This window comes from Cylas formicarius, unplaced genomic scaffold (genome assembly GCF_029955315.1).
Source record: "Cylas formicarius isolate icCylForm1 unplaced genomic scaffold, icCylForm1.1 PGA_scaffold_2__14_contigs__length_35257938, whole genome shotgun sequence".
In the NCBI taxonomy this organism is placed as follows: domain Eukaryota; kingdom Metazoa; phylum Arthropoda; class Insecta; order Coleoptera; family Brentidae; genus Cylas; species Cylas formicarius.
In genome coordinates this window covers 11,481,644-11,725,436 of record NW_026844319.1, presented here as the reverse complement: position 1 = coordinate 11,725,436, position 243,793 = coordinate 11,481,644, and the positions used below count along the sequence as shown (strand labels likewise).

The window sequence follows — 243,793 nt, the reverse complement described above, 5'->3', positions numbered from 1 at the left end:
ATTTTAAAAAGTGTGGCAAGACCTCTGTTTCAGGCCCTTATTGTGGTATAATTTATAGGGGATTATCTAAGACTTCCTAGAGTTTCTGTGCTGGTACAGTATCATAAGATTTTGCTGGGTCCACAAATAGTAGGTGTACTTCACTGTTTCGTTCTACTATTTTTTTTTCATCTGTACCATTGTAAAAATATAGTCTAGAGACTGCGCGGAAGCCAGTGTGCTATTCAATTTCACGCGGTCCATACTCCTCCTCTATTATGTTACTGAAAATTGTGACAGATACGCATCTGTAGTTTCCACAGTTATCCCTTGGGCCTTTCTTATTTATTAGTTTTATCTAGACCTCTTTCCAACTACTTGGTACGGTTTCTACGTTGAAGTATCTGGTAAAAGTTCTATAAGTTGTTTAATTAGTTTAGTGATCGCAGTATCGCAGGCTTTCTTCTTTTCCATGGACTGTATGCTTTGCTTAACTTTCCCTCAAGAATATTGTTTTATCTATTCTCTCTTAGTTCCTTAGTTGAATGTTACTGCCACTTATCCATCCGGATTGGTTAAATATTCCTCTTATTAGTGATGTTAGTTTCAAGGAATTAATTTCATCTTCTTCATCTAGCGCAGTATTTCAGGTGACTGCTTTGTTTTTGTGCTTCGTTTACTTGTTGGTAAAGGTTGCTGAATTCTGTGATATGTTTGTATAGTTAGTTCCAGAATTTAGATAATCACTTTTTACCTTGACATCCAATCGTGTCTGATACAATTTTACATTTTACATTTAAGTTATACCTGGGTTGATCTACCTCAGTCCCCCTCTCTTCGTGCTTGGCTTCGACTATTTTGAATTTCAACGGATATGTATCTCTGTTGCCAATAAACAGTGGTCTGTCCCGCAGTAATCAATGATAGATTTTAGGCCTCTTGTGTCTTGATGATATCTGTATTTATGTATATTTTTATGTTGATAGAATCCGTTTCATATTACCGTTATGATCCTGCTTCCTGTTCATGTATTACAGTAAGCCATTAAGAACATTTCACGCTGTTCCTAGGTCAGTGATTGTGTGGTTTAGCTGATCATGAAACTCATCCTATTAATTTCAAATGTCAAGGTTTACTGTATCTAGTCTCTTATTTATCATGTTCCAGTTAATGAGGCAGTTTTGGTATTTTTATGTACCATTGTTGAGATGCCTCTGCATACCCTACAAAACTTGTGCCCATCGCTATATATATCTAGGTACGTACTACTGTGACTCATCAATTTAATTCCCTTTTCTCTTTGTCTGAGATGCTGTCGCTATATCCGGTTTTATTTCTGCTAGTCCCTTTATAACATCTTCCATCATCCACACTAATCCCTAAACGTTCCAGGTTGCAAATCACTTTTTACTTTGTATCCGTCAAATTTTCGAGGTCTTATATTAGGATTATTTAGGTTTAATGGATAGCTAACCTGCTGCAAGAACCACCAGATTAGAGGGGCAGATTTTTTGTCCAAGGTTTTTCCTTTATCACATTTGATTTTACCGGTACCACCTATCTGGAAGGCACTCTCCCATTTGCCACCTGGAAAGGCACTCGCATTTTAGTTAATCATTTCATTGATCTCCAAAAGCATAATATCCGAAATTTATGAAGAATTGATAAATTAAAAAGGTTTTTGTTTTTCAATAAAAGAAATTATCGAAAACTTGCACTCCACAAAACACTTGAAACATATCAAAGGTTTCTAAACGACGACGCAGAAAAATCGAAGTCATTTATGCATTAGGATGAAGTGGGCCAATACATATTTAACAATATTCATACCTCTAATAGGCTTGATAAGCTGTTCACTCAATGACGAAGACTTTTTGTGTGGATATTCGGTAAGCAACCCTATTTTGAAAGGCGAAAGTATAAATATGTCATCTAGTCCTGTCCAACGACCAAAGAAGGTTACATAAACATCCATCTCGTACCTCATAGCCACGATGACCTAGGATGGGTCAAGACAATCGACCAATATTATTACGGAGGTAAGTTTTTCATTTTTCTTTTCATCTGCTGTACGCACGGGCTCTTCATTAATCCTAAAAAAGTTCTTTTTATTTCTGATAGAGAGATAGACAGATTCTATAGTTGACTGTGTTAACAAATATATTTATAACAGGTTCAAATACAAAAAAATATATACGATTAGATGAAATCTACAATAAATAGGTATAAAAACGTAATATAAAACATACAAAACAAATAGTTAAATTTTTTAGTCGTCTAAGCAAAAAAACACTTTAGAGGGCCTTCACTAAATAAACAATATCGTCCTTTCCAAAAGCGCAGTTTTCCCTTCCGAACACTTTTATTTGTTGCAAACATTAACCAGTGAGTTTCTCTAAGAGTTTGATGTTTTAAATAGACCTACAATGGACTCCATGCATTATCATTGCAAAAAACTGCTTGTTTTCTATCAGATAATATTATATTACACACAGTGAAATGGGTTCCAAACCGTAAAAATCTAGTTTTTCAAAGTAAAATTGTGACCTTGGAGAGACCACAGAGCGTTAAAGAACTATGCTCCCCGCGCTCAAAGCACTCTATTATGCCGGTGCAACTATGCAATAGTGCTTGGGTAGTACAACGCCATTTTATAAACCCAAACTAATTTGGATTTATTAAATCATTAGATTCAAAATAATAACGATTGAGAATGCATCATTTTTGCCAAAACTATCGAAAATAATGGGATAATTGAAATGGGTCGATCGATTTACTCAGTAAAAATCTATATATGCTCCTGTAAAAAAAACAAATAAATCTAGAGCTTCTGAATCATTCAAGGAAATAATAACCTACTGGACCTCAAGTTCTTATCTGAAACATATTTTTCTTGTAACGGTCAAATTTATGAACCATTATCACCAGTCCTAGCGAATTTATTTATAGAAGCCTTTGAGAAGAAAGCGCCGACACCTTCTGTCTAAAATCACTACGTTGATAATACTTTTGTTATTTGGCCTCATGGTCAAGAATCGCTCCTAGATTTTCTTAGCCATTTAAAGCTCTATATATATATATATACTATAATAATCTCTCATTCTTAGACACTCTGATCAATAGAAAATGAGACATGATGTATCATTCTGTTTCTAGAAAACCTACGCACACAGACCGATATCTTAATGTATTTTCACATCACTGTTCGATCCAAAAATAATCCGTTATGAACTCTCTTGTTTACAGAGCCGTAAAACTATCTCAATCCGAATCACTGAACCCACAATCTAAAACCCTTATATCAGCTCTTCTCCCTAATAATTTTCACATTACAGATATTAAACGTTCCATCATAATATTCACTTCACCACAGCCTTCCAAAGACATTGAGCCCGAAAGCCCACACTTGCCACTATTGTCCTTCCTTACATTCAAAACATCACTATTATAGCAAAAGTTCTTAGGAAATATAACGTCAAAACCAGATTTACCACTTGTGGAAAAACCTCTCAATAACTTCGATTTGTAAGAGGCAAAATTCCTTTTGAGATACCAGGATTAACATTGCAGAGACCGGACAAAAAATATCAACAAATATCAAAGAAAACACCAACCAAATTAAATAAAAATCTATGAACAACCAAATAATCTTAACCGCGATTCAAGTTTTTACTTTTCACCAATACGGGAGTTTAACATCCGAGAAAATGTTCATATCCTTCCTTTAGCTCCAGCCCCTCAAGTATGTTTATTACACCATCCTGTACCGCAAACAAAGCGCCTTCCGTTTCAGACCTTCGCCCGGTCGACTTAAGAAATGAAAATGTTAATCCTGTGCTTAGTTAACCAGTGTTAATTAACTGATAGTACTGACCATGTAGCGACTTGTGGGTGTTTAAGAAGAATGTTTGCTGAGATTGCTTTATTTCTATTTTAATGCGTTCTAACTCTAACTTAGTCAACGATTCTGACTTCTTATTAAGTCAGCACTCCCAAACAGAAAGGCACCCACCCAGACTTTTCGTTGCTGTAAACTATTCGAAGTAAAGGGTCATCAGAGCACACTATCATGCAGGCTACACTAAGGACCAGTCTGTTATGGAAGTTTTGTAGTCCAATCAGGCCCTGACCACCGGACGGTCGGGAAAGATAGAGCCTTGGTCTTGAGGAGCGGGGATGCAAGCTACGATTGATGGTCATTATTTTTCTCGTTGTTCGGTCCAGTTGCTGAAGTTCTGTTTGCGTCTACTTGACGACTGCAAATGTATATGCCACTATTGGGACTGCCATCATATTGGTTGCAAGGATTTTATTGCGTTATGTTAATTGGGAGCTCCAAATTTATTTAACTTTGGCTCTGTAGCGAGAGATAAGTGTGCTCTTTACGCTTGTAGCTGCCTGTAGGTGACGTTCAATACCTAGATATTTGTAGTGTTCGTCATGGCGCAATATCCGAATTATGCTGTCATCAACCAAGTCCTGGTCATTCTGAACCCTGGGATCTCTGCCATTATTATTATTTTATGGTTATTATTATTATTATTATTATTATTATTATTTAATGATTTGATTGCAGTGCATACACCCGTGTCCAACGTAGGGGTGCAATACATTTACGACAGCGTATTGAATTCGTTATCAAGACGCACGGACAGAAGGTAGATGATCCTTTCTTCAATTTCTGTGACTTAGTGCGATTTGCTTTTTCAGGTTTATCTTTGTCGAGACAGCATACTTTTGGAAATGGTGGACGGAGCAAGACGAAGTGACGCGAACCGACTTCGCAGAGCTGGTAAAAAGGGGTCAGCTGGAATTTGTAAGTGGCGGGTGGTCGATGAATGACGAGGCTACCACGAACTACCAGTCCATAATCGACCAAATGTCTTGGGGATTACGGAGATTAAATGACACATTCGGGAAATGTGCTCACCCGAAAGTTGGTTGGCAAATTGATCCGTTTGGTCATAGCAACGAAATGGCGTCAATATTTGCAAGTCTCGGCTTCGATGGCGTATTTTTGGGAAGAATAGATTACCAGGATAGAGCTTTTAGGACATATTATGAGACGATGGAATTCGTTTGGAGATCAAGTCAGAGCTTGGGCGCATCTAGCGATATCTTTACCAGCGTGCTCTATGACCTTTACGTTGCCCCCACTGGTTTCTGCTTCGACGTCGAGTGCGATGACCAGCCGATCATTGATGATATAGAGAGTCCGGAATACAATTTACATACAAGAGTGAGTAGAAAGGGTCTTATTAAACTGAATTGGTCATGTTGTGTTTGGTGCAGGCGCAGAATTTTACTGATCTCGCATTCCAAAGACTGCTTAGCTACTCAACCAGTAACGTGTTGATACCGATGGGAAACGATTTTGCATATCAAGATGCTGAGATGTGGTACAAAAATATAGACAAACTCATAAGATATATCAACAACAATACGTTTGGAGGCTATCAGTACAACGTGATGTATTCCACTCCGTCTTGTTATGTAAAAGCAGTTCACGAAGAGACAAAAGGGATTATTTATTCCGGCCTCAACACCTTCGACTTTTTCCCGTATGCCTCCAATCCGTATGCATTTTGGGTCGGTTGTTACACTTCCAGACCAGCAATCAAGAGATTTGAAAGAATGGGCAACAATTTCTTGCAGGTTTTTATTTTTCCAATTCCAATAACAGCAATCGAATCAATTGACAAAATAACCACTGACATAACCGACAAACGTAAATCTTTACGGTTTTCTTTAATTAAATATACTAGTAAAAATTCCACATGAAGAAGTTATTGTTGTGAAAAAGGTTACTTCTGTGAACCATAGGGAGCTTGGTCTTGTCATAAAGTTGACATAAGAAGAAAATCATGCAAATTTATGAAGTTTCACTTATAAAAACGAGTATGCGATTATTTGTTGTTATTTCTTTCCGAATAGCACCTACAACATTTAATGTGTGACATTCTTGTTTACAGAGCCGTTAAACTATCTCAACCCAAGTCACTGAACTTTACATCTGCTCTTCTCTCTAATAATTTCCATACTAAGCATTCCATTACAATATGCACCTCACCACAAACTTCCAAAGACAATGAGTCCAAAAGCCACTGACCACATTTCAAAAGTTCTTAAGAAATATAATGTGAAAACCAGATTTACAATTTGTCCCAAACATTCTGAACATTTTCGATCCATCAAAGACAAACTTCCGTTTGCCGAATTGCATTTGCCGAACACAACCAAGAAATCAATTCCTTCTGTGATAGGCTTGATTAGTTGTTAGTAGTGGAATCTTTTTCGATTTATCAAGTCTTTGAGATTTTGGGTTGTCCAATACATTTAGTGTAGAATTAATCACTCATCAAGGAGGAATTCTTAGCCCATTCATCTTTATTTTATATGCAAATAATTAATAAAGATACTAAAAGACTGTATTTTTTTATGACATAATAGCTGTGATATTGTGTTAAATTTCTAGTTAAAAAATCTATTAAGCACATTGTCTAGTGAAAAAAAATTAACTCATTGTCAACCTTGAAAAAACATCGGTGGTATAATTTACTGGATAATACCAACAGCCATTTCAAAACTATAATCTAACCTTCAACACAATAAAAATCGAAATTTAAGAGAATGCAAAGTTTTTGGGTAACTTTTAGAACGGGAGGTTGTGTTGGAGGGATCCAATTTGATCGCTGGCAACGTTTTATCATGGACTGACCTGATCATCGATTATTGAAATTATTCAAAAAGAATAATTATATTAAATTTTAACATATCACCAGTGCAACCATGCAAAGAAACTTTCAGATCAAAAAAGCTGCATACATACATATTAAATCCGTCTTGTAGATTTGCAAGCAGCTGTCTGCACTGTCAAACCAAAAGGAGACGGAAAAATTGAATAACTTGAGAGAAGCAATGGGCATTATGCAACATCATGACGCGATTACTGGAACAGAAACCCAAAATGTTACGTTTGACTATGCCAGAATTTTGGATAATGGTTTAAGTGACTGCCGGGAAGTAGCAAATGATGCCTTGCGGTAAAATTTCAGTACTTGGCGGATTAGCGTTGGCAAATCATTTCTCTTCCAGGGAACTTACGAAAGCAGTTCATAGTAAGTTCACTACGTGCCCCTTAACGAATATTAGTCAGTGTTATCAATCTGAAGCAGCCAAAAGCTTAGTTATTACTGTTTATAATCCTCTGGAGAGGAATGTCACTAAATATGTACGGCTACCAGTTACTGGAAGGGCATATCGCGTTAGAGATCCTTCTGGTAGGTTGTGTAATGAAATGAAATCTATAGTACCCATTTCGGTTGTAGGTAATGAATTGCCTGTCCAATTATTACCAATATCATCCGCGGTATTGAATATACCGGGAAGAGTTAGTGATGCAACCCTAGAGTTGATTTTCCCAGCATACGATGTTCCCGCCTTGGGATATAGGTCCTATTTTATGGAAGTGATCGAAGATGAAGATAGAGTGACACCAGTAGGCGTTAGCTCGAAATACTTCAGTACTGTAAGCACCAGTCTGCTGAAGCACAAACTGTAGTTGTAATTTTTTTATATGCAGAACATGGGCGTTGATTTCGATATCAACGAATTCGGATTTATCGGAAAAATCTATAAGGACAATTTGACAATGCAGCTGAAGCAAACTTTCCAAGCATACAAGGGTTCAACTAACAATTCCGAAGGTGTATCAGGGGCATATTTATTCAACCCCATCACAAGTGAGCCGGATTATATCATTGGAGATGCTGACGGAGTAGTATATAATGGCGAGCTAATCACAGAAATACATCAACGGTTCAACGCTTGGTTAAGTCAAGTGATACGATTCTACGACAACGAAAACTTCATAGAATTTGATTGGATCGTTGGTCCATTGCCGACAAAGTAAGCAAATTTTTCGAAATACCGGGTAACGAGGAGAGACGGAAATTATTTTTGTGTTTCTGAAATGGCTGCCAGAGGAAGTAACTGCCATAATGAATTTTAAAACCCGGTTAATTCAAAATTTTATTATGTTAATGATACATTTCCGGAAATAAGTGTCAGAAAATGGCATTTCCTAATCTATCAAACGTGTTATGAGTGGGATAATTGCGATCCCCCTATTTTTTGCAAAAAAAATGCACCAATAAAATATGAATAAAAGAATTTCAAACTGAAAAGAAGTTGAATTTTGGTAATCGTTTCGTTGTTTATTTTAGTTTATATTAGTTTTTTTACATTGCTACATTTTACATTATTACTAGGCTGTAATCCTGTTTTTAAATATTGGGTATTATTCATTAATATTGTGGAAGACTTTAGTCGGTACGATTTGTGATCGCATAGTCGGCTGGATTGTTGATCTTGCTTCCACTTATGCTTCAACAGATACTGTTCTGCCCTAAATATCTATGTGATCAATGCAAGACAGCTGTCACTAGTGATCACTAATATATAACTTGGAATATCAGTTGTACTAGTACTAGTAATTAGTACGCCCATAGTCACGTATTTTCCATGTAATAATAGATCAGGATGCTGGTAAATGATATGTGAATATTTAATAGGTGAATCTAAATAAAAAAATTGTGATAATTTGTTAAGTAAACTATTATCCGTAAACTCTGTCCATGCAATAAAAATTAAAACAAAAAAATCGGAAAATTAAAAAGAAATCATACCGTAGAAAATATGATTTGCCCAGAATAAAGATACAAGTAAACCATATTTAGTTTATATTTACGATGAAAATTGGAACTACTACAATCTGTATGTATAAGGTTGTTCGGAAAGTCATTTCGTTTTTTCCCTTCAGAGGACTTAATTACGTTTTTTCGAAACCAACTTCACACTTAAGCCGCATAACCATTATATGTCTTGAGAGCTGATATTGCAAGGCTTGTGTGTGAAAAAGTTCTATTAATTCTACGCAGTAGTTTTTGGTTGGTGCTCTTTTAAATATGGAGAGCAATAAGCAGCATTTTCGTCATTTTTTACTTTTTTACTTCAGAAAAGGTAAAAATGCTGTCCAAGCGAGAAAAAAATTAACGGATGTGTATGGAGAAGGCGTGTTACCAGTACGCCAGTGCCAGAACTGGTTTGCAAAATTTCGATCCGGCAATTTTGATGTCGAAGATGCACCACGGTCTGGAAGGCCGGTCGAAGCTGACAAAAATGCGATAAAGGCATTAATTGATGCAAATCGGCGAATAACCACACGAGAGATCGGTGAGAGATTAAATTTGTCGAATTCGACTGTTTATGGCCATTTGAAAGGCATGGGCCTAACCTCGAAGCTCGATGTGTGGGTGCCCCATGTCCTTACGAAGCGAAATTTGTGTCATCGCGTTGACGTGTGTGATTCGCTCCTCAAACATCAAGAAAATGATCCATTTTTGAAGCGGATTATTACTAGGGACGAAAAATGGGTTGTATACAACAATGTTAAACGCAAGAGGTCATGGAGCAGAAAAGATGAACCGGCTCAAAGCGTGTCAATAGCCAACATTCACCAAAAAAAGGTGATGCTCTCCGTTTGGTGGGATGTCAAAGGAATCGTTTTTTTTGAGCTTTTGCCGGACAATACAACGATTAATTCAGAAGTCTATTGTGATCAACTGGACAAATTGAATGATTCACTTAAAGAGAAAAGGCCCGAATTAATCAACAGGAAGGGTGTAGTGTTCCACCAGGATAATGCGAGACCTCACACAAGTTTGGTCACTCGCCAAAAACTTTTACAGCTTGAATGGGACGTACTGCAACATCCACCATATTCTCCAGATCTGGCGCCTTCCGACTACTATTTGTTCCGGTCCCTGCAAAATTTTTTGGATGGCAAAACCTTTACCTCAAATGAAGATGTCAAAAACCACCTGAACCAGTTTTTTGCCAGCAAGGATCAAAACTTTTATGAGAGGGGAATTATGTTACTGCCAGAAAGATGGCAAAAGGTGTCGGACCAGAATGGCCAATATATAATTTAATAAAATATTTATTCATTATACCAAAACTGTCTTTCATGTTCCCCAAAAAAAACGAAATGACTTTCCGAACAACCCAATATTATACAACTGACCAAATTTTCTTTGGTATCATCGCACCTTGCCTCACGGACATTAATTTTATTAAAAAATTGTTTGCACTGAGCCCACACCAATTCTATTTCATTAATTATACAATGCAATCTTATAACTCGACCCATTTCAACAATTATTTCGTCTCTACCATACAGAAAGTTTGTTTTGTAATTTTTGACAATTTTTAACAACTCATATTTCAGACAATTTTCTGGGTAACTAATCCGCTTACTTCGAATCCAATTCTTTTTTTGTCGATGCATGTGGCATCCTTGCACTAAGCCTAGAATAACGTCGTCCATTATCCATAATATTTAGAGACGGCCTTTCGAGTTTCGGCAGCAATTTTTCCAGAATGCGATCCTGTTTTGTAGTGGAACCTACTGTAATTATCCGGTAATTGCTGCTATGTCTATCGAATGAGCACCGGGGCATAATAGACAATGGTAGAACACTGTCAGATAAATGATGGTTTAGCCATTCGTAGTATACAAGTGGAAGCAGGTAAAATACTGAAGTACCTTCTGTCTTGGTCTTATTACCGACTATGCCATCGCAAATTTGCCAACTATAAGTAAATTTATTAATTGCTAACGTTTTAAGGCATACCCTTTGACAAAACTTATTAGTTCCTAATTATCGAGATTGTCATGAAAACATTTTTGCCGCCAGATGTTCTTATAGTAGTTCTTTTAGTAGAAATAAGCCTATCTGAAACTGACTATTGATTTTGATAAGAAATTACTGTAATCGGCTAACTTCGATAATGGATGAGGATCCCAATTTTGTATCTTGAATAATATGGACAGACGAAGGTACTTTTTCGAGCAACGGAGAAGTTAATTTGCATAATATGTTTTTTGGTCGCCAGTAAATCCTCATGTAAAGGGAAAGTTAATGGCAAAAATTTATTTAAAATTTTTTAAGAAAACATTTGCTGATTTAATTAGACAATAAAACACCTTTCTCGCTAAGTTAGGAGTTTTTTAGACCAGACTTATCCAAACCGTTGGTTAGGAAGGGGCGCTGTGGTTCTGTGGCCTTCTAGATCTCCAATTAATGTTCTGAACTTTTACGTTTGGGGTAGAATAAAACATATTGTTTATCAAACTCGCCCTACTAACCTCGAAAACATGGTTGACCGTATCCGAAATGCTGTAGCCAACCTGAAATTACTACAGCCGTATTAAATATACGACGCAGGATAAATTCCTGCATAGAAACTGACGTAAGGCACTTTGAACATTTATAAAGACTTTTGATTTTCCTTGCAATCAATTTTCTTGTGGTCCATCGTTATCATTGTTTAGTATCTAAATTGTTCGGATAGAATTATTAATTTATAAGCGATGCGTTAGGTTAGGATAAAGCTATTGAGATGCGGGTTTTACTGGTTATTGGGCTTTGTTTGACTATCTGCATTTTGCATTTGCATTTAATTTTTTTCAGAATTTGTTGCAATCGCAATCATCTCACTCACAACAGGTTTGATAGCCTAGGGAAGGCCTTTTAACGACTCCAAGTTTATTAAAATTCATTAAGCCGTTTTGGGGTATCAACATTTATTTCCGGAAATATTGGAGCACCTCCAACACTTTCCTTTTAGATGTGGAATAAAAAGCATCTAACAAACAAGATTTAAATTTCTCTCAGCTTTAAAACATTGTAAAACAAAATATTTTTTAAAAATGCTGGGAACGGTTTTTAAAATTCAAGATGATGATAATATCGTACCTCGCTGCCCCTACTGTCACACCCGGTAGATATTATATATTTAAGGAAATTATTTAAATTTCTAGCGTCACTCACGGTACCGAGGTCATAAGTAAGTTCACCACCAACTTAAAATCAGACTCCATCTTCTATACGGATTCTAACGGACGCGAAATGATGAAACGTATCCGGAATCACAGACCGACTTGGAATTTCTCCACCATCCTCCAACCACCTCCTTCGAACTACTATCCTGTGACTTCAAAAATTGTTATCGAAGATGTTGAGGAAAATATCCAACTGGCCGTTTTAACTGATCGGGCGCAGGGAGGATCGAGTTTGAAAGACGGAGAAATTGAATTAATGATACACAGAAATACTTTGGTGGACGATGTACTGGGAATGGGCGAGCCGTTGTTGGAATACGCTCATAATCAATCTTTAGTCGTTAGGGGGTCTCATTACGTTTTGTTTGATACTAAGAACAACATTTTTGGTAATTTCGGAGTGGGATCTTAGCAAAATGCTACCTACACTTCTGTTTTCAGAACAACGCAAAATCGCTCAGGCGAAACTTCTAGATTCATGGGTATTCATATCCTCGCCTGAAGAATATTCTTTGGAAGAATACAGACAGAAGTTTTCCATGGAAGTAAGTATACATTCGCGTGGAAGTAATATGCGTCGTTTTAGTTTTCAGCGCTACAAAATTCGTTACCCGACAACGTCCACATCTTAACCTTAGAACCTTGGAGAGAATCCACTTTGCTGCTGAGACTGGAACATATATTCGCCAAAGACGAAGACCCGTTGCTGTCGCAACCTGTTACAGTCAAATTGAATGTACGGTTTATACATTTGTAGATTTTTAAATTTGTAATACACGATTTACAGGAAGTTTTCGCGGCTTTCAATATAGTGGAGGCGAAAGAAGCTACTCTAGGGGCCAATCAATGGTCAGAAGAATCCGAAAGGCTCAAATTTGCCACTCCTGATGGCGAAGACGTTTTCACGGAATCTGAAGCCGGCATCGTAGAGTTGAATGGAGAGCTTAGCGTTTTATTAAATCCTATGCAGATACGCACTTTTATACTCGCTGTAGTATCCAAATAAATATTGTATGATTATCCATTTCAATTTATAGAGCGTGTTTCAAAACAAATCAACCAAAGAATGCCAGTAAATTCTTTGTATCAAACTATTTCGATTTTTTTAATAAACCTATGCCCTGAAGTAAAAACTTATGGATAGACAGGGTAATAAATGTAAACCTTATTTTTACCTGTTTTATTACTTACGTTCACAATTTTTCAAAAAATACACACATTTTTTTGCGAAAATGCAGTCATACTTTTTTGTGGATTCTGCGTGTTCTAACCTGCGTTCGAGATGTTTAAACTGTTAAGTTGGCGTGTACACAGGGTGTTTTCTAATTGCATGTCTATAATTAAGGAGCCGATTTTCTCATTTTAAAAAGAAAACTCCATATAAACATTTCAAAAATAAAATATATTTTTTTAATATCTGTAATTCCACTTTAGATATTTTAATGAAATCCGGCACACGTTTACTATATATCAAGAGACATTATTTAGTTTACCGCAATTTTTTAAAATACACCACGTCAATTTTGGCAAACATTGATGTTATGACACTGATTTATTTTAAAATCAAAATTATTCTTACAATCTGCAATTATTTCTAAATAAATCAAATTTCCTGATTTTTTTAAATCCAAAATACGGTTTTCGCTTAACAAAATAAAAATCTCTTCTCTGCATGGTCATTACCTAAGTAATTTCAACTCTGTTGAATGGATCTTTTTATCGGTCTCCTACTAGTGATTTTCATTTGTTTGTCCATTGTCTCAATTTTTCGTGTGATGCTATAAAAGGTCTTGAAAAAGTTGATTTTGTGGCGACATAAGTCGTGATATAAGTTTGAAAAATGCTTCTAAAATTTCAAATGTTCTTTTTTCATATGATTTGCATCAAACTATTTACGAAATTACTCGGGTAATGAATAATACCCATAGTACAATCGATAACATTTTTACCAATATTTAACGATCAATTTTGAACTCCCAGGTAGTGTGTGCACATGTTTCAAGCCATTTTCTGCAGTTGATTTAATTTCCTATTAAGATAAGGAACCCTCAGAGACCGTTGTTCAGTTGTTCTGTCCGAAGTGTCAAATGTTGACTGCCCTGTTTTAGGTGCTTTTGGCAATAACTTAATTATTATTTTAATTATTGTTATTCATTATTATTTTTAGATAATTTTCATTATGCTTTTTCTTACGTAAAAATCGCCTTTTCCCAGAAACCATCGATAAGTGCAGACCTTATTAATGAGAGTGCTAAGTGACTTAAATAGACAAAGCAAATTCTTTCCCAAGTCAAGACAACCTAAATAAATATAATTAAAAAAAAAACATGCAAAAAATGGCCGCTTGGCAAGTAAGAACTACAATCTAATAATATTTAAAGAATTGCATGGAGTAATATTAATAAACGTCCATCTACCATCTTCCAAACTTCCTGAGTGCTTTGTTAACTCAAGCGATCAAAGACATCTTGAGAGGCGGTTGCTGCTGAAGAGTTGAATCTTCACTTTATCAATACGTCCGGGAACTGTTGTTACATAAATCTCTATCTCTAATAATCTTTATCTTACCTCAATTACTAAAGCGGAAATGGTCGATATTGTTCTGGCAGTTACACAGAAGAATAGTTCCGGTAAATTATTCTTTCTTCACTGGTAAATATTTTTTTCAAAATATGCAGTTCGGTATTCGTAGTCGTAATAGTTTCTATGGATTTGTTGCCTTTATATCATTTAGCATATGTTGAGTCGTTCCTAAATTATAGCATAGTATTTTGGGGAAACGGATCATGTTCCGGATAAGTATTTAGATTGCAGGTTTTTCTCCTATTGTCAACTATTCCGTGATATGGTATTTTTTTGTGTGTTAATTGTCAAATCTAATCCTAGTAGCTATGAGCCACTTTCTTTCAAGTTTGCATATCATTTGCCTACTTCACGTAGCGCTAATGGTTTAAATACGGCGTAAAAACCAATTTTGTTCCTCGTGCTTTTTATAGCTTAAATGAATTTTTTGACTGTTGCAACATATTGTTGTAATTTTTTTATTTTAATGTTTAGTGTTTGTAATATAGAGTTTATATTTTTCAAATTATCCGATACCTAACATCAGATCTATGGAAATAAATTTGATTTGATTTTCATTTGATTTTTTTTTATTTTGACATATATACTCTTGTAACTGTGTATATACAAACTTTTCATTGATATTAGAGCATAATTTCTGATCCCAGATCAGATAACGGGTACTTCAGAGTGTTTTTAGTTTTTATCGAATCATTACGATTCGAATATGAGTCGCACTAACATATCTATAATATTATTTTTGATTGCTTTATTAAAACTTGTGATTTGTGTTCCTATTGAATCGAAAGTCCGTGAAAGTCAATGCGGATATGAGGTAACCACACATTTATTACATCGCACTTATTCTAATTGGTTCTCAATAAAATATCTCTACAGTCCTGCAACCCCAGCAAGGACGGATATATAAACATCCACTTAGTACCACATAGCCACGATGACGTGGGTTGGTTGAAAACTGTGGACCAGTACTACTACGGAGGTAACTCTAAATTGAAACACGTCATTGCAGATTTATAGTTTTTTCTGTGCTCCACAGCGAGAAATGAAATTTATAAAGCTGGGGTACAATTTATTTACGACACAGTGTTGGATTCGCTGCTAAGAAAAAAGAACCGCAGGTTATAATTTCTTTGTTACTGTATGATTATTTATCCTTACTAATTGTTTTTCAGATTCATTGCCGTTGAAACTGCATTTTTTTGGAAATGGTGGACGGAACAAGAAGAAGACGTACGAGAAGATGTGAGAAATTTAGTAAATACCGGTCAACTAGAATTTATCAGTGGAGGATGGTCAATGAACGACGAAGGCGTGACGAATTATCAGTCGATAATCGATCAAATGACTTGGGGTTTGCGGTATAATCCTTCCCGTAGGTGTCTTCTTAGAATATATAATGAGTATATTATAATAGAATACTCAACGACACCTTTGGTGAATGCGGTGTGCCCAAAACTGGGTGGCAAATTGACCCGTTCGGGCATAGCAACGAAATGGCATCCATATTCGCGCGACTAGGCTTCGATGGTGTCTTCCTAGGTAGGATTGACTTTCAAGACAAATTTCAAAGGCTCGAAGATAAATCTATGGAAATGGTGTGGCGCGGTAGCGAAAGCTTGGGTGGCGTTAGCGATATCTACACGGGGGTGCTGTACGATCACTACGGTTCCCCACCAGGACTGTGCTTTGATGTCCTGTGCGAAGACGACGCAATTATAGATGATCTCGACAGTCCAAACTATAACGTCGAACAGAAGGTGCATGTGGCATCGCTTATACATGGTGTTTAAAAAAAACGCGGCAATATTTAAGGGAGTGATTCCTCAGACCATTTTAGCAAAGTTGGTGGTCCGGAAGTGCTTTGTTTCCCTGATTTTTTTTTAATAATGGAATTTTAATTTAATTTAGTTGTTTGAAATTTAATTTAATTAATAACTTAATGTTAGTCATACCGAAAAAATTACAAAAATTATTGCAAGCTCGGATGCAAGAAACCAATCTTCCCCTCATGAACTGGCGAACTATGTCAAATATATATATTCGATTTCTTCTTCTCCTTCTACTTCTACTTCTTCCACAGGAGTGACGTAAACCAAACAGTTAAGGCCCCAAAAGAAAAAAATCCAAGCCATGCTGTATCTCATACCTCTCCATATATACATAGGAAAGGTGGTTTTGATGACTATGGTAAGTCTCTTTCAGTTCTGGAAATGCAGCATTCCATGGCGTCAAAATTTATATTCGACAAGTCCTGAACAATAAACACCAGATGCAATATTCTACTCTGATAGCTAAAAAGGATCGGGATACCCCCAATCTCTCAAACTTGACATCACTATGGCTATGGGTAAGATGTCCGGTGTGCTGCAGACGTGGCTCGCTGGCATGACTCAAGCCGCTAAAGAAATCACCAGGTGCAAAGTCACTGGTAAAACTATATACAGATAGCAGACAAACAGTTCTAGTACTTCAAGGACAACGGTTTATGTCACTACTAGCACCAGAATGTCGACAATGTGGTCATCCTTAGTTGGATTACAGGGCAAGCTCATTCTAGAAGAAATCATGACACCGACTCCCTGGCTAGGAAGCGATTTATCCAAACCAAGCAACAACCAAACAATACCTGATTATTTCCAGGAAAAAGCTATGGCCACAGGTATTCTTACAGATCATTGCTTACTTAACAAATTCCTATTCAGATTGGGTTTGAGCAGCTAACCCACGTGCAGGGCGTATGAACAGAAAAATGATAACTAGAACACATTTTGTGCGAATTTCCTCTCAAAATAACTCTGGGAGCTGTCATCACCTACGTGGAGTCACTACGCTTGGTGTAAAGCGTGTTCTGTCCAGGAGGAAGCACAATGATCATACTGAGGCCCAAGTGCTGTAGTGTAGACTATCTTCCTCCACTTATGGGTACAGATTGCATGAGGATTTCCATCAAACCGTAAACTAGCTTCATCGGTAAATATAATCGCCATTTCAACCATTTTCGGCTAAAGTCATTGACAGAACACAATGTGATATGGATATAACATATCGTCCTTGTGAATTTGACAAACAGTTCAACATTTCAGAACTTCAGCAATTTTTCGAGAAGAAGTACCTGGATCTTCATCAGTCATGTTCATCACATCCTCTTCGATCTCTTCCGTTCTTGGTATTCTTGGCCTTCCTGTTCGTCCACTTCGTTGTTTTACTGTAATACGATTAGAAAATCTTGCAGTGTACAACCGACTACCTTTTAATGCATTTTCATAAATGATCTGAGGAATCGGCATCTGAAATATTTCCGCGTCTCCTTTTAAACACTCTGTGTAGGAGTAGTCGTCAATAAGGATTATTTTACAGGCTATAACTTTTCTAATTGACTATGTTAACATGGCAGTCCCTAGTTATGCCACTACTAACCTGCTGGTACCCATGGGAAATGATTTCAACTACCAAAACGCAGAGATGTGGTACAAAAACATGGATCGATTGATGAAGTTAGACCTACATCGATAAAGCGATGTTCCTCTAAAGCATAATTTTTTTTTAGATACATCAACAGTCGAACCTTTAATGATACAAAATACAATGTCATATACTCCACGCCATCGTGTTATATCAACACGGTGTACAAAGATACTGGCGGGATACTTAATTCTCCATTGAAAACCGACGACTTTTTTCCTTACGGAACCGACGAGTATTCATACTGGACGGGATACTTCACTTCTAGGCCCACCTTGAAAAGATTCGAACGAATAGGAAATAATTTCTTGCAGGTGCCACTATGTAAACCTTTTGCATCGATTTAATAAATACTTTCGCTGGCCCACAGGTGTGTAAACAACTATCCGCCACAACAAACGCATTTTTCGATATCACCGAGAATTTGAACAACTTAAGGGAGGCAATGGGTATGATGCAACACCACGACGCTGTCACTGGAACCGAGAAAGAGGCTGTCGCGTTTGATTATTCCAAAATTTTGCATAGTGCCATTGCAGACTGCGAAGAAGTGACCCGTCAGGCATTATCGTGGGTCTCTTGCAATAAACAGATCTTATAATTAATCATAATCACATTACATCACATTATAAATATGTGCATTAGATATTAATTATTTCCTGAGTCTTGGAAAATGCCAATGCGACTCTACTTCTAACAATTTAGAATCCCACCGACATATCACTGTTCAGAACAATTATTTTGTTATCTACTCTATCCAAGATTATAGAAAAAAATATGCATACACAAATGAGTGCCCTCTTGACAAGATTATCGCGGATACACAGCCTGGTTTTCGTAAATCTTTTGCAACTGTCGCTGCCAGACTCGTTGAAATAAACTATTTTGTCTTATCATACTAGATTACCAGCTACTGCTGATACGGAATTTTTTCGCCCAAATTTCTTTTTTTTACTTTTAAGGTAGATAAACTAAATTAATCAACTCTTACTTTGGCAACAGCTTGTCTATAACAGTAAATACATCTAGCACCTTTTCTGTTACATAGACTCGATCTGTTTTGAAACTGCTTTACTCTTCACAAGCAAATGAAGTATATGATACAGCTACCAAGCTTAACGAAATCCTAGATGCTCTATTCGATATGTCTTCAGCTGGCCATATTACTCGGACCACAAAAACAGATAGACTATCCCAAAGGTCATCTAAAATTAACAATGACTGAGGTTGATATCGAGTTTAAAATAGAAAAAAAGAATCTGGGACTATGGATGGATACTAACTTACGATTTACAAAACATGTCAATTGGCTCCGTCAATACTCCTATGGCAGCTATTCAAATCGGGAAATAATGAGTTCCAACTTTAAATTATCCCTGATTTAGTTTATGGCCCGGGCTTTAACGGCAACAGATAGTGAGATTCAAGAAAGTTTAGAATTCTTGTTTAAGACTCTCTTACAATATCATCACGTTATGAGCAAACAGCAACGTCCTCACCTCCTCAAACTTCAAAAACCAATCAGCTGTATAAATTGACTAAAAAAGTTGTACTTTTACCTCGGTAGCACATAGCATTATTTCAAAGATCTTTTTAATATAAAGCTAATAAATTCCAAATTCCAACCAGTAAAAAGCATTTATTTTGTTGATGAGGCGGATTTTTTACTATAATGTTTCTTGATTGTTTAGATTGAGTGTTCTGCTTCCTCTATATAAAAAAGGTTTAGTTTTGACTACTTTGACTGACACATTGCTTCGTATCCTTTTTTTCTCAATTTGTCATGATTAAATTGTAAAGTTGCTTGCTTCATCGATAATAAAGCAAATTATAATAATAATAATAATAAACCCCTCCTTGTTTCAGTGAGCTAACCCAAGAAGGTACTGACTCCTTCCACACTTGCTTACTGACGAACGTCAGCCAATGTGTCCACTCAGAAAACATGGATAGGTTGGTGGTAACAGTATACAATCCGTTGAGCAAGCTAGTTACGAAATACGTAAGATTTCCGGTAGCCGACGGTTTGTTTGTAGTTAAAGATCCATCTGGTAAGACGATACTAATTGGCGGTTGGACGGTGCTATTCGAGCAATTATTTCAGGAATCGAAATAACCCCTCAACTCATCCCAATCGCAAAACACGTTAGAAATATTCCCGGTAGAGATAGTATAGCGCTGCAGGAACTGGTTTTCGCTGCAAGCGATATTCCGCCGCTAGGATTTAAATCTTTTTTCATAGAAAAATTTGAGGGTGGTGATAAAGTTTTACCTGCACAAGTCAGCGCTTGTTACTCTAATTCAAAGGTGAGGCGATGTGAAATTTCTCCGTATCCATCGATTTTAGGTGATATTAACACTTTATAGCATGTCGGAGTTGAAATAGACATTGAGACGGGTCTCATCAGTGGTATATCCGCAAACGGTATCACGTTGGAGTTGAATCAGACGTTTTTTTATTACAACGGTGCCAACGGGTTTCACGGAAATAGTTGGAGGCCGTCCGGAGCTTACGTATTTAGACCGGCGTATGAAAATTCCACATCCAACATCACCGACCGTGTCAATTATACGGTCTACACCGGACCAGTGGTTATGGAAATACAACAAGAATTCAACGACTGGATCGGCCAGACGATTAGAATTTACGAAAACGAGAACTTCGTTGAGTTTGATTGGGTCGTCGGACCAATCTCGCTTGAGTGAGTCAACAAACTTTTAGTATTCATACTTCTATCTAAAAATATTCTTCTGCGTCTGTTGTTGATAAATCAAACTGGCGTTTCGCCGATCATTATGTGGTATTCTTCAGGGTTTAACTGATATTGGCTCGCATTCTACCCTGTACCCGCTTATATACTGTTTGAGGGAGGCGGAGCTAAAGGAAGGGTATGAACATTGCCCGAATGATTGATTCCTATATTGCTCAAAGGTAAAGACCTGAGTCGCGGTTAAAACACCTTATATCTGCTTTTCTTTTTCTAACAATTTTCAATTTAGAGATATTAGGTGTTCCATCACAACATTCCAAAGATAATGAGTCGGCAAGCAACCTTAATGCATTGTCACATAACCATCCGCCACACAAATGATCCGTTATTCGAATCACTGAACCCAGAATAAAAAAGACACCTTACATTAGAGATATTAAGCGTTCCATCACAAAAGACCAAGACACTTAAGAAGGTAATGAGTTCGAAAGCAATCCCAAACTTGCCACTGTGGTCCTTCCTTACATTCAAAACATCACTTTTCAGATGTCAAAAATTCTTAAGAAATATAACTTCAAACCTAGATTTACCACTTGTCCAAAAATCTCTCAACATCTTCGATACGTTAAAGATACAATTACGATCGAGATACCAGGAGTTCACAGCATTCCATGCATAGGCAACAAAGACTATATTGGAAAAACAGGACGACAAATATCAACTAGGCTAAAATAAGATAAAAACCCCTTAAGAATGCGACAAATAAACTCATTAGCAGTTGCTGCACGCAATCAAATCAATCAAAATCAAATCAAAACTAACCAAACAATCTTAACCGCAAATCAGATCTTTTCCTTTCACCGTTTTATCCCTGCCTCCGTCAAACAGTAGGCGAGTACAGAATAGAATACGAGTCACTTTCAGTTAAGCTCTGAAGAATCCAACAAGATGATTGGTGAAACGTCAGCAAATTTTATTTATTAGCAACCGACGCAAGAGGAATCCATTTCTAAATAGTGTTACATTAGTCTGGAAATTTCTGTGACTTCCAATTAGTACAATGCCAGCCATTACCAATCTTCCTGAAAAAAATTCTTGAACATCCACGTTTTATCAGCACTTTAGCGATTTTAGTTCCACTGTAGATCATTGGCGCTAGTATCGCACTCCTGCAAATGTCCTGAGATGTCTGTTGGACGTTGTGACTACCTTTTGTACTTATGACTTCTCTCGTTCTGTTAAACCGGCAACGCAGGTGAACGAACTTTTCCGATTTGAAACAGTAATTTCTTTGAATTTGAGGGAAATGTATTTGTTTGTTATTCATCAATTTTGTATTTCCATCTCCCTTTTGTAACAATTTTTATCGTAGAAATAGGCTTTTTTATTTGACTAAAAATTAGACTTTTTTTAGACAAAAAAAAACAGAAATTTTTAATATTTTATATTTATTCAGAGCCATATCATATCGACTTAAAATTTAAAAAGCAAATTCAACAAATACATCCGAACTGGTGGATAGGTGAATCTTATCTATGACTCTGCGACAGAAACGAAGAAGAAATACAAATAAACTAACGACAATAAGTTGTATTAGTATAACTATGTGCGTGAACATACCGACTGGACTGGACTGGACTGTGATCTGATTGATAATCTATTGCGACACTGTCTCGGAATACACCCAAAAGAGCCCAAAAAAATAGAAATTGACAATAATTTTTTTATTACCAAAGTTTCTTTCTAAAAAGCACAACAAATGAAAACAATGCACATTCAATAGCCTATTGGATATAAAACGCTGTTTTTGTTATTAAAGCATTGAAAACAAAAGTTGATATTGCTATAGCTTTCTAAGAAACAATGGTTTTAACTTGTGTTTAAATTTATTAATGCTTTGATTTCATACTTCAATGGCGGTAAGTAAGTAAATAAACTTTCTTATCGCCCTCTGTCTAGCATTCTGGATTATTATTACGATCTAACAAACCTTAATAAATAAAATATTCAAGTAGTCTATCTGGCCAATGGAGATGTTTTCGCGTCCAGCATCATATTTTGTCAAAACTGTCTTTTTTTTTTTGGTCCAATAATTTCGTTCGGTTTCGATTTCAAATTCTATTCTACTTTCAATAAATAGCGTCCTATAGTGGTCTACCCGTTTATTAAAAACATACATCAATAATTTTCTATTACATTTCCCGCCTTTTCTTAGGCTAGGTATAGTTCTCTACGCTTCAGAAACTTTTATTCCTCCCATTTGGAGTTGATAAACTAACCGCCTTTTATGGGGTGTGGAAATCACTAGCAGCTTCCTGCAAATTTATTTTAGGAGTAGCAATTGTACTAGACATTAATTTTAGATTTGAAGGCGGCAAAGAAGTGGTAACCAAATTTTCAACCAATTTAGTCACGTCGTCGACATTTTACACCGATTCGAACGGACGCGAATTGATGAAACGAATCAAAGACTTCAGACCTACATGGAATCTCGCCACGAATGAAACCATATCTTCCAATTATTTCCCAGTGACATCCCACATTGTTGTGAGGGACGTTGAAAAAAATATTGAGATGGGCATTTTAACAGACAGAGCTCAAGGAGGGACGAGTTTAAGAGATGGTGAACTGGAATTAATGGTACGTAAATAATTTTGATGAGTTGTCATTATAATACCTAAAACAGGTTCACAGAAATGCAATAACAGACGACGGTTTTGGTGTGGACGAAGCATTGATTGAATTAGCATTCGGAGAAGGTTTAGTGGCGAGAGGATCGCATTACATTGTCGTAGCTCCTATCACTGGTGCGAACGATAACGGTAACTAATAAATATATTATGCCATATAAAAATTAATATTATCACTAATATTGTTTTCAAAGCACTGCCTGAAATTTGTTTTCTACTTTTTTCAAATTCCCTGCAACTTTCCAGAACTTATTTCTGTATACTCGAAATAATTAGATTTTTTGATGGTATCGTATTTGTGTGGCTGAACATTTTCCCTTCACGTACTATACTAAATTACATCTTAATAAGGTTTTAATACACGGGTTGGGTGATTTCTAATTGATTGTCAATAATGAGGGTGGTGATTTTTGGATCCATTTTAAAAAGAAAACTTCATATAAACATTTGTCCTAAACGGTTTACCTTTTGAGATACAAGCTGAAGTTTTCAAAAATAAAATAATTTTTTTTAATATCTATAATACCACTTTAGATGTAATGAAAAAATAAAAATCTCTTCTCTGCGTGGTCATAACAATATCGTTAATATGACAGCATGCACAGAAATTGGTTTTTACATTTCGGTGAAAACCGTACATAAGAGATCGAATCTGCTCATAAATGAATGCAAATGTCTTTTTCAGTGGCGTGCTACTGACTGTCAATGAACAAATAATATTTTGGTTAATTAGGTCGCCACGGCACTGGTTAAATCGAGAACTTTTTTTTGTGAAAAATAAAGTAACTATCTAAAACAAAATATCTAGTTTTCAGTTACCAACTAGCGTCCTTCAGAAAAAAAAACTTTTACAGTTTTAATGAAATAACAGAACATCCTAACAAGAAGATAAAAAATAAACGATCCTTATTTACAAAAAAAACACTACCTACTACAAGCATTTTTTTAAAAAAATTGCCTGTTAATAAACGAATAATAACTTTTTTGAAAAAAGGTAAAACATAGAAACTAGATAAGTTGTTGAAAGTGTCCCCCACCTTGAAGAATACATGCTTCAGCTCTTTTCCTCATATTGCCGCTCACTCTTTGAAGTATATATCCAGTGTTTCTTATTAAATTGCAGAAAGCTCTTATGCAGTCCTTCAGCTCCTTTACAGTGACCGGGGTGCGATAAACCAGAATTTTAAGATGCCCCCATAATAAAAAGTCCAAACCATTTAAATCTGGAGGTCCGCCGTGACCTATCTATTGGTTATTAAATGTGTGATTTAAATATTCTCTTTCTTCAATACTAAAGTGAGCAGGCGGTACCTCTTCTAGAAATATTGCCAAAGCCTCTTCTAAAAACCGACGATAATTATGGCCATTTGGCCTTTCTGGCAGAAAAAAGTGTCCAATTAAGTAATTCTCTACAATTCTAGCCCAAACATTTATGAAAACTGTTCTTGATGTTTAAATTCCACAAATGCATGGGGATTTTCATCGGCCTAAATATGGTTATTGTGGAAATTTCTGATTGCATTTCTGAAAAAGTTAGTTTTATCTGTAAATAGTATTTCTTAGTCAAACAAGGGATAATGCACATTTTTCGTATAAAAACCATTGACAAAAATTAACACGCAAGGGAAAATATGATATGGGTACAATACAAAATACTGAAAAACTTTCCAAACCAAGATTTGCAAGATTTTGAGATTATTTCCAATTTTTCAATGTAGTAAGTAAAATGGAACCGCCATTAATGACATTCAATTATAAAACACCCTGTATCCCCTTAAGTGTTCGAAATCAGTTTTTAATTTTTTTCTTTCTTTCGACTACAATTAAAATAGAAATTGCCAACCAGTCCTTACCAATATTGCAACTACATTGAATATTTTTTTCTAGTGCACACTGCGGCTACCTTAGAAAGAGAATTGGCGGAACAAAAACTTTTGGACTCGTGGGTATTTCTAACGCGGCCCGAGGAACTAACATTTGAGGAATACCAGCGGCAACATTCTATGCAGGTCCGTCCCCTCTAAAGCTATCCCAGAAATAGTACGATCGATTTATTTTCAGTTTCAAGGATTAACGACAACTTTGCCTAGAAACGTGCACATTTTGACGCTGGAACCATGGAGAGACGACAGTTTTCTATTAAGACTGGAACACATTTTTGCCAAAGAAGAACATCCTATTCTTTCCCAACCAGCAGTGATAGATATAAAGGTATAAAGCACGGCATAAAAACGGATTATGATCAATTTACTATTCTATTATTTTAGGATCTATTTTCCACTTTCACCATTACATCTATCAGGGAAACGACCTTAGGGGCAAACCAGTGGTTAGAGGACAATCAAAGACTAAAATTTCAATCATTTTTAAATCCAAATGACGGGGAATCACTAAATATTGACGTATCCGATTTCATTATAACTCTTAACCCAATGGAAATACGCACTTTCGTTGTGAATATTATAAATCGGCATTTTTAAATAAACCGGTCTAGCGAAACCAAATGTTTTTATTCTTGTAAAAGTAAAAAATAAAATTTAATAGATATTAATTTTAAGTGAAAAAATTGACTCATGGCATGAGAAAGATGAAAAGTTAAACTTTCGGATCCAAATATTTCAATCAAATGGAACCCCCTGTATATTATAGCATTTTTAGATTGGAAGACCAAAATAAATGCGGGTTCTATTAAGCTAGCTATGATACTACTCATTCGCTAATTGAACAAGACATTATATGCAATATAATATTAAAAGTTAACCATAATAGAACCCTTTGAATCTCAAAATGTAAACTATTTGATATCCACATACTTTGACAACGGTATTCTGTGCCGTAAAGCGTGAATAACCCTGTAAAGTTGTAAAAGTGAACTCCAAGCACACGACATTCCGACCGTGATTACAGACGCCGGACGACTGGAATATTCGACCCCCATCGTAACAGCAGCCACTGCGTTGTCTAAGAGTAAGCACATCACCCAAAGGAAATTATTAAAATGAAACCGTAAAAAGGGAAAATATAAATAAGCAACCGCTATAAATAATGGAAGTTATATAAATTATTAGTGTGTATAGTGTGAAAATAATTTATGGATAGTTAGTGACTTTAGTTGTTGACCGTCGTGTTTAACGAACCCAAATATAATACAGTTCGTCCCGAAAATGCCTGAAGTATCAAAGCTATATATGTTTTTAACTACCTATTCATTAAAGAATTTCTGAATTATGCGTTCATAGATTGAGGATCACAAACATTAAATAAAACGAACTAAATAACATGAATAAATTTACTTACAAATGACACTACGAAACATGTCGAAATTAGTATCTTATCGGTTGTCTTCGTCATTTCGCGTTCGCTTTTTCTCACATTTTAACCATTTAGCTTTTCTGTCTTCTGATATCTTCGTGTTCAGCAACTTTTTAGTCATTTATTTATTTATTTATTCTTATTCTCAGATTTTTTCTTTCCAACTCCAGTATTGTACGTAATTCGTAGGCACTGAGGAATACTTTCAGCAAAATGCAAAGTGATATTCTTAGAACCGACCACTACGTGACAATGGACCTGTTTTACTTTTTTTTCTATAGCCTAATTTTGAATCTTCCCCTACGATATATATATATTTTTCATCAATAAATTCTTCTTTCAGACTTTCCGATATTTTTCTTATGGAAATATTCGGATTTTGTGCAACTTTTAGTGAAATCCTTAAACTCCTATCTGCATCTCTTCCCAATGTTTTCTTCTTGCCAATGTGTTAGGCTGGATTTTTGTTGAAATTTTTCATAGACTCAATGAAAGGTTTTTGTCTGATTTTGTTTTGCTAAACCTGTACCTGGTAACTGCCACTGTCAGTTTTAAACAAATATTTTATTTTTGGTGGCGACCTACTTCACAGCTATAAATATAAGATATAATTATAAATTTTTAGAATATTATTTTATTTTTTTGAATATTGCTTTTATGATAAAAGTGTATATTACATAAGAAATGTACAGAATTTGAGGGGACTTTATTAAGCGGAAAATATACAGGGTGTTTCATTAAATAGCATATAACTTATATCTGTCTGCGACACCGTACAAGTATAAAAATATACCTTGCCAGTAACTTACTATTTTTTGAACAACTTCTGTATTTGACCTTTTTTCCCCAAACGTTAAATAAAAAAGTTATAGCAGGGAGACATTATGTATGATAACCCACGAAATTAAAGTTTGGAGTGGTACCTCGATTTTTTGAATGACTTAAACTACAGCTGCACAGAGTTTTTTACAATAAAGCCCTTCCTCATAGACGGCATATAAAAATAAGCCGTCCGTTTCACGGTTACATTTTCTCAACCTTGACTTTTTATTAACTTAATTTTAGTGATAATCATATGAAACTAGGTTTCCATAGTGGGTAAATTTAACTTTTTATATACCTGTATTTATTTAGCCTCGGGTAGCCATACTCTAAGGCTAGCTGGCATTTTCTAGCGCCTTACGATTTTTGAAGTTAAAAAACTTCAAAACGGTTCATCTTGTCAATAATCAGACCGTCTGAAAAAAACAATTGACCAGAAGCGGCCCTCTTTAGCCAATAGAAAAGGAATTGTCTTTCAGGATACTGCATATACACATCGATAGCATCTCGCCAGAAGCTCCGGGATCCTAAATGGGAGGTTCTTGAGTTGCTGTTCTATGGCAAGTAATTGTTCTGGTGAAAAGTTTGATTCAAGAATGATACAGGACTAATAAAATTGCCTTTAAAAAGGCAAAGCGTTTAAAAAAATGTATACTAAATAAAACTTTCAATTTCATTCAACAATAATTAATTTCTTTCTTCCTAGTGGTAGTGGTGAAAATTTAATGGTGTTCAAACGTCTATTTTCTTCTCCTTTGACATTTGTAATAACAAAAAAGTGATTTTCTGAGAGTGACGGTCTTAACCCGCCATGCCAACTTCGTATCTACAATTTTTTGAAAGCCATCGCAACCTAACAACTTCAATTTATTTTATTTTATGGCGATACGTGGAGTATCTGCTGTCTTATCTATAAGATAGGTACTTGAACTCGAAATTTCATCTAGTTTCATAATATCTGTATTCCCAATAACAATGTTTACGAAAATTATCCTATATGTATTTCTGGTTTTTCGATTGTTAAATCAATGCTCAGGTTCTGCTAGTGCTGTTTCAGAAAACTGCAAATATCAGGTATATCACAACGAGACATTAAACAGTCACTATTATATTAGCGAATTTTTAGTCATGTCCTCCCATCAAAGCAGGCTACGTAAACGTTCATCTTGTACCTCACAGCCACCTTGATGTCGGATGGATGAAAACGTTGGACCAATACTATTTTGGAAGTACTTTATAGAATTGACGTATATCAACATCCCTAATCCTTTGCATGATTGCAGCTTCAAATTATGTCAGCTCGTCGGGTGCGCAATATATCTTCGACACGGTAATGACCTCGCTGAAGAGAAAGACCGAGAGAAAGTATGTTGTTTAGATGAATCACCACTAGTGTACTTTAATTAATATTTTCAATATCAGATTCATGTTTGTGGAAACGGCATTTTTCTGGAAATGGTGGAATGAGCAAGAGGAAGCTGTTCAAAATCAATTCAAGTCGCTAGTAATCGATGGTCAAATTCAGTTCGTCGGTGGCGGATGGACAATGAACGATGAAGCGGTCACTAATTACCAGTCCATTATTGACCAAATCACATGGGGATTGAGGTACCCCTGAAATAATAACTCACTTAAAGTTTCATAAAGAGCTCATGTACTGTCTAAATTGCAGGAGGCTGAATGACACTTTTGGACAATGTGGAATACAGCGAATAGCCTGGCAGATCGACACATACGGTCATAGCAGCGAGATGGCTTCGATTCTAGCAGGAATCGGTTACGATGCAGTTTTCTTGGGGAGAATTGATTTTCAAGATAGAGTCAAAAGGCTGAAAGAGAAATCCATGGAACTCATTTGGCGAGGCAGCCCGAGTTTAGGTAACAATATTAGAAATAAAATATTTTCGTCTAAAACCGCATTGACTATTCAGGAGCGGACAGTGAGATATTTACACACATTTTGCTCGACCATTATACAGCACCACCCGGGTTTTGTTTCGACATCAGTTGCAAAGATGAGCCCATTATAGACAACCCTAAAAGTGCGGAATATAACATAGTCTCGAGGGTAGGGCGTTCATAATTCAATTTTTCACTAAATACGCTTAATTATACTTTACTCCAACAGGCAATCAACTTTACAACGTATGTTGACAATGCGCTACAAAGTTCAACGAGCAATAATGTATTTTTACCGATGGGAGGAGATTTTGCTTACCAGGACGCCCAAGTGTGGTACAAAAGCATGGACAAATTAATTAAGTATGTTACCCAAGTATACAAGGGGGAATTGAAATCGCATCCTGTAATTTAAAAAATGACACTCACGGTCGAGGAACAAACAGAAAAAATACTCGCTCTATCGTTTATCGTTAAATAAAATGCATATTTCTACGGGATAATAAATAATGACAGCGATAAGCAAGGCAATAAGGCGCTGTCTGGTTGAAAAATCATACAACCCCGCGTTTTCTAAGTTCATATATGAAAAAAAAAATTTAAAGGACTTACTATTTGAACTACACTTTCTTAATACATTTTCTCTCTCTCTCTCTTCTCTCTTCGTGCGATTAGCGATCAGAATTTTGTATCTTATTATCAATTATCAGTTTTCTGAGGTGTCATCTGCGAATGCCAGCATTACACAAAGACCCAGGTTTCTAAATAGCAGAGTTTCTGTATTGGCTTTTCGAACTATGCTTTCCAGAGCGATGTTAAAGTGTAGTAACAACATCTCCCTGCTGGAGCACATTGTTGACCGCAAAGAAGATTGAGGTTATTTCTCCAACTTTGAATGCACTTCTCGATCCCTCCACGCAAGCCCTGGCGAGCTTTGGGGTATCCAAGGTTCGGCTATAGCATTCCACATTTCCACCCTTATTATACTGTTACATTATATTTCCAGCATTTCTCCATTAACTGTCTGATCGTAAAAATCCGGTATATTGTTGTAGGAGGTAAGTTTGTCCAACATAAGAGGGGAGAGAACTTTATATATATATATATATATATATATATATATATATATATATATATATATATATATATATATATATATATATATATATATATATATATATATATATATATATATATATATATATATATATATATATATTTTCACGTATTGATTCACGGATGGAAAAAACTGCTCGAACAGTGTTCGAAGTGTTTTTTCGGAGCGCGAGCATTGAAGATGCCAAGTGAGATTTTGGCGAAACGTCTGCAGGATTCCAGTCGGAGTTCAACAAGCGAACGGATAATATCCCGGAATATAGTGTCATCACATTTTTCCATCCGTGAATCAATACGTGAATATATATATATATATATATATATATATATATATATATATATATATATATATATATATATATATATATATATATATATATATATATATATATATATATATATATATATATATAATCATTATTTTATTTCCTTTCTTGTCTATGGATATTATCACGCTTTTCTTCCAACTTGATGGTATTTGTTCCTTTGTCTATACTTCACGGATCATCTTGTGAAGAGCTACTACTAAGGCAGTCTATTGGTATGGTATAACTTCCAGGTGCTTTGTTGTTTTTGAGAGTAAAGGTTGCCTGCTCAACGTCATGTCTTCTGTGTTCAAGAATTTCCTGTTCCTGTTGCCTTAAGTCAAGCCTGTCTATTCTGTTTCATACTGTTGGACTTTGCAGGATTCTCTGTTGAACCATGTTCACTTTCAGCTCTCTTCCACGCCCATTATCAGTCATGATTATTTCTTGGTTTTATTTGTATTCCCTGAGGTGTTGCTTGTGCTCTGCATTAATTTTGTCCTGATTGTTTCTCGTATTTTGTCGACATTTTGACAAGAGCCACATGTTTCTGTTTTACATTTTCTATAATTTCAGAATTAAACCAAGGAAGATAAGACCTTTAATATTGTCTATATCTGGGTACCGTCTGAGCAAAAATATTATTCAAGACCACAAAAAACTCTAAATGCTTGATTATATTCAGTCATATAGCTATATGCTGGTCTTACTATGGTAAAAAATGCAGTAAAAATGCCGCAATTAAATATTAACTTTTAAATTTTAAAAGTTTGACTTTTCTAAAATTGAAGTTTCATTCCGCCTTTATACAATGCAAAATTTGTAAAGCAAACCAACAAACTTAAAATCAATATCGATAGCGGGGTGATAAATATCAATTTAGGACAAAGGCGCTGCATTTTAGTTAGTCACCTGTTGCAGTTTTCCGATAAAAAAATAATGCAGTTTCCAAAAAAATATATCAGGACGAGTCGCAAGAAAATTCTTCAGACCCGCGAGCACTTCTATTACTGCGCACCGGACAACTTACGACAACTTATAAGCGACCCTGTAGAGAATTCCAAGGACCAATAATAAATTTCCAGATATCTCAACAAAAATGAAGTAAACGGCAGGTGGTACAATCTGTTCTACTCAAGTCCATATTGTTATCTAAATGCGCTTCACAGTGCTGTGAATGGCACGCTAACTACACACACCAAACAAGACGACTTCTTTCCCTACGCAAAAGAGGACGACTTATATTGGACGGGACTTTACACCTCGAAGCCAACTCTGAAGCGGTTCGAGAGAATCGGCAATAATTTTTTGCAGGCAAATTTTCAGCGTTTTAGTTAAATGAGTGAAACTGTAGTTCCTCCTGTAGGTGTGCAAGCAACTGTCAGCGCTAACCGGAGTGAGCGGCGAAGGTTCAGAAAATCTCCGCAAGTTAAATACTTTTAGAGAAGCCATGGGGGTAATGCAGCATCACGATGCGATCACGGGCACCGAAAGATCCTACGTTGCGCAAGATTATGCCAGGCAGTTACACGGTGGTATCGCAAATTGCGAGCAAATCACGAACGATGCTTTGACGTGGGTAACCAAAATCACATCCGAATGGTAAAGGAGTGCAGATGTAATTTTAGGACACTGACTAAAAACGCTGATGTCGTCTTCAAGACGTGCTTGCTGAGTAACATAAGTCAGTGCTTGTATTCGGAGAACATGGAACAATTGATAGTGACCATATACAACCCGCTCAGTAGACCAGTCGACAAGTACGTAAGACTGCCGATATCCGACGAGGTGTTTGTGGTTAAAGATTGGTCCGGTAAATTATTTCCGGCTGCTGTTAACCAACTCCGAACAATCACATTCCAGGCATTGAAATGATCACTCAAGTTCTGCCTATTCCAAAGCGAGTCCAAAACATACCAGGACGGCAAAGTTCCGCAACTAGGGAACAAGTTTTCCTGGCACGCGACGTTCCCGCATTAGGATTCAAATCATACTACCTGGAACTGAACAATCACTCTCCATCAAATTCTGAAGAAGAACAAATTCGCAATCGTATAGGCTCAGAGGACGTGGGTGTAAAATTAGATTCCAAAACGGGGCTTGTGATTGGTGTGGAAATGAATGGTGTTGCATTGGATCTTAATCAAACACTTCTGCACTACAACGGCTCTAACGGATTTGGATATGCGGAAATTTCTAGAACCAGCGGTGCTTCCGGTGCCTACATCTTTAGGCCAGATCCACGCTGTCCGGTGGCTACGGTGACCAATCACACCAACTTTAGCATCTACACTGGCGACTTTGTTTCGGAAATACACCAAGAGTTTAACGAATGGATCAGTCAAATCGTTAGAGTCTACCATACCGAACAATTTGTGGAATTCGAATGGCTGGTAGGCCCCATACCTACCGAGTGAGTTTGGTGGAACTTGCTAGCTCAGCCACTAATTGAGTAATTTCAGTACACCGTATGGAAAAGAAGTCATAAGCAGATTTTCTACAAATTTGGAAACGTTTAAAACTTTTTATACCGATTCCAACGGACGTGAGATGGTAAAACGTATAAGGGACTTGAGATCCACTTGGGATTTATCCACCAACGAGTCGATAGCTTCTAACTATTACCCAGTCACTTCGAAAATATTAATTCGAGATCCTGATAAGAATATTGAAATGGCTGTTTTGACCGACAGAGGTCAAGGTGGCTCCAGCATGCATGACGGCGAATTGGAGCTTATGGTGAGCCTGCACGATTTGTTGGTAACTGTTTTGCTTAAACGAATTCTAATCATTAGATACACAGAAATGCAGTTATGGATGATGGTTGTGGGGTTAATGAAGTGCTAATCGAATGGGCCTACGGTAAAGGAGTTGTAGCCAGAGGTTCTCACTATCTTGTTGTGGGTCCAACTACAGACACACAATCGGGTAAGCATTGATAAACGCTATTAAATTGTCCGTGCTTTTAATAATGTTTGCAGAACAAAATGTGAAAGTTTTGGAGCGACAAATTTCCGAAAGGAAACTTCTAGATTCCTGGGTGTTCTTTTCGTCACCGAACGGCTTAAATTTTGAAGAGTATCGAGAACAACACCTCATGGAAGTGGGAGGTTTTAGTTTTTAAAAATTACTGTTTGATCAGAGGTTTATTTTAGTTTCACGGTCTGACGGGTTCTTTGCCTGAAAACGTACACATTCTCACATTGGAGCCGTGGAGAAAGTCCAGTTTCCTTCTGAGATTAGAGCATATGTATGCGGAGGGAGAAGACACCTTGCTGTCCGAACCAGCTATCGTTGATATAAAAGTAAACTTTTCTTATAAATTCCATGCTCCAGCTAAATCAGTTTTATGCAGGATTTGTTTTCAACGTTCAAGGTGACCTCCTTGAGGGAGACGACATTAGCAGGCAATCAATGGATCGATAATCGAAAAAACACAAAATTTCGAACAATATCGGAACTACTCGACTTATCGCAAGATGTGTACTATGCCTCCGACGGTTTCAAAGTGATTCTAAAGGCGATGCAAATACGCACTTTTGTTGTGGAGATACAACTTGATAGGAAAATATAAAAATTGGTATTTGGAAACTACTTGCTTTGTCCATTCCAACAACAACATATAAAATAGAAAAGGAGAATGTCAGGTGAAATTGTCAATTACTATCTAGTTTTTTTCCATCCAATACCTAAAAACTGACGCTATAACTATTTGATATTTTTCCTTTTAAAGTTAGAACCAACCACATTTTCTTGTACCTAGAGCTAAAAAAAATTTGGATTGTTTCTTAATAACTTTAGCGTTCTCAGTACTATACTTCACAAATTGTTCTGCAATCTCAGATACTTGTATAGCTAAGGATCAGTTCAGTTTCGCAATCAATAACCTGATCTTTTTGGGACTTCCTGCTGTGATAACCGCGACCAAAGTGCGTTTTCAACAAGTCAGAACAACCCGTTCTCGGATTTGCAAGTTGATTAAACCAGTAAAACCTAAGCTAGAATGGAGTGAAAGTAGTTTTTCTCACGTGAGAGTACAGTTAAAAGAGTAAAATGTATAATTACCTAGGTAGATGATACAGACACTATTGAAAGTCCTTTCAATATGCGCATGCGCGGTCATTTCCAGCCAATAAAACCTGTCATTTCAAACCAACCAATACAACCTGGCGATGTTGAACAACTAACATGGCCGCTGACAATTCGGCAGGTTTTAATTTAAACGTAGCAGTTTTAGGACAGTATTTGCTCAAAATATGTCTAGATCTCGTCAAATGTTCTGAGAAAATAAGTTAAGTGTGTGCAGATGGTTGCTTAGAAAAAAAATGGCGGAAACTGCAAGTTCAATCATTACGCGCTACAACCCTGGGTGGGCTAAACAATTTTTTCCCAACTGGTATGATGTTCCATAATCAAAAGAGATGTTCATTTTAGGAGGTCTGATCTGATGTTGTCTCCCCAACACATTCTAGGACGTCCGAGTGGCCTTTTCCCCATTGGGAGCTCCTCACACGTCTTCCATGTGGAGCCTTTCTACATGTCCTGCACATCTTAATCGTTCGAGGTCTTGCGTTAATTATTTTAGATCGGATGAAAGTGGGAGCTAAAGATTCTTCTGAGAATTTTTCATTCAAAACCTCTGAGTTTTTTTCCTTTAGTCATTCTCCACGTTTCGCATCCATCTGTTATTGTGGGCTTGATAATTGTTATATATATTTTAATCTTGGATGCTCTTGATGTTTTTGACTTTTGGCGTTTTGTGCGTATGTGCAGCGATGTCGTGGTCGTGGTTATTCGGCAAGTTTGGTTATTTGGCAGGAAGTGCCGCAAGTTGAAAGTATTGATTTTTACGTTTTGTTCTATTCTATCTCTTCTTCCCATTCTGTTTAGCACATGTATTTCGCCTGTTCTTCGTTGATCTTTGGTCCTACTTTGTGTGTTGCTCCTTCAATATTTCTAAAACTATCTTTTATAGCTAGCAATAATTTGGGACATTTCCAGGTTAGTAGTTCGGTTTTTATTCCTATTGCTCTCACAGCTTTTTCTAGGAGTAGATTGAAATGTAATGATGAGACGGATTCACCTTGTCCCTGTATATTCCCAAACTGCTGGATTAACTGTCGTTTACTCATACACTAGGCACACCTCTCTCCATACAAATCTTGGTCATCTGGATGAACTTTTTGGTATTGAAAACTCTAGATTTCGCTTCTCTCAATGTTGTCATATTTCTGTCGGAAGTCTATGAGGAGGTTGGTTATGTACTCCCATCCTTTTTCTAAGAACTGTCGTAGTGTCAAGAGTTGGTCTACTGTTGACTTGTATATATATATATGTCCTAAATCCAGCTTGATATTCAGCCAGGATGTTTTCGGTATAGTCTGTAATGTCAAAAAGCCATTTTTCGATTATTATTGTATAAGTGCCCCCCCCCCCTTTTGGTTAGTGAAAAATTGGTGAATAACGATATTTGTGAATCTGTTTAGTTTTATCAAAGAAATTTATCGGAATAACGAATATAATATGGAAGTGCATGCAACTGAAAAAAAGAAATTGAAAAAGGGCGAGAATGCTCTTAAAATTCTGCTCGTTTTTCATTAGCACCCTATATTTTTTTATTTCAAATCTTATTACCAATAAAAATATCGGCAGTGCCAAAATGGATGTGATATATGTAATATAACAATAACTGTAACCTAAGCGTTCTCGGTTGACCATCATGATTATGAGAGTTAAATTTCTAGAACTCCCGCATAATTTCTATAAAGGGGAGAGACCATCTAAATTTAGGAATTTAGTGTAGAATGAATGTTGCGGGCGTTGGGGTCACATAGTAAGGCGGTGATTTATAATAAAACTGTTTTATAATAAACAATATTTAATAAACAAACAATAACTCGTATTATATAAGGAAAATAAATAACTTAAAACTTGGTATTAAGTAGATTAACTTAGAAGTCGAAACGTGGCCTAACGATCAAAATTATTTTTAAATTCACAACTAAATGAGCGCAGTATTTGGAGCATGAAAATAAAAACGAAAGAAAATATAAACAATACAGAACGAAATAACAAAACAAACGAAACGAACGAAATTACAAAACAAACACAGAATACTTTTCGTACAAATAAAATGGTAACTTAACTTAACATTCTTTGGTTCCAACATAATTAAATTAACAGAAAAGCTATTCTAAAAAGGAAACAAAACATACAATTTAGTTAGTCTAGGAACTCTATGGCATCTTTAAATGGCATTTACCTACTTTGAGGACAAGTATTTCATACTTATCAATTTCTAGTGTAACACTGCTAGGTATAACGCGAATAACAAGTACACTAAGACAATAACATTAAAAAAAAATAGAAAATCTTTCTACATTATAGTAATACTGATTCCAAAAGGCACGACTGCTTTTGGTTTTCTTTATCACATTGTTTAATACTTACATATGTCCACGCAGGTGAAATTCAAAAAATTAAAAAAAAAACAAGAAACAGTCTTACAACATATTCTATTCGTCTATTCGAAGATTCTCTTGTAGAGAGGTCAATCTAATGATAAAATTCGACAAGTAGCTGTCCGCAAAGTAGCTTGGCACGTAAAAGTCCACATCCCTTTTTAAATTGAGCACCTCCTTAGTGAATAAATTTAAATAGTCGCTAAAACAAATAAATTAAACATTTTTATAAAACACGACTGCATCTCGATGACAGTGCAGCTAAGTATATGAATTAACTTCATAAATAATTGAAAAGCAACATTTAGCAGCTTCAATACTAAAAAAAAAGCTGCGTTTTTCCTTTCTATATTGGCCACCCTGTATTTGATTTCACATCCATTTTCGGATATAGATTCTTATTTCTCTAATCAAACTAAAAAAAGTCACTTTATTGGTTAATGTTTTAAAGTAACACTGAATTCGGGTTGAATAACTTTTGTATTTAAAATGTAACGAATTTTTAAATTTGAATTTATATGACTCGAGCGCCATCTACCTTGGGATATATCAAACGTCTAGTAAAAAGTGAATAGCGCAAGGAGTTTATATCATTTTACAACTCAAATTTATTTTACATCAGTACCGTGGATAAATGACCAGAACCCTTTAACGGAAAATTTGAAATTTGTTTCTGGTTCTTGATGCTTTGAAATTGTAGTAAAATCTTTTCAGGCTTTTATTTTTACATTACAATCGATGAATAATATGCATAAAAAAAAATCAAAAGTCCAGTTTTAAAATCTTAGAAATTCCAAGTAAAAAGGTAACAGTAAGTTTCGGTTAGTTTCACGGAATCACCCCCATACCAGAAGTGGTTGACAGCCTAGGGGTAAAGAGCAGTAGAATTATGGTTTACACTCAAAGGAATTCGACAAATTGAAACGGTAATTTAAATCAACAAAAATTGATTTTTGAAGAAGTCAATTAATTTGGGTATCTAACAGAAATTTATAAATCATAAAACATATCACTAAAATCACCATTGAATCAACAACTTGCCGTATGACAGACAAGTGATATCCTCCCACTGCACCCTGAAGGTGTCTGTAACTAGTACGTCAATCCACTTCGTTTATTGAGGTTTTTCAATCTTTTTTTCAAATAGAAACCATCTGCTTTTATAATCCTATATTATTTGAAATTAAAAATTGAGGCTACTTTGTATTCGGTTATAAATTTTGAATATTTATGGTTTTCCAGATATCGCCGTTTAATTTTTTTACTTGGTCTGCTCTTAACGTTCAATTAACCTGAGTTGACCCTGACGACTGGCGAGACTGGCGCGGCGTAGAACAACAAATAAGTGTTAAAGAAATGAAAAATTCTTTAATTTTAAAGTACAAAAAGAATTACTTTAAGACACAGAGGTATGCTCTCTGTATCAATTCTTCAACTGACACTGGCTACGCAAATGATTTCACTTTCAACTTTCACACTATAGATTTATCAGCATACTTCCAATACGTTTAAAAGCTCTTGAAAGTAGTCCATCAGCTCTCCGAAATAATGCCGATTAATAAAATTATATGCCCTGACCAGTTTGGATTCCGTAAATGTCAAAGCATAGCATAGCAAAAGTTTTTAATTTGCTGTTGTGTTACCCGATAACACTAAAGCATTTGACACTTTAGGCCACTATGTATTCATATACACCTCTGGTTTTTTGAATTACTACTCCTTTCATTAATACAGTGGAGAAATTAATTATTTGTTTCCTGCCAGTAAAGTGAACAAAGTCGTGAATATGATAAATGAAAAATTAGGGATTATTTCAAAGGTTTCCAAAGCACATAATAGAGATATTATGACCCTATGTTTAAAGTACACTTGAATTATACTGCATTAAAGATAACCGATTCGTGTAGAAACCTAGGACTCATTTTTGGTTCAGACATAAGATTTTCAACACATGTTTCTTCACTTGCATATATAAGATTTAAAATAAGTTACCCTGTATAGTAGATGTCTATTCTAAAAAAAATCACGATCTCAACACTAAATATTACCTGACCAATTTCCAATTTATGTGGGTGCTGCCCGACTTTCCAAAAAAATAGTAAAAAAACATTTTTTGTTTTGGAGAGCGATATTGCAAACGAGCAGAGTAAAACGTAAATGTGTGTTTCCAACTTATCTATCTTATCTAGATTTTTTGTTTTTAAAGATATCCAATTAAATAGAAAACAGAAATGATATATTTGTAATTGTTACACCCTATATATATTATCGCTATTCCAAACAACACGTTACTCTGATTACAATTATATTTATAATATATAATTATATCATATTTTATTTCACTTGTTTTCGAGATAACAGCAAAAATAGGAAATTTTCATATAATTTCGATGAGTGCTGTTAAACTAAAATGTTTAGTCAGTGAAAGAACCGATATGCTTCAAATATAGTAACAGAATATCACGGTAACCGATACGCTTCGCCAGTATATTAGACTTTACTCCAAATAAAACAGAAAGAAATTTGAAGAAGAAGAAACCACGGTGTTAAATATCAAAAAAGTATATCAGAATAAACGTTATTTCAGTGAAGAAAATAAAACATGGACCAATAGACCACCCGATTTGTCCTGTTTTTCAGAGCCTACCAAAAGACAGGTATTTGTCGAAATTCAATACACTAAGATTTTAATGAATTTAAGGATTCTAGAAAAAATACTAACGTAAAATAAAACTTTTTTTAATTCCTACAAAAAAATAAATAATCGGAAAAGTTGAAATGCGCGTATTTTCCTTTGGGGTATGTAATACGCCTCGAGTAGGGGTGAAAAATGCCCCACATACTCAGTTGCACTTTTCGGGCACCATCACACGTCATACATTCAAGCCAGTCCACTTTTTGATTTAGTAATGTAATAATACTCGTCCGACTGCAAGTTAAAGTGCTTTGAACAAGAATTCACGGGAGAGAGGTGACGTGGTTGTTTTCGTTGTGAATGTGAAATGGACTGGGATGATATTCTGGCTGTACGGAAATATTCTGCAGTTTTGAGGGTATAGTTGCCGATTATGTCACCCCTCATTTTAAAAACGTTATTATAACCGATCAGCATGGTTTTGTCAAGGGAAGGTCAACTGTTTCGAACCTCCTGAGTTATGAACGTTCGCTGTTGAGGGCCTTTGAGAATGGGTATCAAGTAGATGCTATATATACTGACTTCTCCAAGGCCTTCGACAGGGTTGACCATGGCATTCTGGTAGGGAAGCTCTCAGGGATGGGAATCTTTGGAGACTTTCTAAATTGGTTTAGCAGTAATATAACTAGCCGGAATCAATCAGTTAAAGTTAAAAATTACATTTCGTTAGAGTCTATTGTGACGTCTGGTGTCCCAGAAGGGGGACATCTTTCCACATTCCTTTTTTCCTTTTCATTAATGACCTAAAAAATATTTTTCGCTTTTGCCAATTTCTTGCATTTGCGGACGATTTAAAGCTTTTTAAAGTTATAGCAGACTGTGATCGATTACAGGAGGACCTTGATAGGTTTTCTTTGTGGTGCAGACAGAACAATTTAACTCTTAATACAAACAAGTGCAAAATTGTAAGCTTTAGCAGATCCAAAAATCCAGTAACTTTCACCGATCATTTGAACTCTGGATCGCTCGAGAGACAGAACCTAGTTAAAGATCTTGGAGTTTGGCTTGATTCGGAGCTCACATTTACATATCACATTGATTTTATTTATTTAACAGAGCTATTTGATTGCTTGGGTTTGTTTTTCGGACTTTAAAGGGTTTTCACAACATCTTTACGTATTGTGCGTTTGTCGTTCAATTTTAGAGTATGCTAACTGTGTCTGGCAACCATACTATGCAATTCACAAGGAAAGAATAGAGCGTGTGAAGCGTAAGTTCCTTAGAGGGATAGGTTTTAAATTGGGAATGTCATTTGAGGATATAAACTAGGAGGAGATTATGAAGCTTTTGAATCTGACATCTTTGGAGAGTCGGCACATATTTTTTGACATCGCTATATTATACAAAATCCTTAATAACTTGATGGATTCACCAGATCTTCTGGCATCTGTTGGTTTCATATTTCTCCTATTAATGCAAGAAATAAGGCTCTTTTTAATATTGATTTTCATAGGACCAACTATGGCATTAACTCGCCTATGAATCGAATGTGCAAGCTGACAAATATTTTACTCACAAATAACGAGCATATTGATTTATTTTCTGACTCTCTCAGTAGTTTTAATTGCAAAATAAAGAAGATTGTTTTTAATCAAAACTTGGTAGTTTAGCAACTGTAAGTGTTATTTGTAAGTGTTGGTGTTACTATTTTTCTTAGGGTAAACTATATCGTAAAGATAATGTAAATGCTAAATGCGTAAATAAAATTTTTAATTTTTTAATTTTTTTTAATTTTTCAATGAGCTTAAAGAAATATTCCGCGTCACCCTGTTCATTCCTCTGACCCTAGCTACAGAAAGTCCTTCTGCTTTATGAACTATATCAATGGACGTAATTAAATGTATGAACGACCACAACTGGGCGAACATCTGACGACGAGTAGTGCAACTTTTGAACACTGGGGTGTATTTACGAATTTTGCCCTAGATACACATTACGTAAACTCCGTAAAACCCAGTTTTGTTTGAAATCTTTAAATTGGATATAACGAAAATAATAATTTAAAAAATATATACATATATCGAGCAATGAAAGCTCCTTCACTACAAGAAACAGCTCTAATAGACAAGACATAGACTTGACTTTACTAGACTTCTTTTGAAACATCAGGTGCAATTACAGGGCCAATCAATCAGTTAAGAAACAATCCGGAACTAATATTAAATAAAAAAAAAGAAAAATGTGTTAGAATGGTGCAATCAACTATTTTTGTCCTATTTTTGAAAATATCTCGAAGACTAATGGAGCAAAATATGAAGTGTGTTATATAATCAGAATAACATGTTCTATTAAATACCGATAAAATATACAGGTAGTACAATTAGTTAAAAAAAAACTTAAATAGGCTGATATCTCAGAAAACTGTTAGTGTTTTGACTTATGTCATATAGGAAAAAACTTGGCTGCTAAATCTACATCGTATATTTTTTTATTTACTCTGATATCTTTAAAAACAAAAATGTATCAAAACGTTATCAAGGTACATTGGAAATACGGTACAGATTTACGTTTTACTCTGCTGTTTTGCAATATCGCTGTCCAAAACGAAATTAAATATTGTTTTTTTACTATTCCTTAGGGAAGTCGGTACCTTTTATATTTTGTTTTCGAATGTCAAAGAGAATGTCGAAATCAAATAAATAAAAACAATGCGCGCTTATCTATTAAACGTAGGCGTTCACCAAAACATATTTTCAAAAAGTTTAACAAAACTGAGATTTTTACCATCCATTTGCATTTCAAATTACACGATAAAGATAGTATATTTAACTAAGTGATATGCAAAACTTGATTCTCCTATTTTCGAATATTTACGTATATATAAAAAGCTCCTAATCAAACTATCGTAACCAACTATAATTGTCCATATATTGCATACACAATTATCATGAATTTGATCCAGATACTAGTTGCAGTGTGGTATTTCACCTTACGCGCACATGCATATAAAATTGTATGGGATAACGATGCCGTCGTCGATTTCAATGAAATTGAGGAATACATCAGGTCAGAGGAAGCCAGACTCCCCAATTGGATATTTATATTTCCAGGTGGGGTCAAAATGCTAATAAGGAAATAAAAGAGTTGTGAGAATTTTCCGGCTTAGTCAATGACAAATTTTAATCTTATCAGGTACTAAATGGTGTGGACCTGGAAATATATCAGAAAATGTCAATGATCTTGGTACAGAAAGGGACACTGACAAATGCTGTCGGACTCACGACATGTGTTCTGACATTATCCCTGCCCATGAAAGCAAACACAACTTAACTAACCCGAGCTTTTACACACGGTAAGAAAATACGGTAATAAACAATACAAAAAGCAACCGGTACATTGACCGCATGAGACCAATAAGTTTTAATTTGAAATACTCTATTCTCAGCATGCTACTTGAAACAAAAATTTACAGCTTACACTGCGATTGCGATACAGACTTCTACAAATGTCTAAAAACAATTAAAACTAGAACGGCAACCAAAGTGGGACACCTTTACTTCACTATTTTAGGAACTAAGTGCTACAGATATGATTACCCAATCATCGGATGCAACAAATACACATTCTTTCCGTAAGTATTGTGACAATTTTTTTTACCTCCTAAGCAGACACGATAATTTTTAGATCTCGAAAATGTATTGACTACCAACATGATCCGACTAAAAATAAGGTGTACCAATGGTATGACGTACCTAATTTTTGAATTCCAATCCGCTGCAGTTTAAAAACGAATTATTTATGTTGATATCAAATATATTTAACTTACAATTCAGGTCCGCTTACTTTCTTTATCGCAATAAAGTCCGGCCTGTTAATAACTTCGGTGATAAAATTAAGCTTTACCTCCATAAATGGTTTGTAGAGTCTGGGTATGTATTTCTCCATAAGATTGAACATCAAAAAACCGTATTTTATGACCATTATTGGATTTTCTGAAACACAAGGTCTAGTTTACAAATATATAACATAAACAATTAGTACCATGCCAACGTGTATATTTTTCAAACAGCAATTTCCAAATATCCAAAAACATGAATGAGTCGCTTGGATAGAGAAATTTATAGCACTCTAATATGTAGTGGAGTTGCTCTTCTTTATATCTTTTTCTAACTGAAACCAAAGAATTAAAATATATGAATGAATAAACATGTTATGCGAGTTTTACATATACGCTTCGAAATGTTTGCCTGCCCCTCTACGTTGAAAGGAAATTCAAAATAAGAATCGCACTTGGTGCAGTAACCCAAAATTTTCGACTCTAATATTTCTTTTCTGGCAGTCGCAGCTTTGCAGACTTCGCAGAGATATGGGTTGTTGATCTGTAATATGACTGCATTATTTAGTAATAAGAACTTGACTGAGAATTTATTAATTACTTCCAAGGCCTATAGACAGCACTTACACAAATCAGTAAAAAATAACCAAGTAATGTAAAAAAGAACTCATCCTACATCATAGAAAGACCATACCACTTTGGTTCTACTGCAGCATGAGTGTATAGGAGATAAATTTTAAATTACCCAAATAAAATTACAAATATAATACAAGATAATATAGAATATTAGAGTTATATTGTAGGCTGGCGAAAGCTCTGCTGAGGAAGGACTGATAAGAAACACTATTGATGTTATAAATATGTATATCACTATGTTTACTAAAAAAATGAAAAAGTGTGGGATGGTTAAAAGGTTGCGAATTTCAATATTTGGCAATGATTAGAAGAGGATGTGACAAGTACGCCAAATATTTCTCTTAATAATAATTTATTAAATACATTACAAGAATAACAAATGGCAAGTTACATCTGTTAATGAACATGAATTAACGCAAGATACAACACATTCTAATAACATTTATAGAGAGCAACATAATTATCAGATAGACATATACTAAACATTGAAACAAGAATAGCTACAACATTTATTTGGGATTAGAATGAGGGAATGCTTTAGTGAGATTGATTAAAGGTTTTCCAAATCTTCGCATATTGCTTGCCAACAGCTTTAGAGCTTTAGTAATATATCGGTATTTCATTCCCATAACATTGAGCACTACAATGTTCAAGTACCTTGGGCTAATAACAGGGGGCTGAATTACGCCACAATTAGTTAGGTGCATTTTAAAAAGAAAACTTCACATGAACATATATCCTAAACGTCTTAACTTTTCAAATACAATACAAACAACTGCCAACTCGCCAGTGCTGAGGAGACTGATTTTCGCGAAGAATCTGATTTTTCTCCACATGTTGTAACAGCTGGTTATGAACAAGTTTCTCCAAAATTTTTGAAAGACAACGAAGGGCACTAACTGCCCTTAAATCTTTAAATTCTTGATACTCATTAGTTTTTGACAAGGGTATTATGAGAACTTTTCTCCACTCAATACAAAAGATAATTATTTCAAAATAAACGGGCAGCAAAGTTGTATCATGGATATATTTAAACCATCAGCACCTTTTGACTTAATTTAACACTTATTATGCTTAAAATATCAATTTCAGAAAGCACTTTACATTTTATAATGTACTCTTAACATTGTTTGTATAATGCTCAATTATATCTTTGTTATAAATTTGAAGTTATGGTATTGACTATATAAAAAAATATATTATAGCGTCAGTCTTAATTTAAACCTCAGTTAATTTCATTTTTCTTCGTTTCTACTAGTATAGAATAATTTTTTAGGTCTTTCCAAACATTAGTACTTTTATATATTCACATATTAATAAAAGTTTTTTTTTCCATTTTTGATCGCTACGTTAGTTAAGTTAATGTTCGTTTAGTGAGTAAACTTACAATGTATAATCCTATATGTAAAACACTGCTTAGGTGATTGATTTAACTACTTGAGTGTATAATATTATTACTATATTCCAATTTTAATTGCGTATTGAAGTTCTAAAGTCTCTAGTTAAAAAAAATAGGTTATACTTGTCAAAGAAAGTCAATGCTTGTGTATTATCAAGACATGCTGCATAAAACATTTGCCATGGCTTGGAGTCAACCATAAATTATGAAATTTGTGTCATACAAGTACATTTCATATTAATGTAACATTTTTGAAACTTCAAAAAGCGTGTATGCAATATTTATTTACAAAGGAGCAAAAATGATACTTTTGATTGTGAATACGTTTTAAATAAAAAATTTCTGACAATCTACTCACCCAAGCTCTTTCATGAATGCACAACGAACAATGGCAGGTAAATCCAAATAATTCTCTTGTAACCATGTCTCGATGTTGAAGCTTAGAAAAAGCACTTAATTCTTGATAACAAATTGTTATTTCTTCGCCTGTTGTAATTGGTCTCATGGCTTTAATTATAATTCTATTACCATAAGGACTAAAAAAGACTTTAATTTTTCTACAAACTTTTTGACAATGGAAGATATAAAATTTACTAAACAAACCAATATGCAACATTTTGCCAGAAAATGGATGGCGATACACAAAATTAAACTCACATTACTGCCGCGTTTGGTGAACAAGAGTGATTTAGTAATGCCACTGTAGGGCATATGGCTTTTCCAGTGGCGCCAACCACATTGAAACAAAAACCAACATTTACATTAGGAAATCTCAGTAGTATGGTATTAAGCTGCGCTTGGCAATAATGTTTCACTAACAGTCCACCAATGTATTTGTGATATGTCTTGTGACTTTCTGCCTCAATCCTACTAAATAGGCGGGTCCGATAAATTAAATAGAGCAGTGTTCGGGAGGATAACTGAAATAATAAAATATTCAAAACACAGATAGATTTATTAGGAGGTAGACTGACTTCCAAAATTTCATAAACTTTTTCGACAGGTAATGAATTGAAGTTCGACTTTAACTGGTAAATGAAAGCATAGTTATTGTCTCTATTTCCATAACATCTAGAGTTAGAAATGTCTGTATCAAAATTTACATGAATTCCATACAACATCATTCTAAAAGCCATATAGCTAGAAATAATACAGAATTAAAGGGTGGAAAATTTTACAACACTTTTAGCATGAAGATACCTATAGTCTGTTTCCTTCATGGGCCAATAATGTCTCTGAAATCCATCACATTCATATTGGTGGAATTCATAGTATGCTTTGCTTTTGCAGTCTTCTGAACAGAACAGAGTTATTTTACAATCACTACATCTAAAAGAAATCAACAATCAGTGTCTAGTAACTTCAAAATAAAAATTATATAAATACATACATGAAACAATCTGAACACAAATTGGCGCAATAATGACATCTGTATTGCAAATGTTGATTTCTCACACAACTGCAGCTAGGATTAACTTGGAGCACTGTAGCTGGCTCATTAATAATAGTCTCATATCGTTGTATAGGAACAGATGCAACTAAATGTCTACCTTTCTCTGGATTATCTCTGAAATTAGAATCGAACAAATGAAATAAAATTTGGAACAATTGGTTCCAAACTTCAATTTTTTACCTTAACTTGACACTATTACTTGCATATAAAATTTTCGTGTTAACCTTTTTCAGTGGTTTAGCTTTGAGATTCTGAGACTTATGCTGCAAATTGCTTGTTTTAACCATTTTGTATAACTCACAAGGAGCGACAAAATCAAGATCATCAACCACTGTAACATTAGAGCAGAGTGTGCTGCCAGAACTTAAAACAAATATTTAGAAAAATTATTTTATTCATGGTAGTTTCATGTACCTACAATTCAACCTGCATATAAACATTTTACATGATACACTAGGATAAATGTGGTAGTAAAACCAATTTTAGCACTGGTCAAGTGCTTATCGGAATAGAATTTTGAAAGTGATATTAAATTATGCTAGGTTAACGAAACACTGTTGTAAATGTCGATTAATTTTGCGGCATAGTTTTTATTTGGTTGAACCCTTCAAAATATCTGTTCTCTGAAGCTTTGGTATTTGAATTGATATTTTTATACTTTTACATTTGCACCCAAAAGACATTTTGTCACACACATGCATGTGCTCAATGATGATCACTGACAGAAAACAAGTAAGAAAAATATCTTGTGCAATATTGGGTTGTTTGTTTTGCTCACAATACTATCACGTATGTAGGATCAACAATCAAAACCACTTACCTAACTGCCGTATAGTATTTATTGAATGCATCAAATTCATTCTCATAAAATTTTTTACCTCCTAACACTTTAGATACCGATTTAAAATTTAGTAACATAACTTCTCCCAAATGTTTCGCCGGTTGGACCTTTCTTTCATTTTTTGTCTGTTTGGGATGGATATCACTAAATCAAAGTTAATAAATACTTGAAGACGCAAATTTTAATATGCTTTCGTTTTAATACCTTTCGTTTGGTAACTGTTTTGTATCGTAGTTTAGTTTTTTAATTTTCTTATTTTTGCTCGGACCCATATTATACCTCACTATTTAAACCACCTTGAAAATGGTACATCAACAGAATCAGAAAATTGTTCACTTTTTAGGTTACAATTTTAAATTTAAAAACTTGTTAGGAATAAAGTAGGGCCACAGTATAAATTCATAACGGTGCTGTAAGGTAAGCCATAGCACAGATATGAATAATACGTAATAAAAAAGGGCAGAAACAAATATATATAGGATTGTCTATAATAGAAATTGGTTTTAAATATAGTTTTACAATAGGCAATAAATTAGGACTGTTGTATAGACCAAGCCGTTTGCATATGAGCGACAAAACGTTTATTTTCAAGTGAAGCGATCGGTAATTTGATTGGCACAATTTGACGATTTTGACGGTGCTGGCGGATATGTATTTCACAGATCTCTATAAGCAGAACTGGTTGTAGTGAAATGAACCGAATCGACTGGCCCTACTCTACTTCTTCTTTATTTCTGTGATGATTGCACAAGGATCATTCGGCCATTTATTGCCAACTGCATCAGTAATGAAAATGATGGATCGTTTTAATGAAAAGAATAAAAACATTAATGAAAAGTTAACCAATTAACACGAATTTCCTTAGCAGCAGTGACCAAATAAAGCGTAATTAAAAAAAAAAAAACAATTAACATTGGCCAATAGCAGTAAAAGAAAAAACAATTAATATTTTAAATTGAAGAATAAAGTATAATGCCGGATTTTTTAGCAGAAAATAACAACTGCGGTCAAAATATATTGCTTTTAGTTGCAAGGGGCAATGCTATAATAGCTGAGTTACTTAGGCTCAAAGATTACATTCCAGAGGTTTACAGGTGCATGTAATGTATAAAAAGTATTAATTCGGTAATTGTATCATTTATAGGCTTGAAAGTAAACAAGAGTTACAGAAATATGGAGAAATTATTCAGGATTTTGATTATTTCAGAACTTCGGAAATTCAGGAACAGAAAATTGAAGATAACGAGGTTTTGGTAATTCTTCTAATTAATGAATTCTTGAGAACTGTAAATTTTTGTAGACTTTACGTGAGTTAGATGAACAATTTCGGGACAACCACATTGAAATAATAAGTAGGTTTTACTTAGTATTTGAGAGCATACATACTTACATACTTGATTTGAATCATTATATTGAAGAATTGGAGGAAGGAATTTATATTCATCAATCGTTGGAGTCTGTTTTTCTTGATTCTGAAGGAAAACAACTTTTGGTTAGTTAGATTTGAAGGGTTAACCACTGTCTCCAATTTCGTAGAATATTGTATTATTGAGATTTTGCCTGATTTCACATTGCGCAGGTAAATAATTTTAATTAGTTATCGCCATTCGATAGCTACCAAGACTCAAATTAAACTTCAATGGGAAAATAGGAGGGAGGAAGGAGGAACTTTCGTTATTATCCCATGGTAAGTAATTAAAAAATTTATTCCAATATTATTTCGGAAAAATTAAAAAATGTTAAAAAATATTGGTATCTTAAATAAATTATGCATTAAATTATTATTTAGGTTAACAGATTAACCAGGTATGATGGAAAGTAAAATTTTAAGTTTTTTAAAGCTTTTTCCAAATTTTGCATTTGTAAATGGTTTTTAGATGTGCAAAACAATTGCGGTTATATTCATATGTTTTTCGTTTTTGGCATGATAACAAAAATTTTAATGGACTTTGTATAAAATTTTTAAAATTATTATTTCAAATTAATTAACGCCAATCCTCTTGAAGTTTAGGTTCAATTGAAAATGGAAAAAATTAAATTAACACTCAAATAATCTCAAATTAAATAAAATCAAAACTCAATATCTGGTTAGTTCACTCTAAGTTGTTTTTTATTTTTAAGACTTTAGCAATACCGGTAAATTACAAAAAAAAAGATTTGTCAATAACTAACTAGAAAAAAAAGCAGAAAGTGCAAATAAAAAAAAATTCCTTTTCAAAAAAACATAAATTTCTTCTAAAAAGTCCTATATGCAAAAGTTAGGAGTGTGTATTCTTAATTAATAATTGTAATAATATATCCTTTATTTGCCAAAAAAAAAGACAATATAATTTCATGAATTACTCTTAAAATCAAATTTTGACAAAAAGGATCCACTCTTGACTATAATAACCGTTCGCTAACACCTTTCTAAAAGAAAAATGTTAGCGAGAAGGTTCTAGATTCGACAACAGCAAACCTGGAAGCGCGCCAATCTATCGAAAGACTATTAATTGAAGAAGAAAAGAAATTAGAAAAAAAGGATGTTCTGGTGGATGTTTCATTCTCTTTCTCGTTATGATGAATTTGGGATGCACTACACATTTAAAAACCATCCATAATTTTTAGAAATGTTCGGAAAAATTAAACACCCCAAAATACCAAACTAATCGGTGGCCAATTAAGAAGTGCACTTGATTCTGTATTGAAACTCGGGGTGAACAAACTTATGACTAATGGCCGTCAGGGGTCGTAATCGCATTCTTGAACTTTAAATCCCGTTTTTTGAGAAATGAAGTTGTATTAAAGATATCGAATAGTTTTTTCTCTAACAAATTTACAATGATTAAACTGATTTTGTCAAACTTGGAGTTATTGAAAGGGGCTGTCTCTCTTAAGTCACTTTCTTTACTGCAAGTCTTTACTACAATTATTTTTCCAAATAAGGCCGAATGCTCATCTTAATTGGCCAGCCGGTATATAGTTATAACAGATGAAAAGGATTCAAATTCATTAAGATTGTTTATCTGAATTCTGAACACTCAAAGCATATATTTATTATTCATGACTTCCTGTTTGGTGCTTACGGTCAAATAACTCCTACATATTGTTACATTTACATGCTGCAATGATATTAATTGTAATTGAATTATCACCACTCAGCGTTGCAGAGACGCATAATTTCATTTTCATTATTTAACACAATTCCAAAGTGATTCCGTAACTTTGAGATTTCCACAGTGATTTCCAAGGTTACATAGTATTGAAGCAGTGGTTAACCTCTCTGTGAAATTCTTTATAATCATTAGGTATCTGAGATAATATGTTTTTAGTGTGAAGCTTTGTATTTGTACGGACTAATGCTCTTAATGGTTGATGCATATGTTGAAGGCTCAGTTAGGGAAAGGCTACTGGTTTCATATTATCGATATACTCCACAAAGAAGTGACACTCAAAGTTGCATTGATGAGGTATGCAAGTTGCTCAGAGATACTGGTTTTACTAACCCAAAAAAGCCCTTAAATTATCCAGAAGAATATTTTAAGTATGGTTCCTTCTCTTGCTGTTTTCATATTTTAATAACACATATTTGCAGACGCATAGACATAAATAAAACATTTGTGGATATGGTTATTGGAAGACTAAGATCTGATGACATTTATGGCCAAATATCAGTGTATCCCTTACCGAGGCATAGAAGCACTGCCTTAGCTAACCAAGCTTCTATGCTTTATGTGTGTTTGTTCTTTTCAGCAAATATCTTACACTCTCATACAGCCGTTATGCGTGAAATAGTTGACAAATACTTTCCCGACAATTTTATTATCTCAATATACATGGGTTTCATAGTAAACCTAGCTGAAACATGGGATTCATTTAAAGCTGCCAAATTGGCATTGAATAACACTCTAGAGCAGATTAATATTAAAGCCCACGCAACTACCTATGGTAATAATGTTATCGAATTGTTGAAAACTACGAATAATATGTTAAAAGAGGGAAATGTGACCAAAGAATCCTTACTGAAAGATATCGACAAAATTGTTAATGTTTTAAGGGAATGTAATGTGACTCTTAGGTGGTTAATACTCCACACAGTGATCAAACCAGGAAGCACAGATAAAAACAAAAGGATAAAACAGTTGCGTGATGTTATAATAGCTGAGTCTAACATTGAACAATCATATTTATTCAAACTACTGTTAAACACAGCTCAGTTTGAATTGGTTACCAGGGAACTATTTAAATCCTTATTTTCTGAAAAGGAAAGTAAATGGGAACTTTTGAAAATTGAAAGTCACAAAAGTCTAACCGAGTTATCTGAAGTGTTTAGTGGCACTAAGCCGTTAACGCGTGTACCAGAAAATAAAGATCTTCAAAAATATTTTGCCAAAATTGCAGAGGATGTGACGTTATTAAATAAAGATGAGATTAGCTCCTCCAGAATTCTGGCTCAGCTGATTCAGGCGTTGGAAGAAGTTCAGCAATTACATCAACTTGATACAAACATGCAGATAGTTCAATTTTTGTCTGAGACCCGCAATGATTTACACCAGATGATTCGAACTATGAACATAAAAGAAGATGTACTAATTAATTTACAAGTGATTGGTGATGTCAGCTATGCTTGGGAACTTATAGATTATTATACTTTCATTATGCAAAATGGCATTAAAAAAGAACCGACTTTGGTAATCAAGCTGCGAGCTGTATTTCTAAAACTAGCCAGTGCATTAGAACTTCCACTTTTAAGGATCAATCAGTCTCGCAGTGAAGATTTAATATCAGTTTCTGAATACTACAGCCATGAGCTTGAGATCTATGTTAGAAAAGTGCTTCAAATAATTCCAAACACCATGTTTGAGAAGCTCGCCAGAATTATTACAATACAGACGTCGGTTATTAAAGAATTGCCTACAAGAATAGACAAAGATAAGCTTAAGGATTATGCTCAACTGGACGAGAGATTTGAGCTTGCTGAACTCACTCATTCGGTTGCAATTTTTAGTCAAGGTACGCGTTTTTATATTTTAATTCTTGAGAATTGATTGTATGTTAACTATTTGGATACGGTGACTTGTTGGCTAATGTTGTGGGATTGATTACCTACAAATTGGCATTCAAAAATATCGTCAATCTGTTTATTCATTTATAACGACCCTGTATCTAACGAAGTATTTAATACAGGTGATGAACATTTGTAGTCATTCTGAAAAGTTGATTTCGAAATACAGATTAAAAATGAACGATTAATGACCCTATATTATTGTTTAGTTTGCCATAAATTTAAGGAAAAATAAAATTAATCAAATTGGTAGTATTATTTATTCTGTAACAATTTACGAAGTTTATGAAAATTGTTTTGCGGTTTTTCATAATGTTGTTCAATCTTTAAGAGAGTTCAATATTGAATTGAAATCCACACATTTTTTTCTTTTTGATGTGTAAATGGAATATCAAAATATGGTTATCAAATTTAGTCTTCTATAAAAGCTTTATTTCTTTATAAAGTGTCATTTAATCTTCAGGTATGCGGATGATGAAGAGTTCTTTAGTAGGAGTAGTTCACTTGGATCCCAAAAAGTTGCTTGAAGACGGGATTCGTAAGGAACTAGTTCAATATATTTCACTCGCGATCCACAATGAACTAACATTCTGCCAAAAATCGAAACCAGATGAATTGGAGATAAAGCTAAAGTCGTTAGGTCGTATTATGGCTGGTTATAAAAGATCGTTTGAATACATTCAAGTAATAATTTGTCGATATATTAATGCCAGTCATTGATATATTATTTTGTAGGATTATATTAACATAAACGGTTTAAAGATATGGCAAGAAGAAGTAACGCGCTTGATCAACTACAATGTCGAGCAGGAGTGTAATGGTTTCCTTAGAAACAAAGTACATGCTTGGCAAAGTGTGTATCAAAGCAGATATGTACCAATACCGATTTATCCACCCACAGAAGGTAGCGAGAACTTCATCGGAAGATTGGCTAGAGAAGTGACGCGATTAACTGATCCCAGGTAACATTGACTAAAAAAAACATACTGATAACACTTTATCCCAGTATTTTTAATGCTTTAATAATTGTTTTCGTAGCTGTTTGTGTTAAAAAATTTCCAAAAAAAGATTATTTTTGAGAGATGGAAAGTGTGCAAAGAGATATAAATGTGATATTCAATATTCATAATTTTTTCAGGTGTTCAGTATATTTGCCGCAAACATGCACATGGTATGATATAAAAACACATAAACCAATATTTAACAAGGAAACTATTGCCCTCATCGCCTCTGCTATTGAGGTAGCAGGTCTTGTAGGTCTGGACAGACTTTATTCTTTCATGATCATCACGTCACTACAGAAAATTATAGGTAGAATGCAATTTTGTCTAGCTTATAGTGAATTTGCATTAGAAAATTCTACTTTCAGGGCAATTAGAGAATAAAAACGCTAAAACTAGTGCATGGTATAATGTTATGGCTACCATTCAAAATGATTTAAAACAAAACCCAGAGGAGCTGCAAAATCCACAAAGAACTTATCAAAACTACATTAATCGTACTACTAAAATTTGGGGCGAGTTTTTGGAAAAAATTTTAGCTGTGGGTCAGCTTCAGCTTTTAAGGAATTTGATAGCATTTCATTTGAATAAGTCTTGTAAATTTAATGCCAAAAATTTGGAAGCCTCCATGAATTCCCTCAATAAGTGAGTTTTACTATTCCAAAATTTGCATGGTGTTTCATTAACAATTTCATACAACTGGAGATACTGCGGAATGAATAATGCCAGCAAATGATATCTATTAAGGCATTTTTACTTGACATGTTTAATATCCATAAAACTTTGATAAACTGCCCACTAAATTTAATATATTAATATTTTTAATAATAAATAATTTCGGAAAAAGTTGTTGCTAATAAAAATTACAAATATATTAAAAAATTAAATACTATTTTTAATTCATGCAATGATTTTTTTCCACAAACATAAAATTCAACAACTTAAAGAAGCCAATATTCTCAGCTGCTGGTTTGGGAAAAGGCCACTTTGCTCAGTTTTTTTAGTTGAATTTTAGTCAATTTTGCCAACAATTGTCAAAAAACTGCCATTAATTATATAAATCACTTAACAAAATAACATCTTAACCATTGAACGTCGCAAAGTGTGTACAATTTATTTTAATATGACACACGATTTTTAAACATTGCTTTTGCTTTTATTGACAGATTTAGAGGTCAACGGAATAGTATATTTTTTGTGTAAACTAGATTGATTATCTACCACTTAGTAGGTTGTACCTAGCAATATATATTCTATAAAAAATTAATTCAACTTAAATTTCAAGGCCGTGCATTTCTTAACCTTAATGTCATAGTATCATCAGCTAACATATATCCTCCATTGCTAGTGAAATAACCTATATATTTTTATATTATTTGTATATTTAAATAATTTTATATTTTATGATCATAAATTATTATGTTTAATATATAATATGCATACCATTAGCAAAAATGTTACCATCATAAAGTGAATCTTTACTGCCAACAAGAAAACAAATCCCTAAAAAAAAAGCACCGTCACAAAAAATGATTATTTTGTTAATAAAAATGCATCCTTGTTAGTTTTTTCTCTGAAAACATATTTTTATGTAAGTAGGTACACTCTTAGATGTAATTGCTGATTTGATTAAGTAATTTAATTTTAGATCATTGCTGCATGACATGACAACTGACAAATCATCGCCCGGCGAAAACTTTTTGCACAAACTCTCGGAACTTTTCGACTACGCCGGCTTAAACGAGCCTTTTAACAAAGTCTACGTCACATGCAGAAATAACATCGATTACTCTTATTCCATGTTCATTTTTGTAGTGGCTCACATCCAAAAAATGTTCCTGCCACAAAATTTTGGTATCTATTTTGAGTGTTATAGTTACAAATATTGATTTTAATTTATTTTTGTGCAGGTAACTTAAGCAAGCGTAACGTGGACCAGTTAGACGGTGTGTCAGTTTCGATAGGGGTGCACACAATATTAAAACAGTTTCACGCTGATATAAACAAACAATTTATCAAATTAATGTGCGACTATGTCCTACAGTTTATCAAATTCAATGGGTCAGCATTTAAAACTGTAATAATATATTTTTTTAATGTTTATTTCTTTAGGAATAAAAATGTCGAACTGCTGCCAGAGGTGGTGATAATGTTAAACTTTTTAGAATGTTATACCGACTACTCAGAAAACTCTCGGAAGTTTTACAGAGAGTTCTTGCCGCAAGAAATACTACATCTTCAACAATCGTTATTTTCTGGCAACCTATAGCAATACAAGATATTTTGGTCGAGCAGACTGAAAATGTTTATTCGGAATATGGAATGAAAAATGTGATATCCAGTTATATATCTATTCTTATATTAAATGTTTATTATAAAAGTTTTATAATAATCCTAATTGTTAGTCTGTGATTTGTGTCAACATGGCAGTTCCTTTAAGTATCCAGTAACTTTGGGGTTGATCAGAGGACAACAAAACAGCGACGACGAAATTCGTGCTATGACCTGTAGTGGATAGAACTCCAGCTCTAATAGATGTCTTATAGAGAGGACAGACGTATCTAGGGTCGTTATCAAGCGTTTCAGTTGTAGGCAGCAGGTGTATCGTTGGAAATGAGGGATTTATTTCCCCTACAATAGAAGTTAAGTGTTAGATATTGAGGTAAGCAAAAGTTTTGTCCATCAGTGTAGCATTTTTTCTATGTTGAAGAATTGTACTACCTGGTTTCGGATCCACCAGTTTCATATCCGCCATATCCCAACGTCCGGCATCCATGTACAACCCATGAATAAGCACACCATTAGTGGGCGATTCTAAAGGTTTATACAAATCCAAATTCTAAAAAATAAAACTTTATGATCCTCCCCGATCCATTTTGATTATAACCTCTTTGCCGCCTTGAAGATCGTGGGCCAATTTAATGTCCTCCTGTTTTAAATTGACCGGTTTCACGATGAATTCGAACCGGAGCTCATCGATAGGCAGTTTGTATTTGCGGGCGTGCGTCTGAAGAGTTCCGGTCAAAAATCCTTGGGGAAAATAGAATCCGGATATCCAGTATGATGTCGGATGACCCGATCTCACCCAGGTCTGAAAATTTAGAAGCCATATTAATTAATCCGAAGTTTTGAAGATGAATGTTGTTCACCCCTATGAAATCCAGTCTGAGAATCAAGTCCCTTATCCAACTTCCAAGGCTCTTCAGCGAATTGTATGCTCTAGATGACCACATTTCAGGGACCTGATTGTTCATAAAAGCCTTAAACACATCTTCAAGACTTTCGGACATGACTATTAACCCCTTGATAGCTTTTTTGAGTTGATCCATGGAAGAATGTATCAATTGCAATAGATTGTTATACCTATCGATTTCCTGCATCAGTACCGTCGTTAAAGATGGTAGGCGACCTTTGTCATCGATCTACAACAGCTTTGCGTTAATAATAATTATTAGCGCAGCTGTGCAGTTTTCACTTTAAACATGTAAATATTGACGTCATCCGTTAAAATTTTTGGCTGAATTGTTTTAATTACTCTATCTGCCAATTCATACACTATTTGATCTCTTGACTTGCCTTCCGCACCGATTTCAGATCTCGGTTGACATTCCATAATGGTCCTAACAATTGTCTGCGTTTCTTGAATCTAAAACAGTATTTTTCTTTCGTCTTTTTTTTTTTAATTTTAATGAAATATTTCAGTTGAGGCGTTTATTGATTCGGCGCCAAAAAGAATCTAAAACAGTATTTTTCTTTCATCTTGTTTTTTTTTTAAATTTTAATGAAAGATTTCAGTTGAGGCGTTTATTGATTCGGCGCCAAAAAGTTTCTTAGAATTCAAAAAGCCAAAATCCATTGTACAAACACCTATAATCTGTTCTTTATTTAAATATACCCTGAAGTTTAATAACAAATCATAAAAGCTTTTGTATCCCGTAAATATGAAATATAGAATTTATTGAGTGAATCTCAGAGTGAATAACAACCATAATCGCTGCAATCTAGTATTCAGGAAAAATAGTTACAAAGATTCATGCCACTGACCCTTTTTGCCGCTAGTTTTGGGCAAAATATTGTAATCGCAAGTAAAATTTAAAAACATTTAAATGAATAAACTATAACCGTGCGTTTGAAAGTTTGTTCATGGTACAAGTACTGTTTGGAATATATGTTGAATTTCAACCAAATAGGACTCAGCTGCCAACATAAATAGTTTTTGGAATCGATGCACTGAAAATTACATGGACTAAGTAACAATAACCATTGAGTTGGGACCAGTAATTCTGGTTGGACCATCTAAATTCGCGGCACAGTTTGAAAGCAAAACACTTATGACCATATAACTCAGTAGACTACTTGCAAATTATTTATCCGACTGGATCGTTTAATAGATATCGCAGTTAGTCCATCAGTCTGTCAGCCACTGTTTATCGTCGGACTTGACTCTTGTCATTATTATCATTATTAATTAAGAAAGGATGAATATTATTCATTGTGTAAGTGTGTGATGTGTTAATGAGGTTTTTGATTTGAAACTTACCTGAAACGCTATATTGGCATTTTCATGCATGCCAAAGATCTCGGGTTCCTCGATCAGTGGAAAATCGTCTATAAAGTTGCGATATTGCTGCAATTTTTCATAATTCGGACAATAATAGATTCCCGATTCCGAATACTTATAGTCCTCAGTCAATATCTGAGGCGAGAAAAATATTTTGAGGATTGTTTTCAAACACCGAAGGTCCCAGTAATCAGTAACTCTACCCCCATAGGTGATTTCACCTAAAACAGTTCAATACGTATAGGGGCGCTAAGTAACTGTCAACCATCTATGTCATTTCGGAACCCTTTTTATCTGTAATGTGTTAAATTGCGTTAGGTAAAACTTGTAGTTGGAACCCCTCCGTTTTGTGCTTTGAGTGTCACTATTAACTGTATGTGTCAATTTGGTGTCTCTTTTACCTGTAAGATACTCCAATGCCTCCCAGGGTATCGTTCCGTCCGCGCAAAACATTTTCAACGTATTAAAGGCAAACTCACGATCACTGTCGTTGAATTCGTAAACGATGTTCCAGCCGAGCGGTCCGAACTTTTTTCTTTCCTGTATCACACCGTGAAACATGCAGATTCCGAACAGTATAGCTCTCCATTTCTGCTCGAGATCTGAAAACATATGTGTGCGTCCTCTAATTTGTCTCCAAGACATTAAGTACAATGATCTTCGAAGAAATCCTCCTGCATGTCTGCAAAAGACCTTTTGACGTTGGCCTTCAAGCCTTTTGGGGGTTCATTGGTAACTTTGACTGAGTTTTGAAGCACCGCCACTGGAAAATACTTTGACGGCATCGAACTCATATAGAGACGAAATGCTTTGTGCACTTTGGCACTGGTTTCGGCAATTTGCAAAACTATCCTTTCCAAAACCACCATCCAAGATGTTGCCAGATGGCAATTCTATAGGAGCCCCGCTCAATTAATTTCAATTTAACTGATTTACTTAAAGCCTTACTTGAAGGAACACCCAATCACCAGTATCTGTTGCTTCCTGAATCATCATCTCGGCTATAGGACCCTGACCTTGACCCAACGAGATGGATTTAACTCGGTCCTTGAATCCCATGTCATTAGCGAATCTTTGGAAGGCGCTAAATGGATCCGATCCTGTGCTTAGTATAAAAATTAGGGGTACCGTGTTTGAAGTGTCGTGATATCTAAAAAAATTATTAATCTGTGGTTTGTCTAATCCAAAGCATTTTAAAGTGCTGCTATTCGTTAACCAAAACTTCGATTGTTTGCGCTACTTTGGTTACATGTTTGTAGCGATCGGATGCTTTAGTGGATTTGAAACCTGATTGTAGTTTAGTGTTTATCATTTCAGGTGGTTACCTATTGTAGAGTTTAGATGAAACGGTGGGGATTGGCACATATTTGAATTACTGTTTACAAATCTTCTAGATCCCTCCTGTATCGGTTGTTTATAAATCACAATTGCTGATATTACGCCAATTATCCTGTTGGCTTCTTCAGAGCTTTACTGAAACTGGTTCGCATTCTACCCTGTACCTGCTCAAATTTATTGTTTGAGGGGGCGCAGCTAAATGAGTGACTTGAATGGATAACTGATTTTGATATTCGTGAAAGGTAAGGATCTGAGTGACGGTTGAGATTGTTTGGTTGCTTACAGATTTCTATGGATTCCCGGATTTTTCTTTGGTAGAAGAATTGATTACATGCAACAATTTTGGTTTTATCGAATAAGATTTGATGTCCAGTTTTATCATTGAATTAGAAACTAAAAATCTCCTATACTTAGATATCATTAGAAAAGCAGACTCATTGTGACATTCTTACACACAAACTTACACACACAGATCGATACCTTAATGCATTGTCAAATCACCCCCCGGGTCAACAACTCTCTTGTTTACAGAACTAAAAAACTATCTCAACCCGAGTCACTGAACACAGAACTACACCTCATATTTACTCTTCTCTCTAATAATTTCCCCATTAGAGATACTAAGCAAGACTCAACATCTTCGATCCCTCTAAGACAAAAATCCGTTAAGATACCAGGAATCTACTGCATTCCATACAAATGCCGTCAAGAATATATTTGGAGAGACGAAAAATATCAACTAGCAACATGAAGGAGCCTTAAGGCTACGACAGGAGGTATTTACCTTTCCCGAAAATGAGAATTGGTCATCCGTGACAATTTTTATGGCTTCCTTTAGCTCCGCCTCCTCAAACAATATATAAGCAGGTCCAGAGTAGAATCCGAGCAAGTTTTAGTTAACCTCTGATCGATTGACGAAAAATTGGCCAAAAATCAGTAACAACCGACGCTAAACTATCTCAACCCGAGTCACTGAACACAGAACTACACCTCATATTTACTCTTCTCTCTAATAATTTCCCCATTAGAGATACTAAGCAAGACTCAACATCTTCGATCCCTCTAAGACAAAAATCCGTTAAGATACCAGGAATCTACTGCCTTCCATGCAAATGCCGTCAAGAATATATTTGGAGAGACGAAAAATATCAACTAGCAACATGAAGGACCCTTAAGGCTACGACAGGAGGTATTTACCTTTCCCGAAAATGAGAATTGGTCATCCGTGACAATTTTTATGGCCTCCTTTAGCTCCGCCTCCTCAAACAATATATAAGCAGGTCCAGAGTAGAATCCGAGCAAGTTTTAGTTAACCTCTGATCGATTGACGAAAAATTGGCCAAAAATCAGTAACAACCGACGCTAGAAGAATCCAGAAGATTTATAAATAGAGAACAAATTTCCTTTGTAGGCGTTTGTATTATCGTAGCCTGCGCAAATTTCTTTGCAAAATTATTTGAATTACTTTTGGTAGTTCAATCAACGCAACTTACAACAGGTTCAAAGAGATCTGAGGACTTTCGATAAACGCTTGTCCCAAATTAACTTTTACATATTCAGTGATTGCAAATACTAGTTTCTCCTCCTTTAACGTTTTGATTAACATCAACTTCTCGAAATCATTCAATTTCCCATCCCAATTAACTTCGCTCGGTGGTGAATTGGGTATCACTCTAACAATCTTAAATGATTATTGTTTTAGGAAAAAAAATCGACTTTTCCAAAAAATGGTACCAGACGGAATCCTCCTATGGTGACGTTAATAGATTTGACCATTTCCTCTGGCAGTTGTCCAAAATCGGTGAAAGTAGTTTCCAAGTAATTGGCACCCTGCCACATAGCATCTGTCACCGTCGAGTAGTCTGGTTTCTTGTCGACCTGTTGCCTGCTGACCGGCCCGCGAAGCAAATAATTCCACTGTTTATCGTTGATATCACCGTTCGCTTGCAAAATTGCCACACAAAGCATAAAACTGAACACTAACTTGTGTTTCTCGAATAATCCGCGTGATGTTATAGTGTAAACGGCCCGGGTAATATTCGTCAGTAACGTTTCAAGACGCTGTTCCAACACGTTACTCTTTTCGCTAGTGGTAATGACGGTACTGAACACTTGGTTGAAATATTTGAGCGAATATTGATACATGGGATCTATGTCGGCTAGCTGAGCAACGACGAAATAAAGAACCGCTCCCCGATCAGCCACCCTACGGTATTTTTCCCGGGCAATCGAGATTTTCTCTTCGGTAGCTTCGGTCTCCTTTAGTCTAGCCGCTATAATTGCCGACGTTTCCTTGCTCTCGTTCAAAGCTTCGATGAGCAACTCATCGTCCAGTATATTTCCCTTCGAGTGATACAGTAGGTGTAGTATTTTATCCTCGATCGATTTTAACTGTCCTTTGTCGTTGTTGATCTTCACTACCAGTTCGTTTCTTTGACTCTCCAGCTCTGGCCTTTCCAAGCTTACCACGTCGCTGAAACCAATCCGTCGTTAACCATGGTATTGTTCCTTGGAATCGACATATTTACGCCAATAGTTGGTCTTCCAGTCCCGAAGGCGTAACCGTGAAATTTACGATGGTGACTTGAATGCACACTTCCGGAAGATAGTGAGGGTTCGCAAGTTTCGACGTGATATACAACCTAAAACCTGGATCGTAATCGACATCTGAGTCTCCCAAACGTATCAGAGTTCTTCCGCCCTAAAACAACACCGCAAATGTGCATCTTTCCCACATCTCTATTTCATTACCTGAACAAAAGTCTGCCTGGCTAATATCGGTGCCAGGACAGGATCCAACATTTCGCCGACCTCTTCCAACAACACCGGCATCCCTATTCGTATCGCGTTTTCCACAATCCTCATGAAATTGGCGTCGGTTAGTTTGATTACCCTGAGATTATTCTGAGCCTCCATTTGTCTGATCCAGCGGTTGGCCTGTTCTTGCGGATCGATCATAAGCGGCCAACGTTCTCCTTGGGTTACCATGATCGCATTTTCGGTAGAGACTTTGTCACGAGGCAGACCACATGCATTCCAAATGCGAATATCATAAGGATCGGCTAGGATATTTACCAAACTGTAAAAAACCAATATCGTAGTATGGACAAAAGTACAGACCTTTGAAAAAGTATAGATTCATACACATTTAAACATTTCGTTTAAAACCAACTGAATATTTCTGAAAATAGTTCAGTTACATAAATACTACACTCAATTAAAAGTGTATTTTTTATTTAATAATTGTGAAAGTTATAAACTCACTGCTTATATTTATCTCTTATTATCTTAATATTTCGTCCAACCACCTTTATTTTTTATAACTTCCACCAGTCTTTTAGGCATGCTATTAATTAACTCCTTAAGTGTATTAGTGGAAATTTTGGCCCCTGTTGATCGCTGCATTTTGGCTTTTCCTGATTAATTCCTTGTTAATATCCCCCAGACGTTCTCTACCGGATTTAGGTCTGGACTAACTACTGGCCATTCTGATAACTGGATACCAAAATTTTGAAACCACTATTTTGTAGTTGCAGCTACATGGATGGGTGCGTTGTCCTATTGAAAAATTATGTTTTCGTCTTCAGTCAGCGTAATGCTGGTAGAAGGTAATCATGTAACATTGCTTGATAACTAACAGCAGTCATATGCCTATCGACAAATGCCAATTCGCTTTTTAATGAGGGACATATACCAGCCGAGAGACCATAACTGAATCTCCTCCTTTAATTTTTCGAAACATAATTCTCAAATCGTTCCAATAAAACTGGTTTACTAATACATTTATGATATTTAAAATGTTTTGATTCAGCTGCCCACTTTCTCACTAAACTTTGATCATAATTTAGATTATATCTACGCATCAGTGCTTTTGATAACTCTCTTAATACTGCGTGTTTTACGGTGGAGGAAAACCGACGAGGGCGCCCTGACCGTTTTTTATCATAGTTTTCGATTCCAAACTTAAAAAAAAAATCACAACACTTTGAAATCTGCCAATAATGTTTGTTAGAGCTCTTAGTGTTTTTCCGCAGTTTGTTAACTCAAAAATTCGCTGTTTTTCACTTAATATCTTACCACGCGGCATATTAAGAGGCAAAACAAAACTGAACCGATTATATTAAAAAGTCTTGATCTTAGCTGCCAAAAATAATAATACACAAAACACGTCTTGCATACGATTGAGTTTATAAATATTCACAGTTTAACTCGTCCCGCTCGAGACAAATGGGCGTGGTTTCAGCGTCAAGGTCAAATAAACTAAAACATCTATTTATATGTGATTTACATTTGTGTAATAAAATATTGAAAATATTATAAAAATATGTTTGAGTCTCCGACTATTGAGTTGAATCATCCGAATCTTACCTGAAATTTTCTGTAGACGGAATATTTTGCTCGATACATTTAGCTTCCCATAAATTAGTTAACTCGGTACGGTAAACGTTCGTAAAGGCGCCTTGATAAGCAACGCAGGCTGCGGCCATGAGCACATCACCAACGCAGTTCTTCAATTCGGTAGCGAACCTCTACAAAAGAAAAACAACAAAAACGGTGCACCAAACCGACCAGTGGCGAAAACCTTAACGCTCTCCTCCCATCGATGCTGCTCGTCGCCAAGAGCCACGTTCAAACGCCCCGCCCTATTGAGCCTGGTAGATGTCAACTGTATGTTATATTCCAGGGTCTCCTTTTCGGCAACGGTGGAGGTAAATTTCGCCTCCAAATCCGCTATGACGGCTTCAACTTCAGCCAATTGTCGTTGCTTATCTCTCAGCAAAACCATAACCGCGTTCAGTTCCTTTTCGGCAGTTAGCAGTCGTTTTCTTTTGGGCTCGACGATCCTGTATACTTTGGCGTACATGTCTATTGCTCTGACCCACATACACAAACTTTTGCACGCTTTTGACACGTTAACGACCTTTTCGGGCACAAAATCGGGATGCTCTACGTACGGCTTCAATTTTTTCAACATTATGTCACTGATGTGATCTTTGTCGTACTCTTGAAGCTTCTTCAAGAAGTGCGTGTCGCTCAAAACGACCCTGGCGGACCCCCAATCCGGCCTAAAATAAACAGAATAATTTTCGATACTCTATTATAGGTCTATAAATACTGACTTCGCTCCCAAAAGTATGCAAACGGACTCCATCACGAATTGGACTAGCTTGGGTGGTTTTTGAAACACTTTCACTTCGTTTATGTCGTTTTTGTTCAAAGCTTCCAAGGCTTTGGTTGCGGCCTCTAAAGCCGGTAGTGCCGTGTCCAGATCCTTCTGAGCATCGTCCGCTAGGGCTTGCGTCTCATCAGCTTTTATCTTCGCAATTTCCTCGTCGGCTTTGACCGTAACCCTCACTTTATCGGCCTGTGCTTGCTCCTTAACGAGGTTCTGCATTAGCTCAGCCACCGCAACGGATTTCTGAGCCAATTCCGGTTCCAATGCTATCAGAGTCTGTTTCATGGAGTCGATGAGCTCGTTTGTCTCGTAGAGTTTCTAAAAACAGATTATCTGAAGTGACTTGATCTTAACATATATACACACCAATACCCGTAAACCGTTAGATACCCGATCACTGGTCTCGGAAATTTTCGATTTCCTTGCACCTAGCATCTTTTTGTAGAGTGTTATCAGCTCCAAGTAACTGCTAGGCGTTGTATAATAGTACCGTCTCATCTCGTGGTAAAATCGATCTGTCATAATCTCGACGCTTTCGTGCATGGTGACGCAGACTCTCGCCAAGCTGTCACTTAACGTTTGAGGAGCGATATCCTCTAGGCTGCTTTGGGCTACGGAAAGCAGCGCCTCCTGGGGCCATTTCTCGAACCAATCGATGGTGCAGCAGTTCACCAATGATGGAAACATTCGGCATCTGCGTCTAAACGCGTCCCCAACGGGACTCATGCAAAGCACTAGGCGTAGATTGCTGCGCACTCTACTGATGAAGAACTCGTAGATGTGGTCGCGGGTGTCTGGAAATCCGGCGGTTTTGGCAGGCTCCCGACACCCTATGATCACCTTCTCGTATTCATCGGCATCGAAAAGATTAGGAACGTCGCCCGAATTTAAAATATTGTTGATGTCTTCCAGGAAGTCTTCCTGAACGATCTGAGTGTCGGTAAAAAGGAAAACTGAATCCATGTTTTCCACGCCGGCGTGGACAAACATATTTCTCAAGTCTTCAAAGAACGCGGTGTGGTCGTAGTTCCTTACCAATTCTATTTGGAAGCACCTTCAAAATACCATAATTGTTGGGGCCTCTAAAGAAATGTTTGCTAGTACCTAAATCCGTTAACGTGCGAAGCAAGTTTGGTCAAGCTTTGTTTACCCATACCCCCAACTCCAACCAGCAACGCATTGCCTCTTTCGGATCGCAAAATGCGTGCTATCCGTATGCAATGTTCCATCGCTTTCATAAAGAATATAACCTTCATGTCCTTGTTGTTCATCAGATTGTAATCATCTAAATAATCCTACGAGGGTGAACGAAGAATGAACGATTGAACGATTATTGGTAGCGTTCCTAGCTGTGTCATTTATACATATACATAAATACATTCTTATATATTATTTGGATACGCTGTCGCATCTAATTCAAATTTAATTGCATTTATCTAACGCTAATATCAAATACAAATAATGGCGCTGCCGTAATTTTTTTGCAAATGTCAAAACTAATATTTTTTTTAGAAAAATTCAAATAATTTTAAATTGTGCATCCTAACAATCTTTGTGATCTATCGTTGACTCACTATTTTCGACTGTTTTAATATTGTCAAAATCACTATATTCTGAGATTTTTATGCTTATGTACTTTAATTTCATTATTTGCTGGATGACTTTGCCCTCAAATTCCCATTTGAACTTTAATGGTGCTTTTGATGTTGTAATACATTCACTTTTTTGGATCGATATTATCATACTGAATGATGTTGCTCATGGAGTTCCTTGTCTTTGCCATATATTTTCTATGGTTTGATGAGGTTATGTGGAATTTACCTGATGTAAAGAACGCGAATAACGTCCTTTAGGCGCACTCGATCCACTATTTTTCCATATCAATGATCAATGAATATGCTAAACTGTTGTATTCAAATTATTTTTCTATTATCTCTCCGAAAACCGCGTCTGTGCATGATCTGCCTGGTCTAAATGTATCTAATGTATCTTTCCGATTAAAATAACGTATTTAACCTTCCAATTAATACGCATATTACAATGGCCGTTGAATTACCAATCGCTTCTTCAAATCGGTTGTAAATGAGGCTCAAGTAAAACTTGAGAAATAATGTGGAACTCTGGAAAGCATTACTTCACATAGAAACCATATTTACTACTTGTCCAAAAATCTCTCAGCATCTTGGGTTCGTTAAAGACAAAGTTCTGTTTGAGATAGCAGGAATTTCCAAGTATGTGCGGCAAGGAATGTATTGGAGAAACTATTAATACTTAACGCATTTTTGGTTAAAAACTTGTTTTTTCAGCCAGAAGCGTAGACTCCAGGAGTTATTATTATTATTATTACCATAGTGTTTATCCTAACTTCTGAAACCATGATGTTAATGCCAATCCAGTCTTAAAATTGATTCTCCTTTTTTTTTGCAAAATGTATACTTGTCAGATAGATCTCTTGCTACATAACTGTTCTCCAGAAAAGTGAAAACAAATAGCTAATTTTTCGCTGTGAAAGGTATACGTTATTTGACCTCATGGTCAAGAATCCCTCCGATGTTTTTTGTAGCCACTTAAACTGTATTCATCCTAACATACGTTTTATTATTGAATTAGGAACTAATAATAATCTCCCATTCTTAGATATTCTTATCAATAGAAAATTAGACCTACTTAGACCTTCAGAACAAGGAACCTCATTTTTATGGAGGATTTAGTCTAACAATCTTAACAGTTGACATTTTAAATGATCGCCAGAAACTCATAAATAACAATGGCATCCGTGGAAGAGTATAATTGTGAAGTTGATGAAAAGTACACACTATATGAGACTTTGTACTCACAGTTTTAGTGACAATCTTTAACCTTTACTTAAACCCAATCTTATACCCTTCGTTTAGGTCCACGCCCTCAAGTAATAAGAACTGCTCAAAATATCCAATTATCAATGATTATGATAAAAAAACATCGGACTTTTAGATAGGTTCCACGTTCTCCACATCTCTCAGTTTTAGTTTTTTCTGCTGCTTTCTATAGAAAAAAATCACAGCGAAGATACGAGTGATCGCCAAATGCAACATTTTAAACCTTTAGTGAAATATAAGTGCAACAAAACTCACCTCAACGGATTTTCAATAAATTTAAAACCTGAAAAGTTGAAACATTCCGTATCAAGTCAACGAAATATTTCCCATGTTTTTTTTTAAATTTTATTCTTGAATGTAAAATATCTAGTTATGCACTGACCAAGTGTGAGGAAAGTGTCACTTTAAGACATCATCAATATTAGTAATTCTGAATTACCATTGAATAATTTTCAGATACTGAAAATAATTATCAACATAAGTAATTGAGGGAAAGAAATTATGAAATTTAATAAATCAATTTTTATACGCCGCAGCCTCAATTACTTGCGGCATATTCATCCAACAATAATTAACATTTTTTGGCACTCACTTGTAAAATATTTTTGACTTTGTCAACATTTCTCAATTCCTCGTAAATGCGATTTTCTTTAGCTGCCCCAAATTGCATGAAATCTCCAAACAGCAGCACTGGAGGATCTTCAATCAAGCCTTCTTCTGGTAGCTGCAATACCGCCGTACCAAAATGTCGAGCGCAAATGTCCTTCATTAGGAAGTAGAAGTATGACTTGTCTTTGACGTTTATTAATCTATGAACAAAAATGCATCTGAGACCCACGTGGGGAGCAGTTATTGAAAAAAGGGTCGCAGATCACTTTAAACTCAATTAAAATTCGGTTTTTATTGAAAAATGTAAAGGGTGATCCATAATTCAGAACAAGGGACCTCAGTTTTATGGAGGATTTAGTCTAAAAATTTTGGCAGTTGACATTTAAAATGATCGCCAGAAACTCATAAATAAATAAATAATAATTTGATGAAAAGTACACAATATGAGACTTTATCGTCACAGTTTTAGTTATTCTAACTCTGCGCTTTACCACTTCATATGACAAAAAACGTAACATCTTTGTGTTTTTGAAGTTTTTGAAGAAGCAGATTGTCAATTATTTCCTATTGGTTTTATTTTATTAAATAAAAAAAACAACTAACGAAGCAGCGTTTTAATATATTTTTTCTTAAAAACGTCCCTTTTTCTGCCCTTGTAATTAGTCTTAAAACTGATCCTTAATTTTGCACATTTTAGTGTTTTGTGATTTCTGTTTTGCCTATTATGACTTAAGTCAACTAAGCTATTTATGCTTGGCGCATTTTCGTTGAAAACTGTTTTTTTTAACCAGAAGCGTGGACTCAAAGAGTTATTAATGTTGTTTGTCCTAACTTCTGAACCAATGACAATGCCAATGAGGTCTTTTGTTACAATTGGTTTTCCCTATATTTTTTCTACAAAATGTATACTTGTCGCATCTCTCAATACACAACTATTCTCCAGAAAAATGTAAATAAATAGGTACATTTTGCGTCGATTGTTTATAAACCAAGCTTGCTGACGTTTCGCCGATGATCATCATGGCTTCTCCCGAGCTTAATTGAAACTGACATGTATTTTACTCTATACGTGCTTACGTATTGTTTGAGGGGGACGGAGCTAAAGGATGGGCATGCACATTGTCTCAGATGACTGATTCTCAAAGATAAAAAGGTTATTTAGCGTCATGGCCATGAATCCCTCCGAAAATTAGAAACTAATAATAATCTCCCATTCTTAGATATTCCTATTAATAGAAAATTAAACCTAACATTCGATGATTCTGTTTACAGAAAGCCTACGCACAAACACCGATACCTGCATTGTCAGATCACAATCCGGCCCGAAAATCATCGGCTATCAAATCTCTTCTTTACAGAGCCGTAAAACTATCTCAACCCGACTCACCAAACCCAGAATTGAGACCCCACACTTCCCAGTTTTGTCCTTCCTTACATCCAAAACGTCACTATTTAGCACTTGTCCAAAAATCTCTCAACAATCGTCTATCCTTCGAATACAAAATTCCGTTGATATATCGGGAGTTAACAGGAGGACGCAGGAGGAATGCAACAGATTTGTAAATTGAGAATAAATAACCTTGTTTGTAGGAAGCTTGGGTGGGAAATATTGACAAAAATGTTTATCTGTTTTTGACTACGATTTTTTCATCTCGAATATTTTATGCAAAAACGCATACTCACGAAAAATAACAATCCTTTCATAAAGCGGTCCAATATTTCTATAAAAGATTACTTGAAACTGATTAGACTAAATTAAAAATTAACGCGGAATTTTTGACATTATTGTGGCTTGCTCTATTATTGTGTTCATAGCAGCATACTCTTTGTTTGAGAATTTTGCTTTGTTTGTTAAACTTGCCAACTATTTTCAAATTAAACAATCAATTATTAACAGTATCGATCGTTAAGAGTACGCATTCCAAAAACAAAACCCAATTTATGGCCACTATACAAGCCATTGTGATCAACCATACATTTGTTAATTCACTAATATTGTAGCAAGCATTCTTCTTTGAGGTCTAAAATTCCTTGAGTCGAACTGTTGTAACTGTGTTGAAGCAAATTTTGTTTAATGAGATATATCGATGGGCCAAGTTTGATTCTATCTATCTATATCTTACCTATCGTGGAACACGCGCAAGCACTCGTGGTAAAATAAACGGTACATTTCGCTTTTAATCCTGAGAGTTCCGGCGTCGGCTTGTGTTACGCCCTGTATACACTTGGAAAGATCCCTCAGATTGAATACGTAGTGCGACTTGGAAGGAGTCGGCAGCAAATCGTCAGCGATTCTCTCGTACACGTCTACGGCAGCGTTTACTATCGAATCCCCAAGATCCCGAACTTCGTTGGAGAACGTCGAAAGAAAGCCTTTGAGGATGGCCTGAAGGCAAACGTTTTAATTTTTGGTATGCTAATACCTTAGTTCATATACGCGACATATCTGACTTAAACTTCTGTTCAAAATTTTTGATTTGTAGAAATTTGTAGAAGCATTTTAATAATTTTAAAAATTGAGGAGAAAGATATTTGGGTTAAGTTTTTTTTTTTAGTTAAGCAAGCTGATTTCCACACTGACCCAAGTACGATTAAAGTTAAAATGATGGTTAAGGCTAGAAACAACGTACAGGGTGTCCCATTATAAATCCCACATTGAAGTTTAAATTACTAAAGTTGGATCATCTTTCCTAAACTTTCCGATTTTACAATCAAAAATACAAAATAATAATTTTATCTGTCAAATTTTGTTAGGTAGACATTTTGTTTTTGTTGTTTATTTGAATGTGTCAATCGATTGCATTGTTTCTCCTGATTAAAATTAAAATATCACACATTTTATCTTAAGAATGCAAGTTAATGAAAAACTTGATGTCTTATATCTTCAACGTATTGTATTGAATTGCAGAAACTAGACGCTTAGAGGTTGAGAAAAGTTCAACAAAGACTCTTGAGTTTTGCCTCATTTTATTAGAACGAATTCAAGAATCACCTAATTTTATTCACAAAATGTTATAATGCGGCCTCTTCGCCTAATTTAAAAAACACACATTTCTGAAGCGAAAATCCCCACAAAATTTTGCCAAATAAAAAATCAGGTCGGCAGTCTATAGAAGTTTGGTGCGGAATTATTTCTTCTAGACTTCTGTGACCCTGTTTTTTCCAACGAAGTGTGACAGGCGACCGATTTTTCGATTTCCTTTGATTTAGAGTTAAAGAAGAGTGCCGTGCTGTGATTCCAAATATAGTATGTTAACAGGACGGGACACCATATCACAATGTAAGAGTAAAAGAGTGTTTGCAAAATACAATATCTGGCCTCCTAAGAGTCCAAATCTTACTCCCCTTGAAACATTTTTATGGGGAATCATAAAATTGAGAGTATATAGAAGAAGACCGGTAAGAATTTTGAAAATACAAAACAGAATACGAGAAGAAGTCGAGGCACTAAACGGGCAACCAGAACTTCTTAGAACGAACTAACGTTTTCGTGTATGCGTGCAGATAAATGGTGATAATCTTTATAATGCAATTTTTTTGTTATAAGTAAGGTAAGTAATACGTATTATACAGTAGAACATCATACAACAAATAAACTCTTTTGCAATATTTAAAAAAAACAGTCAACAGAATAAATATATATATATATATATATATATATATATATATATATATATATATATATATATATATATATATATATATATATAGGAAAACTTTATCTGAAGAAAACCCTATCGTCAGATAAACAAAACATGCAATAAATCCTCAGCTCTTAATTTTATATCATACAGGGTTGGTCAAAACTAATGATTTACAAGTTAAAAAAATGGTGAAAAGTGCATATTTTTTTAAATGGAATGGAGATTCTAACAGCAAATTAAAATCCCTTTCGAATGATGTTGCCATACACCTAAATCCTTTGGTTTCTAAGAAAAAGCAAGTTTTCAAATAGAAAATTTCACACAGAAAAATGAATCTAACTTTTACATTAGGTGTTCTCCATTGCATTCTAAACACTTTAAAATCCGTTGAAGTGGACTGATGGTAGTGGCATTCTTTATTTCTCATTGATTCTATTTGTTCAAAGTTCTGCACCGTTGTGAAATTGACGCACCCAGTAGGTAAAAATCTATAGCCGTGAAATATTGGTTATTAAATAACTCGTATAATTCGTGTGACACCTCTTCAGCCGGTGCCCCATCTATTTGATACCAATAGTTTCTGGAGGCTAAGATTCTCAGGAAAATCACTTTACCACTGTTCTTAATATTTGAAACTTTTTTACAGTACCATCCCCAATTCAGTAGCCCATCCCCTTCCTATTGGACAAAAAGACATGTTATCAAAGTTTACAGAATTTCTATAGACTTTGGTATTATCGGTTCTAATCGAAGGTAAACATGTCACCGGTAAATACCACAAAATTTTTTCTAAATTTGTTTAAACTTTTGAAGCACTTACTTTAAATATCGACTTCAAAACGAACTCATTGGGAGGCGGAAATAGCAGCATGCCAAAGTGCCTGACGAATCTGGGAGTCAACGGGTTCCGTCCGCCACCGGGAGGTGCGCAGGCGCACATCACCACGACGTCTCGTATTTCCTTCCAAAACAGTTTTTCCCTGTCGTAAAGTCCTCCGTGGTCTATTAGTTGTCTGATGAGTTCAATTGGGGGCTGGGCCCCGTACGTCTCCAGCCTAGGCATGTTGACATCGTCTACGAATACAATTACTCGTTTGCCCATCGGAGCCCCCAGGAGAGTTCTTTTCTTCCTCTCCAATTTCAATTCTATCATTTCTTGCGTACGCACGCTGCTGGTCTGGGCTGAAAAGTGAATCGTCGCGGGCACAAACTTATCCGTACTTCCCAAATGTTTCAAGACGTGTTTCGCAATCACAGATTTTCCCACCCCCGTATACCCTGTGATCATCACCGGATGCCCGATATCGATCAGCCGTTCCATGATGTACGCGAACTTAACCGTATCTAGGGTCGGCACTAGAGTTTCAAAAAATTGAACGTCTCTGTCGTAAATAAACTGCGGCATTATCCTCTGCCAGGGGTTCAGCCTACGCGCCTGGACATCCATATACAAGTACCAGAGATCTTGTCCAGGGGGAAGTCTCGCGTCTTTAAAGTCATCAAACTGATTTTGAATGAATACTTCGAATTTTTCTCTACCCTCCTCCTCTAGGTTGCCACCCAATCCCCAAATGTAAGAAATGACAAAAGTCTGACACAAGAAGTTTCGGACTTTGCTCTTTTCGCCAATCTTCTCCATGGCGCCGGGCATGGTCAAGTGACTTTCAAGAAGCGAGCATATCATCGCCGCCTTACTGATATCCACCTGATGAATCGAGTAGTCGCAATTCTTTTTTATAAAGTTAAAACCGGGCTCGACAAATTCGAAAAGGCTCAGTACAAATTCTTTCAGCTCGTCGTTTAATATTTTATCGTCGATCGTCTTAACCCAGGATTTTACGTACGGTAACCATTTCAGTTCGTCAGGGTCCACGTATACCATACCACATCTAAAAACCGTTAAATAAATAAAAAAAATTATTTACGTTTAAATTGGAAATTCGATTTCGTATAACCCAAATGAGTTTTTAAGGATTTGAAAATATATAATATAAGGTTTAGTTTTCAAACAACATACGCAGTAAATGATTTCGCTTCCGATTTATTCTGTTTTAATTTTGTAGTTTTTAAAAAATCATAATATGTAATTTTTTTATAGCTTGCAACTGATTCTAAGCAACTCGACAAGTTTGAACGATTATCTCGAAGATGCTGACGATAAGATTACGGTAAACAAAATATCCATATAAGTCACCGGAGAAATGCAGCCATTCGAAATCGGTACAAACATCGAAATTACTGAGAAGAAAGCCAGCAAGATTCAAATTACACCTTGCCTTATCTAGAGATTTCGCACAAAAACGCAGCACGATAGAACACTTTCATTCGAATCTTATAAATAGAGGAATAATGGCAACTCGAACTTGACGATGTCAAATATACGGGCTTCATCGAGACATCAAAAGTATTTACAGGGAGAATAAACCTTGATAGGGCTGTTAATTTTAAAAATAACGAATGGTCTTTGATGGGAATTCTATTTGAAGGGGTAGCATTAAACAATTTCACTGAAATATTAAGGCAAGAGCTATGACTGGGCACATTGAATCATCCGAATTTTATATCATTATTTTCCGTTTAAATTTTTTATTAAATTATACAGATTTCTAAAACGTAGGAAAAATTAAGCTCATAGGTATTTGTAGGTTCTTTTCCTAACTTACTTACACTTACTACTTTCTGAGCAACCAATTAACCCAATTAATTAAATGTAAAACCATAATAAGAAACAATGAAGTAAATGAAATGAAATTAAACCACAATAATGATACTTTTCACTTTCAGATTTGGTTTTACCAGCAACTATTAATAATTAATGTCACAAATTAGCGGTTTACTGACCTACTGGATGTAATCTCTATTCCTAATGCTACACTGTTAAAATGACGGGCTGTATTAAATTATTAAAAGAATTAGTTACCGGCTGACGGTTGCCGGGGAAGCATGCGATAAATCTCCGACTTCGAAGATCATGTGCACATACGGAGTTAACTTTATTCTCTCCGAATTCGCGAGGCATAACATCTTGTTATCGTCCAGAACAGTGTTTAAATTTTCAATCCAGTTCGCGTCGACTGGCCCGTCGCAGACAATCCACTGATGATCTTCATTGGAAGCCTTAAAAAAACTCATCCCAATATATTTTTTAATATCTTAAATTCAATAAAAGTTTGTTACCTAATGCCAATTATGACAAAACAATGTAATGTTCGCTATAAAATAATCAGTATATTTACACTGAAAACAACTCATAATCCACCATATTAATAATTATAAAAACTTTAACATTTACAACTGGTAAAAATTACCCTGGTTTTCGTATGTGACGTACTTCGGCGTACGATTCAAAGGAATAAAGCTGAGCCACTTTATGAAATTGACGATATTTGTGGCATAGCCAAATATTTCAAATAACTCCTTTCTTAGTTCCTCAGTGCCTTGAGCCTGTGCTTCATCAGGTTCTAATTAGATTTGAGGTTAACAAGTAGACTCTTCTAATCACATATTATAATATATAATGCAACGTCTCATAAACGCCACTTTAGTTACTAGTTTGGAGCGAAGATTTAATAAGCCAGTGACTGGAGAAATGATATCTGCTATAATTTTTCTAGAGCTCATAGTTTCTTTTAGTAGATTTTTGCAAAACAGCACGAATACATTCACTCAGTGATGTGCGTCGTGCGCGTCAGAATTGACGAACGTCAAAATAATATCTGTTGCTAAAATCTACCAAAAACATCCCCTCCAATACCTATGACTAAGGTATTGTGTAAGGAGTAAAAAAGATATCTTTTCAAATTTTATGGCCACCAAATATGTTAAAATAATTGCAGTTTTTCCGAAACCTGCCCTTATTGCATGTATTTATTTATATTCGTGTTTCATAAAGAAGATCATTATTTTTTTTTAAAAAACTTCCACAAGCTACTGTAATACTATTTACAAAACTTCTGGATTGCTCATGAACCTGTTGTTGTTGAACTTGCAACGTTTCGCCAATGATCTTGTTGGCTTTTTAAGACCTTAACTGAAACTATATTTCAGAGCTTAATTGAAACTAAGTTGCTCTGAAGAAGCCAGCAGTATGACTGGCAAAACGACTCGACAACAACAGGTGCAGGAGGAATCCAGAAGTTTTGTAAATAGTAGTATTGTTTTCTCTAGCTGTATAATCGTTTATCTACTCTGTTCACCTAAATACTCAATTATACATCCAGATAACGTTCGGAAAGTGTCATTTTATTACGTCAGTTTCGTTTCCTACGGATCCCACCCACTTCGGACATTTCCGGGATATTACCGCTCGGGTTTGGGTTCAATCAGATGTTTTCGGAGATTTTACCACACGGCTTGAAGTTTGACGTTTGCCAATTACACCAGAAACTAACGGCCGTAGAAAAAGTATATTATGCAACACGTTCGGTAAACTTTTTAAGTCACTCGTTGATTAAGCACTGCACTACGCTCCGCTCTTGCTGATAAACTCAAATGCCGTTGCCACACTTGTTGCATATCATACTATAGAATTCATCTTCCCATCAATTCATACATGGGAGTCATGAACATTTGACAAACAGAATTGACAAACTTCAAAATTCAAGCAGTTCAGTAAAATCTCCGCAAACATCCGATTGCTCCCAAACCCGTGCGGTAATATCCCGGAAAAATCCGAAGGCACTCGGATCCGTGGGACAAGAAAATCATGCGATGGCGTAACGCTTTCCAGACGCTAGATCGTTGTATAATTAGGGATTTTACAGAAGGGAGTACAAAAAAATAAATTCTTAACACTCTATATACGCCATAGTAAGGAGAAGGCGATGGCGAAGTGTGTTTAAAAAATCCTACAATTTCTCTTAGAAGCAGCAGCGCCGCATCTCTAAAAATATTTGTCACCGATAGTCTGTTGGACATAGAAAAATCAACATTTTCTAATTTTTTTTACTAATGCATCTTCGGAAAAGGTACCTGCACAACCGCGCGCATCATCATTCCCATCAAACCGTCTTTCCACTCCAATGTAAAGGGGTTGATTTCCCCGTAAAGTTCGCCAAGGGTCACTGCTTTCGGATTAACGACTCGCCTGTGGACGGGTCGGTAGTACTGACCGATATGGCCGTCAGTGCTCATCCTCGTCAGCGCTCGACTCAGCGTCTAGGTGTGGGAGTGGGTAACTAAGGCGAAATCGTCAAAGTCTAATTCACTTACGTTTAGAATTTCGGTTTTGCCCCCTCCCGTGGGCCCCACTACCATTACGCCCCAACGTACAATCATGGTCTCGTACAACTGAATAATTTTGTGCACCATGCAAGTCTCTGGTTGAAGATTGTTTTCGACCATTACTTTGACGATGGTTTCTTCGAATACGCCGTAATCGGACACCGGCAATTCCAAACCGGGAAAGAGGTCGCTCAAAATTCCCTTAAAGAAAAATGATCAGCTCGTCAACAAATCAACCGATGGAGGCAGACCAAACCGCTGCAGTATTTCAGTGTAACATAATTGAAGAATTAACTAGTATTATATGGAATTCATATGCGACTAATAAGAGAATAAACAAGAAATTTATACACTAACGAAAGGTTTTTTACAGAGGGACCCTACGAAATAATACTCTAATTATTTTTAAAACTATTTTTTCGAAATAAATTTCCTCAGTCTGTGGAACTTGCAGGCACACTGTCTTTGGATTTATCCTGCATGAGATATTGACTCTATCTTATTGACTTCTATAGAGGTATTTAAGATGCATGCAGAGCAAGTGACCCTTAGTATCAGCGGTACTGGAGAAACCACTAGCATGTTTGACGAAACGTCAGTAGGACAAAGGCGATACCCGACGTTTGAAAAATCCAGGAATGTATCTGCAATTTCTACAATTTTTTATTCTTGTCAATTCATTTATTTTCATCAAAATTTAAGATATTTTAATGTATTCCTCGGATTGCTTTTATAGTAACAACTAAAAGAAATCCCAGTTCATAGGCCCAAAGCTGATATCGATGTTGAACTTAATTTTCAAAAACCTGAAGAAGTATTTTGTCGGCTACTTCGAAAAATTATTCAAAAGATATTTTCTGTAGCAAAAAGAGGTTTATAAACACAAACAGATTTAAAATCTCATTTTTAACCAATGACTTTCCAGCACTGAGTTTGAATTCCGCTTTTTTACATTAATATTCTCTCAAAATTGTCTAGATCTCGTTCAGTGTTTTGGGAAAACCATTGTTATAAATTATTTTATCTAATAGCTATATGAGTTTGATATTGTGGAATATCAACAACTTATTCAAACATGTATGATTATTTCACAATTTCTCAAATAGCTAATACTAAACTCGCAATTTTATAAGTTCGCAGTTATTATATAAATAATAGAATACAATCCGTCCTTCTTTGCTTTGCATTCGGACCAATACGTCACTCGGGTGCCTTCAAAATTTTAAAAAAGGAAAATGTGAATCACCATTTCATACAAGTAATATCGGATGTATACCATCAAGTATGACTTGGAAATTATTGGAAATTATTGGAAAGCTGCGTAAAACAATATATAGAATGGAAGAAATTAATTTTCAGAGGACAATCTACAACGGCTACATCACCTTTTCAATTAAGAAACGTGAGCAAAACAGAGCAAATCGAGCATATTTAAGATTGCAGTTAGACCTTATTAACCTATACAGTAGACACGAGTAGATGGCACCAAGACCATGCAAATGGAGAACATATTAGAAAATTAGATATTTCTGGAATAAACACGCAAACAGAATGAACAATGGCAGATTACCAAAAAGAACAATATACTAGTCCGGGGCAAATTCAAAGGAGGACCGTCGAGGAGATCAAAAGAATGCTGGATATCCTCGTGTGGAGAAGCTTTACTAGAATAAACAGGCGATAGCCTACAATATGAGAAACCGCATTAAAAGAAGGAGAATTATTAAATTCTAGAGAAAAAAAATGTCAGCAAAGATTTGCTGTCCAAGAATAATAATTAATTTTTACTAAAAGTCATCTCATGACATGCTAACGGAGAGGCCTGCATAGGAGCGCAGAGATCATGACCAATCAGAGCGCGTTTAAGGAATTTTATCCGATAAGCAAATTTTTTTTCGCTGAAACTGACTCATTAAAGTACCATCGTATGCGCTAGAGCGCAGCATCGAAAGATATATAGAGCCAAACATTTGTTTATTTCTTTGGACGAGTTAGCAACTTGGTTGCGTGGTTTACTTTTACTGCTATTTGGCATAGTTTAAAAATATCAATACAAATTTGTCAATTGCATTAGGTTTTGGAATTATGTGGAATCAAAACTGAAATATTGCTGTTGAATGTGTTGGACCAAACCTGAAACAAAATGGCGTCGTCCGCCAAAAACTTGGGCAAGTTACTGTCTCGTAGTGCCGATATGAGCACGACGTCTTCATTCCGATCAGGCGCTGCTCTTTTCAGTGATCCAGCCATGACCAATACGCTTTTTACCGCTCTCATACCAAAATCGTAATGATCTTGTTGAGACAACTGCTCGCTGCACAATTTGTACATTTGAACCATCTTTTGCGACAAATTTTTCGACGATTCGAAGCCTTCGGAGTACAAAATGACCTCGGCGATGAGAGCTGCAAGTGTCAAAATGGCAAATATTCATCGCGTTTGGATCGACAGTTACCGTAATCCGGAACCATCATCGCTATTGGTCTGAACAGGGCTTTCAAATTGTCCGGGAGTTCCGTTCGTCCAGCGTAACCGGGGTTCATGGTTATGAAAGCGGCGCACCGTTGCACGAGCTTAATTTCTCGACCCTCGAATATAAATCTGCGAAAAAGGCATTCAGTAACCTCAAAGCCCAGCCATAATTTTTTGATTTATAATGGTCCATATTTTACCCTTCTTAAAACTGAAGCACCTTCGTTTTAAGACCCTTAAAACGTATTTTATATATATAATGATTTTTTTGCAATTAAATCATTTTTGCATTTTTTAATCCTACCTTAATTTTCAGTTTTTTATTTATTTGTTCTTGAAAGAAGTGTGCTTGTTTTTTTTTATTATGTAGATAAAGTTTAGGAATAAACGGAATATTCCTTTTAAAATTGAACGAAATATGTGAGCTGTAGAATATGTATTCGGTGTATAAGGATTTATAAGGATTTTACAGAGTAAGCCCAACAGTAAAAGTTTTATAATAGGGTTTTTAAGCACGTCATAATGCCTTTTTAAAAAACATTAAGTAACCAATACTAAAGGTTTATTGGACACAACTTATATCGCCAATGATTTTCTTATAAAACTATGAAAACTGTTAAAAGTTGTGGTTTATTATAAATTCTTTATAAATATCCCTTAGTTGGGGGCGATGCTCACCTCGAGAGTTTTGCGGCTTTGGCGTTCCTTATCGTGATCAGTTGCTGAGCAATCACCGAAAGCACCTCGATATCGATCCTGTTAAATTCATCGAAGCAACACCATGCTCCGGACTGGGCCAATCCGGAGAAAAATCTGCCCATCATTTTGTAATCCAAACCTTCGGAACAATTAAACACCACGCATTGGATGGCCAGTGCCTTTGCTAAATCCTTGGTGGTTTCGGTTTTGCCGGTCCCCGCGGGGCCGGCCGGCGAACCGCCTAAATCCAGCTGTAGCGCCCCCATGAGGCACAAGTAGCACTTATCAGTTAGGGGAGTAATAACTAGAACACCCGCTGCGCCCAAGTATTCGTATCCGTAAACGTATGACGCACTGGACATTTTGGTGACGCAATCATCCAGATTCTCGTACCAATAGTATCTGAGCACTTTTAGCCATTCGAAGCTATTGCTGCAGGATTCGACATGTTAAGATCAACGGAAAACGCCATTTTTTTAATTCATACTACCTATCGGTGACGTTGTTTTTGACTAGATTGCTCACTGTATCGCGACCGTGCACGTCTATCGTAATTAGAGCTATGAGGATCGTTCTGGTTACGGGGTCCAGGTCGGTTCTGATTAATGCAGCCAAATCGTTCAGATCCTAATACAGGATAACACAAAAATTGGTCCCGAAAATTCAGCGACTGATTGTAGATATTTTTAAACAGCTGATTCGAAAAATGCCCCCAGATTTTTGCAGTTCTAATTTTTGAAATACATGTTAATTGATATTACTTATAATAAAGGTCAAACATAAAGAAATAAACATATACTTAATGGTTACAATATACAAATACACCTTGAATTGTCTCATGTCCAATTTTCATAAACTAGGTTTACCGGTCCTACTTAATCCGGTGCTCTTAATTACATTATTACTTATTTTCATACCTATCTATATGTCCATCTACCTGTACTTAATTTTGCATATTATTGAGTTTTCGAAAGTAAAATTGTGCTATAATTTTAAGTAAAACACTGAACTACGTTTCGTAAATATATATTGAACCGTTGTCCGTTAATATTAAAGGCATAAATAGGCACAAATGGATTGATTCCGGTTCTGCAACAAGAGCTGTAGTGCACTCGAAACAAGTGCCAGAAGCTGTTTGCTGAATTACTTTCATCCAGACAAAATTTTGTCTTAAAGGAGATGAGGACCTGCTGCCTTTTTTTGCTCAACAAAATAACCTGGTATTTTGCAACAATTTAACTCTTAGAAAAAATTGGTATGCCTAAATAAACTCCAGACGATCGTCTTTTTATTGACAGTTCAAAACGTAGTTTAAAATATTCTCTTCTACAAATATGGTTCAATTCCGGTCTACTATTTACCATGTAGGGCGTATATGAAACAATTGCATTAGTTTTGAAAAAAAAAAAAGAAATACGAAGTACGTCAGTGGGCAATTTGCGTTGATTTAAAAATTGTAATCTTTCTCTTTTGACATTAGAGTTGCTGCACAAAATATTATTTTTTGTGTCTTCGGCCAGCGGAGATAAAAATGAGTTCTGGGTTAATAAAATAGGCCTTTAAGAGACGACTCAAAAAAAAATGTGGTCAACGATATTTCGATTGAAATTATCAAGTTGGAGTTGAGAGTATCACGGAAAAACTAAAAGCTAGTATGGTCCTGAAATAAGGCAACGTGCTAAAGATCCGTTTGTGGAAATTATGGTCAATATTCTCAGTTATAACATGTATATAAAAGTCCACTATCTCCATAGCCACCTAGATCGGTTTTCAGAAAACTTAGGTGGTTGTAGTGAAGACCAGTGGTAAAGATTCCATTTGGATATTACAGATTCTGATGGACAAAATTTGAGGGATAGTTTTGGATTCTCCACCCAAAAATTATACTTAGGAACTATTGAAAATTCGCGGACAACAAAATGCTTCTTGGTTTGTGTAATAATTACCTCAGTGACAAAATTAGACTTACCCCGACACATTTTCTTTCATATTGTTGCAATTTCTTGGGCACGTTGCTTTCGCCGTCGAGAATTTCGTGCACGCCTTTGGCCCACATTATTTGGGATACGGCTAAAATTATTTGATTGGGGTGACTAACCGCCCATTCCGTTCTTGGTTTGGCCACGTAATGATTCATGGCGACTTTCATGCATCTTCTGAGTGATAAAACCATAGACTCTTCAACTTTTCCCAGCCAATCTTCGACATTGCCTCTGGCTTTTAGGCCTTTGCCGAGTTGAACTCGTTCTCCTTCTGGACTTATCATTGCTATAATGTCTGTTGTTAAGATGATAGTGGTAGATTTTCTAACTTCGTTTCCTTCGTCCAACGGCTTGGTGCCAAATTCCAACGAGGCAATGGCGTCGAAACACTTTCTCAAATGAGGTTGGACGGCATGAGGATTTCTGTAATGGAACTTATCTACCGTACGAAATTTCTAAACATCCAAAATTCTACCTGGTTTGTGCCAAAATATCCAGTAGTTCATCGTTGGACAAAAAATAAAATCGAGGAAACGCAACCCTTTTAACTTCCAAATATGACTCCAGGCATTTCATTATTTGCTCCAGCAGTCCGTTATTTCTTTGTAACGTTTCCAACAGACCTGGTTGAAGCGTCGCGTCAATAGCGAGTGGCATCTAAACACCACTAATTAAAGAGAAAATTTTGATTTATTAATATTGAAGGAATACCTTGGCCGTTCTCCTCATAATTTCCTTCCACGATTTGTCCACCACTACAAAAAGTTTTGCTTCGTTGGGTAGTTGCCTTTGTATATCAGGCGCCGAGAAAATAACTTCCAGGTATATCCAACTTTGCTGGCATGTCATCCATTCGTCCAAAGTTCTCGAAAACAGATCCAAATTTTTCATCCAATCGTCAACTCTAGATTTGATGGGGCCCACATGTCTGGAACTCGCAATGGTTATAATATTGATATTACTTTCATCTAGGACCACTTGAATGTCCTCAAGGGAACCTAATATATACACATCCTTCGCCTCCTTGTGTGGAATAACAATGTATTCCAAATATTTCCACGAGTCTTCAACCTAAACACATTTTACTTATACGAGGATTGTATAAAAATTTGTAGTGGACGTACCCTCCTCAACAAAGCCTCTAAGCTGGCTTCGCTACTGGCTTGTGCCGATATTTCCATCAACTCTTGATGAAAGCTAAATACGTTTAACTGTTCAAGCATTTCCAAAGTGATTATCTCTTCCGGTTTAAATTTGCAATTCAAAATATTTTCAACTTTTATCCAATGCCTGGGCTTCATTGCAGGATTTCTGAGATATGTTATTACGGGAAGCTAAAAAATCTACTTCGTTACATGTGCTCTGCAAGCATATTTTGCTGCTTTCTTGCCTTATCCTTCATCAAAACCACTTCGTCTTTCAATTTAGGTACGACAAGATTCGGTGGGAGACCCTTTTCTAATTGGGTAATGTTCTTAAGATTTCTAGTGGTGAACAGATTCATATCATCCGTATTTAAAGTGTTAAAAGCGGAATGGTACCATTCATCGACAGTTTTCGTCCAGGAATCAACGCTTTCCCACAGAAGCATACGCAGCTTTATATTATTCATCACCTCATCTAGAATATCGAACCTAAATACTTCCAACTACAAGAAAACATATCAATGTCAGCTCGTAGGTAATATCAAGGTGTATTTTACCCTAAATTGCCTCTGGTAGTTTCTAAATTCTGCTGCTCTTTTTTGACAATTTAGCAAACGCTCATACAAATCCGTTAAAAATTCTGTGATTTCAACAACGTTAGAGGTGATGTCGTATAGCCAGGGTTGCTGGAATGAACAACAAATTACCTCAATCACACAAGTATTCTAAAATGGCCCCAACCATGCATTCATCATTAATGCGCCCGGCTTCTGAAATCAAAGCGCTTATCTCCTTGTTTAGTTGCTCGCTGAACGCTTTGGTAATTCGTCCTGTGTCTTCGATCTTTTTGTCGATCAGGTTTCTTAAGTTTCCTAACGATACGCTCAGGCCCAAATAATTCGACATATCCTCCGCCGAAACCGGTAAAGTGAACTCCTCTATTATATCGTAAAGTTCCTTGCAGTAATCCAGTTCGTCGTCCATTTTATCAAGTTTATCCGTCGATACTTCGATATATTCGAGATGCTTCACGAAGTCCGTTGTGGTTAAAGGTTCTTGAAGAAGGCGCGCTTCCGTTTCCTCAACGTCTGTCATTAACGCGTTGATTTTGTTTCTGCCTATCCTGAAGTTAAATAGTTCGTTCATAACTCTTCTGGATACGACAGCCATCTGGTTACCATGGGATAACATCTTTGACGATTTCTAGTAATCTTTTAGGTTCCGGTAAGACGGTGTCTTTAAACTGGTCGAGCATCAAATACAGTAGCCCCAACGGCTGTTTGCTCACCAACTTTTCCACGGTAGACAATTCGTCATTGTATCGCATGCACATAGTGCGAAAATTCTCTATCACTAAAATACAAAAAAAAGTGTTCGTACCCGCTCGAGATGAATGTCAATATTTACCAGTTTCATTCTGTACGTCGCTCTCGTGAATATTTATATCCTCTGCAAAAAAATGTCTTATAAATTCCAATCTGTTGATGTACAATCGTGCTGCGTCATAATTCGACTTGAAGCAATCGAATATTTCGCATTTGCTTCGCTCCAGCGTTTCGTCTTTAGATAGATAAAATTCCAGGCTGGGTCCCCAACTACAAATTCTGTCCTCGACTTTTTCGTTAATGACCGGTCTAAAATACGTCAGCAACAATTTGGAGGGCCCGCTATTTGCAATACTAAACTAACGTGGTAAATGGAGAGTAAATTGGATCGGCTACAAATGGCTTGTATTCGTTGGTGTGTTGTTCCCACAAGTCAAATAACTGCTTATAAATGTATACTGTGACGTCTAAGGTTGGGTCTAGGGACATTTCGTGGGGTTCGACGAAGACGTTTACTATGAACAGCGGGTACTGCGAAAAAGAATTTTATTTAAAGTCGCAGACTGGCGGATCAGTTAAATGAACGTTAAAATATGAGAATCAGGTTTAAGTGATGCTTATTTTCTGCCATTGCCATCCAAAATCTTTAAATGGTTTAAGCCGGTAGTCGTTTAAGACAAACTAATAAACAACAGCCAAATTGAATGCGGTGCTTCTATCTCAGTGGAAACCAGTCTAGACACTCAGACACGCACTTATTACGCTGATTTCTAAGTATCGACTGGCTCGTTTATTATGAGATAGTACCTTATATCAGAAGTTGTAAAACTATCAAAATGACAAAAGTTACTTAGATTCACTTATACTTCCAAACTGTTTTATTGTTATAGATACAGGGTGTTTTTATTTTCGTGGTTATTTGAAATGGTACACATTATTTTAACTCACTAAGTTTCTCCAATATTTTGAATTTTTTGTCAAAAGTGACATTTGCTCGAATTCTCCGAGCCTTTGTTACATATGAGAGGTTGATTTTCTTATATAACAGGATGTCCTTTAGTGGTTTGTATATGTGATATTTGTATAAAATACAAACATCCTGCGTATATAACAACATAACATTTTAAAAGTAGTTGTTGTTTTGCAAAATTTTAAACGTTTTTGAGATAATAAAAGAGCCAAGTGTTAAACATATATGACAATTGTTTCTGTCCCTGTTTTAACAAAAAAATATATTGAAAAAGAAACTTCGTGTGAGCCCAGTGATTTTGACGTTGCCTACATTATGAATGCTTGTAGAATTTTCTTTAAATGAAGGGTCACTATGTAAAGAAGCCACGACAAACACCGCCGTCTTGCTGTCTTTGTTCCTTAACTCCGCAATTTAATATTTCATATTATTTCATAACAAAAAATAAATTATAGATTTAAATGCAGAGGCATACACACGATAAATGGCTATGAGTGTAAGAATGCTATTAATGTTTTTATTTGGTAGTAGGCATTTTTAGGCCAATAAATCAAACCGTTCTGGTTATCTATGAATATATTCTGTTATATTGCGTCCTGCATAATTTCAATTATATAAATAATAAATACATATGAAATAAAATTAGTCATCCGCGAGTATAATTAATGGTTTTACGTTATCCCAAGTTTTTTTTATAATTATTTCTCGCTTCAACTACATGACTAACAAATTCTTTACAACTGCTCTCTGGTCTAACTTTCTTTTTAATTCGACCATATCATTTCTATCGGATTCACATCGCCGCTGTAAGGTAATCTAAAGGCTATATTACCGAATTTTACTATGACCTCGTCTACGAAATAAGGTTTATCATACGATTGGGTTCTTGAAACTTCAACTAATTGTTTTTTTGTATAAGCAAAGGTCATGCTGACTAAAGAACTTTTGCAATACCTCTTTTTTTCTGCTGATCGTTGGTTCTTTTTTTAGTTAAAGCGCTGTGAAAAACTAATATTATCATAAACTATTACGCTGCCTCGTGGAATTTTTAGAAGATATTTTTTTCCGTATTTTCAAAAAGTTCATTAGTCATGTACTGATGGTAGTCTAATGAGCAGCCTTTATAGTTTTTGGCTGCCAGTAAATCGATCATTTTCTTTCCTTTCTGTTGCAATGATTCAAGTGACGGAATGTGATTACTCTCATCCATCCCTACGAATCCACTGGGCATTATAATTCCTAAACACTTTCATTATGTGTTTATCACATCGTTCCTTTCTTTCTAGTGAATTATTATGCCAGTTAACTCCACTATCCTGCCAATGGCAAAATATAAATTATTAAAGGATATTTTATCTGCTAAGTTAAAGCTTCAGGAATGTTATAATAAACGTTGACTAATGTTTTTCAAAGAGGCTACAATAGGCTACTGTAATACGATTTACAAATTTTCTGGATCCTGCTGCCTCGATTGATTATAAATCAAATTTGCTGACGTTTCGCCAATAATCCTGTTCGCTTCTTCAGAGCGTAACTGAAACTAGCTCGCATTCTACTCTGTACCTACTTATATATTCTTTGAGAGGGGGGAACTAAAGGAGGGGCATCAAAATTGCACCTTGTAAATTTTAGCTTCATATACTCTTGCAGCACATTCATATGGTTCGTTGGCGATACTACTAAAATAAAAGTACTTTCTGATAAACCCTTGAAAACTGGCTTTTTCTTGGTTTATTGCTCGGTTTATTGAGGGTAAAGATTCTTCCGTTTATGATAGGCCAGGCAAGTCAAAAGTAAACAAAAAATAAGTTTTTACTTATTTTAACCTGTATGTTATTCAATTGACTATAGGTTAAACTGCAACGCAAAACGCAAATAATGATTGGACTTTATAGTAACTAACTGTATCCAATCGGTGGAAGGTTTGTACGCACATTCCTCAGCTGGCCTCTTTAGATCGTAATGGTTGTGAGATAAAGAGTTGGGAATAATTTTCTGACGCACCTGTGGATCACCATCTTGCCTCGGACACTCTAAAAGCACTTCCAACTCATCAGATTCCAGCAAAGCCCGATCTGGCAAATATTTCGAATGTCGCTCAAACAATAGTTTGAGTTCATCAATTGAATTGGTAATCAATCTGTGTAGCATTGTAATGGTCATATAGTCCACCAAAATTATGTAACTACGAAAAACTACAATAGTTTTTGAAGACATTTTTGAAGCAACCATACCATGCGAGCCTTTGACAGAATTTCTTCTTGCTGGCTTGCTCAATGTACGACGCCTTTTGGTGCCTCCTTCTTCGGTCGCCTCCTTCTTCGGGAACACGCTCGTCTACCACAAACCCTTTAGCGAGGAGCGCACCGTGACAGACATTCGATACGATTTCTTTAGCGAGAGTATGAAATTCTCGAATTTTTTCCTTTATAGTGTCCAGTTTATCCATCTGGAATGTACGGGGAGCACCGTAAGGCTGGTTGCATAGAGATTTTTGCATGAAATACCTGATTTTCGATGAAATAAAACAACCAAGCGTTATGAGATAAGCTGAGATCGACAAAGGAGACGTCGGCCATTTTATAAGACATTTGTTGGATGTCGAGTAAACCGTGTCTCAATATCGGATTCAATATGAACATATTCTCAGCCAAATTCTTTCGCGCTGCGTGGAATTTTGCATAAACAATGTTCTTCCGCCAAACATAGAATCCCTTGACGAGACAGATTTAGTTATACCGGGTGTATCAAAATGAACGCAACCCATTGGGATCTCGGAAACAATAAGAAAGGACCCCACTGCATTAAATTATAGCAAAGTCGCCTACAGGTGAATCTGATAACATTTGTGGTCATCTTGTGATGTGATTCTAAAAGTTTTCTAACATTCGAACGTTTTCCAGTTCCCCAATTAGCAAAATTGTTACTCGGAAGCTTCTTTGTTAACCATTTTTGTTTATCTTTCACTAAAATTTTAACTAAATGCCAAAATATGAGGAATGGAAACAGAAAACTACCAATTAACAAAAGTGAGTAAAATTCCTATAAAGAATTCCAAACGGAATTTATAAAGTAAAATCTAAGATCAATTTCGTATTTTAAGGATACCCTTGCAGAAATATTACGGTAACGGAATATTCTAATCAGTTTTTATTTTTGTTTTGTACATTTTAAAATTACTATTTACAAAACTTCTGGATTCTTCCTGTGTCAGTTGTGAAATTTAACTTGCTGACGTTTCGCCAACCATCCTGTTGACTTCTTTTGTACGTGCTTATATATTGTTTGGTCTTGGATGACTGATTCCTATATTAGTGAAAGATAAAAACCTGAGTCGCGGTTAAGATTTTTTGATTGCTTATAGATTTCTGTAGATACTCGGATTTTTCGTTGGTACAGGAATTGATTACATTCAAGAATTGTAGTTTTATCGAATAAAATTTATGACTTCTTTATTTGTCTTAAAGCTGTTTCATGTTCTTTGAGCCTAGTTGATATTCTTCGCCCCATCCCTCCAATGTATTCTTTTCTATCAAAGATGTTGAGAGTTTTGAACAAGTGGTATATCTGGTTTTGACGTTATATTTCTTAAGAACTTTTGTTCTGTCAGTGATGTTTTGGATGTGAGGAAGAACAACAGTGGCAAATGTGAGATTTGGAAGACTGTGGTGAAGTGTATTTTGTGATGGAATGCTTAATATCTCTAACGTGGAAGTTATTAGAGATAAGAGCAGATGTAAGGTGTTTAAATTCTGGGTTTAGTGACCCAGGCTGAGATAGTTTTACGACTTTATAAATAAGATAGCTGATAACCGATGTTGTTTTTGGGTCGGATCGTGATGTGACAATGGTTTTCTGTAATAGTGGGGAACGAAACTGATCTGGTAAACTAATGCTTCCCGCACGCTAGATCGGTGTGTAATTGGGTATTTTACAGACGGGAGTAGAAAAACAGAATAATCCAATGTTATGTCGGTCGGTTGGTAACGGTAAAATGTATGTTAGAGCGTATAGAGTTTAAATGGTCAAGAAAATCTCGTAGGGATTCTTGACGGTGAGGTCAAATTACAAAAGTATCATCAACGTAGCGTTTCCATATTTTTAGTTTTAGATGGAAGGTATCGAGGACTTTATACACAGAGGCTTCCATAAATATATTCGCGATGACTGAGGATAACGGAGAACCCATAACTGTTCCCGTCGTTTGTTCAAAAATTTGGCCGTTATAAGAAAAATATGTTCCAGAATCAAACCTTCTTATCTTAATTGAAAAATGCTTCTTACACCTGTCAAATTTTTGAACAAACGTCGGGAACAATTATGGGTTCTCCATTATCACCAGTCTTTGCGAATACAGTCATCGCGAATGTATTTATGGAAGGCTTTGAGAAGAAAGCTTTTAACACCTCTAAAATCAACTTTATGGACGACACTTTTGTTATTTGAACTCACTATGAGATTTTCTTAGCCATTTAAACTCTGTACGCCCTAATATACTTTTGACCATTAAATTAGAAAATAATAATATTCTCACACAGGCCGGTACTTAAATGCATTCTCACAACACCATCCGGCACAAAAATCATCGGTTAATTTACAGAGCCGTAAAACTATCTTAGCCTGAATCACTTAACACAGAATTAAAACACATTACGTGTGCTCTTCTCTCAAATAATTTCCATATTCGGCAATGACTTTGAAAGCAACGCCACACTTGCCACTATTGGCCTTCCTTACATTCAAAACGTCACTGACCACATATCAAAAGTTCTTAAGAAATATAACGTCAAAAGCAGATTTACCACTTGTTCAAAAATCTCTCAACGTCTTCGATCCATCAAAGACATTGCGATACCAGCATTCCATGCATATGCGGCAAAGGATACATTGGAGAAAACGTACGAAAAATATCAACTAACTTAAGGCTAAGACAAATAAACTCAGCATCAGCAGCCGCTGAACACAATTAAAACACACAAAATCTTATTCGATAAAACTGAAATTCTTGCATGTAGTCAATTCTTCTACAAACGAAAAGCTATAGAAATCTATAAGCAACCAAATAATCTTAACCGCGACTCAGGTCTTTACTTGTCACCAATAATCCCCTACAGATAGCATGCGAGGGAGTTTCAGTTAAGCTCTGAAGAAGCCAACAGGATGGTTGGCAAAACGTCTTCAAGTTTTGTAAGTAGTATTACAGTAGCCTGTGGAAGTTTCTTTGAAACAATAAAATATTTTAAAGCTGTTTTTCAAATAATTTAATTTCGCTCGAAATTTTAACTTTTGCAGTAATTATGAACAATTCAAAGAAAAATGTCAATAAACGTGGAATGTTTACAACTAATTTAAACTGTCGCTCAATATATCGTTCTTATTTAAATCTTTCAATTAGGATATTCTATTTACCTGTTCTCTTTATCAGTATATGATTTTGAAACTTTTGAAACAAATAAAGACTTGATACGACCGAAGCGAATGTTTAATAATCGAGTGACTAATGCAGTTTATCAACTTGTTGCATACTATACTATACTATAATTGGATATTTTAGGGTAGGAACTATTTTCATAATCGCAGATAGAAAACTTTGTATTATTTTGAGCAGGGAATGCTATTGCTTCTGAGATCCCATTTGATTTTGAAAGCCCGCGATACATAAAGGGCAAAGCACACTATCACTCGGATTAGATATCAGCCCACCAAAAACAACTTAAGTTTGGAATTGTTTCTTTTTTTGAGATATTGTGAAAAATGTTTTGATGCGTCCGTTTCACAGAAAACATAAACAAATTTAACAAAGAGGGGGACCACACTGTTAGTAACACCAAAATAACAAATGTTTAAAATAATTAGGCTAAGTTTCAAGTCAACCTTGCTGTTTTAAATCTCCCTATCAAAAGAACGAATGTTTATTAAAATAACCAAAAATAATAATTTTTTGCAATAATATATAATTATAATTTATGACTGGAGTAGTTTAGCATAAGCTGCAGATTACACGGTATGTCATATTATATCAACTGATAGCAGGTTGTATAAGTTATGGTGTAGTTGTTGCTGTAGATCGGCAGATCGTTAATAAATTATTAACTATAATTGTAGTTGCTAGCTCAGTATTGTGTGCATATAGATTTTTGATATTTGGAGAGTTCTTAGCATTTGAACATTTGTTGCTACCTTCCATTTGCGAAAATTTCTAAACATTTTAATCTTCATTAGACGACAAAACATATCGTATTCTTCTTCCCATTTATCCAGCGATGTAAATATCATCTCGCTGCCAATGTGTTGCAAAACACCTTCCGAACTCATGGTAAAAAAGTTTGACTTATCCACATTCTTATAAGGCACTACCCTACAATTGTAACAATGCTTAAAAATTGAGCTCTACATAATGTAAAATCTATTAGTGGACGAAATCGAATTTAAGTTTTTGTTGCTCTCTTGATCAATTAACTAGTGATCAAAATTAACCACACATTAACCACAGATCTAAGACAAAGTAAATAGAGAAATTCAAGTTTAAGATTACAAAATATATGAAAAAAAATTGTTGCTTTAATTGCTTTTATTTTGTTTTTTTTTTAATTCTTAATTTATTAAATAATGGTTCAATAACTTTTTAAAATTAAATTATTATTTTTTGTAAATTATATTTAATTTACTTTATATTTTATCATTAAATTAATTAATTTAAATAATATACGATAATATACTAGTTACGGCGTTTTAAATTTTGAAAACGTATTATTTCGGGTTCAGTTCGAAAATTAGTCGCATAAATGAATGAAGCTTCACGTGTATTGGAAACGGAAAAAATCGAAATTTCTTTCTTGTATATGTTTAAGTGCGTGAATAAAATATCAAGAAATAGTGTTCTCAAGCACTTTTTTTCAGTTTTGGTTCAGAGGCAAACGCTTCTCAATTTTGGCCGCTAGGAAGCGACAAAATTGTATCGGAGAATTTCCATTAATGATAAAGCACCCTATTTTGTAAATTTTTGACATAATTACTTCAGCATATAGGGATTAAAGTGTTGCGACGATTGAGGTACAGCGTATGTGAAATAGACGAAATAACCATCTTTTGCTTTTCTCATTTTCTCGATCCATTCTTTTTGGTCAGCCACTTTCGCCAGATCGTCATCAAAAATCTTTTTCTTTGGCAGTCGAATATTATCCTGAATGCTTGAAGATTTGGTCGCTAAAGAAGCCAAAAGAATGTCGAAAATGATAATAATATAGCAAAACATTTTTACCTCTTTTAGTTGGCGGTTGCAACGATTCAGAAGTGGTAAGTTTCGATTCTATCGGTGGTAATTTGATTCGTTTAGCCAAAATTTGTTCCTGTCTTTTCTTTAGCCCATACTAAGTAGAAAAATAACATATAGTTAGAAATATATCACTGATAATGTAAAACACTATCGATCCATAGGGGAAGTTCGGATGAAACAAATATGACCTAAGATTCTGGGAATTAAAGAGAAAACAGTTGGTGCGCTAGCATATTGTCAAAGATTTTCGGTTTACATCATCCACCACAAAGCAACAATGTAAAGATATTGCACTGTTAGCGGAGGAGGATCGTTAAAACGGCATAGACATTTGGCAATAGCATTTACATGTACGTGTATCTTCGTGGCACTTGAGATGCCTCTATGGACCGACAATATTTTTCATAATCTGTATATGTTTTCCTTCTATTGCTCGCGTGGAATAAATTGTACCTACCAATGGTTCTGGAAGTTTCTTTTTGTATTCGATTTTTTCAAGTAACCGTTTGTGTGGTATGTGCGATGCGATAGCATCAGGCCCTCTAGAAAGAGAGTTAATAATTAGATAGTGCAAAATACTACGGTTAGAAAATATGGTATGGTTTTTTTTAAATTTTTATAATTTATATATTGATATTTATATTTACATTATATCCCTTAATTCATCATTGGTTGACTTTATCATAAAGTTATTTGGACTAGGCATTGATAATTTACGTCTAGCGAAAAATATCTTGTATTTTGTATAGTAGTAATTTGTGAATAAAACGATATTTAATCTGGAATGCATTGAGGGTAAACATCAAATCATTAGCTAAGTCTAAAAAAATAACAGAAATGGTCCGCAATTGAAATAGTTTTCATTTTGATATGATTGTATGAATTTAACGTATTACGTATTAGTTAGTTAGTTGTATCTTTTATATATTATAATAGGTAACTATTCAAGTGCACTGTTATATGCAGAATAGAAGAGAACAGTATTTTAGAAATTTATTTTATTATTTTTTTATCTTTACTTTTTTCATGATGCGTGCATTTTATTAGACATATGTTAATAATTACAGAGGGCAAAAACTTTCCAAAATTGATTTCGATGTGACATTTGATTTTGTATAATATAGATCTCCTTAGCTTAAAAACCTAAAAGTAGTTTTACATCCCATTTTTTTTTATTTCTCTAACCTGTTTTCTACAATGTAATTTGGATAATTGTTGTTTCCTAGAAAACCTTTCATAACATCAGTAAATGAAGCCCATGCAACCTTTTCAAATTCGGTCATGGAATTCACAAAGTTTTGATTTTCCATTAATCGCCTGATTTTTTTTGTATTTCCTGACTGCTGACGTAGCAGAAGACCCACAATTTTAAGTCACCACAGATCATCGAATTATAGTAGTGGTATTTGATGTTCTCAAGCAGTAGTTCCAGCAAGGACAAGGACATTACCGTTGTGCAAAAGAACAGCTTTAAAGCTTCTCTAGGATGGGTCAATAAAAAGCCTTCGGTCTTAAGTCTATACCAAGTTTCTTTATTAGATTAAGAATATCTGTGCAATAAACAAGTTAACCATTTTGTTCAAAATAGCCTATAAATTCTGTCTCGCGCTTTCTGAAATATGAGATTTCAACGTCTTGTGCCATTAAATTTTTAATTCTTATCTTCATCTATTTCAGGTTCAGAAAAACTGGTGGTTTCTTCTTCTAAATTGCCTGGATTCTCAGGTATTGGGACATCCAGACCATTTGGCACTAGCCGAATTGCAGACTCGGATAAACAATTTTTATATTCATGAATATTATACATGCAGAAATAGCAGTCATCATGATGATTTGTTGGCTCGGTCCATATCATAGGTATTCCAAAAGATAGGGATCGCCTGGAGCCATTATTCCAATTACTTACACGTTCTTCACATATCTTACAAACAATATATGGGCGCCAAGGTTTGTCTTTATTACTTGATTTTTTTCTTTAAAATAACCGCAGTATTGTTTTTAAGCGAGGGTGTAATTTTACATCTAAATTTCATGAAATTTAAGTGCATAATGCCAATCAAACAACTGCCTACAGAAACGCGGGTGATAGAAACAAAAAAATCGTTTTTCTATTATTTTGGTCCCTATAACTCCAAAAATATGAAAAATACCAAATCACCAAATCTGTATTATCAATTATGATCAGCTTTTCTTAATAAAGATTGAGATGCTGAAAAAGTTAATGATATTTGAACTCAAACATACAAAGGGATTGAAAATTTTGGTTTTACGCGTTGCGCACCACTGCAACCACCATCTTTAAACATAATGCCACTCCAATTAACTTAAAAGCAATTCTACCCTCTTCAAGGCCCAAAAATTACACAAAAGGATTCCTATTTTGCAAGAATCGGCCTTAATGTAGGTGATTTAACGTGCCCCTATTTTTAAAAACTATTCAAATAAAATTTCTAATAGACAAAAATATTAATTGAAGTCTAAGAAACAACCTATGAAGCGATCTCTTTTTTATCATCCAATGCTTTAATTAAACAATTAAACAAATATATTTCAAAGCGATTTTATCAATATCTTTTTTATCATAGGCCCTTACGAGTGCAGCAGTCCTAATACTAGATTAACTCGTTTGAAGTTAAAAAAATTCTAAACTACTGGTTACTTAGCAACAAAAATCATCAAACCAGAGCGTTTTAAGTCGATTTTACGAATTTTTATTTCCAAAGTAAGTACCATTCCAATAAGTAAGCGGAACATATACGCAACGCTAGTTTGTATTCAGTTTCAGTACTAAAACAAACCTTTGCGGAGCTACGGGTGGGAAACACTGAAGAAGTGCCGCCATACTCTTCCCGGTAACCTCGCTACCCCGGGAATTGTCTCCGGCGGACCCCTTTGAACCGGAAACGTTGGCCCCCTTGCCGCGGGCTTCCGGATCCATTTCGCGCTCTTTTCTTGAGCTGCAACAATCCTCCGCCTAATGTTTCTTGTGATAGAGGAAGGGCTGTGCTATTTTTTATTTATTATATTTTTACGTCGGCAACTGCTTGTTTTATTTTTTACGCGTTGCCTTGGTAACGTTAAGTTACGCGCGATCTATAGAAGACGCGATCCCAAAAACTCAATGTGTCAATTTCGCTGGAAATCTCGGGGTTGAAAAGTACTGGTAAAGTCCAGTCGGAGCAATTGTGCAGTTACGTCATAGCATGACAACGTTACCTAGTTCACGACTGGATGTCGTAAATGGACACAGGAATTTTGTTTGCCAGTTCTAAAATCCGCGAAAAGCCTCATCGAAATCAAAATTTTTGAATTTAGCAGATAATTAAATCATTTCAAAATGCCCCAACGATTTGGTTTTATTTTAAAACTTGTGGATTATTTCACTCGAGAAAAAAATTCGGAGAAACTGAAAGTTATTAATAAGCTAAGTACTTATTATATCTTATGGTAGCGTGTTGCCGATGCATTAGAAACTTATCTAAGATCGGTGCATAACATTTTACTGGACGCATTAAAACCACCCCTTTATAAAGTACAGGGTATGCTATGTACGTAACAGGTATGAAAAAAATTTGAAACTTTCACTTTTTCCAAAGGAATAATAAAATGTGTGGCACTGCTTTTTTGGGCGTAAAGTCGAAAATCTATATAACTTTTTCGTGGTTTCTGGATCGAAAAAAATCATTCATTTTAATAATTACTTTTCGTCCCTTACAAGAGAACATGTTACATGTTACAGCATTTTATGTTATATTAAAACGGTTGAAATTTTGTTGGAAAATATGCAGTATTTCGTGCCCGGAGATATGTGATGGAACAACCATGCATTGCTCATAAACGACTGACATTTGTGAAAGAATACATCAGAATCATTCAATCCAGTATTTTTGGATGAGACTTGGATATTTAGTAAGCGTCTACAATTCTCTACAAACAGTTCGGAAAAAATATGGCGAAAGAGTTAACACTGAAACGTGATTTATATTTCTTTTTTAATGAAAAAGAAGACTTTTTCTAACCTATGAACAGAGATGAAAGTTTTAATTTTGTAGCCACGAAAACTGCTATACTTTGCTATGTATTTTTTTAACTTTAAAAGGGGTTCAGTCAATAGCTGTTGCCCAATCTCAGTGAACCTTCATTAATAACAATGTGCAATGCAATGTGGACTTGCTGAGCCAATACCTACCAATACCTAATCAAGAAAGGAATATTCCATTTCAGCCAATTTTAATGAAAGACCAGCTATTGATGTTAGGGAATACTTGCCAGAAAAACTGCATCGATAGTTCCTAAGTGTGTTTATTTGAGTATTAAACTATTTCAAAATACAATCTTCTAAGCATAGACAAGCTCGAATTGTAAAATGGCCATCGCGTTTTGCAGATTTGCGGATTGTAAACGGTATTATGATGCCAAAATAGATTCCATCCATCCCGTAACATCGGATGTTGTACTGCGTATTCATAACACTTTGTTTTAGGTTACACCAAAAAATGGAAGAACTATTATAGGCACTTAGACCGATGCCTCCAATATTATCGTTATGCATGAATCAGATTCGGAGCAAGATATTTTTTTCCGATGACGACTAGTTTTTGTTGCACTTCTTTGCTTCTTGCGTTATGGATTTTCTTTGTTTTTGTTGTTTAAGCATTCCGAGTTTTTCAAAAATAAACCAAACCTATCGAATTGATATTTGTTTTCTCCCCATGTTTGATGCGTTTTATTTTATCTGTTCGTGAACCAAGTTGCCATAATCTCAGTATAGCAAAATAATAATATCTACACAAGTACATGATTTTATGACCGTGTTTCTAGTAAGTTCTAGTATTTATAACACGTTGATGAAAGTCCACGTTGCAAAACTCCTTACAAAATAGAATTGTAATTGAGTTTTTAGGATTACATATACGAATTTATCTGAATCTATCCGAATATTAAAAGCGCCTATAAATATGAATCATTTTTAATTACGTCACTACACATGACGTAACTGCACAACTGCTCTGACTGTAGGCGAAAAACTATCACCATTGAAAAATCTTGTTGTTTTTCGTTAACAGGTTTGGTCTGATGCATTATTTTGCTTTGGAGAAATTAAAGACTTTTATGTAATGTTCGGGTGTATTGGGTAGTTTTTACAAATAACGGTATATTCAAAAAATATCTATGTCCATCTATCGCAATGAAAAAGGATTAGATCATCAAATCCAGTATCAAAATATATGTGGGTAAAGCGTCTCACGTCGTGGTCGTTTGAGCCGTGGTGGTGTTTTCCGTGACATTCGACTGGGTATCGCTCACTTCCTTCTCCCTAATCGCCAGCCAAGGAAGCCGTTTCTGCAGCTCCAACCTGTTAAAGAACCATAAATATAAGGCCAACCAAAACTATGTCTGCCATTCACCTGAATTTTGGGTGACTTATAGCATATATATAAGGATCGATGCACGCCACGAGTTTGCAGTTTAAGGCGGGGATCATGGAAACTCCGGGTGTCAACAGCGACTGATCCCCGAACGAGCCTATAAGGGCAAGAGTAGCGTAAGGAGTCCAAGAACACACGAAAAGGAAACAAATGGTAATGGCGGCCTTGGCTATCCTCAGTTCGGCGGACTCGCTATTCTGCTGATTTGCTCTGAGCGATTCGACGTTCATTTTTTTCGCCTGAAAAGAAAATGGTCCGTCCTCTACGGTAACGCGATACCTACAAGGACTCTCACTTGTTCCCTGAGTGCCTTTTCGTGGCTAAACACTTTGCTGACTATCTGACTGTAGAAATAAATGATCATGACCATAGGAATAGCGTAAGAAAACGTAAATATGGCTCCAACAAACAGGCGATTATCGAAGGTTCGAGTTAAGTAGTCGAAGCTACACGCAGTCAGAAAGCCCTCTGAAATTAGACACACGTAAAATGCATTAATGTCCCGTGTGAGGAGTAGATCTCAACGTGATCAATACACCTAAAGACGGAACAAGAAATGAAAGCGTGAAGTTTAGTTACCAGAAGCGGAAATGATTTCTTTAGACTTCATTTTCCCATAAAAGGATTTTTAGTTGTTTTTTTTTTAATATAAGATAGTTAACGGCAAATTCGGAACTTTAGATAACTTTGGAACTTTAGAACTTTAGAAATGTTTCTTTTGAAAACTTGCAAATTAATGAGTATAGTTTATCGCATAAGGGAAAGATGAAAGGGGAAGAGGGAAAGTAGCTATATATATCAGGAATATTCATAGGTACCCACAAAGATTAAGGATATTTTTGAAGAGATATGGGTTCAGTTAGTTATTAATAATGATCCACACATTGCCAGAACAGTTTATAAAACGCCTGGACGTTCCAGGTTCAAAGATTTCATCGAACTTTTTGAACCTAGACTATCGGACTTTTCTTGTTTTCATGTTTTGTGCGGATGTGACTTGAATATCAATTTAAAAAATTTTGTATGGGGTACATTTGCTTTTGGGAAAGCAATCTGAAAAATGTAGATAGATAATAAGATAAAGTTTCTGGTTGAAGCCTCATTTGAGGATATTGTATATGTAATGAATATTTATGACAAAATAATTTTTTTTGAATACAAGTCTATCAAATATATTTGATATATTAGCTCTGGAAAGGGAAGTCACAGTCACATCCCATAAAGCTGACTATTAGATTAAAAAATAAAACTTTAAAAAAATTTCACGACAATGAAAAATAAAATGCAATCAGACTATTACAAACTGATTAGAAACCAAAGTAATATAGCCATCGGTAATGAGCAGAAATGATATATCCACCACTCCATTAATGCAAATAAATCGTGTTTAAAACAAATATGAAGCAACTAGGCGACTTAAACCATGTAAACAAACATAACAAAATTGATATTCATGATTTTTTTGGGTAATCCTGACTGAAATTTACTACATTTTTACAATCAAAATACAAAAAAAAGAATTTAATAGATTGCTTAACTTTTCAACAGTAACTGAAAACAACGCTAAAAGACATATTTTAGAAATTAAATTTCTTGCAATGGGTGTGGATACATTGAACTTGGAAATGATAGTCAATTGTGCCTTGATTGAATACTTCCCCTTATCAGGTACATAATCAATGGCTGCATTACCGAATCAATATTTCCTAAGTTTTGAAACAGGTCTAAGGTCCATCCATTAGCTAAGTTAAAGAATGTCTCAACACTGGATCAACTAAGACCTGTAGAGCATCTAACCCGTATTCTCAAAAATTCTTGAAAAATTAAGAAACCAACATATTAAAAATAATTTATATATAAACCATTTCCAAGCATTTCAAAAAAAGTGCAGCTGCACGTCAGGACTATTAAATATAATAGACGACATTCTTCAAGAGAACAAAGCAACTGGGCTCATTTGGGTGGATTGTTTTAAAGAGCATTAGGCAACATCAAACATCATGAAGTTTTATTGTCAATACTGCACCATTTAGGATTTTAGTCTATTCTAATGCGTAATTACTGAGTACAGTACAGTAAAACAACAGTACAGAAACAAACTGAAAGTGGTCAGTGGACCGCTTTCAGTTTGTTACATATAAAGTAGAGTAGAATAATGTTACTATCCCGTGTGGGGTACCCCAGGGCTCAATACTAGGATCTCTATAATATCTATGGAAATCATAAATAAGGATATCAAACCCGTTGAAGAGTTTCTTTATGTTACCTTACCTTATGTTATCTAAACCTTATTTTCGAATACGCGTTAAAGATCAAAATTTAAATTGCGCTCAACACGCATTGAATTTGGAACTAAACTTTAATATTAATTTGTGTTTCAAAATCCACGCAAATAAATTCATTCAAAAAATCTATATGAGTTTCAAAAATATTTATCCTTTTTTTTTCAAAGAAACTTCCACAGGCTACTGCAATACATTTTACAAATTTCTGGATTCCTCCTGCGTCGGTTTTTGCTGAGTCGAAATTGCTGACGTTTCGCCAATCATCCTGTTGGCTTCTTCAGAGCTTGACTGAATCATCCTGTTGGCTTCTTCAGAGCTTGACTCAAACTGTTTCAGTCAAGCTCTGAAGAAGCCAACAGGATGATTGGCCAAACGTCAGCAATTTCGACACAGCAAAAACCGACGCAGGAGGAATCCAGAAGTTTTGTAAAAAATATTTATCCTAGTCGTCACCTTTTATCAACTAACCCTAAAATTAGATTAATAGAGTCGCTGCAGATAAACTCCGTAAGGCAAATTGGATGTCAATGGAAAAACATTGACAGTTTTGGATAGTTATCTTCCATGAGTTTAAATGCCTGATCTCCATATCTCTTTAAAAATGTATAATACAAATGGTATAATACTGTCCCCAATAATGTATAGAAACTGATGCTCACAGCTTGTAGAAAAATATTATAAATATTTTGTTTATAATCATTCTATTATTTAAGCCGAAGTAGAGTTCCGTCAATAAGATATTATACAGTTTCTTTTATGTATTCATATTAATGTGTTGGTATATTCAGTTAAAATATAAGTATGGCTTTAAAAATTAGGAACTAAACTCGGATCTTTTTTAAAATTGTTTTCCAGTTCCTCTTTTTGCGATAAGCTTTTGGTTTCCCGTTATTAACTACGAAGTACAAAAAAATAAACAAATATTATTAATATTATTAGTGATTAGTGATTAGTGATTTAAATTATTGATTTAGATTATTGATTTAGATACCTGGTGCAAATCGACCCCAAACTTCCGTAACGGGTAGAACCGTCCAAGGAATCGTATATGCCCACACGAAAAGGATCATTACCATCGCCTTTCCGCGAGTTATTTTACCATCAAAAGGTCTCGTGATAGTTGTGTACCTATCATAGGCAATACATGCATTGGTCATGCCTGTAAAATATTAAGGTATATAACAATTATTAGGGGAACCCATTGCAACCTTACCAGCTCCAATTCCCGAAAGAGAGCCCATTCCAGCGAAAATCTGACAGCCTAACTGTCCGGCAGCGAATCCGTAATGGAAGGAATTGTAGAGGAATATCGGTGACTTTAGCATCATCATAAAATCACAAAAGGCGAGGTTCACAACGAACATGTTGGAAGCGGTTCTCAAGCTCTTCGAACTAACAAGGAAAACTTGTGAGTTTCTCGATGGGATTAAAAACATGACTTACGTCGAGAATATCCACAATACAACTCCGTTGCCTACCACAGACGCCACGAAAAAAAACACGTATACCATAGCCAAAAGTAAATGCAGAGATTTGTCGGGTTCGGGGTACATCAGCCAGTGGTCTGGGACGTGCACCAAATCTTCCGGACTTAAGTTCCATCCTAAATTATGTGGTATAGCCGAATCTACAAGTCTACGGTTTAGTATTAATGTAGGAATTTGCTTTGAGATGCATTTTGGTTAAATATTGTTATTAAAATCAACTAAAATAAAATTTATTTTGAAAATTCATTTGATCCAACTATTACACACCACTAATAATTTATATAACGTCTATAATTTGCATCGGTCGATTATTTATATTTGCGCACTGCACGGTTCCACTTTTCGACTGACTCGCCAGGGAGCAGTGCTTCGGTTCTATAGACAGGGCACAGTCAGTATATAAATCAAATCCAGCACAAAGACACAAAAATATTGTACTAGAAATTTGAAACTTTAATTAATGCATAAATATCATTTTCATTTTGGTTGCAAAGGGCATGTCAGTTAATAGTATTTACATAGAAAGTTAATTAGTAGAACCCTGCTGTTTGAAGGACCCGAGATGCAAACAAAATTGTAAGAGCAAACTTCCGAGCTACAGGGTAATATTGAAAATACTCTATTTTCAAATAACCTTTGTATCTGGCTTGTCTGACATACTATCAGTAGAAACAAAGGGTAAACATTTTCTAGGTTTTTATATTTATTCGTTGTGTATAAGATATATTGTTTGTAATGATGTTTTAATATAAATGTATAAAAAATGTATGCGCTACAGGCGGCATTTCATATATTTTTATAAAGAAGATTACGATTTTCCGCACATGCCTCTACATTTCACTATATAGCTATTAGGTAAAAGGTAAAAATTGATACGTCGCAGTTGGAATTGTAATTTTCATAGAGAATGGAATGATTTTCCATGCAAGTTGCTGGGAAATACTTTTCTACAGGTAAGTTCGTTATTTTAAATCATTTTAAAAATGGCCTTTTCTTTTCCATCCTGTAGTAGTTTTGAAATGTTTGAAGATGAACTTGTAGCTGCTGCGATACAATAAATGGGCTATGTATATCAGCATTATCTTTTAAATACGGATGAATCCACACTTTTCTTTTTTTTTCCTCTTCCTAATTGCAATCACAGCAGCAATCAGTGCAATATTGTCTTCTTCCGACGATATCATTTATCAACGGAACTTAAACAGAGAGCTAATGACAAATGAAGTAACAGTAAGCGACTTTGCTTTGAAGTAAATTATGTAGACGCAAGTTGTCATGTGCTTCCTGCTTCCTGGCAGCAAGTCGCAGGTCGCACGCTACTTTGGTGTGATAGCCCACTAAAGGCAACATACAACTGAAGCAAAACCTGTGTTTGACATTCTCCAAGGACAAAAATCATGTCAATGCGCCCGTAGTTCTTTTGGGTCAACCTTTATTTCAAGTGAGCATTTAGCAATTAATTAACATTCTTTCGAACATAACTTAGGACCAACCCTAACTCGTGTTTCCAATTCTTTCAATTGTAAAAATAATTCGTTTTATCAATTTCCAAATATAAGTTAATAAAATGATTTTAACACAAAATCGCACACAATCCAATACCACATAGACACACACAAATCTACAAGCAAACACCCGGTGGTAATAAATATTCTTGAAAAGTGAGGAGAGAGCTATGCAGCACTTGACACGCCGGTTCGTGTTTTCAGTTATTGGTAACAAATTAATTGTTGTTTCTTTCAAATAATATTCAGGTTTATGATATATTTCCTAATAAGTGCGGACGGCGGAGAGTTGGAGAGTTATACTTTTTGGCATACTTATAGAAAATATAAATCTATTATATATATTCCAATATTCTTGAACCACACCAAACACAGAAGCATTTTCAAACGCGATTTCCTACCTTGCCTGATGGTATGGGACACCAGTCCAGTTGAATAAACTCATTTCTAACAATCCCCGATTGCCACCTCATGAGTTCTACTTGAAACTGGCAGAATGTACTTTGATTAATCCAAGTTTTATTGAATATTGTCAAATCCAATAACGGTTTCAGAAATTTGACCTCAATCTTTTTAATTCCATTAAGCTTGTGTTTTTATGGGATTATTTGATTAACTTAGTAGAGATTTAGTTATTAAGGGCTAAAGTAAATGTCATTTGGAGAATGTTTATTAACCTGTCAACAAAATAATACATCAACAAAATAAATAACAACTATTTTAATTACAACTTATTTTTCATTTGCGCAGGAGCTTGTGAAGTGTCCAGTTTCAAGTCAATTGGCTTATCATAACCCATTATTTTAGAGTAATGCTCCAAGTAATCAAAACTCTCTGGATCAACAAAAAAAGCTTTGTTTTTTGCATGAAATGTGGAAAACATGCCTGGAACTTCCGGGACTACGACGTCATTAATTTTAAACTCAACCTAAAATAAATGACCAGAATTTGTTATTTAAAATGCTTTTCAACTCACTTTCTGTGGCCTGCAAAAAATATTTAATGTCGTGGCAGTATATGTGTCCAACTTTGAGTTGTATTCTAGGACAGTCACATACTTTTTGGTAATAAAATGTAACAACAGGGGAGTAACAAAAGTAAAAAATCCTATGAAAGAGTAGGCCACCACTATAATGGGCATGTTTCCATGATCAATTAATTGATTATATAGAAAAGGTTGAGCGATGATACCCATAACACTAGACGCCAAAGAAAATATCTGCAAAATAGTCTGTCAAAGCTAAGAAAAACCCAAAGACAACTATATACCTGCCTTAACTCTTTTCATTTGAGGAGTAAGTACACCGGAATACACTTGTGTAACATCAGTTTTAGTTGTGGGGCAATTTGTACCCCTTGAAGAAAATCTTCGTGTCTGAATGTTGCTGGCTGCCAAACATTTTGCATAATGGTACGGTATTGCTGCGAGTTTAAGCGATTTGGAACTTTTATAAAATATAGAAGGAAACTGACAGCACAATTTTAAAAACATTGTCAGGAAAATACTTAACATTCGTTAATTTAACCTCAAATATCATTTGCATATTCTGGCCGAATAATCCTATCAATTTTGGCCAATGGAAAAGAATAAGAATCGACAAGTCAAGGTGATAATCCAACTTAAACTGTGGCAAAGTACTTAGTAAATGTGCATGGTACAAGCTCAACGAGAGTAAACCAGAGGAGTAAAGGTGGTTTCTGTGGGAATGACATATGTGGGCTACGCCGTTAAGTTATAGGAGTCAAAAATAAACTTTCACTTTCACGATAAGGTCGCCGACGTACATGTATATACTTAAGGAAAGTAACTTTTAGTAAAACTTAAAAAAAGATCTACAATCATATTTCAAAACTTGAATAAAATGCCATTTAAAATTTTATAGTACAACAGTTTTGATATTCTGTGAAGAATTTAATTCTATTCGAAAACTGATTGCTTTTTTTATATCTTTCTCTGCTGAATATCTGCCAATATGATGTTTATAGTATTCCTAATTTGATAGAATTTAGTTTGCGGATAGAGCTATTTTTCTGATTAGCTCTGAATTGACAAATGTATATACACATGTCAAAAATTAGATGCATTGATGTCGTTAGTGAAATAAGTTTATATTTTTGCTTCATGTAATCTTTTTTTTTTCTTTGGAGTATTTGCCAATGCTACAATGATATATACACATAGTAAGTATAGTTTGATGTATTTATTTCTATACTTATTCCCGATATAAAATTACAGGAAAATTGTTTGTTATCAGATGATCATTATCAAATACGATCACAATATTTACCTCAAATTCTGAAAAAAAAGGTATTTTTCAATAAAAATACATGCTTTCAACAAAAAATACAAACCGATTTTGAAATTAGTTGTCACTATTGTCGGACAAGTAAACAGCCGTGGAAAAACCATATAAATTGGAATAAATATGTTGTGAGGAATATCTCCATCTCCTATTTGAATATTTTGAATTTCAGTTGCTAGAAATATTTTAGTTGAGTATTGATTTGTGCACTTCATACTTTTTCAATTTCACTATCCACCTTCTTTAGCAAATCCTTCAGCACATCCACAAGTTTCAACCCTAACTAGCTGCAATTCTATTGATTTCACAGGAACAGCACATCTTACTAGAGTGAGCCTCCCTTTAAAAGGCTTGGAAATGTTACAATAAAGGGATTCTATAAATCCCTTAAGGAGAAATTCTGGGACAGCTAAAAAAGTTTAATATTAAATCTATAACTTTATCACCAATTTCCTTACCAGCCCTGCCAGAAGTCAATACAGAAGGACTCATTTCAAAATTAATGGACTTTTCGTTTTTAATTTGCAGCTGTGGACAATTTGGACTATTTGATTTGTATTGGATCAAGAACTGTTGGCATTTTTGTAAATCTTTTGATAGGAATGACCGTTTCATATCACACTTAATAGCATAACTTATGTTTACATATACTCCATGATATGTTTCATAAAAAACCCGATTTGATTTAGGTTTTAATGGTATTTGAAATGGCATTTCGGTAACTCCCGATGGCAAACGGCCTGGACCGCTTACTTCACAAACAATATAGAGCAGCTGTATTGGCTGCAAGTGGTCTATAAATTAACTCTTGTACCCATATTTCAAGACCTTTACCTTAACGGCGCTATAAAACGCTTCCAGTACCCCAACATTTTTTGAACTGATTTGTAGATTCACAGAGCCTTCTACTGTCAAAGTTATACCATCATGTTTAAAGTCAGAATTGGATGAAATAACAATAACACCGTTCAGTACATCCTAAAATATAACTTTCTTCAATAAAATATGTACTGTAACAATGGTTATTAATAACCCCTTCATGGTAAACTTTATCGGCCCTTTTGATTTTTATATCCAAAGTTATTGACATATCAATTTTATTAGGTTAACAAATGAAGGCCACAATTACCAAGGGTAAACCATTAAACCTGTACTGTAGACAGAATACAATTCAATTATGCGTTTCACAAAAAAATGTTGGGCTCGACTGCTAGGATCATTCGCCCATTGCCGACTTCTGTCGAGGATTTTCGCTTCTGGTCAATGACCACGACGTACAAAGAAGAAAAATAACCAATAATTTGCTCAGCTAGCAAAAAACGATTCTGACCGATACCAAAAAAATCGGCTTCCCCCCGCTTCCACCGCGGACCATCCGGGCCCATCCGGCCTCCATACCGGCGTGAACAGGGAAAAACGACGGGGCCGACAACGATTATCACTTTAAAACATGCACTGAACACTAAAAACACTAAGTCCACACAGTGGAAACCGATATCAAACTTTTGAGGACGAATACAAGGGATTCTGTCGGGAGCGAACGGAGGTTATACCGCCGCGAGCAATGCTCCACCACAGAATCTACACAGAATACTTTTTCTTGTAAATACGTTAATATATAGTTGGAGAAGAGGAGTATCATTCGTGATCATTCGTCCAATACCGTAATACGGTTGTTGAGTACAGAATATTTCAATTTTGAAGTTTTTAATTAGTTTGAGATCATATACTTTTATTTATGTATCATTAAATTAGCTTTAAGCAATTAGCTATTGCCGATATTCTTTGGTAAATGTCGATTTTGGTGCTGATACAAATGTCACGTGAAAAATATGATCTGCTGTTTCTTCAAGAAATAACTATCGATTAATAACCAACATGAAATAATATTAAACGGAAGTCGCTATTGATCAATGACCCGTTTTTCTTGGAGGGTGATTTTTCAGACACCGCACTTTCCAAGGTTTGTTTTCGGGAAGCCTTGCCGAATAATCTTGGCAGTCTTGGCTAGAAGAATTAATAAAAAAGAAGAAATTTCTTGATTTCGAAAATTGTGTCTTAGTACTACATTTATAACAGTAGGTCAGTGCAATTGTTATTATTTTGGATATTGATAACCTACTTTTTTTTAATGTGCCAAACAAAATGTCTTCACATGGAAAACAAGAAATCACAGACCCCGTTGAAGAAATGCTAAAAAAAACCGGTTGTATAGAACTTCATTTCAAAGTGCAAGTTAGGTCCTTTTAATACAAATTTCGGATTTTATTTTATTTATTTAGAGTTAGATCCCATTTTTACAATAACAATAATTATTGTTTTGTTATGTCTAAAACATTAAATCTTTTGCAGGAATGCATAACTGAAACGCAAGACTGGAGGAAATGTCAAAAACCTGTACAAAATTTTAAGAAGTGTATGGAAGCTTATCAGGAGAGAAAACTCGAGGCCAAAGTATAAGTCAGCACAAAATATCCCATCCTATTCTTATCTATAATGTTTATTAATTTGCTCAAAAAATTTGCTATTACTGAAACAAGAAAAATGGTATTTTTAGTTCGCACTGATTTGGGAAGGGGTAAAATAGCTTCACAAGTCGCGCATGCCGCTATTTTGCTTTATAAAAATGCAGTGAGAGTAAAAAATCCACACTTGGAAACATGGTTACTTAACGGTCAACCAAAAATTGTTTTGAAAGTGACCTTTGATTTTGAAGCTACAATGAAGCATGTTTACCAGCAAGCAGTAAAAAACAATTTGAACGCCTGCATGGTACATGATAGTGGTCGAACCCAAGTGGAGTGTGGAACACTGACAGTGATTGGAATAGGACCAGATCTGGTGGAGGAAGTAGACAAAATAACTGGAAACTTTAAATTGTTGTAGTATTTATTTTACAAGAATATCTCTTTTATTAAATAGTTTGTTTAAATTGATCGATGTGATGTTTTTTAAAAATTGACACAATAAGACACAAAAAGACTTAGTTTGGTTAGATGAAGATAGAGTAAATGAGGCACAAATTAACAATCAATTTTAACTAAGAAAAATTATGATTTAATTATAAATCATTGCTGAGGTCCCATATCTTGTTACGGGCATTGTTAACAAATAAATGATGTTTCTAAGCAATTGAAAATAAAAAGAATAACACGGTAAAATTTTTAAAAAATCACAATTTCCCACAATGACACAACCGAAAGTGTTTTAAATTGCCTTCTAGTCCTGTCACACTAAAGATACACAGGCACATCAGATTAATGGGATAAAAGTTTACACTAAAGATGTTTTATCACCTTTTTACAAGTAAACACTGTATAAACAGATAGTGCACCACGTTAAATGAAGCTGGTTAGTATTGTCAGATAAAAAAGTTATTGCTAAATCTCATGTGCAATTTTAATTTAGAATTCATGTGTCATAAAATAATGTAGCACTGACTAGGTTTCTAAACTATAAAATATTGATACTTCATACAATTAACCCATTTTAGAAATAGAAGTTTGGAAGTTTTGGCCAGATGTAAGAACAAAACACGCAATCGCATGTTATTTTGATGAAACAAGTTTCAGATCTTTGAATACGTAGTTTGCTACAAACTGGCAGAATTGCGGGGTAAGTATGCTACGACTTTTTCAATTTTATAACCTTTGTTACATTATATACGTATTTGGAGCGGTGTTTATTTAATACAGAGAATGAATTTAAATTTCATTGAGTTTTGCAGAGAATCCTTCACGTTCCTGACCTCCCTATATTGATAACTGCTTGCAAACTTCACTCAATTTTTCTGCTTCATCTTAACTTAAAGATATACGAAAAGATGTGTAGATAATTGTACAATAATAATGTTTTTTATTTTAGACATAATTGTTTATTTTCTAAAACAAATAGGCCGTAAGCAGCCTAAAAAAATATTTTTTTCTGAAACTTCAAGTTCAAACATGGGCAAAAAGGCATTCGGCCGTGCATAATTTAATAATAATACTTATGCCTAATCAAATTAGATCTAATAAGTCTTACCAATCTTACCGTTTTTTGTAGTTCTGAATTGATTGGGGTAGTGGATAACAAAAAAAAAAATAAGTGCACTGGTTTTGATGCTCTTTATACATTTATAAATGATAAAGTTATGATTAGGTTATCAAGAAATGGATGAAAAGTGTGTTTATTAAGCTTGGAAATTTCGCCTACAAAACAAACCTAAATTGAATATCAGCTTCTCGATAGCTTATTTTTCAATTCGGCACTTGCTTTAAAAGTATTCACATAAGTGAATATATATGCATTTTCACGATAGATTGCAAGTTCAGACCTTTATGGAAAAATCACACGTGATATCATCAATCATATGTATTAAATATATGGTGACGCTGTTATCATCGATCTAACACATTGTCATGCCACGTTGCCGCTTCTTGAAAAAATTTACATTATTTTTGTTTATAGACTATTTATTGGTCTATCTTATCTATTTTTCGCGAAACGGAACCGAATTCGTTCAGTTTCAGAATCATATTTTATCGAATATTTTAGTTTGTCCACTCGAATTTAATTGAAAATAAATGCACAAATATAAAGTAATAAATTTTGATTGTTGCTATATGTTGACAGGTTTGAGTTTCATTGGTTAAGTCACTATAGCTTTTTACAGAAGACTAACGTTATACCAGAACAAGCAGGAAAATAAAGTTGCAAAAGCAGCATCAACTAAAAAAGGGATCACGGGTCGGCATCCAAACCTTGTCGATGTAAATAAGTGGGTAAGGTCATAGCGGTAATGATTTTCTCTTTTGTTAATAGTATATTATGCAACAAGTGCGGTAAACGGTATTTGGCTCACGACTTTATTTGACACGAGCGGTGAGAGTGTTTAATAAACGAGTGACTTAAAAAGTTTTTCTACTTCCTTCTGTAAAATCCCTAATTACACACCGATCTAGCGTGCAAGAAGCGTTACTTTACTACGTCAGTTTGGTTTCCCACGGATCCGAGCCACTTCCGACGTTTCCCGGGATTTTACCGCACGGGTTTGGGCGCAATCGGATGTTTTCGAAGATATTTCCCACGCCTTGAATTGTGGCGTTTGTCAATTATGACGGTCATTTCAGTGAATCTATTCGTGTTGTTTTGCGAAAATGTACCCAAAAACTAACGGTCGTAAAAAAAGTATTGTATGCAACACATTCGCTAAAAAGAATTACGTATTCAATTATCAGTCTGTCCTATATAGCCATTACATAATATAGTGGTCCTGCTCCGGTAGAAATTGATGCTCTGCAAGCGACATTAATATTTTCGTAGAGAAGGGAATGATTTTCCGCACATGCGCATGCATATTTTACCCAGATTTTTCGCGCATGCCTTTACATTTCACCCAGCAAGCTGCACCTTGCACCAAATTCTTTCTAAATTTCAATTCATCGTATACTTAAATAGTTTTCCCAGACCATTTAACGAAGTCTAGGCATATTTTGAAAAAATACTGCAGTAAAAATGTACCAGATTAATGTGAGGGCACCTAACCTGTATAAATGCGGAGAAGTGGGAGATCTCCATCACGTTTTTAGTTGTGTGAGGCATTGGAAAAACTCTCAATCTCCCCTATTTTAACTCCTGTTTCCTCATGTGATTTGGAGATTATTGCTAAGGCTATGTGTACCTTTCTTAGTGCGTCTGCTTTGATTTTGTAGTGTGATCTAGTGATATAAATTATTTATGTGAATATTAGACGTGCTCAAGAAAAGCAAGTAAGAACAACATATCTCGCGCATGCGCATGTTCAAAAGATCTGCTCAAAATTTTTTTCGTAGTTGTTCCATAAATTCCTGGCCTATCGCCATATGCAGGGCCTCTAGTTCCCTAGTGGCAATATGATCTGTCCTAACCAAGAAGATTTGAAAGCTGCACGGGACTAACTGTTGGTCGGGTTCTATAGAATCCAATGTTAACAAGAAGTCACCATTTCCAGAATAGCGGTAACACGCGGGTGTAAAATAATTCATATTCAGCGCAGTATACAGTACAGTATAATTCCTCATTTTGCACGCTTCCACTTCAGTTTCAAAAACAGCGAGAAAAACCGGCCAAATGATTTATCGCGTAGATTCATGAATTCAAACAAAATGCGCATGCCTCGGATACTTAACCTGAACATCTCTGAGAGATGACAGCTTGGAAATTCAGCACGGTTATTGTACTTTTGGTAAAAAACCGATTGGAAATCTCTGTAGCAACGCACTATCGCGCATGATTATTTGTCTGAAATTTGTCTAAAAATAAAAACTTAACACTATCCAAAATCGACACAGCCAAAACGACTGTCGGCACTGGCGCAGAACTATGGTATCATCCGCGTTGTGAACATGCTTACAGCAGAGTTGTAGCAGAGAGCTCTGATTTAAGGAAATGGCCAAACAGTCCGCAAAACCAAATCCTATGATTTGTATTACTACAATTTATTCTTAAGCTTCAATTTATATTCCGTTTTAAAACGGAAGATGTAATTCGTGGAAATTTTCACGTCTTAACTGACCAAATCTATCCAAACTAAAGCCGAATATAAATCTAGTTAAATTTGATGACACTCAAAAGCAACATGAAAACATTGAAATTTTTGGTTTTTGCAACTTTTGCCTCAGTGAGTTTACAATATTACTTAACACCTATAACACTTCAAACTGTTTCATAAGACTTTGCAGGACAGATCATGAGGATCACACTTCTATCAAAGCACATTTATTTTAACAATAAATTTATAACCACTTACGTGTACCTATTTCCATTTTGTGTCCGCATGCACCAAATTACATCACAAAACTTTACAATGCTCTAAACAGGTGTGTGAAAAAATTATTTACCAGTTTACGCTGCTACAATCTTCGTTTTATTAGACTCATCAAATCGTGAAATATCAAATGAACTCATACTATTCAATGATGTATAGGAGTTGTTTACAATGTGGGGTGCTTCGTTGAACTCGTCAAGCTCTTCCAGATCTGCCGAAGATGGCCCCTTGAGCAGAAAATATTGTTCCGACCTTGTCGGCCATAATAAATGTGCCATCACGCAATAAGCAAAGCAGTCGGCTGAATATGTTATCCCTACAATATTAATTTATGTAATGTTATGCATTATATATCTATAATAATTGGGTTACCTAATAGTAGTTTGAAACGCCACAATGCAGATACGTGGAGAGATATAAGGGCTAGTATGGGCAAATATATAAACCACACTAAACTTGATGCACCAAAATGCAAAAGAAAGTTAAGTTTTTGTGTGTTATGCTCATAAAGCATGGTCGTGCGCAACTCATATAGGAACCAAATCATTATGAGAGACCGAAAGACAATTATAAGCCAGCCTGGCCAGGTCTGATACTCATCTATGTCTTCTATGATATCTACTTCAGTCTGAAATAAATTAAAATAGTATTGCATTGAGAATTTTGCTATGATACAAATCATCATTACCAAATTCCACACATACAGCAATATGTGAACAACACCATAGCATAACCAGATAGCAAAAACTAGAGGCTTCCATGTCAGTTCCAATCGAGTGACAGCCCAACCTTTAGCCAAGAGTAACAATAGCAACATGAAAGACGTCTGGAATGAAAAAAAATGCTTTTGCTCAGCATTACTAAAATAAACCAAAAACCACTAACCCTGGATAATATATCAAATATATCCCCAGTCATTTGAATCTTGGGATATCCTTCGCCATCTATAGCAAACTTGAATGTGTGAACCAGATTAAAGCAAAGAGCAAGGAAATCGAGTAACAAGCTGGCGGTGAACAACCTCGTCACAGGATGCTTTTGTATTCTTACTGCATGGCATTGCAAAGGCACCAAAACCATATAGCACAACCAGAATAAAAAATAAAGCTCCAGTGTATTCTGTCTGTCAAATGAAAACTGGTACGTGCTAAAAATAGTGCTGTTGGGGTTGCCATTTACCAGCCAAATATCATATTCTATTTCATGGGGGGTATATGTATCATAGTAGTGCCATTCGCATGTGCTTGTATTATGGTAGCACGCCACCATTGAGATATACCAAAAGCTGAAACATGAGATTATTGCTTTCTGCTTAAAACGTCAATTCTGTATAGTACTGCATTTTATAGCATTAATTCTTAACGCGAGAGAGTTATAAATCATTATTGAACTGTTAGACACTTAAAGGTATAGTCTAACAGAACTTCGAACTTCTAATGTCTTTATTTGATGTAACAATATTCGTAACAATATTCTGGACTGATGGACCACTGTCCCTTATCAAGTATCAACTCAATGTCAATGGAAGTAAGAAGTTCTGTTAGCTTCAATAGGATTGATGTGCTAGTTTTTGACTTGTTAATGGACACTTTAATTTTGACATATAATAAATTTAATTAAATTGAACTATCTGTTAATAGTCGAGCTAGCTCTTAAATATTTTAAAATTGTGGGAATTAAATAAGATTTCTTTTAAGATTTGGAGGTTAATTTCAATGTTATTCACGTTTAAAAAGCAAAATGATCGAGAACTAGATGCCGTTGGCAAACCAGCACATTAAGTGACATTCATTATTAGGCTTAAATGCTAAAAAAAATGTGTTCCATTCTTGCCTTTTTTTACACCACATTTAATTAAGTAACTTTAATGTCAGATTGTTAAGTCAACATAAGTTACTCTAATTTTTAGACATTTCCTCTCATTCAAAAAACATTTAAGAATCTAACAAACAGAAAGTGGTACCAAATTTATTTATTGTATTTTTTGTAAAGTTATTGCTTTTTAATTTTGCTTAAACATAATTGTTATCTCTTAAATCTGATGTATATGAAACCACAACAAATAAAAATATAATGATTTGTCTCTTTATGTCACTTTATCAAAGTGATAAAATTATCCATTTGTTTGTCAAATAACTTAAGTTTTAAATCTGATAAAAATTGTATGAATGGGCCAATGAGGTGATAGTAAAATAGGTACAATAAATTGAAATTGGGAAAAGGCAACCAAGAAAACAACTGGCGGCTGGTAAAAGAGAAAGTGTCCAATTCATATATTTAGGCCTATAATTGTCTGCCAAGTCATCAATCAACTCCATTATTCAATGCTCATAATAAACTTTTAAAAAATAGCACTTATAAATATTACTTACGAAGGCTGTTTAAAGTCTTGTATCACATAGGTGAACTGATTGTTTTTTACAACATTCCATGGATTGTCTTCATCTTCACAAAGTTTGCCTTTTGCGCAGGGTATCCTTCTTAGGTAGTCTCTCCCTTCGTAACTGCATTTCGGGTCGTATGCCCCGGTATTGAGCTTTTTAAACATTCTTTTACATGCTTCATCCTTGTTATAAATTACTCTATTATCATAATAGTCTAAAAAATATGAACGAGCCAACACTGCGAACGTAATCGGTACATTAAAGTCAGTTTTTGAGGTGATGTTCCCAAAGATATAACCATGACTGACTTCGGGCTGATGCCTGTCTGTCTTCTGGAAGCCGAATTTGATCAGGAATTTAAAAAAATCCCGGGAATTGAACGTTCCTTTAAGATGGGTACACGACACTTCAACAACAAATACTAACACAAATAACGTAACAACTGCATAGTTTTTACGCATTTTTATTTAACAACACAAAAAGTTTTAACATGGTAACTGTTTTGTTTTGGTAGGAGAAAAACACTACAGCAGAATCTCCTCTCTGGTTAAATTTCAATCAACGAATGAACGTATGAAGACAATTGACTTTTGCACGGCTAAGACGTTCAATTTTATTCTTGGCAACAAACGTTGCATTACTGCGCATAGAAATAGTACACACCGCTCAAGGGCGCCTGTCATACATCTTACAGGGCCAATGGTAAATTACGGATAACTTACAAATTTAAGTGTTGTTTAAGAAAAAATTTGTTCGTTACAATCGAGTTATTACAAAGCAACCTTTAATTTTTTCTAAAATTCTGAGATAGCTGTCCCTATTCAAATTTCCTGCCAAAAAGTTAGTGGATCCTATGGCTGGTGAATACGGCCCCGATATTTTTGACCCTTATCAACTTTGGTAGGTTCCACGAAACGGTCCTAGTTTGCACTAGAGTGCTGCGAATATAAGCTCCGTTTTCTTTTTTTGTTCTATATTTGATAGAGTTGTGTCAATCGCGATTGATTCGGTCACTTTGATTCAATCACTTCATAGGATCGAACGACCGAATCCCGCTTGTTCGTAGCGATTTGATCACCTTGTTCCCTCACGCTGCCGCCCTGACCGGTCAGAATTGACCGAATACAGGCGACCGATCGACCGACCATACCAAAATAAATCGAATTCGCCGGAATACGATTCATTTTATTGGTTTAAAATTTATATTTATATAATTATTCTATAGTATTGAGTTGCGTCATCGATTGGTAGATTTGCTTATGTGTTGAAATGCATATTGAATGAAATATCTATTTCCACGCAGGTATTTCATTTAAACAAATTAATGTATTACTGGTACAACCCAATACGTAGCTCCTATTTTGATAAAATCATGTTTCAATAAAAAGCAAAAGACAGCTAAATATTATACTGACGAGAACAGAAAACGTAACATATAGACACAACAATAATTCAAATTCAAATGAATATGAATCGGTCGTTCGGACTTTTCGGTTTCAGTGACTATTGCCGCTTATGTTGGCAGTGATCATAATATAGGCCTCGCATACCCTGACTTGCGCATAAAGCAGAGAGAATGTGGTCATTTTTCCTGGTTTAATCATCAAAGAAAGTTAACGATAAATACGCATCGATGTTTAGATCAGTGGATGAAATTGGTCTACCGGTTAATTGATTAAAAAAATCTCCAGAACCTAGGGTCACTGCCGGCAAAGTTCACATTTTTTTATGTTGACAGCTAAAAGTTCAGCTTCGAGTATAAAGTTTGAATCTAAAATAAGCGGATAAGATCCTTGTTGGCATTGACATCCGTTTTACAACTTGCTGTGGTTTAGCCTCCGTTTGATTCAGGCAGAATCACTTCTACTCAGTTTAATAGTTTTGTTATCCCTCCGATTTAAGGAGTTTTAATTTTTGGTGAGTTTTGTGAAAGTTAAAAGTATAGGTGCTGCTAACCCCACTATTTTATTGTCATTCACGCCGGCATGGAGGCCGGATGGTCCACGTCCACGGTGGAAGCCGATTTCTTTGGTTGCTCCTACTTCCGTGTCTCCTGTTTTATTATCCCCAGGTATTTTGGTTAAAATGTAAATCTGCATGTAACTTTATCAGTGTACGCGCGCCTACACACACAAATACACCCATTATTGTGTTATGAACTTTTAAAAATCTCTCGACTGATGTCGGCAATGGGCGAATATCCAGAGTTCATTTGACCACCGAAAGTAAAGCAAAGAACAAGAACTTGGATACTTTAGTTCTTTTATTAGGTGTAGGTTGGCGTGTACCCGTCGCAAGCACAGGGGTGTCACACCCTCAAAAAATAATATACATGGCACCACATAAACAATTTTTTGAAAACTCAACTACAGTAATTCATTTTGGAAGTTTGTATAATCCGTTTGAATAAATTAGCTGTCTCTCTCGAACCTTCCTATCTAAGAATACTTTCAATTCAGACTGACTACACTCTGTGGTGGGTCCTTGAAAAGCAAACATTTTCAACATGTGGTGAATCCTTTCCAGGGGCAAGCTATCCAAATTCATCAGCATTCCCATTATATACGACCATATATTCTAGAAATACAGAAGAAAACATTTATTGATTTTACTGGTTTAAGGTGTGCACAAGGTGATCACTACCTGCAATTCTTCTTCTTTTTGGTCTTGCGCACTCGCCATGGCCGATTCAGATTCATACTCCTCCACGTAAAAATCGTCTTGGGTGTGGTGTCTCTCCTCAACCTCCTCTTGAACGCAAAAAACGCCGGGCTCTGTCTCTATTAAGACCCCGTGCGACAACCAGAGACCTATTTTGCGCCGCAATATCGTAGGAGGGCACCGCATCTCTTTACTGAGCTCTTCAACATCCCAGGTATCTACAAAATGTTTGAATCTTACTATACTGAAAAACTAGTAAATAGTTGGTACTTTTATCTTGGAAATGCATTATAATTGTTGCATGAACCGGGGATACTGACAAATTTAATGTCCTGTTGTTTAACTCGATCTCTAAGTTGACTATGCCTAAATTATTCTTCCAGTGCAAAGTTCTGCTTCCCTTTAACGCTTCAAAGGCATTTGTAAATGTATTCATTTGATGTATCACTTTCTCGTGCAGCTCCAGCTTTTCATCTTTGAATGGGGGCCAGAATTGTTGCGACACTATCATTGCGCACAAGGGTATATTTTCTTCTTTATATTCAGCGTCTTGCTTTATTCTTTGGTTGATTCGCTTTGAGTCACCAACATCTTTTAACATAACCTCGCAGAAATGCAAATGCATATCACCGAAACGCAATTTTAGAAGTTCTAGATATCGTATCTCCTTTTCAGTATCACATGAATACTGAGATAAAAGCCGATCGGCCAACAAAGTTCTATACTCGTTAACGAAAAGTTCTTTGCTGCCATAAATGCTTACCAACATTGATATTATATCAGCTGTGCGGGGATTTATTTGAGTATCTTTAGTTTCTGAAAAAATTAGAATTAAATATGTCCACCTTGAATTAACAGAGATATCCACTTTTGTTTGCTACTGCATCGATTGGATCAGGCATCCACATTTCCCAGTTGTCAGAGTCTTCATCTAATAGTACATTTTCATTGATCAAAACTGCCTCCTCTCGATTGAGTTCTTCTGCTAAATCGTTAGGTCCCTCTTCAGTTAAACTGCTTACAACACACCTAAAATCAATCAAAGTCAATTCTCGCAACCTGCATTCGGGGCCAAATCATACCTGACTGTATCTTCGCGGCTTCTTAGATATTGATGAATTGGTTGAGTTACCATTTCCAACAACAATCCCGAAGGATCCAATACTCTTAGTGATCGAATAGTAGCGACATACGCTGTAAGCACATCTGCCGTACTCACACCTGGGTGTAGCAGTCTTGTTTCCATAGCTTTTTGTAACTTTTTTATTAAAAGAGATTTTAGATCTGTTCGAGGCAGGCAAAAGCGAATATCTTGCAAAGCAGGTAAAGATTCTGGAAATTCTATAACAACGTTTTTTAATTAAATTAACTCCTGTAAAAACTTGTTATGATAAACATGTAAATTCTTTTGTTTCGAATTTTTTTGAGGTCCCTTACTTTCATTTAGAGAAGTTTGCACCTAGATCGGTATTTGACATCTTTTGGCTATCATTTATATTGTTTTCAAAGCTATTTGTTTCATCGAAAAAATTTTAATTGTTGTTTGCATCAAGGCACTATTTTCAATAAAATCTTAAGTTTGTTGGTTTAATCCTCATTGAAAATTTATTCGTTTCGACATTATAAGTAATTATAAAAATTCACAGATTCACAGATACCCCAAATAGACTTTTTTATTGAGGATATGTTTTTATGCCATCGAGGTGAGCACCTTATGCTAGTTCAGAACTACTGAGTGTAGGTTTAAATTAATAATATACATAATACATAATTATTATGTAGCGAATTTGGTGACATAGAAAACACATCTTTTGCATAAAAATTCGATACTGACGTCACAGAAGGTATCTGCTTTGCCGAAACTTCCTTGCGATAATTTAGTTTATATCCAAAAATGAGAAGTTTTTGTTGAGCTATTAGAAATATCAATATTTTTAAATAATATCTATTGCCTAAAAATATGAATGAAAACCTGAATTTTTGGAACATGTTAACCAAATAAAAAAATGCAATAATATACAGTGCTCCAATTGAAATTTTAAAATATCAAGGTTTGATACTGAGATACAAAGATAAAAAAGAAACACACAGTAATGAGATATATAATTTGTGACTTTTTGGTACATTACTTGGTATATTATTATTGATTTGAAGATAACTTCTGTATAATCAGTATGTAATATTTCTTAAAACACCCAGTATTCTGACTTTTAATATTTACCTATTATAATGTTAAATAACTGGTCTATCCTGACTCTGATGTAGCTGTTGTATAAATAATTTATTAATTTCTTTTCTAATGTTTCTATTGACTCATTCAAGGTGATGGATCTATCTAAGTAGTAAATTTTTTTCAACCATAGGATTACTACTGACTGAAGCCACTACAACACAATCATCAAACTTTTGGCCAAAAATTGTTAAAATTATACCTTCTCTAAGGAAGTAATGAATGATAAATCAAAGTTATCTTTACAAACTTTTTGAATATGTGAATAAATGTATGTGTAACTTAAATTTGTTAAAGTTTGACCAACCAAAGGCTCCAGAAGAGTCATATCTCCCAGTTTCCTAAAATGTCAGAAAGTTATAAAATACATAAAATAGATAATTTGTTACCTGTTTGTTTCTTGAAACAAGTGCAAACAATTGCAATGAAAGCTATCCTGTACACAGATAATACATGTACCTCCTGGATTGTTTTCTTCAACATCTTCCATTCTTAAGGCTGTTAGGTAAAAATTGCTGGTGACCAATTGGTAATTTACATGCAACTGAGACAGCAAAGTGGACTTTAAAATAAGCTTTAAAGAATCCTCAACAGATTTTTCATTATAGATGGATTTATCCAAATGAGTTGCTTGCCTTAACATTTCTAGTTTGCTCATTACATTGTCCAGGTATCTGTAGTTATCATAAAGAGATTTTACGGCATTATAAAACTGCTTGAATCCCCTATTGTCATTCTCTGATTTTTTGAAGTATGACCAAAACTCTGGCACCACTTCATCCCTTAGTCGTTTCTCAATTTTACTCACGATAAAATCTTGGATTGTTTCTTCTATAGGAGTAGTTTTCATATAATCTATAATTTGATTAAATTCATTTTTAAGAACCACTTCTTCCCCAGAAGGGCACAATGTGTTCAAATCATCTAAAACTGGAAATACTTTAATGATGAGAGGCCATATATTTTTATAATTAGGAGATACATCCATCCTTTCACTAAAAGGAATTAATGAAAGGCAGCGTAGTCAAATTGCAAATTTATATTTGATATTGACATTCATTTGCTCAAGGGTTATATTTACTGATCTCTGATCTGATCAGAAAATGGTAATTGCAGATTTCCTCCAGTTTAGTAACATGGCCCATAGTTAGAGTAACGCCACTATCTGTTGAAATAAGTTTCATCTGTTATTTGCCAGAGGGTATAATATCAACAGGGATGCTGTTATTTTGGATTTTCATGCAAAACAGTTTGGCGTGAAAGGTAAATTTGTATTACAGAATTTCAGATTCCTTGTAGTTTCGTGACAATCCCTGTCATTGATCTTTCTGTTCAGCCGGATTCTGGCTAATGTAACGCTTATGTGAAATAACTATCCGTCTCTGTTCTCGTCATTGCCCCACATGATCCTCTTCCAATCTTAGAAAATCTCCTTAGATTTTTTTTAATTACGTTTTAAGTCACTGCTTTCTTTATTTATCAAAACGCGGGCACCCGGTGGGAATCGAATCCATAACCTCCGGTCAGTTGAGTTGGCAGGTCTAACGCCTTACCAACCGAGCTATCGTCCGACCCTAGAATTTTGGTTGATTGGTGGGTTCTTCTTCTTCGGTAAAATTGTTCGCTTGGTCGTTAAAAATAAGTTATGTTTTTAGACCTTGAAAGAAGAAAGAAGAGGTTGTACGTGGCCCACGACATTAACCATAAAATATCTGGAGTTTTCAATATTAAAGAATTTCTAAAACATATTTGAAAAGTTAAAATAAAATGCAGATATTGGATAATCTCAATAGATCTGATCCTATACTAGTGTTGGGAGACGAAGACGACAAGAAATCTTTGGAAGGGATCCTTGAATCCTTTGTTTCTCCGTTAATTTGTTCACTAGGTAGATTATTCAGTGAGTGATTTTGGTTTCATTTTTTTGTTGTGTTGAGTAACTCATTATTTTAGATGTGCCAGATAATTCCATCGTAAATGCGGTGGTTTTAGTACCACCTCAAAAACTTTCTTCTGACATATTAAGAAAGCTGCACAGAGTTTTAAAACCTGAAGGGAAATTATTGATCAAAAAGCTGACTTCTGATTTAAACAACATTGAATTCGCTTTAACCACTAGCGGGTTTATGAGTGTAACTAGTAATGACTCCTTTGTTACATGTAAAAAACCTAAATTTGAAGTTGGATCATCTGCAAAATTAAATCTAAAACAAGCAGGCAGCAATGTTTGGAAACTTGATGCTAGTGAAGATGAGGATGACATTATTGATGCGGATGAGTTATTGGATGAAGATGATTTTAAAAAACCTGAAGAGTTCAGTTTAAGAGGTAGACACTGTAGAACTATAGAATGATAATTTCACAGTATTTTGTTATAGTGTGTGGGACAACTGGGAAACGTAAAGCTTGTAAGGATTGTTCCTGTGGTCTAGCTGATGAACTGCAAACTGAATCCCAAGTGGGAAAAGTTGTAGAAACATCTAATGCCCAGAAATCTTCTTGTGGAAATGTAAGTATTCATTTTTGTTATTAAAATCATATTAAAAAAGAAAGAAAGAAAACATTGATATTAAGGATAGTGGTAAGTATTTGGCGAAAAAGTAATGGGGCGATTTTATTTTAGATTTTTTATTTTTTAATGATTTATTGCTATAAACTTGTATTAGACATTCATTTTGGCCCTTATTTGACTTTCAGTGCTATTTGGGAGATGCATTCCGCTGCGCTTCATGTCCGTACCTTGGTATGCCTGCCTTCAAACCAGGAGAGAAAATCCAGTTATCCAATATAATGCTTCAAAGTGATATATAATTTTTTTGGTGATTAGGAAGTTTAGACATATTTTTTAAATTAAATTATTACCGAGTCTGATTTGAAGTAAAACCAAAAGTTTCATATTTGTGCGTTTAATTGAAATAGAGACTGATAAAATTGCATTATAATAAATAAATAAATTATGAATTACAGTTATCTAGTAAAATTGTACAAAATATCACAAAATATGTCAACGAGGTGTGCTATTCGCAGAGTTCTTTGGTTCTGGGTCGGCCCAACTTCAGTTCCACCAACGCATCTAACTTATTCAGTCCCACTCCGTTGGCTTCTTCATAGTACTCCAGGTTCTTGCAGGTTCTGTACCAGTGGGAAAGATTGGGGTATTTTTCTGTTGATATGGGGGTAATAACCGTCGCTGTGCTGACGGTGGCCACGCAACATAAGTCCGCGACTGTAAGAAAGTCGCCAGTTAAGAAAGTCTTGTTTTCTAGGAATCCATCCAGGATTTTGTATGACTCCGTAATTGCACTTATCTTCTCTGTGGGGATTTCTTTTTCGTTTTCTATGATGATCGCCTGCTGCAAAATAAAGTAAATTAATTAATTAAAATTTTTAATTAAATATTGGATTTGTGAAGTTGTGGATATCAGTTGTGACTGAACAATATTCCAAACTCTTGCAAACTAAAATATTGCAAACTTGAAAGAACACAGGCAGCCCAATGTAGACCCAACTTTACATTCTTTCATGGATATGGGGGATATTAGATACCCAACTTAATGGACTAAATACCAATAACTTTGAAATCCTCTTGTATTGTACTGTAATGAACAGAGTTTTTGAAATTACAAACATTAAAGGCAATAACCTTTGAAATGTCAAAAATGCAAGCTCTATTGACATTGTAATCATCATACTAGACTAGTAATAGTACTCTCTTGTTAACAACAGAATTACAGGAAGTAACCAAATTGCTTATTATTACACAAAATGCAGAAAGCAAACAGCAACATTGGACCACATTCAATCATTTACTGCCTTCCCTAAATAATGCACATATCCACCATAAACTCAATTTCCAAAAAAATCCATAGATTTTTAGTCTATGGTATCCACATACACTCCAGAAATCCTTAAATGCAGTTAAGGACACATGGCTACTCCATTAAGTTTTGCCAAGTTGAACTTCTCTCCTTATTTTTATAAACACGTTTAGATAGATTCAACATAATTAATTTTATGATTGATCGATCAAAACTTTTGTGTGTTTCAAAAAACAGCATCCTTAAAATATCTCGGAAAATAATTATATTTTGGCGTTGCAAAAAGAGAGGATCCAATACAAATCAAATGTGCAGGTGCGAAAAGATAGATTGCGCGCCCATGTTTTGGGAAAAAAATAAAATAAAAATTCTGGACGCAAGAAGGTTGTTGAAAAACAAAATTAACTCTTTTTTTATTATTAATTAGTGGAAAATTGTAGTACTTTGTTTTGTGTCCATTTTAATTTTTTCATTATAAGTTCACTGACGGAGATCTCCAGTATCTCAATGACTTCAAAACAAGGATAATTATTATTGCTTTAATTAAAGCGATATCAGCAATTAAAAGGGTTACTTTCTGAGTTACTTACTCTAAACTTAATTTTTAATTAGGATAAGATAAAAACATTCAATTTTGAAAACTTATGGTACGCTTTAATCGGATCTCCGCAAGTGGACAAAATCGAAAAGTTGTAAATGTAATTTAAAGTGAAGGACTAAAACCCCTTAGTTAATAATAATTAGAAAACGCATGTGTTATTATACAACAAGTTTCATAAACGATACTTCAGGCACGACTTTGTTTAATAAACGAGTGACAATAAAGTTTATAAACGGGTTTTTTTGTTTTTTCTTTTCTACGTCTCTTACCTTTTGGGCAAGTTTTTGTAAAATAGCACAAATGCTACTACGTGACGTATTTTGCGACCATGAGAACTGACAAATGTCAAAATACCATTCCTGGCCAAAATCTGTCGAAAATATCTGTCGCTGTCAAACCCGTGACTAAAGTATTGGAAACACAATGCTTGCGGAACATCTGAACTGTGCATGCTTTGGTATTTTAGACCGGCAAGTACAAAAGAATATTTGGTTGTTCTCAGTTCTCCGTTTATGTATACAGGGTGTTGCATGCTCGACTGGAAAGTTCATAGTAACGTCCAGTCCAGGAATGCTTAGTTTTTAAAATATAGGGGGTTCAATATTTAAGAAAAAAACAGTTTGTGCGAAAATACCAATATCATAAGTTTTCCGCGACCAAAGGGTTCAAAAATTACGTTTTTCCAGTTTTTGCGATTTTTATTTTTTCGCTCGAAAACGAGACAAGAAAACCCAAGGGACGAAAAAGTTATACTTTTAATGGTTTATTTAAAGTGAACATCAAAAATTGCAAGAAAGTCAGTACAACTCTTTAACAATACTATTCGTTATCTTCCGAGACATCACTGCACTTAACACTTTTAATCCAGTTGAAGTAAAATTATCTCTTTATTATTAAAAATAACTTCAAATGTCTGTCAAATTATCTTAATGACACGGACCAATGCGGTCCAGATTTAACTCCCCTGCATATTTTTTTTTGGCGACATCTTAAAGAAACTGTCTGTCGCCGAGAGAAATCGAAACTTGGATGACTTAACACAAAGCATTTTACAATCAATACCTTAAGTGTATAAATGATGAAGTGTACAAAAAAATATATATTTGTTTGTATAGTACATTGTTCACTACTTATGATTTATTTAGAATTGTCGTTTTAGCAATTCTTTCTCTAAATTTGTTTTCTATATATCTGAACTTGCTTCTTAACGGTCCAAGTTTACCAAATAATTCTCAGCATTCTCTTCCCGCTTGAGATAAAATAAACGTACAATTCTTGATTTTTATTATAATAATTAAACGGCGTTTTTTTCAAATACACAAGAATGACTTGGCATTTATAAACAATGAATTGCTTTTTTCTCTTCGCGAAAAGTCAAAATGTCACATAAACCGCATTCAATTGTTCTTCGGCCGCCCTGGCTATAATGGACTAGGGTTTACTTGCAATTTAAAAGCTTTGAAGCAAAATTTTGAAAAACCTTTGAACATAAGTTAAACAAACCCTATATTATTGGAAACAAGAAAAAAGATCTTTATTTTTGTGAAATAATATATAGGGTGTTTTTAAAAAAATATAACTTGATTTGAAAAAATCAATTTTTTATTATCTTTTGTGTATGGAACAAATATAACATTTAAAAGAGGTAGCAAATTATGATTATTTTGAATGATGGCTCTCCTCCTAACATTGGCAAATGTTTTTCGAAACACCCTGCATACAGACTTTTTTAATAGTTCATATTGTACATAAGTCAATTGAACCGCGAACTAACCCTACCATCAGTCTTTTTTTTTCGAATTTTAGCTGTTTTTCCAACATCGCTATAAGACAAAGCAATTGTCCGAAATTTGAAGTTATCGATTTGAAATTCGGCAGGGATGTAGCGCATTGTCCCCTGGCGGAGGTTATTGGAAAGAGGGGAGGGGGCTCGTGCAATATATTAATATATTCAATAGCGGTACTTTTACAAAACGCGCATTTTTGATATTGCTCGGGATGCTCCAGTTATCTTCAGAAATCTGTAAGTCGACTGCCGTTTTCCGCATATTATATAGAATGCGCAAGACATTCCGTGTTTTCTTAAAAAGACAATTCTAACAATTCAAATTTGCAGCTATTGACTTGAAATGTAGCAGAGGAGTCTAACGAGAAATTTGGTGCATGATTTAAAAATATACGGTGGAATATTGTCATGTCCTTATGATCTATTCTAAAATTTCCATTTGAATGCGGCTTCTAAATTTCATATTGAACTATCCATGAATTTCAAAACTCTGAATCATTATGAAGGATTTTTTGTTGATCCGGCTGATTAGAATCCATTTTCACCTTAGCTTTCATTTCTTTTCCTCAAATGTCATACAGTGCGATGAGTTTTCTTTGCAGTTATTTGATATGCAATTTTGATATCGATAATATTTTTTCCGTTTTAAAATTCGTATACTACTGTTATAAATCTAGGCTGGCATGAATTTTTATTTACTATTCTTTGCAATTGGAACACACTCTGGCATAATAGTTTGTATTTAGTAAATTACATAATTTTTCCAAGCCCGGTAAATTAATTTGTGAGATACACAAATCTCATTTTGTTTGGTTTTGGTGAGTCGGTTCAAAGCAAGCTTAAAAATATACTAGACTATTAATGTCGTTATTTTTTTGATTGGTCTTCTATTCTCTTTGTTATTTATATTATTCTTTTAGTCAAAACTTTTACTTTTAAGTTATGTTTAAGTAAAGGCCATAAATTATTTCGTTTGTGGTAACAATTTACCGGACAAAAACTTTCAATCAATTTGGCGACCGGTTATCAAAAAATGGTTAGCTTTATAGGAAAACCTGAACATACTTTATGTGATATAATGTGAAATATGAAAACATAGATGGAGGATGCCATTTAAATTAAGATGATGTCAATGTGACGACAAAATCATTGTTTATCGAGATTATTTTTTATTTTGCTAAATAAATACTTCGGCTTACTCTTCGGCATTTTCTTTGTGATTGTGTAATTAGTTGTAATGATTTAGCACATATATGTAATAAGTCCCCAAGCAGCATCAAAGTTGTAGTAACTAGGATGGGAACTTAAAAAAAAATTGTTACGAAATTTTTACTTTGAAAGCGTCTTTTTTAACTTTTGTTTCTCTATATTAGGGAGTTTGAGTAAGTACGTAGTAATTATCACTACATATGAAAACTTTATATTATCGATACTTCTAAGTAGTTTTTAAAGTATTTGGAACGGAACTGTTACTAGAAAAAAGTACGTAACGTACGTCACGTACTTGACTTCGTTATTTGTATATCAATACAAAGTGTTTATTACTTTGTAATAATGATGTTACTAACTTTAAAGTCTCTTGACTTTAAAAAATGCTTTAAAGTAGCATAGCTATGTAGTGATATCGGAGGTGAAATTCACTGTCACGCTACTAAAGAAATCTACTACAAGGTAAGTTTTACTCCCCATTACGATTTAAAATCACCACAAAGTTTCAAATACTACAAGAATATTTTCTTCAAAGATCTAAAGTATAATTGACCCCCGATATACCAACTCCTAGTGCTAGTTTTCTATCAATTATTAGGAAGTTCAACTTTTTTCAAATTTTGGCAAACTAAAATGTCCACCTAATTACTTTAATTTTGGTTTCTCCTCTGATATTGTAAAAATTGTTATATTTCTAATTGTGTATATTTTTATTTTTGATGAAATAATTTTAATTTTTATTTTATTATTTCTAATTGTTTTAGTGATTTCGGATGTAACCAAAAATTCAAAATATATATGTCATCTAACTTAAATACATGAAAATGTAGAAAATCCTTTCCAAAAAATTAAATTAACGGAAATAAAATTCTAAGCAAATGAATTTTCGTTACGGAAAAACTTAAAACAGACGTTGAAATCCTCTGGCGAGAGGGAATAAAGACGGTGACTTGCATTGAGTGCGTCCAATTTGTGATTGAAATAGAAGAAAGAACGGGTAGAGTCGCTTGTTCCCCTTATTCTGAATGACTTGGAACATGATGACTAAAATTTGCAAATGAAGTTGTAATGTAAATAGTTGATATTTTTAAAAATAAATCAAATATTTATTACAATGTATGTATTTTCATATTGTTCTTACTTCTATATAAATTTTTATTTACTTGATCTTGGAGTGATTAATATATCAATTATTTGCCCATCTGCATAATTATTACTTTCCTTCCATTTATTCACCAAACTTGACTTTCTATTGTATGCAAATTGTACACCCTGTTCAATGTTCCCTGTCATTGGAATTTTACATTTTACATAAATATCCGTCTGTAACGGTCTTTGGAGTGTACACTGAGCGCTGCAGCCACAAATAAAGCCAGACACTCGATAAATTGCCAAGACTAATTTTTTGTTTGTTTGTCAGTATTAATCAATAAAATTTTCAAATTTAGAGGATAATTAAATTGTTTCGAAATCACCAACGATCTGGTGCAAAGGAGCAAGCCCTTATTTTAAAACTTGTTTCCTCCACTCGCGAAAAAATGCGGGGTAAACCGCTTTTTGAAACTTGAAAACATCTCATTTTTATGAAGAAGCAATTTAAGCTTCTGAAAATTATTAATTAGTTAGATACTTATTATGTCTTATTGTGGCGTGTTGCCGATGCATGACATGTTGCTCTAAGATCGGTGCATAAGCTTGTTTCTGGGGGCATCAAAACCCATCATGAACATAAAATCCCTTTATGTAAGACTTATGTAATTTAAAAGGTAGTTCAGTCAACAGTTTTTGGACAATCTTAGTGAACCTTCTTTAATAATAATGCACGTTGCATCGTGTCACGGTAGACTCGCTGAGCTAATTCCTAATCAATGTTGGATCAAGTAATCTCTCATCGAGTGGCAGCAAAAAAGGAATATTCCATTTCAGATCAGCTATGGATGTTAGTGAAGCAACAGTTGCCAGAAAAAGTGCAGCGGTAGTTCCTAAGTATTTTTCTTTGAATAAAAAAATATTTCAAAATATAATCTTTTAAGAATGGACGAAATAGCATTGAAAAATGGCCATTGCGTTTTGCGGCTTCTGCCTTATCGTTGCTAATTTAATGAGACCGAGATGATTTGGTCAGGCTGTAAGCGGTATTATGATGCCAAAATAGGTTCTATCCATCCCGTAACATCGGATGTTGTACTGCGTTTATGAACTGAAGCACTTCCTCAAGTAAACTAGTAATAATACTTCTTCTGATAGAGTATTCATAACACAAGAAAAATGGAATAACTAATGTAGGCACACAGACTCTGCTTTGCTCTTTGCTTTATGGGTTTTCGTTGTTTTAGTTGTTGAGGCGTTGGGAGTTTTTTAAAAATAAACCTATCTAATTGATATTTGTTTTCTCCCATATGCGTTTAATTTTGTCCGTTTGCTTAAATATGCCACTGAACCAAGTTGCCATAACAAAATAGGTATCTAAATAAGTGATGTTTTTCGCGAACGAATGTCCTTTGACCGTGTTTCTAGTAGGTTTTATCATTTTTAGAAAACCTGTAGATAAACGATGACTGTTGTCTTTTCAAACAGTTTTTTAAAATTTAAATACGTAGAAAGATATGTGAAATTGCCCGATAACAAAGACAAAAATGTAAGTATTATATAAATTTTACCATCATTTACTCGTAAAACGATTCACTTACTCTTCAAGACAAGGTCTAAACAAATAATGACTATATAAGGTATAGACACTACCAAAAAAAAAGTATCGTGATAATGATTATTGATCCGCATAAATTACAATGGACAAGTCAAGAAGCAAAGAAAAAATAAATATAAAAAATTGTATAAAATACAGCACACTTTCACAAACTTTAACACATAGATGTAAAATAAACACAGATAAATCATTTAAAATGCTTGCACACTCTTTAAAGTCATTTAGGTCATAATATGCGAAAAGATTGGTATTTTCTCGCAACTCTGTAGGTAATATATTTAAAAGAAGACATCCTGTATATTCAGGTGATTTTTTATAACTGCAATAATTATATGCATTGAATTTTAGTTGATCTCTAGTTCTAGTCAGGTATGTGTCCTCTACTCTGTGATATAAATATCTACGCTCATATACATAACACAGTATCGTCAATAAGTAAATGCTAATAAATGTTAGTGGTTTATGTTTTTTAAACATCGGTCTACAGGATTCTAAAAGATTTAAAGCAAATATTTATCTTTTGCGAGATAAAAACACTTTCAGTAGCGCTACCATTTGGTATGCTGTAGCTTATAGCTTAATAATAATATAGCTTAATTACGTAGTAATACGCACTTAAAAGACCTTGTTCATCAACAGCATTTTTGAGGTTTAGTTGAGCTGTTTAGTTTCTTACATCGATTGTTCAGTTTATTGAGGGGAAACGGTCTTCCGTTTATGGTATGTATGGCCAGGCAAGTCATGACTATTTATCGCGCGCTAGGCTATACTCTCGCATTAAAAGACGTAAAGACATTCGGAACCTAATTTAACCTGTTTCAACGAACGATGGGACTTCTCATTTGCTGATTAACTAACTTACAATCACACAGTTTACTCGCGGAAATAACGTGTCGGACTCGAAGAAGAGCTTCTGATCGACGAGGTCTTTCCGTTCGGGGTCCAGCGGGTACAGATTGTCATCCGGGCCGTATTTTCCCACCAGAAACTCTAAAATTGAGTGCGTATCCCAGCTCACGAAGTCTCCGTCGACAAAAGTCGGAACCGAATGCTCGGGATTAATCTGCAAAGAGAAAAATGGGTAAGTGAGAAAGGTTTTTATTTTCCATTAAACATGGAAACAAACATCGCGACCTCGTCGCCTTTCAGATATAAATTCTTTTTCCGGTCACGTAGCGAAATTGTTCCGTTAATAAACATTGCATGACGCCGTATTTGCATCGAAGAATGCTTTTCTTTTCGCATGAATTTTCATGAAGCGTAAAATGTGATTCATGGGACTGGAATGGTTCTTTTAATATGAAATTGCGTGAGACTTGAGCGAAATACATTTTTCTTTAAATAAAATCCGTTTTTTTATGGCATGCGTTTCGATCCAAGTTGTAGAGCGTGATCGTAATTGGAATGTCAATTATTTAGAAATGATTAATGAACAATCAAATTTAACGTAAATAATAAATTAGAATAAAGTTGAGTGGCTGCCTCTGACTTTTCGTTTGAACAATACACGTACATTTTAAATGAATTTTAAAACTTAAGTTTACCCATTAACTTCTTGGCAATATGCTAATCGATTTAAAAACCCTTACAAAACATTATTGAGGATAATTTCATTAATTTACCTTATTTCTTATTTCATTTTAAATTTGAAATCATAAAAATTTTGTAGTTTTTCCATATACACATTTTGAATAAATTTTAAATTTAAATAAAGTCCTGAAGTTATTGAAAATCCCTAAATAAAACATGGCTTCAAAACTATACACTAACTGACGATGAAAAAATGGAATTGAGTTGCACATTCCCATCATGGTTGTTCGTTGGCGAACAATATTATTTGAAGCTACTTCGAATAAAATGCTTTATATGCGATATATTGCACAGAATTGTTATTAACTATAACAGATCAAAAAAGGAATGAGTTTTAAAGAACATGTCACAATAACAGACAGAGGCTATATTCAGCGCAGTTATATAATTCCGAACCAAATTATATTATTATTTATTAGCCACTGCTCTATTTTATTTTTTATTTTATGAAATAGCTTATTTTTAAATCAACTGGAAATATATTAAATATCTTTGGTAGCGTATAAAAAATATATTTTTGACATTTAGATAGTTTTGGCATTTGGAATAATACAGTTATTATTTGTGGTTTTACATGCAATTGGCATTTATATACTTGGGCATTATTAAATAAATCTACACTACCGTTGCCTTAAGTTATATTTTTAAGGGACAATCAAAGTTTCAATTATGGTTTTATTGAATGCACCGGATACATTAATTAAGTAGTGACTCAACTAACGCACAGTACCCCTTTTTTAGCATTTTTGTAGTCATAACCTGTCTACGTTGATAATATTTATATATTAATTTTCTACTTTCATCTTAAATTTGAATCTATAATGCCTTCAAGATATTTAATTTTATTACTTTTGTTTATTTTAGGGCAACAACTGCCGTAGATGCGATTTTGACAGTCAAAGCTATGAACATTTATGTCGATAATAGTGGAGTCATTCAGTTTTTATGTGTTTCGTAGTCTCTTCAGCTTTTATTTTCACCTCATACCGCTGGGGACACCAAGATAACCTGTTAGAGAGATATTGAGGGAATTGTTAATTTTTACTCTCTGAGTTTTATTCGAGATATAAGGTTGTAATAGTTTATTAACAATACCTCTGACTCCCAGTTTTTCCATATTCATTAGCAAGTATTGCCATTGTGTCAAATGCTGCAGCGTTCTCTGAACTAGAGTTTACCCTAAAGGCATACTGGTTATAGTTCTATAATTGTTGGTTATTTTTTATCTCCAGATTTATGGATTGACGTGCGGTAGCAGAATAAGATAATAATTGCTTTTATTGAGATTCTACCCAACCAGATGCGGAATGCTATTTTATTAACATTCTACCATTGATTTATTTGCATTAAAATTTTCTGTGTGAAATTTTAAGTTTAGCTTAGTTATTTTACCATTTTGGCACCTAATCCACTGTAATATTTATTAAAGGTTACAGCCACATCTGAACTTAATTCATCACCCTGATTATCAATGACAATGGTGTTCCTTGTGATTTCTTTTTCATTTGTTGCTTGTTTTATGAGTTGCTATATATTTTCGGGTCATTTTTATATAACAAACTTTTGTAGACAGCAATGATTTTTCGTTTTCCTTATCAAAACACTCATCCGATCTCTAAGGTTTAATCTGATGTTCTCTTTAGTTTTGCGACTACCTGGCCGTAGACGAACTTTACATGCCATGTTTCTATAAATTTTCTTTCAATTTTACTCACTCTTTATCTTCTAATGGGTCTTTCTAGATATTTTGCGATAGCCAAATTACAAATATATTCTTTTATTTTGTATTGTCATCATATCCAATAAAAATTCAATTTTCAATTCTGTAATGTACAATTTATGAACTTTACTGGTACTAGCTACGTACCTGTTCATTCCAAAATTTAATTTCTGTCTTTTATTAGTAAGAGTATAGGGTATTCTATATAAATTATGCATGAAATTTGACAGACTTCAAAAATGAATCCAATATCTGATTTTTAAATGAATTTGTTCCATACTTTAGCCGTTTACTGTATATGATTCAAAAGGCTTCAACAACGGCATTTTAAGACCATCTAAAATAAGAAAATTGTATTCGTTTGAGGGAAAACGGAGAATTGTAGATAGAATATGAGAATATCAATGCAATTGCCTCAAAAAGTGCTCTGAAAAAGTTATCCGTGATTTTCAAAATGTTTGTATTATTAAATATTTTTCAAAAATTGAGACCTTAAAAAAAATTATTAAAATGTCAAAATGTGTTATTGAAATGATGTCATATAATTTAACCAATGAATCTCAAGGTCGATTGACAAATGACTAAAATACTTCTGATAACCGCCTCTGGATCTTTCGATGGGATGAAATAATGTCAGCGATAAAATGAGATTTGCCATGGTGCTTCGTTTAATAAGCTTAAATATGAATTGCTTATCTCATAAATTTAAATCCCTTGACATTACCAAAACTATACACAAATTGGTTTTAGTGTTAGTTTTAACAATATTTTAGTACCATTAGCTTAATACGCTTTTTATCTGCTAACACGAAAAACATTGGTATCGTAGTTGTCAGCGTAAAAGTGGTTGCGTTCATAGTCGTCATGTGAGGCTGAATAAAGTTGCGAAAAATGGGCTTTCCAAAATACGGCATCAGTGTTGAGTATACATTTAGAATAAAATGTGCGATTTCAATAATACACTGTATATATAGGAGGAGTTGTCCGTTAGGGTTGGCATGTTGGAGGACAGGGCTAATGTCTGGTTCGAAAATAATTATCTTAAATTAAATTTAGACAAGACCCAGAGTATTGTGTTTTCCTCCAATTGATTGGTAAATAGTGGACAGTCCGTCAAGTTGCTTGGCGTTAGGATCGATGATAGTCTAAATTGGAAACAACATATCTCAGACCTGAAAAATAGATTGTCCAGCAACATATTCGTTCTTCGACGACTGAGAGGCCTGATAGGAACAAGGACTCTGCTTATGGTTTATTTTTCTTTGTTGCATTCACACTTATGCTATGGCACGGTACTGTCGGGTGATTCCTTAGCTGCTGTGGAGATTTTTAGAATGCAGAAAAGGGCCATTCGAGTCGTTGCTAATATAGGATATAGGGACCATTGTCAACCTTATTTAAAAAAATTCAAAGTGATGCCCCTTCCTTGCATCTATATCTACTACCAGTTATTAGAGATACAGAGAACGAAAGGAAACTTTAGCGCTAATTGCGATTGCCATGCCTATTCAACTCGTTCGGGGGATCTCCTTAGACGGCCTAGGTTTAGACTGAGGGAGTCTGAGAACAACTCATTGAACCTGAAATTGTATAATGTTTTGCTAGGTACCGTGAAAAAGATGAGCAATAGAAAATTTAAACATACTATTAAAGAATTCCTACAACGTCATTGTTTTTACTCCCTGCGAGCATACATTGACACTGTCACTGGTATCGATGCGCTATAAAACTGTATAGTACTGTCTAATTTTGTTTGTATTAGATGTGTGTCTTTATGTTATTTATTAATTTGATTTTATTGCACTGGAATATCACTTCTGACTTGCTACAATTGTACGTCCCTTTTGTACGAATCCTAGTCAATAAATGGATCTATTTATCTATCTATCTGTCTATAGACTAAAAGTAATATAAATCAAATGCCGATGTGGCTATGTTTGTTATTGTCCTTTTGTCGGTTTGGTAGGGCTATTTTACGCAGGGTCGACTACTACCATAGCCCAGTTGAACCTAACAACCTAACTACTGATGGAAAAGGTTTGCTCAGATCTTTGCGCGCTTTGATTTAGTTTTGCCTTTCAGAGAACGTATCAGTTCGGTGCTTCGATTCGACGTTTTTAGCGCAGTAAAGTACTACTTTTTCGAGAATAGTTAAATTATTTTGTTGCTTCACTTTTGAAATCAATTAAAGGAAACTTTGTTTAATAAGTTAAAAATCAATGTTAACAATACCAAATTTATGTTATTTAAACAGAAAAAATAAACGTATTGAGCATGAGCATGAACATGAGTCAGTTTGCACGTTTACTTTTCTTGTGAGATCCAAGCGTTAGACGTGTTTTGTGTGTTCGGCGATTTTTTGCTATCAAAAACAATGGAACAAAGAATTTGCATAACATTTTGTGTAAAAAATAGAATACGGTGCTGCAAAATACTTGAAATGTTGACAACGGTATATGGAGAATCTACTTTGAGCAAAAAAATGTTTATAAGTGGTACAAGTTATTCCAAGATGGCCGAGAAGATGGCGATGACGAACCTCGCTCTCGATGGAAGCGTTGTAGAAATGGTATTAGAGAAGTGGCCGAAGACGTCGGCGGCATCTCTATTGGCTCGTGTCATGCAATTGAGCATGAAACGTGTAACAGAAAAATTTGTTCCGAAACTGCTTAATTTTGAACAAAAGGAGCGTGGAAGGATCATCGCTCAAGAGCTGTTAAACGACGTCAATGATTATCGTTATAACGTCGAAGCCAAATCCCAGTTGTCCGAATGGAGGAACCCAGAATCGCCAAGACCGAAAAAAGCAAGTTCGATCAAATGTCAAGGTTTTGCTTACTGTCTTCTTTTATTATCATGGCGTAGTACATCAGGAGTTTTTATCACAAGGTCGTACGGTCAATAAAGCGTAGTACCTTGAAGTTATGTGTCGTTTGCTAGAAGCTAGAACAAAACAATTCATGAATTTTGCATCATGATAATGCATCTGCTCACTCATCGTTGCTTGTGGCTAACGTTTTGGGCAAAAATAAATCCACCATCATGCCTCAGCAGATATAGCTAGCTGCCTGCGACTTTTTTCTGCTCCCAAAACTCAAGAAACTCACGAAAGGAAGGAGGTTTGGAACGATTGAGGAGAACAAGAAAAAATCGCTGGAAGAACTCAAGGCTATACCAGAAAGTGCTTACCAGAAGTGCTTTGAGGGTTGCAAAAAACATTGACACAAGTGTATTATATCTGGACAGATTACTTCGAAGGGAACAACATTAATTTTGATAAATAAATAAATACTTTTTGTTAAAACTTAAAAATCCCTACGTTTTGAACACACCTCGTATTTAAATTATCCTTACTGTTCCAACATCTATTGGCCGCATTATTTCAAAAAACGCTGCCTGTTTTTTTAGTCCCAACCCACTTATGATGTTGGCATTAAGTTCTGTAAATTTTGCAATATACGGCAGAATTTAACCGAGTGCTAAATATGCGACTTTTTCGCAGTTTGTTAAAAAATTTAAAAATTGGATTAAAAATTATTAAAATTATGTCAACTGGTTGATTTTTTTGTACCTGAGAGTAATTGTTGGAGCTGTTATTAAGCTAAGTAATTACTAAGTAGAAAATTTTAGATTAAATTTTAAAACATCAGATGGTTAGAGGTCGAGGAAAGTTGTTACAGGGCGTTGGACACATGTGCAAATTATCAATAGATATACTTTACTATACTCTATACTATTTCGTGAAATGCTTGATAGAAGGTATGAAGCCTAAACTATTTTAGTCTGAACAGATCCTTTATCTGTAGCTGTATTATTATATTTAACGCCGGTATTTTGAACTTTTGGCTGAACACATATATTTTTTATAAAAGTGATTTACAACTACGATAGTCAGGACTGTTTACCGGCAGTGAATTAATTTTCTCGTTTCCATTTGGACATTCGGCAGTCACTGCCGTCGAAATTCATTTATGCGGGAAAATGCGTTTACGAGGGATTTCAATTGGGAGCATGGTGGGGAATCTGGACCGATCATGCAATTGGATGCTGCCGGATATTGATTGAGCGGCTTTGCAGTTGCTTGGATTTTTTATCGTTAGATTACTTTTATTGAGACTAATATTGCTCCTATTTGCAAGAGCCCGAATTATAGGATAAGAATGGATTTTTTCACCAATGTCGTGAAATCTGTGATACTGTGACATTGATTTCATAAATTGAAACAAACCAGTTTTAATCCACGGTGTGAAATTTCGTTTTAGATTAGTGGCAAATAATCTGTGTTCCCATTAAGCGAATTCTTTTTCTTATATTTATTTTCATTATTTGATATTTACAAAAAAATGTTTGTATAATCATTCTCGAGGTCATTGAAAAATTGATAAGCTAAGTTTCGTTTATCTTAAGTTTTTATCTGAACTATCCATGGAAAGAAGCTTACAAAGCTGCAAAACTGTATCTTCAATAGTTTCCAAGATTCCTTTACATACTTACATATTGTTGATTCTATATTTCATATAATTGAAATGATATTTGATTCCAAAAGTAAAAGTGACGGGGAAACTTCTACACGCACTGTATAATAATGAGGTATAATAGTTGAAATCAAAAAGGATTTCATCAACCAACCGAGCCTGCACATTAATTAGTAAATCAGTACTTTAGCTCAGGAATCTTTTCGGCGATATTAAAAAACTCTACAATCAAGAGAAGAAGCAAATATTATCAAGTATGTCATTAATTTAAGCAGAAACTAAAAAGACCATTAAAATAAAATTAATACAATGTTTGCAGTGAATAAGTTAAAACCAGTAATTTCCCTTTCCAGTGTGAACTTGGATTTATTCTACGACTGCGAGTTTTAATTTGAATCATCAGTGGAAAAAACTCACAGAACTGCAAACTTCTGGTTCTGTCGCATACTTCGTTTGTTGATCCTATATGTCATATAATTGGATTGATATTTGATTTTGGTAATGTCAGTTTAGGATCAACTATATGTCAAGCAAGATTTACGACGAATATGGTAATTATAGACCAATTAGCGTAATAGCAAATTTAGACAAAATATATGAAACGTGCCTCTATAAGGATCTCTATATCTATTGCACAGTCACAAAGGAAACCATCTGGACTCTGGTAATAGTTGTGCTGCTGTCTTTGTCGACCTACAAACGTCGTTCGATACAGCGTCACAAGGAAAATTATCTGATATAATTGTAAAGTATGAAAAGTTGGTGGCGATTTATTGAAAACTTGCCTGAGAGGTCTCAATTTACGCAAAATATTAAGCTTTTTGAGTTGTTAAACTTAAGTTTCTAAGTCAAGCATATGTAGAGAATATTGGAACGTATGCTTATGCATTGAAATTAAAATATTGTAATTATGAGCACAAAGCGTTTTTGGCCGTACTCTAGGACCATTGTCCGCTAATCATTGTAACATATACCGTGTCACTGCAAAATAATTTAAACAAGCCAAAGATCTTAATATACTTATAAAATGTACGCTACGTAGATACTCACAGTACTCTTCGTAAAAAATATTATTTCCATCATCGCAATTCTTCATAATTAAAATAATTTCTGAATTATGTATACATATTTTGACTAAAATATTTTTATCTCGCGATCTATAGCCTAGATATCTCTATAGTCTGGTATCTCGTAATGCTGTTAAAGCAACTTGCATTATGTACTTCCGAGCTTTCCAGTTCGAAGGGAGTGGTAGAGCTGCTGGCAATTTAATACAGCTGAATTCAACGGGGAAATAGATACTACATTCTTGGAATCGGAGTGGCTATATTGATTCTTACACTCTGTGAACCTGCAAACGTAATAAAATGGATAACATAGGAAACACGCACCTTTGAACTTTACTGCGCTAATTATAGTTCCATTTACAACGATAGTGTAAACTCTTAAATATCATCTATTATAGGAAAATAATTGAAGATGTACAGGTTAACCATTAAAGGGATTGAATCTTGCAATTCATTCTAACTTCTAAAACTGAAACATTTCTTTAGCTGCTATCACGTGAAAACAGTATAGATTGGCGAAATTTCAACATTAGAACAACATTGCAATTTAACTTCAAGCAGAATGCTAAAATACATATAAGTTTTGCCGACAAAACACTGGTAATAAACTGAGTATTGGAACGGAAGTGATTTTCAGAGGAATAATCCCTAAATTATTCCTAGCTGTTATAGCAATTTCTTTTGTTTTGTAATATCAACTTATAACATTAAACGGGACCACAGTGAATATTTTCTCCTCTTCATAATATAAACATAAAATATATTTAGGTTCTAAAATCATATAAACTCTTTGCACTATTTCATCAACTCCATGTTTATAAACAGTACTCAGATGACGTAATTTCAACATGATTCACTAGACGTTTCTTAAATCTCAAGGACGCTCGAGTCATATAAATTCAAGTTCAAAAATTCGTCAGATTTTAAGGGCAAAAGTTATTGAACCGGAATTCAGTGTTAACTTAAAACATTGACCAAAAAGGTGACCAAAACTGAATTTAAATGAACATGGACATGACACGGCAATGACATTAATCGAATCACAAATTATATTATATAAAAAATATGGGGAAATATGTTCATTGTCATCTAATTAATACAAAATTTCCATTATTGAATTATCAATTAATCGCCAGTAAGAACAAACAACACAAGACAAAAAATCACAGTTGAAACAGAATCACCCATATACCCATTAGTAACTCTCAATCTGTTTTAAAAAATATAGTTTACCTACCCATCTACTAATAATTTAAACTAATTTTAGCTAATCCGCTTGGTATTTGCTTGCCATTTTTTAAACAATTTACTACATTATATAGACACTTTTTCCGACAATTTATGCGAATATAAATGATCCAACTCGCGGTCTAATCACTCCATGTTTTGAAAGAATTTGCTGTCTATTTAAGTAAGAAATAATTAGATATTTACTTTAGTGCGAAATGAAGGGCCTGTCCTCTTTCAGACCGGCCAGCAGGATAGATTTTATGAAAATTCCTCTCGTGCATGCCCACGAATGCCTAGCATTCTGCGCAAAGTATCAGAAATACCGGAATACTCAAATAGTTACGCATACGCTTGCAAAATAAATCTGTTACACGGACTTTATGTTCTACGGACTTAATTTCGCATTTAAAAATACAGTGCGTGTCTGAAGTCCCCCTCCCCCTTTTACTTTTTGAATTTTCAATATTGGTAGGTTCCTAGAATAGTTTATGCTGATTGCACATCCTTAAAGCTTTTGATTTAGGTATGATAATGGTTTTAGTCCTAAACTATTCTTAGGCTTTTCATACACTTAACCATGAAACGTGTTTACATATCCTCCCCCTTGTGGGACTACACCAGTGCGCTTTTTCCATAACTATTTAAGGTATCCTCAATAGAAAGTAACATGTATGTTCGCATATCTTCTGTCAGAAACTTCTCGTTGCGGAGTTCCACAGGGCTCCATGTTAGGACCCAGATTCTATATAACTTACACAGCGTTTCTAGGCGAACATTTGAGTCACTTTTTGAAGCAAATGTATGCAGGTAACACTCAGTTGTTATCATTTAAAGTCAACCAGTTGATGGCTCACTCTCCCAATAAATGTCAGGCTTAATATTTACCAGCAAAAAGTATAGTATATTTATAGTCTTTCCATAAACAATACCAAATTTGACTTTTGTAATGTAGCAAAAAATCTGGTGCTTTCGTAAAATGTTATCCTATGATTTGAAAAGCACATCCCTCAGTGTATTAAGAAATCACTATTAAAATTAAAACTGTTGTATAATGTCTTCAATTCTAATCTTCTTCTGATCTGTGTGATTCGCTTATTATCTTCAGTTTTAATTTCTGCGATGTTATGTATGGTCCTTGTTTGACAGCAAAGAATGCATGGAGAAAATAGAATTATTGTATAACATTTATCTGCGTGGCATCAGAAGACGTCGACCAGGTAGCCACAAATTAAAAGATATAAACTGGCTAAATATGAAGTGCAGACATTTTTTGAAATTATTAGAATAAATTCTGGTAAAATGGGCCTTCCAGTACTGGCCACAACAATTTCGTTATTTGGTATTTTTTTATTACGACGTAAAATGCAAAGATGATATCTTAATGCTTAATTTACATCAAGATATGCTATTGCGCAATTAGTTTTGAGGTTAATATTATAATAAAAAAATTTAAGAGTAAAAAAAAATGTTTGGTGAAACCTCCCCAGTGCCATCTATAATGTAGTAATAAGCTAATTTCGGGTGAGATTATTTTTGAACTAAAAAAGGATTCTATCCCCTCTACGCTATACTGCAGGACTGACCAGACAAAGCTTAAGTTTTTGATTGTGGGGAAATTTTAAACTTTTAGGAAGGTTACCCGTGCTTCTTCAGTTCTGGATTTTATTTCTTGGTTTGGGATCCATCTTTCATTGACCATGCATCCTTGATATTAAAATTGAATAACTCTCTCGAAGTTAAGCTATTATCTTGATTCGGGTTTAAAGGCCGTCGTCAGTTGGCATTACTTCCTAACGTTTCGCTAGCACGAGTGGCGAGCTTCTTCAGAGGTCCTACCATCTCCGATGTTGGACGACGGCCTTTAAACCCGAATCAAGATAATAGCTTATCAACGGGCCGCGAAAGCCTTAACCACTTTATCAGACGTCTCTCGAAGTTGTTTCCATTCATGTACATCTGAGAGTTCACAATAAACTTGGGTTTCTGAATGTTAATTTTTAAACCACTTTTGCTTGCTTGCATTTACTCTAATGCCATTTGGACTGTTCGAGGTTGCCTTAATAAATGCTCTTTCTACATATAAGTTGAACGAGATTGCATCTTTTTTTTATTTCAAACTCTTGCTTTATTCCTGAGTCGAATCTCTTCCTGTTGGTTTCATTATAGGTTAACTATCGAGATCGTTAAGATACATTAAGATACGACGTTCATAATCTATGAAGCATATAAAGACATCATTGCTCTGAACATGGCAGTTCTGTATCAGCGTTTGCCAAATTCATTGGTTCCGCTCACTCAATTTCTTTATACTCTTGTGTTTATGTAAGAAATGACTCATTAAACAAATGAGGTGACAATTTTTACAGGTATTTGCGTTAATTGTTTTCAGTATTTTAATAAAGGTAGAACGAAGCCAGTCTTCAGAGAAATGTCCACTGTTATGAATGTTGTTAAAAATTATTAACTTCTTTATGTTTAATTCACTGATTAAGCGGAATGTTTCTGAGTATATGTGCCAGGTCCTGAAGCTTGGTTCTTTTTCATGAGTTTCATGGTGTATAGAATTCCAGCTTCCAGCATGCTAGGTCTAGGTAACCATAATGTTATTGTGTTCGTCTCTGATGGGATGGGAAAAGTCAAACCAGAATGCACAAATCTAAATTGATATAAAGAGACATTATATAAATCACTACTAGCAGTGTGTAGTGAATATTAGTGTCTAAACGACTGGTGGTTTTGTTTTTAATTTATGTTATTTTAAAAATGTAACATTATCATTATTTAATTATACCTGACAAAATGTGAGCAGATTACTGTCTATCTGAGAGACTCTAATAAAATGAAGCAATTTGTCCTATATAGAGTTACAATTTGTGGCATAACAAGTGTGTCTCGAAAAAGTTTATACATTGAAGGTAGCGAATTATTTTCGACGCTCCGGATGAATTTTAAGGAACGCTCATCCACTTGCTAATTTTGTATTCATGAAATGCGCTTTGCCCGTTAGGCTTTCCGTAAAGTTTTTCACTCAGCTCTGCACAAATTATTCTATGTAATCCGAGCGTTAATCTGATTAGATGGGAATGGGAAGATCGATGCAGTATTTCCGCAGGAAGATGCAGATTTAAATTCATCGTGCGTGTTTTTTAAGACCTCACGAAACTTGAAAAATATTCAATTCTTATTTTAAGTCGATGTCACGTGAAAATTCTTTAAGAAATTTTACCAAGAGCTGTGTTATATTTCACTTTATCGTAAACTTTTTGCAAAAGTTTTGTTATAAAATCGAAAGCAAGTAAAGGAGGACATTAAAAAGTTGGACGAGCAATTTATCGCTTAAGTTTCGGGGCTGGCATCGACAGCGTCGTTACGGGATGAATGTCGAAAACTTTCGCTAGAACCTTGTTGGTTATAGAGGGATCATCATCCGTTCTCATTAATGATTCGCTCCCATATTCCTCCTGCTGTAAAGCGTTGTTTTTTGGTATGCTCATCATCGCCTCAAGTACTTCACCATATGAAAGTTCTGGAAATATCTGTATGTAAACTACGTTTTAGAAATGTTTCTTTTTTGAAACTTCTATTCTATACAGGGTGTTTTCTTATTGAATTGAGGGGTCTATTTTAAAAAGAAAAGTTCATATAAACAAATATCGTAAACGACTTAACTTAAAAAGTGCTGTTATATCTGTAATAACACATTTTGGATATTTTAATAAAATTTAGCACACACGTATTATGTGTCTAGGCCAAACAAGGGATAATGCGCAATTTTGTGCAAAAACCATTAACAAAAATTAACGCGCGAGGGAAAACCTTTGGGAAGTAACGCGTGGACTCGTTGAATATGAAATGGGTACAATAGAAAAACGTGCATGGTAGTACATATCTTTTAAAACTGATTTAAATGATTATTTGCCCTCAAAGTACCTGGTTCAGTAAACCTTCTATGTACATTTGAAAATGTTCGCCTATCTGGTAAACTCGACCATTTTTTTTTGTTAACAATGCTCGGATATTTGAATCACCAAATTAATAAGACGCGAAAAACTGAATTTAAAAACTAATGTCAAATGACTGTCAAACAACCGCCTTGACAACAGAATTAATAGTTCGTACAGACACAGCCTATCTCCTATTTTTATTATTTTAATTTTTATTTTAAGAGAAATCAGTGGCGTACTTTCAATGTCTGCAGAAATGCTTGTTCTATTGGTTGCAATAAGTAGGTAAGCAAAGCCGGTTCAGAAGCAAAAATCCTGATATAACCTCAAACCTTACTTGTCGGCGGTCCCAAAGCAGCGCACAGTGGGTTATGTTATATGGAATCGCGGATTTACCCCAAAATGATAAATTATGCTGGAATCATATTAGGGACACCAAATAAAGTGGTTGAGTACGCTACTTTCGATCTAGTTAAAACTTCGTAATTACTTTATAAATGTCAAATTATGACAGATGGTATTTTTTCTTAAGAAACAGCCTGAACATGATTTTATATTTGAAAAGAGTCTAGTTAAGAAAAAATCTATGAAATAAATATTTATGTATGTATAATATAAAATAAACTATATATTTTCAAATATAATATTCAATAACACACACATGTAAATCAAAGATTTTTTTGAAAAATTTTCAGAGTCTACTGTTTTTGGTTCCTTTTATTAATTAAAGGACTATCTATGTTAATTGCAAGAATAAATAGAACAGTAATCAAAAAAGCATTAACATGAATCATCTGGATCCAGTTCGAAGACAAACTTATACATCAATAAAATAAAAATAATATCTTTATACATATTTTTTTAATCAGGAAATAGAATGTTTTATTTTTTAAGAAATTATCTGCATCGAGTGACCTTAGTTTTGGTCGCTCGAATTTGTGCAAAAATATCAGAAAGAATAACCTTTAACTCGTAGAAACCCGAACCTAATGTAATGTAAATGTAATTTTTACAATAATAAGGTATCAATTAACTAAACTGATTCTCATAAGTTTGCCAAGACAACAGAGTAATGAAAATGGTTTAACAAGGATGTTTTTAGTACCGTAAATGTAATGAAATCAGACTTTGACTTTATATTATGTAATAATATGTTTAATTTGGTCACTTTACTATGCGAGTTTCTTGTCCCGCGGATCCGAGGCCCTTCGGATATTTTTTTTTCAAAAATGTACTAAACTTTTTAAGTTACTCATTTATTAAAGACCTAGTGACTAAAATGCCGTTTAACATTTAGTTATAAAAGGATCCGAAGACAATATTATCTTGTACATTACATCTTCGATTGTAGAACTTCTGCTGCACTTTCTTGAATGAAGACTGCGATAGTGCTAAGAGTTTTTATTCTTAAATTCTTGTGCTTCTTCCCGTTGAAGAACAGTCTGTTTCCATGATTTCTTTACCGTGCACCAATACTTTATATATAGTTGATAACCGAATTTCTTGGTATTTACTGCATCAACGCAGCTTATTATTTCGAGAATCACAGCAAAACGCCTAATTCATTGGATCCGATGAATTTTCTAAATGCTTTGCAGTCATTTTTAGTTCCAGTTTACTAGATCAACCTTTGCACCAAGTTTTTCATGAAACTGTCTTTGAATTAACTTCTTTTATGTTTCTTTGAGAGGATGTGTTTCCGCATTTGTTTTCCAGCACATAAAATGCAAATTATATGAAATATGTAAAACACATTCTATAAATTTAATGCGTGCGTGTATCAGAGACATACCAATTTTTACTGCATCTTTATTGACAGAAAATACACAATAATAATACAAGGAACACAAATTTAAACTACTAATCGCAAAATAATTAATCAACTATCAAGTAATGGTGATGACCAGCAGCCTACTTGTCAAAATTTAAAGCTCGCGTACGGTGTACGTAGCGCGATGTAGCAGATAAAACCAATATATATATATATATATATATATATATATATATATATATATATATATATATATATATATATATATATATATATATATATATATATATATATATATTAGGGTAAATTATTAAGAATATTTTGGTATAAATTAGAACGTGTAGGCAAATGTAGCTAAAGTTTTAGTTTAGATGATCCCAATTTGTGAAGTGTAAAGTTCTATAAAGTTCTATGTAAGTGTAAAGTCCTACAAACATTTCCGTATATTAAGCCCCTTAATACCTACAATTTAGCCGAGTGGGGGGCCTACAGTCTGAGTTGTATATATCGCAGGATTTTTGTGCAATTAGCAATGTCATGAAAAGCTAGAACATTTCACGCCACTCTGCCTGACAATATTTATCATAGCGGTACCTACTTTCAGTGTTAAAAAATAAAATAAATTAAGCGAAATAATTGTTTCAATGGAACTTTTCGTTTAACATCACAGGTGGAAAAGTATTTTGGACAACGAAGGTCCGATGCTCTAAAACTGCAAAATCGCGATACCAAAGCATTTCTCATTCTTTTAGTCTCAGCGAATTTACTTGCTATAGATTTCGCTCTTTGTCCGTTAAAAAAAAACTTCCAGAACAGGTTTCCAAAGGATTACGTAGTTAAATGCAGTGATTGCTATATAATTGTAGGTGATAACGCCTCACATTTTGTTTGTTTGGAAACAACAAAGAATTGAGGATATTGGTATCAAGTTAATTTACAGCTCAGCACGCATCTTGCAACCGATTTTTTAAAAATTCGTACGTTAGGTACTTTCCAGTTTATTGTTCATTTATCCCAATAAAACTTATGGTTGTTTGGTGTATTTTAGATTTAAGGTGATCATATTGTGTTTAGATCCTATTGTTGTGGCTAGAATAGTAGAGAAACTCTAAGAATTGTTGTTAGGAGTCTACGTGCTGTACAAAAAGGAGGAGGATACTAGGAGACTGGCTTGATCACTACAAGACCAGGATCCGGTCGAAGAAGGATCTCCAACCAAAGGGATGATCGGTTTTTGGTGTCCGCAAGTTTAGGAGAAATAGGACAGCTTCTACTGTTTTGCTTCAAAATCGTTAGAAGGAGGCTTCGTGCTAATAGATTGTTTGGTTGAAGGATGGCTACAGGGCCGCGATTGCACCGACGTCATTGAATAGCAAGATTACGGAAACCACGTAGACTGGAATGATTATAAATGGAGCAAGGTACGGTTTTCCGATGAATACCGTTTTTGCGCCGCTGAGCTGGACGTCTGAGAGTATGGAGGATACCCGGAGAAAGATATGCCCCAGGTTGTATTGATGAAAGACTTCCACATAGTGGTGGTTCGGTTATGGTTTGGGCGGGAATCAAAACGGAAGCACGCACAGAGTTGATCTTTATACAGAATAACTCTCTGAAAGTCGTTAATGATCACTATGGGTGAAGATGGTATTGTTATACACGATATTGCTATACCCCACACCGCCAGAATTGTCAGTCAATATCTGGATGTGGCGAGAATTAAGTGGTTTGATTGGCCAGCACTTAGCCCAGACATAAATCCCATCGAACATGTGTGGGATAAGATGGGACGACGTATTCAAAGACATACACCAACTCCAAGAAGTGCTAGAGAACTGAGAGAATTACTATGGAACAACATTGACTTGAACGTATTCCGTAATTTAATTCAAAATATGCCTCGTCGTTTACGGGCAGTCGCAAGTAGAGGAGGGAATAGACGTTATTAATTTTCAGGTTTTCTCAATATTGTTAAGTTTACTAATTTCTTTATTTACAAATAACAATTTATTGGGCTTTTGTTATAATAGTCATTTTCGGTTTTCCGACAAAATCAGTTAACCAAATAGATAATTTACCAGCTACTAGATCGACGATTCGGTAATAAATATTTTTCCCAAAAAATTTGTAATTCCTTGAGTGACCAAAATTTTTTGCTCGAGGTGAACGAAACTTCTTGCACCTAGGTGAGTTTAAGCATCTATTGTCGATAGTGAATCGGTATCAGTGCACACACAAGTGTCGAATCTATTTGGAGGCTGAGAAGACAGTTGGAACTATTTGAAGATCACAACCCAAACAGCGAAAAAAAGAAAAATTTCAGATAAGAAGTAAAATAGAGGATGTTCGATTCCAACCTGTTGGAAATTATCAAATCGGTTACTAACCGCATCAAATCGCCGCCGAATGTTGGGCGTAAGTATTGACCTTTGACCTCTAAACTCCAAAACAGGACAATTTATTAATAAATCATCGTTCTCCCTAAACATTAACCGTAATGTGGATGTATAATATTCATTACTACTTATCGGTTCGGTAATTTTCCGTAACAATTTAGCGTCTCATTAGCGCTACAATATCTGGATGAAATACTAATTTCAAGGGAAAAATATTTGTAAAGGCAATGAGGATCTTTTTTGAGTTAATATTAATACATGTAATTAGCATTCTGTGAATCTGACTTTATTAGTATTTGTGATAACGCCGTGAAAGTCTTGAAGAATGGTGAATTTGTATTTGCTATATTTTTGGCATCTTTGAAGAAATAAGTATAGTTAGTTTATTATATACGATTAATTGAGAAGTTTATAAAAATTGCATATTTGACAAAACTGTACATGTCGTTTCTCAAAACAAAGCTTTGGGGTCCTTGCTGTTTCTTATCTATATAAATTGTATAGTATGTATTAGATGAATATTAAAGAGGGACTTTTCAATTTATAATTATATACATACTTTATTTTCCAGAAGTTCAGCCTTTTTTATTCAAATTTATCCTATCATATGCGGAAACCTCTATGGCTCATTGGACGGTGTTCACTACTAAAAGTATGCAAAACCCATCCTAATTCCCCCAAAATACGTTCTGAGGAGGTTCGCATAAAGATGCGCGCTGAGCTGTAAATTAACTTAATACCAATAGCCTCAATTGTTTGTTATTTCCAAACAAACAAATTGTGAGGCGTTTTCGTCTAGAATTCTATAGTAATCATTGTATTTAACTACGTAATCCTTTGGATCCTTTTAGAAGTTTTTTTTAACGGACAAAGAGCGAAATGTATACTAAGTAAAAAAAGAATGAGAACTGATTAGGTGATTAGGTATCGCGATCTTGCAGTTTTTAAGCATCGAGCCTTCATTGTCTCCAATACTTTTCCACCTATGACGTTAAACGAAAAGTTCCATTAGAACAATTTTTCGCTTAATTCATTTTATTTTTTAACGCTGAAAATAGGTACCGCTGTGATAAATATTGACATGAAATGTTTTGGTTAGTTTTCATGACATTGCTAATTGCTTTAGAACTCAGGCTGTTGAAATTCTTTAGGCACTTACTCGGGTAAATTGCGGTAATATGCGGACATGTTTGTAGGACCTTACACTTACATAGAACTTTATAGAACTTCACACTTCACAAATTGGGAACATCTAAAGTAAAATTTCAGCTACATTTAGCTATGTTCTAATTTATACCAAAATATTCTTAATAATTCACCCTAATATATGTATTAGTTTTATCTGCTACATTCACCGTACGCGAGCTTTGGATTTTGACAAGTGGAAGATTATTTGCCATCATCACTATTATTTGAAAGTTGGTTAATTATTTTGCCATTAGTAGTTGAATTTTTTTTGCTTTATGTATTATAAAGATGCAGTAAAAACTGGTATGTCTCTGATACGCGCACGCATTAAATTTATGAAATGTGTTTTACATATTTTATATAATTTGCATTTTATGTGCTGGATATCAAATGCGGAAACACGTCCTTTCAGAGAAACACAAAAGAAGTTAATTCTTAATAAAAACTTGGTATAAGGGTTGATCTAGTAAACCACTTGAACTAAAAATGACGGTTAAACATTTAGAGAATTTACCGGATCCAAAGAATTAGGCGTTTTGCTGTGATCCTCGAAATAATAAGCGGCGATGAAGCAGTAAACACCAAGATACAAGAAATTCGGATCCGCACGCTAGATCGATGTGTAATTAGGTATTTTACAGAAGGGAGTAGAAAAAGAGAATTATTCCTATTAGTGAAAAGGCGAAAGAATTCATATTGTAAACTAATACTAAAAGGTATTTGACCAAATTAAACATATTATTACATAATATAAAACAAAGTTTGATTTCATTACAGTCATAACATTACTAAAAACATACTTGTTAAACCATTTTCACTTCTCTGTTTTTTTGGTAAACTTATGAGAATCAGTTTAGTTAATTGATACTTTATTATTGTAAAAATTACGTTTACAAAAATGTTGGTGCCTTCTTATTAGAAAAAAAATGGTCGAGTTTATTAATGAGACGTTGGCAGATATTCATTTTATGTATGGTTATTATATCAAGAGCGCTTTCCTAATCGAGTCATTCCAGATAGGCGAACATTTTCAAATGTACATAGAACGTTGACTGAAACAGGTACATTGAGGGCAGATAATCATTTAAATCAGTTTTAAAATATATGTACTTATAACAATAAAAATTGAAAATAATTTGAACATCTCGCACGTCTTGGTTTAGAAAATTTTGCACGATTTTCGTTACTTCCCAGAGATTTTCCCTCACGTGTTCATTTTTGTCAATGGTTTTTGTACAAAATTGCGCATTATCCCTTGTTTGGCCAAGACACATAGTACGTGTGTGCTAAATTTCATTAAAATATCTAAAGTGTGATTACAGATATTACAAATATGTATTCTATTTTTGAAAACTTTACCACCCTGTATCTTAAAAGTTAAGACGTTTAGGATATTTTTTTATATAAACTTTTCTTTTTAAAATGGACCCCTTAATAATTGACATTCAATGAGAAAACACCCTGTATAGAATAGCCTAATTACTTATACTGCAGATGTTTCATTATTCCTGGGAAGCCCAGCGACGTTGTCGCATTGTGCTAAAGCCTTTTATTTACACACGCTTCGCCTCAGAATTATACTTTGAGTTTTGAGTCCCGAAATGTAAAGGTTCAATTATTGTATCTTGTTGCTATAGCATCTGATAGTTCGTAGCAAATAAGTATTCATGCAAATTAGTCAGTACACACTCTTTTCCGTCCATGTCATTATCGTAACTTGACTGATTCTGACAGGGACAATTAAAAAAAAAATGTTTCCTTCAAATTAGCAATTAGATTATTATTGGGATGACGCAGCTATGGGACCACCAGTTCTCACTAGCCATATCACTTTGGCGTTAACAGTAGTCCATCGGTGAACGACAACCCATCTAGGTAAATTTCTATGCAAGAATATATTATGAATACAAAATTTTCTTCTATAAACTCTACATCATCGATCATGCCCTTAACTGATTTAGATTTAAGTGTAAAAATTAAAAATTTTATTCAAGTGCCTCTTCAAAATATATCAGAGCTTCGGAGTCATGTTCAAATAGCACCGCATATAACGATGACTTCAAAAGATCAACTCCGGTACTATTGAAAAACAACATAATGAAAACCATTATCTATGTGGATCAATGGAATCGTTTTTAACTTTTAGCAGAAACCAGGCATGTAAAAGAGAAAGTAATATAAAAGGAAAGGAAATGACCCTATTAAAGCAGCAGATGTACCAATAGATCCCATCACAAACTCACCAACGAAAGAACAAAACAATCAGACATTAACTGAGGATGTATTTTATTTGCATTTTTTTTTCATTTCTAGAATAAAACTATCTAATTGAAAAAATTACCAACTCACCAACGAAAGAACAAAACAATCAGATATTAACTGAAGAGGTATTTCAAAGGCTTTTTGTTTTCATTTCTAGAGTGTTTATTAATAAAATTTCACAAGAACTAAGAATAATGTAATATAAAAGGGAAGAAAATGGCCCGTTAAAGCGGCATATATACCAATGTATTCTATTACCAACTCACCAACGAAAGAACAAAACAATCAGAAATTAACTGAAGAGATATTTTATTTGCTTTTTTTATTTCTAGAATGATCATTAATAAAATTATCTAACTGATTCCACAAGAACTACCACACAGTAGCGACCAGTGTTAAATTAACGAATAATATTAACATAAAAGCCGATTATAATCTTACTCATTGAATGTGTACCAGCTTAAACCAACATATCTACACCACCTTCTAATCTATACCGGTCGTCTCAGTAAAATGTAAAATGCTCGAAATTATTTTTGAGGTTTTGAAATGACTACGAGATAGAATTTTCTGAAAAAAAAAACAACGAAATAAATTTTTTATCATTAGATAGTCAAATGACAGCACAGCAACCCAATGAAACTTGCAGCTTTTTCCTAACCTTAGTCGTTTAAGTAAACATTTGAGCGAAACAGGACGATTTTTTGAAATTAGAATACTATAGTTGGCTAAATTCGATGGTCGATGAGGATCTTAATTTTTTTATTTCGAATATTATGAACCAATGAAGCTACTTTTTCGAGCAATGGAGGAGATACTTTGCAGAATATCCATAATTATGAATTGTGTGAAATGTGCATTATCGTCATTGAATCCTCATTGGATGCGTGCAGCGAATTATCAAAATCGGTGGAGTTGTGATACTTTGGGTGATCTAATTATGGCACCACTTTATATGAAACTACTTGCCTATTTTATTAGAAAACGTTCCTTTACAAACGAGAAGAAATATACAACACGACGGATGTCTAGCACACTCTTCTCACGAAGGAATTTTTTTGACCAGACTTTGATCCAAAGCGTTAGATAGGAGGAGGCAGTTGGTTTCCGTGGCTTGTCAGATCTCCAGACATCACTGTGCTGGACTTTCCCTCTGAGGTAAAATAAAAGATTTTGTTTATCAAACTCACCCTGGTACCTCCGAGGAACGAAATGCTGTACTCAACCTTTCGAGAGCTGAAATTACTGCAGCCTTATTAAATACTCGACGCATGATAAATTCTTACATAGAAAATGACAGAAGGTATTTTGAACATTTCGTTTTGAACTTATATAGTATGATTTATACAGGATTATGCAACAAGTGTGGTAAACATTTTTGCAAAACTACAAACAAAACTACTGACATGATCGTCGGAATTGGACAAACATCAAAATCCAGGCCTTGCGGTAAAATATTGGAAACCAATCCCATTGCTCCCAAAGCCGTGCATTAATATCCCGGAACTGTCCGAAGTGGCTCGGAGCCATTGAAAATGAAACTGTATATTATGGTATATTATGCAACAAATGCGGTAAACGGCATTTGACTCACGATTTTATTTGACACGAGCGCAACGGGGCAAGTTTTTAATAAACGAGTGAGTTAAAAAGTTCACCGAACGTGTTGTATGCTATACTTTTTCTACGACCGTTAATTTTTGGGTACATTGACATGACCGTCAGAATAAACGTCAAAATTCAAAGCATTGGAAATATTTCCGAAAACATCCGATTGCTCCCAAACCCGTGCGGTAAAATCCCGGAAATGTCCCGAAGTGGCTCGGGTCCTTGGGAAACGAAACTGACGTGGTGTGTAATTAGGTATTACACACAGGCTTAATGGTGCAAGTTATACGCGGCCTTTTAAAAATTATAATTTGTACACACCTTGTATTCGAGCTTCGTAGATAATATCCCCTGTCCTGCCAGGAATTTGTTAGGATTTATGTTATTCTGTAAGCTTTGGTCTTTCAACCGCAATAACTAATTGTAATATAGGTAATCTAGAAAAACGTCTTCCTAATTATCACCCCTTACCATCGAGAAAAATTAAATACTTGCTATGATAAATTTTTCAATGAATGACTGTCATTGCTCCCTAATTAACTCTTTACTGCAACTCAATTTCATCAAAAACGACGAAGACAACGTTGTTTCGAACTTGCGGCAAATGTTGCAGCCGCAATTTCGTGTACAAAGCGTCGCCGACGACAAAAGGACTTTGAGAGCTTCGCGAATGTCTTGTATTGGGGAGCGATTTAATGGAAATAAACGGATTTAACTTTAGCAATATTGAGGGAAGGACGTATAGCACAACTATTGATTTTTGTTTAAAGATAGATTAAAGGGGGTGGTTGGAAGTTGTCACGCGAACTTACTTGGAACCTATCGTGTTGGCGATAGCCAGATAAACATTATTTTTATATTTAAACTTGAGAAAAACGATTTGTAATTTGGAAAACAGTGACCGATAGAACGACTAAAATTGTTTGTCCTAAAACTTTGCGACAATATCGATCTTTTGCGGCACATTCCCAATTTTATTTTTCTCCCATCGTGTGATTTTCAAGTTCCAGGATGTCAACACCTTGTTTTAGGTATCCAATCCTTCTCAGGCAAAGAGTAGTAGATATCCAAAAAGGCCAACTATTTGGATGGCGTTACCTGACGTTTACCTGTTAAACGTATTTTTGAGCTAAAATATCTGTTTTAAAATTAAAACCAATGAATAAATCATATTCGAAAAAAGTCCTAAGTTTTGGTTAAATACTAAGTAAAGTGGAGTTGACACCGCAAGCCATTCAGTCGAAACCCAGCTTCAGAGTATCGTATTATTTGATAATCCTTGACCATAAATATTATGGAATACGAAATGGAATTCAAGAAAATTCCAAAAACTTCTTCGGCTCGGCATCCTACCCCTGAGCAGTAGACCAAAATGAAAGGAGTAAAAACTTTAAAAGAGAAGACTTAATTAATTTTAATTATGTGAAGGTTGAGTAAACTGAGTTATTATTTGACAGTGGAAAATACCTTCAAAAGAGGAAATACTGAGTTTTCATATGATCAGTAATAATGCAAGTTTAATTATTTACAAATCTTCTGCATACCTCCTGCGTCGGTTGTTGATAAATCGAATTTGCTAACTCCTCTTCAGAGTTTAACTAAAACTAGTTCGCATTCTACTCTGTCTTTGACGGATCGAAGATGTTGAAAGTGGCAAGTGTGGGGCTGCTTTCGGCTTTCTAATCTGCGAATTGTTGGAGGGAAGAGCAGATGTAAGGTGTTTTAATTCTGGGTTCAGTGACCCGGGGGAAGATAGTTTTATGGCTCTTTAAACAACAATTTTGTCTATGACGGATCGAAGTTCTTATATTTCTTAATAACTTTTGATATATGACCACAGAGGTATGTATGGGGTTGTTTGCGGACTAATTTTCTTTGGAAGATTGTGCTGAATTGTGTTTTGTGAGGTTGAGTGACTCTGGTTGATGGAGTTTTAAGCCTTTGTAAACATCGTTGTTTTCTGGTTTGGATGGTGGTGTGACAATGCATTAAGGTATCGGTCTGTGTGCGTAGGTTTTTTGAAAACAGAATTACTTAATGTTAGGTCTTATTTTCTATCAACAAGAATATCTAATAATATTAACTTCTAATTCATTCGTAAAAAACCTATGTTGTGAAGTTAAACAATTAAAGTATCATAAACGTAGCATTTCCATAATCCATATCCATAAGATGAGAAGGTTTGGTTCCAGATTCTTCAATTTTAATATAACCGAAACAATTTACAGAAATAGGGACCAGAATATGGTTTGGATCGAATGCAATGGTTTCTAGTTGTTCAATGAGGTGAAAGGAATTATTTATTATTTTACTGTAAACAACTTCATATAGAAACTAGATATTTTTCTAGAGAATATGTTGGAATATGTGTTGACAAAGATGGAAGGGGTAATCCTGGTGTGTGAATCTCAGAGAGTCCATAGATACGAGGAATTTTAGAGCCGTGAGGGGTGACAGTTTTTTTCAAGGACTCTAATAGAACATAAGCCTTAACAACAAATTTATGGTTGCGTTCCATAGATGACGTAGTATCGATCTATTAACATATCTTGAGGAGGTTTGGATTTTGTATATTTTTTGCGTTTTCAAATTTCAAATCAAAAGCTATTTGAAATGGTAATTTGTTTAGGATAGACTCAACATTGGAAATGATTTCCTCTTTTAGGTCACTACGTGGGGCAAGAAGGAAGTTGGAACCTTTTACAAGATCTAATTTTTCGGCACAAAGTTTACTTAGTTAGATGATACATTTACCTCAGTGTTTGGTAGCTAAGAAGGATTTGATGGTTTAACTAGGGTTGACGATAATTTTTCAAATTTTTGAATTTTATTCTGGGTAGAAGATAAATGGGGCAAGACGCAATTTCAAGGTATAGAGACAGAAGAGTCTTATTGATATGGCCTATTTCTTGAGAGGTAAGATGGTTTTTTTCTCGAAGTAAAGAAAAATTAGATTTACAAAGAATTTTATAAGCAGATGATGTTGTAATATGACTACGTTATGGACTTTTAAGCAATGTAGCAAACAAAGTCAGTGTACAGAGTAATTTTACCAGTTTCAGTAAAAAATTCCCTCTAAAAAAATGCGAGTTTAATTTGGTACCAGGACAAAGAAATAACAGCAGAATTCAAGAAGTTTCATGACAACAACGATATGGAATATGCCTATCAAACATTTTATTACCTACAAAATTTGAAGATATTGATGGATAGTTTATCTACATTTTACAGAACTGTACACCCTTGCTTTGTTTATTGCTTCAATCTAAAGTCATGGCAAACTGGCACTATTTAACAAAAGAGGGAGAAAAAAGAAGAACTATTAGGGATGTTTAAAGTTCTATTAAGGAGTGTTTGAAATATCGTTTGCTCCCTGCTTAAGGTTGTACAAACTTTGAAAACTGCTCAATTTTGATAATTTTTTTGTCGTTGGATAGATTTTTCGAAAACGTACTAAAACGTTGTGTTACATCAACCTGAAGTCATCACCAACTGGGAATATTGTTTGATGGCAAATATCGAGAAGGGTCAAAGAATAAAAACCTAAATATTCTAATTTTTAATTTCTTAGTGCTTGTCTCTTCTTTTTTGAGAGATGTATCCAACAAAAAGCTAAAGATTTTACAAGGGTGTACAAATTTTAAGTGTAACACGCTGTCGAAGTAAGAATAATACCAAAATAGAAAAATAATAAATATTATTATTTAAAAATAAGCACTATTTACAAAGAACCAGAGTATAAGTCGACGATTAAGTTAAAAATAATTGTATAATGGAGATATTACTTGCCAACAATAATTAACAATTTTCGCGTTTCGAATATATAAATAAAAATCGATAATAATTATTATTGTTACAGTTATTAATATAATTTAACTCTCTTTATTTTAAAAATGCTACCAAATTTTAAAGTTATGCTGTAATAAACTGATACATCCTGTACACAAAGGTTAAAGTATCGCTAGAGAAAAATTCCAAGCGTGATATTTCAGTACGACCTCCTGACTATTAAATTAAAAAAAAATCGCTACAAATATTTTTACCGCAAGGCCGTTTATGCCTTTCTACAATCTGGTAATATCTTTTTGGGAGTTAAGGTAATTAAATGATGTGCTAATTTGGTCAATTCATTTGATCTTTTAATCACATACCCCTTGGTGCGTTTCTAATTAAAAATTTCTTTTCGTCAAGCCAAAATTTTCATTCCATTTGCCATAAACGCCGGAGTAAACGAAGACGGCGTAGTTAATTAACGCCGAGACGTGTACCTGTGTCAACGTTAAAGCTCGATGAATATTAATTTACATTTTCACGCATTAAAGTGCGACGATATTAAAGGCGAAAGCCTATAGCGGTTTAAAGATTCAGTGGCGACCCCTTATTTTTATTACCAAACTTTCGACCACTCCATAAACATTCTGAATCATTTGTTTCCTACACCCAAAAAGGAAGAGGTGTTTGACAGCGCCCATGCTTTATAAGGGGTGTTTTTTTTTTCGATGTATAGAACTTTAAGTTGCAATAAAACAACGATGGATTATTCGATTGACATGAATTTTATTTATCCGAAAGATAATCTCGTGACATTACATTTTAAATATGATTTCTGGCATATGACCGCCACGGCTGGCGCAGATGTAGTCCAATCTGGACGTCCAATTTTCGATGACTTTTTCCAACATTTGTGGCCGTATATCGGCAATAACACGGCGAATGCTGTCTTCCAAATGGTCAAGCGTTTCTTATCCGCATAGACCAATGACTTTACATAGCCCCACAGAAAGTAGTCTAGCGGTGTTAAATCACAAGATCTTGGAGGCCAATTCACAGGTCGAAAACGTGAAATTAGGCGGTCACCAAACGTGTTTTTCAATAAATCGATTTTGGCACGAGCTGTGTGACTTGTTGAAACCACATCTCCTGGACATCATGGTTATTCAATTCAGGAATGAAAGAGTTAGTAATCACAACTCTATACCGATCACCATTGACTGTAACGTTCCGGCCATCATCGTTTTTGAAGAAGTACGGGCCAATGATTCCACCAGCCCATAAACCGGACCAAACAGTCAGTTTTTCGGGATGCAACGGTGTTTCGACATACACTTGAGGATTAGCTTCGCTCCAAATGCGGCAGTTTTGTTTGTGGACGGAGTCATTCAACCAGAAGTGCGCTTCATCGCTAAACAAAATTCGCTTATGAAAATTGGGAACAACGGCAATCTCGTTTTGGGCCCATTCGACGAATCTACGCCTTACTTAATTATCGTTTGGCTTCAATTCTTGTACGAGTTGGATTTTGTAAGCACGTAAACCAAGATCCTATCCTTCCGCAAAATCTTCCATAAAATGGATGGACACAAATTCAATTCCTGTGCTCGATGGCGGATGGACTCATTCGGGTCTTCCTCAATGCTACGCTCTACAGCAGCAATAACTTCTTCCGCACGCGCCGTACGGCCCCTCTGGGGATGCGAGTTATCAATAAGAGTAAACGTGGTGCGAAAACGTTCCATGGTTAATCGAATAAAATGGACGTAGTGTGCGATACGTATTCCGCACAGAACCATTATTTTTAAAATAAAATTGCACTATTTGCAAGCGTTGTTCAGGCGTGAGTCTATTCATGATGAATTTCCAAAAAACCTGAGAATAATTCACTTGACAGCTGTTAAATCGGTCGCCATCTTGAACAGTAATGCCAACTTAAAGTTCTACACATCGAAAAAAAAATACCCATTATAATTTCGTGAGTTCGCGATTTACCTTTGTTTCTCTTCATCAATATTTTATTTATAATTAAAATCTTCACTTCATTTTTCAAGAGTTGTTTATTTCTTCTTAGTTATCCAGTGCCTTAATTGTTCTCAATTTCATAAAATTGGCACTTTAAATTAAATTATGAACATCTAATAGGTTATAAAATGCTCTCTCATTTTAATAATATTGGTAAAATATTACAGATTAGTAGAGTGTTTTTGCACGTCAAGGTTTAACTTTAACCCCAAACAGTAAAAGGACAAATTTTATTACTTAATTTTTGAAATTAACTTTTTGCAGGACCTAATTAAGCAACAAAAAAACAAAAGAAATTGAAATTGTGTAATACGTGGCATTTTGTTCATTCAGATTCATGAAATTGTCAAATAAGAGTCTAACAACTCAGTAAAAACCACATCACAATATCTTTATCCCAACCTAAAACACGAATAATAGAAATTGCAACTCAATTTTACATTAGTTTCTTTTACAATACCATAGACATTATTACTATATTCTGTTATCCTTATCTGTTTTCAAATATTGGGTGTTTTTCAATTTTTTAATATTTTGGTTTAGTCACTCATTAAAATTGTTAATAAGTTGAGACTTAAGACTAGCTAAGTTTATTAATTACTAAAGTGTTAAGTAGTAAGTGGAAAATCATAAAAGAAATAAAGCACCTCCTTTGACGGAAATTGTTCATTCTTAATTATCAAATTATTATTACATAAGAATATATTATTATAGTTTGCTTTTTTAGTATCCTGTTGAAATTTGACAAATCGCATTTTTCATGTCGTTATTTGATTCTTGCCAAAGTCTCCTAATTATCTATCTAGTTTTCTGTGATTTTTGTTGGTTGTGTTTTCCCATTGTCATGAAAAGGCATATGCAGCGGAGCGAGTATACGCAGCAAATTATTAAAATAGAAGAAGCATTGCGTTAGGTTACGATAAAGATACTGGGACGAGAATGATATCAAAATTATCTTTTTTCAGAAAATTATTTTTTTTGCCATTATGTCAAAAGATGCTATCTGGGGATCGTCTCCTTCATAGCACGTCAAAAGCATGCAACAAAAAGGATTTAAACTTGTTTTAGCTTTAAAAGTTGTTCAATCTAAGTTTGCACAAGACGGGTTTTAAAATTCCAGACGTCAATTACGCCCTCTGGTGGCCATTTCGGAACCTCAAGAATAATTTCGAGCATTTTCTTTAGGCCGATTTACTTAATTTTTTTTTATTTTTTTCCCTATTTCCCTATATTCCTTATATTTTATAGCATTGTTCGGTTTCTTTTGTCAAAATTTATGAAGGTTTGTGATTAAATAATTTGCATTTTATCAAAATGTAACCGAATTTTTATGTTTGTAAAGATATATATGCATATATATATATATATATATATATATATATATATATATATATATATATATATATATATATATATATATATATATATATATATATATATATATATATATTCTCACGTATTGATTCACAGATGGAAAAATGTGATGACACTATATTCCGGGATATCATCCGTTCGCTTGTTGAACTCCGACTGGAATCCTGCAGACGTTTCGCCAAAATCTCACTTGGCATCTTCAATGCTCGCGCTCCGAAAACACTTCGAACACTATATACAGGGTTTTTCACTTAAAACTCCGCACGCCAATAAGTCCAAAACGAAAAGAAATATTTAATTTATGTAAAAAGTAGTCAAAGTGTGGGGTCAAGTAGATATTTCCTAAAGTATAAAAAATTCGACGCCTGCAAAGAGCTGGGCGTCGCGACGCGTCGAAAAATTATTCGATTACAGAGAGTTTGGAAATACGCGCATACAAAAGTACATATTATTTAAAAACTTTTTTGTTATTTACTCAAACTTATTTACTTTACCCGTTTCTAAGTTATACCGATTTAAAGTAAACATTTCTTGATTAATAAAAAATGTGATTAACGCTTATTTTTACAAGTATGCCATGAATGTCAGTTATTATGGCAATCATTGTTATGGCAGTTGTTTTAAGTGCAATTACAAACGTAAGTTGTTATTGCTGTATCAAAAAATTGTCACATTTTGTCACAAGAAATATCCAAATTTGTTCGGTTAAAAAAAAACTAAGAATTATTATGTGAAAATGGTGCAATTTAGCAATGAGGAAAAAGTAGACATGTTACTGGTGTTTGGAGAATGCAGATGCAATTGTAGAAAAGCAAAAAGAGTTTACGCACGGCGTTATCCGCATAGAAGAGTCCCCGATGCAACAACCTTTTCAAGTTTATGTAAAAACTTAAGAGAATATGGCAGCTTCATAAAACCTAAAAGAGATAGGAACAGGACGGCTACAAATGATGAAAATACTGCTGCTGTAATTCAGCAGGTTGATAATAACCCCAAGATATCCCTATCAGAGATAAAAGAAAATACCGGTGTTACCATAAGTTCTTCGTGGAGAATTCTACATAGAAACTCTTTTCACCCGTACAAAAGTAAACTAGTTCATAAATTAGAACCAGGCGATTATGCTAGAAGAATGTATTTCTTAGTGACATTGTCCGATTTGTATAGCCAAGATGCAAATTTTATGGAGCGACGAAAGTCGATTTCAAAATAATGGAATCGTTAATAGACACAACCGTCGTTTTTGGCCCGAAAACCATCCTCGTTGGATTACAGAAAGAGGTAACCAACGAATTTTTAGTATCAATGTTTGGTGCGGCATATTAAATGGATTCCTTATTGGACCTTACCTTTACGAAGGAACTTTAAATGCAGATCGCTATTTAAGATTTCTTCAAACTACACTTCCGGAACTATTAGAAGAAGTGCCTCTTGACACTAGAATGAATATGTGGCTACAGCAGGATGGAGCGCCTGCACATAATGCCCAAATAGTAACGAGGTATTTGAACCGAGAATATCCCAATAGATGGTTTGGTACTAATGGACCGGTAAGGTGGCCGGCGAGGTCCCCGGACATTACACCACCAGATTATTTTCTTTGGGGCTACCTAAAAAACGTTATCTATGAAGAACCTATCGAAGATATGGCTGATCTCATTAACAAAATTAGTGCAGCGTGTGCCGCTATCACAAGAAGGACTCTCCTACAAGTGACCTAAGCTCATCTGTTAAAAGTTTTTGATAGTTGTGTTCGAGCAGATGGACATAATTTTGAACAAAATTTTAGAAATGTCTTATTATGTAGTAAATTGCAATAATAATTCTGGTTATTAACTTGTAGGTATTTTACTGTTTTTTCATTTATTTATCATGTTATCAGAACTAAATCGATAAAAAATAATAAATAAAATCATACTAAAATAGTTGAAATCTATTGTTTGTAATTGCACTTAAAACAACTGCGATAACAATGGTTGCCATAGTAACTAACATTCATGACATACTTGTAAAAATAAGCGTTAATCACATTTTTTATTAATCAAGAAATGTTTATTTTAAATCGGTATAACTTAGAAACGGGTAAAGTAAATAAGTTTGAGTAAATAACAAAAAAGTTTTTAAATAATATGTACTTTTGTATGCGCGTATTTCCAAAGTCTCTGCAATCGAATAATTTTTTGACGCGTCGCGACGCCCAGCTCTTTGCAGGCGTCGAATTTTTTAAACTTTAGGAAATATCTACTTGACCCCACACTTTGACTACTTTATTACAGAAATTAAATATTTCTTTTCGTTTTGGACTTATTGGCGTGCGGAGTTTTAAGTGAAAAACCCTGTATATATATATATATATATATATATATATATATATATATATATATATATATATATATATATATAATTATAGAATTACCTTATAAAAACTCACCAACCAGACTTATGCATCCATTGTCTACAACATTCCCTGGACACATTTCAATTTGCCTCGTGATTCCATTGGGCTTGATTTTGTCGTAACTAGTTTTACAAATCTTGACCAGAATACGACGATCTCTTTCATTGATTTTACGGGGGCGGCCTGAACTTTTACCATGAACGCTAACACTAGCTGTCTCTCCATACTTTTTTTTAACATCCCCGACTGTTGATTTTGCAATACTCGTCATTTGAATTTTTTTGCATGATAATTTCTCGTATTTTTTTGTTTGTTGCAAAACCACGCGTCATTTTCTTATCAACTATTATACAAACTTGAAAGATACAACCCGAACTGACATCTCATTTATCTAAGCACACTACATTTTACCATCAATGCATGGGTATCATTGATTTCTTGGTCAATAAACATTCGCGTCCGAATATTTATTTGTCAGCAAATTTGGTATGTTTGGTATGTTTCCGTTATTCATGCGAAATAAAAAATCATTCATTACGATAGCACTTTCTATGCTATCATAATGTTCGTAAATTGATTATTCAACCGACAAAGCAAAAAAAAAAAAATTAAAATGTCTTTTTTATCATTTTTTACATCGTCCGAACATTTAGTTTTAGGGCTCGTATGAACTTTTTAAAGTTACATCCTAATGTTTACCGTTCACATTTCAATTTTTGATTGGTTCATTTTACCTGCATAAGCAACAAACAAGCATTTTTCATGGCTCTGTTAACAATCTTTGTTGTGTGTGGTTTGCGGAATATGGCACAACAATAATATCTGATGATGAAATCCATTTATGGTTTTTTCAGTTGGGTCTACTGCAGAGGCCGATAACTCAAAGGACATCTTTGCATTGTACCTTAAAACTAATTCAAGCCGCCATTCCCAATTTTACGTTCGAAAGAGTTTCACAATTTTTGATGTCTCATTGAATTGTAAAATCGTCAATATACAATACAGAGTGAGTCAACGATAGAGTAAAGTTAATTATCTCATTGTTTTCAAAAGTTATAAGAAAATGGTAAATACAAAAGTTGCAAAGCTTGAGGAATAAAACGTCCTTTTTTAAAAATTTAATACCCTATTTCAAATTTTAATTTTTAATTCCTTTTAAAATTATTCAACTTTTTTGTAAATAACAATATATACCTGAACCTAATAGTTTTTCCAATATTTTAATTTTTCTAAAAACATACTAGTTGTCACACTAGCAAAAAAGTACGATAGTATTAGTAGATCACTAATATTTGACATAAGCGTTATTAGAAAATGACGTAAAAGATATATGCAATGCAATTTGATTAATATGGTACAGGATGTTCAAAATAAACGAATATATTTGGAACATCCTAAATTAAAAAAAATCTCAATTTTCCTAAATGGCACTCATATATATTGTTATTTTTTCTTTTGAAAGATCTTACAAAAACCTACAATTTTTATTAAGTGTGTCATATACCTATTTTTAATACTTTGCGACAATTGAGTAAATTAATTGATTTGCTTTATACACTAGGTGTTGGCACTGTTCTGTTGTGTTGTGTTGTGTGAAATGCTACCAATGAGGAAAAAGAATTGGAAATTTTACTTCAAGTTCAAGACAATCCGCACCACCAAAACATAAATATCATCACTTTCATATGGAATTACATCACAAACTTCTAAACCATGATTTTGAGCATTATAAATGAAGGAATGGAGGCCGATCCAAATTCTGTACCTAAAATAACGTTTTCCGATGAAGCTAATTTTCGCAGTAATGGTGCAATTAATCGTCATAACATGCATTATTATTCAACATCCATTTTGGGTACGGAAAGTGTAAAACAACAACCATTGATCGCTTAATGTGTGGTGTGGAATAAAACACTTACACGCTATTGGACCATATTTTCTTCACGTACCATATAACGAGCCTGGAAATTTAAATTTTTTGACTAATTTAGCTCAACTGCTTCAAGAAATTGATAATATCGAAATCCAACAAGTAGAGGGGGATTCATTGGATGGCCTTCTTGATCATGTGACTGAACACATATGTTAAAGATCGTGTTTATTTGAATCCTCCTACAATACCAGAAGATATAGAAAATGGAATTCGAGACGCGTGCAATGAATAACCCCGTTTAAGCTAAGAAAATATACGAAAAAAACTAAACATGTGTACCCAAGCAGCAGGCCATATTTTTGAACACCATAATATTTCTCTATCTGCTGCTACGACAAAGTTCTTTCTTTCGTTCATTTTTTAATCTTAACAGAGCCCTATTGGCTAACAGTTTTGTCAAGGCCAACTAATATTATAGCAACAGTCTTAGAGAGAAAGAAGACGTTCATGTCACTGAATGTATTCATGTTGTTTTGCAAAAATGGAGGTAGTATAGTATGCAATAAGTTTGGTAAACTTTTTAAGTCACTTGTTAATTAAACAGTCGCTGCGTTGCTCTTCGCCAGTGCCATATAAACTCGCAACTCAGATGCCGTTTAACAAATTGTTGCATAATATAATATTACAAGTTTTGATTTAGGGAGTCAGGAACCAGCGACCGTTAAGACCTGGCGAATTTAAGGCGAAACTCCTGGCACAACGTTACGCACCCGGAGTCGATATCTATGTAAACAGACCTGTTGCTGGCAGTATTAGGTCGTTATAGCGGATCAAGTTCGTCGTCCGGCATCCTTACGGAACTCGGTCAGCCAAAACGAAACCACTTACCCGAGAAAACTCCTCGTCGAACCGTTCCTTCGCGTAAATGCTGACCTCGACGAGGTCCAGTTCCAGTTCCAGAGCTTTGGCCGTAAGCAGCACCGCTCGAACCCCCGGGTTCATGTCGTTACAATACAACTTGGGTGACATGCTCGTTTGGTCGACCGCGCGCACTGAGACTCCTCGAATCCGAGATTGACGACGAAGAATCGGTGGAGCGTCACGACGGACGTCCTTGAAATAGTTCAGACGAACGACATAATGTATGACCGCGCGGAGATAGTACGGAGATCGCAAGTGTGAACGGCCGCGAAGTATTTCCGAATAAATACAGTCGGGCGGTTTTTATTGCGTTTGGCGGCGATTCGGCGGCATTCCGCACACCGCGCGAAATCGGAAAGTGTTGCCGTTTCGATTCTGGCAAGCGACGTATTCGACGTTCGACTGTTTCGCGTCGCGGCCGCCCGCGATCCTAAATAGTGAGGGGCAGACGTCGCCGTCGCCGCCGCCGCCAGCCTGAGAGATGCACTTGGCGGCGTGTCGGGCCCGCCGCCGCCGCCGACGAGAGAAATCAATAAAACGTTCGTCCTGCTGGTAATGCAGGACTAAAGGACCGAAAGCGATATTCCCGATGGAAAATGGTCCCCACGATCTCTCCGTTCGAGGTCGGTTGGGGGTCAAAATAATGTCGAGAAGTTTTCCGTTAAGTATTTACCTCAGTCTAATTGGTCATATCAATTGTTCCTATTGCTATTCTATCAGTGATTGGTCCCTGTTCTTTACAGCCAGGACACTGCATTCAGATCTTTAGATCCATTATGCCTACACGTCTTCTCACTCCCTCCCTTAGAGGAGCCCTGTACTCTCGAGGAAGTACAGTACCTCTTTCATGCGCAGTTTCTTGGTCCCAATGAATTGAGCTTTTAGTACTCAGGCAGCTGCTTAGTTACCTCGTTTGCTTGAAGGTTATAGGCGATGAATCCTAAAAGGACACTGTCGGTGGTCAACGACAGCACATGCAAACTGTGTCTAGAATAGAAGGGAACTCCACAAATACTAAGAGATTGTCGAACTTCCATTGCCTTTATTTTTTGTTTACAAAACGTATCTGGCAGAGCCTTAGCATTACTACCCCTTTTCAAGGGCAGACTAATTTTAGTTCTAAGGCTGCGAGGCCTATATCCTAAACCACGAGGTTCAACTGTGACGGAGTCGGGTACAGTCAAGGGTGAAGTTGTTCCGCTAGGACGCCAAGATTGGCGTGCCCTATTAAAGGTTGCCAGATTGCAGGTATTTCCACCCTTGGATTGCTAAAGATGTTGCCATTATTTTTAATTTCCTTAAACTTGCCATTCTTCCAATGCGGTTCCTTGTGGAAACGATTCACGATTCCTCTACCTTTGGATTTCACCACTATGTTCTTTAACTCTAACGTTTAAAAGTCTTTTCGTTTCTCCAGTATATTTCTTTCCACAGTCACACGGTATTTGGTAGATACACTTTTTCTCTCGAGTCGATGTTTCTGATTTTGTTCTTTTAAAATGCTCATTAATGTTGTCCCGAAACTGAATGTAATCTTAATTTTGTAATGTTTTTGTATTCGACACATCTTTCCTGAGATTCCCTTCACGTATGGGTTCGTCAAGAGAGAGAGCTTTCCGTTTAAAATTTGATAATTTTTTGGAGTGTAGCCATTACGAAGCAAATCATCTTTAATCCTGCTTAATTCTGCATCAAGTGACGCTTCTTCACTGCAATGATTGCTCTTTTGCAGAGTGTTCGGATGATTTCTAGTTTGGTTGCTTCACAATGATTAAAATTGATTTTTTAATACTGTCCGGTATGTGTTTTTGATGAAGACAACTTCATTAATCTTGCGCCTTTTCCAATGAAGTTTCCTATGGATAACCCGAGCTTCGGACGATTTAATGCAGTGTTGTTTAGTACATACATGTTCTGACCTTTGCATTTCACCCTTCATTGTCTGTTTTCTTTCTCATTCGAGTCGACAAGTTTTCCGTTAAATTTTAACATCAGTCCCACTGATATTGTAACTAGATTGTTCCTATTCTATCTGCGATACGTCTCTGTCCTTTATGACAATGACACTGCATTCATATATTTCGATTCATTATGCCCGCACGTCTTGACTTCCTCCCGTAGAAGAGTCCTGTGCTCTCGAGGAAGTACAGTACCTTTTCCATGCGGAGTTCCTGGGTTTTAATGAATTAAGCTTTTAGCACTCTTATTCGGCTGCCGTCTAGTGGTGTGCAGCTGCTTAGGAGATGAATTTTAGTTTCCTCGTTTGCTTAAAGAAAGATTGCCTTTTATTTTCATGCTTGGATTGCTAAAGATGTTTTCATTTTTTTAATGAATACAGCTTTCTTAAAGTCGCCCCCTTTCCAATGCGGTTTCCTGTGGATAAGCTGAGCGTCTATCATTTGATGTGGTGTTGTTTGTTCCATACAAATTTCGCGAGTCTCCTTTCCTTTCTCTCTCGAGTGGATGTTTATGGCTTTGTTTTTGTAAATAAATTGCTTAATGTAATCCTGAATCCGAATACAGTCTTCACTTTATATAGTTTTGCATCAAAGACTTACAAATGGATGTGCATCCCGAATCGAAGAGACACTTTCTAAGGTTAATTTCTACTGACAATTCTAGGACGATTGAAGCAAGAATCTATCGAGCACTGCATATTGCAAATCCGGACGTTATATCTCGGATAATATTAGAACGTTAACTAACCATCATACCACTTGCTGGTAAAACAAACATACTTACAAAAACAAAGCCAGAAACATCGGCTTAAGAGAAAGATTGTATCTACCAATTAACCTGTGAAGGTGGGGAGAGTCATATAACAGAGAGGAGAGGAGAAACAAAAAGACTTTACACGTTAGATTTGAAAAACATAGGAAACATACAATGCCTTACTGCACCCGAGACATTTATTCAGCTTACTATTTAGCACCCTGCCTGCTATTTTAACGAAAGGTCCGGGTCCAGTCAGTTGATCTGTTATTTTATTGTCTTCAAGCGGTTACCCAGGCCAGACTAACAGCATTAGTTTTCACCAGTCTTGTCAGTGTTTTTCGGCTCTTAAGTAAACAGAGTTCAGAACCTAGACAGTCGCTCGACTGTCGCTTGTCCGAGTACCTCTCTTGAGGCACAGATATTTGTACCCTAGGAAAGCTGCCGGACACATCAGCTCCTGTTCCAGTGTCTATTTTGGGCCCGTCCACATACCAGATTAGCCCACGAGGTACAAGAATAATTTTTCCCGCACAGAACCAGTTGTCCTTTGCAGGGACGCTCGATCTGCATGTCTGTCAGTTCTGTCCCTTTTGGTTCCCATCTGACATAATTGTCGGTGCCCCTCTGTCCGCGCCTTGAGTTTCCCAGAATCTGCAATCTGAGTGCAGCTCTCCGGACCCCAAGCCATACCTTAAGGTCTTGGCGTGGTTTTTAAAGAACCGGTCATCATTATGTAGCCCAACCTCAGCACCTAGAGCTGCCTGACATTCTAACATTTATTAGTTAATTAATTAGAGCAAGGCCTTATTCTATTCTCGCATATGGTGGATCCATATGTCCTATATGGATACTGTGCTGTACTCAGTTCTGTTAATTGAGTCATAAGGATTATACAAAGTGGCCATGGCTCGAACTCTTAATACACCGTGCCAGATGGTTAGGAGATCCTAGGAGAACTTCCTCTAAATCCTTACACATCCCGCATGTGTTTTCCTGTATAAGAATGCCAGTGTCCTAACTCATTAGACAGCGAGAGACTACTGCCTCATCTTGAGTGAGTTTGTCATTGCCCTCAATACCTTCGGCTAAGTACCTAAGTGAGGTGATTGAATGAATTATATTCGACCAACCTTGTTAATCTTTTGGGCAGTCAAATATTAGGCACATATGTATAATTATCACTCAGATCTCAGCTTGGAACACTCTGTCATAGGGGGCATCCTATGAGAATCGTCATAATATATTTCCCTCCTCCTATGTCTGTATACCAAATTAGCCCTCGAAGCACAACGACTTATTCTCCCAGCCGGTAATCCTCGTTGTTTGGCAATTGGCAATTACAATTGGGGTGTTTATAACGTCGGCACTGCATATAAGCATATAAGCATATAGCTGAAGAATATTTGCAATAGCAAATATTCTTCAGCTAGGACATCTGCTTTCTTCCAATTCCTCTATGCAATCACATTTCGAAAGCTTCCTGGCGACCAAATATAACATTTTATTATTCATGGCGCAATTTTAGGATTAAATTGTCGTTAGGGAAGAAGGATTTCATTCTCAGAGAAGTTATGTGAGCTGTTTCAATTCTGCTCTTAATCTCATTACCTGGGTCAAGCTGTTCTGTGAGGTAGCATCCAAGATATTTCAATTGAGTAACTCCTTCAATGTTTCTTCGTCTACCTGCAGGGAAGCATCGGCTCACCACCGAATATCGTGAATATTGTCTTATTGACATTCGTTTTCAGACTCATGTCTCGTCCAGTCGTGTTTACACAATCCAGAAACCCTTGAAAGTCCTGATTACTATCGCACAAGAGGACTGTATCCTCGGCATATCGAATATTATTGATCAGTTGATCTTTACTTCAAAGTCTTCAACTGGCAAAACCTCTTTAAAAATTATATCCGAGTAGATGTTAAACAGTAGCGGGAGGAAGAATGAACCAATATCTGTTGAATGCAACATTCGTCAATTAATCTTCCATCAATTTGAACCACTGCTTTCTAGTTCCAATAAAAATTCTTTATGATTCTCAAGTGTCTACCATCTACCAATGCAATTACTATTAGTTTTGTATTAAAATCAGTTTTGAAAATATAGTGCTGCATCTAACTCTGACATATAAACAAAAATTATTAGTCCTTATAGGTCAATCGATACACTATTGTCAAAATTATCACAGGTCTACATCTCTTATAATAAAGTACCAAGCAGCTTAATAAGTCTCAGTAACTCTACGTTTAATAAGGTGACTTATAAGAAAGGTCAGATCACTTCAAATAATTGTTAAAAGTGTTATTTTGCTTGTGTACTTTATAAAATTGCCATAAGGTTAGGTTAGATTAGCAAAATAAGTTTAGCTAAGCTTCACATCGCCTTTTGCAATTTTATATTACAATAAAATCATTACCATTATTATTATTACTAACGCAAAACACAAGCGTTTCATAGCATTTCATAACATCTCGGGACAAAATTTGTAGTACTTGGGGTATTCCTACGGTTCTATTATTTTTTTACATATTTTTGGCAAAATCTTTCACAATGATGTGTTTACTGTTTTCAAGCTTTTAACCAATTGAATAAGAAAGTCAGACTAAGCAGCCTCAAAAGCTTTCAAAATTGCAACTTCTGAGTAAGCCAATCAGGTTGATGCTTGACTTTAAGCAGCTCACTTCAGCGAGGTCTGCAAAATCTTTTAAATGATTTTATTATCATAATGAGCATTCGCTAGTACAAACGTTGTGCTCATTCCGTCTATTTTATTGGTAGACCTGGAGGCCCCTCACAGTCAACTCTTCAAACGTTTCATGGTCAATTTCTAAGAGCCAAAATACTTGTTTTATTAGAGCTTTGGATGTACCACGATGGTTGGTGGAGTCTTTGGTATGGTAGATGCTTATGGAAATTCCAAAGATTTTATTGTCTCTTACGTTTTGGCTCTCGTCAGTATTAGTGGATAATAAAACTGGTGTTTCTGACTGTAAAAGTCTGGGAATTTAATGGATAAATACCACCGCAATCAAACGCTCCTATAAAGGCCTCATTTACCAAGCCTGCGTTTTCATCATCACTGATTCGCATAGAAGGATTTTGCCATCCAGAAGCTGCTTCTTTGTAGGTATTTTTAAATGATTTCATTACACACACATCTAAGGGTTGCCACTTATGGGTGCAGTGAGGCAGCAAGCTTAATATATGATTTCTATTTTACTATGGTCCCTGATGCATTGAAATACAATAATGTGGTCATATGGTCCTTTTATCAGAAGTCATCTTACCCATTTGTCTTTTGTTGAATCTATTATTTATGTTATTATTTGCAAGCGCAAGTTTTAAAACTTTGGTCCTCATGAGAGGTATTAGGCGGATATCCAAATTTCGCATATGGCCCAGACGACATGGTAGACGTTGTGTTTCTTCGTTATTTTTTAAACAGAGGCAATGAGCTATCGAAGTTATCAAATCTGGTCAGAGGGACAACCGACTAACGCTCTGTAGATATGGAGAGAGACATAATAGATCTTCTGGCTCGCGTTGACGGAGGGGCAGATTGCTGGCTCTAACAATCTGAATCCTACGCTGTTGTAAAATGGGCACTTTCTAAATATTTGAGAGAAAGGGGTCACCAAATTTGATGTGAATGTGAATCGAAAAACGTCTGCTTCTGTGGACGAGTGCCTTGGCACACGGACTAAAACCGATTGGTGCAGTGTTCCCCAAATTTTGTCACGCGGCTGCTGCGGATGTGTCCGACTTTTAATGTCAACTTTGGGACGTTTCGCAAGTTGAATTAAAACGAGGTTGCTTTGCTGACGGCCGAAATACGAAACACGAAATAAAATAGGATGATCGATTTCCACGGGTTAAAATGGGACTTCTCGTGTAAATTGGGGAGAACGATACCGAGGTCGTTGAACCCTACGTACAGCTCACGTATCAAAGATACGTTTATATGTATACAATTTAGAAAGGGCGGAAAGGGTCGTTTTTGTGCCATATTTACTTGCAACTTCACGGGGTGTATATATTATCTCGGGTACCTTCATAGTCACTGATATTTTCTGTAGGAAATTGATCAGATTTAGTAATTTGGTTTATGTTTTTTTATACGCAACAATTTTATCAAAAAGAAATATACAGTTTGATGATTTTAGTGTGCAAAATATGGTTATTTTTTTCTAACTGTACAATTAAAATGCTAATATTGCCAAAAGCTGGTGCATGTTCGATAATCATATTAGATGCATTTAAAATATTTGCAAATCAAGCAGCATACAGGGTAGGACAAAAAATACAAATAATGCACAAGAGTAAATTGCCTTATTTCAAAAAACTGAGCAAAATATTATTAAGAAAAGTTAGAAGTTATGCTTTAATACCAAAACGGGGCCTACTACGATGGAAAATAATTTTTTATTCGAAAATTATTAATAATTTCTTTGTTATTATTATTTATTTCAATTATTTTAAATATTGCCGCACATTATTTACAATCAATCAATTCCATCTTATTTGTAAAATTAATTTAGATTCTTAATTTTTTAGCAAAGCAAACATTTTGTTTGTTGCAACTATATTTAATAACAAAGAAATCGTCATTTAAATAGCAAAACTTTTGTTTTAAATTTTTGATAGAAAACTGTTGTTATAAATTATTATTAATGGACAAATATAAAATCCGGATCGCGGATATCCATGTTACTTTGATTTAAACATTATGACACTCTGATGACATTGATTCTTTTTGGCAAATAATGATTGCTTGATCATTAAGAACTTTTTTTAAGAAGAATATCCTACAAATATCACGCTTATATAATTCAAAGACAAATAGAAGATCAGCGTGATTTCCATAAACACATTTTTTTCGGAGATGAAACTACGTTAACAATTAATGGTGTTGTCTTCTTCGAAAGTTGTAGGTGGTCCGATGAAAATCCGAATTTCGTTATTAACTATTACAACGAATATTACCAGAAAACAAATGTGTGTTGCGATATTATTAACGATAAATTAATAGGGACGTTTTACCTGGTGATAATTACTTACCTTTGTTGGACAATTTTTGATCAATTTGTGTTTGGAAGAATCTCATAAACTGTTGTTTGTGCATTCTTCTAAAATTGTTGACGAATGGTTAAATAGAAAATTTGGTAACAAATCAAAATAAAACAAAGAGCAATCGACGGTGGCTTCGCCGTTCGCCATATATTACCCCATTAGTATTTTTCTTATGGGGAGATTTCAAATAAAAAGTTTATACGGACCAACCACTTAATAATCTTCAAAAAGTTGGAAATTCAATAAGATTACATTGCAGAAACAGTACATGCATTGAACCAAATCATGGGCATACAGAAACAATTTATTTATGTTTATTATTTATATTATTTATTACTAATTATTTTCTTTTTTCTGCATTCTAAATTGTATTTTTTTCCAATTTGTTAATTATAAATAAGATTGGCATATAATATTAATATTACAATTTATTTTAGTAGGTTTTTTTAGTCATCTGTGATTACATGTTTGTCCTCATTAGTAGATTTTTGTAATAATTTATTTTTTATTTATGGGGACAATTTAAATTAAAAGAATCCCTTAAAAGGACATCTATGAAACGTTTTGGGGTTAATTTAAATGGTCCTAGTACATTCATTATCTCTGCCATACATTTATCTTAAATTCGTGCTGGAATAGTATATTATGCAACCAGTGCGGTAAACGGCATTTGAATCGAGTTGAGTTTATTTGACACAAGCGGAGCGCAGCGGAACGAGTGTTTGATAGGTATGTTAGAGACGGAAGCGTCACTTTGCCACGTCAGTTTCGTTTCCCATGATTCCGAGCCACTTCGGACATTTTCGGGATTTTATCGCTCGGATTTGGGAGCAATCGGATGTTTTCGGAGATATTTCTCACGCTTTGAATTTTGACGTTTGTCAATTCTGACGATCATGTCAGTGAATGTATTCGTGTTGTTTTGCGAAAATGTACCCAAAAACTAACGGTCGTAGAAAAAGTATAGTATGCAACACGTTCGGTAAACTTTTTAACTCACTCGTTTATTAAAAACTCGTGAGTCAAATGCCGTTTACCGCACTTGTTGCATAATATACTATTCCCATATCAAATGAAGATTTTCTAATTCCCATGAATGTCTGTTATTAAAATTAAAAATACCTCTACGGGAAAAAGTAGCCTCGTCAGCAGATAACATTTTGTTAATAGAACGAGAATCTTCATATTGCTGTTTTGCAGATTGAACAATAACACCTTTTTTACTTTAAAAATACCGGAAAACGATCCTATCTGATCAGAAATTGCGTTGGAGAACATACAAAAAAATATAATGGTATTTTTGCAAAGAAAGTTCTCAAACCCGAAAATCCCCAATGGCAAATCTGTGTGCCATATTTTTAAAAATTGTGGACGTAAGCAACAAAAAATGAAAAAATAAAATTACTTTTAGCACCCCATATATCCGAAAGTTTTAGCTTTAGAGCATAGGTTTATTTGACAGAGCGAAATATTTTGATACAAGAATACGCTGGTATTTTATGACCCATTCGTTTTGAAACACGCTATATATGCATACATATATACAATTCTGATCTGCAACTGATGCCAAAGACAGCATTACGTTTTTCATTTGTTATTCGACTTGGAGTCAATAGAGATTTAGCTGTTTTTTTTTTACTAAAAAAATTATCTTATGTAGAACCGAGTGTAGAACGGACGGTCGATGCATAAAGAAAACAGCACGGCACGGATTCTTCTGTTTGCTTTCCGTTAACTCCATTTTGCTAGTTAGCAGCACGAATTTTATATTTAAAATTCGAAAAGGGCATATATGAATAACAGCGGTTCGTTTGTTAACGCTAGCTTTAAAACTAGAAGACTAAACAATTCTTGATAAATGAAATAACTCAAAATGGATTAAGTTAAGACATTTTTTATTTTTTTATTTCTTGAAAAAATTAAAAATTGTGTTTTATTTCTAATTAATATATATATATATATATATATATATATATATATATATATATATATATATATATATAGATATATAGATAAAAAAATAGATATCTATCATAATTATATTTTTTTGCTCTATTACTATTAAAATGTGCTATAATGCCCGTCTCCTCTACGTAAAAGTTGGTTGTTTGTGAATTTATGCATCTATAATTTATAAATTTATGCATAACTTTCACAACTAAAGATAACATAAAACTGAAGAAACACCTGAATTTTAACAACATTCTTAAAGAATCTTACTGACATATTCTCCATACATATTTGGAGTAAGGAGTAGAAAAAAGAAATTTTCTGATACCAGATACAATAAAATTTTTATTTAGGAAATACCTTGGAAAACATCAAATAACGCCAGAGTCCGTCATTTTTAGGAAAACGTGAAGAGTTAACTATAGGACATCCATTCCATGAATAATTAGGTGTGTTAAAAAAAATGGCGTCCCATTTTAATTAATTAAGTCGTAACTGCAAGTTCTTCTGCGATATAAAAAATGGATTGTTGTTATAATTTACTGCGAATTTCACTTACATAACATACATAATTCTTAAGTACTGAAGAAATTAAAATTAAGATATATTTTTACAAATCTACACTTATGTAAGAATCTTTAATAGTTTTATTCAAACTTTTAGCACTTTTGAAACAACTTATATTATACGACATTAATTTCAAAAAGTGAAACTTTAGGAAAACTTTTATTTGGGCCATGATATTCCGTGCTACGAATAACCCTTTTAAAGGTTTTCGGGTAGAATTCGTTCAAAATATTATGAAATATTATCCCGAAATCATTTCGTTTGGCGAATTCCGACCGGAATCCCGCAGAAAATTCCAAGACAAATCTTGACTAAACGTGAGCGAAATTGTAAGCAGAATTCAACAAACTAATGGATGATATCCCGGAGTAATTTTTCTGTAAATATAAATGTATAATTATTGCTAACAATTTTTCATACACGTGTGCAATCCGTGTGCGCAAATGTGACTAATGCATGTATGGTTACATTTAGTGTTTATGCATTTCCCCTCACGCTACATGCGACTCATCATTCGATGTCGCATTAATTCGGATTTTCGACACGAACATATATTCGAATGTATCCAGATGTCGCGCTAAATATATGGCAATGAAAATATCGTTAGGTGTTCGATGCGACGCGATGATACATTCCTCGAATGCCGCGTCTTGCCAACGGTTAGTGTATTTTTTGAGCCCCCTTCAAAAATAGTTTGAAAGGTAGAGAGGTTTATGACGTCTTTCAAGAGCTTTCGACTCTGTTATAACTTCTCAACTTTGTCAGTGGTATCAAGAACCTATACGAGAATGTTCCAGTCATTGGGCGAGCTGTCAGCGCAACTAACTAACTTCTGATTCTGCTCTATGCTAATGACTTCGTTATTCTAATAATTACAAAACCCATTCATTTACCTGCCAGTGTTCTACCTTTGTCTTTTGCGCCCCGACAAGTAAAAAATTTTTACACTTACCAAAGTTTGCCATAATTTTGAATTTCGGCGACCGTGAATATCACTTTATACAGGGTGTCTCCTCAATAACATTACATCGATTTTGCGATAGTTCCATAGTGGTCCGCAGGAGCACGACAGAAACACAATGCGTCCTTTTTTTGACAAGAAACCGCGACGCGGCTTCTTTTTGAAATGCACTGCTGCTTCACGCCACGTGCTACGAAGTTGCCCCGCTCAGCGACGATTTTTCGTTTTTAATGTATACGAAGGATCATTTTCTGCTAGTAACAGTTCCAGTTTTGGCTCTGTTGACGAAGATTTTTCATCGTAAATACGAACTAAATATGGTTTACTTGTATATTTACCCTTGGCAAACTGTTTTTTATTACATGGACACAATTTTCGGACAAGAGTTTATTTAATAAATTATCATAATTTTTTCATGTAGATTCACCTACTTAAATATTCATAGCATTAAGGAACACCCTGATCTATTATTACATAGAAGATACATGAATGAGTATGGGCGTACTAGTTAAATCCCAAGTAGAATTGAAATGTAATACAATCGTGATCGTTAGTGACGGCTGTCTTGCATACTATGCTTTTTCTACAACATCGGGTACATTTTTGCACAACAGCACATTTATTGAGTGACGTGTGACATGACCAGCAGATCCACAGATAAAGAAAAAAATAGATGTTTGATAATTGAAGAACAAATTTTTCGTAGATGGTACTATAAGCGCTAATCGCTAGCGTCACAACAGACAGTTAAAGCCATCGCCTCAATTAACTTTGAATGTTACACATTGATGGTGTTAACGGGTAAGTGTGATTTGATTTAGTATAAACTTTATTAATTGTTGTGGTGTTGTGTTGTGAGAATGCTAGTTATTTGATTATATATATTAAGTTAAATTTATTAAGAAAATGCGTTTTAATTAGAATGGGCTAAGTTTTGTCGTCTATAAATAACTACCTCCTTGAGAATTTATATTTTGGCGGTAATATTTAGTTCACACTCCAATCACGTCAGCAGCACAGGAAATACTAGTTGCTGAAGTTACTGTAAACAGGCATGAAAAAATAAATTTTCATATATCAAAAACCGTGTCCAAATATCTTCGGTCGATTTTTGATTAACTGAAGTCTCGGGTGTTCCGCAGAATATCTTAAGGACGGAAAGCTTATTGTCAGACAGAATAAAGTTTATAGAAAATTTGCAATTACATAATGGAAACGTGTTCTTATTTGCTGATGACACATCTGTCATTACATCGGTATTGATAATTGAATTATATCAAAAAGCTAATTTTGTTGCTGTAGAAATAGTTTGTGAAAACTAACTGTGTCTATTATCATAGGCCCTCTAGACCAGAAATTAAAAATTTTACAATAAAAATATATCAGCCTCAGGATTTATTACGCGGATAGAATGTAAAATTATTTTGGGTCATTCTAAATAGTAACTTAAACTGGGTAGATCATGTTGTAAGAAACTAAACAGCGATTATCATGCTCTTTTAAATTTCAAACATGCTGATGATAAGGACAGACTTTTAAGTGTGTCTTAAGCTACAACATAATTTCATATGGTGCCACTACCGAAAGACTTCGTGTCCTTATCTCGCAACAGAGTTTATAGAACATAAACTACTAACATTTATTAGCATTTAATTGCTAAAAATTGTTTGTTATGTATATACCATGAATATTTATATTACAGAGTGAGAGACGCACAAAAATACCTAAATAGACATAGAGATCAATTAAAATTGAATGCATACAATCATTACAGTTATAAAAAATCCCAACCTATGCGGGATGTCTTGTTTTGAATATATTACCCCAACTGATAACAGAGGCATTATGCAAGTATCACTTTAAGACCTTAGCTTAGTTCCCACAGTCCCAGGCCAGTTCGGACATTTCGGCGATTCTAGTCACTAGTTTGGGAGCGTTAGTTAGATTTTAACCACCGATGGTGAATGTAATAGTGTTGATTTGAAAAAAATTACCACGAAACTAATGCTTGTAGAAAAAGTATAGTATGCCAACACGTTGATAAACTTCATCAGTCATTCGTTTGTTAAGCACTAGCTTCCCTGCGTTCCGCTTGTGTAAAATTAAACACATGATTAAAATGGTGTTTGTAAAACTTGTTGAATATTATAGTAGTTCGTAAGTGTTTCGACAATGTGTTTTTTGTAATCTTCGTATTTTGAGATATTGCTAATTTTTATTTTTTTTCCTAAAGCAATATTCAATCAAAATTGAAATAAAATTACTTAAATTATTGTGACTTTTGCATTTTTAAGGTGTCTTGTTTTCGTTGACGACTGCTGTCCTAATGGGTCACTTTTATTTGTTTCCATAAAATACACAATGTTTGTAGTTCTTGCGCATCCGTCAGCATTTCGAATTTTTTGAATTTTTGTATTTTCAGATATTATGTCATTGCTGAATTAAAAAAAGTTTTCTGCATAACATTATCGTTATTATTACAAAATATTATGTTATTTATATGTTTTTCTACTCCCTACTCTAAAAAACCCAACCATTTACCGACCAAGCGTTCGCAAAGTGCCATTCTATGACGTCACCTAGCTATTTGAAAATATTTTAGCAATATTTTTAATATAGTTAATTAATGGTAATGTCATTTTTGTACCTTATTGCGAGTTTTTTTAGCTTCTTTTCAATTTGGTCTGTGGGTCTATTTTACTTTGCCTTACGGAGGCTGCATATTTGATTTATTTTTATTAATGACTAAAAAATTGGGTCAATTATTAGTCTGCTTGTGTGTTATTTATTTAATTTCCTCTGTAAGAAGATTCTTATCATTTACAAAAACAGCCCAAGGCACTAGAGCTTTATCTATGTATTGACTTAAAAATAATTAAACGGCAACGCTAATTGAAATTGTCTGTAACTTAAAAGTGGAATACGGACGCCAATAAGTGGTTTTTCTTATCACACTGTTAAAAGTTAAATGAGAAGCCATATAAAGTCTGTCTCGATCTCGCATGACCCAAAAAGCTACTCGAACCTGACGCTGCTACGTTCATGTTTTCGTTGTTATTTACTTATTATTTATTAATGACTGTAGCTTACACTAATTGTACTATTAAAGAGTTGATTGTTTAGATAGAAATTGCTCTGATTTGTGAGAGTGGGGGTGGGGGTGGAGAAGAAGGAAACGGTAAAGTTTGAATGCCATATCTCGCTGTTTACAAACAAAATGGCGCAAGTGCAGGTGCATACCAAGTGTTTTTCGAGACATAAATATCAGAAAAAAATAACCCTATTTGTAACTGCGCCTTTTTTAGCACTTCGACTGGCTAACAAAAAAAAACTTTAAGAAGTATTAAATTAAGGGTGGTCAAACTATAATTGTACTCAGCGATTCACTTGTCGAAAGTTGTTTAAAATTGAGGAGTACGTCCTACTTCTGCTCTGGGCACCCAGTTGGTGAGGGGGTGGGTAAAACGTAAGCAAAATTAGAGAGATTTTGGCTCCACCTGTTTTTCACAGGACGTAGCTCCTCGAATAGTGAAAAACTGATTATCACAAAACGGGAAAGGAGGAGTATAAGGTACAAAAAAAAGTCTAGAACTTAAGTTAATAGGAAACGTCTATTGTTCTTAAGCAAAGTCTAAAAAAAAGGAAAAAAAAAAACAAAAGTACGGGTGTGGTGTTATATAAAGCATAAGGTCCCAAAGTTATAACTAGTCGTTTCAGCTTTACGGTCTTGAGGGCTCAATCCTTACATAAGCCGGCCGCATAACACACATGTAATACGCAAAAGCTCAAAATCAATCCGATTTAGAACAGTGTAAATTACTCACAAATACCCAATTTTAGTGCTATTGCTCTTTTTTCCTCTGGTGGATATTAATCAGCATGACTGTCCAGAACGTTCTGAATGGACGGTCCCCAGTTTCAAAGGTCGTCGAGACACGAGTTTCACCTTTCACCTTGGGCGACCTTCTTGGTGGTATTGACAAAAGAAAATGCTTGTCGCTGGTTGTCCGAACAAACTAGTGCTTGTTATTTTGATTTATAATTCCCGGAAATAAAAGGCCTAAAAGGAAGCAGAACCACCCTAAGTACCCAGAACAAAAAGTGAAATTTCAAGATAATAACTGGTATAACATGCTTACTAGGTTGTTAGTGGCCTTCCCCGCTATCGCAGTTTAAATTCGCTTTATCCAATATATTCAAACCCACAAAACGTGACATGAACTCAATCAATCTTAAAATATGGGTGCGAAACTCCGATGATGCGCGTTAGCGTTCAAGATCAAAAAGAGTCCGATACGAGCTTGTTCTTTTAATATTGATAATAACAAAAAAACACAAAAAGATTTCATTGGTAGAGAAAAATCATCCAGCCGATCTGATATTCCCTGGCGATGACAGACAATTGCAACTCTGGCCACTTCCGGGCGAATTGAACGTTATTGATTGACATTTAGCTTGTGATCGATTAAAATATTTTCGTGTATGAAAGATGATTTTTATGGGGGAAAAATGCCAAATCAAGTGCGTCAATTCAACGCAGCATGACAACATAGGTAAGTTGCTTTCCTTTACTTTACGCGAGAGTGCTTTGACTTCGAAAATTCTAACCTTAATTGCGTTTGTTTACATTGTAGCTGAGAAAAGTAAGAATTGAATTGGGATTCCGATCGCTACCCCATTTTGAACGACCAGTGATTCCGGGACAAGTAGTAATTTAAATTTGCTTCCAAGCGTAGTTAATGTTAAATATGTCAGCAATTTGGATTGGAAACCTCGATGTCGCCGGTGAAATTTGACACAACCAATTATTATGAACACCTGACTGAATTTGAGGTAAGTGCAAGGTGCAAAAATTGTACACTAGTTGAGTACCGTTAATATGCCTACAACTGATTTATAAACATGCCTTCTATTATTTTTTTAGTGTTTTATTGGCGCATGCACCATTTGTGCTTAGAAGGACGAGAAGTAAAGAGAGACATGAACTGAAATATAGAGGAGATGAAACTAAATACTATCCCTTTCATATTTGTATATATGCCTATTATTTGTACTTATTAAAATTATGCTAATTAATACTGCAGGAATAAACTTAGGTATTTAACAAAAAGCAATTTTCTGATTCGGGGTAAATCTAGCCTGTAACAGCCTACCATATTACAAAAATAGGTTGCCTCGATATATAAAAAAGGTCAAATTAATCAATCAAAATTGGGCACCAATTTTTTTTGAAAATGCCTTTTCTTAATAAGAATAAATCTGACTAACTGAAATTTTATATAATTAACAAGTGTTCTTCTAGCTTCTAGTTCTCTAGCAAAGTTTGAGGGATGTAGCGAACTACTGACATCAGTACACAGCAATAAATAAATACCCATTTATATAGTGATTTTAATTATTATTACTACGAAGACAGTTTACTCTTGAGGAATCCGGCGATCTGCTGTAAACCTTCTTCGTTTGCTTTCTTATAGTATGGCAATTGCTTTAAACGGTTAAGCCAAGCAGATACTTTGGGAAATTTGTTTTCGTCGAGTGGTACTGCCGCTACGGCGGTGGTGGTTGTGGCCAGGATGCTGAGGTCGGCGATTGTTAGCTGTTTTCCGGCAACATATTCACGTTTGTTTAGAATGGCTTCTAGGAAACCGTAGGCTTCAACAAGCGAATCGGCGTCTTCTTTGGCTATGCCCGAAGCACCCGCGAAAAGTGCGCGCTGAAAATACATAAACTTATCTTTTAACGACGCTTCTCTTTAAGCTTCAAATTCTAAATTAGGAAAGTTTTCATTTAAGTTGTAGTCGGACTAGCTGAAGCAATCAAATTTTTGTATTTTAAGTTGGATCCAGGTTTCTAATAAATTATTTGGATAAACGAAGTATCATATAAAATTAACAAAATTAATTGTTGAGGAAGTCCTCCTATATTTTCTCAATAATTCTTTTGACGTTGCTAACCTCTCTACACATATGCATAAAGAATAAACCGTTCCACGTTTAAATTGTTTTTTATAGATAGATAATTTATGTAATTTACATTCTGTTTAAAAGCTATATGTTCAGGTACTTAAAGTCTATTAAATAAAATGAAAATGTCCAAAAATTTATGTTTAAACATGCAGCCTGCAACATAAGGCCTTCACAGATTTTGCATTTAAATTTATATGCCAAATTAACTTTCAATGATTTGAACGACCATTGTGATTACTTACTATGATTTTGGCGAATCTAGCGAACAAGTATCCGTTGTCGAACTGATTCAAGGCATCTACAGAGGCTCGTATTTGCAGATCTTTCGGGTACAGGGAATCGTCTTTTCCGTATTTGCTTGCGAGGTAAGCGTTAATGGCGTGACTGTCCCACACTATGAAACCGTCGTCTTCCAAAGTCGGTATAGAATGCACTGGATTTTTCTGTAAATGGTTATAATATTTTGGATATAAGTTCGTTTGGAAATATTTTAATTGTTTTTGAAACTTTTATGGAAAACTTATCTCATGAGTTACTGTCATACCATGGGAGAGAAAATTAAAATATTAAATATACACTCGACCTCAGCTCTTCGGGAATATCTAAAATTATTAGCAGTTCCTTTAGGAAATTGAAAAAAAGTTTTACATCTGGTAATTTCTATTGTTAAAGATCTTTCAAACCATTTAGTCGGACATCTATTTTTAATTTTACAAAACAAAAATTACATACTTTTTCCCAGTTTTGAACTATCACTATTCAATATTTCTTATACTTTTTACATTATTTCTAAAAAATGAAGCTAATTTCAGAGAACAAAAATGAGAATCGGGATTTTTTCAATTTAAAATTAGAGAAAACAAGTAAATTCCGAAAAAACTCATTTTAAATCTTGCAACTTCTTTCATTGTAAAATCAGAAATAAATGTGGCTTTTTTATAGTTATAAAAGTAGACACCCTATATAAAAAAACGGCATCTATCGGTTTCGTTTTGCTCTATAATTGTTGTAAGAAAATTTAAACTAGTTTTTTCAAACTGGTCGACGAAGAATTTTGGGGTTTAGTGACAGAGAACTGAATTATATTTTTATATATGATTATTTTACAGGGTGGTCGTATAATATATGTAAATTATTTAAAATTTACGGGGTTCAATACATACATAGGCAAAATTTTTATTTTTTAACTGCGGTTTACGTTTTGGATTCCGTTGAATATATATTTTTTATTTTTAACTTTAGTTATTTATTTATTTTTTGGTGGTTAGTGGCTTTGTCGTCGCAGTGGGTAGAGTAAGCAAGCTCGAAAAACTAAAACAAATGGGAAAAAACGTAATTATGAGGCATTAGAAAACTTTCCTTGATCCGATAAAAAAAGCAGGTTGTCAAAAGCTTAATTATCAATTTCAGATTACTGTCTGAAACCGGTGAAAAGTTATGCACAGCTTTTTTTCATTTTACTAACAACATTTATGAATAGAAGTGAAATTAATAATTATCATAAAACCTATTTCGACATAAAAAAAAACTAAAATCGGAGCAGGTGTGCTGCTACGTCACATATAGTGGCGTAATAAAAAATGAACTGTATGTCTTAGCTATAATGCTACCACATTTAGGAAACTGTAAAAAAATCTGAGAAACAAAATGAACAAGAAAAAGATGTCATGCTATGACGTAACTGCATATTTGCTCCGACCGGGCTTTACTATGTTCCGTTCGCAAAGTATAAAATTTGGCGAAATATTATGTGTTCAGTGTTGAAATTACTTGTTAAATAAACAATAACGATGATACATTGGTAATAAAATTTCCATATTGTTACCTCCAAAAATTCAGGTTTCAAATGGTCTCCCGTCATTAAATTAATGGGTACAATTTCCACGTTTGTTAGTCCAAGGGCTTCGATCGTCAACAATGTGCCCCTGACGGCAGGGCTAGCAGCGGCGGAGTATAACTTCAGCACCATTTTAAGCGATACTTTACAACACGCGAGCCGTGAACTTAAGTACCTGGCATATTTTTTTCTCGACCTCCAGTTTTATATCCGCCCAATAAATGCTGTGTCATCAACAGAGCAATCATTTTATCTTTTATTAATAGACCGGTCGAGTTGGGGGTTAAAATGTTTATGTTTCAGCGAGGTCAAGTGGAAATTCGTTTCATTTAACGGATAGACAAGCTGTTCTATTCTTCATGCGTCAATTGGCATCCCAATAATAAGTAGCGATAAGTCTGCTGGCTTAAGAAGTATGTTAACATTTGTAAAATGTAATTTGTTTATTTTATTTTGGGCGTTTTGGTATTCTAGTCTAGTCTCGTACGACTCGAAAATGGCCGCTCGCTTCGATCCCGTGATAAGTATGAAAAATCGTATATCTATATGTGAATACTAACGGCCTAGATGAGATATTTCGACGTTTCCATTTTTTAAAATAATTGTCTTTCTGAATAGACATGTTCAGAGATTTTTAAAAAACGTTACCGTTAGTAATGAATAGATTTAAAAAAATATTCAAAAAAAATCTATATTTCCAGAAAATAAATATATTAAAAATTAAATGGTACTTTTTTAAACTGAAAAATAAAAAAAAAAGGGTAAATATTTTCTGCAAAAAAATTCCACTTAAGATTAATTATGTGAAAATATGCAAAAAATGGAAGTTAAGAACTTAAAAATTGGACTGCGGTCATAAGGGGCTTTCTATTTTGGAAATCTTTGTTACCTTGCTATATCGACTGCATAATTACCAAGAGAAGAAAATTTGGCTTTAGAAAATAGAAAATAATCTTTAGACCATTTTCTCAACAGGGACATAATGTGAGCGAAAATTTCGTGGACTTACTAATTTTTCGGCTGGATTAGATACAACTCTAAGGTTAAGGTAGGTTCTATTACAAGAATTGCAAAACACCTTAAATTTTTTCCACGAACGGCCACTGACCAATAGGTTGCTGCATTATGCTATGAGATTTCAGTGTTTACAAAGTTTATTTTTGACAAAATATAAAAATGTTAATTAATTAATTTTTTGTATGTGGGCTGTTTTTTTTTGCGTAATAAAAATATTATTTTTGAGTTTGAATCGCTCTGGAGTTAAAAGCTAAAACTCAGAAAAACAATTAAATAATAATAAATAGCAACGCAAAAGGAACCCAAAGAACTTACTAACAATCCTATCATTTCAAAATTTTGATATCTAATCTATCTTATTATCCGAAAGCATAAATAATGACTAGTTCGTATCTTTCTAATACGAAATACATTACTATTTACATGTTTAAAACCGTTACATATTATATTAAATTAGTACGGTTTTTCATAGATTGAAAATATATATAGTATAATATTTTTGGATCAAGGTTTCATTGAGTATACAGATCTGCTATCGTATGTTACAGCGGCAATTTAGCTTAAAATTGTTTAAATATATTTGATATTGTCATAGATACATCTTGCCAAATTTTCTAAAAACTAATTTTTTATCACCAACATAGCTATAAAACATGCTAATATGAACAGTAGTAGTTGCAACGCTGCAATGTCACATATATTTGGCAATAGAGATCGGAGGCTCCCTATGGCAGCCATAGTTTTGGTTATTATATTTATCCTTTTCCTTTGTTCACATACTTCTAATAATCTGTAGGGTTGGGTAAAGCCTGTAATACTTTGTCTGAATACACTCCTCCTTCTTGCGCATTTCTCCATAAAAACAGAAAACAATATAAGAATTATCTTCTTTATTCCGTCGACAATGCTACATTCTCAACCAAGTTTGCTCTTAATGAAACCGGCGATTCCTTGCAAACCTTCCTCATTCGCTTTCTTGTAGTACGGTAATGCCTTCAGTTTCTTAATCCAGGCGGTTATTTTCGGGTACTTTTGGGCGTCGATGGGGATCAGAGCGTCGGCCGTTGTGGCCGTCGCTAACAGACTCAAGTCCGCGATAGTCAGCTGATCACCGGCGACGAAAGGTTTGTTGGCCAAGATGGCTTCCAGAAAGCCGTACGCTTCTACCAAAGCGTCCGCCTGCTCTTTGATAATGGTTTTTTGGTCCGGGTTGAAAAGTGAGCCCTGAGAAACGAATGGTCTGTTATTAACAACAGATAATAAGTTTCATAAGCGCCACGACTTTACTTTGCTACGAGTGACTGAATAAGCGGATCAACGGATTTATGAATACATTCACTCAGTGACCTGACCGTGACTAAAATACCGAAAAGTGAATTGACAAAGTAATTTTGACCTCCATTGGAAATCCAATGTGACTCTTTTAGATTTGATCTGTGAGGAGGTGCTCTTGTCAAAACATCCGAAACCATGACGATTGCAACACGAACAGAACTTTTCACTGCAGTTTATGTTGCTTTTATTTAATCTATGTCAACTGACAGCGACAACTTTGTTTTAAAAATTAATTGTCGTTTCCTTATAACAGTGGATGCCGGTTTTGGCAATGTGTCTTTCAGAATATATTCGTCAGAACTTACATTGATTTGATGTTTACAAAAATACGTGTAGCGCAGAGTGACACTAGTTATTACTAGTTATTTTGTCATTCATTGTTTTTTCGTAGTAATATTTGGAAATGACATTGATACTGGAATTTTATTGTCCTTTCGTCTATAGGGCAAGTCACACTGAGCAAGTCACAATTTTTAGGTGGGCAAATTTTGGTTCCCCTGTGCATTTTATACCAAAGTTGTAATATAACTTTGTGAAAAGGTAGGTATGATGATAGTATAGATATTAAATCAAATAGCAGTAAAATACATTTTGATAATGACAACAGGAAAAATTCTTGAGAGTAACAATATTTTAATTTGGGATTGTTATACGTTATTAAACGCGCTTTAATTAATGCAAAATATGCGTTATTCGATTGAAGAAAAAGTAACGATCATTAAGTGGCATTATACGTTGTTGCTAAAACTATAGCTTCGATTTCAACAGTTAAATGTATAAGGTATTACCTAATTCAAACGCACCGTAATAATTAAATGCAAATGTTCAGCTGAAAATATCGATAATAGAGCAGAAGAAAGGGGCAATAGAGATTTGAACATTTTACTGCATGTGCAGGAAATCAAAATGATTAGTGCCAGGATTCTTGGACAGTGCTGCTCACATTAAACAAACACTAATATTTTTCCTATAAATACAAAAAGCGCCAAGAGCTTCGCGAAGAAGGTGAAGAAAGAACAGTAGCATTTTCTTTTGAAATGACGGAAAAGGCAAATAATGATAGGGATTTTTTTAAAAATATTTGTGTCACATTTGTGTACATTCACACTCAACAACGAACCAAATATTCAAAAAACTAACCAAAACTGTCGGTATTGGAGCCAAGACAATGAATATCGTTTGGTTCATACTCCAAGCCCATATTCTCAAAAAATAAATGTTATGGTGGGAATTTGCGGTCATCATGATATAGAACCATTTTTTATGGACTATAACCTCACGTCAGAAACCTATTTGGATTCAATACAAAATCAAATTAATCTCCCACTAGAAGAAGTTGTTCGCGAAGATCAAGAGATCTGGAACCCGATAGATGGTTGTCCCGCCCATAATTCCCAAATGGTAAGGGAGTATGTGGAAAATACTTTTAACGGGAATATTATTGGCCCAAAGTGCCGAATCTTTTGGCCACCCAGATCACCTGACCTCTTTCCGAACGACTTCTTTCTGTTGGGTCACTTGAAAAGTGTTATTCATAAAAATGTTAAATTTGAAAATCTTAACCAGTTACAAAACACTTTTTCTTTAGAATCTGACAGGATTTCACAATATCAACTAAGCAATGTTGGAAATGAATTTTATGATATTGTTTAACTATTAATGGAGGGTTGTTTGAGCAATTATTAAAAAATAATGTTCATTTGAAATATTGTTTCTTTTTAGCAATGTTTTATAGCCGTATTTTATAATAATTATTAATTCTTTTTAATGTCAAAATTATAGTCATTCCTTGAAGCTTCCTTGTGACTTAAACCCCCCGTCCACTTCAAGGACGCTTTAAAGGACAAGATGGTCTTAGGAACCGAGTCTGAGTTTGATTATAAGAAAAACATAATGATAAAATGAATGCGTGAAACCAAATATGCATCTATTATGACGTCGTCAAATTTTGGAAATAACGTCATAGAAAATATTCGCTTGCGTTTGTGGTATTGACCTTTTGCAATTTTGCCATCGTATTTAATTCAATAACTGAAGATGAAGATTTATTCAAAGTTTATTTAAAGTTAATCATATCGGCCCCTTCAAGGAGCCAATATTTTGGACAACTAAAAATTTACATGCGATTTCTGATGTTCCATTGGCCAGTGCATCACCCGGTATAAATAAATATATTGTATATAAGATATATTGAATTAGTTTAATGAGGTATTAATGATTGAACTGAGCTAGTCCGTCAAAATGGTTGATGTTAAAATTCTTACCGTTAACATGGAATATCATCTATTTAGATGATTAATTATGTTTGGTGTGACAATAGCATGTCAGATGGGAGAGAGACTTTTTCAAGGGGTTTAACATCAGGTCTTAAGGCACCTACAAAAAGATTCCCACATTGCGCTCTGCTTCATCTAGGATATGCAAAAGGATTTCTCCAAGGACAAAATATTTGTTCAACGCGTCATAGAAAAAACCGATATGGGAATGTGGTTCGCTGATAATGTCCAAAATAACGCGGATGAACTTATTACAACCGTAAATTCTGGCGAAAGTTCTGAGAGCGACATTGATATTTCCGATCTGGACCAAGAATAAAATTTTTTAATTATTTACATAAAAATCCGGCAAAGTGAAAATGTTGAGATACAATTTGAACTCGAGTTCATCGGCAAAATCATGTTTCTCCATCCACGCATGTGAAAGGGAATGTTAAAGAATTTCTAAAATCGTGCTGATAAAATTTAGAGAGTGCTTTTTGCCTTTTTGCGTAGCTGAAATAAGATTATAGCGCGGACCAGATCTTTATTAAAAAAAAACCGCTTCGGTGTTTTTTTTCCTAGAGGGGCGCATTGTTTTTCTATCGTGCACCTGCGGACCACTAAGGAACTTTCGCAAAAGTGTCTTTTACATCTCATCGAACTTCAAAGTTACTGAAAACTTTGGTAAATATTAAAATTTGTATTGGTAATTCCGATTTAAAATTACATTTTTGCAAATATCTCGCGCACCCTGTATCATAGACGAAAACTGAAACTCGCTCTCGACACAGAGGACGAGAAATGGCGACTTTCATTTGGATTTTTTCAAATATCTCGAACAGTGTATGTGATAGACCGAAACCATAAATACAAATTGTAGTTATTGATACGGTCTACAATAACTTCTAAACCAAGTTGCCATATATATTAGGAATTTTGATATACGGCTAATAATTTACAATGGGAAAGAACAGTTTTCAGGGTTTTTTAGATTTTTGTCGATTATTGAAAAAGTCTGTCTACAATTGAAAAAACACTTGAAATAAATGTTATGGTTCGGGATCTCCCGAGTATCCTGGTTCAAGAATTATGCCGATCGGCTAGACAGTTTCCGAGAAAATTATTTTTTTCTAGAGGCAAAAATAATTCAAAAAATTTGAAAAAATACTTCTCGACTTTTGATTGTGCCCAATTTCAAAAGTTTAAATGTGGATATGGACCTCTACATTCCTGCCGAATCTGAAATCGATGGCTGCACATTTAAGATACCTACTAACACACACCATGTAATTATTTTGAAAATTACCAAGAATAATTTATAGAACTGGATCTTGCGGATCTTTTAGTTTAATAATTTTTTCATTTTTCAAATAAACTTCTGCATAAAAATGATATTTTCAATTGCATAAACGGTTTTTGAAAAAAAAATTTTCCTTGGACCCCTGCAAACACGATTTTTGATTCTTGAAAAATACTTCCCTACCCCCCAGCCCCCTCAATTTCTATAGGCTCCATCAGGGGACCAAACGCTATTGGTTTGCCAAATTTGCAGTCGATGACTTCAAATTTCGGACACTCTCGTGTTTCTTAGCGATGTCCGAAAACAGTCAAAAATTGAAAAAAAAGATGGACGCCCAAGTTCGAGACCAACTATTTTTCACGGGCTAATGTGTGTGTGGAGTGCTTAAAAGGAAGTAATTTTGGAAAAAGTGCAATCGTTCGAAAGTTATGTCTATTTAATGCCGCGTCTACAGAGAAAGGGAGAAAGGACAGACAAAATAAAAAAAATGTTTTTCGACCCTGATCATTTCTGTTCCAATGGGGGTCCCGTAGGATCACCTGTTGCCGAAATATAAGTTTCGTTGCCAAGCTCGTGTATTTTCGAAAAATTCGATTTCATCGATTGTTCGAAAACAATAAGAATAAAATAATAAACCGAGAGGCCCTTAGCCCTTAATTTAAGCGATCGGACCTTCTAGTCCGTGAAAGAAACAGAAAAACCCTCGAGAAAATCTAAACATTTTTCGATTTCATTTGACACTTGATGTAAACTACAGTATTCATGCTTACAATGATCTTTGCTACTCTGGCAAACAAGTATCCGTTGTCAAAGTGATTCAGAGAGTCAACTTTCGCTCTCTTCTGGCCATCTTTGGGGTACAGCGCGTCATTTTTGCCGTATTGGTTGACCAAATACGCGTTGATGGCGTGGCTATCCCACAGAATAAAGTTTCCGTCTTCCAAGGTTGGTACGGTGTGCAACGGGTTTTTCTAAAACAGCAAGTTGAAACGACGATTGCAGCAGAACCAATCGTTGATACTTACGGCGACGAACTCTGGTTTGAGATGCTCACCGGCAAAAAGGTCGACAGGGACGATTTCGACATTTTTGAGGCCTAACGCTTCAATCGTGAGAAGGGTTCCTCTGACGGCTGGACTGCCGATTGCAGCGTATAGTTTTAGAACCATGTTTTCGAGAGCGTCGGGCAATCAAGCCAAGTCGGGAAGTTACTAACGAGAATAAAAAAGTAATCCGTCCTGGTGGTGGCCGATATTTATAACGATGGCCAATTATAGGGGTTATCTTTTGCCATTGACCTAAGAGTCGCTGAATCGTGAAATTTTAGTGTTCTCCAGTCCGTTCGTGGATAAGCTGCCAATGTACAGAGTGTCTACTTGGTTAGAGAGTTGCTCTTTTCGCATTTGGTCCTACATTTTGATTAAACTAACGCGACCTCTTGAATATTCCACAAAAATGTTTATTTATAAGCGAAACCGCAGCAGGAATTCACTTATCCGTTTTTCTCATGACTATCCTACGCAAAAAAGTGGTTTCCACAACAAGAAATGCAATTATTCGAAATGACAAAAAAAACCGTTAAATCTTTGTATAATGAACTACTATCAAAAGGGAAGGCATTGAGTAATAAAGAATTTAAAGGATATGCAAAAAAGTTCTTCCTGTTTCTACTCTGCACGAGTAGTAACTAGTTGTATGTATTTTTTTTTTACTTAATCCGTGGTATTTTTTATGTAATTTCTTCTTAATGTGTAATTTTCTCGTTTTTTGTTATTATTTTTTTAATGTTGAGTATGTTACTTTACTTTTCTTTAGTTTACTTGTCGAAAATAACTTTTCACACTTGCTTTATTTTTTAAACATTCTACTTTATTGTAACGGAAAAATGGGTTTTGTAGTACTTGATGACTCAATGATTTTTTTCGGAACTCATTTGAAAGCAAAATTCAAAAATATGTTACATTCAAACAAAAGAAAGAAGTTTACATAAGCGGCAAAACATGTTAAATATTTTTTGGCCGATACCGGGAGATACACTGACTTTTTCGCAATTTTCGTTATTTACTTTGAACAATTACAATCTTAATGTCCAATTCTTTTGACTCTTGAGTTTTTTTTTTTTTTGTTTTTTTTTACTACACAATAAACTTCTTCTACTCACTTCCATTCTAATTCAATATGTCTAAGGTGTTGTTTTTCGAACCGAAATATTTATTATAACGTAAAAAAATATAAACAAATATTGGAAATTTTCCAAACCAGCTGAGCTTGAAAGAAATTATATAGTGATCCATTTGAAATTATAAAATTGCTTTTGATTTCGCTTAGACAAAATGGATGTCAATGTCTGGTCGAAGAAAATTTGTAGTTCCGACCGTTCGAATGTTATCCTGCTTCGAATACTTTCCGAAGGTTCGTTACGGATAACAGAGAACATAAAAAAAATTACCGTTTGATATATGAGCCAACAATACCGATATCTCCAGTTTTTCGATCACCATCAGCTCATTTTTTTAAAAAAGTTATTTTATTTTAAGTTTTAGCATCTTGTAAACTAATCAATTACGGACCTATGTTTGTATGGACACTCTGTATATTTTAAATATGAACTGCCCATGTTTAGATTACTTTTCAAGAGTTTGGTTGTAAATTTTTGCATTTGCAAGTTTGCATTAGCTAAAAATTCAAACTTCGCTCGTTTAGCGTAAGTTTTTTAGCAAAATAAATAAGAACTAGAAGTTCAAATTTTCACAAAATTATATATTTTGTCTTTATCAACTGTAATATTTACAAACTACCTGCTACTATATATACCGAAAAATGACCATAAAACCTTAATTAATGTTGTTGTGAGAATTTAAGTTTAATAAAGAAGAGGTATTTAAATCTAATTTATCGTTAAGCAATACATTTGAATGTCTCATTTTGTTAATCTCCATGGCTTCCAATAAATTTAATTTTCTACTTTTTGTGGATGTATGTAAAATATCAAAATTATCGTCAAAAATGTGTTTTTCTGTGTTTAAATAATTAGAATCTAGACTATTGTTTTTAAACGCTCTTTTATGTTCGTTAATGCGTTTCTTGAAGGATCTACCTGTTTGTTAAATTTTGGGACGAGATCCGCATTTCAACCTGTCTACAACCTGATTGTAGAGATTTTGGGCATTTCGTTTTATTGTTTTTTAAAAATTTTGCTATTGTGTTGCTAGTTCTGAAAGCTATTTTTAAATCACATTTTGAAAAATGTTTTGAAACTTTTTCACTAGGTTCTAATATGTATGTAATTGTTTTAAATTGTTCTTGTTCTGTATTAGGTTCCGGATATATAGAGTTTACTGTTGTCTGGACTTGTTTTTTATTTATAATTTTATCTATAATGGAAGGATTGTAGCCGTTCTTCAGTGCAATTTGTTTAATGATATTAAGTTCTTTGTTGTAATTTTCTATTGAATGTGATTGAATTGATTATGGTGTATAAAAGAGTGAAATGCAGCCATTTTGTGTGTATAAGGGTGATTTGAGCTGTTATGTATGACTGTGTCCGTGTGTGGAGGTTTATGATAAATGGAAAAATTTAATTTGTTTTGCGTTTTCGTAATAGTTAAGTCTAAAAAATTTATAGAGTTATCCTGTTCAATCTCGATAGTGATTTTTATACGATTATGTAATGAGTTAATGTAATTTAAAAAAGAATTCAGTTGTCTGTCCGTTCCAACAAAACAAGCAAAGTATCTATACCACCATAGAAAACTTTTACTTAAACGATGTTCTAGTATGATATTTTCCAAATTATCCATAAAAATCTCGACTAACAAAGGACTAAGTGGGTTTCCCACAATCAAACCTTGCTTAGAGATGTAAATCTGTCCATTAAATTCAAAATAATTTTGGTCTAAAGCAATCTAATAAATCTTGTTTCAAGAATGGGTTAACCTGTTTCCGAGTTAGGGTGAAATCTAGGGTGATAGATTTAGCAGACTAAACTAACTCTAAAACTAAAACTAAATTATTTTATAAATGTCGTTTCAAACGATTATTACAGAATACTCATTAATAATTTTATAGCAGCACCGTTTAATCTAATAATAATCTGTGTTGTGTGGGACTTTAACAACTTAGCAATGACATTTTCATTTTGTAAGAATCACAAATCTTTTTTTTATTGTTATACGATAATATTGCCGACAAAAATGATTTGATACTCTTCACAATTATTTGCTTAATGGAGGCTTGATGAAGTTCACAGGCTTTGGCTTAAATTGGATAGATATATTATGTGCAATATTACAGCCCTGATTGTGAAATACCAGGTCAATTTTACTGACATTATACATATATATTTGAAGTTTAAATTTCAAAGCTCTTCCAATTTTGCCCGTACTTAAAAAATTTGAATTAAAATTGTCTGTAATTCTTAAAAAATGTTTGTTTCTAATAAATTTAAAAAACATTGCGTGACGTTCTGTTACACTCTGAATGTCAAATCCCGTGTTCAAATTAAAACTTTTAATAGACTTTATAATTTTTCCTATTTATGACAAGATGGTTGCTTCCAATATGACGCTTATTTCTATTTGAACAATAGAAAATGCGGCGATTTGAATTAAATCATTTTTATTCCTTCCGACATACATATAAAATTAAACTGATTTGAAACTAGTCTTTAACACAATTCTGAAATATAATTTACCTCTATAAAAGTCGTCTCGAAAACACAGATTACGAATTCTATCATTCAAAATACTAAAAAGCCCTCTTAATGCAATGCAATACAGAAAGTAGCCCATAGTCAGCTGCGCTGATTTACCTTAATATTTTTACTGCTTTCGGAGAGCTAAGTGGTGTGTTCTTCGTAAAGTGAATCGACAGGTTCTATATTTTTAAGCTCTAATTGGCTTTCAGAGGAACTGGAATTTACATTTTGATGTTCTAAATTTGTGATGGCAGATTCCAACCTAGCCATGGATGTGGCAACTATTTGATTTACAGAATTTTAAGAAGAATTTAAAATTAGTTGATAACAATCTTTCACTCTTTTTTCCACTTCGTTTAGAAATTAGAAATTTGACCACCAGAAATTTTGCAACTTTGTAGTAGATTGAGTTTTGAATTAGCATGAAAGGATAGGTTTGTGTTCATGAAGCTACATAGGAATGTCGCATGTGATAAAATTGATATTTTAAAGCGCTTTCTATTTTATTAGCTGTTTCGATTATTTATAAACACTTTTATTAAAATGGTCTTGAATGCAAAAATGTCGCAATATGCAAATTGAATAACTATAAAATCTTGCTATAAAGCTCTTGGAAAAAAACGTTTGTATTATCGCATCCTGTGCCCTCAATAAAATCATTCTAAAACAATTTATGGTTTTATAAATATTGATGTATAACCATGCTTAAACACATTTCATAGGAAATCTGTAAAAATGTTTTATTAATCAGTTTCGTCAAAGGTAATTTAATAAAATATATCAGTTTCTAAAACATATTAATGATCTTGGCAAGCTTTATTCGACTATTTGCACTTAATGGAAGGAATATTAAAGCAAATATGTAACTATTTAGTAGAATAACAAAATGTGTGTGCTACTTAGTTATATCTACAGAAAACATTTTTTTTTTAAATATAGCACACATATTTTGCAAGAGTTTGCTTAGTAGTAGATGTTGCCATTACTTATTTTTACTTTAAAAGATACAGTTTCACACAATTCAATCACAACAACTTGGCTAAAATACGTACAAATAAAATGAAATTCTAAATTTAATACGTATATAGCAATTAAAAACACTGCGTGAGTACTGCGTGAGTGATTTGAAGGTCATCATATTAACCATTCCAAAAACGATGCTGGTGCTCTTTAAAGAAAGTGGACTTTTTTGTGATGAAGGAAGGTAAATCTCTACAAATCTCGTTAATTAATACAATTCAATTTTAATACTAGTGAGTTTGTCGAAACACTACTTTGAGAATTTTTTTTACGGCAGGTTTATTCGGATAACGTCCAATAACATAGAGCCTTTTTATTAGTTAGTTCACCGTTTTTTCCATATAAATGAAATCGATTGACTCGTTTTTTTTTTACTCTACTTCATGCAAGGTGCGACACTATTTCTTTTGTTTACACGTCTCTTTTCAACGGAGTGATGACAGTAGATTACTACTTTATGAGAAATTGTTATATTATATTATTTTTGAATGCATTGATTTTTTTTTACTATTTTGTTGTATTAGAAAAAATCCAAATTTAAAAATTCGCTGTTTTATAATAATGGATGATAAATTTTTTGATAAATTCTGATATATCAAGTATTAGTTTGCATGAGCTTAAAATTAAATTTTCAGTCAGTATTGGTCCGATTTGCTCTTTTTCATGAAAAAAAAAATCGGCGGGTCCAAATTACAATTTTTTAATTTGGTTACCACGGTATGGGTGTATTATTGATTATGTTAAATTGTTTGGGGTTATTACTTTTGTACTCCCTGATATAAAGAACAATATTTTGTTTTGGTGGTACGTTTTTCTCGGTCTGTCACATTTGTCGTTTTAACGAAATCAAGATCCACCCTGTAAATCAAACTTTGTTTTTGGATTTTGAGGCAAATGAATTGAACATTAGAATTCCGATTTCCAGTTTTTATTCGTAGAACTTAAATGTCAGATCATATTATGTATCATTAATGGGTTCCTATAAAAAAAATGAAATTGGAGACAGAAGTACATATTATATAATCAAACCTTATATCTTTCTCTTTAAAAGGCCTGTACTAAATTGATAACAACCTTCTACAATCAGGCTCTGTGATTATTTTAAGTGTTTACTAAAGAACGTCAATCCTTTATCGTGTCGATTGAACCCAATAAGTTGAACAATTTCTAAAACCAAATTTCGAAATATGGTGAAATTTTTATTTTTTTAAAATCCGAGACTTTTTTAAATAGAACGAATAAAAAATTCATGAAAGTCCCAAATTACTTGGCCTTTTACAGGAATATGGAGAACAGATATATAAATAGATACATAGGCATTTAAATCAGATATCAACTTCATAATCTTAAATCGTCAAAATATATATTTTCTACTCCCCTCTGTAAAATACCTAATTACCCACCGATCTAGCGTGCGGGAAGCGTCACTTTATCACGTCAGTTTCGTTACCCATGAATCCGAGCCACTTCGGACATTTCCGGAATTTTGCCTCACGGATTTCGGAGCAATCGGATGTTTTCGGATATATTTCCCACGCTTTGAATTTTGACGTTTGTCAATTCTGACGGTGATGTCAGTGAAAGTATTCGTGTTGTTTTGCGAAAATGTACCCAAAAACTAACGGTCGTAGAAAAAGTATAGTATGCGACACGTTCGGTAAACTTTTCAACTCACTCGTTTATTAAAAACTCGCTCCGCTGCGCTCCGCTCGTGTCAAATAAACTCTTGAGTCAAATGCCGTTTACCGTACTTGTTGTATAATATACTATTTTTTTACTACTTTCGGAAATTGTCATTTTCCCACTTTCGTTTCGTTTCCCACGCATATGAGCCATTTCGGACATATTATTAAAAACTCGCTCCGCTCGTGTCAAATAAACTCGCGAGTTAAAAAGTTTACGTGTTGCATACTATACTTTTTCTACGACCGTTAGTTTTTGGGTACATTTTCGCAAAACAAGACGAATACATTCACTGACATGACCGTCAGAATTGACAAACGTCAAAATTCAAAGCGTGGGAAATATATCCGAAAACATCCTATTGCTCCGGGAAGATCTGTGGGTAATTAGGTATTTTACAGACGGGAGTAGAAAATCAGTATATTACGCAACAAATGCGGTAAACGGCATTTGACTTACGAGTTTATTTGACACGAGCGGAGCGCAGCGGAGCGAGTTTTTAATAAACGAGTGAGTTAAAAAGTTTAACGAACGTGTTGCATACTATACTTTTTCTACGACTGGTAGTTTTTTTTTCTTCATATGCTGAAAGAGCTTCCTCTACAAATTTTAATCAAATATTTTATATTCGTCTATTTAATATACATGTGAAGTGATTTTTAGCAAAATCTTGGATTGAACTATCATCTTTAAATGAAAAAATGTTGAATTATTTGCTCAAGTTAAAAGTGCAATTGCATTTGCGACTACTATGGCACGTACTGCAAATGTTTAAAGATCCGTCATTTTAATCCAAGAACACTGAGATTTTTAAATCAAAGAGCAGAAAAACTGCGGTGACTATCAAAACGCTTATGTTTTAACTTGCTTGATAGAATGGGACGACATACGTAAATAAGAATGTGGAGTGGAACGACAATAATGAGGAACTTATATTAAACTATTGGGGTCACGAAGAATTCGCGCATAATAAAGTGTATGACGGGAGTTGTAACAACTCTGAAAAACACATAACTTATGTTTTTTTTTTAAGTTGTAACTACTTACACACTACTACATAATACACTAACCAAAACTATAAGGATGTGGTAAACTAGCTTTTTACTTAAAGACGCGATAATGAAATATTATTTTTGCACATACTATATTGATTTTGGTACAAACTCTCTTTGGTAAATTCAAACAGATAATTTGTATCATTCAACGAAATAGACGTCCCTTAACAACAGTTATCTCGAGTAAATAACATTCATCCATACAGTTTGGTAGGTAACATAATAAAATATATGTTTTACAATTTTGGAGATATGAGCTGACATTTTATAAAATTTGTTATAGCGTCAAAGTGACCAGTATTTCTTTATTAATGAAAAGTTCCTAAATTACTTCATATCGCTTCGTAGTACGATGACTTTTCAAATTGAGAGGATGATTATGTAATTTATTTTTAAAATAATCCGACGGTTAGCCAACGCTTAATACCACTCTGAAACGGCAACGTATCAACAGAGATAAGATTGTTGTGTTGGAAATGTGCGGGGCCAAAGGTTTAGTGTGATAACGTTAACAGTATATGTTAACATGACTCATCCAAACACCATGGCATTTTAAGTTATGGAGGTGCGACTTTATGCAACTAGAGTACCCTGTTGGGTGTTGGAATTTTTAAACGGTCATATTTTCGAATTTTATGTAGGTCGTTAAATGTTCCGGTGATGCCATTATAATTATTATTATTAAGGGCTGAGTCAACAAAACAAAAACATTTGCCAACGAAATTGTCGGCTGTGACTTTATTTAAATTTAGAACATTTGTTGGGCTTTCCAGAATAATGTGTATAGCTTTACTTATTTGTGGTCATTAGATGGAATATTTAACAGTAAACACAGAACAGAACAGAAAAAAAATAAGGGCTCTCACTACGGTAGCGTTGTCTTCGGTATTAATTTAAAACAATAATGGTACTGTACACTCGATCAATCCCATTTCTGATGTTAGATTTAGGCTGTTGGTATTAATTCACTAAGATTGTGGGAAACGAACTAGACGAGTCCATACGGTTTGAGGTCCATGGTGATTCTGTATCGCCCCAGTGCCCGGGGCTTATGCATCGAAGCATTGACTTTCTTTTAACACAGTGGCGGTTCAATATAGTGCTAACACAGATGATGGGAAAATATTTAGAGTTGTCCGTAATCAATATTTGGGAGTTTTAGTTGATACTAAGTTTTCGGTTGCAGCCTAATTTCAGTAAATATATTATTCAAGTTGAAAAAGTCCAACCGAAATTTTTAAAATTTTTAGCTTTTATGTGTGGTGGTATCTTTCCACAGAGACGCTTTGATCACAATATTCTCTGAAGGCGATTCGAAATACTAACTTTAGTTAATAAATCTCCTAGAGACTGTCTCCACAAACTTTTTGTTTAGAAGTCCACTCTTTGAAGCAGTGTACATTTTTAATTGTATTTGTAGTATAGATAACAATGATGTAACAACGGCATAATTTTCTTTGGCGTTAAAAGATTCAGGTGATTTTTTTTATTTTTTCTTTTTTTAATATATGAAGTTCTTTATATGGTTGCTTTTGTTTGTTTTCCTGTGTTTGTTATTTGTGCATATTCGGTATTCGGTATTTTCATTCTTTGTTTTTGTTAGCTTAGAGAACTAATTGTCCTGTCATTGGATATTATATCTCTTAGACAATAAAGCTTATTATTATTATTATCAATTAAAGTACCCAGTTATATTTTAATTCTTTGTTTGATTTAGAAATTGAGTGTAGCGGATCTAATTAAACCTATTGATAAGCGGAACAATAATAATAGTCAACCACATTCTATTTATTAATCAATTTGGATAAGATATTGACCCCGTTCGACATTATTTTACACATTGGACCAAAGCAATTTCGAATAATTTGTTTGCCGTTTTTTAAATTTGTTTCCGATCCAATCCGAATCTACATTAAAATATCTCCAGAGAATCTTTTTTTAGCTTTTTTCTTCTTGGTTTGTTTATTAATTATTAAATTAATTGGTTATAAACGGAATATTGTTTTTACTGTATATTAATTTGTTTGGCACACTTGAAATAAAAAAGTGAAATGAGGGCATCATTAAGAAGAGGATCACCCATTACTTTAGAGCGGGGATGTGAATTGAAATGTTACATATACACAGGGAGCTCCTTATTTCTGTATACTTCCGTTTCACCATAAGTGATATCAAAAAATTTTAAATACAAAAGTAATACCGCATTCTTTCCTTCAAAACTAACCAAAACTAGATAAGGCTTCAGGATTAAATAGAAAGTGGGAAATTTCAACTTTTTTTGAAGAGCGTTATAGAAAAATTTAGCTTTTAGAAAATTTAAAAGCATTCAGCATAAAATAGTATATTATGCAACAAATGTGGTAAACGGCAAGTTTTCCAAAGGTGTTGCATACTATACTAATTGTACGGCCGTTCGTTTTTGGATACATTTTTGCAAAACAACATAAGTACATTCATTGACAAACGTCAAAATTCAAGCCGTGCGGTAAAATCTCAACATTCGATTGCCCTCGAACCCGTGACTGACGTGGTAAAGTGACAATTTCCGCACGCTAGGTGTATAATTAGGTATTTTACAGAAGGGAGAAGGAGAAGGAGAAGGAAAGAAAATCGGGACATACAGTGTTACGTTATTATGTCTTCAATGCTATATACCGGGTGACACAAGAAAGTGACAACATTATATTACTTTTAAACGGCTTGAGATAGCGATTTGAAATTTGGAAGGGTTAATACAGGCTGAATGTCCAATTTTTTGACATTATGTAGTAAATGTTTGCACTTCCGGTTTGAGCGGGAAGTAACTTTCGAAGTTTATATAGCACAACCTATATCTCTTTCCATGTTTGGATTCAGGCGATCATTCTACTTAGGATCGGACGGTTTTTTCTTTTTTTTTCTTTTTTTAAAATTTTCAGTTAATTTTTGAAAATTGTGTCTAGGAGGCTGTGACCATCATAAATACTATTTACCGGGTCACCTGATCATTGGAAAAATTGTAAATGAAACTTTTCTTTACTTGTCTAGCAGCAAATAGCATTTAATGTTATGAACTATTAATTTTTTAGAATAACCTAGTTTTTTCAAATAGCACCCTAATAAGCTCACAGGAAGAAAAAAACCAGATAAGTAAATACATTTTTTAAACACAAAATGTTACTTAGGTGGCTTTGCTTCTATTCATTATTAATTGTGAAGTCGGTAAGATTAAAAATACAGAAGAAACAAACAGATTAGTGTTTATTTTGGAACTGGAGTTTTGCATTTGTTTCAATTAAATAAGTGTCATAGATATTTACTTAATAACCAGTTTATTTTAAGATGAAACTTTCATAGAATGTTTTGAAAATGTCCTCCTTCTTCTATACGACACTCCCTGGCTATAGAAATTATATTCGCTGTAACCCTTCCTAACATTGCTGGAATTATCCGCTGTTATTCTTGCAGGCCGAACACTTGAGTTACATAAACACGGTCTCTCACGTACCCCCAAACAAAAAAAATCAATTGACTGGACCGTGTATCGAGATTGGTATATCCCCATAAACATCACATAGGTGTTCAGTGACATCTCTAAAATTATGGAGAGACGCGCCATTCTGCTGAAAATTCATATTTAATGTCACGGCAAGAGGTAAATCATCTAATTGTAGATGTCGTGCACTAGTTAAGGCACCGTGAAAAAAAAAGGTCCAATAATTCACCTTCCTATTACTGCTGCCCAAACATTGATTCCGAGCCGTTCTTGAAACTGTCCGGGACGAATAATTCTTTGATTATTTAAAGATCAGTATCTGTTGTTCTGTCGGTTAAACATAGCATTATTTGAGTATCGCGACTCATTAATGAACAAAATTAAGTTAACGAAATTATTATTCTCGTCATGTTTATCTAAAGAAAGAATGTGCAGGAAGGCGACGTCCCGGAGAGCGGGCGCATACAATGCACGGGCCTGTTGAGAGTTTTTTCTGCATTCCTCGTATATTAGAAACATGTTAACTTTTTCTCCAACTGCAAATTGATTATTGTTTTCCATGATAATCCAAATCGATAACACGACAAAATCGATTATCAGATATAAATGTACAAACTGCGAGAATTTTCAATCATGCCTACTTGATGATGAATAGAAGTAAAGCCACCTAAGTAATATTTTGTTTTTATAAAAATGAATTTACTTACTTTTTTCCTTCCTGTGAGCTTATTTTTCAAGGGATTTTCAAAATTTTGGTTAGTTAGTTTTGGTCAAAAAAAGTACCGCTTTTAAAAAGTTTTTGTTCCCACTAGAGTGCTTTAAAAAAACTAGGTTATAATAAAAAGTTAATAGTACGTTACATCAAATGCTATTTGTCATTAGACAAGTAGAGAAAAGTTTCATTTACAATTTTTCCCATGATCAGGTGATTCGGTAAATAGTATTTATGATGGTCACAGCCTCCTAGACACAATTTTCAAAAATTAAATAAAAATTAAAAAAAAAAAACAAAAAAAATGAGAAAAACGAAAATGCAAAAAAATATAGGTTGCGCCATTTAAAATTCGAAAGTTACTGTTGTACTGTATTAACCCTTCCAAATTTCAAATAGCTATCTCAAGCCGTTTAAAAGTGATAGAGTGTTCCCATGTTCTTGTGTCACCCGGTATACATTTTCTAACTTACAGCACAAATGTTGTAGATTAAAAAAAATGTGTTAATGATTTTTAAGCCCATAATTAAACCTGTGGTGGTTAATTCGTGTGAACAAACAAAAACAAACTATCCATAACTAATCAAAACTATTTTTTTAGGTTTTAACTTATGGAATTAGCAACTTTCGTGTTAAAAAATAATTGGGAACACGTTACAGCGTTGTTCCTCAAAATAATTTGAGCACTCAGCTTTTTTCCTGTTTGACAATGCCTTATTGTCTGATCTAGCGCGGTCACTGTTATATCTCTCTGAAAGCATTTTATATCAAATCTTTCGAGTCATTTTTCTATTAGTTGCAACCGTTATACCGAGTATTTGTGCTGTTCATTTATTCATCAATTTTGGATATCTGACTCCAACGAGAAGTGTCCCGCATAAAAGATGAGATATTATCGGAACACTCCTATCCTTCTTCCCGCATTCTGTAAGCATCCAATGGTAATTCGCGACACTTTGTAGGGACAATCACGGGTCATAGTGATCGTCTAGTTCAAAAAACTTGGATTGTGAGTTACGACCCGACGCATCGTCTCGATCTGTTTGGTAAACGTAAACCAGTCTGCATATGTCAGGAAATGTAATGTGTAAATTTATTGCGTAGCTCTGTAAAATTGATGCTTAAATTGCTGAAAGTTGTACTATTTAAGTCACAAAACTGAGAGCAATATGAAGTTTATATCAAAAAATCAGGAATTGCTCTTGCTCGTTGATCTAGTTGGTTTTAAATACTTTACAAGACTACATAAGATGGGTATAGTTGTTTATGTTGAAATTACGTTGTTTAAAATATGTATATTCATTTTCATGAAGAGATGACTACACTTTTATTTTGGTCCTTTATTAGTTATAATTAATTACAATATAAATAGTATGTATATGCACAATATGAACAATACAATGTGTATGCCTGCGAAATGATGTGTGAATTTTAAGCTTTAAGCTTGCCACTGAGGAGCGATTTTAATTCTTCTACGCCTTTCAAGTTGACTTTGGAGAACGGCAGCTTCTGCATCCGCTGGACATATTTGACGATATTGGGAAAATCTTTGGTGGGAACAAAGGTCTCCCATGCTGTCACCGATGACAGAATACTGAAGTCTGCGATAGACAGGCTACCCCCGGCGATATAGTCTTTCCCCTGGAGTAGTTTGTCCAATATGGCGAACGCGTCCTTGAGATACTCGAGGTTCTCTTTGGACGGCTGACTGTCCTTATGGATGAGAGCAGACTAAAAAAAAAATATATTCATTATACGACTTACGCATATTATAAGTGAATGTCGATAAGATATAACCTTGCACAAAATGATAGTGATAACCGTCCATTAGAATTGTTTACATCATATATACAGGGTGATCCAGTGTTAAACAGCCAATAAGTTGGGTTTGTTTGTTTGTTTTCGAATGAGGAAAAATGCCATTTTAATAAAATTCTGGTTATAAATATTATTGTTATTGAAGATTTGTTTTTGTCATGGCCAAAACTGGCCCATATAATTGAGGTGCCCTAGTAGTGAATTTAGCTTGATGCTATTGTGTCTTCCTTTCCAAAACTGACTTTACTATTCTGTGACTAGGAAAGAGTTTATCATTGCCTTGCGTTTCTCCGAGGCTTATTTCAACCGACTTTTAAAAACTTAAATCATGGTGAATATGTGCTATGCAGTTGACTGTGCTAATTCTAGTAAGAGAGGGTTTCAAATACATCACTTTTTTAGTTAAACAATAAATACATTTTAAGAGACTTGCGTTACATATCATTATAGACAGTATCTTTTAAGTTTATTCTAATATAATGCGACTTATACATCAGTGGAATTAATATTTCCACCGTTTAAAACAAGTCTCTGTAAGTGAATCTTGGAAATCTTAAATTTATTACCTAATTTTTTTTTGATTTTGAGATTTGCAACCAGCGGTTGACTTCTGCGCCGTTTGGACATAAAAAGTAAATCACTACAAAAAATTCATGCATCATACAACATTTTACCTCAAATTTGTTACTATTAAAATATATCCGAGGTTTTACAACTTGTTTTAAAAAATTATTGCAAAGAAAATATATTCTCATGTGATAAGCAATTTTAATTTTTAGATTAATAATAATAATTCAATTTTAAGGTGAAAACAACAATTGAAAAATACATCTGATCCAAATAAACTTTATGCTAGTAAGAAATTATAAACTCATCAAAAATATTTGAAAAAAAATTCACAATGTGGATTCTTTGAAATTGTAACGTCTATATATGACCTTTGTATTAATTATATTATATTATATTGATTAATTATTATATAATTCAAAGTAGTTTAAATGTTTACGTATTATTAATGTGTCTAAATAGAAATATTCCGTCAGCATTAATTTATGTATTTTTAAGAATTGTGTTCTCAATAAACATTAAACTGGCATGTCTTTTATTTCAATTTCTTCGAATAACATAAATATTATTAACTATTTGATTAATTAAAAGAGTTGCCGAACTATCTCTGTGTTCCCTAGTGTTGACTAATTCAAATTTCAAATCATTTTAAGTGCGTTTATGCGTATTTTTTGGAATCACCATTCACATTGCAGCTGAATACGTGGATATTTTGACAAGTAAGAATTTACCACTACTTTTCATCGTGCAAAAAACACCATCAACCACATTACAATTTCGAGTAGATGGAATTTTTGCATCCCTCCAAAAATAAAAAGAACGGAAAATATCTTGCAATAGTACGAGGATATGTTCTACAGACAGTCCAGAATTTACTAGTTGATGATATGCAACGAAGAAGAGAATTTTCTGAAAGATATCTGGGGTAAATAATAAATGATGCCATTTTCAATATTTAGATCGACTCACTCATCAGTCCATATTTTTTGCTTCCGCTACTAAGCGGCCCAGCATTCCATCATATTATAGAAAATGATTTTGAAGCATAGATGAGATGCCTTTTTTACTAGAACATAGAGATGGTTCCAGTGAGATGACATGACACTTTACCAGTTCAACGATGGCTGCACAACAATTTTCCAAAAAGATGGACAGGCCGTGGTGAAGTCTCGCAATCTTCTGATTTAACCTCATTGGATTTTTCTTCCGGTGCTGTGTGGCCGTTACTCTTATATGGATGTGAGATCTGGATTTTAAAGCGGGAGGATCTCAGGAGGCTGGAAGCGTTTGAAATTTGGCAATATAGAACGACCAATGTAGAAGAAAAACAACCAATCTAGGTCATATAGTGCGACACATAGAATATGAACAGGTACAATTAATACTGCAAGGGAAGATTGAAGGGGTATAGGAAGAAAAAAGAAATCGTGGTTGAGAAACATACGAGACTGGATAGGCACAGATGGTAATACCTTAATCCATTAAGCCCAACATAGACATACATTTGTCATGGTGATCGCCAACCTCAACAGAGACTGCACCTAGGAGGAGGGGGTACAATGAAAAGCAAAGTTTACGAAGAGAAGAGCTCATCAACGATGGGAATGATTGTGCAAGTGACCCAAGAGATTACATCAGCGTAGAGTCGTGCAACTGCACAATCTGTGTTCCGTAGGTGCCACCCTTGCTTTGATCATTGTGAAAAATTTTTGTGAATTTTTCATACCCATTTTCTAACAAACAAAATAAATCTGGTGAATCGAGGCGCTTTTTTTCCAGTGTTAAAAATTGATGTTGAAATACGCTACTTACTATTACAAAAAACTGCATTTATTTTAATGTAGTATTACATTTTAGCAAATATTTAATATTTTTTGCTTGGATTATAAGTTTTTGTTTTAAGTGGTCTACGAATATGCGCGAAAACAGTTTTTATTTATTTTTATCAAAAATATAACGCGTTACGAAAAAAATAGAATACGCAAAAAGTGTATTTTAAATAGCTTACTTAAAAAAATAAACATACCAAAATAGTAGCATACGATGAATTATTTGCATATAATAATAAAAATTGTTAATTTATTTTTCTTTACCTATTAATATAATTGTCACTTTAAATTGAAAATTCCCTTTCTAAATTAGATGAAAACTGATATCGCTATCGCTTAATTTTCATAAAACATATATTGGTAAAGAAAGCATGTAGCTATCGGTTACCGTTTCAGCGTTGAAGGGTGTTCCTGAAAAACGTACATTTTAAAAAAGTCGCTGTAACTAAATCTTGGATATCTTGAAAATATGTCCAAAACAACCTATTAAATAGAATTTAATGGTTTAAGTATATTTTTTTTTAATTTAACAGTTATCGACATACTTTTTAATTAAATTGAAATTACGTTCTGGTTTAGATATTTAAACCCATTGATTATTATATTAAACTAATAAAGAACAAAAATATGGTAGTTACCATTAAGCGCAATACATGAATCAACAAAATGAATATTTGTTTAGGTACCTACTATTCAAATTAATTACAAATACAAAATAGTGTAGGATAGTCAAATTTTAATCTATTTCCTACAGGATGTAAAGACAAACATTTGGCTTTCAAACGAACAACCCACCTACCCGCATAGCGTCGACAGTTGACGTGGGTAATTCCCCGACCCTAAAAATTATCAACATGCTGTAAACTATATCGCGCAATAGATAACTCGCAAAAAAAGAAACGTAAAGTGTTCAGTGTAGAAGTGAAGAAGAAAATTATAGATCGTTGGAACTGTGGAGAAAAAAAATCTGCCATAGCAGCTTCTCTGGGCATAAGTTTGAACAGCTATAAATCTTTCCCAAATTCACTAAAAGGCGAATATGAAAAAATGCTATTTTGGGCTTATATGATGGTTGAATAGTATCTATGTCTATCTACAGTTAATATTTAATATTTTAATTTAGGCCGATGTATAAAATGAAAATGTTTAACTTTTTCAAACAGGCGTATTTTATTATCGCCTCGTTTTGAACCCAGCTTAATGTTGTGCCATATGGGCGAATCTCAATATTGACCAGTTCGAGGAATTACCCGGTGCGTATTTTAACCTAAAAATTGGTTGCACGCGTTGTTACGTATATAATTGTGTTGCTGTTGTGTTAAGGTTTTGTCGTGTTTTTCTCCGAAAATAGTGTTGTGGAAAGACGGTTCTAAAAATGTAGTAGATATAAAAGATCTAGTTACTGTGTTTGTTTGTTGTTTTGTTATTTGTCGTGATTCATGTTATCTATCTTATGTTATGTTTCTGTGCATGAACTCGCCTTTATATGTAGATATTATAATTTACTTACTAAAACATTGCTTTTGCTCTTTTTTAGAAATAAGTGATTTATCTGAAGATTACTATGAAATACCAATATCAATCTTAAAGAAAATTAGTACCGAGGCGAGATATTTGTCGAGAGATTGCTGGGATGACACTGATGATATTCCACTCTCAGTTTTAAGGGTATATATAAGGGTAGGTTGTATTAAAAATTCCAACAATGTTTCAAGTTGTTCCATGCGTCAATCGAAAAAGCCGAAAATGAATATTATTTCGAATATATGCATCGATAAACCAGATAACTTGTGGAAGACCTGTACTTTTAATACTTATAAATAAAAACTAAAAGGTGATTTTTTTAGATCCTAAAATAGATATTGACGATATTCCCAAGTTCGTGAATGATTCTGATGACTCATGGCTTGACGAAAATTTCGTACTCGATTGTGAGTTTAAGCATTGCAACGAAAAGGGGGAACAGTTTTGCGGCTGCGGATTTTGGCTTTGTAATAGGCATTACTTTGGTGAAATTTCTATTGCTCATGATAACGACGATTGAGACTCAAAAGGGCTTGCCAAAACAATACGTGAAAAAGATAAATATAAAGTTTCTAAGGATATTACAGATCATGAAAAACACTTTCAGCAGCATTGTGAGTTTATTGGATGCAAAATCACTTCGAGGAAAATTTAGGTTGCGAAAAGCATAAACTGTGTACTAACTACGTTAATAATAACATTGACGACAATAATTTTTCTGGGACAACAGAAATTTTCGAACGGAAACAGGGATACCCTTTAAGCAGAAAGAAAGTCGAAATGCATACTTAAAAGAAGTTAAGAAAAGGAAACTAGTTTGCAAAGATTACACAATTTTTAATAAAATGAATTTAGTCCCTCCAAAATTACTTAAATCAGCTTATTCAAGCGATTACTGCAAGAAATTTGGCAAAAAATGTCATGTATTTACAGAAGACCAGCGTCGAGAAATTATGACTGATTTTTATTCTCTTAAGAGCCTAGATCTTCAAAGGAAATACATAGGTAGTTTAATAGAAATTAGTTTTTCCAAAACCCAAAATACCGATTCCAGAAAAGGTAAGAAAAAATATTTTTTCTTACCTTATTTTGACGAATAACTGTCAGTATGTAAAGTTCTTTTTTTAAATACTCTATGTATATCAGAAAAAGTTATGAGGAAGTCTGTTGAAAAAAAGAAAGCAAATGGTGTAGTTGAAAAAGAAGGTCGAGGTGGAAGATCAGAAGCAATGAAATTGCGAGATAGCAGAATTAACACACAAGTTGTGCAGCACATAAATAGATTTCCCAGGATTGTGTCCCATTATTGTAGAGAGAAGTCTTCCAAGGACTACCTAGCACCACATCTTTCTATTACAAAAATGTATGACATGTTCTTGAAAGAATATATAGACAAAGATCCTGCTAGTTTCCACACATACTGAAGATCATTTAAATCTTTAAATGTTTCAGTGCATAAACCGAAAAAAGACCAATGTACTTTGTGCAATGCCTATCATAGCGCTGACGAAATTACTAAAAGCGATATGAAAGAAACTTATGGGAAGCAAAATGAAAAGAAAAAAGTTAGAGAAGTTAAAGACAAAAGCAAGCAAAAGGAAATGGAAAACAAAAAACACATTAGTGCTGTGTTTGATCTTCACCAGGTCATCCAGTTACCAACTACTCAGGAAAGCGCGTTATTTTATAAGCAGCGCCTAAGTTTTTATAATTTTACGATATTAGCTATAATTAGCGAACAAAAATTGTTATTGTTATACTTGGGATCAAACAAAAAGTAAAAGAGGCGCTGCCAAAATCTCTTTTGTATTTTCCGAGTAACGAAGAGGGCGCCGAATCAGTAGATCTTTTTACAGATGGCTGTTTCGGCCAAAACAAAAATTCTGTATTGTATGTTTTTTTTTAAACTAGTAAAAACGTTAAGACGATTATCTATTACTTTTTTGAAGTCTGCTATGGACAAAGTGAGGGGGATTCGGCGCACACACTGTAAGCAGAGCTATAAAAGCGGCCGGAGACTTGTTTGTACCTAGTCAGATTATTCCCATAATTAAACTTTCGAAGGATTTAAGAATCCTCACCTTGAGAAGAGCGCAAAATGATGAGAGTGACGTAAACTGGACCAAAATACTTAGTATAATGGTAACTAAAAGTCATATTAACCAAATATTTTTTAAAACCAGCCACTTTGCGGATAATTTTAGTTCTATAGAATTGCCACGAAAGATAGATCTATTTAAACTAACGGTTGACAAGTTAAATAAGGGACTTCAAAAAATTCCTGAAAAAAAAATTAATTCTTTGGTATCATTATGTCAGGGAGTCAACGATACGCGTTCGTGAATACCAAGAATATTATACAAATTTACCACATTAAAGCAGTTAAGTTCTTTTTGTCTTTAATAGTTATAATAAACGTTTACGTCTAAATTTTAATTTTTTTTTTTTTGGATACTATTAGAATAAGTTGTTGCGACTTAAAGGTAAAGTTTACAAATAATTTTTATTTGTTTGTTTAGTAATTCAATATGTATTTGTTGCCAAATTTAGATTTTATGGGTCTTATTACGTAAAACTTATTGTTTGTTTCGTCAAAGCGAATATATTTTTGAAAATAAATATACTTTCTGAAAAAGGCGAATGTTTATTTTAATAGGTTAGGGAAAACATACAATATTTTACTACTATAATAATTAAAAAATATAACCCCAGAAGCCCCCTGTTAAAATTTCATAATTTTGTCTGAATATTTGGGTTTAAATAACCACTAAAACTTCTGACAACTTTCCTGAAAACAAAGCAAAACTTATATTCGCCGCTTCGTGAATTTGGGGACGAAATGTACAAATTCGCTTTCACCCCCGTTTTTTTCAGGTTTCTCATTCTATTATCGCAACAATTTGGAAGACACGGGATAAGACTATTTAAATTTAAAGGTGAAAATACAGTGACGGAATAATACCAAACGATCGAATAACCCTCTTAGCAGCAAATATGACAGGGACAGAAAGGTAAAAAATTGATTGATGATTGATTAAAGCGTTTTAAGAGCATAAAGACTTCGGCTGTGACATATGAGAACACCACAAAAGCATGGATGACAAGTGTACTGTTCAAAAAGAAGCAAAGCATATCCTAATATGCAAAATTTAAAGGCATAAAGCTAGTGTTTCTTCTGGCCAATTCCACAGCTATTGTTTAACCCTATTTAGTGGAAGTTATTCGGTGAGCCAAAACTCGTCTGAAAACAGTTATTTTTAGGAAAGGGTTGGAGAAATTTCATCAATGTAGACGACGAGTTGGAGACGAAGGGACTTTGTGAATAGGATGAAATTGTCCAAGATGTAATGAAGGTCGCCGACAATAATGAAGACGCAGAAGAAGAGGTTGTAGCAGATCCACCGACAGCTAAAGCATTGAACGCAATCGAATGCATTAGAAATTATTTTTCTTTTCACAACGAACCTGCAAATGATGTAACCGTTAATAATTCATTAGTGCATCTTGAAAATAGACTTTACTACAGCTTTCGTAAAAACAAAACTTTCCGACAAAACAATATTACAGAATTTTTTCAACCTAATACTTCTTAACAGTTTTGTTTTGTTCTAGTTGTGATCATGTATCCTCCAAGATGTTTGCAAAAAAGAATTTACATTAGTGACCACTTGCATAAACATATGTATGTTTTGCTCATATTGTTATACTTACAGGTGACAAGGCGAATGAGATAGTCGAAGCGTGGAGAACGGTTGATTGATTTTGCGATGGAGGAACAGTTTATAGTGACCAACACCCTTTCAAACTTCCCGCAAAAAGACTGTATACCTGGGAGTCACCTTAAGACACTCCAGATCACATAGTGAGATACCAGGTAGATTATGTTATGGTTAACAAAATAGTTCGGAACTCTATAACATCAATCAAGACACATCCAGGAACCGACATCAAGTCAGATCACAACTTACTCCTTGGTACAATAAAACATAACTTAAAGAAAATTCAGCCAACCAAAAACAAAAACCACGACATAAAACAACTAAGAAGATACCAGCAATACAGAAGAATAACTCGAAAAACAAGTCACAATAACTCAGGACATAGTCGAAAAGCATATAAAATCAGCAACAGTAAAGAAAAAGTAATGAATGACTTAAAAGATATTAGACATGATGGAAGAAAGACGTAAGAATAAAAACCGGCATATCGCAACATACGAAAGAATATACATAGGAATTAAAAAGGCTGTTAGAAATGCAAAAATGAGAGAAATGGACAGAAATACTATTACAACATATTATACAAAACTATTAGAACACAAACATGACAACCAATATCCACAAAAGGTCAAGAAGGTGGCAGGCCTATATAAGCCTAAACAGGGAACTTAATAATAGAAGTCGAACAAAGAAAGCACGCTTGGATGAAACATGTATAGGAAGGAACACAGATTGCATAACGGGCCCTTTGATTATAACTGACGAAGTAATTACAATTAAAAAACATATTATACAAAACTATTAGAACACAAACATGACAACCAATATCCACAAAAGGTCAAGAAGGTGGCAGGCCTATATAAGCCTAAACAGGGAACTTAATAATAGAAGTCGAACAAAGAAAGCACGCTTGGATGAAACATGTATAGGAAGGAACACAGATTGCATAACGGGCCCTTTGATTATAACTGACGAAGTAATTACAATTAAAAAACATAAATTGGAATACCTAGTCCATATTATGAGGAACGAACAACTATATAGCCTCCTTCAATGAATTCTACAATGAAAAGTGTAAAGCAAGAGGGGACCAAGACGAAGACGAATCTCCTGACTATAAAACTTAAGAAAATGGTTTAAAATAACTGGACTGGACTGTTTCACACAGCTGCCAACAAAGTATACTAGCTATAGAAGATCTGTTATAACGACGTAATTTTCAAGGTGCCAACGATGTCGTTATAACCGACATCTGCTTATTACTATAATACTAAATACTAAATAATACTAAATAATAATAATTAAAAATAAGATAAGTTAATTTGTAGTAATAGGTATTTAGTAGTATTTATATTCTGGTCGTTATTTTCACCAAAATTGCTAATAACAGTCTGTTGCTTTATCTACGGGTCCAACAAAGTTCTTCCTCCTGTTCAGTTTTTAATCTTAACAGAGCCCTGTTGGCTGATAGTTTTGATATACTTAATATTTGTAAGATAAAGTAATAATAATAATAACATAAAATATAAAAACATAAATAAATAAATAAAATTGAAATATTAAATTTACCATATTCCATATACTTTAAAATAATTGTAAATTGTGCATCCTAACAACATTTACAACTTTTTTCATTTACCATTTTCTCATAACTTTCGAAACCAAGGAAATAATGAACTTTATTCTACTGTTGACTCGCCCTGTACACAATAATTCCACGATATCTCAATTATAATTACAGAACTTTTAATCGTCTGTTGTAAAGTTAGATTTTTATCATACAAGTTATATTTATTATTATCCGTTTTGAGCAAATGGCGTTAAATATTCTGATCCGATTGAAAATAAACGACAGATTGCTGTTTTCTGTTGGCACAATCTTTGCGAATTTTTGTGGGAACGCGATGACGCCTCGCAAATATCGAATCAATTCATTAGCAGGTCGTCCGAGCGTGCACGCTTATGAAGTTAAATGCGGCGCGGATATTTGTTTATAAATCATTTAAAATGAATAATTAATATTTATGACGAAACGAACGCCGTCGGGGACGCGTAAAATAAAATGTAATTACACCGTTGGCACGGGTCTAACACAAATCAAAACTAATCGACGAAATGATAACTTGGCAACCTGGAACGATGTTTATTAACCTGATCGGAGAAATTGAATGCGAATTCGACCGATCCGTTAAATTAAAACAGGCGTAATAGTCTAAAGAGCCAGTGCTAAGTAAAAAGCGGTGGACCCAGGTACTGCGCAGGTGGGACAGGTATTGATTTTTGGCGAATTTTAAATATATTGGACCACGGCTGCCGTTTTGAAATCTTAAAATATATAGTGTTATTATTAGCGAAAAATAATAATGGCAGAGCATTAGCATGCGGTTAACATTATGGCAGACAGTTTTGAAAATGCTCAAAAAATTAAAATTCTGAAAGTATTTGACCAGATCTGCCATTGAGATATATTATTCGTTATAGTCTTAAAAACTTATATTAATAACGGCAGACGTTTTTATTTATTGAGGACACTCCTCAGTAGATAACAAAATCTTTACTATTACCCATTCAGATGTATACGTATTACGATCGCTGTTTGACATAAATTTAACTCACTTATAATTAATTTTATCACTATATGTATAGATATTAATATTTTTTTGTACTTTATATACTAAACTTTATGATTCATGATAAATAAAGTAGATATATTCCGAAATAATCTAAAATCTTGGGGTATAATGCAAGTAACAAAAAACTATTCAAATCTGTATTTCAATTTTTTCTATTTATTTAAGACAAAATTTAAAAAGTGTCGGAGTCATGTTTGTAGGTTAACTCTTCTTCATCATCCATTAAATCGGACTTTGTAAAAATAAACTGTAAATTGTGAAATATAAATAATTAGTAAATTGATTCGAACCTATTTGATAAAGAATTAATTTTTATCAACTTACCAGGGACATTTGAAATTAAGTCGGTAACAAAAGATGGAAGTTAATCTCCATCGAACCATTTAAAGACAAATGTGTTGTCCTGCTCAATCCAACCATACTCCAATGGGCCCAAGGTTTTTGTAAGAGTTTTTCCAAATAGTTGAAATGTAATGGGCTCTCAGAAGTTGTTAGTAAAGTTCACTCTTACATGGTGGTATTGCGGTTGCGTCAAAATGTTGTATTTTTTACTTATTTTTTCATTATCATCCGAAGCTTTGGAACTACTCACGAATAACTGAAATCTTCCGTCATCTGCGTCCTTTGATTTTTTGGCATTGTAAAGCTGGCAAGCGAACTGTTGAATAATAGTAAAGACCTCTTGTAACTGGTCCTCTGTCAAATTTTCTTCACCAACAGTAGCAAATGCTTGTTGATATTCCACACTTTTTTTAAGCAAAGTAAAAGGCCTTTTCTTTATTTAATGGAAGAAAGCTGGATTAAAATCACATCCGGTGAACGCATGAAAACCGATTAAACTTTTTGCTTACAACTCACCAAGCTCATTATAAATTTTTGAACATACAACAAAGTTGACAACAGCTTAATAAGTTTATAAACTCGTTCGATCAGTATGTGAATCCTTTCAGACCAATTGTTCAACATAACATCTGGGAAAGCTGCAACACCTCGAGTAGAAGAGTTTCTTTTAAATATCCAAAAAGTCGGTGAAGAGCTAAGAACTACTTTCATATCTGAATGTCCATCTGACCCCAAAAGATTTGAAAAGGCCATCAAAAAAATACCCATATCTAACTTTTCAAGTCTACCTACTTGTAAAGAAGAAGTCCATAAAAATTGGAGGTGAACATCAAGAGAACAAGATACAGCGAGATTTATTCGGACGTTTGTTGGGAATTTCTATGGACCACAAAATGGATTTTTTAAAAATTTTGTCATATCCAATCACTCCTGTACCTCTTGCTAAGATTTCAAAACGGAAGCCGTGGTCAAATATATTTAAAATTCGCCAAAAATCAATACCTGTCTCACCTGCGCAGTACCTGGGTCCATCGCTTTGGGCTTAGTGGGTCATGTATAGTAGGTATAGGGGCCTCAATGTACGAAAACTCAGGTCTGCTCAAATACATGCAGGTAGCCGCTCACTGGCTAGAATTATCATTCGTTATCGGCAGAAGTACGTTACATGAAGTACGTTAAAAAACCACGGGTGATTTTATTTTAGAACTTGCAATTTAACATCAGCTTAACAATTAGTTTAACTGTTGAATATCTGAAATGAGAAAACGGAGTAAATAGACGGAGAAATGTCTGCAGAGGTAAAATAGTGTATTACGCAACATGTTTGATAAACTCCATTTTAGTCACGAGTTTGACCTGCCTCGAGCGGGGCCAAGCGGATCAAATGGTTAATAAACGAGTGGCAAAACACTACGAATATATTTACTGACTGACTTGTGACGTGACGGACAGAACGTGGATAAAATGTAGTGGAAACATCCGATCACTTCGAAACTCATGAGTAAAGTACCGAAAATATGCGAAGCAGCTCGCGACGGTAGGCAACAAAGCTACGTTTTAAAGTGACACTTTCCGCACGCTTAATCCGTGCATAATTGAGTACTTTAGAATAGGGGGTAGACAAAAAGCTATTTAAGCGAAGTATTCTATCTACCATCTCCTGATTTTAGTAGAGGTTTCATAATTATACAATTTTTTCTAGTTCCTTCACTTTAAGATGATAGTCATGTTATACGTAGATATCGATACCAAGCCAATTTTTTAAATAAACACCATTTTTTAAAATTCATTTTCGATTTCTATATCCATAAGTGTGTATATACTTTTTATGAGCAAAAGAATGAAAAACAAAAATTTATTTTTGAAATAAATAGTTAAGTAGCTAGTACCAGTCAATTACTTTCTTCAAAAGTAGCTTCAAATAGTGATATTAGATAACAAACAGCTTTGGGTGTAATAATAGAAAAGTTTCATCGGTACAAAAATTACATTACGACATCGTCAAAGACTGTTTGTTTGTTTAAATGGTACGCTAAATATACAGAATTGTAGGTACTGAAGTACAAATAATCTCCGATGGATGAGAGAAAATCACATCCACAATATCTGCAAAAAAATAAATGTTTGAGCAGGGATTTTGAAAAACAAAATTATTGGAGCTTATTTTTACGATCAAAATCTGGAAGCCGATATTTACAATTTTTTCAAAATTTCTAGTCTCTCAAATCCAAGTGAGCCTGATATGGTTTCAACCGGATGATATTCCGCCACATTTTGAGGGAGAAGTGCCTGAATATTTAAATAAGGTATTTCTCGGACAGGGGATTGACAGAAAGGAATCAATAGAATGGCCTGCAAGATCTCCAGATATTACCCCACCGGATTATTTGTTCTGTGGATATTTAAAAACTAAAACTAAAAATATTAAAAAACTAAAACCACAAAATCTACTACCAAACCAACAAAAAAAGCAATATTTAGAATTAGATACAAAATAAGGCAAAGTACTAAAAATATCCTGAATAATGCCTTTGTTTATAGTAAGAAATGGGTATGCTATGCTACAGGACTTATGCGGGTAAGGTGTTGAAATCCAATATTAATTTTTAAACAATTTTGTCCAATATTTTGGCCGTTCATTGTATAATATGTTACTTATTATCCAGAGAGACATACCAAACATTCATTAAGGTGGTCGCAATCTTAGCGTTATAGTAGCAAAATCCTCATGGATTCCATTTTTGAAAAATGTTGAATCTTAAAAAGCGCATGGTGATATCTCTTTTCTATTTTCGGCCATTAAAACACGAGAGCTAATTTTTGAAAATGTGCGATTCAGGAGAAAAGAGAATTTAAAAAGTCCCTTTTAACCATACACGGGCGACTCTGTTCTGTTAGTTCTTTACTTAAAATTTCTAAGATTTTAAAACTAGACTTTTAAATGTTTTATCCGTATTACCCATCTATTTTAAAAGTAAAAGTAACGCTTGAAAAAAGTGTAATTTTTTTTAGTTTGATAAAAAAATGCGATTTCTTATGAGATAATTAGTTTAAATCATTAAAAATTATAGGTATAGGTTAGAAATTGACCGTGACACTGTACTGATAGTTAGCTGATATATTACAGGCCGTCTCTGAACCTAATTAATACTGATTACCTAATTAATACAGAAGTTTCATCATTAGATTATTAATTAATCACCAGTGAGATCAAACAATATAAGATATAACAAATCAGAGTTAAAACAAAATCACCAGAACCAATAAAATGTAAATTCTGAGATTATGAGATGCTCTTCTACAAAGGGATGTTTAGTTAAATTCTTAAATGGGCTCCAGTGATATTCTATAGTGTTATTTCAGAGAAGCATATATTTAAAAAAAAAGTCTTTTTGCCATAAAGAGAATGAATGACACATTTAAACCTACTTCCAGTAAGGCCGTTATAAGTAAATTTGTTTAGTTGCTGATGCGTTAAATCAGCATTTGCTGTTAAGTTCTAGTGTTCACAGTATTATAAGATTAGTAATAAAATGACATTAAAATTAGCGAAAAGTTATTATTATGTGCATGATTTCATAACATTCGATTAATGGAGTTTTACTGTACAAGACGTTCCCGAATGACTGGAGTTGGAACTATTTTAAACCTATTGCGAGAGATAAAGACTTAAGTGAAATCTCGCAAGCAAACAGGATGGGATAATAAAAATTCTTGTCAAAAAATGGAAGTCGCTCAAGTATTCGTTATGTCACTCTGTAATCCCTTTGAATTCTTAATGAGGTTTGCTTACTCCACATCTTTCTGAAATATACTGTAGTCATTGTCTCGTCAATCCATATTTGGCTTTATAGATAGGTTGTAGGTACCGTCAACAATTTTATCTCTTCAGTAAAGTAATAAAAGTATCTATATTTTGTTTTATTGCTACTCATTTTATTCAAATTGCGAAAATTTTAAAAAATTTAGTGTGTCTCACTTACAAATTGTAGACCGTTGTAAAATCTTTGTTTTGATAATTTTCTTTTGTTGGATACTTCTCTCAAAAATCTGTTTTATTTATTACTTCAACCTAAAGTCTCGCCCAGCTGGCGAAGGGAGAAGTACCATTAAGGATATTTTAAAGAATAAATTGACAACGAATTCTTATTAAGGAGTACTTAGAACTCAACCAATTTTTATCATGTTTTAATACAGGGTGTTTGAAAAGTGACCTAGATATTTGAATAAACTCGAACGAGTTTTTTATTCATTCAAAACGATAAAATTTGTTACAACCTTCTCCAATTCGAATGCACAGATTTTCCATTATTTGCGGTAGTGACAAATAAAAATATAAAAAGGGAACATTTTTAATAAAAAAAAAACACAGATCTTGTACATTTTTTGAAGTGGGACACACTGTATGTATTTTTTGTTTTCCTCGTTAGTCTCTAGCTGGCTTCCTATTTCAAAAATGTTCGTACGAATAATATAATAACATAGTAAGAGTGGAGCAGATATTAAAAAAATCGGATTAAGTCGTTCAGAACGTAAACAGAAATGTTGGCACAAAATATATATCAGATATCGCGGGTTTCAAATTATTCCGTCAAGTGCTGGGGCACGACCCGATATAAATCTCGCCGCAAATATTAATTGCGTGTTTAGAATATTTCTATCGTAAGATCCTGTGAGCACGCATTCGCTGGCTAATTACCTGCCCGACGATCTTTGAAGTTAATCGCCACAAATTGTAGCAGCAATGGTTGCCAAGACGGCAATTAAAACGCACAAGCAATCGTTATAACTAGGTAATTTCAAACTTATAGTAAAGTGATGCGAATTTGCGCCAAAACACCATTTTACTATCAAAGTCCGCATCTCAATGACCCTGCCCAACAAAAGAAATATTGTCGGAAAATCAGCTAGCAAAGTATTTTGGGTGAAAATTTGCGTTTTTTTTTGTTGGAGGAATTTTTGAAATTGAACGAAAGCAAATAAAGCAAATGGCGTCGTGTTTACTTACTTTTTTCTATTTGCTTTATGAGCTTATTTTTTTCGATTGAAATAGATGTTTTCAAGCATTTTAAATCTATTTTACAGCTGCTCCGTGCTAAATTATATCTATTAAAAATATCCCGGGTGTTTTTGATCTAACGGTTTATTTGATAATTCCGGTACGGTTCTAAAAATATTTTTAAACACCCAACTATCATTTCGCTGCATTTTTTCGGGAAAACCGAGTTAATATACCATCTGGTGCCAATAACCCTTGCAACTTTATTCGTGTAGAATTTTAAAAAAAACCTAGATGTTTTTTTTATAATTTAAATAAATTTATGTTTTGACCGACATACTGAGAGATACAAGTTTCTAAAATCTAATTGTGGATTCTGTTCGGTATAGTATATAGTCCAGTGTATAGTGCACGAAATGGAGGAGAGTAACGAATAAACAAAGTGTCATTTGAATATGTGAAGGCGTGCATATTTATAATGCGATAATACCTTTATTATCGGATAATTGCACACACTGTTTCTACGTGTTTTAAATTTAAAAAACCTGTTCGAAAACACATCAGTCAACGTTTACTATAACTTCTCTGGAACTTCAACACAAGAAATAAAAAAATCCGCTAATAATTTATATTTTTTAATGCAAAATTTGCCTGCAGGTCTTCTAAAAACATCAGATTGCATGGAAGCTGTGATTCGGAGGTCAGCGAAGTTAACTGCCATTTTAAGGTCAACCTTGCGTCTATTCCTTAAATATGATTCATTAGAAAGGAAGCAATGATGTGACAAAAGCATAATGAAAGGGTGTAGGAACGGTGATGCAAAGTGGATCCACAGAAAAGTGTATGTATGAGTGTTGTTGTCCATCAACATCAAATACTGCTTCTAAGACATGACAAGTGAACTGTTTGAGAATTGGGTAAAATATTTTGTTCTACTAATTATTCCACCAGGCAGCGCAATAGTTAACGAGAACGCTAGTTATCAAAGTACTTTAGCGTAAAAAGTACCAACGATCTGCGTCAATAGTTCCCTAGTCAGCATGACCTTTATTTTGAAGATACTTATACAAAAAAATAATTAATTGACGTTTTGAGAATCCAATAGTATGATAAAACTTATTTCGAAGAGAAGGTCATAAAAAATCATTTTAGATTACAATCACTGCGTTTTGTGTCCTATAGAAATGGTATGGTTCGAATTAAAAAACAAAGTTAAAAGTTAAAACTGAGGATGAATTAATATCAGAGAGTAGTTGGAGAGAATGTGTTAACCATGTACTTATAGTGGAAACTAATTAAAAGAACTTGGGACAACGTAAAACCATGAATTATATCCTTGGATGGACAGCGATTCAAACAGATTCAAACTATTCTGAAGCCTACTTTTTTTAATATGTATTTATTATTGCAATTACATTTATACAGTACGCAATACAACAGACTTGTTTGATTTATTCCTACGATCAGATTAAAACGTTAATAACATTATTACAGTTATGATTATTTATCGAGTGTCAGACTACACGACAGCATACACGGTATTTCAAAAACCATGCGCCAACGATGGGCGCCAAGTTCTTATACAGAGTGCTAAAGATAAAAAACGCTTTCTTTTACAATATCTTAAATACTTTTTGTTCGATTTCATTCAAATTTCATAACGTTATTTACAATAATAAAGGATGAAATTTACTTTAACTAAATAAAATTTGTGAATCCCAGTGCCATCGGGTGTAGTATTTTAACCAATATTTTGAGTAAACCACTACCACTACCACCACTACTTCTTTGGATCCTTCGATTACAATAAAGTTCTAGAAAAGTAATACTAAAGAAAATGATGAATATGACCACTATTAGCCTGTCGCATCTCTAGATGAGTTTTGGCGTATGTTTTTTTAAACATACGCCAAAACCAAGAAGGTCAAATTAAATTTATTTATTTCAAACAAAGGATACTGAAAAATAAAGTTATAACATATAAAAGGTTTACATTTTGTGTACGTGAATTGAATTGAGGGAACAATAAATTAAAAAGGTTCTTTACCGAACTTATCTTTCCAATGTACATCAACGTAGGTATGCATAATTCAAGTAGCAATTCTTCAAGTAGCAATATTTTAGCGAAATTTTGATAATCAAATTGATCAAACAATAAAAAGGATGCTTTAGCAGCCCACGTGTTCATGATAAAGTAAAAACGAAACAGATAAGGAGACAGACAAAGAATGTGATATCTACAAGGTGGCGCAAAGTTCAGAGTAATTAAAATTTTGAAAAAAAAAAAATAAATATTTCATAAAACTTAAAGCGAGTTTCATGTAAGTGTGGCAAATACGAATATATACAGGTTGATTCAAATCGAATGGAATGGCACCATATTCTTTGTATCAACATATTTCGATTTGTCATATAAACATATGTCAAATAGAAGTATAGTTCTAGATATGCTATTTTACGTTTTAGTTAATTTTTTATCTTATAAAATTAAAGTAGGTTTTGGTTCTTAGTTTTTTTAGTTCTACATGCAAATATAATGGTCTTATTGCACTTTGTTGGTACGTAGAGATGTTCCAAATAGCATGTAGACAGGAAGATTTTTCGTAACATTTATGACCGTTTTGGAGCTTCGGCAACAAAAAGAGCACAATTGAGGGTGTTTAAGAAATATTGCACTAGATCAGGAAGAAGAAATGCTTGCATAAATTTTTTATCCTTGTTCGAAACCAGAAAAATGAAACTCTTAGTTTTGTTAACAAAATATTTATAATTTTCATAGTAGACATTCATGGGCATTAGAAAATCATTTCCATTTTAGCAGGAATTCACGATGAACGGATGGCCAAGCCTAGTAAATAATTATGCACGAGGATAACACAACTTCATGGAATGGATATATGACTTCGCTATAACAAACCTTTGCCTATAACACATGCCCATAATCTTTGCCTATAACCTTTGCCTATAACATATGATGCTTTTGTTTGACGGAGCACCACCTCATTTCGCAAAAATTGTAAGAAGTTATCATATTTTAAACTTTCCCAATAATAGACTTGGTAGAAGTCCGCTTTTTGAATGGCTATATAAAAAAAATTGAAAACATTTAATACAATACTTTCTCATGGCCCAATTTTTGGTATCTATATTTATAAAATTGTGAACGAAAGTAATACAAATCGAAAAAATAAAATTACTTCTATCACCCTGTATCTCTGACAGTTTTGACCTTGAGTTTATTTGACAAATCGAAATATTTTGATATAAAGAAGATGCTGGTATTCCATGGCTCATTCGTCTTGAAACACCCTGCATATTTCATTGAATTTTAATAACACCTTTCCAACTTATTGGGAAAACATAAATAAAAATGATCTTCTGGTACACTTATAAAACTAAGTTGATAATAATAAAGTTAAATGCATTTCCAAGAATGTAGTAGTACGCCCGAGCAATTATTTCATACAGGGAGTTTTTCAAAGCCTTGAGAAATTGGCCAACTTTAATTTTAAAATGAAACTTTACTCGAAACCTGTACCGTTTTAGTTATTTTCTTAATATTCAAGCATTAATTATAAAATAAAAGTTATGCACTCGCATTTTACACATATGTAAAACAACATTGTTAAATTTAAATTTTAATCGAATATAAATCCGAAAAGTATCTATTCAATTTTAAAAAAATTAGGTGATAACCGAATATTTATCAAAATAAATTTATGTCAATTACAACATCTTTTGTGACTTGGTTATTGTATTTCTTAAATATCACTTCGCCACAGGCGCTGTCTACACAGTATTTGGTAAACAATACATGTTTCTATATAAAAAGGAATTTTAGGCTTAAATTTCAGAAAAATTAATGAATTGGGATTTTGTCAATAATGATGATATGATGTTAATGATGCAAATACCAATAGCAATACTTAACTTTACGTTTGATAATAATTGTTCTATTTATAATGACCGACAAAAGGTATTATAAAAAACAGAAGCAAATGCTAAAATGTGAACGATATGCTGTCAAAAATTATTAATATTGCTATGACAACGAGGAACGGCAATTCTTTCAATGCCTATTAATGGTTTTTGAAAACGCCCCAATGATTCAATGAATAAATATTTTTATATTTATTGATTTATAATACAGAATTCTTCTAATATATAGCAGAGCTAAAAAATTTAATTAATTCCGCTAATCTTGCCTTGGAATTGATAAAAATCATCAATAAATTCGAAACGGCCCACCGCATGTTCATATATATCATTTCATTGGTCTTTTAAAGGGCTATCCGTAAATGCAAAAACATACGGGGTGTTGTATGTAAACAAATTTGGAGAAGTAACATTTTGCTAAACATTACAATGATAAAAATATTTTTTAATTTTGAATATTCTCTTAGAAAAGGTATTGTTTTCTAAAATATATTACGTAGGAAAATGTTTGAAGAGTTAATATGGAACGTTACAAAAATCTTTCCAATATTGCTCAACAGCATTAAACGCAATTATAGAGCAGGAGAACACAACTACATTTAATCAGAATTACAAAATTATTTACAAAGTATAAATACCACTACCCAAATACACTAATATTGCAAAAAAGATGATCCGCAACACAATGAACATAAGAAAAATACTAACGAAGGAAATTACTCAACTGCGAAGGCAACGAAATTGTTAGAAGACTAGGCACAACAGAATTTTAGCTTAATGCTACTCAAACTGCAATTAAAAATGTCTAAATCGCTGGTACGGTTGGAAACGTTGCACATATTCTTCAACTCCAATATAACCTGAATACCGAATAACCGAATAACGGTGCATTAAAAATTGATATATAGGAACCGCCTTTTAATATATAGGGTGTGCCATTTAAAAAAATATAATTTATTTGACCACCCTTTTCAAATTTTTTTCTAACACTGATTATAAATTTTTGAGATTCAGTGATTTCTTTTTAACAATTTAAAAATTACGGCAATATTTACCGTTTTAGGAGACACCCGCGGCTATTATCTATAAGGGCTATAAGGCTATAAGGGGAATGCCATTTTGACATTTCAGTTTCTTTAAGCTTACCAAATTTCAAAATGTTATCCACGTCTTTTCTAAAAAAATTTTGCAAATTAACACCTTCAGGTTTCCAAATTTAAAAGACTCTTGACCCTTTGGAAACCATTTTTCGGGGCATGTGCGAATGAACCATTTTTTATCATTTTCCTCTCTAAAGTCACCACTAAAATCACTCAATCAAATTTTGCTTATTAACTAAAGAGAAACTATTTTTTTCTCCATAATAGTTTACTAAGTTTTTTTATTACTTTGTCAGTAATTGAATTGAAGGCGACAACATGGCAGTGATTTGTATCTTGGTATGATTTTGGACATTTTCCAATTTTTAATGTTTCTCGGGTCATTAAGCGAGTCGAGGTAGTTTTATTCAAGAATTGGGACGTTAGTCACGCTTCCGGTAAAATTTATTCGTTCGTCCTTCGACGCTAATCATAACATAGCTCATAATTTAGCAATCGCTTTTAAAAGAATGGAACTTTGCACGTACTCGTAATTTGTTCGTTGCCGATTTCAAAATAAAAATAACAGGCGTCTTATTTTTGGGTTTCGCATCGCTTCCAATAAATCATTTTCAAGCCCAGACTAATTAAAATATGTATTTTCTGCTGCCCTCAAATTAGACGGCGCTCTAATTTTAAATCCAATTTATAATGATCATGTATCCGGCCGTGCCTAATTATTATTACTCGACCAAAATTATACGAGGAATCTTACCGCGATGAGCAGTCCCCTCACGTACAAAATACTGGAATCGAAATGGAGTTTGTGGTCGATGATTGCACGCGCATCTATGTCGTCTTTCGGATAGATAGAATCATCCATCGCGTATTTTCCAACCAGGTAGCCCATGATGGCGTGACTGTCGACGATGACTACGTCGTCGTCTTCGAGTACTGGAATTGTGTGCTGAGGATTTTTCTGAAATTACACAAATCGAAGTAAATTCAGACCAAGTAACTAACGAGAGTATATCTGGTGACCCTCTTAATATGGGATGACATCTTTTACAACTTTTTCCAGTATAGAAAGTGACTTTCTCCTTAAATGCTAAATTCAAAAAATAAATAAATTTGAAAAAATCACTTTTAACTATTTTTTTCGCTAAAATTTTAATATTTTTGATCAGCCTGCATTTATTTGTTTTTAAAATATCGACATACCTAATAAAGTAGATTCAACTCCAAATATATAACAAAGGCTTTCAGTCGAAGAAATCGATGCATAATTCCTTGATCAAAAAGTTCACGCAAGAACCACCGTGTGGCGCACTCATTGTTCTGATTGGAGTTCTTTTTTTGTTTAAGTTGGTACATCTGTTACTGACATTTCCATTAAATAATAATAATAATAATAATAATAATAATAATAATAATAATAATAATAATAATAATAATGGATTTAAATTTGCAATAACGAACTTTCATTAAATTTTGCGTTAAAAACGGATCGAATGGTGCGCGATTGCTATAAATGTTGGAAAGGTGTTTTGGCAATGTGAGTCCAGCGCAATAGTACATCATCCACACCGAATACCGACGAAAACATTGATAAAGGAACAGAAATGTTGGTCAATAATAGGAAATTAACCATCAGAGAGATAGCGGACGGCTTGAACATTGCCTGTGGATCTGTCCAAGACATTTTGGTTAATGATTTGGATTTCCGCCATTTAGCAGTAAAATTGTTGCCAACAGTTCCATGCAAAAAAACATATTGACGTCGCAAAAGAGATGATTTGCGAGGTTAATTCCGAACCCACATTCTTCAAAAGGATCATTACTGGATACGAGACGTGGATTTCTGAGTACGACACTCAATCCAGACATCAGGCAAGTGAATGGCTTTTTTCAAATGAGCTGAGACCAAAAAGCAACTTCGTTTTCAGTCCAAAAAGAAGGCAATGGTTACGGTTTTCATATTTTAGAAAGATGTAGTAAATTTTTGCCAGAGGGTCAGACAGTAAACCAAGAGTATTATGTGGGCGTTATGAGAGGTTTGGACATGTGGACTTTGCACCATGATAACGCACCGTCCCACCATCATTATTTTTTGTGAAAAAAATGCATCAAATTGGCTCCATGTGCCTTATTTCAGCAAAATAGAGGAAGTAATAGTAAATTCGCAGGAAAAACATAGACATACATAAAGCTGAATATAAAAAATATTCCGAGGATTGAATCAATCGCTGGCATAAGTGTATTGCACTAAAGTAACCTTGCATTTTTAATTTTCTGAATAAATTTGTGATCAAGGGATAAATTTATACCTGCAAAATATATCAGGAATGGTATATATAAAATATTTTCCAACGTATTCAAAAATGTCTTAATATACAGGGTGTTGAAAGTTAGGAATGTCTGTTTGTCTATGAATATACAAAAATTCTCTATACATGATCAAGTTTTGAAGGAATAATTGAATTTAGTTTTTTTTTTAATATTTTTACAGCTTCAGAATCATTAGGTACAAGTAGTAGTGAAGTAAAAGTGATAGAGGTTTTTAAAGTATATTTACAATACTATTTACAAATTTTACTACAATTTCTTGCTTTATTTAAAAAAAGTCTACCTAACAGGCGTCAAGTTCAACAACTAACAGGTAGGTTACAGCCTACATGACACATACGGAGGCATTGGATGGAATAATGACATCACGTAACTTAACCTAAAATCTAACCTAACATAAGCATTAGCTTTAATAAAAAAAGATTAAATTAATGGGGCAATAATGTTTTTTACTTTACTTATAGGGGAAAATTTTAAAATAAATTTTCTTGCCATGAGCAGAAAAAATGTGTTACGATGTCTAGAGTTTATAAGAGGAAGAAAAAAATTCAAATATGTCAATCAAACAGTTATTTCAAATTTTAAATAAAATCATTAAATGATGGTAATCATGGTGATCACTAAGAGACATATAAGTAAATTTATTTCGTAATATTGCGAAAAACCTTGTGGGGGATATACTTCGTCCTTTTTATGTCACATATTTCAAAAAACTATGCTGATTTTTTTCCATGCTGTTAATATAACAATTGTATTGTTAAAGTCTCTAGGACAACGTACGATAAGTCCACAGCTTTTTGAGACATGCCTTATTAACATGAGGAAAAAAGAATAATTTCGAGTCGAATACTACCTCCAAGTCACAAACAATGTTAGAATTGGTGAGAGTTGTATGAAATAGATAATATTTAACAGTATATCTGCAGTGCACTGCATTGTGCTAGACTGTATTGAGTTACAATTTATTATTTAGGGACTGATTATTGTTTTTCTTCGAACTATGCTACAATCCTCTAAACATTGGTCTAGAAAAAATACGTTATCAACATATAACAGAAAACCAGCATTAAAACGACAACGCAAACAAACACTTTTGAAAAATCAAGATATGTGGCGTTTAATTGAGACCAATCCTCGATAGCCTCAGAAATATGCTATTACATGGTTAAATTGATAATGGTGGAGCTCCCTTTAAAAAATTATGTTGATGGGGGACAATTTGTTTTTCATCAATATGAAATATTGTGCCATGTGGAAGGGATTCTAAAAATTTAGAGAAATTGAAGATAAGAGAATTAACCCTATAGTTTGTGATTTGAGGTCTACAGTATTTTTTGTGTACAGGCACAATTTTAGACTTTATCGAGAGCGAAACATGGAACCATTGTAAATTTAGGTTTAAAAGTTCTTTATGTTTATATTTTCAAAGTGGTATGAATTACTAATATTAAAATTGTTTAAAGAAGTAAAAATGACTGTCCAAAACACACAAACGAACAAAACCTTTTAGGATCTTTTTTAATGTCATATTCAATTTTCAGTAGATATGCGAAGCTAAGCAAGTTTTGATTTATCAGCAAGAGGAAACCAGAAGATTTGTAAATAGTATTACAGTAGCCAGTGGAAGTTTCTTTGAATAATTATATTTACAATGTTCACCAAATTGTTTTTGTTTTTTATTATATAACTCTTCGTCATTGTCACAAATGGTTTTCATAAATTTATCAATAATTTAGAGAGGTGATTCACATTATAAAATTTTGGTTTTCTAATTTTGCTTATAACGTAATGTTCAGTTGATTTATCCAGATTGGAAATTCGTGATAGTCGAGCTAGATCACATACTTCTTTATTTTAATATAGGAAACACACATAACAAACTTGAATTAAAGGAACTGTTGCTTTCTCAACATATTGAGCAACTGTCCTGGGTTTGCACAATATGATGTCAAATTAGATGACACCTCCCCTAGAGGTCTGTTATTGACTGCAGAGATATACAATTTGGAACGCAGGTAATGAGAAACAAACGCTGAGGTAATCCTTCTCATCCATACGCTCGATCATGTACCGGCTGAGTTATTGAAGAATATTTTTAGTCTTAATCTTAGTCCAGCATCTGACGCCATACCAGCGGGCATAATTTTTTGTTTAGGCGCTTTATAATTTTGCGTTTTGTTTTCAATGGTTCTGATGTACTATGTTTAAATAGTCTATGAGTTTTGTAAATTTCCTGTCTGGGACTGCGTTATTTTCAAGAAGTTTCGTCTTGCATTTGCACGTTTTGTAAAGGTCTAAAAATGCCTCGATTTTCATTTAAATTTCCTTCGGAAGCAACCTCGTACACATCTGGGGACTTGGGTTCTTCCTTAATAGAAACCTTTTCTACAGAATTTCAACACAACCTCAATGTTTCTATAAACCTGACGCCTATGATTTGCTAATTATACTGCATTTTTGCTGTTGATATGTTCATTTTGTTTCTTAAAATTAAATTATCTTTCCGTGTTTGCCAAGCATCACATAAAAATATAGAATTTTATAGGAATTTTTTTCTAAAAATAATCTGTAGAATCACCTCCTTAAATAATGAGTTGACTTTTTTAAACACTCTGTATATGCGTGCTATTTCTCAGCATTTGCACGTTTTGTAGAGGTTTGGCCCCAGCGACTTTCATTTAAGTTTTCAGTATCTCTGACTTGTTGAACTAACCTCGTACACTTCTGGGGATTTGCGTTCTTCCTTAAGGGAACCTTATAGTCCTATACAGTCCTGATACTAATCGAATGTTGCTGTAAAAGACATATCGATAGCAAAAAACACATGAACTTAACAGATAATAATATCAAATGTAATTGCTGCGACGTACAACAACTGGAATGATACCGAATAATTAATTTCCTTTATTTTATTGCAAAAAATCGAAAAAGGCAAACTAGTATTTTATGCTTTTAGGCTTTGTTTAATCTTATAACCAGACAAATAAGACCTAATCTAAAAATAAAATAATTATAACATGTTTATAAGCAGTTAACACCCAGATGATGGTCAATAATACCTTAAACTTTAAAGCGGGTGCCGTTTACAAATACAGAGTGTTGTAGCATAATTATAAATTAAATTTAGTACCCTAGTATATGGCACTTTGGTTTTTAATTTGACAGTGACAGTATCCGTTTAAACCTTACTGCAATTCCACCTTCTTTAATTAATTTACTTAGAAGTTTAGGAGGGGAAGCTTTGTGGTACCGTGTACTTTTGTACCTGAATTCACAATAAACGCCGAAGGTGTTTCAATGCATAGGGGTGTTAGGGTGCATGCATGAAAAGCATATACTTTCGAAATTTACAATACAAAAAACTTTTGTATTGAACTTTGTGTTGCAGATCTCATTATTTCTTAGATCGTTATTTTCGAGTAACAGGAAAAATTCTAGTTGAACAATAACAGCGAGCGTTTGCATTTCTCTGGCGTTAGGAGGATGATTATAAGCAGACTTGACTGTTTTAAAATGTTTTGAATGGTTTTTCGTTTCGATCAATTAGTGAAACCCCATATCTAAACAAAAAACAAATGCTGCGGAGGTATATTGTTTACATTCGTTTGTGTAAAACCAACATCAATGTTTGCGGTATTTTCAGTTTATTAAAACAGCTTGATTAAACGCTGGCAGTGTTGGATTTGGTCCAAGTTTATAAGTAACTCGGGCGCAGCTCCCGATATTTTTCTCCATTAACATGCAGTATGTTTGTGTATGTCGCCAGTAATTGGAGCGAGCATTTTTGAATTACTTTCCAATCACGTAGTCCGCACATGATGGAAGACGATGGGTCGTTATCTCGATTGTTTCATTTGTAGAGCTGTTAATTGAAATTGCTATATGCTAAATGTTTCGTGGGCTTTGTTGGACATAATGAGTCTGTTATGGATATTGTTGCTTCGTACTGCCATGATATCAAAGCCTATTTTGAGGAGGATACGAAGAAGATTGGAGGAGAGGCGCTTATTCAAGCGAAGCCATTTATTAAATTATTTACATTAACATAACCTCTTTCTCAACAACTATTATTTGAGTTGAGTTTCTTGTATTCTTTGAGTTGATAGTAAATACTACTAATATTTGAACAGGCGGGATAATGAAATACAAGTTTTTTTATTAGTTGAATATTAAAATCTTTTCAGAAAATTTGTCAACATGTTTTCTTTCTCTCATTTGCATTTCCCGATTTTAAGAATACTGGTTTTTGGTTTCAAGAGACATTTTTATGGAATGTTTATATTTCTCTGGAGAGTTCTTAAAATAGTTGGTAGATAAGGATTCCAGGGAACATTGAAAACAAATTATGACGATTTTGTTTGTCTCATGTATACTGTTAAATTACATCCCTCATTAGATCCCAAACTTTTTACTTTTTAGAAACAACCTGATTTGATAACACTCGTTACAGGAAGATTATAAATAGGGAGTTTCAAAAAATTCAAATATTTAGATACATATTGCAAACACACAGATATGAAATCTATCATGATTTCAGCTTTTGACAATGACCACTATAAGGAACCAAGCTTTCCATGAACTAACCAATTTTGTTTAATTAAACTTGCTGAAGACAATTTAATACATTAACAATTAACATATATCAGGATCATTCGCCTGACACTTCGCCAAAACACCACATGGCATCTTCAGAGGCCGCGCGTCCACGTCACTCGTACGTGTCCGCACTCCAGGGTCAAACAACGAACGAATGAACTCCCGGATTACCACCAAAGAAAATTTTACGTTGCTTGTAATATTATCAATTTGATTGTCATTTGCAAATATTATCACTAAGGATTTATTAAGAATAATTACGAGTATATGCTGAGTGACAGAATCGTAAAATCTATTCAAATCATAATTTGCTTCGGTAAGGTGCTTCTCAGAAAAAGAAAAGTATAATTGAGTGTCATCTTCATAAAAATGGTAAGCACAAAACCGTAGTGATGTTGCTATCCTGAATTTAAAAATCGCAAGCAGAAATGGTCTTAAAATACTACCCAGGGGCAATCTTTTGTTAAAAGTCAAAGGCGCGAGTATCATGTGAAAATCAAGTAAAAACAACTCAGTATTTTTGTTATCATCATCAGCCTTAAGAATATCATTTTACATCTGCAAGAGCGCTTTTACAAATATAACCAGATGCAAAACCTTGTTGTTTGGGAGTAAAAATACTGTAAATATTGAGAAATGCTGTTATTTGCTTGGCCATTAATTTCTCGAAAACCTTAGAGAGTGTAGGCAGAATACTAAGAAAACGCAAATGAACAAACTCTGTAGGTTTTACTATTTTATCCATGAGTTTTTATAGCACAAATAGGACGTGGACACCATACATTCATTAATTAAGTGGTTGGAATGAACTGATATTAATACTGTTGGTTCCCGTTGCCTCAGTCTTAATAGTGAGAATTACATTAAGCACTTCAACTTCGACAGTTAAGTCAAAGCTAAAATGTTCTTCAATAACATTATTTTTATAAAATTTAAAACGTTTTGAGTTTGACAAGGTATTAGAGGCAGTGGAGTTTATAAAAAAATATTAAGAGGTACTGTACAGTATTAAGACAATTAGGGAGTGTTTTTTTTTTGCTTCATATGATATTATTTTTTTAGTTCACGTCACTTCCCTCTATAGGAGGTTCAAGTTTACAATGGACTTAACAATTAAAAATAATTTGGATTACGGTTATGTCTTTTTCTTCCATGACATAAATAGCTTTCAAGTAATATTTATTAATCATTTGTTATGCTAAATGTGTGACGATGGAAACATATTTTTTATATCTGTGAATTTTCCAAGTCCCTATGACGCATTTTAATGATGTTAACAAGTGCTGCCAGCAAAATTGGATTGCTTTTCTACGAAACAAATATTTGTGATTCAGCCCGAAATAGTGAGGAGAAAATATTTTTTATCTGTCGCATCACGAGCCTTTGTTATTGTTTACTTGGGATCCTGTATAGACATTCTTGTGTTAAGTTCACGTATAACAATTCTAAAAATACCGAACTACAAAATAAACGCAGATTCTAAAATATTTGAGACCGTATTATTTTCGTCGTAATAACATACTTCAAATCGCGTGTTTTTACTCAAAAAATAACAGAGGTCAAATAAATGAACGTTTCGAGGTTTAACAGAAACTTATACAGAGCGAAGTGCATTTTTTTCAATAGTGCATTCTGCAGATTTCTACTGTGATTTTTGAAAAATTAGCAACTTTTCAATACAATTTAAGAAAAGAACTGGAAACTAAAATAAAAACAGAAACACCTATTTTATTGTAAAGCATAAAAATATTAAAAGGTATGCAACAACAATATAATTTTTGGAAATTTACTGTTTCATGGGTACATTTCGATGACATAGCGGTGGCTTTCCTCCATTTTTCAATTTTTCATTAGAAAAGCAATACACGAAAATTACTTTTTCCTCTGATGACACTTATAATCAGAAAAACGGCTATTTCAAACTAAGTCCTATTGGGTGAAATGTGACTTTACATCGTCTTGAAAGTTTTTCGGAAAACACATTCTCATTTGTAAAAACTGTTATTATACCACGAATACCACATATCTTCGCTACTGGAACATATAAAGCTTATTATTATGCTTCAGGTTGTAAATCCATGTTAACCGTTTTTAAAATATGTAGCTTTCAATGTGTCCTGGATTAAACCTTTATTGGAAAGACTCTCCCTAAAATTCAAGGTTACAAGGTTTCATTTTTGGTTACCATTTGTGAATCGACCTGTATATCAAGTCTTTCCTCATAAGCTTCTGCTTGCTTTATTTTACGATGTATTAAAATCAACAGCGGTCATAATAGATATCGATTTAATACTTATATTACGTTAAAAAAATATAATTAGTGTTTGACAACAGCTTATTTGTTTTCGTGGGTGCAGTAAAACTATATTATATTTCACATAAGTCAATAACTCCCAAATCAAATATGGATACATATACGTAAAAGAATTTTTTTCACAAAATGTTTTTGGTTCACTCTGTACATGCAAAAGTTATTTTGTGCTGATGGTTTGGGATAATGCCTACAACTTTTGCAGAAGCACTTTAAATATTACAAAACTGTGAATAATATCTGTATACATGTTTTGCTAATTGATCGATAATTCAATTTAAAATAAAATTATCGTAATATTATGAATTACATAATATTACAAATCTGTTATTCTTAATATGATATCGGTTATTAGCTAATCCGTTAAAAAATTACCAATTTTTTTAACCTAAGCCCAATCATATTAAACAAAATGATTTAAATATATATATATATATATATATATATATATATATATATATATATATATATATATATGTATATATATATGGGACTGATATATTTATATTTACACTTATTAGTACTTGCTATTTAAATTGTTTCTTATTTGGAAGTTGTATTACAAATTTTATCTATTAATGTTAACCCAGCACATAATAACATAAAATTGTCATGCTCATGAAAATTACTCTGGATGTGGAGCGCGAGTTATGCCAGAAGTGCCAGATTGTTTTATTATTTTGCTTTAAAAAAACAACAATGTTAGTCAGGTTTGCTTATCATTAGTTGGTTGTTACCTACCCAAACGTGTAGACAAGTTTCGGCTTATTCGATTAAACCTCTGTAAAATTTCTTCCAAGGAATTTTTCTTTAAGTGGAGTTTGGTGGTATTATTTTTAAGAACAAAAAAGCGTGCATTACCTTTAAAAATTCCGGTTTCAGGTGTTCTCCTTTGGTTAAATCTATAACGTTCAGTTCCAAATTGATACCAACTTCTTGCGCACACATCAACACCGCTCTACAGGCTGGACTCAATGAATTCATGAACAACTTGGGAGCCATCGTGTTCGGTACGACCAGAGGGTTGACCTGAAGACAATCCAACTGACTCTCCGGAACGAGACCTCTGACAAAAAACAAACCGACAAAAAACGGAAAGTCCATGCACCGGATAAATTTAAACCCGCCTAGTATCAGGGCGAACAGAGAGGGATTAAATATTTTCGCTACAAAGCCTATCTAAGTTCCTCAGGTTTGAGGGCAATCAGATGCTCTCAGTAGATTTTAATCACAGAGGGTATTTTGACGTTTTTCACTTAACACATAACTCAGTGAAGGTGTTCGCGCTGTTTTACATAAAAAGTATATTACGCAATAAATTGATAAACTTCTTCAGTCACTCGTTCAATAAGCACTCGCTCCACTGGTGGGAGATCGAAGTTGTTACTAAGGTACCGTTTATCAATTTAAAAATAATATACTTTATTGAGAATTAAGATATATTCAGAAATATATATGACGCATAGGATCCAGTACGATATTCTCAAAGGGAGAAAGAAAATAATCATTTATTTGTTGTATGGATATATGCTATGCTATATGATAAGTGTATAAGTATACATTAAATCAAAATAACGTAAACGCGTAATATAATAAATTTAAGTTAATTACTAGTTAAACATAATCAAGATTACAGAACTAACAAATTTTATTTGAGTTTTAATAGTTAAATTACGATTAATGGTAAAAACGTTCAAGAAATGCTCGCACCTTTATTGGATTGGTTGCGTAGTTTGCAAATGCAAATATAATTTTATATGTAGGGCATTTTAATGCGTTAACAAGAACCTTGATATTGTTTATATTATTGACAGTGAGAAAGTTTTAACGAAGACATAGAATGGAGAAGACCTCTTTACTCTTGAGGAAGTAGAGTAACTCCTTCACGGGCAGTTTGGATAGTTTTGGTTAATCGTTGTTCAGGTTAATTTTAAATATTATTTGGTAGATGTCCTGATGTGATACTATTATTCTTGATGGGCTTGAGATCATATCAGTGCCCCTACGAACAAACTTTTCACTTAATTCACTAGTCGTTGTCTTGAAATAGATAACTTACAGATGTTTTCAAATATGTCGCTACATTCAATGAAACTTAAGAGACGCAGAAAACAAAACTGAAACCCTATGTTAACCGGCATGGATAATTTACTACTACTATGCAGCATGTCGCATAAGATACTAATAAATTTGAATGTTTATAGAATCTCATAGAATCTAGGTTATTTCCATAAAACAACATTGCCTAGACAAAAGAACAACACCGCAATTTTCACAAATCTTAGACTTTAACCATCTATATAAAGTTTTAGAAAATGCTGTATCAAGATTTGACTGTTGTTAAAAAAGCAAAATTAACAGACACAAGAACACCAACTTAAAAAAAAAAACGAAATTCAACGCGAGAAAATAGGATATGATCTCAAAAAATATCTACCACTATTTTCCAGTTCCACCGATCAGCGTGATGGAATATTTAAACCCCAAAACGTAACCAATTGTTTAGTTTCAATTTGCAAAATACTTCAAAAATTGAAAGAGCTATAAGGAATAAACATAAAAATTCTTGCAATTCGGTGAAAAATATAATTGAAAATTTTCCCGAAAATTCTCAAATTAATTATTTACTAACATTACAGGAAAGCTGGAAAATTCCTCATAAGTTTTATTTGAAGCTTATAAGAATACTGAAAACCATGGAATGTCTTATTTTTTAAATCACTGTATATTCAAAACCATTTGTTATCCGATTTCAACAAACTGAGGCTTGTACATGAAAGGAAAGATTTCCAAATCTGTACCCTTTTTAACGAAATGTTTCAATTTCTTGATTTTGTCACGAAAATTCAAACCTAACGTTATTATTTTGATATCGCAATTTGCAATAAGAATGTTAAAACTTCACTTCGATATCTTTATCGTTTCAGGATTGTAACTAAAAGAATACTTTTAAGAATTTGGTGTTACTTACAGTTTGAGAGTTTTTACTCATGGATTTGCAGTTGGAACTAAAAAAAATTAATCTTTACGGAACATAATAAATGGTTTAAGCCCATTGTTATTTAACTTGATTTTGTTACCAGTTAATTTGAATTGTTGGAATAACAATGAAATAAAGGTTTAACTTAAGGACTTTTCCTTGTCAAACTCGGTTCCAGATAAAGTCGGTATATTCCTGAATAACACAAAACACTGATTATGGAATCCTTTAATATGAAGAACTGAATTGCAACAAAAGTATGATTAGTGTATCAGTTTATTGTGTTTTTTCCACCATAAATGGGAAAGCTGGTGGTTAGACCAGCTATAGTGTGTAACTTTTGTAGCTAGATTTTGATTTAGCATCGAGGCATAAACGATTTTTGAATTATCCTTTCTTAAATCATTGAATGTTGCGGCTTCTCGAACTACATATATTCAAATATTCTTTGCAAGTGAAGCGCGACCAATTTAGAAGGTTGACGTCTCACAAGTTAGTATTTAACATAGCAATTGCAAAGTCCTCGCTGCTCTCCTACAGTAAAATTTATCGTGTTAATTAAAGGATTGATAGCAGAAATGAATTCTGGCACGGTCCTGATCAATAGTATTATGTACAAGACTGTCCCATCAAATTGATTCGGCGACTAAAAATAGTTTTAGTGTGCTTGAGAGTCGTATTATTTTCGACACGCCTTTGCTATTTTTAGAAATCGGAATATATATCGAATACTCATATATCGCACCTTTTTTGGCCAAAGGGTTGTATGTTAGAACATGTTCTGCAGGTACTTTTAAATCCCAAAAATTAGATTGACGAATGATGTAGAGATGATGAACCACATATGTTCAGTTTATAGCTTGAAAGAACATTTATATCACTGTTAAGAGTGAGCAGGTGTTTGGCTTTACTTTGTGCTTACATTGTCGTGTCGTGATTTCGCTTAACATACTTAAATGTTGTCAAAAAAAAACAAAGTTTTTAATTTAAAAGTGTATTCTTTTAAAAAATTAGCTTGTTTTGTAAACTTTGAAGAACTCAGCTGGTTGATTGGTAAAACTTCAAGTTCGGTTTATCAACAACCGATGCAGGAAGAATCCAGATTTGTAAATAGTAAAAAATAAATATCTTTTTTTCCTCATTTTTTTTGAAAATTTGAGAATCGGGGCCAATTTAATTGCAAGTTTGATTATTGCCACTTTTGTCAAGAGTGAGTATTTAATAAACGAGTGTCTGAAGAAGTTTATCAGGATGTTCCATGCTATGCTTTTTCTACGACCATTAGTTTTTGGGGACATTTCTGCAAAACAGCACGAATACATCAATTAAGTGAAGTGTTACGTGACCGTCAGAATTGACAAATCATATATCATCCGTGATCAAACTCTACCGAAAACATCTTCACAAATCCGTGACTAAAAGTCACGTTTTGCTCACCTTTGATTAGTGCATAATTAGGTATTTTAGAGAAAAGAGCATACAAAAACATTTGTAGTAAAGAATTATTATAAAAACTATTCTGCTACATTAGGTTCCGCTACTTTACCAAAATAGATTGGTTTATTTACCAAAATTACTTTCTATTTTAATCCTAAGTTAAATTTAAATCTACTATACCAGATTACATGAAGATTTTTTGAATTGTGCTTTGATAATATAACATGATCTATACAATGTGAATTATTAAGGTAGTTGATTTATTTATGGTATAATTTAAACCCTGCTATATCACTCATTGTGTCATGATTGTTTCGTCTTTCATCTGAACCCACTAGTTTTATTTGTTTGTCTAGCTGCGTGCCAATAAAACGCTTTCATCGGGTGACTGTCCTCTCATTGTTCTGCCGACCTTCAACAGGCAGCTGATTTCTATGGTAAGTATCAATATTTTTAAAACTAAATTACTTGTCCGGTACGAGTCATCTCTACACCAACAAGAAGACGAAGTTTAGTTAGATTTTGTCGCGTCCGCTCTTAATCACAAAAATGTTGTTTTGTTTATTTGTTAGTCAGTCACTTAAATACGCTGTTAAATTACCAATTTTTGTTATTTATAAAAATTAATTTGTTCAAAAACCGACTTTTTGTTTCTACGATTTATCAGAATATTGAAACTTGTTGAGTGACCAGTGCAGTGCAAAATTTCAGCAGCTTATCGGAAATTGGTTCTCAAATCGTTACCTTTTCGCAAGCACGCAGAAGTTTGGTGGGACCACATCGCCAACCTGAGAGACTGTCCCTTATGAAAAATGACATTAGTCGCATCATTTTTTATATAAGCGTAATCTCCGTAAAAGACTTAGCCGTTAATTTATTTGATTTAAAAGTCATAATATTGGTAACCAAATATTTATATCGAAAATAGTTTATGAAATAATGTATATATAGCTATGGCAAACCATTTTAAAAATAGATATGAATAGATGGGAATTATTATTATTTTATTTTTATTATTGATTTACCATCAAATTAATACAAATAAAGTTTAAAATATTTATCTAATGAATTGACTTATTCAAAAATTAATATGGCACAGCCAAGGTAGTAGTAAATACACACATTGCATCGACTATCTTTGTAAGAAAATTTGCTGATCAACGTGATGAGACCTGTCTCAACCGTGATTTAGTTATACTTGGGCAGCAATCTAACAAATCACCTAATTAATTAGTTTATGACAAAGTATTATACATTCTAAATTTTTTTTGTTCGTATCTGGATAACCATGAACAGACCAAAGCTCTAAAGCTGAAGCTCTACAGTTTGTCAATGACGAAAAGAATAGTTAACACTTTCTTGATTGACTGATGATTTATGATTACTTTAAAACTGCAAAAATTCAAGACTCTCCTTTTAATTTAATATGTTAAGAAGTCGACTATTTTAACGAAAACTGTAGTTGCCAGTGCTAGTGAAAGATGTGCAACGGTCTAAAAGAGGTTTGGTTAACAGTCTAGGCTCTGACGGACTCCATTATCCATTATCTTTATCATATATTACTTGAATCAATTTATGAAATAATTAACTCAGTGTTACAGGCTAATGAAAATCCAATCTCTTTTGCAACGCCAAATATAATAAAAGCCTAGTTAATACCTTTTTCAATGAGTCAGTCGAGTCTCCAAACTTGTGGGTTTTATATATTTACGGGATAAGATAGATAGATAGATAGATTCATTTACTGACTACATTTCGTACAAAAGGAACGTACAATTGTAGCAAGTCAGAAGTTATATTCAAGTGTAATAAAATCACATTAAAAAATAACATAAAAACACACATCTAATACAAACAAAATTATACAGTACTATACAGTTTTATAGCGCATCGATACCAGTGACAGTGTCAATGTATGCTCGCAGGGAGTAAAAACAATGCCGTTGTAGGAATTCATTAATAGTAAATAGTTTAATAATAAATTTCTATTGCCCATCTTTTTCACGGTACCTGGCAAAACATTATACAATTTCAGGTTCAACGAGTTGCTCTCTGACTTCCTCAGTCTAAGCCTAGGCCGTCTAAGGAGATCCCCCGAACGAGTTGGATAAGCATGGCAATCAGAATTAGCGCTAAAGTTTCCCTTCGTTCTTTGTATCTCTAATAACTGGTAGCAGATATAGATGCAAGGAAGGGGCATCACTTTAAATTTTTTTAAATAAGGTCTATATCCTATATTAGCAACGACTCGAATGGCCCTTTTCTGCATTCTAAAAATCTCCACAGCAGCTGAGGAATCACCCCACAGCACCGTGCCATAGCATAAGTGCGAATGCAACAAAGAAAAATAGAAAAACAGAGTCCTTGTCCCTATCAGGCCTCTCAGTCGTCGAAGAACGAATATGTTGCTGGACAATCTATTTTTCAGGTCTGAGATATGTTGTTTCCAATTTAGACTATCATCGATCCTAATGCCAAGCAACTTGACCGACTGTCCACTATTTACCAAGTAAATGGAGAAAAATACAATACTCTGGGTCTTGTCTAAATTTAATTTAAGATAATTATTTTCGCACCAGACATTAGCCCTGTCCTCCAACATGCCAACCCTAACAGACAACTCCTCGACACTCTTAGCAGATGAAGTGTGTATCGTCGGCAAACATCACACAGTGATTGGGGGCCAAGAAATGATAAAGGTCATTTATGTAGATTGTAAATAGTAGCGGGCCCAGGACGTAACCCTGGGGCACCCCGCTTACTACTGATTCAAGTGATGAACGGTCATCCTGGTATTCTATGAACTGCTGTCGGCCCTGCAAGTAGGACGCTATAAGATCTGAGGGCAGACCTCGTATACCAATATCTATATAGCTTTTTAATAAGAAGCTGTGTCAATACATTTATTAAATAAAGTGGTTAATGGCAGTGTAATGTACTCAACCAGTCCCTTCACCAAGACACTGTTAATATCATAAGCATCGCTAGAATAAGATTTTCTTAATCTTAGTATGGCTCGGTACGTATCCTCACAAGTTATCGGATGCAAAAAAAAGTAGTTTCCTCCAATGGAACCCCTTCAACACATGCACTCTATACATTGTGATTCACCGTTAAGATCTTTATAATATTACTCGAGACTTTTAAGATCGTTTGCTGATAAATCAGATTCTTTATCACATCTCCCAAGACAATTTCTTTCATATTTAATGATTTTCTAGACATCTTTGTTTTTATTGGTTGATTTTTCGATAAAGCCATCAAAGGCAGCTTTGTATATAGAGGGTTCTGTGAGACTTTACTGAGAGTTTTAACAGCTGACATTCTGTTTCTAAGAGCTACAAGATCTTTCAGAACTCTGCGTCAATCTCCCTGCAGTAACTCGATACGTCAATTTTTACGCCGTCTAGACCGCTACGAGCATACGGACACACTCCACCGTGAATGTGAGTAGACCTAGAAAAGAACGAAATCAAATTGTAATCTATAAGATTAATATTTGAAAGAATGTTATCGTTCACTACCCAATGTTCACTTAAACAGATTAAGTCGAAACAATTACTATTCGCGTACAATGACAAGTCATCAATCTTATTTGCAAACCCTTGTATGTTTAGGTGAAAAAAATTTACACCATTTGTCATCCGACCACTGTCATTGGGGTTTATCTCTTATCTCTCGATCCGGTTGGTTCTCCTTAAATGAAAAAATTTGTTGATTCTAGTACCCACGTCCCATCTTGCTGGATCAAGGAGCTCTTTTGCGTTTGATTCATAGACTCCCACTTTGAACGAAGAATACTCTTCTGGATGCTTGGATTCAAGGATCGTGCAAGCAACTTCAGGAAACCTTGGCTGGAGATATTTGATAACATCTTTCTCTGTTGTTCT

The 243,793-nt window shown here is 34.3% G+C and overlaps 17 protein-coding genes across 23 annotated transcripts; 7 read left to right on the top strand and 10 right to left on the bottom strand.

The window, feature by feature from the left end:
* Positions 1 to 1,772: 1,772 nt before the first annotated feature.
* On the top strand, positions 1,773 to 12,928 carry LOC132698071 (lysosomal alpha-mannosidase-like). The gene is made up of 13 exons (XM_060663924.1): positions 1,773 to 1,868; positions 1,916 to 2,018; positions 4,556 to 4,637; positions 4,690 to 5,218; positions 5,272 to 5,634; positions 6,829 to 7,022; positions 7,075 to 7,259; positions 7,308 to 7,507; positions 7,562 to 7,887; positions 11,864 to 12,273; positions 12,326 to 12,429; positions 12,471 to 12,620; positions 12,672 to 12,928. The coding sequence occupies exons 1-13, from the start codon at positions 1,773 to 1,775 to the stop codon at positions 12,888 to 12,890; spliced, it is 2,961 nt and encodes a 986-aa protein (XP_060519907.1). The 3' UTR covers positions 12,891 to 12,928.
* A 2,245-nt stretch (positions 12,929 to 15,173) lies between these two features.
* On the top strand, positions 15,174 to 25,820 carry LOC132698624 (lysosomal alpha-mannosidase-like). Its single transcript, XM_060664817.1, has 16 exons — positions 15,174 to 15,281; positions 15,344 to 15,446; positions 15,504 to 15,585; positions 15,640 to 15,825; positions 15,882 to 16,224; positions 17,825 to 17,961; positions 18,015 to 18,243; positions 18,300 to 18,499; positions 19,796 to 19,980; positions 20,034 to 20,236; positions 20,297 to 20,631; positions 23,004 to 23,280; positions 23,327 to 23,462; positions 25,218 to 25,339; positions 25,392 to 25,541; positions 25,598 to 25,820. Exons 1-16 carry the CDS (start codon positions 15,174 to 15,176, stop codon positions 25,808 to 25,810), a joined length of 3,009 nt encoding a protein of 1,002 aa, XP_060520800.1. The 3' UTR covers positions 25,811 to 25,820.
* Positions 25,821 to 28,428: 2,608 nt separating this feature from the next.
* Positions 28,429 to 34,366, top strand: LOC132698188 (lysosomal alpha-mannosidase-like). Its single transcript, XM_060664122.1, has 16 exons — positions 28,429 to 28,538; positions 28,591 to 28,693; positions 28,748 to 28,829; positions 28,887 to 29,072; positions 29,137 to 29,342; positions 29,396 to 29,532; positions 29,593 to 29,726; positions 31,870 to 32,098; positions 32,151 to 32,359; positions 32,413 to 32,597; positions 32,648 to 33,197; positions 33,247 to 33,523; positions 33,580 to 33,712; positions 33,766 to 33,887; positions 33,940 to 34,089; positions 34,140 to 34,366. The coding sequence occupies exons 1-16, from the start codon at positions 28,440 to 28,442 to the stop codon at positions 34,356 to 34,358; spliced, it is 3,021 nt and encodes a 1,006-aa protein (XP_060520105.1). The 5' UTR covers positions 28,429 to 28,439; the 3' UTR covers positions 34,359 to 34,366.
* A 2,320-nt stretch (positions 34,367 to 36,686) lies between these two features.
* On the bottom strand, positions 36,687 to 48,437 carry LOC132698389 (uncharacterized). 4 transcript variants are annotated; one of them, XM_060664412.1, is made up of 13 exons: positions 48,249 to 48,437; positions 48,024 to 48,188; positions 47,384 to 47,566; positions 47,141 to 47,317; positions 46,951 to 47,079; positions 46,725 to 46,890; positions 46,408 to 46,670; positions 46,109 to 46,286; positions 44,106 to 44,259; positions 43,922 to 44,050; positions 43,707 to 43,872; positions 43,633 to 43,654; positions 37,328 to 37,447 (listed from the first exon to the last, which is right to left on the bottom strand). In XM_060664412.1, the coding sequence occupies exons 1-12, from the start codon at positions 48,314 to 48,316 to the stop codon at positions 43,633 to 43,635; spliced, it is 1,800 nt and encodes a 599-aa protein (XP_060520395.1). In that variant the 5' UTR covers positions 48,317 to 48,437; the 3' UTR covers positions 37,328 to 37,447. The 4 variants fall into 4 exon arrangements, with proteins under 4 accessions (XP_060520394.1, XP_060520397.1, XP_060520395.1 ...); XM_060664411.1 differs by lacking the exon at positions 43,633 to 43,654 and having other exon boundaries at positions 36,687 to 37,447; XM_060664413.1 differs by lacking the exon at positions 43,633 to 43,654 and having other exon boundaries at positions 37,333 to 37,447; positions 43,784 to 43,872.
* LOC132698390 (phospholipase A2-like) lies at positions 40,707 to 43,696 on the top strand. 2 transcript variants are annotated; one of them, XM_060664415.1, is made up of 4 exons: positions 40,707 to 42,990; positions 43,073 to 43,232; positions 43,326 to 43,511; positions 43,565 to 43,696. In XM_060664415.1, the coding sequence occupies exons 1-4, from the start codon at positions 42,828 to 42,830 to the stop codon at positions 43,641 to 43,643; spliced, it is 588 nt and encodes a 195-aa protein (XP_060520398.1). In that variant the 5' UTR covers positions 40,707 to 42,827; the 3' UTR covers positions 43,644 to 43,696. The 2 variants fall into 2 exon arrangements, with proteins under 2 accessions (XP_060520398.1, XP_060520399.1); XM_060664416.1 differs by having other exon boundaries at positions 40,712 to 42,990; positions 43,353 to 43,511.
* Positions 48,438 to 48,882: 445 nt separating the features above from the next.
* LOC132698748 (WASH complex subunit 5) lies at positions 48,883 to 56,491 on the top strand. Its single transcript, XM_060664976.1, has 12 exons — positions 48,883 to 49,138; positions 49,189 to 49,291; positions 49,345 to 49,536; positions 51,356 to 51,567; positions 51,619 to 53,036; positions 53,552 to 53,772; positions 53,824 to 54,050; positions 54,227 to 54,399; positions 54,458 to 54,734; positions 55,738 to 55,943; positions 56,000 to 56,150; positions 56,202 to 56,491. The coding sequence occupies exons 1-12, from the start codon at positions 49,017 to 49,019 to the stop codon at positions 56,356 to 56,358; spliced, it is 3,459 nt and encodes a 1,152-aa protein (XP_060520959.1). The 5' UTR covers positions 48,883 to 49,016; the 3' UTR covers positions 56,359 to 56,491.
* Positions 56,471 to 96,393, bottom strand: LOC132698751 (dynein axonemal heavy chain 6). Its single transcript, XM_060664981.1, has 46 exons — positions 96,166 to 96,393; positions 93,825 to 93,909; positions 93,353 to 93,461; positions 93,108 to 93,297; positions 92,272 to 92,449; positions 88,599 to 88,805; positions 88,326 to 88,540; positions 88,096 to 88,276; positions 85,486 to 85,652; positions 85,204 to 85,430; positions 84,975 to 85,149; positions 84,538 to 84,919; positions 84,354 to 84,482; positions 84,042 to 84,299; positions 83,776 to 83,985; positions 83,363 to 83,722; positions 83,127 to 83,308; positions 82,639 to 83,074; positions 81,160 to 81,296; positions 80,649 to 81,101; positions 79,954 to 80,099; positions 79,632 to 79,903; positions 77,487 to 77,699; positions 77,247 to 77,432; positions 75,196 to 75,392; positions 73,096 to 74,164; positions 70,755 to 71,017; positions 68,615 to 68,831; positions 66,269 to 66,459; positions 65,537 to 66,218; positions 65,109 to 65,482; positions 64,571 to 65,054; positions 64,357 to 64,517; positions 62,740 to 63,067; positions 62,517 to 62,689; positions 61,723 to 62,461; positions 61,482 to 61,669; positions 59,599 to 59,800; positions 59,303 to 59,543; positions 59,052 to 59,252; positions 58,630 to 58,871; positions 57,565 to 57,735; positions 57,239 to 57,511; positions 56,977 to 57,180; positions 56,811 to 56,928; positions 56,471 to 56,720 (listed from the first exon to the last, which is right to left on the bottom strand). The coding sequence occupies exons 1-46, from the start codon at positions 96,303 to 96,305 to the stop codon at positions 56,491 to 56,493; spliced, it is 12,186 nt and encodes a 4,061-aa protein (XP_060520964.1). The 5' UTR covers positions 96,306 to 96,393; the 3' UTR covers positions 56,471 to 56,490.
* A 2,099-nt stretch (positions 96,394 to 98,492) lies between these two features.
* Positions 98,493 to 104,633, bottom strand: LOC132698749 (opsin, ultraviolet-sensitive-like). Of its 3 annotated transcripts, none has more exons than XM_060664977.1 (7): positions 104,475 to 104,633; positions 102,525 to 102,716; positions 102,295 to 102,473; positions 102,073 to 102,240; positions 99,092 to 99,264; positions 98,776 to 99,035; positions 98,493 to 98,723 (listed from the first exon to the last, which is right to left on the bottom strand). In XM_060664977.1, the coding sequence occupies exons 1-7, from the start codon at positions 104,516 to 104,518 to the stop codon at positions 98,612 to 98,614; spliced, it is 1,128 nt and encodes a 375-aa protein (XP_060520960.1). In that variant the 5' UTR covers positions 104,519 to 104,633; the 3' UTR covers positions 98,493 to 98,611. The 3 variants fall into 3 exon arrangements, with proteins under 3 accessions (XP_060520960.1, XP_060520961.1, XP_060520962.1); XM_060664978.1 differs by having other exon boundaries at positions 102,525 to 102,708; positions 104,475 to 104,582; XM_060664979.1 differs by lacking the exon at positions 104,475 to 104,633 and adding an exon at positions 102,836 to 102,999 and having other exon boundaries at positions 102,525 to 102,708.
* Positions 104,634 to 104,699: 66 nt separating this feature from the next.
* Positions 104,700 to 108,018, bottom strand: LOC132698623 (transmembrane protein 70 homolog, mitochondrial). The gene is made up of 4 exons (XM_060664816.1): positions 107,930 to 108,018; positions 105,347 to 105,578; positions 105,050 to 105,292; positions 104,700 to 105,001 (listed from the first exon to the last, which is right to left on the bottom strand). Exons 1-4 carry the CDS (start codon positions 108,016 to 108,018, stop codon positions 104,798 to 104,800), a joined length of 768 nt encoding a protein of 255 aa, XP_060520799.1. The 3' UTR covers positions 104,700 to 104,797.
* On the bottom strand, positions 106,201 to 107,921 carry LOC132698750 (vacuolar protein sorting-associated protein 26C). The gene is made up of 6 exons (XM_060664980.1): positions 107,410 to 107,921; positions 107,211 to 107,354; positions 106,835 to 107,159; positions 106,615 to 106,785; positions 106,426 to 106,551; positions 106,201 to 106,369 (listed from the first exon to the last, which is right to left on the bottom strand). Exons 1-6 carry the CDS (start codon positions 107,464 to 107,466, stop codon positions 106,287 to 106,289), a joined length of 906 nt encoding a protein of 301 aa, XP_060520963.1. The 5' UTR covers positions 107,467 to 107,921; the 3' UTR covers positions 106,201 to 106,286.
* Positions 108,019 to 108,404: 386 nt separating the features above from the next.
* Positions 108,405 to 108,979, top strand: LOC132697989 (cytochrome c oxidase assembly factor 4 homolog, mitochondrial). The gene is made up of 2 exons (XM_060663802.1): positions 108,405 to 108,611; positions 108,729 to 108,979. The coding sequence occupies exons 1-2, from the start codon at positions 108,522 to 108,524 to the stop codon at positions 108,834 to 108,836; spliced, it is 198 nt and encodes a 65-aa protein (XP_060519785.1). The 5' UTR covers positions 108,405 to 108,521; the 3' UTR covers positions 108,837 to 108,979.
* A 3,763-nt stretch (positions 108,980 to 112,742) lies between these two features.
* Positions 112,743 to 116,148, bottom strand: LOC132698293 (integral membrane protein GPR180). Its single transcript, XM_060664283.1, has 5 exons — positions 115,536 to 116,148; positions 114,049 to 114,448; positions 113,852 to 113,989; positions 113,536 to 113,791; positions 112,743 to 113,479 (listed from the first exon to the last, which is right to left on the bottom strand). The coding sequence occupies exons 1-5, from the start codon at positions 116,006 to 116,008 to the stop codon at positions 113,241 to 113,243; spliced, it is 1,506 nt and encodes a 501-aa protein (XP_060520266.1). The 5' UTR covers positions 116,009 to 116,148; the 3' UTR covers positions 112,743 to 113,240.
* Positions 116,149 to 117,797: 1,649 nt separating this feature from the next.
* On the bottom strand, positions 117,798 to 121,426 carry LOC132698292 (anaphase-promoting complex subunit 2). The gene is made up of 8 exons (XM_060664282.1): positions 120,828 to 121,426; positions 120,641 to 120,779; positions 120,430 to 120,592; positions 119,291 to 119,549; positions 119,077 to 119,237; positions 118,479 to 119,024; positions 118,191 to 118,426; positions 117,798 to 118,124 (listed from the first exon to the last, which is right to left on the bottom strand). The coding sequence occupies exons 1-8, from the start codon at positions 121,424 to 121,426 to the stop codon at positions 117,924 to 117,926; spliced, it is 2,304 nt and encodes a 767-aa protein (XP_060520265.1). The 3' UTR covers positions 117,798 to 117,923.
* Positions 121,427 to 121,928: 502 nt separating this feature from the next.
* LOC132698294 (anamorsin homolog) lies at positions 121,929 to 123,310 on the top strand. Its single transcript, XM_060664285.1, has 5 exons — positions 121,929 to 122,031; positions 122,094 to 122,338; positions 122,392 to 122,766; positions 122,817 to 122,947; positions 123,136 to 123,310. The coding sequence occupies exons 2-5, from the start codon at positions 122,206 to 122,208 to the stop codon at positions 123,247 to 123,249; spliced, it is 753 nt and encodes a 250-aa protein (XP_060520268.1). The 5' UTR covers positions 121,929 to 122,031; positions 122,094 to 122,205; the 3' UTR covers positions 123,250 to 123,310.
* A 120-nt stretch (positions 123,311 to 123,430) lies between these two features.
* LOC132698295 (glutathione S-transferase 1-like) lies at positions 123,431 to 166,630 on the bottom strand. The gene is made up of 3 exons (XM_060664286.1): positions 166,140 to 166,630; positions 131,422 to 131,622; positions 123,431 to 123,791 (listed from the first exon to the last, which is right to left on the bottom strand). Exons 1-3 carry the CDS (start codon positions 166,278 to 166,280, stop codon positions 123,456 to 123,458), a joined length of 678 nt encoding a protein of 225 aa, XP_060520269.1. The 5' UTR covers positions 166,281 to 166,630; the 3' UTR covers positions 123,431 to 123,455.
* A 16,180-nt stretch (positions 166,631 to 182,810) lies between these two features.
* On the bottom strand, positions 182,811 to 192,381 carry LOC132698622 (uncharacterized). Its single transcript, XM_060664815.1, has 6 exons — positions 192,172 to 192,381; positions 191,917 to 192,117; positions 187,170 to 187,477; positions 185,225 to 185,432; positions 183,642 to 183,842; positions 182,811 to 183,146 (listed from the first exon to the last, which is right to left on the bottom strand). Exons 1-6 carry the CDS (start codon positions 192,313 to 192,315, stop codon positions 182,838 to 182,840), a joined length of 1,371 nt encoding a protein of 456 aa, XP_060520798.1. The 5' UTR covers positions 192,316 to 192,381; the 3' UTR covers positions 182,811 to 182,837.
* Positions 192,382 to 205,094: 12,713 nt separating this feature from the next.
* LOC132698291 (glutathione S-transferase 1-like) lies at positions 205,095 to 236,570 on the bottom strand. Its single transcript, XM_060664281.1, has 3 exons — positions 236,348 to 236,570; positions 227,009 to 227,212; positions 205,095 to 205,518 (listed from the first exon to the last, which is right to left on the bottom strand). Exons 1-3 carry the CDS (start codon positions 236,486 to 236,488, stop codon positions 205,219 to 205,221), a joined length of 645 nt encoding a protein of 214 aa, XP_060520264.1. The 5' UTR covers positions 236,489 to 236,570; the 3' UTR covers positions 205,095 to 205,218.
* Positions 236,571 to 243,793: the final 7,223 nt, after the last annotated feature.

Coding starts and splice junctions, on each gene's coding strand:
- LOC132698071 (XM_060663924.1), top strand. CDS start 1,773: ATGAAGTGGGCCAATACATATTTAACAATATTCATACCTCTAATAGGC. Junction 4,638..4,689: donor TCAAGACGCACGGACAGAAG/GTAGATGATCCT, acceptor TTGCTTTTTCAG/GTTTATCTTTGTCGAGACAG. Junction 7,508..7,561: donor GCTCGAAATACTTCAGTACT/GTAAGCACCAGT, acceptor TTTTATATGCAG/AACATGGGCGTTGATTTCGA.
- LOC132698624 (XM_060664817.1), top strand. CDS start 15,174: ATGAGTCGCACTAACATATCTATAATATTATTTTTGATTGCTTTATTA. Junction 15,586..15,639: donor CTAAGAAAAAAGAACCGCAG/GTTATAATTTCT, acceptor ATTGTTTTTCAG/ATTCATTGCCGTTGAAACTG. Junction 18,244..18,299: donor TAGGAAATAATTTCTTGCAG/GTGCCACTATGT, acceptor GCTGGCCCACAG/GTGTGTAAACAACTATCCGC.
- LOC132698188 (XM_060664122.1), top strand. CDS start 28,440: ATGTTTACGAAAATTATCCTATATGTATTTCTGGTTTTTCGATTGTTA. Junction 28,539..28,590: donor CAGAAAACTGCAAATATCAG/GTATATCACAAC, acceptor GCGAATTTTTAG/TCATGTCCTCCCATCAAAGC. Junction 32,598..32,647: donor TGTGGTTAAAGATTGGTCCG/GTAAATTATTTC, acceptor ATCACATTCCAG/GCATTGAAATGATCACTCAA.
- LOC132698390 (XM_060664415.1), top strand. CDS start 42,828: ATGAATTTGATCCAGATACTAGTTGCAGTGTGGTATTTCACCTTACGC. Junction 42,991..43,072: donor TTGGATATTTATATTTCCAG/GTGGGGTCAAAA, acceptor TAATCTTATCAG/GTACTAAATGGTGTGGACCT. Junction 43,512..43,564: donor AACAAATACACATTCTTTCC/GTAAGTATTGTG, acceptor GATAATTTTTAG/ATCTCGAAAATGTATTGACT.
- LOC132698389 (XM_060664411.1), bottom strand. CDS start 48,316: ATGGGTCCGAGCAAAAATAAGAAAATTAAAAAACTAAACTACGATACA. Junction 46,287..46,407: donor TCACCAAACGCGGCAGTAAT/GTGAGTTTAATT, acceptor AGTCTTTTTTAG/TCCTTATGGTAATAGAATTA. Junction 44,260..46,108: donor GCATTCATGAAAGAGCTTGG/GTGAGTAGATTG, acceptor GTCATATTACAG/ATCAACAACCCATATCTCTG.
- LOC132698748 (XM_060664976.1), top strand. CDS start 49,017: ATGCCGGATTTTTTAGCAGAAAATAACAACTGCGGTCAAAATATATTG. Junction 49,292..49,344: donor AGAAAATTGAAGATAACGAG/GTTTTGGTAATT, acceptor AAATTTTTGTAG/ACTTTACGTGAGTTAGATGA. Junction 54,051..54,226: donor ACGCGATTAACTGATCCCAG/GTAACATTGACT, acceptor TAATTTTTTCAG/GTGTTCAGTATATTTGCCGC.
- LOC132698751 (XM_060664981.1), bottom strand. CDS start 96,305: ATGGATCCGGAAGCCCGCGGCAAGGGGGCCAACGTTTCCGGTTCAAAG. Junction 93,298..93,352: donor GCAACCGCCAACTAAAAGAG/GTAAAAATGTTT, acceptor TGGCTTCTTTAG/CGACCAAATCTTCAAGCATT. Junction 84,920..84,974: donor GTCAAAGATGTTATCCCATG/GTAACCAGATGG, acceptor ATTTAACTTCAG/GATAGGCAGAAACAAAATCA.
- LOC132698749 (XM_060664977.1), bottom strand. CDS start 104,518: ATGAGTTTATTCAACTGGACTGGTGTCCCATACCATCAGGCAAG. Junction 102,241..102,294: donor TCTTTCGGGAATTGGAGCTG/GTAAGGTTGCAA, acceptor AATATTTTACAG/GCATGACCAATGCATGTATT. Junction 98,724..98,775: donor ATAAGTCACCCAAAATTCAG/GTGAATGGCAGA, acceptor GTTCTTTAACAG/GTTGGAGCTGCAGAAACGGC.
- LOC132698750 (XM_060664980.1), bottom strand. CDS start 107,466: ATGTCAATAACTTTGGATATAAAAATCAAAAGGGCCGATAAAGTTTAC. Junction 107,355..107,409: donor ATAAAGTTTACCATGAAGGG/GTTATTAATAAC, acceptor GTTATATTTTAG/GATGTACTGAACGGTGTTAT. Junction 106,786..106,834: donor ATTGACTTCTGGCAGGGCTG/GTAAGGAAATTG, acceptor AAACTTTTTTAG/CTGTCCCAGAATTTCTCCTT.
- LOC132698623 (XM_060664816.1), bottom strand. CDS start 108,018: ATGATACTCCTCTTCTCCAACTATATATTAACGTATTTACAAGAAAAA. Junction 105,579..107,929: donor GTGGAGCATTGCTCGCGGCG/GTATAACCTCCG, acceptor ACGAATGTTAAG/TATTTTCCTGACAATGTTTT. Junction 105,002..105,049: donor TTTTTTGCAGGCCACAGAAA/GTGAGTTGAAAA, acceptor CATTTATTTTAG/GTTGAGTTTAAAATTAATGA.
- LOC132697989 (XM_060663802.1), top strand. CDS start 108,522: ATGTCTTCACATGGAAAACAAGAAATCACAGACCCCGTTGAAGAAATG. Junction 108,612..108,728: donor AACTTCATTTCAAAGTGCAA/GTTAGGTCCTTT, acceptor AATCTTTTGCAG/GAATGCATAACTGAAACGCA.
- LOC132698293 (XM_060664283.1), bottom strand. CDS start 116,008: ATGCGTAAAAACTATGCAGTTGTTACGTTATTTGTGTTAGTATTTGTT. Junction 114,449..115,535: donor CAAGACTTTAAACAGCCTTC/GTAAGTAATATT, acceptor CTCATGTTTCAG/CTTTTGGTATATCTCAATGG. Junction 113,990..114,048: donor TATTTGATATATTATCCAGG/GTTAGTGGTTTT, acceptor TTTTCATTCCAG/ACGTCTTTCATGTTGCTATT.
- LOC132698292 (XM_060664282.1), bottom strand. CDS start 121,426: ATGGATGTATCTCCTAATTATAAAAATATATGGCCTCTCATCATTAAA. Junction 120,780..120,827: donor TTGTTTCAAGAAACAAACAG/GTAACAAATTAT, acceptor CTGACATTTTAG/GAAACTGGGAGATATGACTC. Junction 118,427..118,478: donor AATGCATTTCCAAGATAAAA/GTACCAACTATT, acceptor AACATTTTGTAG/ATACCTGGGATGTTGAAGAG.
- LOC132698294 (XM_060664285.1), top strand. CDS start 122,206: ATGCAGATATTGGATAATCTCAATAGATCTGATCCTATACTAGTGTTG. Junction 122,339..122,391: donor TTCACTAGGTAGATTATTCA/GTGAGTGATTTT, acceptor TCATTATTTTAG/ATGTGCCAGATAATTCCATC. Junction 122,948..123,135: donor AGAAATCTTCTTGTGGAAAT/GTAAGTATTCAT, acceptor TTTGACTTTCAG/TGCTATTTGGGAGATGCATT.
- LOC132698295 (XM_060664286.1), bottom strand. CDS start 166,280: ATGTCACCCAAGTTGTATTGTAACGACATGAACCCGGGGGTTCGAGCG. Junction 131,623..166,139: donor TCGACGAGGAGTTTTCTCGG/GTAAGTGGTTTC, acceptor TTCTCTTTGCAG/ATTAATCCCGAGCATTCGGT. Junction 123,792..131,421: donor CGCGAGTAAACTGTGTGATT/GTAAGTTAGTTA, acceptor TTTATTTTGCAG/CAGGCGATCATCATAGAAAA.
- LOC132698622 (XM_060664815.1), bottom strand. CDS start 192,315: ATGGTTCTAAAACTATACGCTGCAATCGGCAGTCCAGCCGTCAGAGGA. Junction 187,478..191,916: donor CCAGAGTAGCAAAGATCATT/GTAAGCATGAAT, acceptor TTCGTTTCTCAG/GGCTCACTTTTCAACCCGGA. Junction 185,433..187,169: donor ATTAAGAGCAAACTTGGTTG/AGAATGTAGCAT, acceptor ATAAAACTGGAG/GTCGAGAAAAAAATATGCCA.
- LOC132698291 (XM_060664281.1), bottom strand. CDS start 236,488: ATGGCTCCCAAGTTGTTCATGAATTCATTGAGTCCAGCCTGTAGAGCG. Junction 227,213..236,347: donor TGAAACCGGAATTTTTAAAG/GTAATGCACGCT, acceptor GTGTAATTTCAG/AAAAATCCTCAGCACACAAT. Junction 205,519..227,008: donor TGAGGGGACTGCTCATCGCG/GTAAGATTCCTC, acceptor TTTTTTTTTTAG/TCTGCTCTCATCCATAAGGA.